Below are 288,358 nucleotides of genomic sequence, written 5' to 3'. Positions count from 1 at the left end.
TACTTTGTCTCTTTTCCCTAAAAGATAGCTAAGCAAGAATTAAAGTAAGGATGAAACATATCATGTTTTATTAAAATCGACTAAGCAACTAAGAGTATTTGTGATTTTCTCTTGACAATACTTTTTTTTTAGACAAGAGGAATCAAAATTCTCAGGAGAAATATTATTTCTATGCTTCAGACAGCAGCACCTACAGTATTTTCTGTAACTTGTTTTGTTCTTAGTACTGTGTGCAGAAGCCACCAGTGAAATTAAACAGAAATATCAACTATTTTAAGATGCATCCATAAAAGTTATATGACATCAAACTCAGGTAAGCATACAAGGAATCTCCATTCCAAAATGAAATGAATTTAAATTTTAAAAAACCATACTGATCCAGATCCCTCTGTTTGATTTTATGTGTATACTAACACACAAGGGTTTTGGAAGCCTTTGGAAACCCATAAATTACCACTTATGTTGGAAATAACAAATTGTGCCCTTCCCGATTATTGCTGAACTAAATTCTAAGCAGTCTAGTCAACACGACCAAGTGTGAAGGACATGGGAAACTGTAATTGGAAATCACACACAGATTTCTAATCTTTTAATTAATGGAAATATTACCTATCTATTGACAAATTGCAAGGTCTTGCAGATAAAAATAGTACTGAATCCTTGGTCACCCACAATTTTTTCCCCAATTTATTATAGGCCAATTGACAGCCATTTTTGTCTCCCACAAAGCTGTCTGAAAACTCCTGTTTTAAAACCCTATTTTGAATTTCAACTTGACTAGCCCAATGCATCTCTCTTCTTTTAAAGACTGCCTGTTAGATCAGCATAAGTAGATTTGCCAGAAATTTTCCCCCCAACTTTTTCAGTACCATATAGATCTAACAATCATGCCTTGGCACAAGGCCAAACAAGATTCTCATAGTACCTCTGCAAACCACTTTTGTGGCATCTCATTGTGACATTTAGAACAACCTATTTTTAATCAACCGTTCAGTTAAGCTCTAGACTTTGACCACCAAATTGTTGAACTTAGGACTTTAACTGACATCTTTAAACTGTAAACTTTCTTTGGCTTCCTTCCAGATATTACCATCTGAGCCACAGAAAGGTCCATCAAACTCATCCAGGGCTAATCCTTAAATGGCAGGTCACAGCCTTGTGTTGTAACTTTCAAGCCACTTGCTTGAGAATAGTAGCTGTGATTATCTCTGGGATGGCTGTGGGATATGTAGTGAGGATTGTGGTCTTATTGGCTTTGTGCTTACAGTCTCCCTGTCTTTCGCCAGCTTCACAGAAATGTGTTTCTCTTGTTCTGCAGTTGGAGGAAACTGCCTATTATAGACAGATTGGTGAAATCAAAAAGACATAAAATCCAGTCAAAAGCCCAAAGATCCAGCAAATAAAGAATGGATATTTTGTTTTCTCACCTTCTTCTATTAAAAACAACAGTAACTAAAGATTCTCATACCAAATACTGAGTTTTAAATGAATTCTGTACTCCGATTTAAAAAAAAATAAAAACAAAATTTTAACATCAACTAAAAGTGAGTTCAAAAAGAGAAAACTGTAAGGAACCTGGTTTTTTATATATTTCTCTGCTGCTTTTAAATGAGTATTTGGACTTTTGTGGTTTGAAAAATGTAACGTTATGCTGCAGGATTTACAGCATACTTCAGTAGAAGAGTCTTGCCCCCCAAAAACTCATCAACATATTCTTTATGTTTCTTCATAAAAGGATTCGTACAACCCTCAGAGGTATAAAAGCATCCATGGAGCATAAACACACCTTATAAACATGTCCTTCTTATATTGTCTTTGTCTCCAACCAAGAAGCTTAATCATAAAATCGTAGTCACTGAATAGTCCATTTTATCCATGCACCTACCTTTACTAAGTGCAGAATCCTTGATCTCAATGATGGAGACCATCTAGCTCTATAAGACCCTCTAGCAAAGGAGAACCCACCCTCTAATGTGGCCACTTGTACCACTAACTGTCAACTTGTACAGACCATGCCCAGTCTCCCATACCCAGTCATATGATTTACCATGGTGGTCCTCTGCCTAGCAAAGCAAGAACACTGGAAAAAGAGCAGAGTTTGCCAGCAGAAGATGAATCAGGACAAAGGACTCTCACATTAACATATAGAAAAAAGGATAAAACTCCCATACAAGTAGTCTTCACATCCAGAATTGGGATGGAAATTTTGATTGTTAAACAATGCAGTGGTAAAGCAAGACTTTCCGTGACTGTATCACTTGGTGACCCCAATTCCAGAAATCCCACCCTAATCCAAGCCATTCTGGGCTTGGTCTCTTTTACTTCCAAGATTCAATACAGCAAGGCAATGTCTCAAACTCCCCCACCCATCTATCTCCCTTTGCCTGTTTGCCCATTTGCACCCTGCTTTGTTTGGTAGCAAGCAGCCCCAGAACCACATGCCTCTGGGGCTGCTTGCCATGCCCTGGGAAGCTGCAGGGGCTCCAGTCCATTCCCAATGGCCCTCAGCACCCTACCATCCATCCCCTAGCTCACCCTTGCTGCTGTTTCCTTGCTCCCACTGCTAACGTGGGATGGCTGGCCTTGCTGCTGGGCTATATGGGGCTGGCTTCATGCACTGAACCCACACATATACAGTACAAACACAAATCTTAAAGGATTCAGAGTACATCAAAATACCCCTTTTTGCTGCAATACTTGGCTGTATGAGACTGGCATTACACTGTGAAAAATTGGAAGAAAAGTCAAAAGCAGTTCCTTCCCCTCCCCCCCTTTTTTGGCAGTGCAAAGCCAGTCCCAGCCCCTTCAAGAGTTCTTTGCAAAGAACATTCCCCCACTCCACCCCTTTGATTCAACAGGGATTCCCTTTGCCCCAATGGCTGTAGCAGAGGAGGAACCAAGGGCAGGCTGAGTCTATTGCTGCTCAAAAACCCAAAAGAAGATGCTTGATCTTCTCTAGGAAGAGCCAATCAATGGCAAAGCCTCTGGTTCTGTCTATCTCTGGCCATAGGAATAGGCCCTCCAATTGTACTAAATTCCTCTCTGACTTCCCTCTTTAGCTGTTCTTAAAGTAGGGGATCACTTTCCATTTATTTCTTAGAAAGATGTTAATGCATTTTTCCCTTCAGGTTGAAGGTGCAATTCATAGTTGTCTCATGTTTTTGATTGGTGTTAAAATTAGCTAAATGGTTGGGCTTGGCAATTTTGGGGAATATAAGTAATGAAGTTGTAATGTATTGGGCTTGCTTTGTTAAGGGAACACCACGTGGTAATTGCTGGAAGGCTGTTTGAGCAGGGAAGCTGGCTAACAGCTCCCAGCTCCTCAGACAACCCATCTCCAGTGCCACTATTGGTTGCCTCTAGGGCGGCAATGGGTTGCTTCAAACCTATTGGCCGCCGCCTAGAGGCCAGGGTATAAATTTCTGCATCTGCTGAAAGTCACTAGGGGAGAGGCAGCGCATGCCTGGCGGAAAAGCAATTTCCCCCCCCCCATGGTTGGCTAGCTCAGCCACGCTAGCAACCACACGCTCAAAGGACTAGTCCCTGGGCAACAGAGGAGCAGGATTCAAAGACACTGAGAACCAGCCGCGAAGACCAGCAGAATGCCCAAGGTCGGAAAGCTGGGAGAATTCAACATCAAGCAGCCAGTCGAGTGGCCCTCATACCTGTCCCAGGCTGAGAACTACCTTCGAGTGAACCAGGTCACCACGCTACCCTGTGTGTGTGGGCCAGCAATGTTCGATTTAGCCAAGAACCTGTTCGCGCTAATGCTGTTGGAGTCCATATCCTTCGCGGATTTGAAAAAGAAGCTCAGAAAACATTTCCAGCAAAAGTTGTTGGTAATTGCTTGGCGCTATGGCTTCAAGCAAAGAATACAGCAACTGGGAGAAACCGCATCTGAGTACATTGTGGCCTTGAGGCAGGCCGCACTCCAGTGCCAGTTCTCTGACATCGAGGAGAGACTACAAGACTGGCTTGTCTGTGGCCTCTGCAACCGAGAGCTACAGCAGAAGCTTTTCACCAGAGAGGCCGTATCGTTTTCCGATGCACAGAAGGAAGTTATGGTGGACAAAGCTGCCGGTGGAGCCGTATGAGCTATTCAGTCCACCAAAAGTGCACAACGTGAAGAAGCCATCCACCACGAGGACGCCAAACACACAGAAGGCCCCGAAGAAGACACAGAAGTCGACAAGTTACACAGACAACCCGACCAACAGCGTCGCAGCAACAAGCAACAAGAGACTATTTACAAGGCAGAGCCCTTTCTTAGATGTCCAGGTTGTGGCAGCCGCTACCAACACTTGGACTGTAGGTTCTGGACAGCCACATGCTGGGCCTGCAGGAAGACTGGCCACATCGTGTCCATCTGCAGAGGTTGCCAGAGGAACCGGCCTGCGAATCGCCAGTTGTAAGATCCGACCAGGAGAGGTATTGGGGCCCCGGGGCCGTACAGCGTGGGGTTTTGCTCCAGCCACAGAAGTGTTTGCCGTACTGGGGCCCACCACCTGATTAAGCCCAAGTATAGACTTCAGGTGGAGCTGCAAGGGGTCCCCTGTAAGATGGAGCTGGACACAGGCTCAGCCGTTTCTATTATTTCCCTTGAAACATTTAATTTCGCTTGTAGTCGCAGTAAGAGATGGGCAAAGCTGAGGCCTTCTGACATCGTACTAACTGATTTCCAGAATGCCAGAGTCGCAGTCAAGGGTGAAGCCACTCTAGCCGTTAAATTTAAGGGGTTTTTAGGGCACCTGGATGTTGTCATAGTAGGGGGCCAGAGAACAAGCCTAATTGGGCTAGATTGGTTTGATGCGCTAGGCATCCAAGTAACCGGAATCAACCGGACACAAGTTGTGAGTCTAGCGACAGTATGCGAGAAATTTGCAGATGTATTTGATTCAGCTCTAGGAACATACACGGGCCCACCAATAGCATTCAAACTAGACCCGAATGTAGTGCCAGTCAGGATTAAGCCTAGTAGGGTCCCATTTGCCCTCAAGCACAAAATAGACAATGAATTAGATAAACTTGTTGAACAGGGCATTTTGCAACCAGTAGGTGGTGGGGCATGGGAAACTCCTATTGTAACACCACTAAAAGCCAACGGGGAAGTCAGAATCTGCGCAGATTATAAATGCACAATTAACCAGTCCCTCAAACAACACTCATACCCAGTTCCAGTAGTAAGCCACATCCTGGCATCCTTGCAGGGTGGCACCATTTTTGCAAAATTAGATTTGGCTCAGGCCTATCAGCAACTGCCTCTTGATGAGGCCGCAGCCACAGCACAGACAATTGTAACCCACAGGGGGGGCGTTTAAAGTAAAGTGCCTGCAATTTGGGGTGTGTAGGCCCGGGCATTTTTCAGGGCTTCATGGAATGTACACTCAAGGGCATTCTGGGGGTTTGCCCCTATTTTGATGATGTGCTTATTGCCGGAGAATCCACTGAGGTGCTAGCAAGGAGGCTCAGAGCCGTCCTGCAAAGGCTGCGAGAAGCAGGCCTCAAACTTAAAAAGAATAAGTGCAGTATTGGGGTCCCTTCAACTGAATTCTTGGGGTTTCGCATTGATGCTGATGGCATCCACCCTGCTGAGTCTAAAGTAAAAGCCATTCAGATGGCACCTAGCCCCAAAACAAAAGGAGAGCTGCAGGCATTCTTGGGCCTCCTCAATTTTCACCACGCATTCCTTCCTAACAAGGCCGCAGTGGCAGAGCCGCATCACAGACTCTTAGATAAAAATGCTCAAAGTGCCCAATCTTAAATTATATTATGAGGCGGCAGCATTATCGTCAATTAGTGATTGGTTTAATTTAACACAAAGGAGTTTATTGAATATTGAAGGGTGTGATTTGTTATATGGGTGGCATGCTTATTTATTGTATGATAAAAAGTTTTTAAAACACATATATTAAGGTCTGCCTTAATTAGTTTGGAAAAGATATCGATATAAGTTGAATTATAAAATTCCTATTTGGGCAATACCTAAACATGCAATAGAAAATATTAACGTGGGATTTAAACATGATGTGATAACATATAAAGAAATCCTTAGATTGGAAAAGAATGAATGGCAATTGAAGTCGTTCAATATTTTAAAAGAAGAAAAAATAGTACAAACTTGGTTTCAGTATGGACAGTTACAGGCTAGATGGAAAGAAGATCAGAAAATTGGTATCTCAATATCAGACGGGAACTTAGTTAAGCAAATTAGAGATCAAAGTCGAGCGCATATAAGAAGGACATATAATGCATTGACAGAAATTGACTCAGAAGCGGAACTGGTTAAGGATTGTATGATAAAATGGGCCCAGAACTTTCAAGAACCAATAATAATGGATACTTGGGAGAAAATATGGGTTAGGAATGTTAAATTCACACAGGCACAAAATCTAAGGGAGAATTTTTACAAAATGTTTTATAGATGGCATTTGGATCCCAAAAAATTAGCATGTATGTATCCAAATTGTCAGCCAAAATGTTGGAGATGTGGTTGTGATGATGCAACGTATTATCATGTATGGTGGACTTGTAAAAAAGTTAAAGCTTTTTGGATTAAAATTTGGTGGAATATCCAGAAGATTTTTAAGAAAAAGATAAGATTTTTACCACAATTGTTTTTGTTGGGTATTATCAGATTGTACTGTTATAGAAACTAAATTGATGTTGAATTTAATAACAGCTGCAAGACTTTTGGTAGCGCAATATTGGAAGAAGGAAGACCTGCCAACAATTGAAGATTGGACTTTGAAAGTTTCGAACTTGGCAGAAATGGCTAAAATCTCAGCATATGTGAAAGATCACTCGCAACAGAGATATATAGTGGAATGGAGAAGATGGATTGATTTTATTCAGAACAAATATGGGACTACAAAGTATCATTTAGCATTTGAATAGTTATTAGTTATTGTAATTAGAGGCTATATTATTTTTCTTTTCTATGGCTAAGGAGAGTTAAAGTGCGATAGGGTTTAAAGAGTAATTAAATAATTAAATAATTAATTAGAATATTTTAGAGTAAGATTGTATGATGTAACACCCTGTATTCAGCTCTGGGAAGTTGGGGTGTGTGTGTTGGGATGGGAGGGATGGGGAGAGGGGTGGGGTAGATGGGGTATATGTTTCAAAAATGTATTTTAAAACTTTTCAATAAAAAAAGTGCTCCATGGAAGTGGAATAGCATTCACAAAAAAAGTTTTCAGGAATTGAAGGCACTTCTGTTGGTCAGTTCCACCATCACTCATTTGAAGGAGTCTAAACCAGTTTGCTTAGTGTGTGACGCGTCCCCATATGGGGTAGGTGCAGTCTTAAGTCACTTAGAGAAAGATGGAACTCAAGTTCCAATTGCTTTTCATTCAAGGACACTGTCCTCTGCTGAGCGTAATTACGCTCAAATTGACAAAGAGGCATTGACCATTGTAGCTGGAGTTAAAAAATTCCACGACTACTTATATGGCAGGGACTTCACGGTCTTCACAGACCATAAGCTGCTTTTGGGGTTATTCACTACAGACAGACAGAACCCCACATATTATCCCCTAGAATGCTGAGATGGTCCATTTTTTTATCAGCTTATACGTTTAAGCTGATTCACAAACTTGGCAAGGATATGGGCCATGCAGATGGCCTGAGCAGGCTTCCACTGCCACAAATTGAACCAGATCCGGCCCCAGTGGCCCACGTTGTGTCCATTCAGGACTTGCCAGAGTTTCCCCTCCATGCAGGGGACACAGCCACAGAAACGGCAGCAGACAAGACACTAAGTAGAGTGCTTTCTTGGGTACACACAGGTTGGCTAGATAAAAGCCCAAGCCCTGAGTTTCAGAGCTATTTTACAAGAAGACATGAGCTATCAGCTCACAAGGGTTCTATTCTTTGGGGGAACAGAGTCATAGTTCCTACCTCACTAAGAGACAGGGTTTTGCAAACACTGCATGAAGGCCATCCTGGTATTGTTCACATGAAAGCATTGGCTAGAAGCTATTTATGGTGGCCAGGATTAGATAAAGCCATTGAGGCCCAGGTGCATGGGTGTTATACTTGCCAGAAATCAAGGCCTGAAATGTCGCATGCTCCAGTTCACAAATAGGAGGAGACTCACACTCCCTGGTCTAGGATTCACATAGACTTCGCTGGGCCCTTTCAGGGACAGCTCTTTCTTATAGTGGTTGACAGCCACTCTAAATGGCTAGAAGTTATACCAATTGCAAACATGACTACTGCTAGGACCATCCAGGTGCTTAGGAAACTTTTTGCCATGCAAGGGCTGCCAGACATTGTAGTGTCCGATAACGGGGCCCAATTTACTGCAGCAGAATTTCAGGTGTTCCTGAGAGCAAACCTCATTAGGCATGCGACATCGGCCCCATTTCACCCATCTACTAATGGTCAAGCCAAATGCATGGTGCGCACCACAAAAGAATCATTGAAGCATATAGTGACTGGGGACTGGCACCACAGAATGGCCGATTTTTTGCTTTGCCAACATTCCACGCCATGCACAGCTACTGGGAAAAGCCCAGCAGAGCTGCGCTGGGGGAGGTGACTGATCACGAAACTGGACAGGTTGCACCCAGACTGGGTAGCAGCAGAAGCCTCTTGCCCCAAACCCCCGAGGGGGCTCCATGTGGGCGATGAGGTATGGGCCAGAAACTGTGGGCATGGGAACTTGTGGGTGCCAGGAAAAATCACTAAAATGTCAGGCCCTCTCTCATACGAAGTGGGTCTAGAGGGCGAGCGAGTTGTCCATCACCATATCGATCAGCTTAGGAAGCATTTTCCAGAACAGCCACAAAGCGAGGACTTCATCATAAGTCCTTACCAAGGGCCGCAAACTGGCAGCCAGGCCGATCCATGCATAGACTCTGAAGGCCCAAACAGCCAAAGCAATGGGGAGTTGGCCATAGGGGAGGAAAGCCCGGAAGTGCAACATGGGTCCCCTGATGGAGAAAGCCAACCTGAGTTCTACAGCCGCTGTGCTAACTCTGCTGAACAAACTCAATCCGGGGTTTGCCAACCTGAAAAGGCCAGCCAGAGATCACCGAGCCATCCTGAATCACTTGAACTGAGAGACACTGGTCTACCCAGCCCAGCGGGCAAGCTGGTAGGCCAGGAAGTGCCTGGGTCCCCCAGGCGTTCCAGAAGGACTCACAAACCCCCTGATTATCTGCAAGATTTTGTCCTGAAATAATAAAGCTATAATGTTGTATGTATCTTATTGTACTGCCTGCTTATCTACAAGATTGTCCTGAATAATGAAGCTATAATTGAGCTGCTAGCTAGGAAACACCTGTATTAGCTAAGAGAAATCCTGTTTTCTCACACCATTGTTATACCTTTTGTAAAATTGTATTGCTGTAATTACTTTCTGTTGTTGCTATAATGCTTGTTCATTCTAGGGGGGAGGGGTGTAATGTATTGGGCTTGCTTTGTTAAGGGAACACCACGTGGTAATTGCTGGAAGGCTGTTTGAGCAGGGAAGCTGGCTAACGGCTCCCAGCTCCTCAGACAACCCATCTCCAGCGCCACTATTGGTTGCCTCTAGGGCAGCAATGGTTTGCTTCAAACCTATTGGCCGCCACCTAGAGGCCAGGGTATAAATTGCTGCATCTGCAGCCCTGTTCCTTAGTTCAGATCCTGCAAGCAATAAACTATGATCTTTGCTGAACTCACTCGCCTCGTCTTCATTCCTGCACAACGAACCCAGCACACAACAGAAGTTATGACTTATTTTATCATCATCTTCAGTTCAAGCGATTTCTAGCCCTAACTTTTGTTCCCTGCATTGTATCTGGGTTGTCAACACAAGTAGTTCTGGTCCTTTTGGGATGTGTATTTTCAGTTATGTGATCTTCAGAATCTCATTATGTTGGAGAGGAAAACTCTTTATAAGCACCCACCCAGCCATCTGCAGAATGTATAAATGACTTGAAAGTCAATAGATAATTCTTCTTCCAAATGAATTTTTTCTTTAATAATAAATCACTGATGAGGCACTGCAATTTTTTTCTTTTTTATGGCTTTCAGAAGTACTCTGCTGATACCAGAATTCATGAAGACTAGTAGATTCTAAGAGCTATAGATTTTATACTGAGTGCAGGAAAGTGTTTCCTTTCATTACATTTACAATAAGGAATTAACCCCAAGGGTGTCTACTTAATTTCATAATATATAGACTGGAACATGAGTAATGTGAATTTTCTAAAATGCAGTAGGGAAGCAACTGACCTTTACTCTCATGAGAATTTTCTGTAAAAAATAATAATAATAAAGTAGTGAAACAAAGATTTTTGAATTAACACATGCCAAAATATCACTAATTCTAGTGCCCAATATGATAGGGAATTTGCAAGCATAAGCTTTGGTAAATTTGGTACAAAACCATTCTTTCTGTAGCATTTCTTTTGAGGAGTTTTACACTTGAAATCAGCAAGTCATAAAAGGGAACAGGGGAAATATAGTATAAGATACAATCCATTCAGATCTAACAAAGCAGATGCAAATCTTCTGAAAAAAGGCAACTTTTGGAAATCATTGATAAAAATGACCTCCCTTGTGTTCCACACAGCAAAGCCAACAGCGATGAAAGTTGAAACTTACTTCAATACTATTTCTTGCTTTTTAAAAAGCAAGAGGGGTCACTATGCATAATTTTTCTGCTCTGTACCACTGATGGTGGTTACCTGTGAGGATCGTCCACATCATTACTCAGGCAATGGCCATAAAGTAAGTTCCTTGAGCGCTCGAAAGCTGATATGTATATAATCTTACAATGGAGATTCCCCCCTGCAAATATTCGTGCTGTTTGTGCAGCTATCTAGGGAAAGGAGTAATAAGTTTAGATATATGGGATTTATCCAAAGTATTCAGGTAGGGTTATGTGTAAAATCAAGAAAAGGTCCTCCATTTAGGCCACAGACTACTTCAGGTGGTGAAGGACAGTTGGATTCGACGTTTTGTTACCCTCAGCTTCTGCCACAAGAGGAATTCACTTCATCTGTGTAATAGGAAAGGCAGAATTGCTATTCTAGACAAGTTTCAGTGCAACCTTTCTCTGTCCACTGTTGCCAGTAAACAGACAACTTCAGTTCAGAGTAAACAAAATAACAGGCAAAGAAACTTTCTTGTTCCTTTTTCAAATAATACTTAAGGAATCTGAAATATTGATTTTGGACAATATAAATAGATAGCTTCCAGCTGCAGGACTTTCAGGTTGAAAAAAATAGATACCAAATCCATTCTTTTGTCAGTCAACTAAAGAAAAGCTGATGATCTAAACAGATCTCTTTTTTGGCTTGTGTATGCTGACCGGAGACGATAATGGCTGGACACATGGGGTGTTATTTATGAAGCTACAGAGACACTTTGTCTTCTTCATAAAAATCAACTATTTACAACTCTACTAAGCAGGATTATTTTGGAGTCTGCTTGGAGCAGATGTCAAGAAGAAGTTTCCTAGAAAATGAGAAGTGCTAGGGAAGACTTAGGGGGACAATGCATCATATGTCCCCAGGAGAGATGAGAAGTCAGAATTGCTAGAGCAATCATTAGATGCATCAGGAAGACATTAGCCTGATGATTAGTAATTATGGAAAAACTCCAAGAAGGGGTCAAAGGATCAGGTAAAAGGCAGACAGAAAGTAACCATGAATCCTAGAAGAAATATAAAAGAAGCAGGAAATGAAAGTGATATAATTCAGAATGAGGATATCTTTCATAGTTTCAGCAGTTTATCAAAAATTTAAAAGGGTCAGGTTTAGCAATACAGTCAATTGAATATGAAGGCTCACTGTCTTTCCCCACCCCACTCATTAATCCAAGACAATATTTCAGATCAATCTGTAGATTGTCAATCCCTTCTACAGTGCTACTATTTCTTGAAAATATTTAACGAACTATCCTAGAGAAACTGCCCATATATTTTCTGTGCCTGTGGAGATATTACTTAGATGAGCAGAAAAACTTTAAGCTTGGTATTTTAATGCAAGGATTCCATGCTTTCCTAAATGACAAGATGACATAAAATATGGACTAAATGCTAATAGCAATAGCACTTAGATTTATAAACCACTTCATAGTGCCTTGCAGCCCTCTCTAAGTGGTTTACAAAGTCAGCATATTGTCCCCAACAATCTGGGTCCTCATTTCCTTGACCTTGGAAAGACAGAAGGCTTGAATCAACCTTGAGCCAGTCAAGATCGAACTCCTGCCTGTGGGCAGAATTTGCCTGCAATACTGCATTTTAACCACTGTGCCACCATGGCTCTAATATTAATAGTAACAGTAATAGCAATAGCAATACTGTTAAGTAGAACAGCCAATTGTTAATTAAGCATATTTGATGGATGCACATATATACATCTGTACAGGTAGTTCTTTGGCTTGCAACCACAATTCAGCCAGGCATCATGGTTGCAAGTTCTTGTGGTCTTTAAGCAAGGGGCCCATGTGATGCTTAACAACCACAATCCTGGCTCTCTCAGTCATTAAGCAATCATGCAGCTGTTTAAGCACAGCATGATTAGTTGGAGAGCCATCTCAAATGGCACATCTCATTGCAAATCCTGCACCAAGCAGGAAGCAAGATTAAATGATGTCCATGGTTCTTTGTAGATTCCTAAGGGTCTACAAAGACCTTTAAATTATGACACAATTTTTTTAACAGCTTAGGACATTACTGAAGTGCTTTCAATTCCTGCTATATTTCACCTTCAAGAGCAGGATATTAAACAAAGCATAAAATGTGTGTACGGTCACTCATGCGCTTGTGACCTCTCGTTTGGACTACTGCAATGCTCTCTACATGGGGCTTCCCTTGAGGACCACTCGGAGGCTCCAACTGGTACAGAATGCAGCCGCGAGAGTTGTGTTGGGAGTCTCCCGATACTCCCATGTTACACCTCTGCTCCGCAAGCTGCATTGGCTGCCAGTTGTCTTCTGAGTGAGATTCAAGGTTTTGGTAATGGTTTTCAAGGCCCTACATGGCATGGGTCCGGAGTACCTCAGGGATCACCTGCTGCCGGCATCAACTTCCCTCCGCCCTGTGCGTTTCCACAGAGAGAGCCTCCTCAGGGTGCCACCGGTCAGAGAATGTCGTCTGGTGGCCCCCAGGGGGAGGACCTTCTCTGTGGGCGCCCTGGACTTATGGAATCGGTTGCCGGTTGAGCTCCGGACGGCGCCCGACCTTCGCTCCTTCCGACGCGATCTGAAGACCTATTTATTTGAACAAGCTGGCCTGGCCTGATGGGGGATGTGTTGGGGTTTTTTATTGTGGTTTTTTACATTATTATTTATTGTTTTAGCTTGGACTTTGTATTTAATTCTCTTTTTAACTTTTGTACCTTGTATTTTATATGTGCCCTGTTCACCGCCCTGAGTCCTTCGGGAGAAGGGCGGTATACAAATATAATAAACTATAAACTAAACTATAAACTATAAAATAAAGGTATTTAAAACACTGTCAACATTCTTCTTGGGTGCATTCATTCACATACAATATGTTAGCATTTATAAACAAATATGTACTTGTTGGAATATGCATGAGGAATAAAGTAAGCCGACTGAAAAGGGGAAAGTGGCAATAAGAAGATGGTATTTGGTAATATAGTTGGCCAGACCACTCTTTCCAGAGGCCCATTAAGGGAAAGGTTTCTAAAAGTGAACTGAAATCTGAATTAATACATCTGTAGGCAAGATAAGATATGAAACTGGACAATGGATATCTCATGCATGAGGAGAATTTTATAAAAACCTTGGAAAATGACATCCTTTCATTCTGAACAACTGCGGCATATAATTAACTGTCCACACACAGATTTATGAAGTCATGAAATAAAGGGTACATTCTCAACCTAATTAAGTGTGAGTCTAATACACATGCAAAAACTCATAATCAAATACCATTTACAGGATTTTCTTTTCAAAATCACTTCTTGTCCTTGTAAAACAAATCCCAGCATTTGCTGAAAGACTCCAAAATATAGAAATGTACGGTTTGTAATTCTCAGTTGTTTCCCATTTTGGGTATTCCATGCCAAAAAAAGTATGGAAGGAAATGTCTAATAATAGCTATTGATCATAATAATTAAATAACATGTTCTGCTCCTAGGCTGAATAACCCTGATGCTTGGAGCTAGGGAACAGCTAAAGAAACAAATGCTGTTGACTTCAAGGACTGTTTAAGTTTCTCAGCAGCATGAGAACATTGACATGTACCATGTGGCTTGGCGGATCAAAATGAAGGCATCTCTTTTTCAGTACTTTGTTCCCCCTGTTGCCAGGCAGAAGCTTCTGCCAACCCACAAGCAGGCCATGAAGGTAGTACGTTGAGTATTTGTGCTCCCTTAGTAACCAGTAAAAGTACCTGTAAATATATCTTTATGGCCCTTTGGGAGGATTAAAAAGAAATATCATCACGTTGTCCAACTAGTAATGGATCCTAATGGCATGGGGCTACCATCTGGCTTTTCTTTTTGCCAACCAGACGGTTTTCAAAAGCTGGCAAGCAGAAATGGAGTTAGGTTAGTAGAGTTGAAAGCAGTCTTTCAGATAAAAAAAAGTGCAGAGATGTTGGTACAGGAAAAATGTCACAAACCTTTTCAGGATTTAAATAACTGGCAGATGACCTCGAGAGTCTCAAACCATGAAGCTGGTTCATTCTAAGTGTTAAAAGGATGTAATGGTCTGGAGAATGTTATAATGAAATCTTATCAGGCCATTAATAGTGCAGAGATGAGAAGAGCAAAGGCTACCTTTTTTTGGATCCTGCCATAATTTGCAGATTAACCTATGAAATTTGAGACCAAGATAAGGCTGCTACAGACTAATTATCAGCCTGCAGATAGTGAAGAATTTTAACATTATTATTTTTTTCTCCTGCTGTTTCACTAACAGTGGATGAGTAAATTTAAGGAGTAAATGCATATATAAAAATATACATTCTGCTAACTGATCATCCATCATGCTTTGCATATGGTCTTATTATAGCTTATCTTTTTTTTTTTCTTTTCTTATTGGAACTACTGTGTAAATGGTATCTTCTGTTGCCAAGTTGGAATCAGAAAATAAATAAATAAGCAAGCAAACATTCAGCATAGACCAATAAAGTCTGCCTGGTTTCTACTCTACCATCTTAGAATGAGTCATTGCAGATCCTCTGCAACTGACTTACTAGGGGAACAGAAACAAGTGCTCCATAGTAGCTGTGGCAATAAATATTATATCCTCAGATAAAAATATCCCAATCTGTGGCGCTTTTGATCATCTTTTTTCCAGAAGATGAAAAGGCACAAGTATACATCAGTTATAACTTATTTGCTCTTGTTGTAAGAATGTTTAAGCCACACAGGAACAGCTGCTTGCCAAATAATAAGACCACTAAGCCACTTAGTTCTATTCATTTGACCATCTGACATTTACATAGACGAAAAGGTATGGTGTTAAATTTAGAAATGTAGGATATGTTTCATCTTCACATGTTCCAGTGAGAATTCATGCCCAGGCTCAGATCATTATTTTTTTTAAAAAAAATACATGATTAAAGAGAGATATCCAACCAACCAAACAAAGAAACAAACCACTAACAATTCATTGTGAGGAGAAGAACTGAAATTCAATGTACAGACACCCCGGAGAGGAAGATTAATCAAATTCAGTGACCTTCACTTCTAACTTGAAAAGTTCAACTGATCAAACACATTGAGTTTAGTGACAAATAAATTAAAACTCCACCACCATCTCAAATGCAAACTTTACTTTTCAATTAAAAATGAAAAGTACCTACAGACCATCTGCTTGCTGATAAGGGAGTCAGCTGGATTCAGCCATTTTTGCAGTATTTCAAATCATCTCCAGCAAAAGTATTGGGAAGGAATACTAGCAGTCAGATTGAACAAAAAGGTCAGCCCTATTTTGGAGAGTAATGGATAGGTGAAAAATTATACTGGATGCATATAGCTCTCCAGTATATTTACAGTAGCAACTTAGCCATCTTATGTTGCTGTTTGAGATGTTCCCCACAAAGCAATATCTATAAGACTGTCAATGGGAAAGATGACAATAGGTCACCTTCTTCCTGACGTTTTTGGCTACTACTGATGGGCAATATTGATCGAAGGAATCAAACCAGATATTTATCTAAGAGGCATCAAGTCACCGTGTAATGTGGAGTTCAAGCAATCCATTCAACAATGGTCACTTGAGCTAGATTTTATGTATTTATTAGATTTACAACCAGCTCTTTCTCTAGGAATTCAGAGTAATTTGTATGGTGATCTCCCTTGAGTTTATCTCCACCAAAGCAGTCTTTTGTAGGCAGATTAAGCTAAGAGAAAATAAATCACCCAATAAGTTTCTATGACCAAGACCGAGCTTGAATATGGGACTCACTAAGTTCTTATCCAGTGTCGTAGCCAGTATAGCACATTGACTCAGGATACAACAATAATTTCAGATGGGAAAAAAGAATGGAATGGAATGGAATGGAATGGAATGGAATGGAATGGAATGGAATGGAATGGAATAGAATAGAATAGAATAGAATAGAATAGAATAGAATAGAATAGAATAGAATAGAATAGAATAGAATAGAATAGAATAGAATAGAATAGAATAGAATAGAATAGAATAGAATAGAATAGAATAGAATCAGTTTACTGGCCAAGGATAACAATAATACAGCCATACTGTACGGGTAAATATCCTTGGACATAGGACAGTACTGTGGTAATTAGGTGTTCAGTACAGTGATGGCAGGAGGGAAAAACTGTCCTTGTATCTAGTTGTTTTGGCATGCAAGATTCTATAGAGGCATTCTGAAGGGAGGAGTTGAAACAGTTTATGTCCAGGATGTGAGCGGTCTGTAGATATTTTCTCAGCCCTCTTTCTGGCCTGTGCAATATACAGATCCTCAATGGAAGGCAGGCTGGATGCAACTGTTTTTTCTTCAGTCCTAACTATCCATTGAAGTCTATACTTGTTTGGTTGCTGTACCAAATCAGACAGTCTGTATGTAAGCAGTTGCCTTCACATTATGTCAGACCAGCTTAATATTGTCCACTTTGATTGCCAGCATTTTCTGCAGTTCCATTCCTAGTTGGCGATTCGAGGAGTTGAATGTGGAAACTTTGAATGGCCATGTTCATGGTTTAACCACACAGCTACATAATCTCTCTCCTTTCCAGGGTTGTCTTTTACTCAACTCTGATGTTCATATATTCTGCTGAAACATTTTGCACTCCATATAAAACCAGGATAAGTAAGTCTGGGCTCACTGTGACTGGAGGGCGGGGAAGTTCTCCTTTTCAGCCTGAGCATGCAACAGTGCACTAATTGATGGATTTATTCTCCTTCTGACAGGAGAAAATAGTCTTAAATATGATCTGTTTCAGCGAGTTTGCTAATTTCCTTTCTTCCTCACTTTGTTATCAAAGTAATACATTTTCTGACACTAGCACACAAGTGACCAGGATGACTAATCATCATTCCATTGTATTTCCATTGTGGAAATAGCTGCTTGTATCACCATTGTTCTCTCTCCCAGTGAATTAGCATTAGGTCTATTACAGCCCTCTCACAATTTCTAGACATTTGTTACGCTCAGCAGAAACATTCTGCTGAATAACGGCAAAAGGTTTCTTATCAGTTTTTTTAAACAATTCACTTTTTACTTGCTTTCTGCTTTATCTTTTCCTCCTTAGTCCTGAAGGTCATCAAGCTAGAAAGAGAATCAATCTGGGGCCTCTTCCTTATGTAGGTAGAGAAGTTCAGGAGCTGTACAGTTTGTATATACAAAGGAAATACTAGAACAGACATGTCAAACACAAAGCCTGGGGGCCAGATCCAGCCCGCGAAGTGGTTTCATGTGGCCCGTGAAACCATCCTGGAAACAGTGAGGGAACGGCCCCCACTACCTTGGCCCTGGCCCAGAGACCCTCCTTCTGCCAGAGACCCTCAGATCTGTCCCACTCCTGCCCAGGCCCCCATAGGCACCCTTGATGTGAACGATGTAGAGCTGGACACGCCCACCCAGTAGGCCATATGCACTCTAGCCATGCCCACCCAGTAGGCCACGCCCACCCTGGCCATACCCACCCAGCCCCTTGAGGGCAACTGCAATGCTGATGCAGCCCTCAATGAAATTGAGTTTGACACCCCTGTACTAGAAGAAATAGAAGAATAGAAAGGAAAACAATACGTAAAGTGTCTATTTTTTAGGTTTTCATACTTTGGGCTAAAGTTGTTTTGTTTTTACTTTTTTGAAGAGAAGTAGAGAATTTCAGAAGCTTGACAGTGTGCATATGCAAAGGAGATACCAGGAGAAATAAAAGAATAGAGAGGAAAACAATATATAAAGTGCCAATTTTCTAGATTTTCATACCTTGGGCTAAGGATTTTCTGTCTTTTTTGAAAAACAAATATTCCTGAAGTAAAATTTGAGCTCCCCTTTAAAAAAGATGTGGATGCTCAGAACTGTCTTCTTCTATCTAGTGTTTCAAGTAGTCAGTCACCTTCCAACTTGCTTCCCTGGGCACTAATGAACTTCTCAAGTCATGAATATTAGAAGGGTAATCATGAATCCATTCATCCCTAAAGGAAACTTATAAAGGTGTTTCTTTTTCCGATGAACTCTGTTGGACTGAGACTGCACTCCCATATCACTTCTCTGAAAGCAAGTCCTAATGAACTCAGTGAGGCATACTTGGAAAAGGCATGTACAGGATTGAATTATAATTCCATTAGCCATCATGCAGCAACATTTTTATTAGGGGAAAGCCCATGTCTAGAGATAGAAAGTGAATCTTCAGCTTCTCCCGCACAAATGTTCATCAGCATGCATGTTTCTCAAACTAAAACACGTTTGCATGATGAACAATCCCAACGTATGATGTCAAAGTAATCCAGGTGGGTCAGCTAGCATCCTGGTCAATGTCTTGGCAGAAAGGTGGGCACAGATTTGACTATCTTCTTTCTCTGTTTGCCATATGAATCAGAGGCTTTCTTTTGAACTGTGGATCTTCTGTAGTCTAAGTCAGGGGTAGGCAACCTTGGCTCTTTTATGACTCGTGGACTTCAACTCCCAGAATGCTGGCTCAGGAATTTTGGGAGTTGAAGTCCACAAGTCATAAAAGAGCCAAGGTTGCCTACCCCTGGTCTAAGTGGAGGAGGAGGAGGAGACCTTCCGACCTGAAAGAGTGAATTAAAGCTAAACCTGTCAATCTACTTAGAAGCCAAATATCCACCAGAGCCTGGGAAAAGCAAACTCTGAAGAATTCATCAGAAGGAAGAAAAATCCTCTCTCAGATGACTTGTAAGGAAGCCCTCATCTATTTTACTTTTGTTATTTTGTCATTTATCCTTGGAGAAGATGAGATCTCTTCCTAGACAACCTTCACACAGAGAGGAAATCTGCTCCAAATCTGGAAAATTGTTGAAAAATCAGGAGAAAAATAAGCCTAGGGAATAGTAGAGCCAGATGTGAATGAGGATGCTTTTATTGGGTCATTGTATAGCTGGATCTGAGCTGTGTTTTTGCATTCTGAGTCTTATTTTGCTCAACAAGTATGGTATGCGTGTATATTTAGGGATATTCCTTCTTTAACTCAACTATCAGTTAAAGCTTACAGGATTCATGATATCTCTCTTTTCTCTTGTCTTCAACTCTCAAATAACTCTTTAACCTTAATTTACATAATAAACAATTGGTATCTTCCGGAATTAGCAGTCTCACTCTGGGAATTTAGGCAAGCTGAGAGCACTAGGCACTTTTTCACTTTCTTCCTCCTGAGTGAAAGGACAGCTAGGATTATTGGTAAAAGGTTAAATGGCAACACAAAATAGGTTCTTCCCCAGGGATGTTTAGGGGACAACAAAAGTGTTGGGAGTGGAGGAACCAGAGAGTTCAACTGCCACATTGTTGTTTAGACAAGCACCCACTGGCTTTGGGGTGGAGTCAGGGCAACTGAATGGAATTGAGCATTTACTGGCTGGATGCCCTTCCTGATGCCTACCAGAGTTCACAGCAGAGCTCTTTGCACTCTGATAGAGAAAATTCTGCTGCTGCCTAGGATTGAACTCTCAACCTTCTGAGTGGAGGCAAGCATCTTCACCTCTAGGTCCCCTTGCTGCTCATAAGCACCCACTGCAGTACATAAGCAAAACCACAAGGTGATAGGTTGTCAACTACTATAGGTTGATTGTAAGATCAGGATTAATATAGTATAGTAGCATATTTTTGTCCTAAATTAGGTGACTCTCAATGTGCATTACAGCCTGATAGCTACTGCATCCTGTGCCATAGACTACCTTGTGGATTTCCTTAAATTCATTCTCTAATGGGCCTCAAAATTGATTCCTAAACAAAACATTTGTACCCTGAACAACCATCACTGACTGTTAAATAGTCTTGCTATTACAGTACAGTATGTACATAATGAAAGGAGGCCAAAAGAGTGGATGGTTTTAATGAAATGCTGTCCCGTTGAGGCTCTCAGACCCTGGTGATACCCAAACAGGTAGAGCCCACCTTCTAAGTTGCATGCAGCCTCCTGATGCATTGTTGACAGGTGATGGTTCTACAGACACAGGGCCATGCTACCTCAATCTCACTACCAACTAAACACTTATGTCATGAAGCACTTAGAGAAACTGCACAATTTTCAAAGGATGAAACAGCAATTAGCAGCTATTGTGGAGAAGAAAGAGGCTGGACCACACACATGCACACAAAAGGATTGATTATTCCAATTACCTTTAATTATGTTTCAGCACTTTCACATTTTTTTGTGAGAGAAGGAAACACCTAACTCTTCCATTCCAAAGCAAAATTGGATTTGGCTTTGTTTTATTTTTTTAAAAGGACAGTATAACCACTCGGAAAACATAGTCTTAATCAATGACATTACATTTCTGGCAACAGAGCTTCTCTGGAGAGTGTCTGTTTTTTTATTCTCAGTGTAGAGTAGACCAGCTTAATCACTGCATAGTGCTTTTCTTAGCAAATTAAAATATTAATTAACGAGGCAGTATTTTATCTTTCTTCTTGCTATTTAGTGAACATGAGTGAATTGTCCCCTCTCTGCCAAAGCTTTTCATTATGCAAAGGATCCAGGTTTAGTATGTAGACCTTTCCCCCAAAATTCCACTCTTTTCCATACAAGAAATCACTATAGGTAATCCTCAACTTATGGACACAATAGGAGCCCAAAATTTCTGTTGCTAAGCAAAACAGTTGCTGAGTGAGTTTTGCCCCATTTCATGACCTTTCTTGCCACAGTTGTTCAGGGTGGTTATTAAATTAGTAACACAGTTTTCAAGTGAATCTAGCTTTCCTTTTAACTTTGCTTGTCAGTAGGTCACAAAATGGGATAACACAACCCTGGGACACTACAATCGTCATAAATATAAACCAGTTGCCTCGTGTCCAAACTGTGACCATGGGGAAGCTGCAACAGTCATAAGTATGAAAAACAATCAGAAGTCACTTTTTCAGTGCCATTGTAATTTTGAATGGTTGTAAGTTGAAGACTGCCTGTATATAAAATTACCCTAACCCTTGCAAATTTGTGAGAAAAAAAATTAGGTAGCAGTGATCAGTTCTTCTGGAACAGAAGGAACAAAAAGCTTAGTGTGTGTGTTGTGATACTTTATCTGTTCTGCTCATAGATATTCCATACCCAGCTTCGTTTACTGTATACATGTAGCCCAGGTTAAAAAACAGTCTGATCACTGATCCAGGAATATCTCTCCTTCATAGCATCTATACAACTCAAGGCCTGGCAGTATCCTTGGGTGGCTGAGTGAAACTTAAAATTCACGATGGTAGCTGTGACCCATAAGATCAAAGCCCACTTCTCTTTTTACATGTGTGCATGCGACAGATGTTCAAAGCAAGAGGGGGCAGAGTTTGATCTTGTGATTGCAGTTGCCATCCTGATTTTTTAATATTCTTCCCCTGAGGATGCCCCTGTTCAAGGTGCTTCTACTTTCACTAACAACTCTTCTTCAGTCATTTTAATGTGCTTTTCCTTCAGTCCTTCCATCATCATCAATGTTATGTACTGGGCTTTTGGAATAGCACCATGTGTGTTGCTGGAGAACTAACGGTTCTCCATCAACCCAGACAGGACATCTCTGGTCCTGCAATTGGTCAACTTTGGGTGGCAAACATGGGTTAAATCCGATTGGTTGCTACCAGAGGGTCTGGTTATATATTGTGGCAGGGTGACTCCAAATCCTCAGTACAGTTTCAGCTTAAATAAAGAATGAATTTCTTTGTACTCAACTGCATGTCTTCATTCCTGCTCATCAGAGCCCATGACAGTGGTGACGAGGATGGGATTCTGCTTCACTGCCTAAGGGCTGAAGTCACGAGGGGACGGCATTACTCGCTGGAGGGAAGAGGCATCTCGCCCTCCCTCCCTAGCTGGCTAGTAAGCTACACTAGTGGCCGCGTGCTCAAAGGATGCGTTCCCTGAGCCTAAGAAGCAGGATCCAACAATGCAGGAATTGAGGAAAGATGCCGAAGGTCGTCAAACTCAGAGAGTTCAACATTAAACATCCAGAAGATTGGCCGTCTTACCTCTCACAAGTGGAGAACTATCTACGAGCAAACCAGATTGCAGAGGAAGGCCTAAAAGCTGTGACGTTGCTGTGCGTGTGTGGGCCAGCGACTTTTGATCTAGTGCAAAATCTCTTCGCGCCAACGCCCATTGAAGCAGTATCGTTTGCTGACCTTAAGAAGAAGCTGACCGGGCATTTCCAGCCAAAAATGTCAGAGATGGCATGGCGTTTTAAATTTTACCAACAAGTGCAGCTTCCCAGTGAGACAGCATCAGAGTTTATCACGGGCCTAAGGCAGGCCGCATGCCTCTGCAAGTTTTCGAATTTCGAGGAGCGTCTGAGAGACAAACTCGTCTGTGGCCTGAGAGACAGAACCCTGCAGCAGAGATTGTTTGCCAGACCAAATCTCACATTCGCCGAAGCACAAGACGAGGTCATGGCTGATGAAGCAGCCGGAGGTGCAGTACAAACAGTGCAGCCCACCAAATCTCCAAAGATAGAAGATGCCGTCCACCACGAAGTCGCCAAATGTGGCGGAGAATCATCAGAAGATGAAGAACCTGAAATAAACAAGCTCCAGAGACAGCCAAGCGTGCAAAACCATGGCAACCAGCAAAGAGAGAACGATTACAAGGCAGTTCTCTTACCTAGATGTAAGAGGTGCGGAGGCAACCACTCCCACGCCAATTGCAGATTCTGTTCGGCCACGTACGGAGCTTGCGGAAGGACTGGCCACATCACAGTGGTGTGCAGAGCTCGCCAGAGAGACAGGCCACCCAAGCACCAGTCAAAGGAACTGACTAGGAAAGGTACTGGGGCCCTGGGTCCAGTTAGTGTGGGGTTCTTTAGGAGCCGGAGAAGCATTTGTCGCACCAGGGCTCATCGTCCCCTTAAGCCTAAACTTAAGCTCTCGGTAGAGCTACAAGGAATTCCGGCTCGGTGGTCTCAATCATCTTGCATGACACATTCAACTTTGTGTGCAAACGCAGCAACCAGTGGGCTAAACTAAGACCCTCAGATATTATTTTAACAGATTTTCAGAATGCTCAGGTTAAAGTTAAGGGTGAAGCCACCTTATTGGTGAAATTTAAAGGGTTTTTAGGGCACCTGGATGTCATAGTAGTAGAAGGCCAAAGAACAAGTCTTATAGGACTTGATTGGTTTGAGGTTTTGGGCATTCAAATAACAGGCATTAACCGGACACAGACAGTAGACCTCATGGCTGTTTGTGAGGAATTCGCAGATGTATTCGAGTCAAAACTGGGAACTTATACTTGGTCAACAATTTCCTTTAAATTAGATCATAACGTTGTACCGATTAGGGTCAAGCCTCGCAGAGTTCCTTTTGCCTTAAAACACAAAATTGATTCTGAAATCGATAAGTTAGTAGAGCAGGGTGTATTACAGCCTGTTGATGGGGGGGGAGTGGGAAACTCCTATTGTCACCCCACTAAAGCCCAATGGGGAGGTTCGCATTTGCACAGACTACAAATGCACATTAAATAAAGCCTTAAATCAACATGCATACCCGGTCCTGATAATCAGCCATATTCTAGCCTTTTTGCAAGGGGGAACCATTTTTGCTAAACTTGATTTAGTGCAGGCATATCAGCAACTGCCGGTAGATGAGGCCACAGCCGCAGCTCAAACAATAGTAACTCATAGAGGAGCATTCAAAGTCAAACGCTTGCAGTTTGGAGTCAGCGTTGCACCGGGTATTTTCCAAGGGATTATGGAACGCACACTTAAAGGTATACAGGGTGTCTGTCCTTATTTTGATGATGTTCTCATTGCCGGGGAATCCCCAGAAGTATTGGCCAACAGGCTCAGGGCTGTGTTACAAAGGCTCCGCAATGCGGGCCTCAAGTTAAAGAAAAGCAAATGTACTATTGGGGTTTCATCAATGGAATTCTTGGGGTTCCATATCGATGCTAGTGGGATTCACCCCACTGAGTCAAAAGTTAAGGCCATCAAAATGGCTCCTAGGCCAAAATAAAAAGCAGAGCTGCAAGCATTTTTGGGCCTCCTGAATTTTTATCACACATTTCTACCTCATAAGACTGCAATAGCTGAGCCCCTCCATAGGCTACTTGATAAAAAAAAAGCCCCTTGGAAATGCACTGACTTACATGAAAAAAGTTTCCAGGATCTTAAGGCCCTTCTTTCAGAAAAGTCCACTGTAACTCATTACATTGAGTCTAAACCTGTATGTCTTGCATGTGATGCATCTCCCTACAGGTGGGGGCAGTCTTAAGCCACATAGAGAAGAATGGGAAACAAGTTCCTATTGCATTCTATTCTAGAACCTTATCTGCTGCTGAGCGTAATTATGCACAAATTGATAAAGAAGCCTTAGCCATAGTGGCTGGAGTCAAAAAATTTCATGATTATTTATATGGCAGGGATTTCACTATCTACACTGACCACAAACCCGTTTTGGGCTTATTCACAACAGATAAGCAAACTCCCCACATACTATCTCCAAGAATGCTGAGATGGTCTATCTTTTTGTCAGCATACAAATTTAAGTTACGTAATTCACAAACCTGGGAAGTAAATGGGCCATGCAGATGGCCTCAGCAGACTACCACTCCCACTAATGGATCCTGATCCAGCTCCTGCTGCTCAAATATTGTCCATTCAGGACTTGCCTGAGTTTCCCCTCATGCTGGGGATATTGCTGCTGAGACTGCCACAAATAAAATTCTGAACAGAGTACTGTCATGGGTAAACACGGGCTGGTTGGAAAAAAGTCCAGGCCCTGATTTCCAAAGTTATTTTGTCAGAAGACATGAATTGTCTGCACATAAGGGCTGCATATTATGGGGCAACAGTCATTATCCTCACATCATTGAGGGACAGGCTCTTACATTCCTTACATGAAGGGCATCTAGGCATTGTACAGATGAAAGCCTTAGCTAGAAGCTACCTTTGGTGGCCTGGCCTGGATAAGGCTGTGGAGGATCAAGTTCATGGTTGCTACAGTATACCTGCCAGAGGTCTAGGCCTGAAATGCCTCAGGCCCCAGTTCATAGGTGGGAAGAAACACATACCCCCTGGTCCAGGGTTCATATACACTATGCTGGGCCTTTTCAAGGACAGCTTTTTATGGTAGTAGTGGATAGCCACTCAAAATGGCTGGAAGTAGTTCCAGTCCCTAATATGACTACTGCTAGGACCATCCAGGTGTTGAGAAAACTCTTTGCAACACATGGGTTGCCTGATGTTTTGGTTTCTGATAATGGGGCTCAATTCACTGCTGCTGAGTTTCAGGCTTTTCTCAGAGCTAATCTCATCAGACATGCTACATCTGCACCATTTCACCCCTCTTCGAATGGACAAGCCGAACACATGGTGAGGACAACAAAGGAGGCGCTCAAGTGCATCATCACAGGTGACTGGCATCATAGATTGGCAGATTTCTTGCTCTGTCAACACTCTACACCCTGCACAGCTACAGGTTAAAGTCCTGCTGAGCTTCGTTGGGGAAAGCGCTTAATTACTAAACTGGACAGGTTGCATCCAGACATCTAAACCAAAACCCCCAAGGGGGCTGCAAATAGGTGATTGAGTTTGGGCCAGGAACTATGGGCCAGGAAACTTGTGGGTTCCTGGTCAGGTGATCAAAGAATCCAGACGCCTATCTTATAAAGTGGGGTTGGAGGGAGGACGACTGGTCAGAAGACACATTGACCAACTTAGGAAAAGGTTTCCAGAACGGTCACTAAGTGAGGACTATGACACAAGTCCCTCCCGAAGTCCTCCAGCAGGTGCCCAAGCCATATCACACCAGAACCACCAGGGTTTTCCTTTCTCAGTGGAACTTGATTCAGAGGAAGAACATGGCAGCTCAGAAGTGCAACATGGGACCCCTGACCAGGCGAACCAGGAGAATCTCAGCGACCACTGTGCCTACTCTGCTAAACAGTTGGACTCTGGGGTGGGCCAACCTGGAGAGGCCAGCCAGAGTAATTCAACTCCCCTTGACAACAGAGCACAAGGGGACATGGGTCTACCCAGCCCACCAGGTAAGCTGGTAGACCACAAAGTGACTAGAACTCTAAGGCGTTCCTCCAGACAACACAAACTCCCAGCATATCTTAAGGACTATGTTGTAAAATAAAGTGATGTGTAATGTTGTGACATTATACCACTACCTACAGAAATTGGGGGTAAATTCTAACTGCTGGCAAGCATGTTCATCGAGATGTTGTTTTATTTCTTTGTAGTTATACTGCATTGACAAGCTATTTTTTCCATTCTTTAATCTCTTTGTAGTCCATTCTAGAAGGCACGTCTGTAAAGGTCACGTAATGTCATTCTAACTACCTTGGCTTAACAAAGCATTACATTTATTATTGTTTATTATTATTTTAGTATTTTGGTTGTTGGGAGTGATTGATAAGCCTTGACTATTGTCAAGGGTATTATAGCCTGATCTTAGGAGGGAGGGGTGTTATGTACTGGGCTTTTGGAATAGCACCACGTGCATTGCTGGAGAACTAACGGTTCTCCAGCAACCCAGACAGGACGTCTCCAGTCCTGCAATTGGTCAACTTTGGGTGGCAAACATGGGTTCAATCTGATTGGTTGCTACCAGAGGGTCTGGCTATATATTGTGGCAGGGTGACTCCAAATCCTCAATACAGTTTCAGCTTAAATAAAGAATGAGTTTCTCTGTACTCAACTGCGTGTCTTCATTCCTGCTCATCAGAGCACATGACATAATAATCAACATAATCATTATCATCGTCATAAAAAAGTAACCAAAAAATTGTTCCACCTTAACTACCATAGCACATTCTTCCTCAAAAACAAGACCAGTGAATGGTGGGGGTTTTACCATCTTAATTCAGGATTAATCAAGGCAAATCATTAGTGGGTTTCCCTGACTTTGTTTCCTGTCCCATTGAGTGTCACCTGCTGATCAGAAAAACAACCACCAACTCTCTTTAATGTGTGACTAGGTGGGATTTAATAAGCCTGAGTAGATGCCTGGCAGGAAAGGTGCAGCTGCTTTTCAGGTTGCCAAAGTCGTATGTTGTAGATGCAGTGAATTAATTTCCTCAAGTAAGTGAGCAGGAATAATATTTTTGACTCGTTTGTGTAACTGTTTTTTTAATCTAGTTTTGTGTGAGTAGAACAGGTCACATTTTAGGTCATATTTATACAGAAATATTGCAAATTCACAAACTTTTAAGCCTAGTAGTTAAGCATTAAGTATAGTGGTACTTTGCACCTCTGGCCAGTCACCTTAACCTAATTTAGCAACACATGCAAAACTTTCAAATGGTTTTGAAAATGCTAGTCAGGTACTACATAGGCAGATATTTCTGTGGCTGCTGGGTGCTCGGATCTCCTAGAACCCAAGCCAACATAATTATGGTCTGCCTGCTGACCAGCTATGCCATTTATTTGCCCAATAGATCCCACTCTTGCTGGGCCATCAAACATGTATCCTCAGTAAACCCTGGCAGATCAAGTTCATGGAAAACATATATTAAAAGAAGAGGGGAAATGCTACTTTCACCTGAATTAGCTAATAATGTTATGCTACCTCTTCTGGAAGTTAAAGATAAAACAAGGGCAAGTTTTCCAATAATAATAATAATAATAATAATAATAATAATAATAATAATAATAATAATAATAATAATAATAATAATAATAATAATAATAATAATAATAATAATAATAATAATAATAATAGTTGGATGTGTTTAGAGTCATTTGACAATTAGGTGGGTGGCGTGCAAATTTAATTAATGCTGTTCATGCTGATCATGCAGAGGGGGCCATTTGGATGCCCGCAATTCCCTCTAAAATCTCAGTGCTGATTCTTTCAAAAGCCAAACAATAAGATGCTTTCCTTCAGTGGTATTTCTCACAAACATCGGTTTCAAATCTCATCCGCAGACAAGTCGCCCAGCTGAGACTGTCTCAAGTTACTGTTTTTAAGAAAACATCAGCCAGCTACTTGTGATTCATGGCTAGTGATCAACTGATAAAAGGAGCGCCCGCCTGAAATTTGTATAGCTTCATCATAGGCCTGTGAATGCCAAAAAACACATGTTCCTTCATAACAGAGTATTTGGATTCCGAAATGTTTTGCCCTTTAGTTCAGGAATTTTCAACCAGTGGTATGGGTACCACCTGTGGTACATTGGCACCTGGCAGGTGGTATGTGACCATTCTAGAAAAGTAGTGGGGGAGGGGAATGAGCTGAACCGGTAGCAGCACCACACAAGCCTGAGCAAGTGACGGCTGGAGCTACAGCACTGTCAGGGCTCAGCGGAAGCACCAGGATCAGCGCCAGCCTCCAGCTGGAGCTCGACGCTGATCCTGGTGCTTCTGAGCCCAGAAGAAGCACCGATCAGCTGGACTGTTGCAGCATCTCCAGGGTCTTGTGATTTACATTCAGATGCTTGGCAACTGATTCATATCTATGACGGTCACAGTGTGCCAGGGTCATGTGAAGTAACAAAAACCTGCTGCAACCACCCAGCAGACAGGGGGAATAAAAACCAAACACCCCCCACCCCACCCTCGCTGCCAATCCTCAACAGAAATGCTCACAACAATGAAAACCTTGGACAGGAGGAAGAGCACCGCCGGGCGGGCAGGCAGGTGTCTTGCTCTGCTATGGCTTGGGGGGCACTTTTTCCAGTGCCATTGTAATTTCAAACAGTCACTAAGCTAACTGTTGTAAGTCAAGGACTACCTGTACTTCATCCCTTTTTTCCTTTTGGGGGGTGGGGGGGGTCATCAAGTTTTTGACACCTTGCTAGGCAACTGGTGGTACTCGGATGTTGCCATATCCTAAAAGTGGTACAATGGGTGAAAAGGCTGAAAAGTCCTGCTTTAGTTAGTACCTCACTTTTCACTAGATCTAAAGTTGTAGCAAAGAAGACTTTTAAGAATCTGAAAGAATTCCAGTGGAAGTAGAAACACAGAAAAGGGGGGGGGAGCATAGAGTTGGAAAGGTAGAATATAATGCCAATTTTCCAACTTTTGTTATTGTTATTCTTAAAAGACTCAAATTATGTTGTTGTTTTTTTCCATTAGAAAGAATATTCCAGTAGAAAGAATATTTTTGTACATTTGTAAAGTGCTCTATTAAATAATCAGCTCTTGAACTCCTGAACCATTTTATACAAAAGTTTAAGTGGATTAGACTCCTCAGCTCATAATAAAGTAAAATAACATTATTGTTATTTTTTTTTTTAAAACTAAACTGAAAACCTGAAAGCAAATATCCAAGTAACTTGGGTTCCCATTAGTCTACAGTAGATTATTTTTAATCAGGTCACAATATTACTTTTGTCAATATTAGATTTGGCAAACAAAATGCTTTGAGACCCAAAGTCAAACAAAGCCACTGTTTTGATGCTTTGAGCATCCTGTGGACTATAAGCTACTTAATTGGATGTTATTAAATACAAAAACTTCCTTTTGTAAGATTTAAAAAAGATGAAATCCTCTTTATATCATTTAAAATTAGCAGGAAAAATCAACAACTTCTAGGAACCTAATTTGTGATCTGCCTTGCTATGTATGTACATATTTTGGGAACTTCATGCATAGATGCAAATATAAAAGATTTATAATCTTCCATTTTTCCCCACAGGTGTTTTAAGAGAGCTATTCATGTGGTTAGAACAGAAATGAGTATTCTGGTGCAGATAAACTTGCCTCTGATTTTGTAAAGGACAAGCAACAAAGAAAGATAAGAGAGAGCATAAGCGGGCATGAAGGACACACAGAGTGATAAAGCAACTTTAGAGTATAAGATGGATGAGTGAGTGAGAAGATGAGTGAGAAAGAGAAGACAGAAAGATAATGATGGTACAAGTAACATAGACAAAGAATTGAGGCAGAAAAAGTGAGAATGCTCTATAATGAACTACAAAAAAGTAACTGAGTGACGGAACAAGAGAAAATGAGAGGTAAAAAGAGAAAAAAAGAATTTATTCATTCATTCATATGATTTTGATGCCACCTCTCTCCAACCAACTCCCACTGAATACACTTATCATTGGGTGGGGCAATTTCCCAATAAAGTTGGAGAAGACAACCTTTCCTGCTTTATTGGGAAGTCCTTGCCAATTCCATGGACCACACAAGTCAAGCTATTTATCAAAATGACCACTTCCCCATTCCTACTTTCAGCCTATAGAGCAGGGGTGTCAAACTCAATTTCATTGAGGGCCGCATCAGCATTGCAGTTGCCCTCAGGGGGCCGGGTGGGTATGGCCAGGGTGGGCGTGGCCTACTGTGTGGGCGTGGCTAGAGTGCGTATGGCCTACTGGGTGGGCGTGGCCAGCTCTACATCGTTCGCATCAAGGGTGCCTATGGGGGCCTGGGCAGGAGTGGGACAGATCTGAGGGTCTCTGGCAGAAGGAGGGTCTCTGGGCCAGGGCCAAGGCAGTGGGGGCCGTTCCCTCACTGTTTCCAGGATGGCTTCGCGGGCCGCATGAAACCACTTCACGGGCCGGATCTGGCCCCCGGGCCTTGTGTTTGACATGTCTGCTATAGAGTGATTGATGGAGGTTTGTCTTGCCAACAGGGAATTTCCACAATCATTGGACCTTAATTTGGTGTGCAGTAAATTCCCAGGTCAAGCACAAATTGGCTGTCCTTTTGCTGTCCTCATTCTCAGGCCACAGTAGACACCAGCTATCAATTGATGCCATCGTTCTTTGGGGCCACCTCCTGACTGAAGAAAAGCACTTGAAACTGACTGTACTCTATGATGACCAGCACTGAACACAACTTACCTTGTTGTTTTAAACTTCTGAATTTAATTTGATTTAGTCCAAAGCATGCATAGGTTTTCCCAGTGCTATTTTGGTAAAAAAAAAAAGGTGCCAGAACTTACACATGTCATACAACCCGCATTGCCTATCCTACAAGGTTCCATCCAAAAAAGGTGCCATAACTCCATTCTGGGCATTCTATGGCAAAAAAAGCCCTGGGTTTTCCTGGGGCTTATATCCCAGGACAAAGATTCTGTCAATGTTTCAGTTTTTCAGTTTAGAAGGGGGGAAAAAGTTCTACCATTAACAAACTGTGGTGAGAAAAGAAGAGTGCAACAAAAATCACTTTGGCGCCAGATCTTTGAAAATGATTTTGGAGTGTGTGTGTGTGTGTGTGTGTGTGACTGGGGGGGCGGGGGCGGGGAATAGACATAATATCCTCACAAGAGATCTTAGAAATCTGCCCACGTTCAAGACAGAAAAGAAATAGGAACTTGCTTTGTATTGCCTTTTGTTTCAACAACAATGTTTTAGGTTGGTTGTAATTTGTTCGTTTTTTTAGTATTTATTTCAAACACTTATTACTTTTTTTTAGGTCCGCTGCTACCTTTACTGCATTGTTGGTGTGCAGAAATTCTCGACAGATACACTAGCTCTCAGCATCATTTCCCCCTGTTTGATCACTGCCTCCAACTTTTCTTTCAGCTGCTCGTAAACAAGTGTTGTAACTTGTTTGCATCCAGAATGTAAAACAACATAGTTTTTACCTTTCTGTTTTGCAGCTGGCAGCTTCCTTTAATTAGACACAGGAAATCTTTGTTACCTCTCTTGCTGTAGCTTTCTAACAATCCCAGGGGGACGAATATCATTCAGGAGGCAGACGGAGACCAACCCAAGGTAATAAGCAGGTGATGTTGGAAAGCAAAGGAAAAGTTCATTGAAGACAAGGAACAGAAGCTTTACTTTCACTGATGAGCAATCTCTTCCAGACAGCTATGCAACTGAAGGATGAGGGAAAGATTCACACAACATTAAAAAATAATAATTATGAAATACTGTAGCACACACAGGGCATGGAAAACTCAGGAACAGGGTTACAAGTGGTACTGAATAACAAAACAATGATCAGAAAGCCCATCCCATAGAGAGAACATATCACTAATCTAATTAATTCATCTAGACGAGCTGGGCATCTAATAAATAAATATAGGTAAATAAATAATGACAGTCATCTTTCCATATGGGTGTTCTGTGCTGGGAAGACATGAGACGGACAACCTAGATGAAGTGAAACAGGCTGAGGCTGAATCACAGTGAGACAAAAAAAAGTGAGCTGCCCTACAGCTCTGGCACTGTCTCTCTTTTGAAGAAGCAAGTCCCAATTTTTTTTGGGGGGAGTGGTGTCCTTAGATTCAGAGATTGATAGGCATGTGGAGGCCCAGCAAGGAAAGCTTTGCTCAACTTTGGCTGCTGGCCCAGTTATGATTTTGTCAGAAGGAGGAAGACTTCAGTAACAGTAACTCATGTCCTCATCATCTTTCTCCTGCATGATCTGGTTAGTCTTATCTCTTTCTTCCAAGCTCCAAGTATGGTAGGATAGTCTCAAAGCACCAAAAGAAGCATTAATCCTTGATATTACACCCTTGGAAGCACAAGGGCAGCTTCTCTTTGTTGCATATGTCCTCCCACCCATCTCACTCCCTTTTTACAACCCTGTAATTCCTTAATTCTGGGTAGAGTTGGAGCGACTGGTTTGCAGCAGATATATATTCTTTGTGCTCTGATAGAGAAACATCTGTCACTGCCTAGGATTGAACTCTCAACATTCTGAGTGGGAGGTGAGAGTCTTTATTTATTTATTTATTTATTTATTTATTTATTTATTTATTTATTTATTTATTTATTTATTATTAATGGGACTTATATCCCGCCCTATCTCCCAAAGGACTCAGGGCGGCTAACAACAATAACATACAATAAATACAGAAATTAAGATAAAATTAAAATTAAAGGCCTCTGTACAATAAATTAAAATTAAAAATTAAAATAAATTAAAATTAGAGTTAAAAATTGAAAACATAATTAAAATCCCTGTCAGTCCAGGTCAGCCAGGTGGAAAAGGAGTGTTTTGAGGCCGCGGTGAAAGGACTGGAGATCTTGGGCCATCCGAAGCTCAGGGGGGAGCTGGTTCCACAGGGCTGGTGCTCCCACAGAGAAAGCCCTTCCCCTGGGGGTCACCAGCCGACATTGTCTAGCCGACGGTACCCTGAGGAAGCCTTCTCTGTGTGAGCGTACTGGGTGATGGGAATTCGTTTTCGGCAGCAGATGGTCCTGCAAGTATCCCGGGCCTAAGCCATGTAGGGCTTTAAAGGTAAGTACCAGCACCTTAAATCTCACCCGGAGGGCAACCATTAACCAATGCAGCTCACGCAGGAGGGGTGTAATATGGGAGTATCGGGGTGCTCCCATCACTACCCGTGCAGCCGCACTCTGCACCAGCTGAAGCCTCCGGGTGGTCTTCAAGGGCAGCCCCATGTAGAGAGCATTGCAGTAGTCTATACGGGAGGTAACGAGTGTGTGGGTGACTGTACGTAGGGCATCTTGGTCCAGAAAGGGGTGCAACTGGTGTACCAGGCGAATCTGGGCAAATGCCCCCCTAGCCACGACTCCAATATGATCTTCAAAACTGAGTCGTGAATCTAGGAGGACGCCTAGATTGCGTGCTCTATCAACGGGAGGTAACTTCTCTCCTCCTATAATCAAAGATGGAACCTCTTGGACTAAACGAGATGTCGGTACGTAAAGCCACTCAGTCTTGGCCGGGTTGAGCCGGAGCCTGTTCTTTCCCATCCAAATCTGTACCGCTTCCAGGCAATGGGACATTACATCGAGGGCATCACTGGGTTGGTTCGGGGTGGAGATGAAAAGCTGGGTATCATCAGCATATTGATGATACTTCACCCCGAAGCCACGGATGATCTCTCCCAGCGGCTTCATATAATGTTGAACAGAAGGGGTGAGAGCACTGACCCCTGAGGCACCCCACAACTAAGGGGCCTAGGGGTTGACCTCTGCCCCCCTGCCAACACCGTCTGCGAACGGCCCAAGAGGTAGGAGGAGAACCACCGCAGAACGGTGCCTCCCACTCCCAATTCAAGACGATGCAGCAAGATACCGTGGTCGATGGTATCAAAAGCCGCTGAGAGATCTAATAGGACCAGGACAGAGGAATAACCCCTATCTCGGGCCCGCCAGAGATCATTCACCAGTGCGACCAATGCCGTCTCCGTGCTATACCCGGGCCTGAAACCCGATTGGTATGGATCTAGATACTCAGTTTCCTCCAGGATCAAACGGAGCTGCCGTGCCACCACACTCTCAACGACCTTCGCAAGAAAGCGAAGGTTGGAGACAGGACGAAAGTTGTTTAAAATAGCTGGATCCAATGCAGGTTTCTTAAGGAGGGGCCTTACCACCGCCTCTTTCAAGGCGGCAGGGAAGTACCCTTCACTCAGTGAGGCATTGATAACTGCTAGGAGCCAGCCTCTTGTAACCTCCCAAGACGCATAGACCAGCCAGGAGGGACATGGGTCCAACAAACACGTGGCGGCACTTAATTTCCCCATGATCCTGTCCACTTCATCCGGAGTCACAGGATCAAACTCTTCCCAAATGTTCTCGGCCAAACTCATCGTTTTCCTCTCGTCAGATACTGCCCAGTCAGAGTCCAGACCAGCCCGAATCTGAGCAATTTTGTCCACCAGATATTTACTAAATTCCTCGGCCCGTCCTTGTAAGGGGTCCTCTCCCGTCCCTTGATTTAAAAGGGAGCGGACCACTCTAAACAGGGCAGCCGGGCGGTTATCTGCGGAGGCAATGAGGGTGGTGAAGTAAGCGCGCTTTGCCATCTCCATTGCCACAAGATAAGATCTAGAAAAGGATCTTAACTGTGTTCGGTCAGACTCGGATCGACTGGTTCTCCAAATGCTTTCTAGGCCCCTTCTCCGGCGTTTCATCTCCCGCAGGTCCTTGGAGAACCAAGGAGCGAGTCGGGACCTGCGCCGGGTCAGAGGACGCAAAGGCACAACGCGGTCGAGAGCCTCCGAAGCAGCCTGTTGCCAGGCATTAACTAAGGACTCGACCGGGCTGTGGGAGAGGGAGGTAGGAATCAATCCAAGCGCCATCTGGAACTTATCTGGGTCCATCAGGTGCCTGGGGCGGAACCATCTGGTCGGTTCCGCCTCCTGACAGTGGGGGGTGATGTGACGGAGACCCAACCGCAGGAGATCATGGTCTGTCCATGAAAGGGGTTGAGATGTTGGAGTAACCCCACCCAGCCCATTAAGCCACTGCCCAGAGATAAAAATAAGATCAGGCGTGTTTCCCCCCTCATGAGTCGGGTCCTGAATAATTTGGGTCAGATGCAACAAAGTCATCACACTGCTCCTCTCACCCATCTCATTCAGGGTACCACAATGCCAGCAATCATAAAGCATGCTCACATGGAATACTACCATTAGATAAAGCTGCTTAGTGTATTATTTTGTTTGAGTCCCATTTTTCAGACCTGCTAGGTAGAGGTAATATTATGTTCAATTTATTCCACATTTTTCCCCCTCTTTTGTGAGCCATGTATCTGCAGAATCTCTGCAAAACTGAAGCATCTACAAGTTTCAGGTGGGAAGTAGATTTTTTTAAAAAAATAAATGCAAAGGTATTTTTGTTATATGGCTTGCATTGGCCATATAACATTTTGTCATTTTGCTCAATGAAGGAAACTGAATGGGGAAGAACTGAAGGTCCATTTTGAATGAACGTTTGGCAGCTTAATTGCTTCCAACTGACAATCAACCTTGTGACAGCCTCCAACTCAATTCTTTTCCTTCACTAAAGAATTTCTGTTCTTCTTTGTGTTCTCTGATAGCAGGAAGAGGTCATACACTACCCAACTAATGTTTAGATTCACTGAAATGAATGGCTGTATGTGTGCATGTGTAGTTGCAAATTTTTCAGTCTCTCAGATAAAAGATGAAAGGAAAGGAGGAAGTTATAACTGAGATAGGGGAATGAAGGAGGATTCTCCAGCACTTTAGAGATGTTCACAAAAGAGAGTAGAAAACTGGTATCTATCTTCCCACTGATTTATTCAATCCTTCCATCACGAATGATGGGGAAAATCTGGTTGCCAGGAATAATTCAATAGAAGAGCTATAAAGAATAGGAATAACACTTCTTAATTTTACAGAAAGACATTTTCAGGAACCATTGATTTTCTCCATTCCTTTTTTTTGCCTTGGTCTGAAATACTTAATTTACTTAATTCCTTACTTATTTATTTAAAATAGCTGAAATAAATTTGATCCATTCTCTGTTGCAATTCTGAAACCTTCAAGAAATTGAGCAAGCACAATGGCAGGAGTTTCTGAAAGAGTTACATCAGATAGTTTTCAGAAGTGTCCTTGCTTGGCTTTCATATCTGGTGCAGATACCCTGGATTTTATCCTCAAGAACTATCCAGGTGATGGCAAGTGTCTCAGTTGGGGAAGGGACAATTTCATTTTATTTTCTTTCAAAGTTATAATTCAAGTCTCTTGAAGAAACCTCACTTGGTCCTAGATAATAGGACCAATCACCTGTAGGCTAATAACTAATATGTCTTTCCTAGATAAGCTGATAGATTGGTAGTTGAACAACTCCAGTCACTGGCTGGTCATTTCTGTAGTAGCAAAAAATTATAGTATTTTATAGCATTGTCCAACCATCCCTGAGGTGAAATATCACTAATAAAGACAGGCTGTATATTGTCACAGCAATGGATGGCTAACATTACACGAAGATATAAATCACTAGCATGAAAATGGTTATTGTCCATTTCATTTTAAATTGGTTTTGGGGTTTGGAACAAAAGCTGCCTTGGTCATCCTGCAGGGCAATTTTTTTTTTCTTTAGAGTTAGTCAAGGAAAATATAGGACTGTTCATTCTCTTGTTCCTTTCTGTAGCTTCCAGAGATACTGTTCTTTTGAAAAAAGTGCTAAGGATCAGGAGTTAGAGCATGATTCTGCTCCTTCTCAAATGGTTATTTATAGAAAGTGTTTTGGTGCTTATTGCTCACCTCCTGCGTCTTCTTTAGGGTCACACAGTCTTTTCTCCCTTGCTGTCTAACAGCCATATGAAAGCTGTGGGAGATGTTATCCAGACATTTGGCCTGAGGTGTCTTTGGTGTGCAGTTGATACCCAGTTTCACTTCTGATTTCCTCCAGAGAGCAGTGAAAAGAGTGAAGAGTCCACAATTAAAGACCAAGACTGTAGCAGCCTTGTGCTTTCATTTTTCAAAGCTCCATATCTCAACATAGATTAAAAACCAGTGGCTCAGAGTAAGATAAAGTGGTCCCAAATCATTGAAGTATAATTGTTTCTAATTTTTTTAAGGGTATGGGCATAACAACCTGGTGTCCATATGATCAGCCTCCCCCCATCACTTGCTACTGATTTTCAATGAGTAACATTAAAATCAATGTCATTGAGACCTGAAAGATAAAAGAGGAAAGGTGACTTGTTTAAAACAGTTTAGGAAAAGAAGATGCTAAATTTCATAAAAATAAGGTTCTCATTTCACACATCGACTTTCTGCTTTGTCCTTTCCTATTTTGATATCATCCTCATCCATAAACTTTGGCATGTTTCCCAAGTAGCCTACAAAGCCCACAAACACGTGTAGCCACAATTAAGATTTCAATAAATTAATTTGAATTTTTTTGGTTGGCTCATTTTTTTCTTCTTCTTACCTTGCTAAATAAATCCTAGCTGGTGCTATGCCTTTCTCATTATGTTCTATTTAAATTCTGCTGACTGGTTTCCTGATTTTCCTTTTAGAGAATATGGGTTTTGTAGAAACCCATGTTTTTGGCCCCTGCTTCATATATCCCACTGTGGTCTGAAGAGAATCAATAGCAGCTTCCAAAATATGCCAAATGATTTGGAGGAGTCTGAGACACCTGAATTATTTGTAATGATAAAAGGTTTTAAAATTTCCCCTGTCCAGTTGTGACTGACTCAAGGTGGTAATGCTCATCTCCAATTCTCAGCCAAGGGAGACTGTGTTGTCTGAGAGATGTTTCTGTCATCATATGGCCAGCATGAAAATATGGAATGCAGTATCTAAGTGGTACCTATTTATGTATTCACATTTCCATGCTGCTAGGTTGGCAGGAACTGGGGTTAGTTTGTGAGGCGCTTGAGTCTCAAACCCAGGATGTGGCCTTTTCAGCTGATAAGCCCAGCATCTTAACCACTGACCTGTTTGTAATGATATTGTGACTCAATTAGGAAAGTTTGTTTGCTAAAATTATCTTCAAACTGGTTCATGAACAGAATAGTACATCTAGTACATCTCCTTCAAAAAAAAATTTAAATACCTCTTGAAGGCTTGATCACATCTGAATGAAGTTAAATATGCACGTACCAGTATAATGTTGCAGGATCCAGTCTGGGTCGGTCAATGGGACAGAGGTGACTGACCCAGATTGGATCCTTGATTACTTCCCTTCAATATGTACAGTAGCTTATGAATGAAGGGATTTTGCTCATCCCGAACAACCAACACTCCATGCTTCCCTTCCCCAATCATTTATATTTTTTAAACTGCTGGAGGAAGCTGATTGTGATGTTGGGGGCCAGTTTGCTTACCTACCAGAAAATGTGCACTATATTTTGTCATTTTCCCCCAGCTGTTTTATTCTTCCATACCTGTTGAGAAGAATGTGATTAGGCAATAAGCATTAAATTTACCAGCAGAGTTTCAAGAAAGAGCATAGGGACATGGAACCGCATTTGCTGCATGATAAGCTAATGAAACACAGGGGAGAGCCGCAGAGCTATGCGAACAAGAACTGAGCCATTAATATACAGGGGAATCTGCTTAACTCTCAACAGTCAAGGTAGAAAACTAGAATAACTCTCTACAGTATAAGTCTCTCTCTCTCTCTCTCGGTTTATGTATGTGAAGAATTAGTGTGTGAAAAAATTTTGAGCACCAGAAAACTTTTTATTGATTGCCCCTTTAATGACTTCTGTGTTAAAAGTTCCATTCTGTATATTCAACATCTGGACCTTCTGAATGTGTAAATATTTTCACAGATATCTGGTTTCAGAACATGTAGTTTTCAATTTATGCCCATAATTGAGCCTGCCCATCACAGTTGTAAATTGTGATGGTCATAAAGCAGGCTGTGACATGACTGACCCAATTTTACAGCCAGTTTGGTGGTGGTCATTAAGCAAATAACCATGGACAGTAAGGCAAATCTATGGTCATTAAGCAAGCCAATTGTTTCCTATGGGACAGTTTTGGCAAACAGTAAATGCTGCTTTTCAGCAAAAATATCATAAAATGTCACATGTCCTCAGGACTCTGCAAATGGCCATAAATGAGGGCTGGTTGCTGCGCACCCAAAATGTGATCATGTGACTTCAGGGGCTGGGCGGCCTTGGAACTTCAGAACTGGATCATACGTAACCTTTGGAGGGTTGTTGTAACTTTGACTGGTCACCAAGCAACTGGTCATAAGTCAAGGACTACCTGCATGAATCCATATTTCAATTCCCCCTCTTTAATCAGTTCAATTCAATTGTGATTGTGATTTCGAAATTTACCATTACCTGTCAAAGTTCTCATGAAGGAAGATGTAGAACCGAGGTTCCCTCCCCCTCAACCTTTTGGGCACCAGGGTCCGGTTACGTGGAGAGAGGTTTTTCCATGGACTGGAGGAGGCATGATTTTGTGTGCTGCCTGCATCCCGCGGATGGGGCTTTGCTTGTTTGTGTAGCCCAGTTGCTGGCATGTCTTGGCTCAGTACCGGTCCACGGACCAGCAGTTGGGTACCCTTGATGTGGAGAATAGTCCCAAAGGTACTTTTTCAACAGGCAACTGGATTTTCTTGTTTTTCTTTGAAAACGTTTCACCTCTCAGAGCTGAAGAAGCTTCTTGGATGAGAAGCGAAACATCTTCAAAGAAAAACAAGTTGCCTGTTGAAAAAGCATCTTTGGGACAACCATGACCTGGATCAGGGGTCGGCAACCTGAAAAAGCAAAAGAGCCACTGGGAACCGGTTCCATCACACATAAAAAAAGTGGGAGCCGCGCGCGTGCATCCATGCACGTGCATGCGCATAAAACAAAATGTTTTGGAAGCTGCTATTGATTCTCTTCAGACCACAGTGGGATATATGAAGCAGGGGCCAAAAACATGGGTTTCTACAAAACCCATATTCTCTAAAAGGAAAATCAGGAAACCAGTCAGCAGAATTTAAATAGAACATAATGAGAAAGGCATAGCACCAGCTAGGATTTATTTAGCAAGGTAAGAAGAAGAAAAAAATGAGCCAACCAAAAAAATTCAAATTAATTTATTGAAATCTTAATTGTGGCTACACGTGTTTGTGGGCTTTGTAGGCTACTTGGGAAACATGCCAAAGTTTATGGATGAGGATGATATCAAAATAGGAAAGGACAAAGCAGAAAGTCGATGTGTGAAATGAGAACCTTATTTTTATGAAATTTAGCATCTTCTTTTCCTAAACTGTTTTAAACCTCTCCAAAGGTTTGGAGAGCTGCGCACGCAGGTCTCCTGCACGCGCAGCTCTCCAAACCTTTGGAGAGGTGCGCGCGCACCTCTGCCCGAACACCCGTTTGGAGACCTGCTGGCACCAGCAGATCTCCAAACCGCACCTCCGCCCAAACACCAGCAGGTCTCCAAACGGGTGTTCGGGCGGAGGTGCGCGCGCACCTCCACCCGAACACCCGTTTGGAGACCTGCTGGTGCCAGTTTAGAAAGCTGCTGTGGGCCACGGCAGCTTTCCAAACCGGCACCAGCAGGTCTCCAAACGGGTACCGCCACTGCCCGTTCCGAGAGGTGCGCACGCAGCTCTCCAAACCTTTGGAGTGGTGTACACGCACCTCCTCCTATTCGGAGTGGTGCGCACGCACCTCCGCCTGTTCCGAGAGGTGCGCGCGCAGCTCTCCGAACCTTTGGAGTGGTGCGCGTGTACCTCCTCCTGTTCGGAGTGGTGCGCGCGCACCTCCTCCCGTTCGGAGTGGTGCGCACGCACCGGGTGACTGGGAGCCGCAGGAGATGGCTCAAAGAGCCACATGCGGCTCCGGAGCCGCAGGTTGCCGACCCGTGACCTGGATAACTGAGAATTTCCATAGACATGTAGAAAATAGGAACTTTTCTCTCTTCTAAGATTGCTTGTAGACTTTTTTAATGTATATATTAAACAAATTTATATTGCTGCCCAACTAACACAAAAGGGCTTCCTGGTGGTTAACAACATCAAAAATCCACAATACAAAAACTCAACCTTCCCCAACTCTACCCTCCCATAAGGGGTCATAAAATGTCATTAGCCAGTTATAGTCCCAGTTATGCTGCCACATAGAAGTATATTTTCAACAATCATCAATTGCTCCTTGTAATCTGTGCTGGCTTCCAATTCATTTCAGAGGCCATTTCATATTTTAACCATCCACTTAGAATCAGACTCAAATGGTTTAGATCCAAGTAATTGGTAGGAATTTTGCCTTGGCATATTCCATTTGTTTGTTTGTTTGTTTTTTCAAAGTTTTGGAGGCCCCTGTTTGCAGTACTTGTGATACCAGAAGATGCTAAATCAGAATCTTTTCAATTGTGGGTTCTTATAACTGTATACAAATTCGTACATTTGAAGTGCATTCTCAATCTGGCACTTCTGCTAACTACAAAAGCATCCTTTTTCACTCAGGCCATTCATGTTTTGTAGTAGATTGCTGAGATTTGTTGCAGAGATCTACTTATTTTCCATCATCATTGCTTTGTTTTGTTTATTTAAAATCATTCTGGAGTGTGGTACATTATCTTTGATATCGGCAGCAGCAGTGACACTCATTTAACAATACCATAGCATAAGACTTTGCTCCCCTTCAGGGGTAAATAAAGCTTATAGAGTTTTGCAGAGGGTTGAAGAAGCATTTCAGTTTCATAAAGCTTCAGTCAAAATGTCATTTTGCATCAAAGCAGTATTTCTCTTCTAAATGCCAATTCAGAGGGCTGCCCGGCTTTGTTCAGACCTTTAAAAAAAAGCTTCTGGCCATACACAACATTACCTCCTTCATTAGAGGTCATCTGAACTGAACTACCCCTTTTCCAGCATGTAGAACTGACAGAGTTGAAAAAGCTCCATATTTTTTTAAAAAAATCCATGGAACAAATTTAATTTCTATTAGACCATGGTTTCATATAATCAACCTGAAATCAGTGATCTGTTGGGAACAGCTGATATATACCTATGAATAATAATAATAATAATAATAATAATAATAATAATAATAATAATAATAATAATAACAACAACAACAACAACAACAACAACAACAACAACGATGATGATGAAGTTGGAAGGGATCTTGGATGTCTTCTAGTCCAACCCCTGCTCAGGCAGGAAATCCTATACCATTTCAGACAAATGGCTGTCCAGTCTCTTCTTAAAAACTTCCAGTGTTGGAGCATTCACAGCTTCTGAAGGCAGGTTGTTCCACTGATTAATTGTTCTAACTGTCAGGAAGTTTCTCCTTAGTTCTAGGTTGCTTCTCTCCTTGATTAGTTTCCATCCATTGCTTCTTGTCCTGCCTTCAGGTGCTTTGGAGAACAGCTTGACACCCTCTTCTTTGTGGCAACTCCTGAGATATTGGAAGACTGCTATCATGTCACCCCTCGTCCTTCTCTTCATTAATTTAGATCTGAATCACATTTGGTACTAAAGGTGAGGGATCCAGCTTAATTAAATGACAATGATGCTGAGATTAAAAAACAAAACAAAAACCAACCTATTCCTAATTTTATCACCTGGTAAATTGTGCATTGTGCACATTCTGTGTCTACTTGAGAAGATGCCATTTTCAAGGTAACTCCATCCCTTCAAGTTGATTTTGGAGAAAGTTTGCTTCTCTCCCTAGCTGTCTCTCTGGAGGATTTGCAGTGAAGTTGCTTTTCCCTGTCATGTTCTTCCTTTCCTCTGAGTTGATAGGAAAGGGTGAAGCTGGTACCACCATTTTATACTCAGGATTTCTGTTGCTAAAGGAAGGAGTTTTGTTGTTATTATTCGTTACAAATGTGCTTCTTATTGGCGACAATGCCTTGAATGAACAAAATGAAACACCAGTAGAGTTGGTGCCATTCAGATCTTGAGGGAACCTCATTCCAGAAGGCAAGCACGGAGAAGGTCCCAAAAGATGGCATTGTTTAATCGAAGGAACCCAGAGTGCACCAACCTTGTCAGATTAAATTGGCAGGACAGATACAACGATAGACAGGCAGTTGTTCAAGTAATTAGACCCTATGCTTTGAAGGCATTTATAGGTAACAACCAGTATCTTGAATCAAAGATGGAAACCAACTGGCAAACAATGAAGCTGGTGAAGAAGAGGTGTTATGTGGGCATTCTAAGGTATGTCCATCATACCTTAATCCAGTCTGGTGAGTCAGGGATGTTGAATCGCTGAGCAAGGAAAAGAAAAGGACTGCTCACCATTTTTTCAATCCTAACGTGAGCTTTAAGGACAGGAAAAGAACCCCTCCCCTTTAATGAGTGAAGACAAATTGGGGGGTGATTATGTCATCTGAATGCATTGGATTATAGCTCTCAACTTTCTCAGCCAGCGTTCCTGGAAGTTGCAGTTCAATAATTTCGGCTAAGTCAGACTTTGCCCACATAGTGTATAATAAAATGGGGAATGCCTTCTATCAACACGCTGAGTAATTAAAAGCCTTTTTTTTCCCCTGCTTGAAAAAAGTCAAGAGGATGTGGAGGAAATGAAGAACCGATAGGATGATGACGGATGCCGATGAGGAGAGAATTATGGCTTCAGCACTTAAAATGGAAATACAGCGTTCAGCGTTCAATGGGCAAAAGAGAAAAGAGAGAACTGCTTTTATTCTTTTGCACAAGAGTACATTCTGCAGATACTCAGAGACTGGATTTCATCGGCTTGTTGCAGCATTGAACATGTTTGTTTTAGCCACTGTATGCTCCCTGCTAGTACTTATTTGGCTTTCATTTATTCATTTTTGATCAGAGATCCCTTTTCAAAAATGCAAAGCAAATACAATAAATTAAAAAAAAAACCAGTGAACCAAATAAGATAGAGCTTACATCCAAACAATGATAAAATAATAAGCAATAAGTCTGCAACGGACAAAAGAAAACAATCATTTTAGTGGTTAATCAATTGAGCAAGTTTATTTTATTCATTTGTTTATTTACAACATTTATACAGTCATCCATATTGTATTAAATCCTGGGCGGCTCACAACCCAAAGAATAAAACAATATTTATGTATAGCAGAAATTAATAAAGCCAAAGTAACCAAACCAAAACCAAGCGCCTAGCGCCATAGCTATAGATTCACATGCATCGTATGAGATCAGTCTCATCCATCTCACCTTATTTATTTATTTATTTATTTATTTATTTATTTATTTATTTATTGGATTTATATACCGCCCCTCTCCGAAGGGACTCGGGGCGGTGTACAGGGCAATTAAAACACTATAAATAACACATAATGTATACAAGTTAAAATAGAATTAAATCAAATAGCCCTAAACAATAAACACATTCTAAAATTTAATTTTTTTAAAATTTAAAAATCTAAAATCCCAATCCCTCAGTCCAGGCCGGCAAGTTCAAATAGCCAAGTCTTCAGGTCGCGGCGAAATGAGCGAAGGTCGGGAGCCATCCGGAGCTCAACCGGAAGCTGATTCCAGAGGGCAGGCGCGCCCACAGAGAATGCTCTCCCCCTGGGGGCCGCCAGTCGACATTCCCTGACCGACGGCACCCTGAGGAGGCCCTCTCTGTGGGAGCGCACAGGGCGATGGGAAGTTAACGCCGGCAAAAGGTGCTCCCGTAAATATCCCAAAGCTTGGGGGAAATAGCCAGGTCTTAAGCCCTTTTTGGAAGGTTTCGGAAGGTTGAAAGAGTGGTGACCTGCTAAACCTTTGAGGAAATGGTTTTCCATAGGGCAGGGGCTGTCACTGAGAAGATATGATTCCTAGGTCCCATAAGGTGACAGCATTTACGGGAGTGGACTAGGAACATGCCCAGCCTGTCTAATCTGAGAGGACACATAATTGCCCTTAGGGAGAGGTGCTCTCACAGATAACATGGTCCCATGCTATATAGGACTTTAAAGATATAATCAGCACCTTGAATTGCTGGCTAAGTTTAAACCGATTTATCTTTGATGGCAGTTGCCATGGAGATGTAATGGGCTGAGAGAATAGCCTTGGTAGATAGGAGGAAGGGACACCCACAGCAGAAATCGGGGTGGAGAAAGCATTTCAGAAGTTACCCTCCCCAGTTTTCTGGAAAGTAAAACTAAAGGCGGGGGGAATGCTTTCAGACTTGGAAGATTATATTATTGTAACTTTACAATAAAAGGTACTAACTTATGTTTTTGGTTTCCTGTCTGAACTACCTCAAAGAGCTGACAGGAGTAGAATGGGACAACTTTTGCAAAGTTTTCAATGACATTTGCACTAGTGAGAATTGCATATTGTATAATCTCAGACTTGAATTGAGGCATTGTAGACCTTTCCAGGTGGGTGGCCTGGAGGGAAAGGGAGAAGCAGGGAAATGTATGTACATGTGTGAGCGTGCACACACATGCATGCATGTGCAAAATGGGTGCACCCACAGCAGCAATGCTGGCACCCGTGTGCATGTGCAAGTGGGGGGGGTGCGCATGCACGATGGTGCTGGTGGAGGCACTGGCGCCCGTGTACACATGCAAACGGGCCGCCAGCACCCACCTGCATACACAAACGGGCCACTAGTTCTCGCATGATGCTGATGGCAGTGCTAACACCCTGCGCATGTGCAAACAGGACCACTAGAACCCATGTGAGAGGATGGGGACTCCTGTTGTAGATAATTAGTCCAGATATAACAATTAGTGCAACAGGACAATAGCTATTGTTGCAATGGCTACATTTGGATATGGATTGATGAATTACGGTACCATGGGAGTATTACTGAACTGCACTTCCACCTAGTTTGAAGGTAGCACACTGAACTTTTCTGCTTAATAAGGGGAGAAGTATCGTAAAATGGTAATTTGGAAGAACAATATAAGTTCCCTAAAGCCTAATTTGAAACTTCAGTTTTGTTTGCTTATCATGTGAGATCAAAACCAAATTTGTTTGACCTCAGAAGAAGCTTTCTCCATTCCCGTCATTGTTGGTCCTTGAATTGAAAGGCTGCAGAGGGTGAAATTATTGATTAGGTATTTGGTTTTTTAATGAAGAAATACGTTTATTTGTAAGACAAAGTTGGGCTAATAATCACTTCCATGGTTTACTTTATGCCTATCTCTTAAACATGAGACCTTATCAAGTTATTTAGAATATAACAGCATCTCATCCACATCTCAGACTGAAGATTTTTTTTCTGCTATAAAATCTTTCCTGTAGAGAGGGGCTACATTAGGCAAGGAAAATCTGAATTTTCCAATACAATGGAGACTTTTCATTTTCCAGCATTTTATTAATTGTTTATTTGATCGCTTGATCAATTCCCTGTCTTCCAACTCAGTTTTGATATAGGTTCTTAATTTTTCTCATCATGATTTTCACTACTGCACAAACACTGAAGGTTTACCCCAGTTTTTTCAGCATAATAATCCATGATTATCATTGTTATTATTCCCATCTTCCCTCCCACCCTCCTCCTCCTCCTTCCATATCTTATTCTTGCTTCACTGAATTTGTTTCCTTCAAACAGCTTTACAACCAAGGATATATAATGAGCTATGTAATGTTAATTCACCAAACCAAATCCATATGTTGATGAAAGGCAGGTATTCTAATTTAATCTTTGCCAGGCTAAGCACCTCTTTCACTCTGCTCTCCTGCTGACATTTCTGTTTGACTTGAATTCAATCCTTCATCAGTGACTCAAGGGCAGGATGCCCTAGGAACAGCAGGATATCACCCCTGATAATAAATGCAGTCCTTGAAAGAGTGACCTGGAAACAGGTTTTGTTTTGCTGAATTTCAGCATTTTAGTCATTGCAACTTTTTTGCCAGTTACATGCTGTACAATTTTCTGAACGAAGGTGAATTACAGTTATGAGAGGAGGAGGAGGAGGCGGAGGAGGAGGAGGAGGAGGAGGAGGAGGAGGAGGAGGAGGAGAAGAAGAAGAAGAAGAAGAAGAAGAAGAAGAAGAAGAAGAAGAAGAAGAAGAAGAAGAAGAAGAAGAAGAAGAAGAAGAAGAAGAAGAAGAAGAAGAAGGAGGAGGAGGCATAATAATGGCCAGATAACTTTAAAGCAAAGGAGAGAATTGTACTTATTTATCCATTAGTTCATTTAATGTTTTACTTGCTGCTATTAAGAGATTTATATGAATGAGTCCATCCTCAGAATGGCCATCTCTGTAGGATTGGGTTCTCCATCATCTTCATGTATATATGTGGTGCAAAGCAGGACTTAAGAGATGAAAGAGACTAGATTTGGTGAATCTGAATATTTATCTGCTCTGAAGAGATTTTGAAGCTCTCAGAAGTTACAATGGGATTTCCCCAAAGTGACAAGAGCCAAGTCAGGCTTTTTCCGTATCTTTGAGACTCATTCAGTCATTCATTGTCGCCAACAAGAAGCAAAAAACCAAAAAAAAGTTATTTTTGCTGTTTTGTACATGGGAAGGGAAGAGTTGAATGACTGACAGTTCTACCCTTTCTTCAAGAGACTTTCTGTTCATGGTGTCATTGGAGGCACATGGCTGCATACTTATGCATAACCACATCCTTTAGTCCACTCTGTAAATTTTATTTTCATACCCGTCGCTGGGTCTCCTGAGTTTACCAAAGTGTGTGACTACAATGGCATATGGCAGCTGATACGGCAGAGGGAATAAGGTATCTATTATTTCGTTATTTATCTGTTATGTATTGCACTTCTCAAAATTCTATTCCATCTTTTTTCCAGGATGGCTATTGCTGAGCTTTTCTTTTCCTTTGTCTCTAGGCCAGAGTTATTGTAAACTTCTCAACTTTAAGACATGGACGTCAACTCCCAGAATTCCTCAGCCTGCATGTTGTCAAGTTAAAAAGAAAAACCAAAAAACCCCTGAGGCTTCCATTTGTAAATTTGCTTTAGCAGCCAATAGAAATCATGAAGCTTTGGATGTTTGAATCTCACTTTGGATTCAGCCCAGACTGAACTGTATTGGATTAGATGTTGAATCAACATTACTGAATAACTGGATTTGTAATTGAGAAGCCACATTTATTTCTTGAACCTCAAAGAGATCCCCTTTTTGTTAATATATACGTAACATTGCAAATGTTATGTACATAAAACTGTTGTTGCATTATACTGTCATTAGTGCCTAATGTTGTTGCTAATGCAAGATGGCTATTTTAAAAAGAGGGAAAAATTGATGTGTGACAATGGCCAGTTTGGTAGATATTGTATATAGCAGGGGTGTCAAACTCACAACGTCACATGATGTGTCACAACTATTGCAACTTTTTCCGCATTGACGGCAATGGGGTGGGCGTGGTTTTGGCATGACACTGTTGTGATTCAGTGTCAGCCTGTGCTCCCAGCAGTTGAGTCTGAGGAATCTGAGGAGGAGGAGGAGGGGTTTGGAGAGCCTTCGGTGTCGGAGGGAGGCTCTGATGCACTCAGGACTCTCAGCCTGGCCCCTCCAGTCATGTTCTTCATGAGGCTCAGCTGTGTGAGGAGGAGGTGTCGGACTCAGAGGTGTCACAGCTGAATCTGTTCAGAGACGCTAGAAACAGAAGGCAATCCAGCAGAGTACAGCAGAGAAGATCAATGAGGCAACTCAGTGAAAGGAGGAGAAGGCATTGAAAAGCCACGTCTTGGGACAGAAAATAAAAGGGGAAGGTGTGGGCGGTGCTGGTTGCTGAAGGCAACCGTTTGGAGACATTCAGAGAGAATCCTGGTCTGTTCTTGCTAGTCTGTTTGACTCTTGTTTGACTCTTGTTGGATGTTTAAATCATGTATTTTTGGTTGAAGAAAATATTCTGCTGCTTTTTTGTTTGAAAGACTTTATTATTTGAAACTGTAAATAAATTTGGGTTGGGTTTTTCAAGCCTATTGATTGTTAAAAGGAAAAACGGGTTGTCCCTGACACACAAACAGGGCCGGTCGTAGGCTGGAACAGAACAGACACATCCGGCACGCAGGCCATCAGTTTGACCTGGTATATAGCTTCAAGTTACCATTCAGATTTTTATGTGCCATAATATTAAACGATGGCAGAGGCATTACCAAATTTCATCTTTGTTGGTTGCCACTATTTTCCTTATCTTTTATGGGAGATGCCTTATATTATAGCTAAAGAAGACTAAAATGGCCAAAATAGAATTACACTGTACATGGAATACAACCAGTCTATAATCTTGGCAATAAAGCAGATGTGTATACAGATCTAGAACTTTGAGGTGAAAATATTTCAAGATCTGCTCTTAGCTGGCTTCCATCACTCAGCAGATGAGAACCTGTGGCCAATCTGGTCCTCACTCAAATGTTAAACTATGATGTGCCTGTTTAGTTCAAGGAAACTAGAAACAAATTAATGGGCTAGCCCAGTTGGTTGCAATACTACATGGGATTTTTGTTAATAGTGCAGGTTAAATTCTGAACTAGAGAACAGCATAGGACACTAATAGTTGCCTTCAACTAGGGTTTGAGTAATCCATTTGTCTGCACCGCTGTTCCTGCTATGAACTGAAATAGCCATGGAAAGCCATCAGTGAAGGAACCCAGAATGGCCCTTTTAAATCTCTCTATGTTCGCGATCTCTGAAATGAGAGGATTTCAAGAGCAGCTGCAGCAAAAAGTGCTGCGTTTGGGTGTTGTCATGGCCATTTTATAATTTTGCCCCCAAATCGGATGAAGTCACCTGTGTGTTTCACTTTTGTTGGTCACTGAGTCACTCTAGCTGTGGATGTTGCTGAAGTTTGTTTTGCCTAGTGCTATTCTTAGTGTTACTCTTTTCTCCTGGGTCTTTTATGACTTATGGTTATGCTCTTCAGAATATATATTTATGAAAAAAAATCTGTTCAGGAAGTAGTGTTCTCCTTATCCAGTGAGAAGAGCTGCATTTTAAATAGGCCTCTTTCCTTACAAATAGTGAAAGAAAAGAATTCTGATTCTCCTTCTCTTGTAACTCTATTTCTTGCTTTTACACACTTTTACACACTTTTACACGCTTTTACACACTTTCCCCATTGTGGAAATGAAAATGATGTGGATTTTTTTTTTTTGGTATGAACAACTTATTCTTCTTTATTCTTCAGAAGTGGAAAGACAAATATGAGGCATATATTTGTCTTCCGTCACGATCTGAAGACATTCTTATTTGAACAAACCGGCCTGGCCTGATGGGGGATGGGTTGGGTTTTATGATCATTTTTAATATCTGTATTTACTGTTTTTAGTCGGGCATATGTTTAATTTTCTTTTAACTTTTGTATTTTTGTATTTTTTATATATTTGCCCTGTTCACCGCCCTGAGTCCTTCGGGAGAAGGGCGGTATATAAATAAATTATTATTAAAATTATTATTAATTATTATTATTATGTTAAGCTACCCCAATCCTCCCAAGCACAGATGTCTTCAGGGTGTGATCCAAAGATGGTGGCCACAATATGATTGAAGTTCTGCCCATTTTTTATGAGCAATACATGTAAAAAAGAGGCAGACTTTCATTCACACCACGGTGACTATGTTAAATTGTTTGACCACCCTGCAGCAGTATTTCTAAACCTTCTCAAAATTAAAGGTGAGTGGACTTCAACTCCCAGAATACTCAGCAATGGTTATGCTACCCTTGGATTTCTAGGAGTTGAAGTCCATATATCTGGAAATGGCCAAGATTGAGAAACACTATCTAACAGATACTTTTTTACTTTGGTTTGCAACAGCTAAGCCAGAAGTTAACAAAAATGTCCTCTAAATACTTTTAGAAAAAGTATTTGGAGGGCCTACTCTAGGTCATAAATTCTCTAGAGGTGATGGATTTGTGAGTTGATGGGGTTACAAGCATTTCAATTTCTTTTTAAAGACCCAGATCAATAAGTGGTACCACCCAAACCAGGCAATTTGCCAAAAATTTTCAGTAATTTAAACTTGGGAGCCAGGGACAGGTGGAGAGAGCTGCCAAATTGTCATCTCTAGCCACAGATCATCACTGCTCTAAAAAGTATCCTGGTTGCAAACAATTTGTATTATGTGAATGAAACAGATTCAGGAGCCAGCGCAGGAGGAATTTATGTCACTCATTTAATTATGAAAATTGGAACTCAAGATTTATAAGCTATAAGAATTTGCTAGCGATATGAATATGATCTCAAGGTTTCTTCTTCAGTATTCTTTTTTTGAAAGATGCAGGTCCATAGTTGTTTACACAAATATTTCACATATTATTGTATCTTCATTAACTCCTGCACTTATGGGACTGTTGGAGATGTTTGAAGCTTTAATGAGGCTGCAATGGAGATTTGCCTTTTGAAATACAAAGAAAAATAATCCTGACATTCAAGGAAAAAAAATCCTGACATTCAACAATTCTATGTTTAAGACCATTGTCTTTTTGCATATGGAGCAACAAATTATTGTGGAAGGCAATTATGTCAGCATAAGACTTTGTTAGAAGCTCTGTAATAGTTTCACCAAGTTATTTGTGAGGTAAGAAGACCTATCCTTAAAATAGGAGAGCACCTTGAGATTAAAGTTCTTTATTAAAGAGATTCTATCTAACTTACTGCACCGTAACTTTTTCAAAATCTGAATTATTCAAGTAACTGCTGACTTGGGAGATGGATGGTATGGGAGAGAATTCTGTATGAACTCAGTTAACTTAGTCACTTCCTGAAGACCTTCATCTCCAAATGAAACTATTTTTTAAAAAGCCATAAAAGTGCTTTGATTCAAATTTGAAAGGTAGTTTTTAACAACATCCTGACTCCAGGGAGTCAAGAGAAAGCAATGAAATAAAAGCAACAATTTCACCCACACTTCATGAAGCAGATCTAAAATACTGGCTATGTAGCCCAACATGAGAATCTCTCGTTCTCAGTGTCTGACTGCAATTGTTTATGAACCAAACAGAGAAGATAGATTAATATTAACATGTATAAAATCTAAAGTATTTTTTTAAACAAGTGTTTGTTTTTCCCCATTAAAGACCTGGAGAAAAATGTCTGGATAGGAAAAAAGAGAAAGTAAAAACACCTTTATTTAAATAAACACTAATTTGTTACTGAAAACTCCCAATTTTAACAGAACAATTTCAACATGATTTGCAGGGGCAATTAATATAGATTCCAAGAACTTTGTATCTGAAGGAGACGAATTCTAGAACTCAAGTGTTTTGATTTTGATTTGGTTTTAGAAGGAATACCTTAGTCTTTGTGTTATTTTTTTGCTTTGTTTTATAGGAATAAACTCTAATGCAGGACAGTACTGTGTACTTATATCTTCCAGTTATGTTTCCCAAAAAAACTCAAGTCATTTTGCAATTATTTCATGTGTGTTTTCTCCTCTTTTTTCCAATTCTCTGCATGTCCCAGTGACAATGAAAATCATTTCAAGGAGTAGCCACAAAAGTGCATGCTGTAGTCAATTTGATTTGTATTAGTGGGGCAAAAGAACTCTATTCTTATTAGGCAAATTCTGTGTGGAGTAGAGATGTGAGATGTAAACGAAACATGCCCCAGATTTTCAAGGGATGTTGTAATGAAGTCTTTAGTGGCACAAATGACACTAAACAGCATCCGCTAAGCATTCATCTTCTTTAAATCCAAATACCTTCGTACCCCAAAGTTTGAGTAAGATACAGCTGAAAATGTTCATGTTTCTGAAAAGTTGCATTCAAAAGAGAGAAGTCATTTTAAAAAAAAAAGGTTATCAAGAAAATGCGTATTAAAAATGAGATAGTAATCCCAGTTAATTTGTAGTTCAAAGTTATTCCCACTGGGAAATCTGTATACAAAGCCCCATATGTTAAGGGAGATTGGAAAAAAAAGGATAATAATAATGCATATATTAGAACATTGCATTTGGCACTGCTAATGCATATATCTATTAATCTACACCCCTTTAATATATATGCTCATGAAAACATTAGACATCACCCATGGAGTCATCATAACGCACAACACATTTGGACCCCAATTACTATGATGAAACTTGCTTCCACGCTAGTTTAATGGGACTGCAGTTTTTACAACCCAGTCTTCCTAGATTTCTTTGTAGTGAAATCTACTGCCATTCCCACATGAAATGAGAGCAAGGGCTAATTAAAATTACCAACTGGAGAGGGTATGAATTAGGGGAATAAAGAACACTAAAGACAGGAGCTGGCTGTTGGTACAAAAATAAATAAATCCCCTTGAGTTTTACAATTGTACCAGAACTTGTTAGACTAAAATGTACAGCGTCTATCAGTCCATGCAACAATCACTAGGACAGCATGCAATTAATGCCCTCTTTAACTACACGCAGCAGTTAGCATTTTCTCTATCTTCACTTCAGGATGTCAAGTAATTCCTGAAGAGCCCGCAAAAAAAATAATGCCCATTTCCAGTTTCTGCTTTCTTGAACTCACTCCAAAGCCTCGAATGCAGGCAATGTTAATGGAAATGCAGTTTTTCATTCTGCCATCATACTATTTGTTGCTGAGTTGAACCAACAAATGAGACAATACTGTGGAGAAAGGCAACTCATTTGCTTGCAGATATGCAAGTATTCATCTGCCTCATATTTTCCAACCAGAGTGCTGATAGGCTGGTATTGGAGACATCTGGATTCAAGCCTCGACCACAAAAAAACTTTCTGTGAAATGTTGGGCTAAATACTCCTTCCACCGCAATTCACCTTAAAGGATTGTTGTGGGAGAAAAAAAAAATAAGAGAACACTATATAGACTGCCTTACCTCCTCAACAAAGGCAGGAAGGAAATCTAATTAACCTATCATTGTCACCCTCAGAGGAAAACAAGTTCCTCGCCCTCATATTTTTAAGGCTTTAAAAAGATATAGGTTAACACAGTGCAATGACTGATGCTAAAGATACTGGAGTTCTCTCTAGTGTCATTTAGAAAAGTTCTAAAACTTTTCTAATGATACTAGATCAAAATCAAGAATACAAACTATTTTTTTTAAGTATCAAAGATTAAAATTTGCAGTGAAAGACAAATTGTCTAAATGTAGATTATACTAGTGCCATCATAAAATGTATATTTAAATAGAATCCTCTCATTTCTCTGTCTAAGACAAAAGCTTGGAAAGATGGTATCTAAAGGCAGGTATGATCTGTAGAGGAAATCTGGAAGAAAAAGGCTATCTTGCCATATGCTCCCCGTTCTGCAATAAAAAGTGAGTTATTTTATTTATTCTGTTTATTAAATTTATATGCCACCTATCTCACTATCTATCGAATGACTCTTTGGTATTCCCTCTACCCACACAGTCACACCAGCTGCCTGCAATTAGTGCAGGTTCGCGTCCCACCAGGCTCAAGGTTGACTCAGCCTTCCATCCTTCCGAGGTAGGTAAAATGAGGACCCAGATTGTTGGGGGCAATAAGCTGACTTTGTAATAATGCCGCTTGGGGTGTGTGTGAAAGCCCTAATAAGCAGGCATATACATAGAATGAAGGCTACTGCTAAGCTTGTAAGCCGCCCTGAGTCTTCGGAGAAGGGCGGGATATAAATGGAATTAAAATAAAAAATAAAAAAAAAATAAAATATTAAACAGTACTCGACTTATGACCGTAATGGAGCTTCCTAATTATGGTAGTAAGCCATGACAACAGTAGGTGGGTCCTCGTGACCCAATTTTATGACTTTTTTTGACAGTGGTTGTTAAGTGAATGTGGCTATCGTTAAGAGAACCCACTGTTTGCTATGGTGGGGGTGGGCGGGGTTTTTTTGCCCAAACACAGAAGCAAAAGCCAGTTTTAGGTAATGTCATAAATTGTGGTCACGTGACCATGGGATACTGCCAATGGCTGTAAATGTGGGCTGGTTGCTGAGTGCCCAAAATGTGGTCACATGATTGCAGGGGGCATCAGAAGTTTGGAATGGGGTAATAAGAAATTTTAGGGGGGGTCCCTCAGAACTTCGGTTGTTAAGCGATCAGTCATAAGTCAAAGACTACTATATTGAACTTAATCCTTCGGTATGATTTGGGTTGGTCAATTTGTTCTTCATCCATTGCAGCCTTGGAAAGGGAGGGACAGAAATTTTGTTTCCCTTGACAGCTGCTCTCTCACCTCTGTCTCTGAGTTAAGACTGGAGGAATCTTCTGCCAAATGAGGATAGAAACTCACAATGGGAATAAAGGTTAGCTCAACTGTGCAGGTGGTGAATGCAAGAGTTCAACTCTATTAAGAAAGCTCACAGCTGAAACTGTCTGTTGAATGACTCCAAAAGATTCCTTCAAAAAGCTGCTAACGTCTCTCTTTAACACAGAGTGTGATACATTCCAGAACTAGCAGAATTATTCTCTTTCAAATAAATTGCCAGCCATCTTGCATGGCATGCCAAACACAATCTTAAGAGCCCCAGAGTTACTTGCTAAGCAGCCCCATTAAAATATTAACTTCCAACAAACAAAGGCATCCTGCTCAGCTGGTTCACTATGGCTTAGCCATACCTCCTGGCATATGGCTTACATGATACTTGGGAGGGACAAGTGCTCTGGAGAAATCCCAATTGTTTTTACCACACTCTCTCTAGCCCTAGAGATAAATTTAAATGCCAAGAAACAGAATGTTCACACAGCAGTGTAACTTCCACTACCTTTACATTTAGATGATAAAATGATACATTTTATCTATAACATTTATAAGATTAAAAAGAGAGAGTTTGGTCTAGTGGTTAAGCCACCAGGGTAGAAACCAGTTGTAATCCCGCTTTAGGCCAGTCACTCTCCCTCAGCCTAACTCACCTGACAGGGTTGTTGTGCTGAAAATAGGAGGAAAGAGTATTAGGCACTGCCTTGAGTAGCTATAAAAATAAATAAAGATGAGATAAAAATATCTTTTAAAAAATCTGGATGGCCACCATTCTGTTTTCATTCATGAGTCATGAAGACTTTGGCGAGAGAGAGTTGAGACCCTTTGCTTCATTCCATCTGGTCTGTGATACTTGTCATCTTTTATAGATTTTATTGCAATGTGTTTGATTGTGGTGAGCAGCCCAAAATCATTTGAGTCAGGAAACATACAAGTTTAACAAATTGTGGTGAACCCTGTTTTGTGTCTTCAGTTTATGACAGAGACAAGATGCCCCACCTGAGGCTCCAGAATAGATTCTACAGGATTGATGGCAAAATAATTCTGTCCTGATACACAAGGTGTCTTATATTTTGCTGGGTTATTCAAGAGCATATTGTAGTTTTGTATGCATTAACAAAATGAGCAGCAGTATCTCTCTCTCTCTCTCTCGCACACAGACATTCACAAAGATCTGTGAACAATAGATACTATACATAAAGCATAACAGCCAAAGAAATAGCTCATTTTACCTTTTGTGTACTGAGAAAGGGGCAGTGCCCAGCAACCTTCGTGGTTGCCTGGACATGTCAACTTTTAAGATTCAAGACTGACCTGCACTGAACAAACTCTCTTTGTCCTTCAATCTCTGCCGAGGACAGTCGTAGAATGATAAAGAAAATAGGCAGGATTGATAAACCTAAGATTTCATTTACAAACAAGAAGCCTTCCTCCAATTTAGCTCCTTCATTTATCACTTCAGGGTGTTAACAGACAATTTGCAATCAGTAAAGAAACCTCTTTGTTTGAGCCTTTAAACAAAATTTCAGACAGGTAAATGTTTGATTTGAAGCAGCACAACTCTAGCATTTAAACTTTAAAAAGCAAGCTTTGCTTTACAATTCCCTTATACCACTACTTTATTCTTGTCGGTGCCTGCCAGCACAGAAGCTGTCATAAAGATCTCAATGCTAATGTTCTCATTTTGTTTTAAAAACCCACTTCCTTAAGTTGGCAGTTCTGGGCCACTAACTCCTGATATTTGTGGGTTTTTCTCCCTTTGTTTATCTTGGATGTTAAGTTTCTGGAAGCATTTTATGATTCTTGAAAAGCACTAAGAGAAATGGTATAGTCATTAAGACTGACCAGGACTTCAGATTCAGTAACAGCAAAAAGTTTTGTCAAAGCATGTAAGTTTCCCATGTAGCATGTCTCTGCAGCTTTTTAAAGCTACTGCATCCTGAGTTACAACAGGATAGCCTTCAACAGTTTGAAGAATTGCACCAAAGGGCAAAAAGTATGCAAACACCATGTGCTCTAAATCCAATCCAATCCAAAGTGCTGAGCAACGTTATTAAATGGGCTTTTAACACATCGCTCGGTGTTTCTTAACCTTAACAGCTTTAAAATGTGTGGATTTCAGCTCCCAGAATTCTGAGAGTTGAAGTCCACACGTCATAAAGTTTCCTGGGTTGAGAAACACTGACGTAGATAAATAAAGGACTGTTGAATACAGTAGCAAATACATTTATTCCACTTTAAAAATTTATTTATTAAATTTCTACACCACCCATGTCACCTGTGACTTCATACCTTGTTATATAGTCTGTAGCAGAAAGGATAATTAAGTAGCTCCAGAAAAAAAAAGCAAATAGAAGTCTTAACATTCTGGAAGATGCTAATTTGCAAGTCCTTCCTTCACAATAAGGAAGACAAGAAATAGCTGCAGAGTATTATAAACCATCCATGTATAATAGAACATTAATGAGGGAATAATAAGTTAACATCTTGCATTAATTTCATGTGCTTACAAATTCCTTTTGGTTTTACAAATGACAAATTCCTTTTCTATTTTTCTTCTATTTATTTAAATAACCCAGCCTATTCCTGCCTTGGATCTTGTAGCTTTGGTAGTCTACAGCAATGAAAAGTCCATGATTGGGGATGATAGGAACGGATGTGTAGCGTAACCAGTGCCACTTTGAAAATACAAACTTAACTTCTATCAAGGCTCAGACCTATTTGTGCATATTGGTCATTCCTCTACTCATTTAATAAGAATGAATGAAAAATTGTTCGTATATGTATAAATCTCAGATTTTTTTTATCAATATAGTTAGACTGAGATTTTAATCGTATCCTAGAATAGAACCACTAAGGTCAATGGAAGTAAAACCAATGAAGTTTATAAAGGGGTACACTTAAACTATAGCTTATAACTGCTACTTGTTAATTCATTCAAGTGCTTTCAGTAAGAGAAATATTTTCCAGAATGATCTCAGAAACTCAATGTACTTGCTTAGAACTACCTTTGATTTATTACTCTTCTTCTGAATAGCTCTGTGAACTTTCCAACTGTTTTTTGAGAATTTATTCTGGACAGTTTACAGGTTTATCTACAAAACTTGTGTGGTTACCCCAAATAAACACGTACTTCCAATCAGGTTCCACAGGTACAAAAAAAAAATAATTTATCAAAATACAGCACTAATTATAGATGCAGTGCCAGGAAGATATTAAATAGGAGCGGTATGCATAAGGTCCTGAACAAAACAGAGAGTTCACATGACAGTAAACTGCAAGAAAATATAAATGGAAATAAAGAGCAGATGTGGGAAGAAGCAAAATACAGTGGCAGGAAGACAAGATCTAAACAAAGGAAACCCAATATATAAGAAACACAAAGTAGAAACCCTAACAGAAGACAGTATAATGCATCACGCACCCCCTGCCCTCTTATCACTTAATGGTAGCAGCTGGTCTATGCAAACACCCGCCTTCTTGTTACACACTGCTCAGCAGTGGGGAAGAGTCCACACCTGCTATCCGGGCTAGTGCCATACACTAGGATACAATACACCATTCTGGATCAAGAGGGTGATAATTCTGGCAAAACGATCTGAGAAAATCATGCTGATCTGAAGTAACATGTAGATCACACCAAACCTTGGTGTACATTTGGTCGTCTACGTCACGCATAGCTGCATTAAAAGCTTTCTTTAAATTAAATTCCATCAATCATTGTGTAAAAGGCTACTGGAAAGCTTGGCCATGCAACTTTCAATCAATTCAGTGGTGCTTCTGCAGAACCTGACTGTGGATTGTACCCAGTGGCCTTAATTATTAATGAAAATCTTGGCAGGGACTGCCAGTTTAATGTTGGTTTTATCTAATAGGGCCACAATACACACAACAAACGCTCACAAAAGGGAGGAAAAGATCCAACAAATTAGCAATAAGAATGAAAAATCAGTACATGACTTAAATCTGAGTTACTGTGAATGAAAATTGGAATTTGGAATGCTTTATAGACAATTCAGTGTTGAGGAATAAACAAATAAGTTTAGTGAAATTTAAATCCTTTGTTGCTGACACACTATAAAGCTCTGGGCATTGTATCAACTTCCTGCCTTGATTCCCTCTTTGCTAATAGAAGTAATAAGAGTCAGGTTAATTTGCATATCACAAAAATGCTGGGATTTTACCATTTTTTGCAAAGGCTTGAATATTCATGACATTTTAATAAATGAAGCAATGTTAGTATTTTTTTGTTCTAGGAACAAGAGATTAATTCCCTTTATCGCTAATTGTAGATTTAACATTACAATTGCTTGAAACATAACTGTACAGTTTTCCAATGTTCTTTTAATAAATAAGATTGTATGGATTTTTTTTTTTAAAGTCTCTCATATAAAAGGGGGAATATGCTGCTAACTTTTCAACCCAATCTGCTGCTTCTCATCTTGACAGCACGTGACAATAAAGCTGCAGCGCAGAACTGACCCCCCCTTCCATCTTCTTCACTTAGTCTGAAAACCGTAAAAGGAGTGATCCTAAAGTAGAATTTCACCAGCTCACAAAATCAATAATTGAGCTTACGACCCATAATGCAAGAAAGCGCATTTTTACCTATTTGGAAAAAAAATTCACATTTATTTACTGTCAAACAGGTGTTAAACTTTACATTGGATAGTAGTGATGGGCTCATTATTAACAGGTTTACACAAAGGAATTTGGAGGAAAAGAGCAAAAAAAGAAAAAAGAAGGAAAAAGAAAAGAAAAACCTGAAACAATGTACATTTAATTAGCTCTTTTATCATAAAATAAATTAATTACTAGATATAGGCAGAAGGAATATGGAAGAGTAATATTTATGTTTTCTCTTAGCCGAAAAAAGGGCAGGCACCTTTCATTCACTAGTCAACCTTACCTTCTGCCTTCTCCAAAGAAAAGAACAAAAGGGAACAGAATTTATAGCTAGTGGGTGATTGTTCTTTTCTAACCAAGTTTGTGCAAGGCCTGGCATAAATTGGCATCTAAGAGATTTCTTCCCATAAAATATCTTCTTTTGGCAATATCACGTTTAAGCCATAAGAATAATCATGTCAAAGCAGAACACTGTTTATAGTGAAAAAGAAGTAGAAAATGGGTAGAGTTTGCATTTTAAACATATTACGGCACTACGGAACCAAGTGTAAGAAGAAACAGCTTGTAGCATATGTGCAACCAAGAGCGTTTCACAATATTTTCTTCAAATCCTTTAAAATTATTTTAATGACAATTATATTTCTGTTTGGACACAAAGGTATTTATTTATTTTACCCTAGCAATAGAACAAAATATAATTTCTTTAGCCATTTTTTTTTTCATGAGAACATTGTACAGTTGAAGAAATATATGAAATAAGGCCTGTGGCTTGATTGCTAGTGGTTAGACATGTTTTCAACCCTTGCCTTAGTGGGAAAGATTTGTCATGAACAGCAAACTGGTGCAGAATCTCTCTCCTGCTTTTGCAAGTCTAGTCAGGAATAGTAAGGTACAATAAATTTGTCCCACAGGATTTTAGTGCCTACGTCTTGTATATAATACAATGCAGGCATACAAAAATGATGCAGCCATATTTACAAATTTCGTTCCCAAACTGCTGCTGTAAAATGGCTGGAACACTTTGCATGTATGTATGTGTGTGTGTTTATTTCACAATCTTTTTTTTTAAATGTCAGCAGCAAGATATCTTAAAATACCTTGATGGTATCTCTTTTTTCCCCCCTTTGTAACAAATAATTCTTTTAGTATACTCTGTGTATATACAAAGCTTTTTTGATTTATAAAAATTCACAGAACTGAAAGGTCCAGTCAACTCCTTTACATGGGAGAAACCACAGGGACAAGAGTAATAGTCACTTCAAGCAGATATGAGGGGGTCTGCATGTAGCCAATTAAGTCTGTCCATTTAATACTTGCATGTGGCCTTCAGAATTCCTTGGCTACGCTATTAAAGACTTGTCACTAGCTGCATTTGTCCTTCCCTAACGTCCCCTTCTGGAATACATCCTTCCTTGTTAATGGGAATGATATAGCCGTCACTATTCCCTCTGCTGATTTGATAGTACATCTGAAGCTGATGGCCAGCTCCAAGGTTTGGCATACTTTTGTAGTAAATGTCCTCGTTTTCGCTTCTCCGGGATGGAGAGAGATCTTCCTCGATGTCAGGACTGCTCTCAAGGTACGGAGAGTCTCTGAGGTTGGGCATGCTTGTATAAAGCGAGTCTCTGTTGGGCGATTGGAGGTGGTCTTCAACTTCAGCTGTCAACTGTGACACGTAACTATCGGTTCCTTCCATCTTCACTTTCTTCTGTGGTTGATACAGAAGAGAGTGAGTCCGTTGAGGAATCAAAGGGGCCTCAAGTTCCTTTTGGTGAAGCTCCAGGCCCGTATTATCACTGTGCATCAAAGACGATGCGTCAGCAACAATGGCGTCATCTTCACTACTGCTCCCGCCGATCACAGCTTTGATTGGTAATGTGCGCTCCAGGTTATGGTTCTTGTGGCTGCCTCGCAGGTTGTTGTGCACCAATTCTGAAATGATCATTTTTTCAAAGGCGGCATCATTCAGGCTTAGTCCACAGTCTACAACTTGCACACTGTCGTTATAGTCTCCATTGCGCAAAGAGTAGCTGTTGTTGAAATTACCATTTAGCGGTAGAGTATCCATGGCACTTGTATCCCTGGCATTGTTCAGTGAATGTCCTGCAACAGAGAAGGGACACCCACGGGTTACTGCTTACCCTGGAGCTAAAATTCTTATTCTAAGAAAATCTTTAATGTAGTTCAGGACAAAGTTGTACTTGGAAGTAGGACTTGGGACATGCCAGGGAGACTCCCAAGATAAAGAGCTACACACCGTATGGAAGAGAGAGAGAAAAAAATTACAAAGTAATATTGTTTTTCCTTGGAGCTTCAATGATATTTTCAATCAGAAATTTTTAAAACAAATGTTAACAGGTTTGAAGGTACCCAATTTAGGATTCAGTTCTACAATTCTTCCTACAAGGAAGAAGAAAGTGACTCCATGTCCTTGCATATGAATGCAAAGCAATACATTCATAAACATTCAGTGCATATAAGTACAACATGAAAAAATAAAATCAACATAATTTGTCCTAAACAACACTAAATAAAAGGGAGGGAAGGAGGGAGGGAGGGAAGGAAGGAAAGAAAAGGAATCAGGTCACATACAAAACAGAAGGTAAATGCATAACAGTAAACCCACATATTAAGCAAGCAGCTACTTTAATATAACATTTCTAACATTTCCTTGTGTCTGTGTGTTTCTTTAGCTGAAGATGGAAGAAACAAAAGAATGACCAAAAAATGGACAAATACAGAGACTTTATGTTAAGCACAGACAGCCCATCTCTCACACTGAAAGGGACCGAGGCCCACAAGCACCATCCAACACAGGAAAGACAGCAGGTGGAATGACTCACTTTGGACAACTCACATCATGTCTGTCTGCTCAGGCTATCTGGCCTAAGAGTAGCTGATATATAAAAGAAAGTAAAATGGTTTATTGTAACAAGATGAAGAATTACTGAGCGTCTCAGCAACTTAGTCAGAGCAAGGGTTCAGCAAATTAGATTACTTGCAATAACAGCTTTTTCCCACTTTAATGTGCTTTTTTTTTGGAGGAGAGAGGAAGGGTTGCACTTTATATTCTCTCTGCCAGGAATGGCCCCAGGCTTCAGAATGTCAAAATTTACCTGCAGCCCTGCAGTTTGCATCAGTCACAGTGACAGAACCGTATGAACCAGCATAAGTCTATTCAGAGTTAAGCCCACAGACACCATGGGCGTATGGAAATCAAAAGCAGAAATGTTTAGGGATTTCTCTAAACATGGGTCACAGAAATTAACCAAAGAAGAAATATTAGCTGTGGAATGGGAGATTATCAGTCAGAACCGATAACTTTCAACTGCTGAAGAAATGGAGAAATTGGATACATCTGCTGGAAAGATGACACAGAGTTTAAGAGAGAAAGAGAAGAGGAAAAAAAAAGAAGAAGAAAAGGAATTTTATGGTGAAATGTCCTTTTACTGGAGACAAAATTCATTTTTCTAGAGACACAAAGACATGTAAACTAAGACATCACAGTGCTTCCCAAACAAAGGAGATAAAAGAAAGTTCTTAAAGAAACTGAATGGCATGGATCATGGAAAGTTAGATGATTTGTTAGTGAACTGTTGGAAGAATTGCTTTTATTGTTCTAGAGCAGTGTCTGGAACTCTTAAGGAAGAATGGAGTACTGTTGTCTGAATGAAACTGACCACTGTGAAGCTGCTGCATTATATGCAAGGCTTGGAGCAGTTACAGAGAAATAAAAAGGCTGTGTGTGCATCTAAAAATGTTTCCAGGTTTATTTTCAGCCAGTACTTAAAGCTGCAGCTTAACCAAGAAAATTCAAAGTTGCTTCTATAAAGATAGAAACACTAGGTTGATGCCTCAGAGATTTTTGTCTCCCTTTGGTTATGGAATACTAATTGAGAAATAAAAAGCTGCAGCTAATCTTACATTGCATTGTTTTTGCCATTAATGTGTGCTGAATTAGTATAAAAGGTTACAACTCTTTGAAAAGCTGTAGGCTTTGATTAAACAAGTTTGGTAGGTGGGATAATTTCATATATATTTTGGATCTTTTTTTCTTTTTTCTTTGCAAAAGCTTTATCCATATGGAACATATGGCATTCATAAGAGAGAACCAATGCATGGGCCACATGCCGGTATTAATTTCCTCTATAAAAGAATTCTCTCTTAATAATCTAATTCTTCATACTCTATTAAATAAATATTGAAGCATATTTAATAATCCTTAAAGAATTTTCTGTGATATACTGCAGCGTTAAGCACACTCCAATGCACTTAAGCCAGTTTTAGAGAGGCAAGTTTAGATGCCCATGATCAGGTAATTCACTTGAAGTCTTTCCTAGCCTGTAGCAAGATTACTGTGGGAATGTAAAAATATTATGTCAATTATTAAGCATTTTGCTCAACAGTGCTCTGGTTTTAAGCAGCAAATTATTTCAGCATTGGATATCGTCAGTTACCAAAAGGGCTTGCTACAGACCTAGTGACTTTTTTGGGTTCTTCCAAAAAGCAGTACCCATGTACTGTTGAGTATGGAAATAATTAATTTGGAAATTGTGAACCACTTGCCCGCTGAGTCTACTTCATGACCGCTAGTTATGTTTTAATTGTGCCCATTAAAAATCATGCTGAAAAAATTTACATTTGATAGGCAAAGTTAAGTTTTACTCCCATACTTGTCTCTCTGTAGGTTGCTAGAGGAGAGCATAAGGAAAGTAAGAAAACACGAGAATGAACACAGAAACTGCAGTTCAGTTTAAAAATAAGGAAAATTGATATAACAGGTTTATACGTTTAGTTTTTTGTTTTAAAAAACATGTTATAAATGTTTAAGACAGGATTTCATTTACATTAAAAATGACTTATTAAACTAATAATAAAGGTGCATTATTTTATTTTTCAAGGACTCATTACTTAAACAAAACCCTATTGGCTGGTACAGTATAACAAAGATATACTCTGGAATCCTGATACCTCTGCCTTTTATAGTGAATTAATATCCCTACAACTGAATGATAGATCAGAGCAATGTCAAGTTAGGTGACAAATGCTCAGAGGACAGAAAACACAGCCTGTCCTAAGCATCTGAGATTAGATCCAGCAAGTAGGATGTATATTTCTCACAATTCTGCTTTTCTAAGACTAGCCACCATCTGATGACTTTCTTAAGGAAACAAAGCAAAAGACAACACAGCAAATCAAAGTGGCTCCTATAAAGCTGCACTATACTATAGTTGGCCTCTAAATGTGACTCCAGATGCAGTTTTCCACAGCATGACAGTGCACATGTCAAGATGCCTTTGTGTGAGTTTAATGGTCTAATCAACTCCATAAGCAGATGTTCTCAGCAAGCTTTTGATTCAATTTATATTTCATAGATGTGATACCTCTAAGTGATATATATCTTGAAGATGGGCTCTCGGAGCATGGGGTGTCAGTCCTGCAATAGTATATTAAGATTTATGCCACCTGTGTTAAAAACATGGAGGATTATTGGCAAATACTACTATGGCAAAGGATTAACACTATAATATAGTGCAGTTTTACAAGCCTGGCATTATCAGTAGCATTGGAAGGAAAAGAATTATAGAGGAAACTGTAGCTCCAACTACGTTAAAAGAAAAGCCTTGGAGCAAAACATACTTTAAAGCAAAATGCAAAATTAACATATCCCAAAGTGTGGGCACACCTGGTGAGTTAAACACGGGAGCTGAAGGGGCATTACATACAACAGTTTCAGCGAGCAATGTGTTATAAGGATTGTTAGTGCCGTGCGGTCGAAGAAGAGGGTTTGTTAGTAGGTAATTGCCAGTCACTCCTAAAGCAAAAGAAACAGAAAGAGAGACATCAGCTCTTTCATTTGAGGCTGACAGTTCCAGTAATGTGTGTTTTTTTTTAATTTCATCACAAGTCATGTATATCCCATCAAATTTAATTCAGCTGAACATTTCTGACTGTATTTGAACTATTAATTTGAAGGAAGAGAATGAAAATATAGTTAGGTTTCAGTAATTCACAGGTGCTGGCCAAATCCCCAAAGTAAACACCTGCTGAGAATGACATTTGCTAATTTATACAATTTATACAAAATTGCTGTTAACACATGGATAGCAATTAAATACAGAGACCAATGTCCTATTTCAAGAAGTTACAACTTAATGCCTGTAACTTTAACTGTGGATAGGCACCAGACTAGATACATCAAAAATTTGTTAATTGAGAGCAATAGGCAATTCTCTGATAGCAACAGCCAAGGTTTATCACTCGCGTAGTTTAAAACAAAGTTAAAGTAAGCAACGGCAAGCTGTAAGATGCCTATTCCATTCTAAGCAAGGAACACATGCTGAAGGAGCAGCAGAAAGAGAGGTCGAAGGTAAATCATTCATATATTTCTACATGTCAAATGGGCTTCATGCTGCACTATTGGTGAGGATTTGTAAAGTCAATTATCTTTCAAGTTATCTCTTCTCTCTCTGTAAAAAGAATCTTCAATGAACACAATGAAAGCTCATACAAAAGCTCTTTCTGCAATTTCAGTCCTAATGCATCAACACTTTTCAATAAGCTTCTAATGAAGCAGCCACACACAGCATTACTTGCTAAGAACTCAGCATGTGAAACATCACACTGATTTTGGGTCTGTTACATTAATATAGTTGTCAGAACAGATATGAAGACTCTGCTGCTTTGTAGACATGCAAATAAAAATTACGTTGAAAGCGCCTTTTGACTGAGCAATCTGAAAGTAGATAGGGGAGCCTGATATTGACCCAAGATGAGACACAGAGCAGCCCAAAAATGCATATACAAAATTTAAATTGATTAGGTTCTCATTGTGGCAATAGAAGAAGATATTACATTTTAAATATTAATGTTCTTATCACTACTAAAAATATTATTACTCTAGGTAGCAAAAATCCTGGAGTTTTGGGAATTGCTGTACTGTCAGCTTACGTTAATCTTATTTGCAATTTTATTTAATTTATTTGATTTTTTTCCCGTCCACAGTGTGAGGTTTACTCTAAATATTAGCAAAGGCAATCCAAATCCTTTTGTCACTATACTACTTATCATAAAATTGTTATTATAATAACTATGCAGTATAGTTCCAGTTGAATTACATAATTGGCTATAGTTCTTTGATACCCACTTCGATATACTGTTTCCAGTATACTCACCAGATATAGTCATACTTCAGTTCTGAGTATGACACTTTTTCCATTGTAAACTAAGAATCTGGCCCCCATTCTCCTTAAAGTTACAGAGCCCATTTCATTGGCATGTTCTCAGAGAGTAATGAAAATTTCAGATTTGCATTATCTTTTAAACTGTGCCTAACCAACCAGGTAGCATCAGAGGTGCAAAAATAGTTGAAGTCAAATTACAGTTGCACTTGCATACTAAGCCATAGCTTGTTTTAACCATGGTGAGTTGAATAAATCTGAGTTAATGTAGTGCATCAAACCATGGTTTATAAGTGAAATGGAGGGTTAGTGTAACAAACATTATAGCCTGTCTGTGAATCATGACTATGAAGTGCAGATTAATATATCTAATTAGCTTTTTCCCCCTTTTATAAAAATGATAAAAAGAAGCTTTACAGATAGTCCTCAATTTACAGTAAGCTTAACAATTCTTCAAACTTATAATGGACCTATCAAAAGCTACTAAGACCTGATTTCAAAGTTATGAAAAGACATTAACCCCCCCCCCCTGATAGTCACATGAATTTATTTTGGGTACATAGCAACTGGTCCACCTTTATAGCTGTGCTCAATATCCTGTGTCAAATTGACACTCTCTCTCTCTCTCTCTCTCTCTCTCTCTCTCTCTTAAAACACTGATACAAAAATTAAAAACAATTAAAAAGAATTAAATTTAATCCCTGAAAAAATATAAAAACCCCAATTAAAAACTCTCAGCCTGGGCCGGGGAGCTCGAAGAGCCAGGTCTTCAGGTCCCGGAGAAATGAACAAAGGTCGGGGGCAGTCCTAAGCTCCACGGGCAGCTGGTTCCAGAGGGCAGGCACACCCACAGAGAAGGCCCTCCCCCTGGGTGTTACCCGCCGGCAATCTTTAACCGGCGGCACCCTGAGAAGGCCCTCCCTGTGGGAGCGCACTGGACGAAGGGAACTTGATGCCGGCAGCAGGTGTTCCCTCAGATATCCCGGACCCAAGCCATTAAGGGCTTTATAGGTCATCACCAGCACCTTGAATCTCACCCGGAGGGCAACCGGAAGCCAATGCAGCTCGAGGAGTAGAGGTGTATTTATATACAGTGGGGCAAAAATGTATTTAGTCAGCCACCAATTGTGCAAGTTCTCCCACTTAAAAAGATGAGAGAGGCCTGTAATTTTCATCATAGGTATGCCTCAACTATGAGAGACAAAATGGGGGGAAAGAATCCAGGAAATCACATTGTAGGATTTCTAATGAATTAATTTGTACATTCCTTGGTAAAATAAGTATTTGGTCACCTACAAACAAGCAAGATTTCTGGCTCTCACAGACCTGTAACTTCTTCGTTAAGAGGCTCCTCTGTCCTCCACTCATTACCTGTATGTATGGCACCTGGTTGAACTTGTTATCAGTATAAAAGACACCAGTCCACAACCTCAAACAGTCACACTCCAAACTCCACTATGGCCAAGATCAAAGAGCTGTCGAGGGACACCAGAAACAAAATTGTAGACCTGCACCATGCTGGGAAGACTGAATTTGCAATAGGCAAGCAGCTTGGTGTGAAGAAATCAACTGTGGGAGCAATTATTAGAAAATGGAAGACATACAAGACCACTGATAATCTCCCTCATTCTGGGGCTCCACGCAAGATCTCACCCCATGGGGTCAAAATGATCACAAGAACGGTGAGCAAAAATCCCAGAACCACACGGGGGGACCTAGTGAATGACCTGCAGAGAGCTGGGACCAAAGTAACAAAGGCTACCATCAGTAACACACTACGCCGCCAGGGACTCAAATCCTGCAGTGCCAGACGTGTCCCCCTGCTTAAGCCAGTACATGTCCGGGCCCGTCTAAAGTTTGCTAGAGAGCATTTGGATGATCCAGAACAGGATTGGGAGAATGTCATATGGTCAGATGAAACCAAAGTAGAACTTTTTGGTAAAAACTCAACTCGTCGTGTTTGGAGGAGAAAGAATGCTGAGTTGCATCCAAAGAACACCATACCTACTGTGAAGCATAGGGGTGGAAACATCATGCTTTGGGGCTGTTTTTCTGCAAAGGGACCAGGACGACTGATCCGTGTAAAGGAAAGAATGAATGGGGCCATGTATTGTGAGATTTTGAGTGAAAACCTCCTTCCATCAGCAAGGGCATTGAAGATGAAACGTGGCTGGGTCTTTCAGCATGGCAATGATCCCAAACACACCGCCTGGGCAATGAAGGAGTGGCTTCGTAAGAAGCATTTCAAGGTCCTGGAGTGGCCTAGTCAGTCTCCAGATCTCAACCCCACAGAAAACCTTTGGAGGGAGTTGAAAGTCCGTGTTGCCCAGCAACAGTCCCAAAACATCACTGCTCTAGAGGAGATCTGCATGGAGGAATGGGCCAAAATACCAGCAACAGTGTGTGCAAACCTTGTGAAGACTTACAGAAAACGTTTGACCTCTGTCATTGCCAACAAAGGGTATATAACAAAGTATTGAGATGAACTTTTGTTATTGACCAAATATTTATTTTCCATATTTTGCAAATAAATTCGTTAGAAATCCTACAATGTGATTTCCTGGATTCTTTCCCCCCATTTTGTCTCTCATAGTTGAGGTATACCTATGATGAAAATTACAGGCCTCTCTCATCTTTTTAAGTGGGAGAACTTGCACAATTGGTGGCTGACTAAATACTTTTTTGCCCCACTGTATATATATATATATATATATATATATATATAAGAATATGCCTTGCTAATTAACTCTTTCTTTCCTGTTTTGGCCTAACTCCCTTTTGCATATAAAAAGGGTATGACTGACTGATGAGAACATAAGAAGTTCGAAATGATCATTTCAGCCTCCCTAAAAAATTCTTTATTAGCAATTTGAATAATTTACACAAATAATGAGCTGTCATAAGTTGTGACTATATCCTGTGGATAGCCTTGAGTTAGGCCAAAACAGGAAAGAAAGAGTTAATTAGCAAGGCATATTCAAATGACTTGACAAATATTTAAAACATATATCTCCCTTGCTTCCTAGTTAATAGAGAAAGAACCTGTGGCTCAGGAAGTTAAAGCAACTGCCTAATATATAATCAGCCCAGGTTCGAATCTCAGATAAAAAGGGTATGACTGACTGATGAGAACATAAGAAGTTCGAAATGATCATTTCAGCCTCCCTAAAAAATTCTTTATTAGCAATATGAATAATTTACACACACACACACACACACACACACACACACACACACACACACACAGACACACAAAGCATCCATTGGGTAAAATGGCTCTCCTTAATGACCAGTGCATTTGCTTAATGCCTGCTTCAAAAATAGAAAATGAATGAATGAATAAATAAATAAATAGAGATATAAAAAAGGTAAAATTGGCCCAGTCACATGGTGTTACCTGCTTAACATCTACAACGGCTTACACTGTAATTCCAGGCTCAATTAGTCATAAATCAAGGACTATCTGTAACACCTTCAGTTGACAATAAATCATTTCACTTTACAATATTTCTTTTCAGGGAGAAAGATAAAGAATCCCTGACTCCCTCGCATTCTTCTATTATATAGCTTGTCTTTTAATATAGAGTATTTTTATGTTTCTCGTTCCTGATTTTTCTCCCCCCTTCCATTTCCAGTTCACAGTTGTGGCAAGAAAGGAAAGCCAACAAAAAAAAAAGGTATAGCCTAGACTGAAAATAACATATCCTTTGTAGAGAATGGAAGGGAGCCTTAGACAACGATTGGGTTCAGATCAGAGAAAAAAAATATATTGCAGTGTCTTTATTCTGACAAAAAACCAGTGGTTAATTCCTGAAATTTATACATGTTAAGTTGCGTGGTATTACAGCTATGCATAAAGGATCAGTTCATCACTGGAACATTTCACTTTCCCTAAAATGTTCAGTTTGGCTCATTTGGGGGCTGGATCACATCCAGAACTCCATTAACTACTTCCTGTTCTGGAAGATACGCTTGCAGAAATATACAAACCACTTTTAGAATGCTCAGACCGACCAGTTCTGGTGGGGGGGAACAGAACACTGCAAAGAAAGATCACTCCCTTTTGCACATAATTGCTTGGCACTGCATTACAATTAGACACAAAAAACACAAAGCACAGGCTTTGGTGAAGGGAGATTCATATTTCCTACCAAGGATAATGTACACATTACAGCAAGGGCAAACAATGATGTATGAAGCTGCAAAGAACTAGAAATCCCTTGTAGGATATATCAATACCTCACATAAGCTTGAACCCAGGAGTTAGGTTTTTACTGTACACAATATTGATGAACATTGAGTAGATTATTAAACCCGATTGTATTTTGTACATTATTATGTAGAAATTCAGGAACGGCTTTTATTATCTTATATATATATATATATATATATATATATATATATATATATATATATATATATATATATATATATATATATATATATATGATCATATGTGTTTGTTGCAGCTACAATAATTAATATGGGCATCTAGAGCAAAGCACAATGATGCCAAAATGATGACACATGCATCATGACGTCTTGATTGTGCAAATATTTAATGATGTCATGATGCAGGTTGCATTATGTTATGATGCACACATCCTCATTTCCTTCTCTTTCTCTCTCAAGAGGACACTTGTGCTTCTTAATCACTTCATCAGGGAATATCTATCTAAAAATATTTGCTTTCTGTATACAAATCTCTCTCAAGACAATGAAGAAACATTTGCAAGTGTGGGGAATGTTGTTATGGAAACCAATTCTTGCTAAATCAAAATATGAATGATCCTCTTTTGGACTGAAAGAATCTACAAGCAAATGGCAACTTTTTAAACCAATCCAGCTTGTGATTTCTTTGGGAATAGATACTTAGCTTAAAATAGTCATGCTATTTACTATGCAATGTTCCTGTAATGCTGACCACAATTGTGCATTTATTTTGTAAAACTGAAGTGCATAATAATTGCAATCACCCAATCATTGTCATGGCAGAATTAGACCTGGGCACTGAAAGTTATCCAGTGCTTTTCTGAATGTTCAATTGACAAGAAGACCCCCTCTTCTCATCCACTGGGTTTTGAAGAAGTGATCTTGCCAATTTTGAATGAGCATTTTAAGGCTTTAAATTTGCAACAAAACATTGTGCTTAAATAAAATCCCATTGTGGCTATTTCCAGATGGCACTTTAGTATTGTTTAGTACTGTATGTCTACGTGAACAGGACTAAAAACAAATAAATATTACATCTGAGTTAAAGTCATAAAGGTTTAACCCAATATCTAAAAAGCAAGATAAGGTTTTCCCTCCTTCTCTGGGATTGTTATGTGGCAGGCAAATGCTCCAAATTCTAAACATGATCAGAACTATCCTGGAAGGAAAATGAATTTTCAGCTGCCTTTTATAGCGAGCTGATGCTAATTTGATTTTACAGGCAAACTGTGTATGGTAATCTAATGCATTTAAAATTTTACTGTGCTGGTAGTTCTGTTTCAGTTTTAGAATATATAGGTTAGCAAAGTTTTAAAATTATATTCTTGCTCTTAGGTTAAATTATTGATGAGACTTATTTAAATGAGCTTTCTATGAACGCGAATGTCAACTTTCATCCTAAGTAAAGAGATGAAGGAACTGAGTTTTAAATGTATTCAAGACAAATAGTCTGAGTTACAGGTGTTTTTTTTTAAAACAGTCTTCCGCATATGTGTCTGTTTTCACTCAAATGCTGAGATCTTTAGCTTATAATAACTTCCCAGAGCACATCTGTTTATTTGGTTTAATTACTGCAATCTAATACCTTGACATTTTTATTTAAGAAATACCATTAGAAAAAGTAGAGTGAAATCTATCAAATAACTGACCTTGATTAAGGGTTGAAGTGCTATTGATATCACCTGAGATAAAAGAAGATTCAGATTGCTTTCTCACAGTATCATTCCACATTCTTCTTATTCGGCTCTGTTAAATATAAAGAAAATCAGGTGGAACTGTCACATCTCAAATGGCTGCAGAAGACCACTACTGCTACTTTATTGCTAGCCCCAATCATCTCATGTGATCTCTTATGTAAGCCCTTTTCTTGAACACAATAGTATTCACTTCCAAGTCAATGTGTTCCAAACTATGCTGTTAATTTTCTTTTGCGTAGTTAAGTGTTATGCATATTATTAAAATCAGGCTGCTGAAAAAGAGTCAGGAGTTATACTGGATATGTTATGTGCTCGGCTTCAAACTGAAGGCAAATGAAGTTTTGGTGCCTTTTAGGTGGTGTTAATTAAGCGTGTGGCATTTTATTTTCTCTCCAGGTTGACCAAGGGATGCTGACAGAAGAATTAACAAACTTGTGGTCCAGTCAAGTTCCGCTAATCTCCTCACAGGTTTGTTGTGGTGGGGAGGACAGGAGGAGGGAATATTAGGCATGTTTGCCACCTTCAATTATGTATGAAAATAATAACGGCAGAATAAAAGACCTAAACAAATTTGAGGCCTGAGATGTTTGTGTAATTTATGTGTTTTATTAAAGTTTTTCTAATCCATGTCAGGATTACTTTCCAATACTTCCACAGCAGCTGAGCTCTAGTATGAAGGAAAGTTAAGGAGTTAAATATTTGTGAAGCTTCAATTATGTTTAAATTGAAGAAGTTATAATTCATCAGTACTTTCAAAAGAAGAGACTGGATACAGAAACATACACCCATACACAGAGACAAGACACATACAGAAAAGAGAGAGAAAATGCAGTGGCCTAGTCCCATTCTCAGTTCATCTCCCTGGAAAAAAATGTAATATAAAAATCTGGGGGGGAAATATAATGTAATATAAACATGAGGGCCTTATTCACGGAAATAATTTTGTTTAAACAGAAATTTATCACTAGTTATAGGTGCCCTTGTGGGTCATTCGGTTCTATTTAAACACAACAACCACAGGTTTTTTTTTAAAGCAGATAAAAAGATCCTGGAAAAATTGACTGTATACGTATGCAAAAGGCTGTATACCATTTTGCTTATGCACTCCAAACATTTTCTTCAAACATAATCAGAAGTCAAACCCCACAAATGCATGACAAACATTATTTCAAACAGTGAGGTCTTGTTTGTATTTGACAACTGCATACATTCAAAAGTGCAGGTGATACCCAATATGCAGCAGTTCATCATGCAGTTGATTTTTCAGTTTTGCTAACAATGCCTTTATTTTATATACAAAAATGTTTTTGAAATATGTATCTAAAAATCCATCAGGAAACATTTTCTGAAACTTTTCTTTACAAGTTTTGCATCTGATTTGCTTTATGATCTTTGTAAAACTTTATTTTATAAAGTTGCATTCAGTCATTTTCTAATCAGAGAATGATTCTTTAAATCTATCTGTGGATGGGCCTACTAATCAGTGAAGGATTTAAAACTACCCCCACAAATTCCAAACTTTCAGAAATGTTTGAATTGGCATACAATTTGTATGTGTATGTATGTATGTGTATCGAAAGACTGTCAACAGGGCTGTTATAATGAGAATACAATTAGTGCATCTAAACAGAACATATCTCAATAGGCTGTTTGATAACCAAAATTAATTAAAAGATGCTATCATTAGAAATACTGTCAAAATGTTTGTTACCTGGGTGCCAGAGGAATACCGGGCACTTGTTCGTGTTGTTGATGCTTTTACTGAACTGTGTGGACTCTCTGTGGGCAATCCACCACAGCAGTATGAATGTCTGAAGCACTTGCCATACTCCTTGCGTACCTATATGTGAATAACAAGGATTGCAATTAGATACATTTACGTTTTCCTTTTGGAAATGTATTTCTATATAATAAAATAAAGCATATAACTGTGTTAGATATCCAATTAAACATGAACATTGTACTTAACATTATTTTGCAACATTTACGATGTTCGGGGGACTGGTTCAGTACATTCCCAATTATATTCCCAAATACTGATTACAGGGGAAAAAATAATGACACCTTATTTGGGGGCCAAAGTATAAGGTGGCACTCCAGAAATTTTCCTTAGTAAAACTAGTGGGCCACCTGCAAATGGCTGGACTGCTATGGTCTGCGATGGAGAAATATTCTAGTATTTTCCACAAAGTCCTGTCCCTCGAGTGGTAAATTTTGCACATGATAGATTAGATTAGATAGATTTTTCAGTAATTAATTCATGTTCCCCAAATATAGGTAGTCCTCATTTACTGATTGCAACAGGGATGGGCAACTCTTGCTATAAGTGATGTGATCGCAAACTGAAAAATCATGTGATTGTGCCAATTTACATCAGTTCTGCAAATCACCACAGATTGTTAATGAGATGTCATCTGACTACAGCTTGTAACTTCCTACCGACTTCCTCATTGACTTTCCTTGTTGGAAGTTGTCTTTGAAGGTTGCGAATGGTGATCACATACAACTATAGAAAATGTGAGCCAGCTGCCGAGCATCCAATCACAATTATGTACTGAGAGGATACTGCAAAGGCAGCAACTTCACATCTCGTCGTAAATCTCATTTTTCAGTGCTATCATAGTTTTAAATAATCACTGAATGAGTGATCTGTAATTGACGACTGCCTGTACATTATTCCATAAGCACTGTGATCATGACAGGATATTGAATTTTCAAGACAGAACTGAATAGTTTCAAATAGCACCTGCTCTCTGAATGTAGTCTAGTTTAAATCATCAATCAATGTTTCAAGATATTAAACATGGTTTTCCCTTTCGTATTACACTATGTAACGAAGGCAGATATCTCTATGAACACGCTCAAATATTGAGACCACCCAGGCACTTTTCTCTCTGTCACAGCATCTGAGTACCTTTGGCTATAAATCAAGATATTTTTTTTCTTGTGGCTGCACACAGATTTTGGGAAATCCCAAACAACATAGGCCCCTCTGGTCATAGCATATACCTGTTAGCAATGGAACGGAAATGGAAAAAAAATATTTAACTTAAGGAATGGGCTTGCTTTTTCAGCTGTTCCTTGTTTAAACCTGTACTGACTTTAATTATGTTTTTACTGTTTGCTGTTTTGGTACGCATTCATTTGCGATTACTATTTTATTTTCCGATGACACTGGTTTTGGCTAACCTTTTTCATATTTCATAGAAAGACAACTACTGCACATAAGATTAAATATAAACATTACAAGATTGTATAATTATGTTATATAAATATAAGATTAGCAAATAATACTGGATTCCCAAATGAGCAGATAGCGAGGGTACCATCATGCCATGCCAAGGAAGAAACACTGGCCGGATGTACTAGTCCTTCTGATGGGAGAAACTTCCATTCAAATATATTCTACAAATAGCTTTTCACACAGATGCAACCAAATGACACTAAACTAAATTTGTGTTGAATATGCATGAACATATCACAACACAGAAGAGAATGAGCCTATTGATTTTAAGGGATGATAAATGTGGCTGAGTTCAAAAACTAAAGCCCTGTACTGATAAATAACAGAAATATTTCACGGGCATGCATATCTATCAATTAAAAGATGCCAACAGCTATGGACTTTTCTACCCAACAGATCCTCTCATTGTGTCCTAAATATCACTCTCTGAGGCTGATTTTGTCTAATTGTCTATACTGCTGCAAACATACATTTTCTGTTGGACTGCACATTCCGCTGCCATCATTTCTAAATTACAGCTTTCTGAAAATCGAGGTAACAGAACTATCATCTTGTCAGGATTGGAAACATAATTGTTTTCACTTCCCCAATTTTATTTCTCTGCTCAATTTAGTGACCGCTAGCAATAACCAAATAAAAAGACTGCATTACTTACATAGAGAAAAAAATGGAACAATATCCAGTAGCAGAGAATGAAGCTTTTAAACTTCAAATGGCAATCTGAATGACATTGGAAGTATGAATAATCTTGACTTACATTATCTACTTTTCCTACACTCGAACGGGATTTTGCTATGACTTTGTTGTGCTGGCTTTGCTTACGATAAAAACAAGGTGCTGCATGTTTCAAAATATTAACACTATAAATATAGTGCACCTTTGTATTTATGATTTTGAAAACAAAAAAAACCCCTTAATACTCTATACTGAAAAGGCCTTCAATACTGTCCTTTTAATTTTTTTTTTAAAAGGTAATATTTAATTCTGGCAAATTTACCCTTATAGATGATAATAGCTGTTTCAGGAAAAAGCACTGTAGAAGTATGTATAAAAGTTGCAGCATACAAATTAGGTGTCACTAAAATTATAAACAAATTCTGAAATGCTGTTTTGATTTTAAATGCAAAAGGTTGCTTCTCTCTCTGTCTTTACATAAGTAGTATACATATGTGATGTATTACAAATAACTAACTCAGTTACATCTTTTTAATCTAAAGATCTTAATGTAATGCAATACTCTTGAATCAAGAATCCCCAAATATAATCCCAATGTGATTAGATTTTACTTATGGCTTATTCATTTTTTTTGTTTTATTATTATATTTCAAGATTTCTAAATGTAATCTTTCATCATTTAATTTTTGACACAATGATTTTTTATTGATGATATAAAACTGCATTTTTTCGTAGAATGGTAAACTATTATTAAGGTTACTTTGATAAACAAATAATATATTCAACTTACTGGAATTTAAAGTCTATGCTAGAACCAGCAATTGTTATCTTTATAGTTAATTATATTCAACAATATTTTCTATTAGAGTATTATATGTTCTAATTAAAGTCATTCTGCTTCTATAGTACGTAAAAAAAACCCCAGCAACACCATACCAGTTCCCTTAAATAGCTTGCTAGTAAACTACTTTTGATGAAAGCATTTTTCATGAATTCTTATACATAGTGATCTAATCAATAACTTCTACATTGATATATTATTCTACCCAGTGCTTTTTTTGTAAAAGAAAAAGGAGCCGGAACTCACACATGTCATACAACCCGCCTTGCCTACCCTACAAGGTTCCATCCAAAAAAGGTGCCGGAACTCCGTTCTGAGCGTTCTATGAGAAAAAAAGCCCTGATTCTACTGTATTTTTTTTCAGATTTATCATATAGAGTTTTGCCATGTGGCTCTTGGTTCCAACAAAATAAAAGAAATAAACTATATGCTAAATATGTAATGCTCATTAAGAAATGTGCACTTTGTGTCAAAAATTTATACATGCAATCTTTGTGAGGAAAAAATATATACTTAAAATCAATTTTTGTGCACATTTTTTTTAACATTCAGTAAGTGGAGATGGAGAAAACCAATGCAAGATTCACACTGAAATTTTGATTCTATTATAAAACAACAGATGACTAAAATTTTTGTCAACAAGATTTTTTTTCTTGTTTTTCCTTTCAATGTGGTCTATAGTTTGTCACATTTATGGTATATATTTTGTTATTCATTACAGATAAACACATGCAAATGAAACTATCTGGAGATGACTCACTTTCTTCTGCAGCGCGCAATGAAAGATGAAAATGAACATTCCCTGGAAAGCGTTAAATACTGTGAAGAGGTATGCCATCACAATAGTCTCCTCGTTGATGTAAAGCAGTCCAAAAGACCATGTTAGTCCAAGAAGACACAGGAGAGCAAATGCACCTAGAGCCCAAGACCTGAAAAATAAAATAAAATTAAGCAAGACTACTGAGTTTAAAATAATAATAATAATAATAATCTCAGCACAATTACAAACTTATGCATTACATTTTCACTTGCTACGGTTATCTGTGGCTAGGTTTGCATTCAGACATTAAAAAATAGACTTTCGACTATTAAAGAAGGAACAGTCCTATCCTTTAGGGAAAGCAGCAGTGGTAGATGAGCCCTTTCTCTCATTCACAACTGAAAACGGACAGTACTATTTTGAAATGAAAAAAATAGAATCCACGATCCTTTAACCTTTTATCTCTTATATACGTGTGTGTGTGTGTGTGTGTGTGCATTTTATAACAATTTAGTCATTAATAGAAGCCAGTTTTTTTTAAATGTGTTTGAAATTTGACATAACATACACAGATAAAATAGTTATGCAAGGTTTATATGGCAGTTCAGTAGCCCATAACCAGAAGCTCAAAAACTCTACTAAACTAAGACTATATCTTCTAACTTTCATAGGAAAGTGTCTTGCTGAATGTGGTTAAGTATGTGGATTTAGCAGCAATATAAAATCTTTAAAGGATTTCATAATGAATAGTTTCGGGTGGGGGGAAGAAAAAAGAAAGAAAGAAAATCGCAGAGGACAGCACAGAATGAAAAGGGAAAAGGGATTTATTCATTGCATTCCACATCTAACTAATGATCTTACTTGATAAATGGCTTATTATCTTCATAGCTAGAAAGCATTATAAGCAGAAAAGAGAAACAAAATTATTAGACAAGAAATTTAATTTGAAATTAATAAAAAAGCATTTTAGTAAAGTTCATACAAAAATTAGTTAAAAGGAGAGAAATTCAAAGTGCAGATGCAAGCAATTTAAAATAATAAAGGCATTTAAGAGTTGAAAAGAGTTTAGCAAATTAGATATTTTGATTCATTAAAATTAGGGACAATCCAGGAAATTGTCCAAATTTTCAAGTTTTTTTTCTTTCTTTTTTTTAAGTCATGCTTTAAATTTGTTAATATAGGGTTCTATCTTACCCAGGTAAGTCCGTATTATAGTAGCCATCACAAACACGGTAATTACTGGTGTAGATGAGAAGACAAAAAGAGGAAGAAAAGGAAGAAAAGAGAGAGATGCTAAAGATTAGCTCTCTCTCTCTTAACATGCAACATGCAATGAAGTTGATATTGTGACCTATCTAAGCAATATCTAGTTTGCAATGTTAGGTATCTTGCAAATTTACCCTAGTCACATTCTATTTTCAAAGACAATTTAAAAATCCAGTCTGCAGCACAATTGCTTGGAACTTATTAGAGCTTTCTTCTTATGATAAAATTTATTCAGCCCTCCAGCATCAGACTAATACAATAACCTAGCCTGAAATAACCCTATGACTAAACGGTAAAAAGCTGGAATAGGCAACACAAGACTGAAGTGTTTTTCACTAGAAAACCTCAAATCAATTTCTATTCCTTAACCACACAAACAGCATGGACTGAAGCCGAAAGTGAAGGCTTTATGTTGCCTAGCTCAGCCTGAAGTATGATCCACCACTGTCAGTTTTATTAAATTAAACATTGCTTCAATTTCTGGAAAAGAGAGCATTAAGACAAAAATAATTATTTGTTAAATTAGCATGAAAAGGAATGGATAACCATCAAGATAGCCACAGTAATAGGAGCAAACTATCTTAGGAGGTCAGAATTATGACTGGGGAAACTGCTGAGGACCCCTAACTGCTGAGAATAATTTAACAAAACAAGCCCAGCAGAACAACATCAGCCGTGCAGAGAGGAATGCAATTTCGAGGGGCATTTTAAATGCAAATGAAATGACTGTGCTGCTCTGGAATTTCAGGAAGGCACCAAACCAAACGCCTTTGACCACCATGCCAAGCAGAAGGTTATTTAATTTCAACCTTGTCTGTAACATTAGAGCAACAAATGTGTTGAAAGCAAGACTGGTGTTGTTCATTTCTAACTGACATCTGTAGTTCCTGGGAGACAAAGCCATGTGTTCCTAATGGAAGGGGAGCTTTCAATCAGCTGAAACAATCAGACAAATAATCACACTTTTGGATCTGAACACATAGCACTTACTTAATGTTTTCCAACCTGCTAGAGTCTGGTTTCAAAGTGTTTGAGTGCTTCACCATTTTGCACAGTGTGATCACCAGGAAGATAAGATTCAGCTGTCAAAACAAGATACAAATGAAATTAAACTACTTCAAGAAACAGGTTGATTAATGACGATACTCCAGACTAAACAAAAAAAGAGGAAAAGCTATCATTCTCCAAACTATTGTGTGACTGAGTATTTTCAGCAAAGTAGCTTCGACAGAAGATTAGATCAGTGGTAAAAATCCAGCAAATATGTTTTTCAGATAACATCTTGCATTCTTTCCAGTGTCAATCAAATTGATAGAATGCTTGTTTAAAGTTCTAGTATATTTATATAATATATATAACGCCTATTGTAAAATGTTACATTTTGCAATAATAGTAATAAAAATTAAAAACAAACCAGCATATTTAAATATGCTTCTAATATAGAAGGCTACATGTATAAGGAAAAAAAACCTCTGTTACAGGTGAGGAAATCTTTTATCCAAAATTAACTGCAACAGGATTTTTGTTTTCTATTTTTTTCTTGTATATGTTGGTGGGAATATGTTCAGTGCATGGATTGTCTCCTTTTCAGGTAAATATATTTCTGTGTCATAACGCAAGGTAATAATATAAACACAAAATTCAAATAAACAAATCCTCTTCCGATTGTAAATAGTTACTGTTTCCACAATAGATATTAAGCCACCTATTTAATTTGTTCCTACAGTGAAAATTACAAAATGGTTTCTGAATCCCATATAAAATTGGCAAATGAAAAATTTAAAGTACTAAATAACAAAATCAAAAATTTGTTAAAGTATAAAAGAGAAAGACAAATACAAGGCAGTAATTTTAGCATGACGTGATAGTTTATCATCAAATAACTTCAGTTATAAATAATTCATCTAATGGGTAGATACTCACAACATTAATTTTAGCCCCTCCCACACTTTTACAGGAATAAATAACAACCCATGATTCCCTTCTCGTTCGCTGAACAATCCACAGAACAAATTATGCATTCTATAAATTTCTTAGTAATTATTTTATTAACTTTTTCAATGCCTGCTTACTGATGAATTCACACTCTTCACAAAGTTAAAAAGAGCATGCCATAGAATAAAATGTAAAGGTAAAGGTTCCCCCGCACATGCGTGCTAGTCGTTTCCGACTCTAGGGGCCGGTGCTCATCTCCGTTTCAAAGCCGAAGAGCCAGCGTTTGTCCGAGGACGTCTCCGTGGTCATGTGGCCGGCATGACTAGACGCCAAAGGCGCACAGAACGCTGTTACCTTCCCACCATGGTGGTCCCTATTTTTCTACTTGCAGTTTTTTTATGTGCTTTCGAACTGCTAGGTTGGCAGAAGCTGGGACGAGTAACGAGTTGCCGGCGTCAACTCCCCTCCGCCCTGTGCGTGCCCACAGAGAGGGCCTCCTCAGGGTGCCTCCGGTCAGGGAATGTCGACTGGTGGCCCCCAGGGGGAGGGCCTTCTGTGTGGGTGCTCCGGCATTATGGAACCAACTGCCAGTTGAGCTCCAGATGGCATCGGACCTTCGCTCCTTCCGCCGCGGGCTGAAGACCCACTTATTTGAACTAGCTGGTCTGGCCTGATGGGGAATATTAGGGTTTTTTAATGGGTTTTTTACTATTTTATTGTCATTGTATTTTAATTGGGCATTGGTTTAATTTCTTTTTAATTTTTGTACTGTTATTTATTTATATATGCCCTGTTAACCGCCCTGAGTCCTTCGGGAGAAGGGCGGTATAGAAATTGAATAAACCTAAACCTAAACAGGCGCTCACTCTGTTACGCGGCACTCGGGATTCGACCCACCAAACTGCCGACCTTCTGATCGACAAGCTCAGCGTCCTAACCCACTGAGCCAAAAGATTACAAATTCCAAATCATGTATCTTCTATCTTTCTGCTCCTCTTATGTCCATTTGACACAGGTCTATTTCCTGAAATAGGAGATCCGCGATCTAGTCTTTTTCCACACAAAACTATTATTGCCAGTCTCGGAAAAGGTAAATATATTATTCCTAAGCTACGTAATCAAACTCTTAGTGCCCTGTTCCCACTGCTTTGCGATTGTGGTGGTTTCGTGGTGTGACTGGTCCTTTTTCTACCTTGCAAAATGGTTTTATGACTTACACTGACAGAACTGCTCATATTTTATGTGTATTGATATTCATATTGCCTGTGTGGAATTTCTGGCCCCAACGCAGAGAGAAATTACAACCAAGGGGCCTATATTCAGATCTTTGACATATTGAATAATGGCATTGGCTGTCTCTTGGAAATTGAACCCTTGGCTGATACAAAAAGAATAGCTTGTACAATGATCTGCCAATATTTTGGCAGCAATGAAATTTAAAGCTGTGGTTGATGTAAGTATTAATATTAATCACATTTTATCATGTTGTCCTTTGTTTTCATGGCTTAAAGTATACATAGTTTAGGTCAAGGCAGTAGGGGTTTTTTGTTTGTTGTAAAGGCCCCACTGGGACCAGTCAATGAATATTGTGAGTTTTAATACTGCCAGAGTTACTAAGTGGGTATAAATGAAGCTGTTTCATCTTTTATTTTCATGTTTCTAATTTATTTCTAACTTGCTTCTTAGACTGCCTAGGACTATCAGCATATTGACCAAATGTTACTACTGATATAAATATTATATGTCAAAATTGTTGTATTCCAACATATGCATTTATTTATTAAAATTAAAGCCTAACCTATGCTGCATATCATGAGCCAGGTATTCATAGGTATTAATTGTGAAAAATAGTTATGATTCCCCCCCCCCCAAAAGATGCACAAATGCAAAATTCCCAACACTAGTCCTATGTGGGCTGGTCAGGAGTAAAATTTAATTTGATCTTCGTTGTTCTCATTTAGCACCATAACTACTAACCACATTAGCTATCTTCAACACTATCTTCAACATTACCCATGGCTATTATATGTAAGCTAATATCATCTAACTGTTTCAGACGTCATCTGTCTTATATAGACAATTATTTATGTGCCATCCATTTTCTCTAGAGGTGACTCTGGACATGTTACAGATTTAGTGATTTAAGTCCAAAATACCTGGAAGGAGTTCCTGATATGTGCCATTATAATTTACTTCGTGCTCTCTGTGTCAATAAACTATTAATGAATGGAATCAGCCTAAAATGGAATTCTTGTTGCAAAATTTGGGTGTAATAAACGAACAAATGCAACTTAATCAATACATTTGGAAGCTTCTGTTGAAAGAAGAAAAAATGGATGGAAGAAATTGGCCTTGTATTTTATCCAGGATGATAAATCTTCTGCAAGTGATGGAGGGAGGGGAATGGAGTGGAAATGAAAGTGTCTTAAAAGTACTATAAATCCAAGATGATGTGCCTATGATAACAATGCATAGGATGCTTGTTCTCTATATCTTAGTGAATATAATATACAAAGCAATAAACCCAAGTTCATTATCTGAAAAGCAACACTTAGAAACCTTTCAAATATCAGCAAAGCATTTATATAACCTTTCCTAAAACTATCACAATGAAAGAACAGCATCATGATGAACAGTGGCAAAGTCTCCTAAAAGATAACTGCCATAGTAGACTCCTGTTATTAACCATGACAACAACGACAACAACAACAAAAGGCAAACCCCAGTCTTCCATATTTTATCCTGTTCCTGAATACAAGTATGTAAGTTGGGTGGTGGGGGAGGTTATGTTTTGATGTTACAACTTTTATTTTGCCAAACACCTCCTCCTATAGGCCTATGATTTTGTCCCTTTCAGTCACAGAGAAGGAAAACAAGCAAACAAGAAAGGAAGCAAACAAATCTCCTTTGAGTAACTTGAACCCTAGGATACATTTATAAGCTAAAGAACTTCAGGCAGATTGCTATATTACTGGGAAATATGAGAAGCTAAAAACAGCTTGAAATGGTAGTCTACTTAAATAGAAGTGGGAGCCTTTCTCTCAGGACACATTCCTGCAAGCTGCAGTAGGCTTTCCAATGACTTTGGGCTTCTAAAAATAATTTGGAGCAATTTTTAAAGATGGGAATGGAAATGGAATGGAAATTTCCCATGGGGTGAAATCATACTGTCATAGTTCAGCTTTTTTTTTTTTAACCAAACTTCAACAGCACGATTTTAGGCATTCGAGTACATGAGAACTAGAAGTTTGCCTCTAAGAGGATTTTCATTCCCATTCTTGCCCAATATCGAAAGTGGGGAAAAAAAGACTGTTTTATATTTATTATTCAGCTATTTCCTCACCTTCTTTCCTTGTAAGTGATTTTATAAAATGGATTGCTTCAATTTTATACTGCAATCCTAAATTCCCAATTCTATAAAGTTGGAAAACTCTCCTAGCTGGTCTAATGTTCATTAGTTCATGCTGACAATGGTATCTTATTTTAATAATTCAATGTAATAATAACAAGATAAAATAATATTTTATATGACCATAAAGCCAATATGTTTAAGCCTTTCCCTTTCCTTTAATTATGGGAAAACTACGGAATGTTCACTATATGATAGTTCCCATTTGATCCAAACTTCTTGAATTTAAATACCCATGAAACATCCTGTATATAATTTAAAGCATCTTAAAATGTAAGTTATGTTCACAAAATAGGAGAGACTTTGTCCATATTTGGATCAGCAAATCAAAGGTTAGTGTCTAGTATTTGATTGCCTCAGAACAATAAAAATCCAGATACAATAAGGGCACTGGGGGGAGTTAATATTTACCTTCTTAAAACAGGAATTATAGAACTGTTTTTCACCATTCATGAGACAAAATCTTTTTTGTGAAATGTTTGTGTAACATTTCAGGATGCAATTCCTGAAAGTTCAGGAAGCTTTTTCACCAAATCCCAACATGAATGGTAAGCTTATCGAGTAATTTGGAAATGTCCAAGATGAATGTGGATTTTTGGGGGGTGGGTGGGGGTGGTGCTACTGATTGTAGAGTTTAAAAGAGCATGTGGTTAATTTTAGAGCCAACAAATCCACTTAACCAAATCTTAGTTTAAAAATTTATTTCACCTAAGCTGGAAGACCTGACATGGATTGAATTAAAAAAAGAAGGGAACACCATGCTGAAGTAACCTCCCTGAACAGCACAAGTTCTGACTCTATTTGTCATCTCTGAAGGTTTTTTTTTTGTTTTTTTTAAAAAAAACACTAGCAATTCAGCTCCAAAATGGCTCCAGAGCCTTCTCTTTAACCATACAAGCCCTATTCCTCTCTGGAACATGCAGTGTGGAGACGAGTTCTAAATGTGTTGGAAATTGAACTCTCACTGAACTGGATGAATTATTAAAATTGCAGATGGAGCTAACCAAATGACAAGAACAGTTCGTGACGTGTCATGATCCAGGCTTCATTAAATCATTTCAGGCATACTAATAGTTTTCTGCCATTCATTACTTATACACAGAGTTTTACATAGATATAACAGCCCCAGTTTCCAATAGGTAAAGACAAAAAAAAAAAATCTTAGACTAGGGTGGCATAACAAAAACTTTCCTTTTTAACAAAGTGGAAAAATGATCCTGAAAATATACCATCCTTAAAGTCAATTTAACACTACAGCAGCATAAAGCATATTATGAATTGTCTTTTCACGACATCATTTCTTTTTATAACTTACTTACATTTAAAAGAAGTTGGATTGGAGATTTTGTCACAATCAACTGATTTTATAATTCTTTGTTTTTTAAGTACAGAATGTATTTTTAGCTCCTTTTGTTGTTGAGTTACATAAATATCAGGAGGAAATTCAACAGATTAAAGGGAAGAATTCCTTCCAACTCCAAAGTCTCTTTCTCAGCAATTCTTTGTTTCTAATTTATAGGAACAATAAGAACTGTATTCTTAACTTCCTATTTCTCCCTCATTCCACTTCAGCCCTTTGAAGCCAGAATATATAGGAACAAATCCCATTCTTCTTTACAAAAGTGATTTTAAAATGCAATTAATTGTATCAGTAAATGAGGTAATTTTTTTACTTTTGTTTTTACTTTTTACTTTTGTTTTTAAATTTAAAAATGTAAAATGTCAATGTTATATTGTTTACGGATGTTATTCATATTTTGCCAATTAATTTGATGCAATAAATTAATTAAAAAAATTAAAATTAAAAATATTTTTAAAAAATATTAAACATTTAACAATCCTGAACCTGCTTTATAAAAATATTTTAGGGAAATTAGATTTTTTTAACCTCTCTCAAATTTATCATACTAGAAATATATACAGTAGATTTATTCCAGTTTTTTTAAATAAATATAGCAAGTTCAAACAAAGAATATTTATCTGCCTATCTCAAAAACATTATATTATGGAAAAAATATATATTCAAACAACATTAAATAGGTATTTTTCTTGAATTACATATATATTACACTACATTTGCACATTTTAAAATATATAAACATGTATTTTAACTACACAAGTTGTTGCTGTCTCAGCACTTAAATTTAAGATTACAAATTTTGCACTGAATTCAAAGATTCTGGGTGCCTAAATATTTGTTACTGGGCAACAAATTCTTCCTTTCAAGGGAGGGAAACAAGGACAACCACCCCCAATTTATGTTATTAACACAAGTGAAATATTCATAAGATAAAACAGTCTTTTTACTAACAGTTAATATTCATCCCTTACAAATTCTCTCAACTAGTTTCTAAATGTTTATTAACAATAGCTTACACATTTTAATTTTTTTCTATAATAAAGAGGGTTTAAAAAAAAGTAGCCAAAGTCTCTAATCCTCAATTATTTTTAAGAAATTCTTCATCAAATCCATATTTCTCCCAACCAAGGCTTTCAAAAATATGTGGCATATTTATGAAAGTAAATAAATGGTTAAATGCTAAGAGCAGCTTTTGAAGTGATAACGCAAGCATGGCCAATATTTTCATAATGAAGTTAATCTTAAATTCTTGAATTATGTTGATTGTCCATTTATGCTTATGACTCTTGTTTGGCTACAATATTCACATTCAACTATTCTTGAATCATTACACCTCCTTTTTTTTTGGTGGGGACGATTAGAGGGCAATGCAATTGTCAGAGAAGAATTACTGCAAGGAACTCTGCAGTGATTGCTACCTGCTGTTTCATATTTTCTGAAGTTGGGAATACTGTTCCCAAAGGCCTTCCACTTCTCAGCCTAAATGATTTGCAGGATAATAATGTCATGGTTGGCAAATAATAGTGGACTCTAACTGTATATGGTCAATACGATTAAAGCCCATCACCCTGATTTCTATTCTGACCTGGTTAGAAGAAAGCAGCAATATCTGCAGCAATGCTCAAGACTCAGACAAAATGCAATGTTTCAGAAATAAAGAGAACAAACTGAATGAAGAAGAGAGAACAATAAGCAATTTTTATAAATCATACATAAACACATTCCCATATTCTCAAACATATCTATTAATATAGGTGTATTAAATAGACATATTTTATGCCTTCATGTATAAAAAGAGAAAGAGATGGAACAGACATACTATTTTTAATTATATGTATATCCAGAGAAAGTGTCATTTTTACTACTCCTTATTATTAATACCACACTTCTGTAATTTTGTTAAACTATTGTTCATCGTGAAGTTAAAAAAACAAAACAGACTTCATTATCCAAATAGTCTCTACTACATTTGTACAGATCAACCTCATTCAATGAGTTACACAGTTGAAAACATGTTGCATAAAAACAATTCATTGATATTAGCAAGTTGAACAAGTCAAGTCAGTGAGCCAAATGCAAGCATATTCCTTTTTATGGGCATTGAAGAAAAGAGGTTGAAGAGAGTGAGTATAAGAAGGCTTTTCCTTGAGGGTCACACATGTTTTAACATTACATGAGGAACGAAGAACAGCACAGTGTATTTTATTGTTTCATCTGTCCTCCATACACACTTACATCAATCACGACTTTTAAGAAGACAGATGGAAAACTTCATAGAACAGGTTCTCTAACATTACATACTACTTGAGAGGATTCAAAGAATGGAAATTGGAGATGGAATTATCTTTTAAGTAAGGAAGCCTTTTAATGAGATAATTATTCTTCAATATAGATTACCAAACTATATTACCAAAAAGAGCTCTATAATGAAACTAAAAATAGTCTTCACGCCGTTATGCCATAATAACCATGAACCCATTCGTGGCAATTATTTGTGATAACTCTAACCCTTGTTATTAACTTAACAATCAAATTGTCATCAGTATTATTATACTAGTAAAATCAGCTGCAAGTACAACTCTTATATATTGTGCTATGGGTTGATGATAAATAATAGCCTTTCTATATTATTCAATTCTAGGGACGCGGTGGCTCAGTGGGTTAGGACGCTGAGCTTGTCGATCAGAAGGTCGGCAGTTTGGCGGGTCGAATCCCGAGTGCCGCGTAGCAGAGTGAGCGCCTGTTACTCGTCCCAGCTTCTGCCAACCTAGCAGTTCGAAAGCACGTAAAAAATGCAAGTAGAAAAATAGGGACCACTACGGTGGGAAGGTAACAGCGTTCCGTGCGCCTTCGGCGTCTAGTCATGCCGGCCACATGACCACGGAGACGTCCTCGGACAAGCGCTGGCTCTTCGGCTTTGAAACGGAGATGAGCACCGGCCCCTAGAGTCGGAAACGACTAGCACACATGTGCGGGGGAACCTTTACCTTTACCTATTATTCAATTCTAACTGCTGACATTGCTAGATTTGCCTGTTACCTAAATGTTGAAAAAAAGTGTGCTGGTTTAGTCAATCATTATTATGCAACTTACTACATAATTTCATAGTTCTTCATTAATTTGATGGGAAAGACCACTCACTTTAGTCCAAATTAGCATGAAGAGGACTAGTTAATTCAACAGGCCTTCTCAACTATTCTTTCCCTTTTTAAGATTGCGCCTTTCAAAAGCTAATCATGATGGTCAAATGGTTCTTCTAACCCATATAAGGCATTATATAGGAATACAGCGGAAGGTGGAATTTGAACCAAGTGTGACTCCTTCTCCTCAGCCAACAAAAAAATTCCACTTCCCTTTGTTTTGGATTATTTGTTATATGAGTTATTTTCCTGTTTTTAAGTACAAGCCACTGATCTCAGTTGTGTGGCTTGTGGATAATATGGTTGCTTTGATTTATTTAAGTTGTTATAATCACTGTATTTTTGAATATAAATATTATGACACATTTTGCAATTTAGACAATTGTTTATAGAATCAGGGTACACAAACAGTACTAGATAAGTTAACTTTGTATATGACTATAAAGGCTAATGTTGATATAATTATATTTAATAACATCTCAAAAGAAAGATGTTGGAAAGGAATTAGAGATTTCAATTTTAAATGCATGTGACAGACTGTTTATAACAAGTTATTCTAACTCTTAAAGCTCTAAAGGGATCTGACTCCAACAGATGACTACAGTAGTTAGAAAGCACACATAAAAAGGTGTAAACTCCTGAAAGAACTTAAATAAAAGGAATAAGAAACACTCCTATGTACACTTTCCTTACATCAGACATGTCAAACTCGCAACGTCACGTGACGTCGCATGACGTATTGGAACTTTTTCCCCATTGCCAGCAATGGGGTAGGCATGGTTTCTTTGTGAAGCATCCAGCCCGCGGGCTGGCAGTTTAACACCCCTGCCTTACATGAGTACCACTGAGTTCAACTGATATTTTTTCTAAGTAGTCATATTACAATTATACCATAAATAAATTCAATTAACTATCCATATTTAATTATTTTAATTACTCCAGTGATTTGTATGTTGCCAACCCCTCAAATGTAAGGCTGTTTACAATATTCTCAAATTAAAGCAACATAAAACATCTATAAAATTAAAATATATTTACTACTGTCCTCCAATTAAAAATCCTTCTTTCCAAAGATTTTGCAGAAAAGAACTCTTTTCTTCCATTTATGTAAAGATCAGAACGGCGGAGGAAGCTATTTCACAGTAAAAAGTTATCACAGGTAAGTTATTTTTCCAGGCCCTAGTTCTGTTGATTTTTCAAGAACTAATGTCTCTAGTAGTTTATACCATATAGAGTATGCAGCCAGATAAAAAGCTATCTGGCTGCAAAGGTAACTAGAGACCCAAGCGATAAAACACTTTATAGGTAATCACATCATCTTGAATTGGGCCAAGAAACCTATTAGCAATCAGTGCAGTTCCTGCAAAATACATGTTATTCTACTGAACTGGCTAGCAAATGAAGAGCAGCATTCTATGTCACATAAAGCTTCCACGTTCTCCTTAAGGGCAGCCCATGTAAAGTAAATTATAGTAGTTTAACTGAGATATAAAAAGGAGACTTGCTGTTTTCAATGTGTTTTGGTCCAGCAAAGGGTGCAACTTAGAAACCAGCAAAGCAGGCCCAATTTTTTTTTGGGGGGGGGGCTAGTCTGCACCTGTTCTAGCAGAGAGAACTGAGTCTAGGAGAACTCTTATATTGTGCGCCAGTTCTTTCAGGTAAAGTTTAGCTCATGGAATTAGGAAATGTATGTACCAATATTACTTCCATCTTGCTGGCTTTTAATTTGAACTCTTAGATATAAACATTGTCTATACTCTTAATCATTTGCACGTGTTGATTCAGGAATTTTCTGAGGTGGTTCATGTCCTGCTGCTATTCAATAAAACAAGGAGCCCACCTGGGTCAATATCCAAGAAGCTGCTTAAGAGCAGTCATAAGAAGTTTGTTACTGTCTTCATATTCTAGACATGTCCACTGAATCATTGGAAATTTTTCCAAGTGCCTACTGGAAGCCAGCTGGATCCATAAACTGTGTGAGTTAACCATCTTAATGGTTCCATATGGAAGCTGGTAGAGGCCACAAGCCTCAAATGTTAACTGTGCTAAAATCAGTTTCCTGTGCTGAAAGTGGATGAATAGCCTTCATAGTTCACTAAGTATTAGAAATCCAAAATGTATCACCCAAAGGAACAATACAGACATGCAAGGATTAATGTTCACATTTATAATTTATACAGCAATGCCGCTCTCCTTATAGAAGAGATGTGCATGGAGAGGCCCTAATTCATTTCAAACACAGCCACCAAAATGCCTGAAAATTGACAAAACATTTTTTGATTTATTTACAATAAGTATTTTTGTAAACAAATATTATGATTTAATAACCAAAACATGATATATTAAATTAATCTGGGAGAAAAATTAAAAATGAAAGAGGTCATATTCTTACCAGAATAATGAAGGTAACAGGTCCAATAAAACTCCAGATAAAATAGTTGTCCACCTTGAGCCAGCAACTGTTTCAGAAAAGAGAAAAAACAAAATGGTCCATGAATGAAGAATATTCTGGAAACTGCAAAAAATTAACTCTCACAGACATCATGTTTATGACATCTCTTTTAGCAATGGCATTAAGTGGAAATCCATTTTAAATCTATTCTTACAAATAAGTTGCATCGCTTCATATGTTAGGTTTGCAATTTTGGGGAGACTGGCCAAATCAGTGGAAGTGAAAATAATTAATGAGCAAACTGAATCAACACTACTTATATCCATCCATCCAACCATCCATCCATCCTCTTTCTTCTTGTGAAAATCAGTTATGTGTTTGTTCATAAAACATTCTTTGTGTGAAAATCTGAACAAACTAAACCAGAAGTCCCTAAATTTTGGGCACCAGGGATTGGTTTCATGGAGAAAAGTTTTTCTGTGGACCGGAGAGTGTGTGGTTTTGTGTGCTGCCTGCATCTCATGGATGAGGCTTTGCTTGTTTGTGTGGACTGGTTGCTGGCATGCCACGGCCTGGTACCGGTCCACTGACCGGGGGTTGGGGAGCCCTGAACTAAACTATAGGTAAACACATATATTTTATGCAATCTTGTAATGTTATTCATCATATTTTTGTGTGGATTAGCAACTCTTATTTTCAAATTTAGCCAAACTAGACATTTCCTGCTGGAAGGCTATTTATAAACCACAGCCTCATAATCATAAGTAGGTCTGCAGTATTGCCCACAGTTCTATTTATTTTTCTTGAGACGTGGAATCTATCAAACCTATCTAACACAATACATAAATTCTTTCTTCACCATGATTTATTTTCATCTCTCTCACTCTGTCCCTTTCTACTTTTTGTTCTACTAAATCAAGTTGAGAGTTGATACCAGGAAAATAAAGAAAATGCTGAAAAATCAAAGTAATAAACAGCATGGTAGATGAGATTTATCTCCTCCAATCTTTTCCTCACATGGACTAATTTTTATGATTCTGATACACATGTGGTCCATGTTCCTGCTGCACAGTGCTTTAAAATTTGCCATAGTAGTATTTAATCTATTGTTCAACTACATATAGCAAGAGGTAGATCCTAGTAAGCTTGGCTGGGGAAAAAAACCATACCACCAACCAAGGTCAGACCTGACTTCAAAGGGAGATTATTACCAAATTCCCAAGCTGAAAGCTAAACAAGGAGGTGAAAAAACAAACTGATTTCACTGTAGCAATGAAAACAGTATATGTCTATTCAATCACCAGGAATCAAGCTTAATTCAGCTTTATTATCTAATGATCACAAACATACCTATCAGAAATTTAGAAAATAATTAGACATCCTACTTTTTCAGCAAAAAAGTGCATTACCAATAAAAAGCCACCATTCCCAAGTGGATATTCAACAATTAAAAGGAAATAGCATTAAACTAAATTAACCATTGGCTACGAGGACTCAATTCATTTAATGATTCACTTTTTATATATTACAAGTAACTCCCTAATGAATCACTTTCATTTATCTTTCTTCAACAGCAAACTTAAGCAGACTTCTTGTATTAAACAATATCTGACCAAGCTCTAAGTATTTAATCAAAGGACAAAGCAAGCACTATTAGAAGGCATATTTATGCCTTCAGTTATATAAATCCTCAGAAATATCTTGGGTCTATCTTTTATAACTTTCTGTAATACTCTATTTTATAAGCAGAAGACAATGCCTAATTTTAATTTGTACATACCTGATAAAATATAACCAAATAAAATATATATATGCTGAAATACTCAGCTATTATTGTTCAGAGGATATCGTAACAGAAGACCATCTGAACAATTGTATTTTCAAAAAAATAAAATAAAACTAAGGCATAATATTTTGCAATAATATAATTTGATATCAGCAAAATTCCCCATACTTATTCTTTCAAGTCAGTTCCAGTGGGATTATAAATAAAAGTGAGCATGATCTGTTATGAATGAATGTATTCCAGGATAATGATGTGAGATCGAATTTGGGTCAGTCACTAGACCAGTGATTTACTCTTCTGAGCTTTCAGACACATGGTGGAGCCCATCTTCTCTCTAATGGAATATGTGCTTTGGGCTGTTTGGTGTGTTGATGGCTGGTGATTAGCTGTAGTTTCCTAGCGCTGCCAAGCTCTTGGCTCCTAAGTATTTGATAATTCATTGGTAGCCTCACATTGCAAAACACAAGAACATACATTTAATTTCGCAGCAACTAGGATCGGTGGCCATGCAGGTACAAAGATAGCCAGGGAAATGATTGAAGCCTGGAAATGGGCCCCTTGTCAGTTAACAGGAGTGCTGAATTGCCACCAACTTATCAAATACTTAGGAGCCGAAGGCTTGGCAACACAAGGAAATGACAGCCAATCACCAGCCATCAACATACCAATCAGCCAATAGAAAGGCACCACATAAACATGACTCACAGAATAGCCCAAAGCATGTATCCCAGTAGAGGGAAATTCCCTGAAGATGGGATCCAGCATAAGTACAAAACCTTGGAATATTAAATATTAAATTCAGTCTTGCAAGGTCTGCTGTCTTCGGAACGCCCCCTTCAAAAAAAAAAATATTCCTTTTCTTCTCCAATCATTCTAGCCAGCTTCTTTTAATGTAAGTAGATGCCAAGTAAAATAATGCCATAATTAAGAATCTGGAGTCTATAAATAAAACAAATATAAAGGACTTAAATAGAATCACATTGTTATTCCCTACTAATAATGTCTTCAGATGTTCTTGTGTTTCATTCATCATTTATTTCAGCAGGCTTGGCTTTCTGTCTGATAGCTAGCACGTTTAATAAAATAATCCAAAATATTAGATGCTAAGCATATACTTACGCATTCTTTGCTCCATAGCTTGTATAGTCAATAGCTGCTGAAACCCCGACAACAGTTGCAGGAAAGAGATAGCCAGCAACATAATAGTACTTCTTCCTAGAATATTCACTTTCAAATACTTCTACTAACATAAGATAGAGTTGTACCCCTTCTAGGCACATCCAAGCAAAGGCTGCCAGGAAGAAAAAATGTAAGAGGCCTGCAAATATGGGGCACGCAATCTGCAAAGAAACAGAAACAATCAAATGCAAGCTACAACTTCCTCAGCCTTTCTTGTTTAATCTGACATTTCCAAAATAAGAATAAGGTGGTTCCAACCCCAGTGCTCAGATTTTAGAAAGCGCCTACTACACACAAACTCAGGCTGAGCGAACCTTTCTAAAACCAAAGTTTATATTCAGCATGTTTAAACCTCTGTGTGTTCTCGGCAGCTGCAAAAAAAAGGACATAAAATCGCGCCCAGTCACATGGTGACATGCTTAATAACTGGGCAAGACTTAGGGCCGAAACTGCACGCTTAATTATGCTTTTAAGTCGAGGACTACTTGAACCACAAAATCCCTAATAGGAATTTAAACCTCTAAGAGTCCTGCTTTGATTTTACTCCTATCAGCAGTACTGCTTCTGTTTTATTCCTATAAGTATTATTTTATTTGGTTTGATTCACACTTCATTGTTAGAGGACCACAGAGCTTTTACAAGGAACTGTATGCCAGTATGAATGATTATTGCAATGCTTTGCTTTGCACATAGTACCTGTGTCTCTTAGAAATACATATGCATGACCCTAAATCAGAATAATGTGCCTGCCTAAAGGCCTTTCAGTCAACAGTTTCTGTTGCAGTACTTTTTATCTCCTATATCATGCAGAGAGTGGTTAATTAAAACAGCTACAGTTTTAAAAAGAGTTAAATCTGGACAACGCTGCTTAAAAATAAATAATTCTCTTCTAAAGAAATCAATCTTTCTGGTACAAGAACATCTAGACAGCCCCTTCCTGGCCTCTGGTGCCCTTCAGATGAGCTGAATCGAGTTTCAAGTATCCTGGAAGCTATTTGGTTACTGGTATAATAATAAAAGAGGAACGTGGTGGCTCAGTGGGTTAGGATGCTGAGCTTGTCGATCAGAAGGTCGGCAGTTTGGCGGGTCGAATCCCGAGTGCCGCGTAACAGAGTGAGCGCCTGTTACTCGTCCCAGCTTCTGCCAACCTAGCAGTTCGAAAGCACGTAAAAATGAAAAGTAGAAAAATAGGGACCACTACGGTGGGAAGGTAACAGTGTTCCGTGCGCCTTTGGCGTCTAGTCATGCCGGCCACATGACCACGGAGACGTCCTCGGACAAGCGCTGGCTCTTCGGCTTTGAAACGGAGATGAGCACCGGCCCCTAGAGTTGGAAACGACTAACATGCATGTGCGGGGGAACCTTTACCTTTATAATAATAAAACTGATGTTCTACTACAGAATTATGGCTCCCTTTCTGTCCACCTTCAAAAAATAATTTAAATCTCTGTTTAAAATTGTTTCTGTGAAGTTTATAATATTTACGAATGTATCCTAAACCCAATTAATTTCACCACAGGGTTGTTGTTGTTTTTTTGCTGCTCACTGTGTTTTGTTTTTCTATTGTTGCTTGCTTGATCATCCACTTTGGAGGGAAAACTGGGTTACAAAATAAAGACATCATTTTTTTTTTTAGAAAACATAAACCTGCAAATGTATACAAGTCTGGAAGGCTTACCTTATATTCGGTTTTATCGATGCCTATTAGGAAAATAAATTCTGCAATGAGGAGGTTAATGCAAAGGTTCTTGTGAATTGTGTTCCGATCACTTTGAAGGCCACGGAAGAAACAAAAAGTAAAGATGCAAATTGCCAGGCAGACGAGGGATATGACAATCCCTACCCAGGTGATGACAGTGAGGAGTAAGCCATGCATTCCATTTTTGTACTGAAAGTAATGAAGATGGAGGAAAATTAGTGTCATTATCGACTAATGGACAAGTAAAATACCAGGTTCACATCTAACACTAAGGAACCACAATTTTGTTTTATACAAGAGCTTAGCTGGTAAAAAAAGACAGATTTGTTTTTCATTGGAAGTACAAATTTGCACTGATAACAAAAGAGGGATAGCAAAGGTGAGGTAGCCCAACCTATCTGTTGGTCTGTCTATAAAATAACTTGCAGTCTGCTCATTATGAAATAATTTTATGATGCTAAAATAAACAATATAAACATTAAACTGAAAAGACAAATTTTGGAAAATTGTTCTGTTGAGTGTACAAATGAACTTGAAGTACAGTTGAATTCTTTAGTAAAATGTACTATTCTTAAATAAAATACATATTTTTAAACATTCCAGTTAAGTAAAAGATATTATGCACATCACATCACAAGCCATAATGGTTTATAATTTATGTGAACCTAGTTTTAGTGCTATGAAAACCATAGTTTAAGACTTAATGTTGCACATGTACGCATTCAATATTAGTTTAGTCTATAAATGATGGTTTCTAAATTGTTGCTTATTAATATCCGAACCTAACCAGTCAAAGAAGAGCTATATTTTATTGTTATCTTCACAATAGTGTCTGGCAGGGGATGAAAAATCAGCCTGATATCCTCTGATAAGTGGGCTGCCCTCTTGTTCTTTAGTGTTTACATAAGCCAGTGGGTATGATATAATTACTGTTAATAGTAAAAAAAATGTCACATTGCCACCCTGGGATGTGAGATGCTGTTAGTGTCATATTCTGGTACCTGCAGGTTATAATAGTCTGGATGAAAGAGAATAGACTGGCACTATCCATGAAGGAACAGACTTAGGATCTGGAGTCTTTATGGATTCATAGCTCATTCTGGAACAATAGGTGGAGGTTATGGAAAGGGGTCCTTGCCCAACTTTGGCTGGTGTGCCAGTTGCATTCCTAGGAAGACCTAGGTACAATAACTCATCAAATTACCATCCAGGGTTTTACATGGGGCTACCTTCAAAGACAACTTGAAATACATCGGCTTGTAAACTTACTTGTTCCTGGCACGGGAAGCAAAATCAACAATTCTGGAAGACCTGTGCTAGTTGCAAGTACAAATTAAGGTGCTATACTTCATGGGCCACCAGTTTGAAGCAGAATCAGCCTGACCCATTAGATCAAGCATGAACAAGTTGTAGAAGAGAAAGGGCTGTACTGATAAATTAACCGGGACGCCTTACGCACAGTCACTCATGCACTCGTGACCTCTCGGATAGACTACTGCAATGCTCTCTACATGGGGCTGCCCTTGAATACCACTCGGAGGCTCCAGCTGGTGCAGAATGCAGCCGCGCGAGTTGTGATTGGGGTTTCCCGATACTCCCATGTAATACCTCTGCTCCGCGAGCTGAATTGGCTTCCAGTTGTCTGGAAGATTCAAGTGAGATTCAAGGTGCCGGTGATGACCTATAAAGCCCTAAATGGCATGGGTCCGGGTTATTTATAGGAGCCCCTTTTGCCGGCGTTAACCTCCCATCGTCCTGTGCGCTCCCACAGAGAGGGCCTCCTCAGGGTGCCATCGGTCAAGGAATGTCGACTGGCGGTCCCCAGGGGGAGAGCATTCTCTGTGGGCGCGCCTGCCCTCTGGAATCAGCTTCCGGTTGAGCTCCGGATGGCTCCCGACCTTCGCTCGTTTCGCCGCGACCTGAAGACCTGGCTATTTGAACTTGCCGGCCTGGACTGAGGGATTGGATTTTAGAGTTTAAATTTTTTAAAAAATTAAGTTTTAGAATGTATTTATTACTTAGGGCTATTGATTGAATCTTATTTTAATTTTTATACCTGTGTGTTGTTAGCGTTTTAATTGCCCTGTACACCGCCCCGAGTCCTTGGAGAGGGGTGGCATATAAATCTAATAAAATAAATAAATAAATAAATAAAATAAAGTAACTGTGGGTCACAAACGAATAGCTGTTGCACCAATTGGCTTGACTGCACATGGCTGCTTAGCCGTTATCTGTTGGAGCCTAGCATTAGATCTAGTACAGAGCAACTGCTTTTAAGTCTCACATGTGAGACTTAAGTCTCACATGTGAGATGAATAGGGCTTAGACTAGAAGGCACTGTTGATCTGGGGTGGCATTAATACTCTACAATGACCTTCCTATGGAGATCAGATTCTCCCCCTCTCTGCTGGCTTTTAGGAAATTACTGAAAGTTATTCTGGAAGACATATTTTATGTTTTGTTCTTGCTTGTTATTTTTCTGTCTTCACTGAGGTTAAATGTTAAAGGGTTCTGTATGGGCATGAATTGCACAAAATAAAATAGAATTCTTTATTGGTACTGGTATGCCATTCATTGATAAATATTATAGATTATTGTAGATGTATTGAAATTATAATGCAGATTTGTTCCTTGTGGCCACATTCAACTTTCTTCCTCTCCTAACCCCCCCCCTCCACCACGTGTGTGTGTGATATCTGAACTCTGAACTACAAAGGCCACCGAATACCATAAAGTAAGATTATGAGTTATCTTTGGGTAGTCTAACAGATCAGGAGTTTTACTGGATCTTCAAAACGCTGTACATTATTTGTCAGGATTACTTACCACAATTCCCCTATGGGCCATGAGAATTGCAAAATTAGTTAGGTGGCTACATGCACATGTGGTATGTGTTTTATTTGTGTCAATCAGCTTGCAGCCTTGAGTTGACCAATATCCCATCATAGTCCGCTCTGAATAGTTCCAGAAGGAGCAATTAGCATTGAAATAATTGTTGGGCTGTGAAATCAGGATGAAAAATATATATATATAATTATATGCATTCGAAAGCTTCCTAAAGACAGCTTATTTAAATCGAATACAACCCTTCGTACCATAGCAAATTAAGCTGAGACAGAAGAAAAGGTATATAGTTTGTGCCAAAAATAAATAAAAAAATAACTAGAGGACTGTAGAACAAACTAGCGATTTAGTTATAGGTATGCAGTAACACAGGCATTACTGAGCATTTAATTTCATGCAACTAAAATTTTCTACTTGGAGTTTGGTGCTTATACTGACTACTTGTGGCTATTTGCTTTCCAACTTTTAGCTGTAGAAACAGGTAGATCTATTTTAAACAGACTTCTTGAGTAATTTAGAATTTAGGAACGCAGTCTCAATTTTAATCAGATGTAAAAGAACGGAAGAGACATGTCAGCTTCTCAGCCCAGATTAAATTGCACTGAAATTTAATAGTTTTTTTTATTATTGGCTTTTCCAATGTATTGCTTTAGGTAAATGGAAAATCCCAACCTGGACAATCAACAGCATTTTGATATGACCAGCAGAGTCTTTTAAGAGTCCGCTGAAGACAGTGTCAACCTGATTCAAAGAAAAGAGTGCCAGTTTAGTCTACTGAATAAAACCTACTTGAGTGATTGGTAAATGGGCTTCAGAAGATAGCACAAAATTAGAGCAAAATGCTCTAAGTGCTATTCAAATTTTGCTACATTAAGCAAGCAAAACTTGTAAAAGCCCATGTTTTCTGCCCTGCTGCTAAGGTAAGAGTTAATTTTCACTTAGGAACAAATTAGAGGCATTTACATTTTCATGTTGATTACTGAATTAGCTTTCATTAAGAATACACTTAAGTTCTAATAATCACTGAACCAGCTCATTTAATTTTATGTTCGCAGACTTAAATAAACCTATGCCTCTGACCTTCTGATATTTAAAATTCAAATAGAAAGATTCCCCTCCATCCGCTTTTTGCTCTTGCTGATTTTGTGACCTTCCCATTAATTCATTTCCATAACTTACATCAATGTGTGCCAGGGTGAAAAGAACAGGATCGGTCAAATAAACACGACTGGACTCCTTGTTGATGGAGGCAGCAATAACATCAGAGTTCACAGCGATGGTACTGTTCCTGCCAGCAAACTCAGTACCTAGTTTGATGGTTGCATTTTCGGTACTAAGAAACCGTCCCAAGCTTTTGTAAATGATGAACACCAGCTTTGCTAACCCTGGAAACAGAAACCATTCATTATGACTTAAAGTGCACCGGTTGAATAGCTTTTTCTACCTTAGTTTCCTAACCACAATATCTATACTGAGGAATCATGGACCCCAAGGAAAAAATGGCAGCCAAAAGGTACAAAGGACGAGCTATTTTTAGTGCTGTCAAGGGGACTTTAATCCACGAAGGGGTAAGAGCTCCTATCAGGGTTGAAAGTAATTTGTTTGATCACAACGTACCATTTCTGCTGTTCTGTTTCACAGTACTTGAAGAAAGCTGGATGGAGTTGCCGCCTGCATTGCCCTGAGGAAATTTTAAGTCCTGCACCTGTCCTTCTGTGCTGAGTACTGCAACTTCCAGGACTGGGTGGAACACAATAAGAGAAAAAGTATAATATTATTATTTATTAAATTAATATCACACCCATCTCATTGTCAAGCAAAAAAAATGTGGTCAAATTTGCCTGGTTTTTTTAGAAGAGCACTGGACAGTTTTTATTTATACATGACAGATGTATAGGGGTTGTTTCAGCTTCATGGAATACTTTTTGTTTAAATTTTAATTAACTTGAATGCAGATGCCATGAAAAGAACGGTTCAGAAGACATGATACCCAACCTGGTTTAGATGCAAGTCTAAAATGTATGACCTTAAAAATCGAGTATTTCACTTGGAAGAAATGTTTGACTACGAGACCAATGCAGTTGTTTTGCATGAATTTTTACAATGTGCAGTCTACCAGCAGTTGAAAAAACAAGTATCTTAGTAACAGGTAGATATTGTAGTATAGTAATTAAACAACCTGGACCAAGATAAGAAGAAACACCCTGTTAAAATTCTCACTCCATGCACCAGATAACACAGCATAGTCTAAACTGTTTCACAAGATTGTTGTAAAGGTATGGAAGCAGAACAATGTACATTAATCTGAGTTTCTTCAAAGAAAGGAAGGATAACATTTAATTTTTAAAAAAACAACACTAAAAGGAATATACTTAAAGTCCAACAAGAATAATGGTACAATTTATTATAAAGATTTCTACACCCACATGAAATGTCCTATTAATTGAGGTCAACCAATGTCCCCCACGGAGACTTCTGAAAAATTTAGCAGGGCTATTTTATTGAACTATGCATGGTTTATTACTTCTTTCTTTCCTTCACACTTACAGAGTATAATGTTCTAAATTTAATACCTTGGTATTTTCACTAATTAAATGGGAAGGAAGCAAGCAGAAGCATGAGAGAGAGAGAGAGAGAGAGAGAGAGAGAGAGAGAGAGAGAGAGAGAGAGAGAGAGAGAGAGAGAGCATGTCAAGGGCTAGGCAAATTATGAAGGCAGCATTGTGCCAACATAAGCTCCACCCATTCTTGAATGCCATGCTGGACACTCTTTCAGCATTTGATTGCAATGGTACAACCCGTGGAGGCTGATAAATGCATTATCATCTCAAGTAAGCAAGGTAAATTAGCATGGAGGAAAACACTTCCCTGTACAGATTCCCAGGCTGGACAAAAGCCACTGCTAAGTAAGGAAGGTATTACAGAAGTCATGTCTGCTGCTGGATCAGGTTTCTACATGCACCTGCTGAATTGACTAATTTATGACCATTCTGACTAGTTAAGCAATAGCTATCTGGAACAGAATCTGGAGCATCTCATTCTCATCCAAGATAATTGTGTCAACAATCACTAATGCTAAACTGCTCCCAAAGTTCCTGGATGGATTCAGATAATTTATCTCTATGACTATATCCATTTTAATGCTGAAATCATTTAACATGGAAGGAGATACAACTGCTTACATAAATTCATGGGAATTCAATATTGAGAAAATGTGTTGGTAAAACACAGACTTAAACTAAAGAACACATCTCACTGAATCTAAGAAAGAAAATGTTGATACATATTTAGGAATACAGTGTCAAGTTCCTCAATACAACACTAGATAGATCTGTAAACCGTTTCATTTCACCAGCAGAAACAGTAAATTCACTCTTAAATCCAAGCAAGAAGTTTTTCTAGTCATAAATTAGACATTTGGTCCTTATTTGTAATGTATTTGATTGAATACATTACTTAATATCTATAACATGGAAGAATTATTAAGGATTTAAGTTTAGCCAGAAAGCTGTTTATGTCTGAGTAAGAAACAAACCTAGGAAATACCTGTATATATCTAAAGAGAAGTGTTTTCCTCCTTCTCAGCATTTAAATTATACATTATGCTTGAAATCTAGGTACCGGTAACTATTTTGCAGTTTATGAAACATGACTATTTTGTATTTTGGAGATACAGCTCACTGAATGTATTTTCATCTTGGGCGAAGTTACATTGCATTTAATAAAAACAGCCTTTATACTGTGTGGTCAAAATTGGCTTGTATTGTCATCAAAAATAAGTAAAATTCAGTATGAAATTATAATAAATGAGAAAAGAATTTCCACATCAATTACTTGCATCGATACACAAACACAATTTTTAGTCAGCCCTTATAAAAACCTCCATCACAGGTTAGCATTATTATCTTGATACTTCATAGAATGAGGTACGGTTAAGATAAAGATGATTTGCTTAAATTTCTGTAATGATGATTTCAGTAAAGAATTTTTTTTTAACTAAAAATGTCTGGCTTAGCTGCTATTAAAAGAGATCTGTTATCTGGTTGATTTTCTTCCTCTGCAACTGTTCCTAGTCAGTGGCCCTTGGCTCCTGCTTTGTGAGGTTCTGCAAAGCACAGTATGTTCTCTGCTTCTTTTTAACATCCGCATGAAGCCACTGGATAAGGTTATCCATTACAATAGGGTGACATATGTTAGCCCATGGTGAGTTAGGTGTTGCCACAATCTCCATCGTGCAATGCCTGGACACTGTTAAGGGCTCAATGGGAAGCAATGGGCTGAAACTGAACCCTGGCAAGATGGGATGACTCAGGGTTTGGAACACTTTAATTCATGGAGAACTGCCATTCTTGATCTGGGGCAGGTTGCATAGCCCCCGTCAGAGCATGCACAATCTTATTGCACTGAGATAACCCAGGAGTAAATACAGTAAACAGTGGTCTACATTAAATGGTGGTTTATCTTAAACTATCTGCAATATCATACACCAGGAACAATATACATAAGATGCTAATACAGCAGTCTCCCACACACAGCAGTTACAGCAGGAAACAGAAGAGACAGAACACAGCAGCAGAGCCTTCCCTTTTATACAAAGCTCTTAAAGAGTCACAGACCCTGCTGAGTCATTCCCAAGATTACATCACACATCTTACATTACATCAGATGGTTAAACTTCTAAATCATTACCTTGACATCCCAGACAGACTCAGTGCATAATCTAGGGGTTCTCCTGAACTTGTGACTCCTGCTCAAGAAGCAAGTGACAGTTGTGGCCAGGAAGGCTTTCGTGCAATGGTTGATTGTATATTAGTGAAGCCCATCCAGGAGTTAGTTTGAATGTTGTCACCAGGAGAGTGGAGGTGTATCAGGTTTTATATTTGGGGTTTTATTCCTATAAGCCCTCTGGAGCCAGTGTGAACGTCATATAAATGTCATACATAAATAAATAAATAGAATTCTTCTATTTCTACTTTTTAAAATATGAATACAAGAATTACTACCTGACCAAATATAATTTTCCAGCAAATATAGCGTATATGACTATTCCCAAGCCATTATTTTAGCATGTTGTTCCTTTAATTTACAGCATCATGCCTGGCTTTCTGAAATGCAAAGACTTACCAATGTGATCTGTAGGCATCGCAACTCTTGTTGGTTCTAAAAGATTATCAGCCAAGACAAAAGCTCCTTCTTCTAATGTATCAAGTAACATTGTTGCGGCATGAGCTTGTTCAGAAGAATTCATATCTTTCCACGACTCCAGAGCCTCAGCCCTAAGGAGGTTGTCCACCGTGTCAACGATTGCCTGCATTCATTAGAAAAATATTAGGCTCTATAGCCTTAGGCAGCAGGAGAAAGTACCTAATACGATCAGATGGCAATTGCAATATTTAACTGCCAAAGTGATTTACAATTATTTAAAGACAAAAAAGCTACTGCTTTGCTTTAGAACAAAGAGGATCAGCATAACATGCCTTACAGCAAGTATGAAAAAGAACTTAACTTACTGAAGAATGCAAAAAGGCAAATACTCATGGCTTTAATTTGGAAAACGAGGTGTCAATCCAAAGTTTCAAGGGGCTCTGAGGCATGCATGAATCTGCAGGAGTTTTTCAAGTAATTGGAAACTGAAGAATGTTAGGTATTGGCCTAATCACATAAATGGAGCCATATGAAACATATGACAGCCAGTCTGATATATGACCAAGGTATGGGATTATGACTGAGGGCATTCATGCTTAAATTCAGCCTTACTGGGTTGATTTTGAGCCTATCACCCTCATTTAATCCAACCTACTCCACAGGATTATTGTTTAAGAAAAACCTGAGGAAAACAATGAGCATCTAGTGGCTACAATCAAGATATAAGTCCCAAAAATAAACTAACTGCCCAATACTCTTGTTTCTTTAGTTAACTAATGTCTCAGTTTCTGGTCAACTACTATCTAGTAGTTATGGCTATCATTTAGAAATGGCTTCACACCTGTCTTGTTTGGAAAGTTCTGTCTATAGTCCTAGTTTGCATGTAATGGGAAATATGTTAGGATTAGGGATTTTTAGTTCGACTGTAACTCCTATGAAGAGCAGAATGAAGTGGCAGTAGAAGTGGATTCCTGTTGGTGAATCCAGGATCTAAGCATCTTATGGCCGCCTCTACGTAAGGGAAGCTCGCAGCTAACTGCACATGCTGATAGCACTTCAACCATTGCAGAGCGTGGAACAGAAACTGGTCTGTGGAGGCCAGATTCATTAATCACCGAGAAATATGAATTGGAGCCTCTGATCTGAACTACAAGTGAATCTTCTGCCAGGGAGTGAGAACTTGCCTTATTTGCTTAGCACCAGCTATATTTTGATTAGTAATTTGGGGAGATTTTGTGAATCTTATCCATCTGCGATCTACTAAAATGTCCCAGTCAGAAATTAAGGTTGTGGTGCACTTTGAGCTCATTGGTGATACATGCTATGTCAATTATATATGTGTATGTCTGTTTTAAACCCCTTTTTCCCGATTCTTCATTTTTAATGACATCTGCCTTTTTTTTATTTCCAGTGGTATAGAAATAGTCAGCCCTGTAACAAGGCTTGTCAGAAGCTGGGTGTGTATGTCTGGAGAAGAGGCAGAATAACTCCTAAGATCACAATTGTTATAAGCCTAAGCATTTCTGAGACCCTTTTAATTTCTGAGGAGTTAAGAGGAGATTAATTTTGTTCATAGAAATCAATGAGAATTATCGATGCCTCCCAATTTCACAGTCACTGCAGTTACAAATACGGTCACACTTTAGATTTGACCATGAAATTTATCTTTTAAAGTAAACTGTAGGGTTTTTTTTGCTTAGCTTCCCATTTCTCCTCCTTCTATTTTTTTATGGCCTGTTTTTCAGTCAGTCATGGACAGGTCCCTGCCGTTTTCCAGATAACATTTTTTGGAAATGGTTTGCCATTGCCTTTTCTCTAAGGCTGATGAAAAGTCATTGTCACCCAGCTGACATCTGTCCCTAAGGTAGAACTTGATTACTTTTTCCCACTACTAGTCCCACTACTTTAACTGCTGTAGCTCCCAGCTTCCAGTTAAGAAAGCTAAATCATAAATTGATTAAGAACTGACTTGCTCCCCTTTCTCACTTTTTCCTGTTGTTAAGTTTCAACATTTACCAACGCTGAATAAGAAAAAAAAGACTACTACTTAGACCTACAAAGAAGTAGCTTCTCAATGACTAAGCAATTTCTAGGCGGATCTCCTGTAATCCAGCAACCTCTTTTGGAATGTAACCATCACTATTGGCTTTAATGAATGTGAAGTATTATAAGCCTGATATACATAATGTTGGTAATTATACATAATTATAGCTAAAATGTGGAAACTCTAGGGAAGTCCCTGCAAGCCCTATTCCCAATATACCCACACATTCTATTAGTTTAAGATTGAATATCTTATACTCCTATTTATGATCAGAATGTACTTTAAGTTGAAGACACTAATCTCCTTTCAAATTTAAATGCTAATGGTATGAAAAAACTCTAAAACTGTATTTATTCCAGCATTGGATGGGAAGGCCAGCTGGGAATAGGACTTGTATGCATATAATTCTTATGTTCCCATTTTGTTTCTATTCATGTCTATACCCATAACCTGGGTTAAAGTGAATTAAGATTCACATTAATCCAGGTCTGCTTTTCTTTAATCCCCAGGAACTTGCATCAATTTAACCTGAGTAGCGCTAAACAAAGTTAGCACTGCTGGAGATGTAACACTAATAATGTTCAGCTGTCCCTTTTGAGAGTAATGGATTTATAGATTCAGTGGAAATGGGGCAGAAAGTGAATTAATCTTGAACAGCATAATTATTCTTAAGCAATTTGGAGGGTTACAATTGTAATAACTTAACAGTTTCATAAAAAATGTCTTTGCTCTATTACAGGCAGATTCAATTTAAACTTGTAATTTCTTTTTGTAATACTAATTGGAAATTCTATAATTAAAACTGCCATGCTGTTTTTCCAACCCCAAAATAGCATCCATCAGAGGTATGATGTGTAGATATTGGCATGAACAAGAATGTTCATTGCCAGATACAGGTAGTCCTGGGTTTATGATCATTCATTTTCCAATGGTTCAAAGCTACGACGGCCTTCGAAAAAGTGAATTACTGTATGACCTATACGTGCAGTTACATGATTGCAATTCAGGTGCTTGGCAGCCAGTTTGCATTTCTGACTGACTGCAGTATTCTGCAGTTACATGATTACGATTGGAGAAGCAGGATTCACTTAACAACCATATGATTTGCTAATGACCATGGTAAAAAATTGTTGTAAAATCAGTTCCTCCTACAAGAGAAATTCCAGTCCCAATTGGTTGTAAGTCAAGAATGACCTGCATTTAAGTTCTGAATTATTTTACTGCTCTAGAAAATAGGATGATTTTCCAGTAACAGCAGTTGCAGTAACAGGAAAATGTGCATAAAGTCACACAAATAGTTATTGCCTTGAATTCAATAGTACACTAGAAAAAGAGGAAGTGTTAATGCAGAAACCCAAAAGTGGGAGTCATGTGACATTCTTGCTCCATAAGGTCTAGTGAAGCAAATGGGTATGTGAAGTGGCATCCATCTGTGGATTTTGCTTGCTACGGTTAAACAGTATGTGATATACAGAACAACATATATTCAAAGCAAAAAACTGAGGAAACAAACCTACTGCTATCTTGGATTTAGTTTAATCCCCATTACCATCCTTGTATTTTTTACACAGAGCGTGGAAGGAAATGAAGTATTGATTATTGGCTTATCTATTATTGGCTTACTCTCAGAAATGGAATCTGTGCAAACATAACACTCTGCACAAGGGCTGTGGAGGGATACAATATACATATTATCCAAATACTGAAATACAAAGGATCATGCAACAAGAGCAGAAATGTAGCAGCAGGGAGAAAGCAAGGTGACAGGAGAGATACCTTAAGGTAAGCCCTGCATGTCTTCTCTCGCTTTTGGAGCTTGTTAGTAAGTCAGGGGGAAAAGAAATCAGAAGTTAGACACAAAAAAAGTGCAGTAGAAATGCTACTATTTAATGATTATTAACCACTTAAGTGTAAACTTAAGAAATATTTTTGCTGATATAATAATCATAGTGTGTTTAATTATTCTCAATCAATGTGCTATTTTTAGGAAGCCTAACGAAAGGGAGGTTTCAATAAATTATGGGTTAATCAACTTCTTGATCTATTCAAATAGGAAGGGATTGAGACCAAATGATTATAGTCCAACAGATATGTTTTCATAACTTTCTTCTAACCCAACGTTGTAAAGATAAAATGAACAAAACTGCCCAATGGGGCAAGTTCTCTTCTTACTCTTTACAGTGAAACAATTTGTCGCTTGTGAAAATGTACTATAGCTTCAACATCCACACACCTATCTAGATTTGTTACTTTCTCTCTTAAATTCCTAAACCATCCCTACTTCAGGAGTAAAACAAGCAGATGTTGGACACTTCTGGAAACAAATAAATCACAAGACAAATATGTTTTATAGAATACACTTGAGAAATCTGATCCAATCTTTATCTACCTTGTTGTAACTCCGCCCTGCAGAGTCCTTTTCATTGGGCTTCAAATCTTGCAGCTGAGCATCAAGGATGTCTACCAATTGTTCCATCAGTCTGACAGAGGAACTTACATCACCAGCAAAAATTGGTCCTTTGGTGTGTTTAGCCAATTCATTGGCAAGGTTAGCAGCATTTTCTCCACTTCTGATCTGAAATGGCAATTGAAAGGCAAAAGAACTTAAGCAACCAAACAGAAAATAGTCCACTATCTATAGATTTCTTCCCTTTAAGAAGAATCTATTAAGGCATCTCTTGTTTTTACTAGTTGTTTTTGAGCACAAAAAATAACATAATTTCAACTTTTAATTTTATCATAGCCCGAAGGCCAGATACAATCAGAAATGCTTTTTAAAGTCATGCTTTAAAACAATATGTAAATACTAATGGGGACAAAAAAAATAACATAATCAAACAGGATAGTTATTATGGGTAAGTAGATAATTATTCAGTAAAATTCAAGAAAGAGATTTTAAACTGTAGACAAATACTCTTAACTTCCAGATTTGACCTAAATTGGCACATTTCACACTAATTTGTATGGAAAACATAGTATTCAGTCCAAGAAATATAAGACATATTTGTATTAGAATGTATTTAAAAAGTCTTTTAAATAGAAGTGAATATTTGTGGTAGGTACCCGTGGGTTTGGGTCAATGAGGGAAGATGGTTTGTGGAAACATTTGTAAAATTGCTTTAGTATGCTGGAATGTGACCATAATAAAGATTTGATCTGAGCAATGCTTTGAGGAGCCCCAGAGATGCAAATATGAAAGACAATCTATGTGCATGGGTTGATATATACATATATATTTATTTAATTTATTTTCATTTTCCTGTGGGGCCAGAATTTGAAGATTGGGATAGGATGTAATAACTATGAAACAAACAAAATCAATTATCCTTCAATTATTGTGCTTTGGTGTCTAAAAGCATTTTCCAGCTTCATAAAAATAAAGATAAGAAAGCTATAGTAACTTATAAGTGAAGAAAAATGCCATGGCAGCAGCATGTAGTACCATAATTGAGAAGCTAGGTAGGATAGGCTTTTGTGGCGAGAAAAGACTTATTGAACAGTGAACAATAAGGCTTTATTGACTGCCTGCAATGTGCTATTGCTAAGCACATTGATTTGTGCTTTAGATTGTAAGCCACCCTGAGTCTTCGGAGAAGGGCGGGATATAAATGGGATTAAAAAAAAAATAAAAAAAAATTCAATGTCAAAATGTCAACATTCGGTGATATGGTTTTGGACTATAGAAATAATTTATGGACTTAAGGGTGGGGAATGGGATGATTTTGCTTCTCAGAGATTTTTTGTTCTCTTTTTAAGAACTCTAAACAGCAGAATACATTTTCCGCAAGTCTTCTGGTGTGATAATACACTCCAATATGTTCTCCCATGGCCTCTGGAACATTGCAAGTTGCAATGCAGATCCTGAGACTTTAAGTAGTGTTCATCTCTAATGGGGCTGCCCTTGAATACCACTCGGAGGCTCCAGCCGGTGCATAATGCGGCCGCACGAGTTGTGATGGGGGTCTCCCGATACTCCGATGTAACACCTCTGCTCTGCGAGCTGCATTGGCTTCCAGTTGTCTTCCGGGTGAGATTCAAGGTGCTGGTGATGACCTATAAAGCACTAAATGGCATGGGCCCGGATTATTTACGGGAGTACCTTTTGCCGGCATTAACTTCCCATCATCCTGTGTGCTCCCACAGAGAGGGCCTCCTCAGGGTGCCATCGGTCAGGGAATGTCGACTGGCGGTCCCCAGGGGGAGAGCATTCTCTGTGGGCGCGCCTGCCCTCTGGAATCAGCTCCCTGTTGAGCTCCAGATGGTTCCCGACCTTCGCTCTTTTCGCCGCGACCTGAAGACTTGGCTATTTGAACTTGCCAGCCTGGACTGAGGGACTGGGATTTTAGATTTTAAATTTTAAATTTTAGAACGTGTTTTATTGTTTAGGGCTACTTGGTTTAATTTATTTTAATTTTGTATATTATGTGTTGTATATAGTGTTTTAATTGCCCTGTACACCGCCCCGAGTCCTTCGGGAGAGGGGCGGTATATAAATCCAAATAATAAATAAATAATAAAATAAATAATGGAGAGCCATAGGAAAATGGCAGATTATAAGATAATAATAAATAAGATGTGTATATCTTTTTCCCCCTAGGCATACGAAGAACATTCCTTTTTGTGTCTTCAGGGGCTCATGCCATAACAATTAAACCCATGGACCGTAAAAATAAATATGACTTTATACATCACCTATAAAGGCAAGAATGACTGTAGGTGGACCTAATGCTATCAGATCTGTTCTGCGGAAGTCCAAAGAACCACTGGATCACAATAGGACTTCAGAAAGCCTATCTATTTCTTTCCATCTAGAGGCTGGTGGCAATTTTACATCCTAAATCTGATAACCCCAGATAGGCTACAAAGTCTATCCTGAGAGCAATGCGATTCTCATTATTCCTAACACTTGTGATTAATAAAAATTCATCTAAAAATTCACAGATTAGGCATGCTATCTTATATTATTCCAACTTACCTTCTGGGCCAGCTGGTTTACCCAGTGTGAAGTACAGTTGCTAAGATCAGGACCCTTAGGGTTCCATGTTCCTGTGGAAATCATGCAGAGGTATGAAGCTGTTCCTATAAAAGATACCACAAAAATGTGTTTATATGGTTATGAACTTTTCTTGTCCCTTTTTCAATCTTCCATATATCTTCGTACCCTGAAAAAAATCGGACTGTGGTTTAATATATATTCAACTTTTAATAATTAAAAAAATGCTAGCTGAGGATGAGATAAAAAAAATACAGGATATTAATAGCAAACTAAAGCTGTGCTAATAATATTGGGTAAAATATCCGATTTCTGGAAAATCAATAAAAAATGAATGCTTGCTGTCTTCTTCTTTGTCCTGGAATTAATCAAAATGGAGTTGATGGGAAAGATGGAAGTAAGCAAGTTTTGAAACTGACTGCATTTCAGCTAAAGTTGACATTTCAGCTCACAAAAGTTGTTGTTATGAGGAAAATTGGAAGAGGAAAGAGTATTAGGTATGTTTGCTGCCTTGAGTTATTTATAAAATAATAATTTTATAGGTGGAATATAAATAAATAAATCTGAAACAATAGAAAAAGGGCTATAATTATATTCCTAGGCTTCAATGCCCTCTACAGCTTAAAACCTGAAGATGTTATATTCTCCTAAGAAAGAAAAATCAAATGAAATATAGCTTAACAATAGTCAGCAAGGAGAAAAAAAAGAGTTCAAGACAGATTTTGTCAAACATCTCATTTGATCAGATTTGAGTATCTGGTTTTAAAACTTACCACGTGTTCCTTTGGGACAGGGACGTTCCACCATTATTCCCCTTTGAGTCTGAGGCCAACTAATTCCCCGGGCCACATCCGGTTCACAGAATCTCTCCGGCAGAGGGAAAAAACTTGTAACAGGAGGAATTTTGGTTGTAGAAACTGCTGGTGGTGGCTTGGGACCTCTACTATCTTCTTTGGTTCCCGCAGCCACAGTTGTGCTAACAGGAACTTTGTGTGGGGTAGTGCTTGTGGTAGATACAGTTGTTTTGAATAGCTCTGTGGATGGAGTTATTGTCTCTGCTGTGGTAGGCACTGTAAAGGGAAAAGTAATGTTATTCTTTGCCTTTTAAATGTTATATACTATTCCTATGTTTTGATATGTTATCTGTGTACTGCCCAGAGCCCCTTGTGAGGGAGATAGGCAGATTTTAAATTTTATACATAAACAAAATAAAATATAATATGGAGGAAGAATGAGGAAGAACAACTGTGAAACATTCTCCTTCTCCTTCAAAAAGGATAAGATGAAAACATCTAGTAAGAATTAAGAATATTAATAATAATGATCCATTCTTAGATGCAATACGTGGCTGGTTCTGCACATATCTCTCTCTTATCTCTTGAATACATATTGAGCTCCGGATGGCTCCCGACCTGTGCTCCTTCCGGCGTGATTTAAAAACTTATTTATTTGAACAATCTGGCCTGGTCTGATGGGTTTGGGGTTGGATTTAGTTTTAACACACTTTTAGTATCGTATTATTGGGCATAATTATTTAATTCTTTTTAATCTCTTTTTTAACTTTTATATTTACATTTTGATATTTATTGCCCTGTACACCGCCCTGAGTCCTTCGGGAGAAGGGCGGTATAAAAATTTAATAAATAATAATAATAAATAATATTTCTAAAGCCTGGGAGGCAGGAGTACCAAATTGTCTAATATCATAACTGATATACGTAATAAAAGATTGTAAAATTATATTGACTGAAGAGATAAAATCAGTGCTCACATTGTTCACATTGAAAAAAGGCAAAATAAACAAGGAAACCCTACAACAGAAGAACAGGTTATAAATAACTAGATTGTTTAACAAAACAAAAAAAACTTCCTCCCCCCTCCAAAAAGAAAGAAAGAAGCACCCTACTTGATATCACTCACTCTGTTACTTGAAAAAAGATAATTAGTGTAACGTCTTGCAGCCCGGCAGACATTCTTGCTTCAGAGATTTCTAGCACACCTGACTAGATCCAAATTGGGGTGGGGAGGAGTTGGGAGACTGGAACCTTGCTTGCTTTGCTTTATCTCGGTGTATTTCGACATCTCAGGCCTTAAACAACCCTTTCTAATAAAGCAAAAACTAATTCAAGCCAAGTACTCTGCCTAGCCATCTGAGGAAACTTGTTTTCAACAAGTTACTTCTCTGTTAACTTCTAGCATTATTCATTTTATCCATTTGTCCAATTGTGTCAATTTATTAACATTAAGATAAATAATTGGGGTAACTCTTCCAAGTTCAAAGCTATTTTCTATACCGGCCAAAACTTCAAGAATTCAAAAAAAAAAAAAAGAGTCGTGGTTTGTCACACAGTCAGCCAGATGTTTAGATTAGATAATGATGAGCACTATTATTAAATACATAAAAATGTGAAATCATAGCTGCCTTTTCTTCAGCTGAGATTGGTCTTCATACACACTGAGTTCTTCCCAAGAATCTAGAATTTTATTATTATTTTACATGGAAGCTCTCTAAAAATCTTTTTAGAAAGAAAACCTGACAGGTTTGATAGACAATTCACAATAACAATATCAAAGAAAAATATTGTCACTTATTTTTAAAATTAAAAGGAAAACTAATTTGAGGCTTAGATTTTAAAATTTAAATTGAATCCTTACATAGAAATAAGGGTTGAACCAAATCTCTCCAAAATGCCATCCTGCATAACTGATTTAATTTATTTTATTAATATTTTGGATTGGCAATATAATTCTGTGTGTGTGTGTGTGTGTGTTATTCTCTGAAAATAATTATTGTTTGATGCCTATAGCTAGTCATTTTAACTTTTAAATGAGTCACAGGAAAAAAAATGGAAATACATAAAGTAACATCTCTTTAATAACATGAACACTTCAAAATTCTAACCAATGAATTAAATAATTCGTGGGTAGGAGCTCTAGAGTATCAGCTCAATTTAATGCACCACAATTAGATGCAGGCTCTATATTACTATACATGGAATGGACTGATTCTGTTGTGACGCATTCCATAAAATATTGCTATGTTAATGTATTACAGAGCATTTACATATATATTGACTTTATATAATATAATTTGATATAGTAACATGTTTATAGTTAACAGTGTAAGTTATAAAATAATAAATAGTATAACATGTAGAGTAAAAGTCATGAAAATCAACAATTACCGGTAACTAGAAAAAAAATATAGAAAAAGAATTTGCCACTGCAATGTTTTTTTAAAGGTTCAGAAGCTAAATCCCAAAATGATTATTTCACTAGATACCAGGTGGGAAAAAAAGGAAGATCTCTGAGAAAAAAGTATTAGGGAACATACTGTCTGCAGTGACGGATAGCAACATTTGTTAAGATTGCTAATCCTGCCCTTCCACCTAGGTCCTAGGAGGCTTACATGGGATCTGATCTCTCTTCATTTTGCACTGATAACATCAATCCTCTCAAGATAGATTGCAATTTGAACCCACTCTTTGTCCAAAACCCCAAACATTACAACACACTGATTTTTTTTTTAAAAAAACCAACAGCTTGACTTTATATATCTAGGTAACCAGGATCTGGATGTGTGGTTTTAAAGATGAAAGGGGAAAAAAAAAACCTCTTTGCCATTAAGTTGTGTTTCTGGTTTGGTATGCCTGTGAAGCAATGGGTCCAGCAATCCTGAAATATTTTAAAACAGATAAAACTCATGGGAAACTTGTTCAGGTGGTCCTCGAGTTACAATAGTTCATTCAGTGGCCAAAGTTACAACGGCACTGGAAAAAATGACTTATGAACATGTTCACACTTCTGACCGTTGAAGGCATTCCCATGACAACTGATTCATATTTATGACGGTTGCAGTACCCTGGAGGGTGTCATGTGATCTCTTTTTGTGACTTTCTGACAAGCAAAGTCAATAGGGGAAGCCAGATTCACTTAGGAATCGTGTTGCTAACTTAACAACAGAAGTGATTCACTTAACAACTGTGGCAAGAAAGGTCGTAAAATGGGGCACTTAACAAATGTCTCACTTAGCAACAGAAATGTTGGGCTCAATGGAGACCGTAAGTCAAAGACTATTTGTATTCAACTAGGAATCCTGTAGCTTTTCTTTCTGCACAGAGGCCTGGAAAACCTGAAAAGGGATTCATGAAACTGAATGTTTCTCTCCTAAATTATCGCTGTTCGGTGTGGGAAGAGGGATCAACCATGGTATTTCCTACATGAAATTAAGAATACCACCTGATTTTCAGGAAAGGAAGTCCCATTAGGTCCATCATAGCTTATAAAAAATTTATGAGAACTGCAAATAACAATTTCCCGGAAAGCTACAGAGAAGAAAAGGAAGCAAGCAGCCAGTCATCAAGAGGAACAGCCCCCCCTCCCCCTCCCCCCAAAAAGGCATTTTAATTTACCGTCCCAAAAGGCAGAATTAGCAAGTCCACCTGGACATCAGAGTATTTAACCTGCCTCCAGCTATTGCAATATTAAAATAATTATTAACTGGTGAAGCAACACAACTCAGAACTTTTGCGCACTCTGTCTCTCTCTTTTAAAAAAAAACAAACAACCTTTTTAATTCCATTGGTGTTCTCTCCCATTTTTCCAAAAAAGAGACAGGTCCCTGCCTGGAGGAATTTATAAACTGTGACAAGCATTCACTCCTTACGAACTCAGGCCTTCTGGAAACAACTGGATTTGACACTTTTCAGGTTTAATTTTTTTTCCTTTGACACTTATTTCCTAAAGGCTTATGCTGTTTTTGTTGTTTTTTTTTAAAAAGGATTTAAACCTCTTCTGTCCTTAGGCTATAACTTCTAAAAACATGTATTCTTGAATGTAAATTGAATTTAACCACAAATGCAAACAAGGAGATAGCCAGACATCTGTTTTTTTTCAAAGAACCTGAAAAGAATATTTCTTTCTTGTAGGCGTAAGGGAGAGGAAGAAGAGAGAAAGGTGAGAAACTTTTAGTTCTATTAGAACATTTTTTCCTGGATTCCTGTAATGGTCAAAACTGAAATCATCCATATCCATATATTCTGCAAAGGTTTAAGAAACCCAGAGTTGATTGTGCCTCTCACTTGTTTCATTCCTAGTTTACTGAGGACATTATATAAAACATAAAAATTTTTATACGGTTGACAATCCCTCTTAAAGTTCATAAGGTGCCTAGTATTACACACATTCAGTGCCTGTTGACGACCTCTGACCTCGTACAGTCATCTGTAAAATTAATGCAGGAATGGCTTCCATTTATGCTTAGGTCTTTCTACCTGTCTCCTTTACATTCTATATAGTTTTACACAGGGCTTTTTTTCTCATAGAACGCTCAGAACGGAGTTCCGGCACCTTTTTTGGATGGAACCTTGTAGGGTAGGCAAGGCGGGTTGTATGACATGTGTGAGTTCCGGCACCTTTTTTTTTTTTTTTTACAAAAAAAGCACTGGTTTTACATAGAACAAAATCCACACAACTCTTTCTGTCTACCTATTTATTTCCTAGCTGAGTACTCTCAAGAACTCTTTCTGAAAGTCATGCTTTTCTGATTCTCATTTTCCATCACACACACACACACACACACACAGAGACACACAGACACACACCCTTGTGAAGTGCCACGTTTCATTGCCAGTCTGATAGAGCACCGCCTGTGCAATCTTGCTGAACTTTCTATTCAGCCTACCTGTTGGGAAAAAAGAAAAGGGAACAGACTTCTCAAACCTGTCTATCTTTCTCTGTAAGCACTTGCCTGGCATCTTGTGAAATCTCTGTAATTTTCCTTTTGATTACAATGCAGCCAGACTTCCAATGCTTTCCCAATTAATGTTGTCAAAAGCATCACAAATGCCTGGGAAAGTGTCAAGAAGCCACTACCACTTCAGATCTTGGGGCACAATGGAAAGAATCTGGGGGAGGTTTTCCTTATTACTGATATTCTAGACACCATGTGTTTAATTAAGTCATTTCTCCATGACAGAAATCTGTATCAACAATAGTGCAATTAATACTCTCACAGATCCTCTTACTTCTGACAGCTTCTAACTCGTTTAAGCTACCCTTGTGCCCTACAGCTTAACATCACTAAAAGGGATCACGATGACTCTTTTTTTGAGTCCAGCTAGGAGGTTAAAATCACAAGAGCATATAATTTCATTCAGCACTCTATGTGCAGCTGTTCATTTGCAAAGACAGATACCACTGCCACCAGTGTGGCTATTTTAAAAAAAAAGAAAAAAGAGTTCTGAAATACATCTGCTTTGTCTGAAACAAAAATGATCTGCACAATTTTAGTACTCCTGCTACCTGTGCTGTAGAATTATTTAAAGTTTAAAAACTAAATTTAAAGCCTAGACTGATTAAAAAAGCCCTGTGGAAAAGTCACATCCCGACTTTTGTTTACCATGCACAATCTGAATGGAGGATATCTATGCTTCCTTCCCTAAAGGTGGCACCACAAGCATCCAAACAGACTTGGCAGAATTGAAATTAAGAAAGGTTTGCAGAAGAATAGTATTTGGCAGAAAATAGCAATTAGCGTTATCTACATTTTAAGGGTATCAATCAATCTGAGTGTAACCAAATAGCCATAATAGTTAAAAGGGTTGGGGGGTTTTTTTGCATTTCGGATAACAACATCAAAATTTTGCAACTGTTTCTATGATGCTCAGCTGCTTTAAACTTATGTAGTATGTTGGAATTAAAAGTCAACCCATTTTGATTACAGGATTCCCATCTGCATTCTGAAATGCAGTAATTTCACCAGTATAGGCCTGTTATTTAAGGAGGGAGGGAGGGAGAGAGAGAATTGTCTCTTACCGCTGATATGGTCTAATCATTTTGGTATTTGTCTGTTTATACACCCTAGTTTCATGCCTCTGAAAGTGCCAGAATTCACTTAAATGCATAAATATCAACAAGAGATTGATCCAGAGAGTAATTAGGGGAAAAAAAGTTCTCAGAGTCAAAGGGAATAAACCTAAACCATATTTTGGACAGAAATAAGCCCTATAATACTGTGGGACTTTATTCATGGAAAATATGAGAAGATACTACTAATCCTGTTTTTAATCTTGGATTTTGAAATTCTGGGAAGTGTATCAAATTATCAGCCTGTAAAGTCAGAAAATGGTTTTCCTGTTATATAATAGAAATACACACACACACACACACACACACACACACACACACACACATGTTTTCGTAGATTTTCATGGGTATAGGTATATAGGTCTTGGCGTATTCGGGTCTTTTCCCGTGTAGGACTGAGGGTGTCTTGGCGACGTTTCGACGAGGTCCCACTTGTCATCTTCAGGCTGGTGTCTTCGGTTTCGTGCTTCGCTCAGACAAGCACAAAACAAAGACACCAGCCTGAAGATGACAAGTGGGACCTCGTCGAAACGTCGCCAAGACACCCTCAATCCTACACGGGAAAAGACCCGAATACGCCAAGACCTATATATATAGTGCAATCAGCCCAGGTTCGAATCTCAGAAGGGTGTGGCTGACTGATGAGAACAAATAAGTTTGAAATAGCTATATCAGTCTCCCTTTCTTTGTTAGCAATCCAAAAAAAATTTACACACACACACACACAAACACACACACAAACACACATACATACATACATATATATATATATATATATATATATATATATATATATATATATATATGGACGCGATGGCTCAGGACGCTGAGTTTATCGATCAGAAGGTTGGCAGTTTGGCGGGTCGAATCCCGAGTGCCGCGAAACAGTGTGAGGACCTGTTACTTGTCCCAGCTTCTGCCAACCTAGCAGTTCGAAAGCACGTAAAAATGCAAGTAGAAAAATAAGGACCACTACGGTGGGAAGGTAACAGCGTTCCATGTGCTTTTGGTGTCTAGTCATGCCGGCCACATGACCATGGAGACGTCCTCGGACAAGCACTGGCTCTTTGGGTTTGAAACAGAGATGAGCACTGGCCCTTAGAGTTGGAAACGACTAGCACACATGTGCAGGGGAACCTTTACCTTTACCTAAAAATAATATATTATATAAAATAATATTTTAAAAATCAAATATAAGTGGTGTTGCAGTGGTTAAAATGCAGTATTGCAGGCTAACTCTGCCGACTGCCAGCAGTTTGATCCTGACCGGCTCAAGATCATCTCAGCCTTCCATCCTTCCAAGGTCAGTAAAATAAGAACCCAGATTGTTGGGGGAAATATGATGACTCTGTAAACTGCTTAAAGAGGGCTATGAAGCGGTATATAAGCCTAACTGATATTGCTATTGCTATAATTGTTTAATGTATTCTTCAGTTTTAAATACAAAGGAAATGAGATGTTCTCAATGTATGATTTTTCTAAAGAGATGTTCAAAGGCAACATAGACCAGTATATCAAAGCAAAATAACAGTCAAAGTAGTAAACAGAAATGGCATCTATAACAGCAGCAGCAGCAGTAGTAATATCTATTCCTGCCACACTGTGAATGAAAAGATCTGGGTTCTGATTCCTATTCTTTCATTCATTTACTTCATTGGATAGCTTTGGGTCAATCTAAGCTAATTCACAAGCTGGAGCTCTTAAGATACATAGGCCATTGTGAGCCATTAGAGAAACTGTGAAAAATATAATAAAAGAAATTAAAGCGAAATCCCTGCTTTAGTTTACGTTTGTGCTTTATTGCTTAGGTCAAGGGCTATGCTAGTCGTCTGAATGGTGTGCAAGAGGCTGAACTTCAAAACTGTGTGAAGTTTGAGAGGCCTAGGCCTTAAAATAATTAATTTGTCTACAACTCTTGATATTCCATGAAGTTAATTTTGCACGGACCCTGAAAGAGAGTTTAAGCTACAGTTTTAACACTGCAGGGATAGAAAGCTAAGCATTTTATGGAACCACTCTATAAATAATTCTGGCAGTGCTACACAGATATTGCAATATAATATAGAGAAGTAACATGAGGAATATCTCTTCTTAGAGGGAAACATTGACATGGATGAGGTTAAGTATGATATTTAGCTATGGGGGACTAAGAGTAAGTGAGATAAATAATTCTATTTGGTGAAAAGAGGGCAAATGCAGTATTTGAACCATTTTGAAGAAGGAAGTTATGGTATAGACAGGTACTACTAACAGACTATAAGATGAAAGACAGGGTTTGTTGAGCTTCTGAACATATCATTACTGCACGCATCACAAGTAAAGTGATAGCTGAATTCCCTATAGTGGTCTTAAATTAGATATTCTACAAGAATAGGCCTTGGCTTCTGCAGTGGATGTTCTGACTTAAGACATCATTAGATGTTTGATATTAGGACAATTTCTTTTCTAAAAGCAGGAAAGTGTAGAAATGGTTGTTTATATTTGCTTTAAACCTGAGCAGTATGCATAAACTGTAATCCTTACTTTTTAAAAAAAAATACATGTAACTGATGTTCCTAAATGTTCATTCTTTAAAAAAATTGGATGTCAAAGAATGAAATGCTTGTTTACTTCATTGGATCAGACCCAGATTCAATCATATTTAGAACAGACTCACTGAAATCCATTTGTCCTATTAACTTTAATGGATTTAATGAAAGTAACACTAAATTTGGGTCCAATCCAGTATTTTAAAAAATAAATCTCCTGCAACACTCTTAAATTCACTTGGATTGAGTAGATTAATTTATGGACATTATGCTTTTAAAAATAACTATAAACTGCAATTTTCTGTGCTTACCGATATCAATTGGCTGCTGCATATATATTGTGAACATACAAAAAGGTTATTCCTACATACCGGAGATAGTGAAATAAAGCATGGAATTATACAAAGCTCTCATTTGAAAAAAAAAATGTTTGCATGAGCATTTCCTTATTATTTCATCATATTTATCATTTTTAGAAATTGTAGATTACAGTAAACCTGTAACCCTTACTTAGCAGATTTTAAGACATAAAAAACTATTGGGTCCAGGTTTGTCTAAATTTGTCACATGGATGGATGCTGTCTAATGTTCAGCTGAGTTAATTTTTGCAGCTGTTCTCACATGACTCATGGACACTGCAACCATCATAAATATGAGTCAGTTGCCAAGCATGTATTTTCTATCTTACCTGTATATTTTTATAGGATTTCATTTAGAAATCCTGTACATGCACATGCATGCATGTATGTATATGTATCTATGTATACATATATATAGGGACGCGGTGGCTCAGTGGGTTAGGATGCTGAGCTTGTCAATCAGAAGGTCGGCAGTTTGGCAGGTCGAATCCCGAGTGCCACGTAGCAGAGTGAGTGCCTGTTACTCGTCCCAGCTTCTGCCAACCTAGCAGTTTGAAAGAATGTAAAAAAAATGCAAGTAGAAAAATAGGGACCACTACAGTGGGAAGGTAACAGTGTTCCGTGCGCCTTTGGCGTCTAGTCATGCCGGCCACATGACCATGGAGACGTCCTCGGACAAGCGCTGGCTCTTTGGCTTTGAAACGGAGATGAGCACCGGCCCCTAGAGTTAGAAATGACTAGCACGCATGTGCGGGGGAACCTTTACCTTTTATACATATATATACCGTGTGTGTGTGTGTATATGAGTTTTATTTCATTGCCTTAAAAAATCTCAGCAAAGTAGCCTTTAAACTTTTTCTTGTATGTTCAATACAATACTGATTAAACAGGTAACTTTTTAAATTCTTTTTTCCCCCAACTGATGACATTGATCTAACTACTCAGGATGAGCTCTTTTCTGTTCAGAAATGAAGATACACGCTATCCATAGTTGCATTTGCACCCATATATAGTAACTTTACATCTTAGTATATATACACCTTAGTATACAGCCCTATCTTACTTTATAGCACTTCTGACCCTATAGTTATTTTACATTTACAGTGGACCAAGCAACCAGTTCTGTATAACAGAAGTGATAAAAGTTCATCAACAGTTGAAGAGGAACATCTAATAAAAATATATAAAGTTAAACAAAAACGAAAAGCAACAAAGTCCACAAATGTTTCTGTGCATAATATATATTTTAAACTGAGTTGAGTTCAGCAAGCTGTAACAAAATATTTTTATTCTGTTCCTTTGCCAATTATTTATCTAAACAACATTGTCAGTGTTTAATATCTGTATGTGAATCACAGTATATTGAAAACACTTCTCCACTGATGAAGCTTCCTAAATGTCTTCTCTCTGGCAGTTTATATAATGATACTATCTTTTAGGTTCCTATACATATTTAGTTCTGCATTTGCCACATAACTGGAAATATGAGAATGCAGTAACGTGCAACAAAAATATTAAATCACATTCCTTGGAGCTCAAAATGGAAACTGCAATGAAAACCTTCACAACGTCCATGCAGAAATAGTGTGTTAAAGATTGTCCTTATTTTGGCATGTGCAGGTAAAAATCAAATCAAAACTGTCCTTTTGTGTTTGTTTCGTTTTGGCAAAGCAGAAGCATCCATTGCTAATTTCCAAATAGACTAGAGTTTATTTATTTATTTATTTATTTATTTATAAGCAGTTTGTTTATTTATTTAAATAGTTAAAAAGGGAATTCCTACCTTGGGCAGGATCAGGAGGACCAAATTCAAGAGAATATCGTAGGATGAAATTGTTGTTCCACACATACAGTTGATTGTCTCTTGGATTGTAATCCACAGCAGCAATGTAATGATACATGTTGGGAAAAGGAATGTCTACATTTTCTCCACGGCTTAACCTGGTGTTGTAAATATAGTCAATTGCATTTTTACCGGTTTCACTTTCATTGTCTTGGTAAACTGATCGTACAACGTAAAGCACCCCGCATATCATAAAAGCATTAGAGGCTGCCCGTTTGTCATAGATTGTTTCCCACGTTGCTTCAAAACGCAGAGTATATGGATTGAGTTGGCTAATGACTATCATTCCATTGTTTTGCTCTGTAGCGTAAATTACCCACAAGCCATTTTCATCCACTGCCAGATCAATATCAGTCTTTCCCCCCCATCTGTAAGGGGATGTGTCGTGGTAGTTGGCGGAATTTATAATAGCTTCTCCACTCTTAATTCTAGTCCTTAAGTCAAATTTCACAATGTTTCTGGTTCTTTCCTTATTAAAAAAGACCGCACCATCATACACCACAAATCCGGTACCATCCACTCGATTGGGAAGCTTGTATGTTGTCTGTTGGCGTCCATTTTGGAAGTCCTCTAAAGATGCGTATTCTATCAAAGTATCAGTGCGGTATGGAGTCCATGGCATGAAGTATATTTTATCTGCAGCCTGAAGAGGGTCTTTGCACCAGGCACCTGCCTTTTGTTCAGCTTCATATAAATTTGGGGAATCCACCACAGCTTTCAACGTCCCAGGGCAAACAAAAACTGGTAGTCACAGAAAGAAGCAAGACAAGAGCGATTAAAAAAAAAGGAAAAAAAAAATCACAATATCCATAAAGTCTAGGCAAGCACTCTACGTATGTATAACTTTAAAGAAACAAAAATTCTTTAACTACAATGCCTTATAGTTCATATGTGATTAATACGTTTTACCCTTTGTCATTATGGTTCTTAAAAGTTACAGTAGTAACCAATATATGCAGTCTTTTTCTCTGACAACAAACCAAGGTTCTATGGCATGTTACTAAATCTGGAAAAAAAAATAGAACTACCGTTGCATAAGAGCATTTATTCTCCCGACCTTTTAATTGATGTGCAGTGATTCAACTGATTGGTAGATGTTTTTAATTCTTAACATTTTCAAGAAACATTCAGAAACTCTCAGACTGAAAATAAAGCTGCTTCGACATACAAGGGGGAAAAATTAAAATTAAAACATCAGATCCGTAGACCTTCATCAAGAGCAAAAGAAATAAAGAGCAACCAAAGCAATGGATGGAACAGACCAGGAACCCTGTAATTATGGCATGCTATGGAGAGGGTTCTGGAAAGCCAAGCAAGATGACATTTTTATTAACAAATAGTTGTCATGGGTAAGAGAAAGACAGGGAAAGAGAAAGAGAGGGAGGAAAAAAGCAACGGGAGTCTTCATCCCAGAGCAGGTGCCATCAGATACTAAATCCCATCACCTGCTTTTTAAATAGCCGAGTCAGTTTAGCAGCCAAGTCAGTTTATTGCAAAATTGCAAAATCAACTTCTTTAAGGAAGGGTATTTATAAGATCCTGCTGATTATTATAATTTCAGAATGTTGTGGGGAAGGGGAACAGGTGGAGGTTAACATCCATAAGGCACATAACAAGGAGCTGAGGGGTTTGGACTATATATGTTATTTACCTTTTTGCTCCACTTCTATTTCAAGCATCGGAAGAAAAATGAAAAAAAAAAGTGCAAGGAAAAAAAGAAGAAGATTAACACAAATTGATTATTAGGCGAAGATTAAATTAGTTAACAGACGTTAAACACAGGGAGAATAAGAACTGCACAACATTGGATAGAGAGAAACAGACAACAGGAAAACCTAGCTGGAGAAAGATTCTACAGTTACATAAGTGAACATTGATCAATCATTTTAGTAGGTTAAAGAGGCAGAACAGAAAATGCTGGGATGTAGTTTCACTTAGTCAACCTGAATAAATAATGAAAGACTTGACTAATGCATGATATACATAGCCTTCTGTTACCCAAGCAGCCTTAACAAGTGCACGTAAAAAGGCCTTCTATTAATATGCTATCATATGCATGTGTTTTATATATTGTATTTTACTATAAAGAAACAGCTTTGGTTAAAGGAAAGGCTAAATGGATTTGCATAGCACCCCAATCTTATTCTTCTGCAGGACAGAAGTATTTCTGTTACTGAATTTGCAGGAGGTACTAGTAAAATTGGATTAGCCTTTATGTTTAAAGTATTTAATTCTGACCAGCCTCTTGCAAAGTTTCTCTGAGACTGCAAAATCCAAATCTTGAACCAAAAGCAAACCCAATATATTTGGGCACTGTAAGAGTTCTCAACTGGTTTGTTTTTTTATGTAAATCACCAATTCATGGTGAGTTTGGTTTCCCATTTTTCCAAATACAGATGTTTCTTTATTTTTATTTTTTTTAAAGATACAATTTGTTGTGGTCTTTAGCTTTCCTGGAGTTTACAGTTAAGGGCGAAGTGGACAAAAATGCATATAAAATTGGGCATGCAAATAAGTAATTATAACATAGAAGAATATTTCTTAAGGATACAGACAGTGGATTGAGCTATGGAGTAGAGTTACTGAATAAACCACAATTGGCTGAGATTATTCAGCACGCTAAACCAAAAGCAAACAAACCACAGAACATAATATATGTATCCACTCAATATATCATTAATCTCAAAAATCTATGCTTTACTGCATCAATGGATTGATAGGAGTTTGGAGTTTTCCCTTAAATCAAAGATTTCCCAATTTTAGAATTTTTAGAAAAGAAAAAAGAAAAACCTGCAAAATTGAATTTGACCACTTATTTTGGCTATGGATTTTTCTACAGATCATTCCAGCCTGTAGGATTGGAACCTACTGATCATATCTGAAAGCCTAGCATTGTGCAGAACACGTTTTCATTTTAAAAGTATTGAAAATGAAGTTAAACTATGCAAAGGTAGAGAGACAGTCCTTAATGCTCCTACATTCAGAGCCAAGGACTTTCTTTGCTTTAAAATACCGCTGTTTTCTAGATCACAAAAGTATGTTCAGTTTTAGAGAAGTCTTTAAGCAGGCTGACCTTTCCCACTCTGCCATGTAGGAGATAAGATTACCAATTTTACTATTTGAACTCTCTTCTCTCTCTCTCTCTCTTTTGGCTTTATATAAAAAAAATCTTCAGAGAAATACCCAATGTCTTTTCTCATTCAGAAAATCCTGGTGGCAAAGATAAAACATATACAATTTTTGCTCTTGGCAAACTCCAAAAGTAAGAATGGAACATCTTGGGAAGGTTAGATTATACTTTTTTCCATGGAACATAAGTTCTCCTTTCATCATGACAAGAGAGGGAAGCTGATACCTTCTTCATGTTAGCTGTATTGCTGGTTAAAAACTCCAGGGTTAAAGAAGGAGAAGTTCAACAGGACAAAGGAGTAAAAAAAAAGGTCATTTGTTTTGAAGAATGGATGTATTTATTACCAGCTGGATGGATGATCACCAACAAATATGATACAATGAAACTCTCTCTACCTCCATCCATACACACACACAAACACACAATCACCAACCCAATAATATATATATTTGCAGGTGACTTTTAAGCACTTATAGGGACGCGGTGGCTCAGTGGGTTAAGACGCTGAGCTTGTCGATCAGAAGGTCGGCAGTTTGGCGGGTCGAATCCCGAGTGCCGCGTAGCAGAGTGAGCGCCTGCTACTCGTCCCAGCTTCTGCCAACCTAGCAGTTCGAAAGCATGTAAAAATGCAAGTAGAAAAATAGGGACCACTACGGTGGGAAGGTAACAGCGTTCCGTGCGCCTTTGGCGTCCAGTCATGCCGGCCACATGACCACGGAGACGTCCTTGGACAAGCGCTGGCTCTTCGGCTTTGAAATGGAGATGAGCACCGGCCCCTAGAGTCGGAAACGACTAGCACGCATGTGCAGGGGAACCTTTACCTTTTACCTTTAAGCACTTAGAGTAGAATACCTTGCTACCTTAACTTCATTAGTTAAATTATGCAACTTACCCTGATTTCATTTCCCACTCCTTAGAAATGGGAATGTTGGGATTTCAACTTTAGAAATAATAAATCTTTTTCACTAATATCAAAATGGAGGCATCTGCTCCATCAATATCTTATCCCACTACGTACTAAAAAATCAAGGTGGTTTACATTCAGAAGTAAAATGAATATTAGAAACATTTTAAAGGCCAATGTCAGAAATATTCTGGGTTGAAACGTTCCTCGCACACATAAAACGTTTTCTATAATTGAAATGGAAAGAAGACAACAGAGGAAAGAAAGAATGAAGAAAGTAAGGTTTGTTTTGTTGTGAAGAAAAAGTCATCAATAATTCCAAGAAGGGGGAAAATGGAAAAGGTAAGGTCCACATTAAGATTTGAACGATTTTGTGTTATAACTGCAATTTTCTCTTATTGAGAGAATATGGAATTGTTCCTGGAGCTAAAAGTATATGCTTAAATATTGTTCAGGCATTATTCCATATGACTGTTATGCAATTATTTGTTTCTCTGACCCTTTCCTTATAAGGAAAGTTACACATTTGCATGCTCTCATCTTGGTACTTTATGCTGTTGAATAGGACTCTGGAGAGACAGAATGACTTTCAGGCCTGAATTAAATCCTCTGTCTAAAATGAATAAGTATAACGGTCTAGAACAAAGAAGTAAACAAGAAACAAAAATCAGATTTATATTTTCATTTAGGCAAATTTTGCATCAGATTAACCCAAAACAGGACAAAGAGTTATCATCAGAATATCTACCAAATTACTGTTTATTATCCTGTTTTTTAATAAGTGGGATAATAAAACAAACCGTTTGTCTAATATAATTAAACCAAGGCAGGGATATATCAAGGATGTTAAGATAAACAGTCAATACAACTGTGTTTTGAGAAAGAGAATTCCATAAATCTTCTTGCCCTATAGGACTTTTTAATTTGTTTAAATAAATAATACTGATTTGTGTCCACATATACTTACTTGCATGAATAACTCTTTTCCTATTGAAACTAACAAGAAAGTCTACATATTTATCAGAATACATGCAAGACTTCAAGTAAAATGTATAAGCAACTTGCTGCAAAATAAATACTAGCTATAAAATTGCTTTATTTACTTTTGCTTTGGTTGAAAATCATTCACCTTGAAAAATGTTGGTCATGGCATTCTTAATGCAGCATGCCTCAATGCCAAGGAAATTTATTACATATTTCATACCAAATTTATTTTAAACACATTGGCATTGTCCAAAAAACATCTCCATGACAGTAATTATTTGGAACCATCACATTTCTCTTTAATAATGATAGAGTCTACCATATGAATCTTATGCACTCTATTCAATCGTTAACTGTAAAATATACCGTTAAATTACTATTAATTTTAATGATACTCAACTATAGCTTTACCTGGCCAGGGTCCATTTTTACTAGATCTGAACAATCTAAATCATTTTAATATCCCAGGAAACAGAATATAACTAAGTAAACGGAACAAAAAAAATTAAAAAGAGGTTTATAATTCATCACTTCCTGATGTTTGTTGATGTGAGCATATTCTACATTAAAAGAAACAACAGTGTACTGCTCAGAATACTAGAACAATGGCATAAACAAATAAATATTAGTGTCATGTACACAGCTGTCACACTGAGTAGAGCTGTACATTTTGGGGGACAGCCTGGTAAATAAATAAATAAAACTGTAAGGTCCAATAGTACAGCTAGAAAATAAAATACCTCTGAGTATCTTCCATAGAATTCCCGGATCCAAGCAAGGCTTAAAATAAAACATCATGCATAGATGTATGAAGTGGTGTCTGTGCTTTTTAATCCTAAAAGGACTGACTTAGGTCATTTGGAGTATCAACATATACTGCACAATTCAGAGAAATGTCAAGTGGGCTGTCTCCATTGCTCTGAAATTTAATCAGTAACACTCTTATTCAAGGATAAAGCAAAGCATTTTTGGTTTATTTTAAAATTCTGATTATAATAGTATTTCTCTTGGAAATGTGGAATTTTGGGGGGCACAGAATATGAATTGCTAGTAGGAGAATTTTTTTTCAAAAAAAAAAACAAAAAAAACAACTAAAGATATTTTTCCCATTAAAGCGCTCTCCCCTCCCTCTCCCCTCCCTCTCTCTCTCTCTCTCTCTCTCTCTCTCTCTCTCTCTCTCTCTCTCTCTATATATATATATATATATATATATATATATATATATATATATATATATATATATATATATATATATATATATATATATATATATATATATATATATATATATATATATATATATATATATATATATATATATATATATATATATAAATATTAGATGGCTAACATTGGGAAGCAGTGCACATACTATATATCTAATATAATCCTGATCACATGAGAATAGCAACCAACTACAAAAATAGTTTTTATCCTATTTGTAATATATGGTTTCCAAATAATTTACCTGTTAATTTAGTGAATATATTAATGAACACATGGAGTTCAACTGAGATAATATATTGATATCTGAACAATAACAGAAGTATGTGAACACTGGAATGTATAATTCTTATACTAAACATCTGCCTTACCACGGGGCCTTCTATTTTGAATAGTGATTTTTGAAATAAGGGTCACAACTGAGTGCTGTTTCTATGTGCTGTCCTGCTGATCTATGAAAGAAATTCCAAAGTGAGCAGAGGAACTAGGAAAATATACAGTTATAGTAAGATATAGAAAGTAGATCCTCTTAAGGAAGGTGTATCCCATTATTGTATTTAAGAATAAATTTCATTGCATTCAAATGCTATGCTGGCTTATTTGTCCAAATTTACACATTTGATGATTTTTTAAAGAAAATTTTCTATGCCAGGATTTTTAAAAATCTATTCCATGGCACCCTATGGTCTTCTGAGAACTTTACAGGTTCCGTCAGGGACGGGTGGGTGGGTGGGCGGGTGGGGAGGAGGGGGAGTTCACTGGAATTCAGCACATCTTCTACCTAGACTTTATTTTTATCTGCTGCATTCCCTGCATGTCACAAAACTGATGACAACTGGAAATCTGAGACAGCAGGGCCAATGGCTGCCATATATGATGATTCTTCTCCTCTTTCTTGTACATGCAATAATATGTGCCTAGAAAAAAGGCTCCAAAATGAAGAGAATTAATGAAATTAAAAGTGCTATGACTTCCTAACGTTCTGCCTTTTTTTACTCCAATGATGCCTTCAACTGAATGCAGTCCACAACCATATATTTGGTTATTAATTGTTCTCATGTATTCCAGTGTTATCCCTGATATTTTCATAACTTCATTCTTAAAACAGCTTTGGATTTTTCATCATTTGGCCTTTTCTGCAATAATTTTCTAAGAAGAAAAACTGTAAGGATGTAGGAGTCCCAAATCTATTCATGTCTTTCAGATCTCTTAGCTTTGACAAGAAATTGAAATGTCCAAAGTGATAAGAGTACAACCTTAGCATGAAACAGTCATCCATCAATGGCCAAGTGGGGACAACAATAACAAAAGTCAGGCTGCAGCAAGAAACTGCAGTCATCCCTCCATATTTTTAATAAATAATTAATTGATAGTGCTTTCTGTTGTAGCTGCATTGGTAGTAAATTAGCTCAGAAGACAATATGCACTATCTGATAAGGATGGTTTCCTCTCTCCATGGCCTTGAACCTGAAACATACGCTGGATTATAAGTGCATTAACTATGAAACACCATGCAGTACACAAAGTTACGTGCAATATGCAGTTTTGTAACAATCGTAACATGAGTTTTGGATATCCCAGATACTGGTGGTTGCTGTGAATGAATGATCAATGCAAAGCCTTCAACACCTTCAAAATGTACACTTACAATTTTGCAATCCCATTGCAAACAGAATGTGAAAAGCAGAAAAAGGAAGAATTTGGGCATTGCAGAAAGAAGAAAGCTAAAATTTTAAAGTAGGTTGCTAGGAAAAAGAGCAGAGATTCGAAAAAGCAAATGAAGCTCCTAGGGAGATTTTGAATATGTAACAGAAATATGGATAATTTCAGAGAACAGATGTGTACCTTATTTTTGGCATTACTGCACATATAGTATGTACATGTATGAATAAAATGCCTTTTGTGATCTCACAGTGATAGTACAGAAAAGGAATAGCCATACTATACTGTACGTTAAATTATATTGCTTGAATAATTTTCTCCATCAACTATAAGTAGTGGGCAAGGCAATATAACTACAATTACTATGGGTACAGAGAGGCGGTTTTGAATGAGAGATTTCCATACATTCAGTAGGAAGATCCCACTGGCTGCAGTGTAAGGGCAATGATACCAAAATTAGGTACTCAACATAAGCAGCACTATGTATACTTTGGCTGCAGTGAAAACTTAATATTGTTCCATTTTTTTAAATCTGCAAGTTGAAATAAGCTGGTGCTTGATCAGTCAAGAGAAAGGCTGCAGCTCTGCACCCGGTTATGAATCAGTTATTGGGCTATATAATTTTATTTTATTTGGGCATATGCTACAAAAAAACCTTATACTTTAAATGCAGTACAAATTAAAAGAAGCACCATCGTGTTTGCCTGAGATTTTTAAAAAATAACATGTAATAAAAAATGCAAATATTCACCCAATATCAATTCCAAATAGATTTATTCAAAATTAAATTCTAAATTTGGTCCTTCAATTAGAAAAAGTTCTATCCATATTAGTCCTGCATAGAAAAACTGAGAAAAATAGAATAGAAAAAAATATACAAAATATGTAATAAATAACCACCAGCATTTTGCAATGCCATTCAGAGTTTTCTTCAGTTAACTGCAAAAGAAATCATTTTTTTATAAACAAAAAAAATTGACTGGCAGGAATGCATCCACATTTGTGTCCTAAAAGAGCCCAGCAAATGATCTGAAAATAATATTTATGTATATTTAAACACTTCCTCCTGCTATAGGAAATGATCCAAAGAAATATAAGAACCTTGATATTTGAATGATGTCATAGTCTCTTTCTGGTAATTTAAAATGGTAATTTCAAGGTAAGGGGATGTTATGATCAGAATTATCTTTTTCTTAATAGGCAAAAATGTATTACTCCCAACATGCTACAAGAAAAATGATATAATGAGCCACTAATGATAAGTCACTGGAAAACAGTTTAAAGTTCAGCATGTGCAGTGCATTTCAAATCTAACGATGGTACAGAAAAATAAAACCACAGCAAGCATGTTTTCTGCAATGACACAATGGTATAAATACACGGCAACAATGAAAAAAAAATATGAACTGTGTTTGGCCTTTAATTGCTTCTTAGTAAAGTTTATAGAAGAATTAAATACTAAGTATTGCCAGTACAAATGATAATACAGTGTTTTTTTTAATGATGTAAGTAGGAAAATTAGTGTAAATATCAAGTGTGGATGAAGTCTTGATTGTTACCCTGGTTCATTGTTTTTAACACAAGAATAGCACCAATCCAAAACTGTCTCAACATATGGAATATGTACCTCCCTTTCACCATAAGAAAAGCTTAAGGTTGTGAGTATTAAAATAATTAAATGGGACATGAGGAATAAATGGGTGCACAATTCATGCACCATTAAATTTTACAGTTACAGTTTGAATTTATTTTTAACAATGGAATTTTTTTAAAAAGCGAATGAAATCTTTTTGTGAATCAAGTGAAAAAAATGAATCAAGCAATGTAAGATTTGTGACCAGCTGTTGGTCTGGATTGCAGAAACCTCTGTGAAAGGATTACATATAATCCCTAACTAAATGCAAGTTTCGCAACCTCAACAGGGTACATTAATAATGACATTTCCCTGCAAATTTGAATGCATACTTTCAGTGTGTAGTTATTTACAGATTCAAAATAAGAAGCATGGTTTTTTTTTCAAAGAACGCACTGGAACAGAGTTCCGGCACCTTTTTTTGACGGATTTTCCAAGTTTTAAAAATAACTTTTGAAAATTTGATGTTTCGTCCATGTGGGCTTGAATCACCGTCGAGTATAGCGGCAAAATCATTAAAACAGTGCATGCGGGCTGCTTTTGTGTCCAGTCTGATGCATGTGTTCTTTGTCTTTACTGGTTGTGATGGCACTGCTCAGCTTGTGATTGGTCATGTGGTCGCGAGCTTGTCATTGGTCATGTGATCGTGCGCTGAGTGCTTACTGCGGGCGATGACCATTATGTTTTGTTACACAACTGACGTGTGACGGTATGTGTACAGTGACTGACTACGTGTGAAAGGTAAATAAATGGTGAATTGAAAATCTTTAATTTTTAGTGTAAAGTTTACTATGAATGTTTGCCCTAAACGCAATAACTTAAATTTATGTTAAAAATTATATATATATATATATATATATATATATATATATATATATATATATATGTATGTATGTATGTATGTATATGTATATGTATGTATGTATGTATGTATGTATGTATGTATGTATATGTGTATGTATGTATGTATATGTGTATGTGTGTGTGTATATATATATATTTTGTTGGACCATAAAAAAGGCTGAGCGCCAAAGAATTGAGGCCTTTGTACTATGGTGCTGGAGAGGACTCCTGCGAGTCCCTTGGACTGCAAGGCGATCAAACCGGTCAGTCCTAGAGGACGACAGAGAATGAGGTGGCTGGATGGAGTCACTGAAGCAGTAGGCGTGAGCTTAAATGGACTCCAGAAGATGGTAGAGGACAGGAAGGCCTGGAGGAACGTTGTCCATAGGGTCGCGATGGGTTGGACATGACTTCGCAGCTAACAACAACAAAATGAGGGATTTATAACCAGTCCTCACATCAATGGTCACATGATAAAAATTTGAGCCTTTGACAAGAATATTTATGATGGGCCTTGGGGGGGGGTCATCTGAACACCATTTGTAACTTTTCCAGGGGTCTTCAGACAAGCAATGTCAATGGGAGGAGGTGTTAATAGTCAGATTTACTTGCACGATTAATCAATCACCATATAATTTGCTTAAGGACATGCAGCAAAAAGGTCATAAAATCAGACTCTGTTGATGGCTGTGTGACTTAGCAATAGAAGGTCTGGTCCTAATAGTGGTCTTAAGTTGAATTTATTGACTGCCTTTTTAATGACCATTTTAAAGTTACAACACTGTAAAAGAAACAGCTGTGCAACCAATTCTTTTATGATCATTGCAGCATCCTGCAGTGACATGATTGCCATTCAGGTTCTTTATAAACAGTGCACATTTGTGACTGTGGCCAAGTCCCACAGTCACCTGATCACCATTTGTGTAGTCTGCAGCTGGCTTGCAACAAGCAGCATAAACAGAAGGCAGACATAAAAACATAAGTTGCAGTCACATGATGCTTCACTTAATGACCATGATGATTTACTTAATGACCTAATGGGAAGTGAGGTCATAAGACTGTAACGGCCACGTGATTTTTGGCTTAACAACAGAGCTTAACAACATATCCAATTGTAATTACTAAGTGAGGACCACCTGCACCTCCTTTTGTAAAAGAAATTAACAGTTGCTAAATGTTAATCTAGCCACCTCAGACTCCTATTTGGGGTTTTTGTTGTTGTTACTCTTTATTTCAGAAAACCTACACTTCAGAAATATTCTTAGATCTCTTTGTATGTACAATATGTTTGGGATTTCACTGCTGATTTTAAGTAATATTTTATCTAGGGAGTATGAAGGCCAATCCAAAACATTTATCTTTCTTTCTTGTAAGTAGCTCATGACTGATTTGCAGGCATGGTTTAGATTGTCTTCAGACTGATAAAATATCTAAAATTTGAAAAAGTTACTGTACTTAATTTTGTACAGTGTAGTGATTATGTGAGCTTCTGTTCACTGTTCACTTATGGATTCAGTGAAACAGAATTTGATCAGGGATACTTGACCCTTTGCACACAGCTCTATCACTTAGCCTTACATAAAGGAGTAGACATGTAGCTTTTAAAGTATGGATTTTTGCTGGGGGGAAAAGGATGAATATGGATTATTATAGATGTATTTTTGACCAAGGATCATGATATTTAAGCTGGGGGTAAAATGAATCGTGCTAAATCTAGTAATACCCAGGATGTTATTCCCAGATACTTCCATGGCACGCTCCAATGCATGAGCCAAAATTACCACAGCAGGTAGTCCTTTCAAAACTAATAGTAAAGTCAGTAGTTTCTTTACAGAACTGCAAGCCAAGCCAATTTGTCAAGAACTGGTACTGGGCGTAAGTACAAATTCCTATTGACTCTTTTGAATAGCTAATTCAAGTTTCTTTTTCTGAGGGGAAAAAAAAGCAACTCTAGTAGCCTTAAAAGCCAAACACTTAAGAACACAGACAGACACTTGGCCAGCATCACACCATGGCTCCTTTCCATACTTTGTGAAGCTAATTGGAGATCCTAGCCTGCAAGTGTTCAGCATGCAAAATGGTTCTCAGGCCATAAACATGTGCTTCGTTTCTCCATCAGTATGGCTCCAGCATCAATTGTGAACGCTAGAGAAAGGGAGGAAGAAGAAGAAGAAAAAGCATACTTACTGTAAGGGACACATTCATATTGGACTTCGAGGTATTTATATGTTCCGGGACAAGGATCAGGAAACACATCAGACCCAGTCACTACTATACATTGAGTTCTGTTGTTGCACCTGTCACAGGAGAGAAAATGTCAACAGAGAAAATTTAGAATAACTCTTTTTTTTTATCTTCTGGTGGTAATTTCTATAACCCTCTATAGTTTAAGACTTGTCAGATGCAATGGATTATAGCGTGCATGTTTCCCCAGAAAGTAGAAGAAATGTGAATACTTAATTAATTCAATGAATTTTCAATGTTCAGCGTATAATGAAATGTCGATTTACAGCAATTGCGACTAAGAATTCAGGTAACAACAGATAATTACAGACCTTTTTTCAAAAGTCTATGTTGTTTGTTTGCTTTTTTGATGGTGAAAGTATTACTCTACATTTTGAACTCAATTTTTTTTAACAATTAATGAATTTTCAGACATTACAATTATTAATAGCAATATTTTTTTGGAAAGCAGCACAATTTAAATAGTTATACTTATTGTTTAGAGCTGGACATTTTTCAACAGCTGTGCTCTGCATCTGAAGGGCCAAAGATTTAAAGACAGAAATAATACAGTACCCTTGATGGGATTGTGGAGGTGTGACAAGCACTGTGCCATCATCAATATTATTGGCAAATTTCCAAGTGGGTTACACTCAACATAAAATACTATGGTAATATAAACTAACAAATGATTTAATCAGCTCTAAACAAAACTGTAAAATAAAAAAGTAGATTGAAAACTTTAGAAAATCAGGGTATTTTTAAAAAGTGTGCAGTATTAAAAATCATAAAAGAAAGCAAGCGTGAACATTAAAAAAGATACCAGATTTCATACTGGACCAACTTTACTGAAGATGTCCATCTATAACAGAGGTCCCCAACCTTTTGGGCACCAGGGACTGGTTAAGTGGAGAGATTTTTCCGTGGACGGGAGGGGGCGTGGTTTTGTGTGCTGCCTGCATTCCATGGATGGGGCTTTGTTTGTTTGTGTGGACTGCTTGCTGGCATACCGTGGTCTGGTACCGGTCCATGGACCGGGGGACCCCTGATCTATAAGGCATTTCTCTAAACTGGCATTTTATTCAAGTCATATCCTCCCTCAACATTCACCTCCCAGCGCAAAGAAAACTTTACAAAAAATCAAGCCATGATGACCATGCTAATCAGAATCTGCTATTTAGAGAAGTATGGCAGCCTGTAGACAGATACAATATAAAAAGACTTGGTGTTTCAAAGTGAACTTTAATTTTGAATAGAAATGAAGTGATACTTGTCAAAACTTAGAATAAAAACTAAGTTCAGCAAAACAACCTTCAGTGTTTCATTGTGAAGTCAAAGGAAAGAGCCACACAAAAAGGCCAGGAACAGTTTGGTAACTAAAACAAAGGAAGTTTGGCTGCTCTCCTGGGTAAGTTCTGTTTGTCAGTAAACTGAAGGAAAGGCAGCCAGATCTTAAAATAATAGTCTAGCCTTTGACTCCAGCCATATATCAAACTACTGCATTACTAGCACTTCCCATACTATTGAATACCCTTGCATAAGTGGAAGACATTTATCTTATGCTGGAGAGTTGGAGGGTTTCTGACATCTGTCTTCCAAAAAAACAGGTGTAAGATCAAGCCATGTTTTAAATTCATGTTTGCTAAATGAATATTAAAGTGAGCTTAATTGCAGCATTTCAGAATAACTTCAGTGTTGTTACTAAATGATACATCAGACATCTCCCCTTGTTTTTAGTAATTAGCTCCTGAAAAGAACCTAGTTTTAACATTCAGAAGGGGAAAAAAAGATACATATTTTTTGCGGAACGGATTAAAAAAAAACCCCATAAAACCTGTTATAGATGTTAGGCTGATTGTCTCATTCCTACAACGATAGCTGCCTGTTGGTTGAGGTCTACTACTGTAAACCAGACAAGGTGTATTCAGCAGTTTCCTACAATAAACTGACAGCCACCCCTCATAATTTCCTTACAAATGTACCCGATGGTTAGCTGTTACATTTTTATAGAATGTCTTAACAACATACATACATACATATATATACATATATATACATATACATACATACATACATACATACATACATACATACATACATATATATATATATATATATCCAATGTTTTATATATCCAATGTTTTTAAATCCTATGTTCTGGCCTTTTGTAAACTGCCCATGGCCTATAGAAGTTTAGCAGCACAGCACAGAAGTCTGGGTAAATATAAACAAATAATTTGAGCCAGTTAGCAGTTATCTCTTACTTAGGATGTCAATCACCTTTCTACAATATCATAAGATGGAACATGGGCTTTGGAAGGCTTGTAGCTAAATTTTATCAAATTGATGCATTCCCAGGCCAGTATTTCATATATTGCTAGTTCTATAGATACAGATGCATAGACTGAGAATTCTTGGGGTGGAAGAAATAGGAAATTATAATGTGAACACTGCAACACCAAAGACAGTCAATGTATGAAAACTGTTCCTGAAAAACGTTAGCACATCTCCACCACACTCTAAAAAAAAAATCTGAAGGTTTCTCAAAACGTAAGAACAATCCTTATGTATAAAGAACAGCCAAGATACTTCTAACACATCCATTTTATAGATTAGTTATAATTTAAGGTATGTACATTTTTTTTCCTGTCATGTGGTATTTTTAACTTTTTGAAACACTCAGAAAAACCAGGGCTTCATGGCACTGAGAAATTTTTGAAATCAAAGGTTGCCATCTAATTAACTGTTTCAAACACACAGGTCTGATTCTTCACAAAATAGCTGAAGAAAAATCTCTTAAGACAAAAAAAAAATGAAATAAAAAACAAGGAGAAGAGGCTGCTGTTACATATTTCCGCTGCTCCTGCATTTGCCACTTTTCATTTATCACTCTGGAAGTCTGTCCCATCTGTGCTTGGGTTTAAAAATGCTCTTTGTTTCCATTCTAATTCGTTTGCATTCTTGCCATTATTTCAGTACAATTCCCAACAAATTGCTTTCGTCCTTCTTTTGATTATCATATGCTCATTATTACATTTTACCAAGAGAAAAGCATGGAGATGAGATTCCAGGAGCAATCTATCTGGGTGAGGTGTTTTAATCAATGGTCTTGCTCTGATGATTAAGCGGAGACTTCTGTTTTGGCAAGATAACATTAGTTTCTCCTGTCATGCTCCAAAAGCCACTGGGAATCTTTTGCAGATCATTAGATATGCTACAATAAAGCTTTGGTACATTCCCTTTTCTTCCTTAAATTACTTCTTCACTGTCCTATCATTTCCCGTCACCATTGGCACAGCATTATTATTATAGCTCCCCTGAAACATGCACCAGAGCTATGTCTCCAGGCCATCGGATGCCATTTTCAATTGAGGCTTCCACTTTAAAATATAAATTAAGAAAAATTTCATTATCTCCTGCCAGGGGCCATTATTCACCACTGTTCTAGGGAAGATTAAAAATGCAAGATCTATAGTCTTGAACAAATACTCCAGTATTAAAATGAAGATCTGGGTGTAAACGACAAGGCTAATATACTAGGACTAACTGAATTAAGACTGAATGTACAAACTGAGTTTGTTATAGATCACAGGGCATAGGCAACCTGGAGGCGATAGAAACAAAGCTAATTCTAACGGATAGTTGGAATTCTAAATTCACGATCGCTTCCAGCTGGGACCTCTTAGAGGAATGGTCTTAAGATACCTAGAAGCAAATCTGATATAAATTGTACCAGCTTCATTTCAAAGGTGTGGAACGTATACCTCCGTTTTCTCTCAATGGAAGTCAGGTTTATAAGACTAAAATGTGCATTAGTACGTCTAGACTCGAACAGTGTTGAACAGTGCTGACCACGTTCGTAATGCTGTAATACACTGAACTTTCTAAAAATGGTTTTCTTACAAATCTACTATGGTTTCAGAAGTTGTTGAACACATTTTTAATATGGGGTGCAGTTTTATGCAGTTATCCCATATTTAACCTGACAGCGACAGATGCTAGCGGGTCTCACCCTATTCAGACAGTTCATAGCATTGTGCTCTTTCAAAGAATCAACAAAATTCGTATAGCAGTTATTTCTGCATATGGCAAAAAGAAGCATCAAAACACATGTGACTACATCCCATTTTAATTTTAATACATCTGACTTACAAATATATAAAACTGCCATAGAATAGGGAATCTAGCCCTCCTGGGAATGCTTGAGATGCTTGATGGTGGCTGGGCCTGCACATATGTAAACACACATGCTTTGTTTATGCAAATACACACAGATACTCGTTGCCTGAAACATCATGGAAAAGTTAATAGTGAAAAAAATAGCATCTGTATAAAAGCCAATCATTTTCAGTACACCAGGGAAAACACAGATGCATAGTTTCTTTAATTGTTTAATAGCTAATGATTTATTGGACATTATTAATTACTAAATAAACATAAGGAAACTAAATGTAGTGCAATTAATATAACATAGGAGATGTTGCACGGTAATGATCATTTGTCATAATTAATGTAATAAGTAATGCTTGTGGCAGATATTCTGAAATGTACTATAAATACAACAATCTTTTTCTGTTTTCCTTACTCTCAAAATCAATAAAGGGGAACAAATTAACTTGAAAGTAAATTGGTAACTGCCTACTGAAACACAAGAACCCTATGAATTTTCTACAAGTAGAAACTAAAGGACATGATCCATTAAACAAAATTTTACAAAGCTACACAATTAGTGAAGTTTTAGCAAATGCGACTGAAAGCAGTGGTGCCTGGATCAGTTACTTGAAACTATCAGAGGATACTTTGAAGGGTGTGCAAACATATCAAAGGATTAGGCAACAGCTGAATGAGGCAATGAACAGAAAACAAGAGGTCACTCTAAAAGTGCCTTTCCATTTAAGAAAGGCACCTTTTGATTCAAGCTTGATCTAATTTCTGCTTCTAAAAAATACAACAGAATATTGGCTGCAACTAAAAGTTACAACTTTACAGCTTCATTATGCCACTGGCATAGTTGAGTTCCTTACTGAGCCTCATGTAGATGCTACTTGCTTAGCCTGTCTGACTGTAATTAGATGTAATAAATGTCATTTATTTATTTCACAATACGGATGCCCATCTTAAACAGGTAACTCTAAATGGCCAACAACTAATACACAAAACAATATGGTAAAACTCCTACAAGCAAACAATACAATTCAAAATAATCAATGTACTGCCTAACCCATAATATGAACACACACTTATTGGTTTCCATTAACATTTTGGCTCTCATGTCTAGGAGGAAAGCCAAGTGTTCATAGCCTTCCAGATCTTCCATAGAGCAGGTACTGAATAGATTTCAAACATGCTTTCCTATAGGCACAAAATGGCTTACAATAATAAATCAATTTATGTATTACAAATTGAATGAAAATGAAATAAAACAAACTAGCCTAGTATGTAAAGAGAAAAAAGAATATTTATTTCTCTAGTCCTGTGTAAATTATACTCTGGGTGCAATGTTCTCTTATGGCTGGTGGTTATTCACAAATGTGCCTTCTTATTGGCAATTCTCTTCTTTCTAATAAGGAAAGTCTGTTTCCTACTTTATTGTGTTTTTAACTCCAAGCAAAGTTTTTATTATTTCAGGATTTTTAATATTAACTCTCTATTTATGCTTGAATAGAAGCATTTAATTCAACTCATCTCGGCTGCCTAGTAATCATTTTAATTATCTGTTTAATTGTTTGTATATTACACATTTGCATGCTTTTCTGAGTTTTATGTTATACTTATTCGTTTAAAATGTTAGATACTGGTTTTCAAAATATGTTATAAGCCACTCTGGAAAACTTTTGGTTTTGAAGAAAGGCCTATAAATTCTTAAATAAAGTAATTAAAAAGATGAAATCCTCAAGCAATGAAAAATGTCTTATGATCTAAAATAGGAAAGTTAAATTCCTAAGTGCAAAGCTATATCTGTTCTCCCTGGACTTTCTCAGAAAACTATTTGGTTAGCTTTCCTGTGCATTTCCACTCTAAATGTAAAGCTATCAGATATCTATTACTCTGAAATATATTGCCTATTATTAAGGAGAGTTGAGCATCATATTCTACAGTCCTTTAAATATGACCAATTTGATAAGCACTGTACTGCTAATATTTGGAGAAAAATATTGTCTACTTACTGTAGAAATACTGAATAGTTAATGTGAATACCTTGAAACTTAACATTAAGAAAACCAAGATCATGGCATCCGGCCCTCTCAATTCCTGGCAAATAGATGGGGAAGAAATGGAGGTAGTGAAAGATTTTATTTTCCTGGGCTCCAAGATCACTGCAGATGGGGACTGTAGCCAATAAATTAAAAGACGCTTGCTCCTGGGGAGGAAAGCCATGGCAAATCTAGACAGCACACTAAAAAGCAGAGACATCACCTTGCCAACAAAAGTGCGTATAGTCAAAGCTATGGTCTTCCCAATTGCAATCTATGGCAGTGAAAGTTGGACCATAAGAAAGGCTGAGCGCCAAAGAATTGAGGCCTTTGAACTATGGTGCTGGAGAAGACTCCTGCAAGTCCCTTGGACTGCAAGGCGATCAAACCGGTCAGTCCTAGAAGACATCAACCCTGACTGCTCTTTAGAAGGCCAGATCCTGAAGTTGAATACTTTGGCCACCTAATGAGATGGAAGGACTCACTGGAGAAGAGCCTAATGTTGGCAAAGGTTGAGGGCAAGAGAAGAAGGGGACGACAGAGAATGAGGTGGCTGGATGGAGTCACTGAAGCAGTAGGTATGAGCTTAAATGGACTCCAGAAGATGGTAGAGGACAGGAAGGCCTGGAGGAACGTTGTCCATGGGGTTGCGATGGGTCAGACACGACTTCGCAGCTAACAACAACAATATGATTGCTAATTTCAAACAAGCTTTCTTATGTATAGCAATAAGAATAACTAGCTAATCTGGGCTGATCTTCAAAAGCTAAGCAGAGTCAGATTTAGTTAGTACTTAAATGGGAACCATTTAAACTATCTGGTACCAACCAGGGCTCAAAACAATATTCCAGTATGGAAATTTTGACAATCTCTATATTTTTGCCAATAAAAATGATGTGGCACCAAAGGTGCTTTTTCAGTTCTGGCCAGAAGTGAAGAAGCTTCTTTGATGAAAAGTGAAAAGTCTTCAAGGAAAAACTAAGGAAGTCCAGCTGCCTTTTGAAAAAGCACCTTCGGGAAAACCATGACCTGTATGACTGAGAACTTCCATAGACTAAAATGATGTGGGTATTTCTATGAAATAATCAGGAGCTGCCCCTTACTGGATGGGAGATTCTATCTTAAAATATCCTAATGACTGATATAAAAAGGATTAAAAAGTAAATCATGGAAGAAACATTGCATGCTACCAAACTTGTTTATAAATTGCATCTTAGTAGTTAAATATACATAAAGGGTTAAATATTTTAAAGTGTCAAGATTGTCTCCCCCTTTTCTTGTTTTAAAGAGATTCTCTGATTACTAGCCAGGATTTACAATGCTAACAATATGCAAATGTTCTTTTATATAATGTGATTTGCATATATGTTAAATAAAATTTGAAACTGCCTCTAAAACTCCTTTAATCTTTTTTAATTAGCAAAATAAGCAATTTAAAAATAGCAACAACAATTTGTTAATAAAACCTCTGATATGTTAGATGCCTTGATAATTCTGAGCCATTTTACAAGACCTTTGGGTCAGTTTAATGCAAATTAGGCTTGAGTATTATTAATCCAGCCCAACTTCCTGGTTTTCAAAATTGCACATTCAACATAAAAGTGGCTTAATTTTAGGAGCAAAATAAAGCATATTTATTTGCAGAGTAGACCACTGAGACTCTCTTTATTTCAAGGGGTCATCGTGTCGAAACATAATGTAGGGGCACAGTTATCACACATATACGGAGTGAATAAATGTGTGTGTACTTCTTTATTTAAACATTCATAGGATGCCTAGAGTTTTGAAACTTCTCCTTGGATAATTACAATCTATTGCCATATATTGGAGCCAGTGTCAATTAGGGCCAATTCCTCATGAAAATGTTTCTCCATTGCAGTTTTCACATACAGAAACTATCACTCCCCATTCTGACAGAGGAAATGGGAAATCGCTATGGGATGTCCTAGTTAAGATTTAAATTAGCAAGAAACTTGTTATCAGGTCTTATAAAAATAGGGAATAATAGGACATAACCTTGCAAAACCTTGGCATCCTCCCCCCTACAACCTGTAAATTATCTGCAGAAATTACCCATTCTTGTGTGGCAGCTTATTTTTCTCTCCTTGGGGAGGGAGGGGAGAGAGAGGAGGGGGCCTTTAAATATTTAATTAGTAGCATGATGATATGAAGACAACCATGCATGCCAAGCACTTTGATCCTCAGCCTATGCTCCTCCTAATTATGCTTAAATTTACATCGGTCATTGCAAACCTCTGGCACTTCTAATTACTTTATTCCTTAAAGATCCTTCCAGGAAGAGATTTTTTTTCACTCTCACAGCTCTGGATTTCCATAACTAAGTTTTCTAGACCATTAATTACTTGCTCAGGGTCTTATATTCAACAATCATTCAAATCTGGGATTGGTCTGGTCGTGTATTTTTGTAGTGGGACAAACCCATTTGCAAGGGTGTTTCTTCGTAGACCCTGCAGCATCTGCATTGTGTGTGTGTGTGTGTGTGTGTGTGTGTGTGTGTGTATGTGTATATATATATATATATACATATATATACATATATATACATATATACATATATATATATATATATATATATATATATATATATATATATACATATATACATATATACATATATACATATATACATATATACATATATACATATATACATATATATATATATATATATATATATATATATATATATATATATATATATATATATATATAAAAGCTAAAATCATAATCTGCCTAATTATTTCCTAGTGGTATATGTATCTTCTTTGTTTTCTTTCTTGTACTGATTAGACGGAAATTTGTAATCTCTTTCCATGCATATCTTAACTATCCATTTATGGCTTTAAAAGTATTAATGTCAAATGGGGGGGGGTAAAAATCAAAGGAAAGGCCCTTGGAATTCGATCTGCTGATTTCCTTACCACCTTTTTTCTCCATACATGTGGACAACTTAAATGACAGAAGCGCTGTCCCCTAGGAAGCGCCTTTAATCACATCACTTCCACTGCTGTCATTTGGCATTTAAACCTAAGTTTGGGAAGTTTGTGCTAGAAGCATTGTGTGAGCGTTATTATATTATTCTCTTGAGAGAACTTGGATGTCATGAAAAGAATGATTATTTATCCGTGGCATAGCAGTTTCTCACCACAATTAGTGGAAAATTTACAAAATTTGTAATGGAAAGTTTGTAGTAGAAAATTTACAAAACTTTCAGGAATACTCTTTAAAAAAACAACAACTTATTTTTCAAAATAAGCATAATCTTCGAGAAGGGAGCATTACAAGTTTCTATTCATATTTTGCTAGAATCAGTATGATTCGTTCATAAGCTACAAGTCCATTTTTAATAAAGAAACAAAATTGCTGCAAACAGTGCTTTGACTCTCTCCCTCTTCAATCAAAAGCAAGCAGCATATGAGAATATACACCAGCTCACCACTCTAAGCATGTATTTAATTAAGCTGAAAATGCTCATAATCTAATCCTTTTTCAAATTGCCTTCCTCCACAAGAGGGTCTGTGTTTGCACAATTAAAAAGGTTCACTTTAACCTGACCTAACTAATGTATTAGATGTAAATCCTTCCCTACTGAAATAAGTGCTGGGATGACAGCAGGACAGGAATAAGTAATAAAAGAAGGAGCTCCTTTATCATGCATAACATTGATAGCATTCATGATAATGGAATCCTGATCATCTGTATTTAGGATAGAATAGAGCTGGAAGGGACCTTGGAGGTCTTCTAGTCCAGCCCCCTGCTCAAACAAGAGGAACTGTTTTAGTTTTATAGCATGTTACCTAATTTATTCTCTAATTCAGAATGTTTTGAAGAAACTTTACATTGTGTCTCAGTTGCCAAAGGGGGGGGGGAACTAGGAAAGTTAAAAAGAGAAAGATGTTTTGCATTTATACAGACTAACAAATTTGATGTATTTGACAGGAAGTAAACTTTCAGATCTGGAACCATCTTTTTAACCCCAAGTTTACCTCCCCCCCCAGAAGTTAACATTTTATCTGCAGGATATAGGTAAATGGTGGCTTGTTTGACGTAACAGAAAGAAATGAACGCGTGACAAGCTATGTATTTGGGGGACAGAGTTTGATTTATAGTAAAATAAATCATAAAATGCCTAGATCAGTATGGCGAACCTTTTAGAGACCGAGTGCCCAAACTGCAACCCCAAACCCACTTATGTCAGGTGCCAGGTGGGCGTGGCCCTTTGGGTGGGTGTGGCCAATTGGGTGAGCGTGGCTGCAGTGGTAACAGCAGACTGGGTGGGACTAAAAAGTTCAAACAGTCAATTCCAACTTTGCGAGAACTTTTTTTTCCCCCGCGAGAAGTTGAAATTGATTGATTGATTGAACTTGGAGGCCTAAAGCGAAAAGGTTTTATAAAGCCCAGCTGAAGGCCTAGGACTGGGGCGATGGCACGCGTGCCCACAGAGAGGGCTCAGCGTGGCACCTGTGGCACCCATGCCATAGGTTCACCACCACGGGCCTAGATTAAATGCCTGTTCAACCTGATTACCCTGTATACCTAGAAACCACAGCAAGAAAGCAGCTAATACAAGTGCTGAAGAGTAAGTCTTAAGCACTTACTAAGGGAGATGCTTTAACATCAAGAACATGCTTTTGTTTATGGCTTGATGAAACATAGCCCAGCTCAATTTTCTCATGCTTGGACTACACTGAGCATAATGTTCACAATACAAAGAAATGTCTGGGCATGTCTGCGTGTTTGGCAACCTTTTTTCACTTAAAACTGTTCAGCAGGTACCCCGTGATTGCCACTTGCAACCTTCCCCACTGGCTTCCTCAAAAAGTCAATGGGGAAACCTGCATGGAATGTTGCAAGGTGCTACCGCCTACTGTGAGGACCTCCCTCTTGTTTCTGGGCACTGGCTGAAAAATCCACACTGAAATCAAAGAAGGCTTTTCAACCACGAAAGATTTAAACCCCCAGAGTGAAGAGGCAGCTTGGTAAGGAGCACTGAGTGCCCCATGGTGGTGGTGAAGGAAGCCCTGGAGGCCCAGTGGAGGCTGGTTGTGTGTCTCCCTGGTTGGGGACTGAAAATCTTCACTGATTTTATCAGAGAGGATTTTCAGCTCCTAAGTGGAGCAACAGCGCAGTAAGGTACATGGATGTCTCAGAGGGATGGGGGAAGCTCAGCACAGGACCTGCTCAGTGCCTACAAATTCTGCTTGCATTTCAGAGAAGCTTCAACTACTGAGTGAAGAAACACTCATGCACAGCTTGCACCAGATCTCCCAGGTTCTCCCCCACCCCGTGCTCCTTACCTGGGATTCCATCCACTTAACGACTCACAAGATTGCTTAATGACAGCAACCAGCAGTGCCTAAATTGCACTTGTTAAATAAAACAGTCACATGATGTCATACCTAATGACTGCTTTGCTCAATGACTGTGATTATGGTCCCAATTGTGATCATTAAGAAAGGACTGCCCCATCTGTCCGTCCATCCATCCATCCACAAAAGACACATATACACTTCTCGTACACAGTTCAGTTACTGCAGATATCTTCAGGCCTTCCTCAAAAATCTAAAAAGGCGAGATGAAGACACAAACTCTGTGCCGTCTCCCTCCAATCTTGATGTTTCCTAGCATCTGAAGATTTCATTTTACATGAGAATTCTGAGCAACAGGGTCCCCTGTTGTGGGACTATTGCACTACATTCAGGCAAATGCAGTCAAACTTTATCTGAGAATTGGAGGCCAGTTCCTCAGCAATTCTATACTTACACTAACAAATGCCTGAAGACATTTACTGGAACTCCCAAGAATAGCTTCATGGAAAACAATAGCCCTCTTCCTGTATTATTCAATGTATAGGGGAGCCAAGGGATTAAATTACAAGGGGGGACACACCTTTGGCTTTGCCCCAACATACTTCCATTTCCTTGCTTTTATTCTTAGCTTCTATGTGTTGAAGGAATTTGGAGAGACATCTTTCTGTATTAGTAGGCAATCTTTCAATTGTACTGTCTGTTAAACTGGCATGTGGGTTAATGTATCCATTGTGTATAAAGTGGGAATGCAAGAATCTTCTGCTCCTATGAAATTGTTTTAAAAGGGAGACAGGAACTTCAAAAAAAAATAACAGATCTGTACAATAATACTGCAGCAGCACTACAATGTTATCACAGAAAATTGAGATGGGGAGCTTACAGTATTTTTTTTAAATACCCAATTCATATTTCAGTAGCAAGGTAAAACTATTACTCTGAATAAAGCATTTACTCTACTTTACTCTTAAACTACATTAGCTCCATAGCATTAACTTGCTTTATGGGTTCAGCTGATCATGACCTATAAAATGTTAAGCAGAACTGCTTTAAATATCCGCTAACACTATGCATGGGACTGAGAGCACAAAGCAGTGTTTTATGAAGCGGGGAAAAACTGTCCCCTTATGAAAAACTAGCACATACTCTTATGTCACTGATATAAACAGGGTACACATGTTAAATAATGTATAACACTGGCAATGTTTTTCTAAGCAACAGGAAGGCAGACTGAGTTTATTTTACTTCCTGTTATTTTCCAATAGAAATGCACGTACACAAAGACAAAGATGTTCAAATATGAAATTCATATGCAGGAAAGCTGAGAATCCCCTTTTGTTTTCTGTTAATGAACAAATTCCGTGTGTTTAGGGGAAGCTTACAAGCCTGGAATTACTTTTTGAGTAGCCTTGGCCAACATCTTTGGCAATTATGATTTCATTAATTGAAAACAGAACCACAGAAACATGCTATTGTTCTTACATTGGACCCTTACAACTTTGCATTTCAGCAATTTTTGTAGTGCAAAATGTAGTCAGAAGTAACTAATTCAGGGCCAGATGGGTTGCAAGAATGTAAAGTTTGTATTTTAAAGATACTTTTTTCCCAAAATTTACTGCAAAGACTCAATAGAATTGAAAAGACCAGGATAGGATATTCTAAACAATGAAAACTTTTACTGCTTCTTTTAATTATTAGAAGATATTGGCATACACAGTATTTATACAGCATTACCTATCCACCTAGCGACCTGTGTTTGTGGGAGAAAAAAAGAGGGTCAGTAGGGTGATAACACAAACATATTTTTTTTCTATATGCATCACACCTTAACAGGCACACTCAAGAGACAACATAAGCAGCAACGTTGAATATAGGCCAGCCCTGAATTAAAGCAATTTTATAGATGTTCTTAGGAAGCATTTTATTTTTACTATTTTTTAAAATGTAGCTTAAAGTTGAACACAAAAATTTAGCCAGTAAAAGTACTGCTTTTATGATGTTCATTCACCTAATATCTCATCTTCATTTATTTCTTTAATGTACCACTACTATTTATTATATGTTTTCCTACAGAATTCCTACGTACAGACAGCTTTAACGTTTTCACGTAGGTACATTACTCTAAACTGCACACAACTATCATATACTATATAAAATAGGTAAAGGCAAAGGTTCCCCCGCACATGCGTGCTAGTCGTTTCCGACTCTAGGGGCCGGTGCTCATCTTTGTTTCAAAGCCGAAGAGCCAGCGCTTGTCCGAGGACGTCTCCGTGGTCATGTGGCCGGCATGACTAGACACCAAAGGCGCACGGAACGCTGTTACCTTCCCACCGTAGTGGTCCCTATTTTTCTACTTGCATTTTTTTTAACGTGCTTTCAAACTGCTAGGTTGGCAGAAGCTGGGACGAGTAACAGGCGCTCACTCTGTTACGCGGCACTCGGGATTCGACCCGCCAAACTGCCAACCTTCTGATTGACAAGCTCAGCATCCTAACTCACTAAGCCACCGCGTTCCTTACTATATAAAATACTGCAATGGAAACTTCAGAGTAATTTGACCTCACGGTTATTTGCCTAACTCTGCTTCATGATATCCAGTGCAGTTAATTATACATTTTCGATGTTAATAATCTGTCAGTTTCAAGCATAAATTGCCTTTGATTAATATTTAAATTGTGTTTGAATAAAAATAATTGTGGTTATATTTCCTATTCAGCAGCTATTATGGCTTACTAGAGGTCTCTTTAGGAAAGACAGCAAGCTAAATGGCTCAGCTGTCCTTACTACAGGAAGCTTAAAATCACTTTTCATCACTGTACCAATCAGGACTGCAATATAATTAGCTACCCTATGATTGGAATGTGTGTGTGAAGTGTTTATGCACTACTAGGCAAAAATTAATGCATGCTAGTACTGCCTTATTATTTTGTATAATAAATGTAAAAAACATAAATCATGAATCTGAACTCCAGTAGAACCATTAGGGAAAGGAGGTTGTGTTTTGATAAGCTGAAATGAACCAGCAAGATGACAGTAGTGATAGCGGTAGATTTTTTTTAAAAAAATTTAAGGGTTCATTCTAAAATGTATTGAGTACAAAATGACTAGTCTCAGTTCCAAAATTCAGCAGCTGGGTTGAATAGAAAGATGAAGGGAAGAGAGGAATTAGATTTGCTATAGTCCCTCAGGAGTCTTGAGGTTTGGCCCAAAATCCAATTTGCAATTTAAAGCTCTTATTTTCAAAGTATTTTTAAATTAATATACTGCTAATTCATACAACTGTTAGATCTGTCCATTGTTTTCTGTTCAGCCGGTGTTTGGTCATTTGAAGGCTCTAGCATAAACAGAAACTGTTTTACCATACCACAGCTGAACGTGATACAATTGAGGAGAAAATATTATAGCCCATCAGTGAACTTATCGTTTATCTATGTTGAAATACTTATAAAAGAATGAATTACTTTCCTATGATAAAGCAAGTTGTAACTCTTGAGCTAAGACTTAACACAAAATTCTGTTTATACAATAATTCCCCTTCACTGAAACATAATTTTCCATTACCAATATAAATAATTCTCACTGTTCACATAAAAAGCCAATTATTTGGACTAACAATTATTAGAACCTATTGAATCTAAGTGACATATTGAGCCTTGGTGGAGCAGTGGGCTAATGCCTCCTTAAGTAACACCAGCTGCCTGCAATTAGTGCAGGTTCGCATCCCACCAGGCTCAAGGTTGACTCAGCCTTCCATCCTTCCGAGGTAGGTAAAATGAGGACCCAGATTGCTGGGGGCAATTAAGCTGACTTTGTAATAATGCCGCTTGGGGTGTGTGTGTGAAAGCCCTAATAAGCAGGCATATACATAGAATGAAGGCTACTGCTAAGCTTGTAAGCCGCCCTGAGTCTTCGGAGAAGGGCGGGATATAAATGGAATTAAAATAAATAAAAAATAAAAATATTGTGTGTGGAAAGATATAAGACTCAGAAGCTAACTTATTGGATGGAAATGCATTGCAGTAGGGGATGATAAGGGAAACATTAGTCCAGGGCTTTGAAGATCCCGGTTCAGATCCTGAGTTGCATGAAATATATTGGGTGGCTCTGAGTCCATTGCCATTTTCCAACCTAACCAATCTCACCGAGTTGTTCAGACAATAAAAAGACTGGGACAAATCACGTAAGCTGGTTTGAGTTCCCGGAGGAAACAAATGGACCATATAAATTTAATAAAAAACATTATATGTCCTTCAAAAGATCCATGTCTCTGACTTCATAGTAGCCACTGATCTTCTTCCAAGAGTGCTTGGAGTATCAAAAAATTCAAACACAATTGTCACTATTTAGTGATAACACTGAAGAAAAAGTAGGTAAGAAAAGTACTGAAACTCTCAAATTCTATGTAGGTACTAATTATTATTAAAATATGATTCTGTTATACGTGACTACATGGTCAAATATAAACCACCATCAGTCCTTTCTCCTGAAGAGTTCATATGCAACCAGGATTAAAAACTAACCATAAATAGAAAACACTTTGCAAACATCACATCAAACTACAAACATACTGTCTGAAATGACCATGGAGAAAGAACGTCTGTGTTTCTGCATCCGCTTTGATGTAACCTGAAGCCAGTTCTACATAAAAGAATGCTTAAGAGAATGCGTCTGGCTCCGATAATCATGTACAGTAGAGGTTTGTCAAGTATCTCTCAGATTCTGATAGAGAAAACCAGTGACCAATCAAAAGAAAATAAGGGTCTGATATTTGAGATCAGTAATTCACAATGACATCTTTCATGTTCATCCATCCAGAAACACGCTAGTTCAAATTAGTATCTTATATGTGACAATCAATACAATCATTTTTGGAGCAGGAAAAGGACAAAAAAGTTATCAAAAACACAGAGGAAAAAGAGAGAGGAAAAAATTCAGATTGTTGATGACTATATAAGACACATTTCCTAGAGAAATATTTTTTTAAAAAATAACAGCTATTTTGATCCACAACAGAAGCAGCTGCCATTTTGAAAACTCCTGATTCAGTCGAATCCTAATCACCTGATTACTTTACAAGATACTGAAGAGAAGGATTATAAATCCATGAAAAAGTGCAATTTGTAACAGTCTTATGTTTTTCAGTATACTTTACTGAATCAGTTTTTCTGCACTGTCACAAAGTAATATAGCCAAAATGCTGCAATATGGTTCCAAGGAGGATGTCAAGTTATGTGTTAATTTGTATGGCCGGCCAGAGTTGAGTTTTAAGATGGGAAGTCATACAAATCTTTTAAATAATTAACCGAGTACTGATGAGATTAATCAGGTGAGATGGGTGATTTCCTGATTCGAACTTCCAATCCTATGATCATCGATGAAGGACTTTCCTTTTATTCTTTATCTTTAGAAAGAAGAAGAGCAGCCTTGTTTTCACTTGAAAGGAAGCTCATCAGATAAACCTGCACTTAAAAAAAAAAAAAGGTCGACAAGGAAGGAAATACAGGTAAAGGACACTCTGGGTCAGAAAAGTAATTTAGTTTTTTTTGGGGGGGGGATTTCTACCCATGTGTCAATCATGTTGAAAAAAGCCATTAAAAACATTTGGCATAAGATATTTGTTTCCTAGAGGACATCTTCAGTAAGAGAGAGAGAGAAAAAAAAATAGAGAGAAATATATATATGGAGAGAAATTGAGAGAAAGAAAGAGGAAAAAAGGGAAGAAATCTTCAATGAAGTTCTAAGAATTTGAAATACACAGGCTGCTAACCTAGAAATAGAAAGGTCAGAGTGCAAACAGCTCCTGTATTGAGCTTTGACAGGCACAGCTGTGTTCTAAGAAGAATGAATGACTGACATAATGAAAGGAAGAGGATGCCCTGCAGTTTCAAAATGTAACGTAGTATCCAGTGGTTAATACTAGCATAAAACACTTAATAAACTAGGTTTGGTATCCTTATCTATGGAACATACTTTCATGCTGATATTTCACTTGTCAAAGCACACCCTTTTGTGATCATGGTCATTTCTCTACTAGCAACTTGTAAGTTCTAGAATCACTGATCTATTGCTGTGACAAAATAATACAGTAATAATGAGGTACATCATTACTTCAAGGATGCCTGGGTGATGCTATGAAAATACTAATGGGCAAATAGCCTACCTATCCCTTTTAAGCCGTTGTAGGATGATGAAACTGAAAGGATAATAGCAAATAAATTGTAACTGAAATAGTGATAGTAAACAATAATAGATTTACAACCTTGCTTTCAAGTAACAATTATAACACTTAAAAGAAAGTTTGACCATCTGTCTTGTTAGAGGAAAACTGAAACACTGGAGCACAGTTCCCTTTAAAAAATGAGAGAAAGGGGGAAGGAAAAAGAAGCCTGAATGAATTACAGTCTGTACTGATCTTAAAGTAAATTGGAGACAAAATCATTGGACCTAATTACGAATTGTGAATCTTAACATAATTAAGATGGAGGTGCTCTGACTCTCTTTCCGTGGGATCATTTGTCTTTTGCAACGATTCAGATTTGTCTTCACTTTCCCAGGTTCTGTTACACATTTCATTGCAGACCATAACTTCCCTCTTATCCTATCCCCCAGTAAATCCTCTTGCACAGGTCACAATTGTGAGGTTAAAAGAAAGCACACCTACCCGTTTTTGTTTTTGTTTTGCTTTAAGGAAATAGAGGCATTTTAAATTTACTTGTAAATCTTTTAAAAAAGCTAAAAACCTTAGCACTTTTCTTATGCTGATTTAGATATTGGTTTGATAAATCATTTCTCACTTTAATGAAGCAACTAGAAAAGAGATTCCTGAGATTTAATTCTAATGAAAATTAAACTTGTCAAAGAACTCCTAAGAAATTACCAGAAAAATCTGGATCTTGGCATGCATCATTTATTCATTCAATGATTTTTCCAATCTTTGAAATGAGACTGCAATTTCCCACGCATTTGTCTAACAAAATTTGTTTTATGAGTAATTTAGACAAAATGAAATAATAATGAAATTTCAAATTCTATATTTAATGATTTTCACAACTCACCTGCGATCCAACTATAATCTAAAGAAATATATTAAAGCAAAATATTATTTTTTCAAACATGCGAGGGTACTTTCATTGTAGCACTAAAGAATGCGAACACTTTATGGTCGATTTCAATGAATGTTAGTAAGCATTCCCAAACTGAAATCAAAATGAGAGTAGATAGGGAAGGAAAACAAGTGGAATATTCTGGTGATCTGCCTAATGCAGGGGTGTCAAACTGCCGTCCTGCGGGCCGGACGCATCATCTGGAAGCCGTGCCCACCCCATTGCCGGCAATAGTGAAAAGGCTCCGATACGTTGCGCAACGTCACGAGTTTGACATGTCTGGCCTAATGCCTCCTATGTCATGTCAAGCACTGTTTGTATTAGCAGAAAAAGTACTAGCAGATTTAAAATGGATTTTCCCAATGGGACCCTCTAGACTGGAGTTGCAGAACAATACAGTTCTTACCTCATACAGGTGGCAGCATTGTAGCAAACCTGATGGGGATAGTAAACCCTGGATATCAGTAGCAAAAGGCAGGAAAAGAAGGCAGAAGAACGCGGAAAAAGGTCAGCTTCCATTGCATCTCATACATAAGTGGCATGGCAGAAACCACACTCAAGCTCTTCCTCCTGCCACTAAGCAAAGCCCGCCCCTTGGCCACCACCAGTTCAAGGAAAGAACCATACTGTTCATATTTTTTTACATTTGTTGGACTTGCAAACAAAATGGACTTACAAACAGCCTTTTGGAAGATAACTCTTCATAAGTAGGGGACCAGTCTTATACTCCTTTATGTATCTATCCAGAAGTGAGTTGTGCTGAGTCTTATGGATTCTACTAAGTATAGGGCTTTGGGTAGAAAAATCTGAGTAGATCTTTTAACATCTCAGAAACTAAAAATCATATTCTTCCTTCCTTCCTTCTTTCTTTCCTTGAACTTATGAAAAAACAAAAAACAAAAAACAAGTCAACCGTGGTATTAGTTTTATTTCATGAGTGGCCTTTTCCTCCCGAAAAGGGGAAAAAGTATATTGGAGTTTCGTAAGATATTTATTATCTGTAATTTAACCTTTATCGGTGTATTCTTTTTTATTAACATATTTTAATCAGCACTGCTTTTACCTTTGTGTCATAATTTTGTAGGCATCAGGGAGGAAACATTCAGTGTTCTCCATCTGGAAAGGGTCAGCATCACAGATCTTGTCATCTGTCCGTCCATAATTAGCACTCTCTATCATAATGACATCACTTCCTGGACACCGAAGATCAATGGAGTAGCCCTCACAGGACAGTTCTCTCCTTACCAAACCAAATGGTAGCGCTGCTCGACTAAAACCTAAAACAACAACAACAAACATATTGTATTATTAAATTATCTCCTTCCAAATAAGTTAAGAGAGATAACTCTAAAATACACTTTGGTGAACATGAGGGCATTTTTAGACTTTTACCATTCCAAAAAATGTGTACCATCCATAGCCCACCCTGGATTTTCTATGTAGATGGATGGGAGTATTCATATAATAGAGCAGCTTGTTCGCATCCTTCTTGAGTCAGGGGTTAAATGTGGCCATTATTCTGAATGCATCATTTTATAAATAAACACATGGTTGAAATTTGTTCTTTAAAAAATAAATTATGAACTTCAAGAGATTACAGGAAACATCCAACAGATATTCAGGGTTCAAACAAGTCAAACTCTGGAAGAACAATGAATGGAATTTTTACTCTAAGTGAGCAGTGGCGGCTGAGTGGCTGGGTCATATTTTGGCCACCAGGTTTACAACCATACTTTCAGCCAGGACCTTTGCTTAACGAGCCCTAGTTTGTGTTCTAACTAATTTAATTATTTTTAACAGATGTTTATGATTGGCTTTCTTCATCCTGGGTCAGCCCCTTCAGCCCCTGCGTTCACTTCACTTTAAACTCAAGCACTATGTCACAAGTATTATTTATATTCAATGCTTTCTCCCAGTCTACTGCTGAACTCAGAACAGCCTGAGAAGTTTACACAGCAAGGTTATATGTTCCCTGCCTCAAAATAACAGGAAAATAGGGCAGTTGCTTGTTGAAAACAACCAAAACCAATACAATGTTACAGTTATTAAACTTGATAATTTAAAACCAACTTGTTCCTCAAATTTTCAGTTTCTTTTGTTCATTTTGTTCCTTTCATCTCAGATCTCGTACATAGGTGTGTGGGATCTGTAATGGGCAGTAGCTTTCTGCTGAATGAGTTTTTTATGTTTTTTGAACTACATATTAATGTAACTTGTTTTCCTTTTTGTACAAACTATGATTTTATTCTCAAATAAATCTAATTATAAAAGGGTTCAGTGGCAAATTTTCAACCTAGAGCTCTAACAATAGCCAGAGAGTTGAAAACCTGGTTTGTAAAAACCATTTTTAATACTGATTATCCAAACACATTATTTTGGTCCTGATTTATTTATCATAAATTATCCTCTGTGGCCTGTAGTGACTGGAAGTAGCATGTATTCTAGCATGCATACTTAACCACTCAAAGTGGTTTTTAAACCATGGCAAGAAGCCACGTGCAAGATTTTCAGTGGATGCATCTGTCACCCAACCATTTCACATTAAATGTGATAACGTGAGCAGACAAATTGGGATTTCCATCTTTATCTGATGCTGTAAGTGTATAATCAACAGGGGAAAAAAACTACCTTGTGTTGAGCATTTCACACTTCTGCAAAGCCAGAATATTTGTCACAAGGTATGAAACTATTTGAACCAAGTCCAATTCTGTGAGAGCAGAATTCAAGGGCTATGTTGAGCCAGAAAGTGAAGCTTCTTGTGAAGGCTGCATTCTGCAACCTGTTTTTTGTTTTTGTTTTTTTTTAAAAAAATAAGGATGGCATTGGGACATGTAACAAAATACAAAAGACATTCCAAGCATGTACAAAACAGTAGTTGCACTTAAAATCAAGGCTTTTTTATTTCCACAACAGGAGATTCAACTTTGAGTCAATATTAAACTCAGCACTTTTCTTCTTATTGTATTTACCCTCTGACAGCTGCAAGTTGCTGCCAGCTACTCTGCCAGCCTCGAATACCATTTTTTTTATACACACAACTGAGTTAGCAACAGCTCTGTGCCTGACTGATAGCCTGTGCTAACTGGGAAATGCAACTGACACAGATGGAAAACAGTTATGAAAAACAGGTGGGAGTATAAAACAAGCCCCATAGCCTGGGGTTTATGAAGAAGAAGAAACTTCACCACTGCACTTAATTTCATCTTATTTCTCTTCATTGTTTGGAGGAGAGGTCTAGAAGGTTTAAGACAGGGGTCTTCAAACTTGGCCCTTTTATGACTTGTGGACTTCAACTCCCAGAAATCCTCAGCCAGGCTGGCTGAGGAATTCTGGGAGTTGAAGTCCACAAGTCATAAAAGGGCCAAGTTTGAAGACCCCTGGTTTAGGAGGTATGATGATTATGACATAGAAATTTACCTCAGAGGAATGTGTGTGTGAGAGAGTGACTGTCTGTATATGTGTGTATTGACTCCTGGAGACTGTCTGAACAAGTCCCTGAAGACTTGTTTAGCAAGGTTTTGTGGAAGTGGTTTGCCACTGCTTCCTTCCTACATCTGAGAGAGAGTGACTGGCATGACTCATGGCTTCTAGTCTGATTCCTTGGCCACTTCACCAAACTGGTGCTCACCTCAGTAATTAGGATATACTTATTTTGCCTCTATCAAGTCATCTGAAAAATAATAATATCTGAAACAAAGGACAACTGCCATTTTTTCCCCAATCTGTTAGCTTTCATATAGGTTGCATGGGCTGGCACGGAATGACTAAATTGTAAACTCACACATCTACAGGGCATTAAGAAACAGACACCACAGGAATTCAAGAAATGCTACTTTATTGCTGTGTAGAGTAAGAGAATTTTGAAATCCAGCCCCAAACCTTCACTGTCCTTTTTAAGGACAATACACTCAAGATGAGATAATTCTCGTTCTCACACTTTCTACTTCCTCAGATTCAGTAACTGTTTTTCCTCTCCCACCACTTTCTCAAGGCTGGAACTAACTTCCTGAATCATGAGAGAAGAATAAAGTCTATCTTCTTCCTTGCCTAATATTAACTATTTCCACGATAGCTCTCTTTACAAGCTTTTCCATAAAAAGTAAAATAGGAACAATTCCAAATATTATAGTCCAAATTTCCTTATAGGAAATGTAAGAAATATAACCTCTAATAGAAAGCTTTGGGTGCTTTGTCCGGATTTTTTTTTCTTCAGTTCAACCATGTATTTATTGTGGAAAAAAACAGAACTATTACAGTATTTCAATTGAGGTTGCCAGGACTATAGAATTCAAAACCAGACAAAGTATCAGCAAATCCATGGCAACATGCTTTAATATTAAGAGACACCATCACTTGAATGGTGAAATACTTCTAGGAAAGTAGTTCAGCTGTATCCCTAAACCATGGGAATAAACGAACGCCAAGAAAATATGCATTAATAATTAAAAACAGAAGGAATATTCTTGAATTTGGTGGCTCAGAAGGACAGATTTATGGGGCAGAGAAAAACATTATACACTGCTGTCATCTAGATTTCTACAGTCTTTTTTCAACAATTCAGGAGAGGGGGTGGGAATGCAGCAGCATTAGAGTTAAAAAAAAACCAGATGGGAACACAGAGAGCTTTTTTTTTTAAGAGATTATCCTTCAACTTAGGTTGCTCTATATTTTGGGTTGCTGCTAAAAATAATAGTTAGGTTAAGCCTTGGTGAATTCCCAACAGAGGTAGCACATTCCTCACTACCATCACTTTCCCCCCCTTTTTTTTTAAGAAAGAGAAACAAGCTGTGAGAAGCTGAGATCTTGCTATGAAGTCCAAGACATCATTAGTATTAAATAAGCAAAAACATATCAATCTTGTCATGATAAAAGATGAGAACTTTCCTACTTTAGGACCTGAGTGAAGGGTAGCAAATTTTTGGATGCTGACATTAATTGCAGGTAAAAGTGCAGGTTAAAAAAAACCCCCAAAAAACGGGTAGGTGTGCTTTCTTTTAACTTCTCAATTATGTGTGACCTGTGCAAGAGGATTTATTGGGGATAGGATAAGAGGGAAGTTATGGTCTGCAATAAAATGTGTAACAGAACCTGGGAAAGTGAAGAGAAATCTGAATTGTTGCAAAAGACAAATGATCCTATGGAAGGAGAGTCAGAGCATCTCCATCTTAATTATGTTAAGACTCACAATTCGTAATTAGGTCAAACTGAGTTGGGAACAGCTTTGACAATCTTTCTCAGATGCCGCTGTGTTACCCTATCAATACTATGATCTAAGAATTAAATATATCCCCATCCAGAAGGCAAGTCCTAACAAAGTGTTTTACTTTGCCATACAATTTGGGAAAACCAAGGTCTAGATCTTACTTCTCATTCCTGCATCATTGCAAAGTCTAGATTTAGGCCTGTGTGATACTTCCCAAGTCATGTTCTTAAAGCTCACTAACCTTTCTCCCCCCCCCCACACACACATCTTTCCACACATCTAGTTGTCAGAAAAGACTTTGCCTCCTAAATACCTGCAGAAGCTACCCATTACTTTCACTGAGTATGCAAAGCCCCTTTTTGCTTACTGAATGTAAAGAAGCCAGTTGAAGTAACATCAAAGAAACACAGTTTTAGAGGAACAAAGTTCTTTCCAAAACATGCTTTACCACCATCAAAGGAGTGCTTTACTTAAAGTATGGTCAAAATGAAGGCCCTCCTTTCCAGTTGTGCACCACCCCACTTCAGTTGTGAGTAGAGAACAATCAAAATATATTGCTGTCATTAATGCTGAGCTGACAAACCATCCATTCAGATTTTCTGTACTGTAATTTACAAATGAACCTGTTCTTCAGAAATGATCTTGAAGGGAGGTACATAAACCAGTTTCAATAGAACTACGAAGATAATGCATGTGAAGTATGTTTAACACTTCAAAAAGAGATTTAAAGCAGAAGTGCTATCATAATTAGAATGCACTGTAAAACAATTCAAATGTGTGTAATGATTTTAATAGGTTGCTTGGCATCTAGTTAGAAGATAAATGTATAGCTCATTCTTTAAAGGAATGAGAAGAAAAAGGAAATCCTGGCATTTTGGTGGTCAGAAATCAGCTGCATGCAATAAACAAAATTGTGAAAGGAAATTAGTTCTGGCTTGTCTAAAACAAGATGGAACATTTCTTCATTTCAATAAGCCACGTTAAACTCAATAATAGGTTTATATATCTGCTGTACTTATCTACCTACAATGCAGATATGTAAGATTACACAGATATTCATAGAAATATGTGCTTTACAGGAAAAAAACATAGTCAAGAAAAGTAGGATAATTTGTATAGTGCAATTTCCATATGTCACTTTGCACACATATTTCTCTTGCACACTTGAAACAAAAAATTCCCTCTTCCCAATTTGGAAACTGTTAAACCTGTGGTACTTTATATTTGCAACATGTAGCAATTCATTACACAGTGTCACCTATAAATTTAATCACTCTTGGCTTGGTTCTTGATTATCTTTGGGACTGCTTGCTCCTGGAAGAATCTGCTTGTCCTATGTCACTCACGAAAGGATCTTGTAATGCACCCTTTACTGCACCACACCAGCTTTAGAGAATAATTTCTGGGTTTATTCATTAAATTTTATTTTTCATTGTTTTATTTATGCAGGTCTCCCAAAGTCTTATGGTTGGGGGCAGCATTTAATTATACAAAAAAGTTAAAAAAATCACATTCAGTTATTAAGCTAAAACTACACTGTGGAAAAACTAAGAACTAAAATATTTTCTAGAAAATCTTCTATTTGGGAGGAAACAACAACATCTATGCCATTTAAATGCAAACAACAATGTCCTTGTAAGCATAAACACAGCTTCTTATTCATCTGCACTTAGATACCTTATCAAATTTGAGAAAAGGGAAACTGAATGAGGAAAAATAATGGTGAAAACACTCAACATATAAACCAGATACAGGACAAACATTGTCTTACACATTTTTCTTGTAAAATAGGGGAAATACGTATGTACTATATTTGTCCAATAAATAAACCAGTTCTCTATGCTTATATTAGAAATTCGTACTTGGTTTTGCTGAAAATCTTTATGAAATATACCGTATGGTGTGCTTAATATAAACTTTTTTTGCCCAATCCATTTGTTTCCACTAAGGAAGGCAAAGCAGCTAAAATAAACTGGTTTTTTTCCCCTATAGACCTTAAGTCAGCTTTCACAAGCAGTTAAAAACTGTTTGCAGAGATTTAGCAAACAACATGCTTTATTTGATTCATTATCCCTAACATTTGTTTAACTGTATTTCTGCAGTGAAGATATGCCAGAGTTAACACTGTTCTACAGCAATCAAGATGTAAAAATAAGGGTATATGCCCTTGACTATTTAAACTGCAAATTGCTACCATGGGATCTTGGGGAAGAGGGGGTGGGGACTTTCATTTTTTAATTTACCGTATATACTTGAGTATAAGCCGACTCGAGTATAAGCCGAGACCCCCAATTTCACCCCCCAAAACTGGAAAAAGTTATTGACTCGAGTATAAGCCGATCCGCCGTTCTGCAAGCCTCTGCCGCCAGCAGAGGCTCGATCCGCCATTTTGCAAGCCTGAATACACAGGAATACCCTGTGTGGCCAAGGCTCGTCGGCAGGTCTCCGTTCCTCCTGCCGACCTTTGGGGAGGTTTGGGCGCCTCCCCAAACGTCCCCAAACCTCGGCAGGTCTCCGTTCCTCCTGCCGACCTTTGGGGAGGTTTGGGCGCCTCCCCAAACCTCCCCAAACCTCGGCAGGTCTCCGTTCCTGTTTGGGGAGGTTTGGGCGCCTCCCCAAACCTCCCCAAACCTCGGCAGGTCTCCGTTCCTCCGCGCAGACCTGCCGACCTTTGGGGAGGTTTGGGCGCCTCCCCAAACGTCCCCAAACCTCGGCAGGTCTCCGTTCCTGTTTGGGGAGGTTTGGGCGCCTCCCCAAACCTCCCCAAACCTCGGCAGGTCTCCGTTCCTCCGCGCAGACCTGCCGACCTTTGGGGAGGTTTGGGCGCCTCCCCAAACGTCCCCAAACCTCGGCAGGTCTCCGTTCCTCCGCGCAGACCTGCCGACCTTTGGGGAGGTTTGGGCGCCTCCCCAAACGTCCCCAAACCTCGGCAGGTCTCCGTTCCTGTTTGGGGAGGTTTGGGCGCCTCCCCAAACCTCCCCAAACCTCGGCAGGTCTCCGTTCCTCCACGCAGACCTGCCGACCTTTGGGGAGGTTTGGGCGCCTCCCCAAACGTCCCCAAACCTCGGCAGGTCTCCGTTCCTGTTTGGGGAGGTTTGGGCGCCTCCCCAAACCTCCCCAAACCTCGGCAGATCTCCGTTCCTCCGCGCAGACCTGCCGACCTTTGGGGAGGTTTGGGCGCCTCCCCAAACGTCCCCAAACCTCGGCAGGTCTCCGTTCCTGTTTGGGGAGGTTTGGGCGCCTCCCCAAACCTCCCCAAACCTCGGCAGGTCTCCGTTCCTCCGCGCAGACCTGCCGACCTTTGGGGAGGTTTGGGCGCCTCCCCAAACGTCCCCAAACCTCGGCAGGTCTCCGTTCCTGTTTGGGGAGGTTTGGGCGCCTCCCCAAACCTCCCCAAACCTCAGCAGGTCTCCGTTCCTCCGCGCAGACCTGCCGACGTTTGGGGACCTGCTGAGGTTTGGGGAGGTTTGGGGAGGCGCCCAAACCTCCCCAAACAGGAACGGAGACCTGCCGAGGTTTGGGGACGTTTGGGGAGGCGCCCAAACCTCCCCAAAGGTCGGCAGGTCTGCGCGGAGGAACGGAGACCTGCCGAGGTTTGGGGAGGTTTGGGGAGGCGCCCAAACCTCCCCAAACAGGAACGGAGACCTGCCGAGGTTTGGGGACGTTTGGGGAGGCGCCCAAACCTCCCCAAAGGTCGGCAGGTCTGCGCGGAGGAACGGAGACCTGCCGAGGTTTGGGGAGGTTTGGGGAGGCGCCCAAACCTCCCCAAACAGGAACGGAGACCTGCCGAGGTTTGGGGACGTTTGGGGAGGCGCCCAAACCTCCCCAAAGGTCGGCAGGTCTGCGCGGAGGAACGGAGACCTGCCGAGGTTTGGGGAGGCGCCCAAACCTCCCCAAACAGGAACGGAGACCTGCCGAGGTTTGGGGACGTTTGGGGAGGCGCCCAAACCTCCCCAAAGGTCGGCAGGTCTGCGCGGAGGAACGGAGACCTGCCGAGGTTTGGGGAGGTTTGGGGAGGCGCCCAAACCTCCCCAAACAGGAACGGAGACCTGCCGAGGTTTGGGGACGTTTGGGGAGGCGCCCAAACCTCCCCAAAGGTCGGCAGGTCTGCGCGGAGGAACGGAGACCTGCCGAGGTTTGGGGACGTTTGGGGAGGCGCCCAAACCTCCCCAAAGGTCGGCAGGTCTGCGCGGAGGAACGGAGACCTGCCGAGGTTTGGGGACGTTTGGGGAGGCGCCCAAACCTCCCCAAAGGTCGGCAGGTCTGCGCGGAGGAACGGAGACCTGCCGAGGTTTGGGGAGGCGCCCAAACCTCCCCAAACAGGAACGGAGACCTGCCGAGGTTTGGGGACGTTTGGGGAGGCGCCCAAACCTCCCCAAAGGTCGGCAGGTCTGCGCGGAGGAACGGAGACCTGCCGAGGTTTGGGGAGGTTTGGGGAGGCGCCCAAACCTCCCCAAACAGGAACGGAGACCTGCCGAGGTTTGGGGACGTTTGGGGAGGCGCCCAAACCTCCCCAAAGGTCGGCAGGTCTGCGCGGAGGAACGGAGACCTGCCGAGGTTTGGGGACGTTTGGGGAGGCGCCCAAACCTCCCCAAAGGTCGGCAGGTCTGCGCGGAGGAACGGAGACCTGCCGAGGTTTGGGGAGGTTTGGGGAGGCGCCCAAACCTCCCCAAACAGGAACGGAGACCTGCCGAGGTTTGGGGACGTTTGGGGAGGCGCCCAAACCTCCCCAAAGGTCGGCAGGTCTGTGCGGAGGAACGGAGACCTGCCGAGGTTTGGGGAGGTTTGGGGAGGCGCCCAAACCTCCCCAAACAGGAACGGAGACCTGCCGAGGTTTGGGGAGGTTTGGGGAGGCGCCCAAACCTCCCCAAACGTCGGCAGGTCTGCGCGGAGGAACGGAGACCTGCCGAGGTTTGGGGAGGTTTGGGGAGGCGCCCAAACCTCCCCAAACAGGAACGGAGACCTGCCGAGGTTTGGGGACGTTTGGGGAGGCGCCCAAACCTCCCCAAAGGTCGGCAGGTCTGCGCGGAGGAACGGAGACCTGCCGAGGTTTGGGGAGGCGCCCAAACCTCCCCAAACAGGAACGGAGACCTGCCGAGGTTTGGGGAGGTTTGGGGAGGCGCCCAAACCTCCCCAAACGTCGGCAGGTCTGCGCGGAGGAACGGAGACCTGCCGAGGTTTGGGGAGGTTTGGGGAGGCGCCCAAACCTCCCCAAACAGGAACGGAGACCTGCCGAGGTTTGGGGAGGTTTGGGGAGGCGCCCAAACCTCCCCAAAGGTCGGCAGGAAGAACGGAGACCTGCCGAGGTTTGGGGAGGTTTGGGGAGGCGCCCAAACCTCCCCAAACAGGAACGGAGACCTGGGGAGGTTTGGGGAGGCACCCAAACCTTCCCAAACGTCGGCAGGTCTGCGCGGAGGAACGGAGACCTGCCGAGGTTTGGGGAGGCGCCCAAACCTCCCCAAAGGTCGGCAGGAGGAACGGAGACCTGCCGAGGTTTGGGGAGGTTTGGGGAGGCGCCCAAACCTCCCCAAAGGTCGGCAGGAGGAACGGAGACCTGCCGAGGTTTGGGGAGGTTTGGGGAGGCGCCCAAACCTCCCCAAAGGTCGGCAGGAGGAACGGAGACCTGCCGAGGTTTGGGGAGGCGCCCAAACCTCCCCAAACGTCGGCAGGTCTGCGCGGAGGAACGGAGACCTGCCGAGGTTTGGGGAGGCGCCCAAACCTCCCCAAACGTCGGCAAGTCTCCGTTCCTCCGCGCCCTGCCTGCCTGCTTCTTTCCGCTGCGGAAAGAAGCAGGCAGGCAAGGCGCGGAGTTTGGGGAGGTGCGCGCGCACCTCCCCAAACCTCCCCAAACTTCGGCAGGTCTCGGACGGCGGTGGCTTGGGAGAGGTGCGGGCGATCCCGGAAGCACCAAAGCCTCGGCCGCGCACAAGTCCTGGGTAAGTTTTTTTGTTGACTGGAGTATAAGCCGAAGTGGAATTTTTCAGCCCAAAAAGTGGGCTGAAAAATTCGGCTTATACTCAAGTATATACGGTATCCCCAAACAAGCAAATAAAAGAGACTGTGACATTTCAGTTTACATTAATATTGCATACATTTATTTCCTGTACATGACTCCAAGAAGCTGTATAAAAGTTATAAAACACAGTGTTCATAAAAATACAGATATTTCTATCAAGAATAAAATGATTGTCTTTTAAAATAAAACTTGTGCTAGTTTTGTAGAATGAGAAAAGTCATTTTGCAAATATCTCATTTTTTAAAAAAAAATTAGAATTGGTTAATATCTTTTTGACAATCTTGTTACACCAAAAAATATGATGAAATAACGTGCAAAAATACATTTTAGTGCTTTTTGTTAAACAGATGCACTGTTTGATATTTTGTATTGATTATATTATGGCAGTATCTAGTATCAGTAAATCAGTAACTACTGACAAGTTTAACATAAAAAGAAGATTATTTTCTTCTTTGGTCTGTTTTTTCTATCTTTTTTTTTCTTTTTTCTTTTGGTCTCATTTAATTGTGTGAATTTTTAAATATATTTAGAAGTTTTGTCCTTTATTGTAATTTTGTTAATTATATAAAAAAGAAAAGAGGATTTTTTAATGTTATTAATCAATCAAAAACACACCACAGAAAATTCAGTTCACTAATACTCATCACCTGAAATAGATCTGGTATTTACCACCTTGAACTGAGAACAAGGAATACATTCACATTCATATACAAGTTCTACTATTAAAATTATTAGGATTTTTTTCATTCTAAATTAGAGCAAAAATCTTAACTTTTTTTTTAAAAAAAATAGTTTAATAAGTACTGCTTCTAACACAGAACACTCATCAACCTCAGCTCAAACCCTGGCTCACTGTCCAGTCCTCGTTAGAACTCATGAAAATTTTAATTTGATTCCAATGAAGACAAAAATGTTGGCAAATAAACAAGTACATAACATTTAAAATTAAGTCTCCATCTCATTGGTTAATGGATCAGAATGTTACCATTAAAAAAACATGAAATGAGTACTGTACTTTCTCTCATATGCATGAAATGCGTTACAAAAACACAAAGACCAGGCATACAAACATACAGTATACATACAGTACATGTATACAGTAAAAACACAACCTCATCCATATTCATATAAAGCAACAGGGCTGTCTGATATATGGAGAAAATGGAAAAAAAATCTCAAAAGAAGCAAATTAAAACCTACACATAAATAAAGATTTAAGGCTCAAGTGTTTGCTTTTGGGTGAAAATAGCTTAACATGTCTGTTCCATTATAGATATCATCACATACTGCAGTTTTTCTGCAAACATCATTGGATTTGAGCAGAATATACTAACACAATTAAGAACAAATATATTACACACAAACAATGCTGATGCACATAAGTCTAAACAGGCTTAAATGACAGGCACAATGTTATGAAAATGCATGTCTAATTTTCCACTTGTGTTTTATTCCTTATAATTGTCCTCTTTTTCAATTTGTAATACTAATTCAGAACAGACACGTCTGGTTGCAAAGAACTGTAAAACAAGTTTATTTTTTCCCCAGTTTTATATATATTAATATAATATCCAGACTTGGTTACTGAAGTACGTTGTGAAATGTTTCTTTTGTTATTTTAGAAGCTTCAAGGCTGTTCGAAACACAGCTAGGTTATCAGCTAGTACTCTGACATCATGCTTATGTGTGTATTTTTCTCACATAAATTTGGCTATTTAACCACTACTTTGTTAAATAGCCAAATTCATGTGATAAAAATACATTCTTGGTGGTAGTTTTATATTCAATAGTGATTAATAATGTTTTTGTAATGTATATAAAAAGTTGCTAGTTTCATAATGCTAGTATTTATTTTAAAACTTTGAATAGTTATTGCTTTTATTATTGAGGCTTTTAAACTGAAAGATAACATAAATTTTGTTAAAATAGACAACTGGATATAAATACACAAATGTTTGCTATATGGAACGTGGCAATTTTGTGCTTTTTACCTCTGTACACATGTATACATAAACATGTTCAGATATATATACATGTTCAGATATATATATATATATATATATATATATATATATATATATATATATATATATATATATATATATATATATATATATATAGAGAGAGAGAGAGAGAGAGAGAGAGAGGAGGGGGGGCAAGAACATGTAAAATCAAGAGACAATATATTGTCTATTCAGCCAAATAATGTTCTTTCTAATAATGAACTTGAATGCAAAAAACCCATGAAAATGCTGATTTTTCTATTTATATTTCGTAGCATGCTAATGTTTCTTGTAATATCTTGCTTTTCAAAATTCTCACAAGGCAGAAGATAATACATGCTTTAAATAAATGTGCTAGGCATGCATAAAAGACCGTTCTGAATTATGAAGTAGAACAGATTGTCTCATGACAGACCAGAGATGGGCAACTTTCTTATAGATGCACTTTGCAAAAATCTAGAGACTTGTTAATAGAAGACAGCAGTTGGTAAAGCTAAATTTTGTGGGAGAATGGAGATTGGACAATAGATCTCACCATATACATGCACTTCATTGTGTCTTTATTTTCAGTCATTTGCTGCCAAAATTCAGCTCTGGAATTTCTGAGGGCTGCAAAAGAGGGAGTTCAGGGGCCAAAGGCAATTCAATAAATTGTCCATGATGTTTTATGATTCAATAGGCTGTGACAGCAGGGTGAAATGCAGATTGGTGTTTAGCATCTCAACAACTTTTCTTAGGGATGGTTTGTCAAAAAGCTTAACTATTTTTCCCCCCTCTGAACATGCCACTTGTCCAGAAGGAAAAGGTTCTCATTTCAAGAAGGAATTATATCACAGAAACAACAGAAGTGGTATCTGTTTGTGCTAAATTATGTTTCAACAGAATTTCCTGCTGCATTATATCCTCTTAACAGAACTTCTAGGAGAGCAAAAACAAAGCTACACATTTCAGAGATTCTAGAACTGTTTATTGATTGACGTTGCACAATAAACACTTTTCTTTTAAATTCTCATACAATCCCTGTTGGTTTGAATGAAGGACCAACATAAGGCTGATAAAAGGAGGAACAAAAGAGAACCCCCCCCCAAAAAATTGTCTCTAAGCAACATTAATTCAAAGAACCACTGCTGAGTTCATAAACTAACAAAGGGGGGGAGCCTTTGTTCCCAGGCTTGGTAAACCAAATTTGCAACAAAGCAGTTTGACACATAAAAAGCGGGGGGGGGGTGTTGGTTGGGGGGGAACGTTGTGTTTTTTTTCAGGAATGTCTATTTCCCTCTTTTCTAAATAGGGCTGATTCTACGGCATCAAGGTGTTGGTTTTTTTTAAAAAAAACCTGTGTAGAAAACATCTAAAGCATTTTACTACTTCTCATGATTTAAAGATTGTTGAGCCCTAAAGATATGAAAGCAGAAAAGTCTGCTAATGCTAAGTAGTCATCTTTTTACTGTTTTTTGTCGAGTGAGTTTTATATCTGAATATTAAATTCTGTTGTTTGGCAACACTTGAGAAAATGTTCTAGTAGTGATAAATTATTCTAGTAAATTAATATCTGTGAATTCACTAAGTTCAGTTAGGGTTTCCTTCAGGTAGCTAGGTACAGACATGTTAAATTTAATCTTAATGTATTTGATCGAGTTCACTTTGTCTAGCCAACCAGCATTCTCATTTGTAAACATAACATAACATTGGAAAGTTCATGATGCCAGGCTTATATCTCTTTTGAAGAAAAATGATTCAGTCCTGCTCCTACAAAGTTTATTAATGAATGCTATTACTTTTTATTTGTTTATTTGAATATTTATTTCTTTATTTTTATTTCATTATAAAATTTATTTGTCTCCCATCTCATGTCAAACAACTCTTGGTGATTTACAGCATAAAAAAACATTAAGAGACAATAAAATCATTGGATATGAGATACCAAAGAGGTAAAATAAAATCATTCACGGAAGATGGCGGAGGAGGGAGCCGGATACATGGAGGGTGGGATTAGCTTTCAATTAGTCAACCATCTCCAGTGTAAAGCTCCATCATTAGGTCCCCAAGCCATCTGGCAGAGCCAGGTCTTAAGGCTCTTACAAAAAGTCAGGGGCTAGGATTTTCCAGAGGGCAGAAGCTATGGCAGATAAGGCTTTTCTCCTGGACCCCACTAGCCGAAAATCCTTGAGGGGATCCCCTGGCGCAGGTTGAACAGTCCAGTCCCATTGACACTTCCTCAAGTAGTCTGGACCCATGTCATGCAGAGCTTTAAAGGCAAATCTTTAAATGTATTTCTCAGGCTTTATTGCATTGTAAACTTCAGACTGTGACTCAGTGTACAAGTATTCCTGTTCATAAATAATGTGTGATTAGGTTACCCCTGCCACTTTTTATTCAGCCTGATAATATTTCTGGGCTCACTGTGACTCTCTAGGATCCATTCCAGAATGGATCAATATGAAAATGCCCTTCTGCTGCAAGCTGCAAAAAATAATGGGAAAGTTTGACTTTTCTAAAGACGGTTTAAGCAACAATAACAAAAATTACTGAACTTATTTCAGACTGGCAACACTTTAGTAACAGCGTATCTTCTTTTTCCAGTACAGATTTGAATGACAAGTTAGTTGATACATTTGGATAGACTACTGAAACCTAAAATGCTGCAATCATTAGTTTGCATCACAATGGCCAAGACTAGAAAGCAATTAGAAGCTGCCAGTACTCAGAAGGCAAAACCTTTGGCAACTTCCCCCAAAATCCTTATTACTGGTAACAGTTTGTATCATGACTCTTCCAAATGACTCTCTGGACAGGTACTGTGAATATGGCAGACGGATGGATGGATGGATGGATGGATGGATGGATGGATGGATGGACGGACGGACAGACAGACAGACAGACAGAATCTGTATCATTTTAACAGCCAAAATCCTTGGTCCAAAATTCTCCGCAGTATGAGCCTGGATTTCAATCCCCCCCAAATGTAACACTGATCTGCATGTTTGCCCAACAGAGTGAACTGAAACTACACATCCTCATAGGAGCTGATAGCTATAATACATGAGATTATCCAGTAAAGCTCTCTAGAGTGTTCATTAAACCATGACAGAGGCATCACTATTGTTGGAGATTATCACTGTAAAACAGTGCATTTGCAAAATGTTGACTCACGTCATATTCTCAAATTTTCAAATAAGGTCAAGTTAACTAACTGGCTATGTGTATGTCAAAGCCATACTGTTCTAATTTCTCTTCTTTAGTGATAACTTTACTGGGCAAGTTTAATGTATTACATTAGGTGACTGTATTTCATTACATCATGTATAAAATGCATACTAATAAATATCTTTATTTCAGGCATTTTAAAGAACAAGATAGTGTGCATAGTTTTATCCTCTCAATAGTGCTGTGAAGCAAGTGGAATTGGGTATCTCTCCCAAACCACCGTAATTATGACAACAGTCATATCAAACCTGAGATAGTACTGTCAAAACCATAGTTTTAATGTTTTGGCATGTTGAATTAGCCCAGTCACCTAAGTATATTCAATAAATTATTTCAGCCAAACATAGTTTGGAATAATGTGCAAACCCAGAATGAGCATACTAGGAACCAATCCTTGCTTGTTTTATCCATGTGGCTGGAACAGTGCTTCTCAGCTAAAACCATCAGTTAAGTAACATTCCTGAAGCCAGGGTTACGGTTACCAATGTCTGTATTTTTAAAAAAATTCTACAATGCTGTTTTATAAGGTTAACTCATCTGTTGGTGTAGCCCAGATAGTTTACATTTTTTTTTAGGTTTTTCTCTCTTCTCCCTTAGCTTTTATGTTGGGTAATATAAAAATGTTCCACATTTATATGACTTTAGAAGCACTTTGTATTATTTTAATTTTCCATCAGTTTTATGCACCGGATATGAACACTTTAGTATTAGTAAATTGTTATCCCTTTAACACTGATCTTAGAAAGAGCCCAGAAGCAGTAGTTCTGAAAAAACAGCAAAATAATAATTGCTTATATAACCCCAACATTAGATGTGTGATAACATCATCTACTGCACACTAACCAAATATACTTGAAAAATCAAAAATAATTGGTATGAGATCAGACAATCAAAGTACAGTGTGTAATCTTACTTCAAAGTTGGAATTAGTGAAATCTCCACGTCTGCTTCAAAAGCCATCTGTTTTTTTTTTACTTTTCTTTACTTTTCATTTAACCAGCATTTATGTAGGATTTAAATAATACAGCACATGTAGATCTGATAAGTTTTCATGACACAAGTTCTATTTTTCTATTGCTTATCAATTTGGAGAGTTTAAATTTGCTACTGGAACAAGCAGATCCACAAAAGAGATGAAGATCCAAAAGTGACTAGCTAAGATTTTGCATATGAATCAGAAAGGTTCCAAGGCTAGAAATATTATGAGTTGACACAACCACTATGAGTTAGGAAATAAGAAGTAAGAGTGACAAAAAAGTGGCAAGCATTATGAGCACTTCTGATTCCCCAGCTTCCTGTCTTAATTAAAAGATCACCCCTCTTCTGAGAATTGCATATACAGCGATACATGCTCAAAGATAAAAAGTATTAAAAGTATTCACTACTGGAATAATTCTGATAGGAAAGTATAGTATTCAGATGCATTAGCTGAGAAGCTAAAAACAGGATAGCATGTATGCTACTCTTTCAAATCAAAAGCCCCCAGATGCAAGTTGTTAGGGGTCTGTTTAAGTTGCATCCTCTATTATGTTTGTTTTTAGATGTATTTATGGGGGGGAGGTTGAGTACAAAATACTGAACTCTAAAGGAATGAAGTGTTTGCATATGCTAATACATTCCATTTAAGGAATCCACAAGCAAGGGGGAGTGCTGTTTTGTTTTCAGCTTGTCTCTGAATTTTCCCATAAATTGAAATGTTCTTTTTGATAATATGAGGTTTTCTCTGTTAAATGTGCAATCTTTTAATGGAGGTATTTGTTCTCTGTGTTAGTGGCATTCACTGTGTTATAAATAGCCTTAGCCTGTGCAAATTTCCTTCATTATAGTTCTAAAACTAAAATAGTTTTTATTTGGTTATTATTTAAATGGAGCTGTTTAGCAACCATATTATTGGGAAACTGTTTCCATCCCAAACAATGTAACATCTATTTATTTATTTTATTGTTCAAATTTAGGTACTGCCCATCTCTTCTCCTTCCTTCTCCATTCATTTTGCTTATGTGCCATATTTTTTAGATTATAAATCTGAGGGCAAGAACTGTCTTATTACTGATAACTCGAAATCACTCCAGAAGGTTTTGTTTTGGTTAACAAGCACGTTAAACAAATATATAAATAACTAAATGCCACATTTAACCCTAAGAAATCATCCTGAATTCAAAATTAATCTCCAAACCAGGGGAAGTCAATCAGGGGAAACACATAGAAATATATGAAACTCTTTCGTTGTGCTTAACTTTCTTATCTTGACAATCAAGGATTGACAAGTCCAGTTGAAACAACTTTGAAAATGGTGCAACATATGTAAAAATGATAGTAAACAGACAGTAGTCTTTAACAATACAAATTGGGACCAGAACTTCTGTTGCTAAGCAAAGTAGTCATTAGGTAAAACAGCATATAACTTAGCGAGGGCAGTTCCAGTTGCCGTTCTTAGGCTGGGAACACACCATCATTAGACAACAATATCATGCTACTCCTGTCCTGCATGAACAGCCAACTCCATCCTGCTGCCTCTTCCCTGACTGGACCCAACAAGTTCCCTTCAGCAGACAAGGTTCTGCTGCCCTGCCGTAGTTGCCTCTGTTTCAACCCCTCCGTCTAACGTATCTCTCTCCCCATCTCTGACTTTCTGGCCACCGTGCATTCTGCTACCTATCCCAGCTGCCCCAGGTCACCCAGCTAACTTTCAATATTGTCTTCGTCTGGCTGCTGACCTACAATCCAGGACCTGGGTGAAGGTGTGGCCCCACAATGTATGTGCCAAATGCAACAATGCAGCAGAGTGTCATCTGCTAAAGGGAACTTGGTGGAACCAGCTGGGGAGAAAACAGCCGGATGAAGGGCCCAAGGTGCTGATATAGTCAGCAGGTCTCTGGGCAAAGGGGTGACCTTGTAGAAGGTTCCAGAACTGGAGGAAGCAGAGGGATAAAGTCTTCCTGGGGCTACAGCACCAGGCCTCTAAGGAGCAAGACTGGGCTGAGCGAGCAGAAGGCCTGTTGCTGCATGCATCCCAGGGCTGTGCCCTCCCCTACCAACCGGATGCCGGCCAGCAGCAGGAAGATGGTGAAGATCAGCTGGGAGAAGATAGGATGGTGGAGGGTGATGAACTGCATGCTGCAGTCATAAATGTGGGGCACTTGCCAAGCACCCAAATTTTAACAGGACCATGGGCGCACTGCAACAGCTGTGACTTCACATAGCTTAGTCCCTGAAAACTACATCCCCCTGAATGCAGGCCGTGATAAAATAAGCCTTCCTTTCCAACTTGAAAACATGCTTCCTATATGCAGCAGATTTGCTTGTTTGCTATGAGAGGTAGAAAATCTCCTTCAAATGTAGCTTGACACCTTTTGACATATTAGGCAGCTGACGACCATACAATAATTTTGCTTCTTCCAAGAATCTTACTTGGAAACACTAAATTTATAACACTGAAATTTCCTGGTGGTCTTCTATCTATCTGACCTTTTTAGCTTTCTTAATATCAGCTAAATCAGCTAGGAGTTGCCACCTGCCATGACATTGTGCCACTTCATGTTATTTCATCCCTCAGGACTAACTGCAGTATTCTTTAATTTATAAGGCAGCCATATTCTGAATAAAACGGAACATGCGGAAGTTATGATTACAGTACGTTATAAAATCCTAATGTGACAAGGAAACGTCTGACAAAAACCTGCTTTGAAAAACTGCAACTTCCTGGAAGTACAATTCCCAGCAGTCTTTCACTGATGATATTCTTCTCAGACAGATTAAATTCAATTCCCTTCAATTTGCCATGTGTGAATTTCTTAGATGACAGACAGGGAAATGCTGTCTGCTCTACTTAAACCACTAAATGTTTCAATGTATCAATAATCCTGTATGAGTGTTATTGTTAAACCTATTGCTTATTTCTCAATTTAATTTTACAAGCCCTATGTAAAGACTCTCAATCAAGCATTCTTACAGTAAATTCATTCAATAATTAAGAGAAATAAATGAAATAAATAAATAAGTGTACAGAGAAGAGCAACAGTGATGATTAGGGGACTGGAGGTTAAAACATATAAGGAACGGTTGCTAGAACTGGGTATGTGTAGTTTAACATAGAGAAGGGTGAGGGGTGACAGGATAGCAGTGTTCCAATATCTCAGGGGCTGCCACAAAAGAGTGAGCCAAGCTATTCTTCAAAGCGCCTGACGGCAGGACAAGAAGCAACGGATGAAAACTAACCAAAGAGAGAAGCAACCTAGAACTAAGGAGAAACTTCCTGACAGTTAGAACAATTAATCAGTGGAACAACCTGCCTCCAGAAGCTGTGAATGCTCCAACATTGGAAGTTTTAAAAAAGAGACTGGACAGCCATTTGTCTGAAATGGTATAGGTTTTCATGCCTGAGCAGGGGGTTGGACTAGATGACCTCCAAGGTCCCTTCCAACTTTATCATCATCATCATCATCTAAACCTATTATGAATGACAACTTGCAAATCAGAAATTTTAAGGACACAGTGTTACTTTGCTTACTTAAATTATTAATTTGATATTAATTTCACTTCGCTTGAACGCTAGCCTAGCTAAATAGCACTTAGCTGTGTTATTCTGTTATTCCGACCACATGTACCTATGAAAACGTTTACAGGAAGCCCCTGTCTCCCCTCATCCCCATATCCATTGTTAACATTGACCATGTTTTCCAATTAAAGATTGGTGTGTCTAGGTAACTGGAGTCCCAACTTGACTACCCAAGGCAACACTTAATAGTCCTAGTGTATCTGAGACTTATCAAGTCCAAGACCAGAAAAAGAAACCAATTTATCACAATTCTGTCTCTTGCAAAAGGACAGGGTTCATTTGGAAATTCGATTTAAGGGGGGAAATTCATTCCAATTATCTTTGAACCGGGGCTTTGCCTAGCCTCTGCACCCCACAGCTTCATGTTAGAAAGAGAAACGCTTGTTGCTTAAACAGAATATATGGGGGGGGAGCATCTGCCCTCCCAGAAGGACTATTACAGTCCTGGGCTGAAGGTTGTGTTCCCAGGCCACAAAGCATAAGATTTGGGAGCATAAAATGTGTGTCCAAGCGTCAACAGAATAAAAGTCATGTCTGGGGTTTTTTGTTTGTTTGTTTTTGTTGTGTTTTGTTGTGAACAATGAGCAGAGCTGAGGAAGCAGCACCCCATACAGGAATCGACTTAAGATTCCTGAAATACTACCAAATCCAGTTAAGAGTCCCCTAATCATTCACCCCAGTGACAGAAAGCAATCAGGCGAAGTACCTAGATTTTAATAACCCATTAGGTATTATATTCTCTGTACAGGATTAAACACACTAAAAGCATTGCCAAAAATTTCAATGACTTTTACCTCGAAGGCTTTAGAGCCAAGTCAATGTGAACAGTTATGATGCAATTTTTAAAGAACAGGGCTGGGAAGTTCCACTTTGGGAAGGAAGAGACTTGTGGGGGGGGAAAAATCCCTCTTCCTAATTAAATCATGGTACGAGAGTTTGAAGTGGTAAATAATAAATCAGAAAGAATTTGCAATCTGGTTGTCAAGGAAACCGACATGCCTTTGCCATAATTGCTGTGAGCCCCATTTGCCCTTTTGGACACCAAGCCTTATCAAACATTCAGATCACAGAATGAGAAAGTCTCTTTTTCCGCCCCTCTGTCCATCCTACACAGGCAGTTGTGTAACACAGACACAGTTTGATTCAACAAAAGTATGCTACCAACAATTGTAGTATTCAACAATGTTCCTTCCCTCCCCTCCCTCCCTACTAAATGCCACCATGAATCCTAATATTAGAGAGATGGAACCGGAATTGGTATTACTTAGAAAGTTCCAGTAACCAGATTTAATAGAAAGCTTTCCTCTACTGGCAGCTGTTGTCATCCTGGTTGATGGGGAGAAGGGAAAATATTTTGAATATTTGGCACCTGTTTAGTTACAGTTCCCTGTAAAGCTTTTTTCTTTGAATCCAAGAGACAAGTCACTGGAAGGGTGTAAAAGGTAGGCAAAATACATTTATCTTCACTGTGGTTTACGATGGACTGATAGTCAGAGAAAAACAAACAAACCCCGGTTAGGAAAAGCTTTAATAAACAAGCATTTCAGGATGAAAATGCTGTCATTTTAATGAGGCATGATAAGTTTGACAACACTGGTGTAAATGAAATGGTTCTTCCTATTGGGTTTCTGCCTCCCTCCTCCCAACCCCTAGCCCCATTTGTGTGTGTGTGTGTATGTTGTTTTGCCAATCAACAATCTTGCTGCCTTCATTTCCTGCAATTGCTTGTTGAGAAGATGCTGATGATTGTTTCTACTTTGGCTGGTGGAAGAGAAAACACATTGCTGAATAATTGTAACTACTTCAGTTTCATTCTTTCTGTTCTATTCATTTCCTTGAAATTTCTTTCCTGCTCATGAAAACACGTTGCACCACTTTAAAAAACACACACACACATTTAAATGCACTCCTTCCAAACTTGGCTTTGAAACAGCAAAAACAGCAGGAAATAAGGACCGAAAACGGCAGACAAAACAGGCTAAAGCACTTTGTTCCTCACCCTCGTATACATAACCAGTTCATCTTAAGGCAATCTGTTGTATTTATTTATTTTTTATTTAATTTAATTTGTATACCGCCCTTCTCCCGAAGGACTCAGGGCGGTGTACAGGGCAATAAATACCAAAAATACAAAATACAAAAGTTAAAAACAAATTAAACAATTGTGCCCGAATACAATAAATTAATTAAAACAGTAATTAAAACCCCAAACCCATCAGGCCAGGCCAGCTTGTTCAAATAAATAAGTTTTTAGATCACGTCGGAAGGAGCGCAGGTATTCTGTGAATTGCTTGCATATGAATTAAGATAAAGGATCCTGGAATTGTAAAAAGTGTAACTGGACCCTTGAGCTAGTGCTGGTAGTCCTCCACTTACAATCACAAACTCCTGTTGCTAAGCCAGGCGGTTGCTAAGTGAGTCATGCCTGATTTTACAACTTGTTTGCCACGGTTGTTCACTCAATCACTGTGGTCATTAAATGAATTATATGGTTGTCAAATGAATCCAGCTTCCCCCCCCCCATTGATTTTGCTTGTCAGAAGCTGGCTGAGAAGGTCAAAATGATGATCACATGACCCTGGCAGGCTGCAACCATCATAAATATATGCCGGTTGCCAAGTGCCCAAATTTAGATCATGAGACAGTAGGGACGCAGTACAGTTGTAAGTGTGACAAGTTGCGTTATGTAACGTTTTTCAGCACTGTTGTAATTTCGAGTGGGTGTTAAACAAATGGTCATAAGTTGAAGACTATCTGTAAAAACTAACCTAGCTCCATCAGGGATCTGTCTAGAAACAGTTGGCAATCACCCAATAGCTTATATAAGCTCTCTAGATGGCTTACAATGAAACACACTAAAATTACAATTAAAGATGACGTAGAATGCAATAGTAAAGGTAAAGGTTCCCCCGCACATGCGTGCTAGTCGTTTCTGACTCTAGGGGTCGGTGCTCATCTCCGTTTCAAAGCCGAAAAGCCAGCGTTTGTCCGAGGACGTCTCCGTGGTCATGTGGCCAGCATGACTAGATGCCAAAGGCGCACGGAACGCTGTTATCTTCCCACCGTAGTGGTCCCTATTTTTCTACTTGCATTTTTACGTGCTTTCGAACTGCTAGGTTGGCAGAAGCTGGGACGAGTAACAGGCGCTCACTCTGTTACGCAGCACTCGGGATTTGACCCGCCAAACTGCTGACCTTCTGATCGACAAGCTCAGTGTCCTAACCCACTGAGCCACCGCGTCCCTAGAATGCAATATAAGGATACTATATATAAGCTAGGCAGCAGCGACACAAGTGTTCAAAATCTAAAACAATATTAAACATTAAAACACTATTAAAAATTAAAATGAAGAAAAGCTTGGAGAAATAGATACCAAAATAATGCTACTGTGAGCACCAAAAGTGAGTCTCTCTGAGAAAGGCACTCCAAAAATAGATCTAATCACACACACAAAAAAACCCCACCCTTTTCCCTTCTATCCTATTATTCTGTTTGTCTCTGTGATTTGATTGTTTCAAGGCAGTGTAGAAATATAAAAGCAAATAAACAACAACAATATAATATGGTAAAACCAATCTTTTCTGAATCTTTGGACTAGTCCCTATAGAAGGGAATATTTATAGCTCAGGGTTGAAATCTGGGGTCCTTGTTCTTCTCTGAGCTTGCCTGTTTTCTTGCAGACGTTTCATCACCCAAGTAGGCAACATCATCACTGCTAGAAGGTAGTGGGATTTGCTCTCTTGTTTATATCCAAGTGGCTTCCCCTGTCAGGATAGGTGAGAGTGTTCTTGGTTGTTCCTTGATTAGGCTGTTGTTTGCTATTTGACCCCATACTTTGTACTAGCTTTGGAAGGCAACGATAGTAAGAACCACCTCTCCTTTTGGAAGGGGAGGAGAAGCTGCACTAAAGGACAGGAGATCCCACAGAGAATACCCACCATCAAGCCTTTAATCACAATAAAGGCAGGCATCTCCCATTGCTTGGTAGGGTGGGGGCCAAATCTATTTGAGAAAGTTCTCTACTCAGGCCCCCAAGAGTCAGTGGGTTTGTTTTGTACTGATTATTATTATTGACACAGTAAATTTATTATTACTGGTTATTGTAATGTTGCATTCTATTAGCTTCCTGAGAAGCATTTAATAAGTATTTAATTCTATAAGCTTGCTGGGATAGTTCTTTCACACTTTCTAATTTTTTTGTTTTGTTTTGTTTTTTACCTCCTGAAAAGTGAACAACCCACACACTCAGTGAGATTAGCAGAGAATGAGGAAAAAATCAATCTTTTTTTTTTCTTTTCAGGTCGACCAAAATAAGGATTACTAAATTGGCAGTTTCAAGCTAATATGCTTAGCAACATGCATAAAATTCAGAAAACAACATACATGTACTCCTCCAAATTCTTAGCAGTCACCACAACTACATAGTACATTCTGAAAAATGGAAATACCTTAAGGACAGCAATTATTGTTTTGCAATAATAGCATGGGGTAAGGGGGACACACAAAAAAGCCCTATTATTTTTTTGTTTTCTATTCTGCATTCAACCTTTGACGTTCTACACAGACTCAGGGCAATCTCTTCATATATTTGCTTTTTATTCAATTGGCCTCAAATCAAAGACAACAGTAAGCACAGCTAGGTAAACTGTCAATCATCTTTTCATCTTCGTTATAAGATGTGGCTGAAAGATTTTGTATTGTGGCTGATATTGAAACTGTATCTTTCAAACTGCAAAAAACACTGGAGAGTTGGACAAACTAGTCATGCACAGAGCCTGAATTAGAGCCAGATGGTGGGATCACTTAGATCTTCAAAACATACTTGACATTTTGTAGTAACTTATGAATAACCACAATATACCCAGTGGTGGGATTCAAATATGTGAACAACCGGTTTTCTGTGTGGATGCCACCTCCAGAAGTCCATTCTGGGCCTGGGCAACAAAAAATTAGCTACTGGTTCTGCCAAAGTGGTGCAAACTGGCTGAATCCCAACACTCAATATACCAGATCCACTGTGAGGCCAATGGAGTCTACTGCAATATGACAAGAGAACACTAAAATTATAAGAACAGAGCATATTTAGCATGTATGATACCAACCAAAATGGGACTTAATTATAATGCACATATATATATATATCAGGGTTAATATATAGGAGAATATTTCTAATAAAGAATACTGCAGTCACAGATAATGGGTACACATCCATTGTATGCATATCAAGTTTTTATATACCTATCCTTAGGTATTTATTTATACTTATAAATATTTATATTTACAGGATGTTTGTATACTGGCCACTCTTTAACATTTTAGGGCAATTTATAGAGATACAGCTAAAACAGCAATTGATATTGTTAAATCTTAAAGCATTACTGCACCAACTGCAAAAGTCTTCTGGACAGGTGTCCCAGTAAAGGACATGTTGTAAGGTTACCAATTATCATACAATTATTTTATCAGGAAAAACTGATAAAAGGCTTTTCTATTTTCTATGTGGTTATTCTGCACAGGACTGAATTGAGGATCTTGAAAACCTGTCTTGTAAAACAGATTGTTCTTGTTAGCTGCGAAGTTGTGTCAGACCCATCGCGACCCCATGGACAATGTTCCTCCAGGCCTTCCTGTCTCCTACCATCTTCTGGAGTCCATTTAAGCTCATGCCTACTGCTTCAGTGACTCCATCCAGCCACCTCATTCTCTGTCGTCCCCTTCTTCTCTTGCCCTCAACCTTTCCCAGCATTAGGCTTTTCTCCAGTGAGTCCTTCCTTCTCATTAGGTGGCCAAAGTATTTGAGTTACAACTTCAGGATCTGGACTTCTAAAGAGCAGTCAGGGTTGATCTCCTCTAGGACTGACCGGTTTGATCGCCTTGCAGTCCAAGTAACTCGCAGGAGTCTTCTCCAGCACCATAGATCAAAGGCCTCAATTCTTTGGCACTCAACCTTTCTTATGGTCCAACTTTCACTGCCATACATTGCAACTGGGAAGACCATTGTTGTTGTTAGTTGCGAAGTCGTGTCCGACCCATCGTGACCCTATGGACAATGTTCCTCCAGGCCTTCCTGTCCTCTACCATCTTCTGGAGTCCATTTAAGCTCACACCTACTGCTTCAGTGACTCCATCCAGCCACCTCATTCTCTGTCGTCCCCTTCTTCTATTGCCCTCAATCTTTCCCAGCATTAGGCTCTTCTCCAGTGCATTAGGTTCTTCTCCAGGCTCTTCTCATTAGGTGGCCAAAGTATTTGAGTTTTAGCTTCAGGATCTGGCCTTCTAAAGAGCAGTCAGGGTTGATCTCCTCTAGGACTGACCGGTTTGATCGCCTTGCAGTCCAAGGGACTCGCAGGAGTCTTCTCCAGCACCATAGTTCAAAGGCTTCAATTCTTTGGCGCTCAGCCTTTCTTATGGTCCAGCTTTCACTGCCATACATTGCAACTGGGAAGACCATAGCCTTGACTATACGCACTTTGGTTGACAGGGTGATGTCTCTGCTTTTTAGTGTGCTGTCTTTTATTTATTTTATTTTATTATGGGACTTATATGCCGCCCTATCTCCCAGAGGACTCAGGGCGGCTAACAACAGTAAAAAACCAACAGTACAAAAGTTAAGAAAAAATTAAATAACAGCCCCAAATATTAATTACACAGTTAAAAATTAAAACTTTTAGAAACCCATCATCAATCCAGGTCAGCCTGATGAAAGGAACGTCTTGAGGTCGCGGCGAAAGGACCGGAGGTCCGGGGCCATCCGAAGCTCAAGGGGGAGTTGATTCCAAAGGGCTGGCGCTCCCACAGAGAAGGCCCTCCCCCTGGGGGTCGCCAGCCGACATTGTCTGGCCGACGGCACCCTGAGGAGACCCTCTCTGTGTGAGCGCACTGGGCGATGGGAAGTCGTCCCCGGCAGCAGATGGTCCTGCAGATATCCCGGGCCTAAGCCATGTAGGGCTTTAAAGGTAAGTACGAGCACCTTAAATCAGATTTGTCTAGATTTGCCATGGCTTTCCTCCCAAGGAGCAAGCGTCTTTTAATTTCTTGGCTACAGTCCCCATCTGCAGTGATCTTGGAGCCCAGGAAAATAAAATCTGTCACTACCTCCATTTCTTCCCCATCTATTTGCCAGGAATTGAGAGGACCAGATGCCATGATCTTGGTTTTCTTAATGTTTAGTTTCAACCCAACGTTTGCACTCTCCTTCACTCGCAACAAGAGGCTCTTTAGTTCCTCTTCACTTTCTGCCATTAGAGTGGTATCAGCTATGTCAAGTAGTCTGGACTAAGAGTAAGTGATTACCAGAATAAGTGGGAAAGCTACCATGACTAATGCAAGGGGCTTGAATCTATGTACTTTTTGTGCCAGTATTACACACTTTAACGACTTGCAGGACTTTCAAATCTAGGAATCTTTCAATAGGTTTGAAATAGATGTAAATTCTGTAAGAGTTAGGACAAAATTGTAACTCTCATGTGGAATGTCATAGGGTAATCTCCCGATGATCTAGCAAAAAATCTAGTATTACTTTCTGTTAGTGATTGCAAATAAAGAAGCAGAACCACTGCAAATATTATCTGCATTCCTCAGTTCCCTGAAGGTCTCCTTCAAGACGCTATTCTAAATTATATCTATGGTTACTGAAAGTCATCCAGAAACATTGACTCTCATTTCTCCTTTCTCTTCCTGTCGATGTCCCTCCCCCGTCCCCTAACCGTACAAACACACACATACACACACACATGATTAAACAAACACACACATGTTACTTCCATACCAAACCTAGGTGTAAGCACAGACTAATGGACATTATTTGTAAAGCATCATCTAAGGCAGCGGTCTCCAATCTTTCCGGCTTTGTAGACTGGGGGGAAGAGAGGAGATGGTTCCATGTGAGCGGCGGGCAAGCGTGGGTGCACAGCTCCATTTGTGCAAGCAGTGGGGATGTGTGCCCTCACACAAATGGAACTGTGAGCATGCACATTTGCCCACTTCACGCACAAGTGCACACTTGCCCACCACTTCCGTAGTCCGGTTCTGAATGGTGGGCCATGGCCTGGGGGCTAGGGACCTCTGATCTAAGCTTTTCATAATGGGGGTCAGATCGAAATTTGGCTTTGGTCCTATATATCTTCCAACAATTTGAAAGAGTTCTCTTGGCAATTCTCCTTGGATGTGATCATGAAGAGGGATCCAATGCTGCTTCTTTTCTGTGACTGCTAGTATACTGAAGCTGCCTTCTAGTCCCTCATGATATACTTCAGTCACTAAGTTCTTTTCCTTTTGCGTGCCCTCAATTACAAAACTTCTTTAAACCATAAGATTGTTATGGGGCAGGGGATGTTAGAAGACACAATCCAAGCACCAAGGACACTAAGCAACCAGGCTGCTGATAGAACTTATGGCCAGTTCTGAAACATGAAAAATAAATGGCCACAATAAGGGAAATTTGTTTAAGTTGAGTTCAATTCACGATGACATCATGGTCACATTCAAGTAATTTGCTCCTCAGAAATATAGATGAAGTATGCCACTATTTTTTCAACTTTCCAGTCTAGTTTACAACAAAGGAACAACTTGGATGTCTCCCATGTAAGTATTAACCAAGAGGACTTAGACAAGGTCAGCCAGTTGCTGCCATCTGTTTAGATAACATGGAATAGGAAAACAAAAAGAATTTGATTTATTTATGCTTTTGGTTATATACAAAATACAGTTGACTGTACTGTAGAAGCTTATTTACAACAGAAAAAAATACTAGGAAAAATGCACTTTTTGATTAAAACAACATTAGCAAGTATCTATATTATGTATTATAAATAACTGTAAGGTAAGTTCCACAAAAAGTAAAAGTGATTAAATAGTATATCAGCATCTTCAGAAATAATTCAGCCTATTTTATATATAAACAAGCTACATTCTTTTCTCCTGATTGGGTCTCCTGCATTAAGTATAATCTAATCTGCACACTTCAGAGAAGATAAGAGTCACAACTGTATTCTAAGAATATCTGTCTGGAAATTTAGAACTACAGTATACTCATATTTTCCCCCTTCTGGAGTTCATTTAGATACCTTAAATCCAGAAGTCCACTTAACTTTTCATGTTTTATTCTCTGTCTTCCAAAGCTTCATATTCTATAAGCAACATACCAAGCACTATCTTATTGGTTTTCCTAGGCTCAACATGCTACAGAATGAGTTCAAAATTATCTGTACCAGCACTTTCATAATCCACTGTGAAAAAAATAGTTCAGCTTTGCCGGTTGGTAGCACATCCAGTGAACCTGGTATTTCTTAATCTGAACAGTTTTCCAGGTGGCCAATTTGATTTGAAAATGCTTCAAAATCTTTAGTATATCATTTGTTAGTCTAACAGTTAAGCCATCAATCATTGTCTCCAGGCCTTCAAGTTTTGTTTTTTTTATTATTTTCCCCTTGAACATAAGCTTTCAAACTTCTCTCATGTTAACACCTGAGTCTGAATTGCTTCTAACCATGCACTAATATTCACTAAGTTTTTAGACATATATGAGAATACTGGTAAGGCAAAACCATCGTTTGATACGGTGGCATCAAAAACAGATATATCAGTGCCTGAGATAAACTGAAGAAAGGAGGGAACTGCAGGAAAATATATTTGTGTATGATTTAAAGCGCACATTTAACTTCTATATTTGATCTGCCAAACAATACTGCCTTTCAATATATATTCCCTCAAAGCATAATCAGATTCTTTCAGAGCCCTAATCATTATTATATTTTGTATTACAGTATATTAGAAAAATGCTGATACAATATACATCTGTGTTTCAGAAACCTGGAATTACATGTTGCAATTTTTCACAAAGCAATTATCCAGATAGAATAAAACAATCAATTTAAACTAATTCTGTGATAATGTTTACATTTGGAATTATCCTTTCATTCATACTACCTTCATAAATACCGGTATATTTATTTCTGCAGTATGTTATTCTCCAATTAAAAAAAATACTTTGTGAATTATCAGTTTGAACTCATCCAGGTGAACTCAGAAGTAAATTTTACTTGGTTCACTGGATTTATTTCCATGTAAGAATGCAAATAATTATATTCTTTCAGTGCATTCCTATGCAAGTCTATTGAAAAGGAAGTCTTACTGAATTCAGTATTTACTCCCAGATAAATGTGAATATGATTTCAGCTTTAAAATATTTTAATTAGAAGCTGTTGATACCATGCACCACATGACAAGTTCTAATAAAATGCCTTCTTCAAAAGAATAATTATTTTCCTTGCGTAGCGAAGTATAGACCCATAACCATTGAAGAATTCTGTGTTTTTTTTTAAAAAAAATTCCCATACCATTTATTGCAGCTTTTAACCCTTTATGTAACATTGAGCTATTTAATACTCATGAAGTAGTTTTAAGAAAGACCTGCTAATTTGAAAGGGACACATTATAACATCTCTCCTTGGAACTATAACAATTTAATCTCCTTTTTTCAAGACAAATCAGTTGGAAAGTGACCATCTGCTAGTGAGCTAGTATTATTCAAGCAAAATAATGGACAAAATGCCCTCCATTTTCAGGAAGTGAAGGGCCATTAAGTGAAAGGAACTTCTAAAACAAAAACATGAGGTTAACTGATTGATTCCCCATTCCTTGCAAAATTATACTTCCATTTCTTTGACTATTATATTTATGGGTTGCAAAAAAGATGAAACATAAAGAAACATTTTGTTGGGCATTACCCTCTGAATAAAATTGTACAGATTATTGGTATTTTGAGCTGAACAAAAGTTAGGCATGTTTAATGCCACGTCTCCTGAGGCTTTCACTCATAATCTGGATTGTCAGTTACGTGTGAATAATTGTTTGATGAGAAACTATATTCTATGTGTCTCTCCCGAAAGAAACTTTTTTGGATTCTAATAGTTTGTTGCTTGTACTCTCTTAGTAACAGGGAGGTTTAAATATATGTGTATAAAGAGGTAGGAAGAGAGGAATAGACCAATATAAAAATGCCACCAAATACAATAGATAACAAGTCAGATCCCATTTGGTTTGTAGTTCAGTTTCTAGTCTTAATCAACTGCATTATTATCGAACAAGCTGGCCTGGCCTGATGGGGGAATTTTAGGGTTTTAATGTTTTTTATATTTTGATCGTTTTAATTCGGGCAATAATTTAATCTCCTTTTAACTTTTGTATTTCTATTTATATGCCCTGTTCACCGCCCTGAGTCCTTCGGGAGAAGGGCGGTACAAAAATTTAATAAATAATAAAAATAATAATAATAAAAATAATAATAATAATAATAATAATAATAATAATAATAATAATAATAATAATAATGTCACCATATCATTAAATTCCAAAGAAATAATATGAACATGTGGGTTGTGGGTTCTTTATCAGAAATGACCAGCAGATTATTATCCTCTTTCTTTTATTTATTTAATCCAAAACAGTGCAGAAGACTGTTTAAAAAATTTTTTTTCTATCCATCTATGGCTCTTAGAAAAGCAACCTCAGAATAAAGTGACACCTATGTCCCCAGTGCCATTCATAGTCTAATAAGAATATTCTTACATGCCGTTCAGATCAACTTCTTCAGAGTAACCTAGAAAATTGAGAATCTCTCAGCTTCTTGTTCAGGAAAGACATTCCAGGGAACCCATGAGCATGCCTCCAAATATAAGCAGTGGTAAGACAAGACTAAAAAAAAATTGTTTTAAAAGTCATATATACGGTGTTTCCCTGAAAGTAAAGACTACACCAACAATAAGCTCTACCTTGATTTTGGGGGAGTGGGACTAATATAAGCCATATCCCAAAAATAAACCCTTGTTTTGAGGCGAGGCACACACCTAAAAATCAAGCTAGGGCGGGGGGGAGCTGCTCCACCCGCCCTGCACCCACTTACCTTGCAGCCAGGCCTCTCCTTGCCGGCCCACTTCTTCTGACGCCTCTTCTGCAGCAAAGCCTGCATTTCTCAGTCACAGGGCTTTCCAGAAGCCTGTGCAGCCAAGAACCGAACTATGGATTCAATCCATAGCTCAGTTCTGCAAAACCTCAGCAACTAAACACCAAGCTATGGATTGAATCCATAGCTCGGTGCTTGGCTGCTAAGGTCTTGCGGAGCACATTTGTGTTCTGTAGGTAGGTTGTTAATAAGAATTTGTCCTACCTGCTGATAATATTTAATACTATATATGTGAAGATAATAATAGAAATGTTATATAATAATATATTGGTTTTAACTTTTGCATACACTTTCTTGCCTCTTATTTCTCCATCCTGGTAAATCTCTGCTGATGCTGTTGCCTATGGTGATAAGATTTTATTTAAACATTGAATGGTAGCAGATCACCACCACCTCTTACAGCAGCTGCACTGTGCATGCTGTAATTTAAAACCTCAGATTCTTCTGGGAAACACTTTTCATTCTACTGTTTATATAGATATTCATATCCAGCCCTGCTAATGTCTGCTCACCAGGCAGAATAGAATAGAATTCTCTGGAATTCTAAGCCAGAGAGCAATATAAATAAGAAATTCAATAAGATACAATTTTTAAAAGGACAATAAAAATAGAGGCAAAATAAATAACAAAACGTTTTTCAACAAAGCACACACTTAGCAAGTAAAAAGAAGCAGAGCAAAAGTGTCTTATTTAACAATAGGAAGGTTAAATCCAGAGCCTAGTGTTCCCAAAATATTGATATGGGCCTTGTTTTGTTAAAACCAGGACAGAATATAGGAGAAAATAATTCTTCTGGCTATAAGAGAATGAAGAACCCTTGTTAAGTATATTTTTAAAGTATTTATATAGTGTTCAACCATAGATGTCCTCACCTTTAAAAAACAAAATCCTGCAGGTATGAAATAAAGAACGGAACTCAAAAAGTTAACACTTGCACTTGAGGCTAGTGCTTTGTTTTAAAGCATACTACAATTGTACTATTTTCTTTTTAGTTAGAAAAACAACAACCCCCTCAGATATGTGACCATGAGCATGGTAACACCTTTCCCTTCCCAAGGCATTATACCAGGAACCCAGACCATAGGTCACATGGAATGGTGCTTTTTAAAGTGGTCCAGTAAATGTCAGTAAATAAAGACACTGAGAGCTCTAACAGAACCAGTGGGGATCTATTGGCCCAATTTTCAGTGTATATTCATTCAACAAGGAAAACAAAGTTGTTTCAGTTCAACAGCCTTTAGAGTCATTTTTAGCTCCTAAAAATGGAAGTGAAGAATTTGTGGACCATTGGTTTTTATGGTAGTTCAGCAGTACGCTATTTAAAATCCAATATTATACATTTTTTTAATTAAAAAAAAACACAACACTATATTTCTCCCTTTGGAAACTTAACCTGCATCCTTGGTAAATGTGATAGCAGGATGAATTAGCTTTCACGTAACAATATTCCACATATTTCCAACTGCACAGGACTTAATAATTAAGATGCACCAGCAACTAAACCTGTGGTGGCGAACCTATGGCACGGGTGCCACAGGTGGCACACAGAGCCCTCTCTGTGGGCACGTGTGCCATCGCCCTAGTCCTAGGCCTTCAGCTGGGTTTTATAAAAAATGTTCGCTTTAGGCCTCTGCCGCCGTGTGGGGGGAAAAAAGGTTCAATCAATCAATTTCAACTTCTCACATCTCACAAAGTTGGAATTGATTGATTGAACTTTTCAGTCCCACCCAGTCTGCTGTTACCACCACAGCCATGCCCACCCAAAGGGCCATGCCCACCTGGCACCCGATGATACATAAGTGGGTTTTGGATTGCAGTTTGGGCACTCGGTCTCTAAAAGGTTCGCCATCACTGAACTAAACCATTTCCCAATGAGATCCACAAACAGGAACACTAAACAAGCAGCACTAGCAGTAAGAGAGAAACAAGCTAGTTTACCCAAGTTAAGTAAGCTTCAATTGAAAAGATAGTATCATAAAACAGCAGAGGGTAACTATGTTTTTTTTAATGGAATCTTGTTTTATAGATTATTATGATGGAAAGGAAGCATCAATTTTGAGAAAACATTCTGAATAAAGTAATGATTACATCTGAATACTAAAACATTTACATTTAGTAATATAGAGATGATTTATTGGTGGTACATTTCTGAACCAAACACATTAGAATGCAAAAAACCAAATTCAATGTCATTTCCTACATGTGCACTCCCGTTACAGTCAAGAGAACCCATGCTACTGGAAGTGATTACTTACTGAATCAACCCCATAATTCTAACAATCAAGTTTATTTTATTCCTGAAATGATGCTAGATTTTTTTAGACACTACTGAATTTTGCTAACTGACCACTTATGAAATGATACATACATCGAGATGTCTGATAAATGCCTGGATGTCACTGCTTTTCCCTTGTACCTTTTAAACTATATTTTGTAATAACAATAAGGCACTGTCTATCATGTATTTCTCTGGGAATATAGCCCTTCTGGGACTGATAAAATTCCTTTGCCTTCATTCAGCCTTGTAACTCTGCATGAGATACAATATATAGCTGGAACACATGTGTCTTCGTGAGCACTGTTTAATCCCAAGTAAATTATTCTTCCATTAAGAAAAGAAGTTACTGCTTAACACATCCAAACTTTGTAGCATTCAAACAAATACCTGATATAAACTATGATCTCAATAATCATCATAAAAGAAAAGTTTGAATAATGAAATTCTGTATTAGTCTGATATCATAGGCTAGTTTCTATTGAACTGGTTATCTTTCAGGCACGGTACTAGACTTTTCCAGACAGATAATGTGACTATTTTAATCAGTTTGTTTCCATACTCAACTTTTATGAAAAAGAAATATTGGGCCAATTACCAGCAATAAAACTGAGTTTTGTTTTGTGTTTGACAGAATACACTTTACAACAAGCAACTTTATCATTAAATGCAGTGGGAATAGATGTTAACAATAGAATCAAAACTTGATTTCTCAAAAGTATTTACTATTCCACTAGGTTCATTCTTCCAATACTTTTTATACATTGGAGATGCAATTTAATGATTAATTAAGAGTGTAGCTCATTAAAACAAGATATAGTGCAATAAGGTAAATCAAACTGAATTGTATGAAATTTGAAAGTTTTGGAAATCCAACCACAAGGCTTTCCTAAAAACCTGCTTTGGATCATAAGTGTAAGAATATAGCACCTGTTGGATACTCATTAAAGCAGCCGTAGCTGTTCTTTTCAGAATGAAGAAAAAGGTAAGGTTGCCTTCTTGCCATCTTCTAAGGCTCTGAATGTATAGTACGGACATTCAGCTCCATGAATTTATGAGATAATGTATACATTTTGAAAGGATTTCACACAAACCTGGAGCTGGCCCCTTGCCTACATTTTTCTTAAAAGTTCCAAGTCCATAACCACGTTAACTACTGAGAAGCTGCCTGTCATATCCTGTTAATGAAACTTTGACTTCCTTTTGTTCTGACAGCAGCAAACAGCTGCTTGTAAATGAACCACTGTCTCTGGGCTGGCTCCCATTATGCCCTGCTTTTGTTTGACAAGGTCACTCGCTGAGGGGATTTTAAGGAAAAAGACTGTGCAGTCTATAGAATTAGATTTAAACCATAAACAACCCAGTTAAAATATTTTTTTTCCTAATGCATCAGCAAAGTAAGAATAATGAAGACAAGTCACACATTTTTTTCTCTTCCTGGTACTGACTTCATAATTCTTACAATTATTGTATAAAAAGCAAATCATGTTTTCATAAATCCTCTTTCAAATCAAATATGTATGGAAATTTGATAAAAGATAGATTTTAATTGTTCAGCAGGATTAACAAGAAAGATTAATGTAATGTATTCATGTGATTGTCATGTTGTCCTATGATTCTACTTAACAGCAACCATAATAATGTGAAAAAGTTTTTTTATATAAAAAATGTTTTTATGTTTTGTTTGTTTGTTTTAACACTGTACCAATTTTGTTGAGAAGAACCAGCTCCCTAGCAAATCAAAGATTCTTGTAAACAAAACTATTAAACTAGTTGACTTTATAATGGATTGCAGACTTTTCAAGGGATGGAAAATGTGTACTTCTGGAATCTGTTCTTGAGATAACTAAGACTCCAGCCAAAGACACCAAAAATGTTCAGATGTTATATATAGAACAACCTCTTATTAGATTCTCATTCCCACCAGAGCTTGACCTATGATCTCAGGGTGAACAAAAAAAGTGGACCTTATGGTACACAATCCTTTTGTTTGAACGTTGTCTTTGAAGCCAGGCATGAAGCCAAGAATGAATGGAAAGTATTCTAAGAAATGGAAGATATGATACTGGGAGACATCCTGTGGAATTTGCATGAATGGGTTTGAGTAGCCCATTTTCAACATTCACACAAATAACAGAATGGGAAGGGGCTACTTTAAGCATTCTTTTGACTTCTTCATCACTGTCCATTCAAAACAATGAATAGAGATAATTCTTAAAGTCTCTTCTAGTCATTCCAAAAGGCCACTATTTATCATATTCTGTATCTCAAATTGAATAATCTTTCAGCAATTCATAAAACAGTATTAAGTCTTTCCTGTGTAATGTCAATTAATGTAGAAAAGAAAAGCGGGGAGAGGGAAATATCTCTTTCTCATCACACACACAAACACACTCATGAAATGACTAGGCACGAAGGTTCATTCTTTTTTATAAATTACACAGCAGAATATCCTTCCCTGAACCTCTTAGGTAAATGACAAAATAAAACTATGAATATGGAATGTACGCTTTAACTGTAGCCCTTTCATCATCACATTGTTATTATTTTCTTTTAAGAACAAGGGCATGAAGTTTCTGCCTGCTGTTAAGGAACTGGATGTTATGGAAGGCATCCTAGGAGGATTTGATTTTCCTTGGGAATTCCAGCTAAGAATATCTACCTTTGAATTCTAAAATTGTCAGAGTTCTCTGTAAGTTCCTGGCAAAGTAACAATAGCTGCAAATCCTTTAGATTGCCAGATGCTTGTGTTTCATTTTTTCAATCCAACTAGCATAACAAGCTTAGAGGCAGTGGATGACACTATAGGGTTTTTTAAAAAATACTCTGTCCAGCGTATCCCAATTCCAACCTGCACAACATGGTGGTCCAGTTATAAATCAAAAGTTTTACTTTACACAGGTATTTTAAGTATTTCTATGCAATGGAAATATCACAAAACTGCATTTTTCCAAAGCAGGAAAAATAGTACCTTCACAAAATGTACAATTTAGATTTTTTTTAAAAAAAAACCACTCAAATTTATGAAGAGTGTAGAAGGAACAGAAATGTTCTCTTTGCTTTATTTTGGGTTAGAACAGACTTGTCAAACACAAGGCCCCGGGGCCAGATACGGCCCGCGAAGTGGTTTCATGCGGCCCGTGAAGCCATCCTGGAAACAGTGAGGGAACGGCCCCCACTGCCTTGGCCCTGGCCCAGAGACCCTCCTTCTGCCAGAGACCCTCAGATCTGTCCCACTCCTGCCCAATGCGAACAATGTAGAGCTGGCCACGCCCACCCAGTAGTCCATACGCACTCTAGCCACGCCCACCCAGTAGGACACGCCCACCCTGGCCATACCCACCCGGCCCCCTGAGGGCAACTGCAATGCTGATGCAGCCCTCAATGAATTTGAGTTTGACACCCCTGGGTTAGAGGAATATACATACTACTGCCCTATCCTGGTTAAAGTAAATAATTGTTTTCTCTAAGAATGCTTCTTATATCCAGTCTACATGCCTTTCAACCTTTACTCAAAAACTTGAGCATGTCCCAAATCTGGTTGACTGTAGACAAACAGTACAGCAATAGCAATAGAAGTACTGCTTCACAGCTTTACAGCCCTCTCTAAGCAGTTTACAGAGTCAGTATACTGCCCCCAACTGTCTGGATCTTCATTTTACTGACCTCGGAAGGATGAAAGGCTGAGTCAACTTTGAGCTGGTGAGGATCAAACTGCCGAACTAGCTAGCAGCCAGCAGAATTAACCTGCAATACTGCATTCTAACCACTGTGCCACCACGGCTCTATAGTTATGGTATACTGTAACTATACTATACTATTGTTTCACTGATTGGAGGGTTCAATCCAAAGTGCTAACCCCTACCTGCCGCTTGGCTGAACACCCTATTTTCTGAGAGAGAACAGATTTAAGGTTCCAAATCTGTGAGAAGTAATATATGGGAACAAAACCATGTCACATATTTGTCACATTCCCTAGTCTCTGGGTTACCCTTCTATGGAGATATAGGATGCTTCCAATCTCCTGAGCTTCAAAAAGGTTTGAAGACTAAAAGACCACCACTTTCCCCGTTTCTGCATGTCTGGTAAGGTCACCTCAAGTGGGCATGCCCCATATCCTCTTAATTTTGGCTTTGCATATTTAATATTGATTGGAACCAGCTCTGAAAACATTTCCCTCCCCCCTTTTATTATTTCTCTATTGTTTTGATTATATTCATTTCAATATGTTGAAATGTTGGATCCACTTGAGATAATTTTCACTTCTTTCCTGCCAGTGTTGACAGGACTAAACCTTGTATTCCAAGATGCTGACCTTAAGTTATTTATTATCACTTCAGTAAAAGCCTAATTATAATTTATGGACATAGGAACTCACATTCCAAGAGAAGTCTCCTGAACATATATTCTCTTTTATGCAAGTCAGAAATAAAGGCCAGAGAGAGCCTGTTAGAATCGTTTCTTTTCTAAGGAGAGCTTATTCCTTTTGAGGTGTTGACAGCATCTGGGGCATTGATCTATTCTATCAAAAAGATAAGTAGTTTAATATATATATAATTAAACACTGCAAGTTACAGGACAACATTTTGAGTTGTCTTTACATAGACGACAGTGAGGTATAACTACAATACTTTCTTCTTGTTTTAATCACAATCCCACAGGTGGTTCTGCACCATGAATTTAGCCAACATAACCTTGTAGGCTAATAAAGGAAGATGTAGATTAAACTCATTACAGGTCTTATCATATGGGAGAGCAGGCAAAATACGTTTCTTAAATGAGTAACAGCAACCTTCTCTGCCTCTCATTCTCTCCTTGACTAACACTCAGGATGAACATATTTGGAATGCCTGTAAAAATGATGAATTGCTGGTTCACAACAAAAGGAGAAGGTTGAATTCAAGATTAAAAACCAAATTTCCAGCTAAATTGCATTCCCTTTGTAAAAGGAGCATTGCTAGCAAAGTTTGGAGAAAATCCTTTAAAAATTTAAGAACTACACCAAAGGTTTCTTAATGTTTGTTAGTTCTTTAAACTGATTTTGGCTCCTAATTAAATCTTTCAAACTAGAAATATTGTACACTGACTGAGTACCCACTGAGATTAAAAATCATGATACAATTTCAAATCTGAACTAATACTAGGCCAAGTACACAAACACCCAATGTTTCCTGCCTGTTAGAAAAATCTATTTAATACATTTGGAGAATAAAGATTATACTGTTTAGTTACTGTGGATTAAGGGCATAATGTACTAGTAATATACTAGTAAGCAACATAAAACTATTCCATTTTTTCAAAATGATTTGTTCTCTTACTCTACCCAGCTTAAAAGGCCTCCCAAATATGTTTACCATTCATTTTCCACAAAAATGTCCATTAATTTACTGTCCATTCCTTTCATGTGTCCGACACTTCTGCTACAGGTGTGTGCACAAACTCACATTAACACACAGTTATTTTACCATATTCAGTTAGAATCCCAGTCAGTTTTGTGTGCATGTTTTCAACACTTCCTTGCATGGTTAAGCCTATTACCTGAAGTGAATGTTTGTGCGTGCGTGTGTGCGTGAGAGAGAGAGAGAGAGAGAGAGAGAGAGAGAGAGAGAGAGAGAGAGAGAGAGAGAAAGGGAAAAGAGAGGAAGAGAGAGACAAAGAGAAATCTAAGAAATGGGACAGGAACAATGATTTGCTGCTACAAATACACCTTACAAAAACATATCTCTAAGTTTATTAGTAGAAATATGTTTCTTAAAACAGTGCAGTACAGCAAACAATACAATATCTTTGTATCTGCTTAAAGTTCAACATCCACTCCAGGTCTGTGTCAGTCCAGGAAGATTAAAGAAGATTCTGAACGATCAAAATGTATGAGGAGAGATATCTTATTTCCCCTTCCACCTGCCTTTCATTCCATATCCCCGGAGTATCCAAGGCATCCTTTTTCCTTCCTGTACTGGCATCAAACAGGCCGACCTAGTCTTTTCTGAAAATAATAATGTATATTGAAACCATTGCAGGATCACAGTCACTGAATTAATTTAAAACATGTAATAATGAACAGAATGCGTTGTATGCAAGAATAAAAAAGAATCACTCTGCTATTACACTTATTTCAAAGATAGTAACTTTGGACTGGGTTATTCAACATGGCATTTGACTTGCTTTTAAGCCAGACTCTTTTCAACAGCAGTTTGTGTAAAATCACTGCAGTAGACTCCACTGTGAACTTCAGAATCCACTGCCTTGCTAAAGATTGCCATGAGGGGGCATAGGATGGACAGGTAACCTGCTTCTTTTTCTCTGATTTTAGATACTGCAACTACAGAGATAACTGTTCCTGGAATAAATTTCCTTTGGGATCCAAGGATTTCCTTTGTATTATGCCTATTTTTCTATAACCAATAACTAAAATTTCATAGCAGACTTTAACTCAGTCATGACTTTGGACCAGGGTATCCAAATACAGGAAGTAGATAATCAGAAACAAAACTTTTGTTAAACTGGCATGTGAACTGGGAATACCTAGAAAGTGCTTGAAAAGCTTGCCAGTCAATTGTACTTTAACTACACGACTCCATTTGTTTCCAACTTAATCTTTTCAAGATACTGCAAAGCATGGGATAAAGGAATGCGTGAAACTAATGTCTGTCATTTCCAGCATTATTTTGAAGACTTGGCAATGGCAATGAATGTTATAGAGGTTAAATTCTCCTTGAAGTTAAGCACTTTTTTTTCATTTTACTCCAATACAAGAATAACATAAGCAACCACTTTGTGCCACTGCCCTATCCAATAAGTACTGTGTATGCCAGCTGTCTTGTTTTATGGTCTAAAGCTGGCAATACAATCCTTTCCAGGCGCAAGGGAAGAATGAAGTAAAAATCAGATTTCAGTAAACAAAACAGTCTATTTACCAAGCTGGCATGAGTTAAGCAAAGAAACTATTAAAAGAACCAGAGCCAAAAAAGTTTTTTTTAAAAAAAAAAACACAAAACCAAAAACACAGAGTATCAGGATTTTGGTTACATGGCAAGGCAGGGGCTGAACTAGAGAGCTGAAACTCTAAAGTTTCAATTTGTCTGCAGCAACGAAGACCCTCCCAAGGTCATGCCTTTATATGGAATGGAGAGGTGTTTTCTTCAAAGAAATAGATGCTTGTATGTAAAAGCTGGCAAAATCGTCTTTAAAGCTGATAAGCCTCTGCTTTAAGCAACCATTTACTTCTCAAACTATATATTTTCTACAACTTTCATTTGCTAGCACTTGGGAAAGATCGTCAATGTCAAAATTGAAACACTGTAGCATTTGCAGTCTGTCAATGTCTCTGAAAAGAACAAACACTTTTATAAGTGAAGGGCTAAAGCAGGGAACTTCAAACTTGGCCCTTTTATGACTTGTGGACTTCAACTCCCAGAATTCCTCAGCCAGGCACGCTGGCTGAGGAATTCTGGGAGTTGAAGTCCACAAGTCAGAAAAGGGCCAAGTATGAAAACCCCTGGGCTAAAGATATAATACCTGGAAGGGCTGCAAAATCTTTTTGCATCAAAAGGCCAAAAAAACCAGTTTTCATCAACTGCAGTCTTTGCATACGTTGGGATCTACAATACAAGTCCCTTCAATCCCCACTAAAATAATTGGGACACCTGGTTAGGAAAGGCTGAGCGAGTCCTTATCTAATGAGAACGTATGGCAGACTCAAAATCCATGAGACTATGACAAGCTGCAAACAGTGCACAAAGTCTCCCAGAAAATAAGGAAAATATATAGTTTGAGATCAATATATGAATGCTATCTAAAGGTGCAATAATCAATTTGATGTTCTTAAAGGTTTGAGTCTTTAATTCCTACAGCAGAGTCCAATCGAAATGGAAGTCGAAAATTTCTGGTAAGCATGGATTGCCTATGCATTTCTAAACATATTTTTGCCATGGTCATCTTCTCAGAAAACTGCATACAGTAAACAGCCAACAAAAAACAATGAATGGGCTTGATGAATTAACATGGCCTTGGAGATTGTATGCCCACATTAAACTGCCTCTTTCTTGGCTTTAATTTCAATTTTACTTAGTAATCATACCTTATTGATTTATATTATAGCAAGACCAAAATCAGAACAGTTAAGAGTGTCACACTCCTTCAGAGTCAGCGGTAGGTTGGGAAGGCACACTGTTATATTAGCTGGACACACAAGTCTTGGATTCTTAGATGCATTCAATTTAATCAAACATATAGTCAAACAATCTGTAACATGAATCCACTAAAATAAAACTGAGTGAGCAAAACTAAAATTGATGCAATCTTGTGATGCCTTACTTAGTTCACACTAAGTCTATAGCTAACCATACCACAGGCTTTGAAAACCATTATCCAAGAACAAAGACACAGAGTAAGATACAAATTATTTTAATTCTAAAACACTAATGTTTTTATAGTGACTACATATGACCAAATATCTTTTAAAGACAGAAAAGGAAGGTGAAGTAATATACGATTCTGGCTTAAATCTACAAGTAATATACTTAGTTATGCATTATCTTGGTTTCATTATGTACCATTATGGAGATTAATGGTTTGTCTTTGAAAGACAATAGGGTCTGAATCATTCAGATGAAAATAAGGACAAGTGAGGTTATGTTCACCATCTATTGCAAGGTAAATAAACTAATCTGAGTTGGGATCCATAATCTTTTAAATAGCATGCTGAAGGCCATGTTCTCAAAAAATATTTGAGGCTAGGGGAAAAACTAATTTTGTTTTTGTTAAGTTTAACTCATTTTAAATGTTATGAAAATAAAAAGGCTAATTTTTATAATTATTCTTAAGATTTTTATCCTAACTTTATTTATTTAGAGAGAAAAAGTCAACTCAGGATGGTGAACATACCTAACAATCCTCGCTCCAATTTTCCCAACTACAAGCCTGTAAGGTGGCTTGGGGCAAGCGTGTGAGTAGCCCAAAGTCACCCACCTGGTTTTCATATCTAAAGCAGGCCTACAACTCACAGTATCCTGTTTTCTAGGCTAGCACCTTAACCATCACGTGAAACTGATTCTCTGGTTATTCTGATAGTGGTCTTGGTTGCAGTTTTTCCTTCCCTTCCTCAGGTTTACTCTTATAGACCATTACAGCTAGAAACTACTAGCCACTTTCTCTATTTAACAATGTGCCTTTGTTAAATACATTTTATTATATGCAGATATTATTGGCATTAGTCACAGAAAGTTATTCTTATGGCCTAGCAAAATGTGTGAGAACTAAGAGTATACAAATGCACTTTGGATTGCAAATTTTCCCTGCTATCATCCAGAGACAGGATTTATTCCTGAACTATACATTTTCTTTTCTTGTGTCTGTTCTGAAAAATCATACATCTGTGGAACCAAATAATGTAACAAAGGAAAACTATGAAGAACACTCATGCACTTTTTATATCTATCTATTGGAAAATTATTACATAATTGTGTAATTCTGGATCAAAATCTAAGAGGGAAAGATAAATTTCTATCTGTAAGAAGTCTCCATGGGAAAATGGGAACACAGAAAAACAAAGACTCAATATTCACAACGGTAGGGACATGTGCCAATTTATGTTTTAGTTTTAATAAACTTTTGCTACTTTTAATTATGACTATATTACTATATCATCCTTGCCATTGTTCATTAGGCAGCATAAGAAATATATTAATTCAGGTAAGGTTCTTTGAGTAATTCCTGTAGCCCTAGATTTCTGAAGAGTAGGTTGCCCTTGTGGCTGAGTGATATGTCTTCTATTTATTAGCCCAATTAATCACAGTAGTTTCAAAGAAAGTCAAAATCTTGTCTATATAGTGAAACAGAGATTGTAGATTATCTCCATGAAAAAATATGCTACAAAAGCACAATTGAGGTTGTCCATTATTTATTTATTGCATGGCAATAAGTTACTTCCATTATGACTTTTAGAGAGATCCAAAATGTTTAATTTTATTAATTAACTGCAAGGATAAAAAGCAAATACAACTAAACTGAATAATATAGAAGGAATGATAGCTATTTGGTGAAATCCTAAAAAATTAAACTGTGAGCTAAAGCTATCTGGTATGGATAAAGAGTGAGGCTGAGATACTTAATAAGATGCAACATATTCTGCAGTCTGTCCAACAGTTTTTATAAAGTATAAATATTTTTGTGGGCTAAATAATTCCATGGCAGTTCTTTCTTCCTTGAGAATAGCATTAAATCATACAGGATACATACAGATCAACCTGGACTTAAAAATAAGTGACCATTATTCACATCAAATATTATTTTATCACTCAACAACTGGACAGGTATATTAACTGATATAAGCAAATGGAAAATTATCAAATAATTCATAATTCTTTGTATGTATTTTGTATATTAAATACAAAAAATATTTTAAATACCTTTAGCCATGGGCTAGTGTGGTCTTTCAAAATAATAAAGATGTATAATTTATGCAAAATAATTTATTCTGGCTATTACCTTATTATTTTTGCTATTGCTACATATGCTTTCATGCTCAACCAAAATGAAAAGACAAAAATCCTTATTAAGATGGCTATGTTAAGAATGAAATTTAATAGGCAAGTTAGTTCAGAAAGCTAAAACAAGGGATAATTATTCCTTTGGCTGACTAATTGCCAGGAATGTTCAATTACAGCTATCTGTGAATGCCCCAAAGACATTGTCTTTAGCACTAAAAATAAGATAGTTGGATTATTGGTTCCCAAGGCCTATTCTTAAAAAATAAAAAAATCCCCCCCAAAATATTTAATTTACCTTTGGCTTTGAGGGAGGGGGTGTGACACTTTGTTTTCCATTTAAAATATTAAGACAAGTGCATGTGTTGTTCTGGATTTCTTTCTAAATAATTTTAATCTAAATTCTCTATTTATATTGTAACCTTGGGGACATGAGGATATGTGTAATGTTTTTAAAAAGCAGTTCCAATTAACACAAGTACAACATTAATTACTTAAAATCTGATCTGTCACAAATTTAGTTGGAATAAAAAAGAGAGGTGGAAATTCCAAAAAGGTACCATTTTTTAAAATATTTGAGACTGAAATATGATCGAATAAGATTGACGCCTGGAGAACTGGCTCATTTCCTGTTTCAGAATTATTTTAACTTTTTATAGATTTCAAAATGGAAAAATGATTTTGAGTCTATGTATGCTTATCCTCTCCATTAGCAGCAGTGAAAATAAATATTGGATAAAACATAATTAGGTTAGAAAAGAAATAAATATTTTTGTTATGTTCAGAACTTGTCTGGCAATTCTCATGTCCTTTTATTCTAAAATAGGTCCTATATGTTGGTAGCCTGCCAACTATAAAAAGGACTCCTTATTACTGCTAAGCTTGTAAGCCGCCCTGAGTCTTCGGAGAAGGGCGGGATATAAATGGAATTAAAATAAATAAATAAATAAATAAATAAATATGTCATTTTAGAGACACCATGTAAAGATCAGTGACATTTTAGTATTCAAGAGAAGTATAGTTAAATACGTTAAGGGTCTGATTTACTAATTGTGCCTCATTGCAGCAAGAGAAGCCAAATCCATTATTTCTTTTGAGAAATTGTTTGATTTGACCTATCCTCTCTCTGAAAGATTTCTACTTCAAGGTTATTATGAAAAAGACTTTATTACCTGGAATTTCTATTTGTTTGTTTTTCTCTTTTCCCCATCACCTAGTTATCTTGTTACTTCTTGTGTCATAGATTATTTATTTTGCTGAAGCACTTCTTTGTTTTGAATTACAAAAAAAGGGTGCTAAATCTAAGGATATATCATAACAAATTAAAAATGTAAATTTCATTTTTAAATAAAGCTCCAAGTTTTGCGACCATGCTTGAAAAGAACATGATTTCATAATATAAATGAAGAAAACACGGACTAAATATCTGAATTACAATACTGACAGCCAGGGCTTTTTTTCTCATAGAACGCTCAGAACGGCGTTCCGGCACCTTTTTTTTTTTTTTTTTTGAAAAAAAACCCCAACAACATCCCTCTATTAGCTTTAGGAGTATGCAATCTTGTCCCTTTTTTATGACTCGTGGACTTCAACTCTCAGAAATCCTAAGCCAGCCACGCTGAGGGGAAAGAGAGAGGTTTCCAAGCTGAGCCATGCTGGCTCAGGAATTCTAGGAGTTGAAGTCCTTGAGTCATAAAAGAGCCAAGGTTGCCTACTCTGCACTAGAGGAGGACATTAAAATTACAAGGTTACTTCTTTAGGAACTAAACTTTTAGAATCTAAAACAGCTAATTCAAAAAAGCCAACAGGAAAGAACCTCACATTTTTCATCTGCTTCTGTCTTTTGGAAGGTAAAATTAGATAACAAAATAATCTATTTCCTATGTTAACATCTCTGCAATGAAATCAATAAAGGTAACAGGAAAGAAATGAGAAACAGCTTTCTCAATGTAATATGTCTAATTTAGCTGATGCTAGAAAAAAATAGTATCTTTTGTACACTCTTGAAAACTACTTTGAATCTATAACCATCTATTACAACTAAACCACTTTAAATTAAACAATTCTTAAGAATGAAATATTCTTAATTTGGACTTTACTTTTACTGTTTGGACTGTTGTGTGTTTTGAAAAATAGATTATTTAGAATCTAGTTATTTTTATTTATTTATTTATTTTAATTCCATTTATATCCCACCCTTCTCCGAAGACTCAGGGCGGCTTACAAGCTTAGCAGTAGCCTTCATTCTATGTTATGTTGCACTTCAGTGTTTAAATAATTAACCTAGTATATACATAACAATATATGACGTTTTCCATGGTGAGCTTAACATCAATAACAACATTTATTAAAAAAGCTAAAATAATTTCTGGTGGTATTATCTGTACATTAAAATTTTGTTTAGTCACAATCTTTCACTTTTCACATTCTGGACAAGCAGTGGTCATGTATCCTAGCAAAAGATGTTACATGTGTGCATAAGAGTAGTCAGTAGCATATGCCTTTTTAAAAATATCAAACATGCAAAGAAACAAAAATAAGTCCAAAATATCTGCATTACATCCAGAAATGCCAACTTTCCAACCAATATTTCTCATCCATAACTATAGCACCCTAAGGATACCTGCATAGATGCAAATGCTTCTCTGGGATCAGTAAGGCAGCAGGGATTGCTTTTTCCTTGCAGTAACAGATTGCTAGGAAATACCAAACATGGCCTTGAGAATTCCAATGTTTGTTACAAATTTTTCTGGATGTGGTTAGAAAGAGGCTGTTTGGCGCTGGAGACCACTGCCACGAAGAACACAGCTCTGGGTCAGGGTTCAGAGCAGCTCTGGATGAGGACTCAGTATGGGCCGCGGTGTGGCAATTGCAGGGAGGGGAATCCCCATGGCGGCTGTGGGGAGGGGAATCCCCACAGCATGTGGCTCCAAGCCGCAGGGGCAGGGGTGCAAAGGATGGGCGGCAACGCCGTAGCAAGACACTGGCATCACTCCCAGTGAAGAGCACCTCTGAGTTCCGGCACCTTTTTTTTTTAGAAAAAAAGCACTGCTGACAGCACAAAATTTATCTGTTATGTTGCATTTCAGACAATCAAAGAAATAACAGAACTTTCATCATTGTGAAAAGTAGATTCAATATTATGTCTCAACTGAAATGCTGAAGGATGACAGAGTTTTTTGATAGGCTCCCAAATTCAAAGTGTTCTAGACAGGAAAATAAATAAGTATATAAGGAAATATACTACTGCCCTAAGAAATCTGGAAAATCAAAATATCTTTTTCACCTTAATAAACCACTGTACAACTCACACAAAGAGGGACTACTCTGATGACCTAATGGAAGTTACTGAGACCAAAAAAATTAGACTATGCTCCATCTAGACATCTTTTTTTTCCTTGAATTATGTCTAGTTCTCACAGACTGTCTTGACAAGTCCCTGCAATATTTTTTGCAAGATTTGTCAGAAATGGTATGTCATTTCCTCCTTCCTACGAAAGTGTCTTGCCCAAGGTCACCCAGCTGGCTTTGGGCCAAAGGCAGGACTAGAACTCACAGTCTCCAGGTTTCTAGCTTCATACCTTGACCAAACTGGCTCTCATTTAGACATTGCAAAGTGCTTATTCAATTTCTTCTGCATCAGAAGCAGTGTTCCCTACCTAATACGTATAGAACTGCTGAGTATTATTCAGCCTTCATAGCTTCTGACCCTCACTTGGCATTTCATTCCCAGTCCACCAGTTATTCATGCTTGACGGCGTTGATGCACATACTCAATGCTTTATTTATGGAATGGTGGAAGGGATAACATTATAAACTGCATTGGACAATATCCTATTTAAAGATGTAAATGGCTATGGTCCTACAAAGTTGAATCATTAGCAGATCGAGACTAAGCTACTTGATTTTAGAAGAGCATATGTATTTATTAAGAGCAGAAAAAAATACAGAACAAAGCAAAGAAAGTTATAGACAACATAGTAACATCAGACCAAATTTAACCTGCTCATGTAAAACAAGTTCTTTGATAAGGGTTAAGCTTAAGTTTCAAGACTTTCACACTTTTTTATCAAGGAAATGCCGTAGGCCAGGAACTGCAGAAGGACTGATAGGAATCAAACACGTACTTTGTAGAGTTTGCAGGCATAATCCCTGACATAATTGATAGGATCAAAAAACATACAAAATTGTAAACTTTGAAAAAAACTGCTAGCCAAAAGTTGAATGGAATTTTGGAATGAGGGTCCAATACATTGGCTAATACCAGATCAAAAAAGAGTCAGGTAGACAACACCAAAACAGTTATGAAATACTATAAGAATACTTCTTATGTTTTAAGGAACAAATTATTCGGAAATCAAATCATAGGTTTAAAAACCCTTAATGTCTGTAGATATATAATATTCCAAACCTAGCCACAGACATTAAGACAGAGACATTACAGATTTTTTTTTCAGTCTAGACATCTGAAAATATCACAATACACATATCTAGGTCTTATGAAGTGTTTATGATAGAATGGAAATGCTCCCAAAAAATTTTTTTTCTTTCTTTTTTTTCTTTTCCTTTTTTTTCTTTTCTTTTCTTTTCTTTTTTTGGAAACTAAGCAGCAAATATGTTTAGAGAGACAGTACTGAAATTAATTCATGCCATAGAATAACCAAAACCACCATCTGAAAACTTTAATTGTCCAAGAAAATGACAAGTAGGCTTCTCACAGTAATTCCCTTAGATAAGGCTTCCACCTAATCCTTTTCAAAGAAATCCATTATTTACACCAATATACATATATCAACCAAACCGACAAAGCTTTTCCTTGTTAAAGATGAATTATTTCACAGCAGTGAATATCTTATATTATTCAAATGTTCTCTTCCCTTTTCAAGTGCCTTTTCATCTAAAATTAAGCAAATATCATTTAGCCCAAATGTTCTAATACTGATCAAAATGGAGCCATGACCTATTAACTGTTTGCCCTATTTTCTAAAGAGAAAGCAATGACCACAGGAAAACATCACACTCATTCTGGATGACAGCAAAAAGGGATATTTCAGAGGGACTGAAATTATTCTAGAAGCCTGAAAACTTAAGATCCATAACGGTCTATATCTTCTGTTGTTTTTAATTATGTCTTTAAAAAAGATCCCCTGCTGTGTTTTTGAAATACTAAATGGCCTCCACAGCTATGTGACATAATTCATTTTAATTCATGATTACAAGATGTTTTCAAACTATTCCCTCTTTCCCAGCAGCTACTTAAAAGCATGAGGAGAAGGGAGGGAATCTTTTATTCTCTTCTCCCTCCTTCGAATCTATTTATCGGTTCATTTCCAGATGTACACTTTGCAAAACTGGGTATTAAGATTAAAATCACAGCATATGTTAACTACTTTTAATTGTTTATATATACTTCCAAAGAAACGCATAAGGAAAATCATAAAATTATCTTTAAAAAAAAGCTTTTAAATTCTACTTGATATGCTGAAGAAGCATCTGAGTTATGAACAGATGCAGAGCTACCTTTCCATAAAAATGAAATATTGAATTCATAGAGACCAATACCTACAATTTCCATTTTTGAATTATATTTTTCACTCCAAGCACACACACACACACACACACACACAGAGGGAGGGAAGGAGAGAGAGAGCGCAAGAGGGAGGCCTTGTCTGTGCACAAAATCTTTAGGAAGCTTTTTGCTTACATGTAGTAGTACATAATTTTTGTCAACATGATAACCCCTTTACTGTTATAGTGCTGATGTCATGCTTGCTTCTCACTGGCAATTTTTTTTTTTAAAAAATAAAATACAGGGAGACCTCAACTTACGACCACTACTGATACCAAAATTTCCATTGCTAAGCTAAGTAGTTGTTAAGTGAGTTTTGCCCCATTTTACGACCTTTTTTGCCAGAGTTGTTAAGTGAAGCAGCGCAGTTGTCAAGGGCATCATGCAGTCATAACTGAATGTGGCTTCTCCCATTGTCTTTGCCTGTTGGAACCTGTCTGGGAAGGTTACAAATGGTGATCACATGACCCAGAGTGCAACTGTCATAAATACATGGCAGTTGCCAAGCACTTGAATTTTGGTCACATGACCACAGGGATGATGTGAAATGTTATTTTTTTTCAGTGTCGCTGTTAACTTTAAAAAATCACTAAATGAATGATTATGAATCAAGGACTATCTGTATCAAATGGGACTCTTTGTGAGAGCACTGACAATAGCAGAATTCAATGGTGGCTGTAGATAATCCAAAGGAAGGGATAGGGGGAACACAATCTCTTCTGGGTAATAACAGCAGGACAAAAAAACAAACAATAAGTAGGTAATGACCTTTTTGGAATTTGAATGAGAACAAAAAATGTTCACTATATTTCATGTCCTAAACTCCTTTTGTGGCATAAATAAGTATAAGGCAATCACAAAGGAGGGGGGAAAAAGCAATGTTGCAACTACATCTTTATCCTGAATAATGCTTGATAGCTGCAAATAGCCCCAGGAACAGGGGCTGAAGACTAAAGCATGTATAACAAAACACTGGAAGTTAAAGAAAGACAGCTGAAGTAAACTAAAATTCCTGCTTCACAATTTTTTTATATGATAGACCCTAATATGGTTTACAAGTAAGTATCAGAGAAATTGGCACTTTGGGGAGTCCAATGACATCCAAAGCTCTTCTCTTTTCCTATTCTTCTGTCTTTCAACCTGATTTTTAAATATCACATTAAAAACTGAAAGAATCAATAGAATTTAAGATGCCCTTATAAAATAATATGGGCTTAAGATCACAATAACATCTTGGTGGCAACATTCACTTCTATCATCCAGATACTACTACTATCAGTGACTACTACTGCTGCTACTACTTTAACCGAACAGAATCATCAACTTGAGTAAAATAATTAAACCCAGAAATATCAGGATAAAGATCAGTGTAAAACTTTTATTGCATTATTCTTATGAAACTTCCATTTTCATCTGCATGCTATGCCAACTGCATTGTAGCCCTTTAATTTAAGTCATCACACTGCTTCAGGGAATTGCCAGAATACAAAAGGAAATGGCACTACTGCCAATCAGAAACACATTGAAGCTTAGACCAGGTTGGGGGGGGGGGGGAAGCAAACAAATAACATGCTTGTCAAACTTTACAATCAATACAGTCAGAACTCCAATCATTTCTTTCATTTTAATTAAAAATTACATACATCTTTTTTTCCCCCTAAAAATCTCTTTTTGGAAGGAAAAGGTTTATTACCATGAAATAAAAAGTTTATTTCGGGGAAATCGGTGATCTCTGAACGGATGCACACAATCCTTCTCTCACAAATCAGCAGCTATATAGCAATATTCCATTTAAGCTTGAAGGGGTAATATAAATTTGCCAGTCAATTATTCAAATTGTAGCAAATCCCTGCATGATATATGTTCCTCAGGAGCATATGTGCAAATCGTTCAGCAAAGCAAAGTGCCTTTTTGGATCTGCTCCACAAAGCTGCCACAACTGCTCAACGGCTTGTATACGGAGGTCCAAGACATTTCTGCTAGGACAGCAAGAGGAATGAAGTGAACACTGCTGGGCTTCTCCAGTATCTTAGCCCAGCTAACAATGTTTCTTATATATAGCCAGTGGGTTGCAAGGGACAGTATAAAAATGCTGTAAAGCTAAAACCTGGTAAGTAAAATAATATAAATCACTGGCTTTGTTGGTATACCAAATCTACTCCCCACTCCTTCACTGGGAAAAAGAGTATGTCGTTTCTCAGAAAAAGATTTCACTGGACACTAAGGGGTGTTGCATTGTGTTTGGCACTGAATATGCCTCTTCTGTATGTGTGTGTTTGCTTTTTAGCTTCTAAAGGCCCCGGTATACTTACAAGCAGAGCAAGGTTCTTTGACAGCAGAGGCTTATTTCCAACTTCTCTCTCATTGTCTAATATAGCAATATTTTTTTTTAAAAAAACCAGTCTTACAATTACCATTGTGTCACCAATTTCCCAGTCACCTCCCATTTGGACTATTCTAATGCACTCCACATGGGTCTGCGCTTAAAAAGTGCTTGAAAGCTTCAGATGGTACAAAATGCAGCATCATATCATGATCCTATCGCTTACTAATGGCCATCCCACAAGTCCCCATTGCTCTTGTAATCCGAGAATCATTCAGCAAGAGAGACAACAGTTGCAGGTTAGGAGGGTGGGGACTGTGAGATGCTGCAGGTAGATGTTACAGAGGTGAGCAGGCCAGCAAGGACAGTGGGCAGACACTGGAGAATGTAGGAAGGTCAGTGGGCAGGCACTGAGAAATGTGGGCAGGAAGAAAGATGCTTGAGACTACAAGATCCCTGGGATCTTGTATTCTGTAGGGGACTCCTGAGAAGAAAAAGTGGTAGGTGCGACCTTCTACCAACCTTCTCATTTTCTGGCCGAGAAGATTACAAATGGTGATCATGTGACCAGGGTTCATCATAATGGCAGAATTGTGAGGCACCTAGACCAGAGGACCCCAACCTTTGGGGTACCAGGGACCTGTTACATAGAAAGAGGTTTTTCTGTGGACCAGAGGGGGCGTGGTTTTGTGTACTGCCTGAATTCAGTCGATGGGGCTTTGCTTGTCTGTGTGGACCGGTTGCTGGCATGCCGCGGCCCAGTACTGGTCCACAGATGCGGGGTTAGGGACCCCTGACCTAGATTACAATCACATAACCACAGGGACACTATGGTGGTGGCAATTTCACAGACCAGTTGCCAACTCCTCCCTCATTCAAGACTGTTGTAATTTTGAATGGTCACTGAACAAGGGGTCATTAAATCAAGGGCTAAACATACTGTAGCACAGCTACCAAAACAAACTATTAATAAGTCTTTAGTTATAGTACAAAGTGATAACATTCAGGAGTCCAATGGAGTATCTCCAAGGGAACCAGGGAACCAAAGATACTTGGCACTCACTCTGCTGCTTGTTCCACCTAATTTAATTTAAAAACAATGCAAAGCTGACATTCTGCAAAGCACTGGTTTCCACTGAGCTCCATACAGATCTTATGAACTTTCTTAGAATTAACCAAGTGGTTAAGTTGTTGAGATGGGTGGCTTTATAAAATGAATGAAAGAATGAGAATTTTTTTAATCTGTGCTTTGAAACTGTTTTTTCCCCTGACAGCCATTTTATAAACAGATGAGCCTTCCACAGCAGAGTTTTGCAGAAAATTGAGAGCACTGGACACTGAGGACATTAGTTGAGTAAATAAATGTCTGCAAACAACCTAGCTCACGGACCACCAAGGACTTCACAAAAGGATATTTTCTCATATGAATTCAACAAGTCAATGCCAATTTAAATGTGTAAGAGTGGTCGGCTCATATTATTCATCAGTTTTATTTTCTTTGCATTTAATTCTGCTATTTGTTTTAGGCTATTTTTAAGTAAAATGAAGCTAGGACTGAAGGAAAAGTCTTCAGCCTAACCTTCAGCTTCTCAAGTATTCCATTTTGCAAATCTGTATGCCTGAAACCTTTTGGTCCCATAACTAATTCAAACCAATATTCCCATTAATGGGAAAAGTTAGAATGCTTAATTAAGAATAAAATTGTCTCCTGACTAACCAAAAAAAGCATCGACAAACCACCCATTTATAAAATAGTCATTAGTTGTTTGAAGCAAGCCCATCAACATTGATTACTTTGTTACCAGCGGTTGGCAATTAGTTACCCAAGTTATAAATGTACAATTAAAGTAGTGTTCAACCGACCATATTCTTTAATAACATATCCTGAGCAACAATGGAAAAAAGGACACTATAACATCAAAGCCGTCATACGAAACAAAACTGAACTGAGCTTTATTTCCCATATCGAGAATGCGTTGGAAGGTAAAGAATTATTATTCTGAGGCAAACAGATAAAAGAGTTCTTGTGGGCAGAGGCGGAAATCATCCCTACTTGTTCTAAGGAACATAAAAAGCACTGCGACAGCCCTGGATCATTCAATTCATACTGCCTAAAATCAGGAACGCTTTGCAACATTAATACAGAGCTTGGTTTACAAGGGCACCCCCAATAGGTATGACCTTTAGAAAATGCAGGTGCAAGCGTGGGAATGCAAGAAGACGCAGGGAAAAGAAGATGAAAGATGATGCCATGGCTGCAGTTGTCTTATGCTAAAGACTTGACTTCAACACGTAATTCATACGGCTGCAGCCAGACTAATTTGAGAGCTCACTTTTCAAAAGCTGACAAAAAACGTAGCATTTGATTTGAAGAATGTGGGCTCTTTTTCCCCCCACAGAGCTGGATCAGGTCTTCTTTTTAATTGCATTTATTAAAATGATAATACTATAAAGATGATGGTAATGCCTTGCTTTAAAAAAAATCATATAAAGCTGCAGATATTCTGGCTCTCACATTGCTCCCCCGCCCCCACTATTGCTTCTCTTTTTTTTCATATTGCTTTATGCAATTACTTCTCTGGTTTAATTGCTCAGATAAAATCATGGAGAAGCTACAAATTACCCAAGTAGGTAAAAGAAGAATAATTACTGAAAATGACTTCTTTCATTTTACATATCTAAAACAGCTGAGACAGAGGAAATGACTTAAAATGTAGTAATGCTGGAATCATTTGAAATCTTGGTGGAAAACTCTTCCAGTATCTATCTTTTCTACATTACAAAACTTTATGCCAAAGTAAGCCAAATATTGTGCCAAGAAAAGCAGGATTCTGAGCTTTTTTTTTAACCAAAAAAGAAAAAAGGAAAGAAATGTTTGTATACTATTATCTGTGCTGTATAGTTGAGCCTGTTTCTACTAAACATGAGGAAACAAAGGAGCTGTGAGGAAAAAAAAATCTCTACAATGATTTCAAAGTTTTAGCTTCATGACATAAATTTGATTTCAAAAATAATAAATATTTGGATTATCAGAAGGAACTTTAATCCTACTAATAAACTAGACCCCTGTTCAGGAAATATGCTTCAAACAAAGAAATGTACTCACTGAGTACAACTATATTGCCCCTGTCCTCAATCCATATAAACCAGAGAATTAAGTGGAAATTTCAAATGTATAATGCTTTAGATGGATTCCTAATCAAACAAAAGTTTTGACTCAGAATCATACAAAAGAGGTAGCACCTTTTTAAGGAATTTCCTGCTTTGTATAAGGATAAAAAATGAAGACCACAGATTCGTTTGGCTAAAATTGCACAGAATAAGATTATAATTTTATGTAGTTGTATAATTCTATATCATCTCCTGACAAAAAGTCCAACTCAAAACAGTTGTATAATAGATTGCTATTGGAAAAAAATATATTTTATCATAACAGTTCATTAATAATTCCAAGCTACCAGGAAAAACAATTCCACGCTATCTTATAGTAACCAATTTACTAGGCTTTCAGGGACTTCTATCTATCATAAGGATGTTTTTCTCAGTTGAGAAAGTTGGTCTCCGACTCAGATGCTCATAGTAATGGATTAAGTTAAGAGAGATTAATGTCAAAGCAATACAGAAACAGGCTGACATACCTTACTGACTAGATGGTAGCTTGCAAAATCTCTCCTGCTATTGCTACAAACCTAATGATAGCAAAAGAACAGAACAGGCTGTTTGTTACAGCTGAGTTGTATAGAAGAATTTTCCAAAGAATATTCTAGAATAGGACAGTGTTGTTCGCACTGAAAATAGAAAAAAACTTACAAATAAAGACCAGTGGTCACATATTAATATTCCATGCATCACAAAGTCCTTCCAAACTTATCTAGCTGTATTTATAGCTGGCATTATAAAAATCCTTAACTAGCAATTCCAAAACTCACCTCTCAAGGTACTAATATTTATGATGTACAAGTAATATCTGTAACACACAAGAAGTGTCAGGAATTAATGCTGAAAAAGAATTCCATCAATGGATCAAATCAAATGTTTTTGTGTTCCTGTTTTTTTTAGCTTGTTTAATTTGTCAGCTATCTTTACAAACAACATAAATTATAAGCAAATTGCTACCATGTGTTCTGTGCTAATTAAGCTGTTTCTAATTTAAAGGTGTTCTATATTTACAATTTTAAATGCAAGTATGCATACATTTTTTTATAGATTGCCGATTCCAAACACACATCATTAGAAAGAAAAACAAACAGTAACTGCTGGCAGAAGCAAAGTTTGCAGCACAATACACGCAACAAGGCAATTTCCCCCCTCAAAATCCTTAATTCTCATTAACAAAAGAAATTGTAAGCATCTGCTTTTCTTTTGTCTTGTAGCCGCTGACTGGGGGTGGGTGGGAGCAGCACGCTTGGTCATATAGGAGATTTACTCTCAATAAACCAGGTCAAAAAACATTTGAATTTCTGGAACATTAATGGCATTTCTTGATTACACATTTATGGCCCTTTAGTGCTGAAATGTAATATGCACAAAATAAGAAAACTTCAGTTGAAAGTGCTTGTAATATCAGAGGCTTATTTATTTCGCTAATATTCAAGACTTATTTATGTGATTAATAGTCACTCATGCAGAAGCAAACATGAAAAATGCACTTCTAAGGTGAACAATAAATACTTGCTGTTGATGATACCATTTAAAGAAAGAAATGCTTTGCACTGCATATAAGCACTGTAACTAAAATGAAGTAAGAATCACATTCTTTTATTCTGCTGTTTGTATCTGTATGGAAAGATAATATTCCTATTATAAAGAAACATATTAGCAGCTTATTTGTGCTATTTTGTGGCTGACAAACCACAGCAGGCAGTCAGCAGGCAAACCAGAATCTGAAGCCCACTTGAAAGTAGTTGTGTAAATTGTGACTAGTGTCAGATCTCACCCCTCTAGAAAAACAAACAAATACAGTAAAGGATATATTTCATTTTTTATGAAATCATCGAGAATTGTAACACAATTAATGTCTAGCCAGACCACATGCTATTCTTCCTCTTTACAGGATGTCTTAACACACTATCAGCACTTTGGTTTGCACTGTACCTGTATGTCTGCCTTGTAAAATGATAATTTGTACATTTCATGTTGTCCAGTCATGTCCACCTATGTATCAAATGTCTGGATGACTGAAAGGTAAAATGGCAATGGCAATTACTGGGGAGAAAACAACACCCCTCCAACCCCTTTTTGTGTATTCATTTTACTCACACTCCATTCCCCACTTTTCTTCCCTTCTCACAAAGTAATTGAAGCATCTTTGATTTTACATTATTTTTACACAAATTAGGCATTGTGTTCGCCTAACAATATAATTCCAACTTTCTGATTTGTGATTTTTATTCCAAATAAGCAAAGCAAATTTGTGCACTTCAATGAACACCATTTGGTCATTATTTGAGTTTCCATCAAGACCCAGACCACAATGACCAGCTAATAGTGCCCAAGGATTTCTTTCCCATTTAATAAATTTGCCCTGTTACTCTATTTCCTGAGAACAGAGAGAAATGAAATGCTTTAGGAAATTATTAAAATCTATGATGGCTTTATCAATTAATCAACAAATTTTATCGCAGTCTCAGACCAACATCAAATATTTATTACACTGTCAGGTAGTAAAAGAAAATCAAAGATAGACTAGTTATATAAAATTTCATAAAATCAATATAAACTACAATACTATGTCCCACTAAAAAGGCAAGCCTTTTGATTTCTATCTTCTTACACTTTGTTACCACCGTTGACACTCAAGTGGTAAATAACCTACCATTATATTATTACTATCTATATACCATTCTGATCTCTGTATGTACAGACACTGTACGGAATCAAAAAGACCTTATTTATTTGTTAAATTTGTCACTTAGAGGAGCCCCATGATGAGACAGCCATCAAATGAATTTAATAAATAAACAAACAAACTTCTGCCTTTCATGTTCAATCACGGAAAGCAAAGGAACAGGCAGACAAGAAAGATGACGCAGACTAGTCCTGAAGGACTTTCTGCAGCGTCTATAGTTACAGAGATGAGAATGGTATATGCAATAATTTTCCTGTCTCTCCATAGAAGGAAAAGTTGGTCTTTGAAAGAGGAAGGTATGAAGAATATCAACATTTTTAGCTTTAATGTTGGAGAACCTCCTGAGAATACAATGAACAACCAAGTAAATAAACAAATACATGAGCTAAAAAATGGAACATCAAACACATCAACTCAAACAAATGACCAGGCTCATATCATCATACTTTGGACGCATTATATGTAGATCTAATTTTTTCAATAAATTTATTGTTCCAGGAAAGGTGGAAAGAAAGAAAAGAAAAGGAACCCCAACATCAAAGTGGATGGATTCAATTACAGTAGCTATGAATACACCATTGAGAGACCTGAAGGACCAGGTTGGCTACAAATGTCCTAGTGAAAACCTACGTGGTCACTAACACTCGAATAATATTTAATAGCATATAAACATGCACATCATAATCATAAATAATGCTGTTTTATTTCTTTTTGTAGTGATATGCTTAGGTAAATCCCTGAACAGAATCTGCTTTGTGGTTTGAATCTTTGAAGTCCTTTGAGGAAAAACTACAAATTTACAAAAAGGCAAACTGTTAAGACTGCACATTACAAACCCTTCTAGTCCTCAGATGCTTTCTGACATTTCTACCTTTTTGACATTTCTTCCAGACTAGTGGAAATATTTTCAAACAAACATAAAGGTCTATGCCAGTTTGTCCTTACCTTATTTTTAAGAATACCTATGGACCCTGTATTGCAGGGGTGTCAAACTGCCGGCCCGCACACCAGACACATCATCCGGAAGCCACACCCACCCCATTGCTGGCAATTGCAAAATAGTCCTGATACGTTTTGCGACATCATGTGACATCACGAGTTTCACATGTCTGCTGTATTGGGTCATGCTTATTTTAAATAAAGGTGAGTTCCATTTACAATTTACTTAGCAGCATCATAAAAATATAACCTCCCTCAAGATAAGCTCTCATCTTAACAATTGCCTAACCTAACCATGGTATTCCTTAAAAACAATATAGAAGTGATTTGTTCTTTTATTCCTTTTGATTCCCACATGCCCAATTCCAGCTTAGCCTATAGCTTTGAAATATCATTTTTGTCCTCCATTCAAATACTAAGCAGCTGTGTACTTTCACCTTCTGTAGGCCTAAAATATGCTAAATAGCCATCTTAAATTTGGTTAGAAAAGCAAGTTTGATGGTCTTCAAGATGGAAGAGACTTTGGCAGGCATCAAGTGAAATGCACATGTAGTCTAGTTCACTTGTCTCTCTTCTAGGGTGTGAAAGTTGTGGAGAAATTTTATCCATCCGCAAAAAAAGAGAAGAACAGACACAGAGATAGAGAGGAAGAGAGAAAAGGGAGACATAGAGAGATACAAGTTGAAAAGAGGCAGCTTTTAACCAAACCCATTTGGCCAATGATAATGCAATAGATATATGGCTCAGGTTCTTTATGAGACTATCCACTTAGTAAAAAACTTTACTAATACCTGTAAAAGATAGAACTGAAGAACAGTATAATAAAATTGTTGGATTTCTTAGTAAACTAATTTTGCTTTGCTTAAATGTTTAGAAAATAAAATCATAAACTAATAATCCATGCTAATCTGAGATAACGTTTTGAAAATTGCCACAATACTAATGTGGAGTAATGTCAGTAAAAAGTAATCAGAAACACATACTTTTTACATGGACATTTTTTAAAAGTATAACAGAACATATTTTTCATCTTCCCACAACAAAGGTAAATTATGTACCATCTACTTTGGATAATGGATAGCAGACAGATGCTAGAATGTGCATTTATTAGCTGTAGCGCATTAATTAATCGACATAGGAAGAATGAATCCATTTATCTGCATTATTAGTTTATAAACAAGAGGCATTTTTCCCCAAATGCTCAAAATGATTCTCTGTTATCAAAACACTGTCATTTAAAACTAATATTTAATAACACTTTTTTTAAAAAGAGGCAATACATTTTTAATCAATTCAGCTTTGTTCTGTTACTGATTAGACCTATAGACCACAAACAGCCAGCATGGCAAGAACCTCAAAGACTTATTTATGTCAATGATAGATCAAAGCAGCATTACTAGAATTATGTAATCTCTTTAAATGTGGTGTTGAAAGAAGAGGATGGTTAAAAAAATGGCTGTTCCACATGCATTGTGCAACTTTTCTTTACTTGACTGTACTGCTTAAATGACTTTTTTGAAGATATAATTAGAAGAGTGCAGTATATTAATCAATATGTCATGGGTTGCAGACAAAACCCATCCATTTTTTTGCTTTGTTTTCAGAATTTCTTGTCAAAGTCATTAGTTGTTGTTTTTTTAAAAAAAAATTACTTTAAAAATATTGGAAATAGCATTTTTAAAAGAAATCACTAGCTTCCAGCATTAATACCAAGAAGACCTCTGAATCCAAAATGAACCCCATAGGATTTCTTAGAAATTAAAAATAATAAGTGTCTAACATTGGGGTAGACCTACAACCACAGATAAAGGATAAAAATGAAAATAAAACAGCCTTGAATATACTGCAAGAGGAGGAATTACAGGAGATCAAAGTTGAAATGTTAGGAAATCAATGTTTTATTCTGCATGGAAGCCATCTTGTGAATCAGCACGCCCCTCCCTCAACAACCATTTTGGGGAAAAATATGTACAATATATTCTCAAACTTTCAAATGTGCCTCAGAGACCCAAAACATTCCTTAGGGATCCTTGTGTTAATTAAGTGTAGGAATATTTTATATCACATTACTATTTGTAACCAGATTACAAAAAAAATATATTTCTAATATCCTCTTTCTCTAAGGAATCCAGAAAAATAAGCAGGTTGAAGAGAAATGTAATGTAGTAACTAATATAGATAAGGATCCTTGTCTAGTATTGGATTATATTTTGACATGGATCACAACATATATAAATGTGTGCTTTTGTTGCTACATTTCAGACATCTTTTATTAGCATATTTCTACAAATTATAACACATTTTTCATTAGATTGCCCTCATCATTATTTTAAAAACTATACTTCCTGATCTTAGCAATGGTTAAGAACAAATTCATTACTCCTACCACTCTTCAAATCCTTGACATATTTCACTAACATGATGGATTATCCCACAGGGGTACCCAGATGTTTCTCAAATATGAGCTGAAAGTCCTCTATAGTCATAATACATATTTGCAATGCATATATGGGATTCTTTTTTTCACTTTTTGGTTAGATAAAAACTTATTGCAGTTTCTTAAAAACAGCAACCTTAAAAAGGATATGTACCTGTTGATTTGCTGATGCTCTGAAAGTTTTCATTTAACTTTAAAATAAAAAGAGCAGAAAACCAATTCAATTTTTGAAAAAGGGCCTCAATAATATTGAGTGGGATACTCAAATATATTCCTAGCCACAAAGAAATCGGAGGGTGTTTTTTTTAATTACCTAGATGAATGTAAAATAGTAGTAGCATTCTATATGCTGTCCTACATGAGCCACCTGCCGCTTCACACTGTCCTGCTAGATATTTCAGAAAACACCTGGGCAAGATGTTTGCCGGAGATGCTATGAGATAATTAGCAAATAAAACCACTCCTGGCAGCCCTTCAGCATTAGTGTCGAGCCACAGCAGCAAGCTGGCACCTGGGAAAGAGAAATGCTAGATGCGATAATTCCAATTTACACATTCAGCACAACATTCCATCTGTCTGTCATTGGGAAACAGTTTCATATTCAGTGATAACACAGATACGGTGAAACAATATGGTATCCAATTGCTGACATTGAGATTCCCTGAACAAAGCAGACACCAACTTAAAATGCTTTTGTTTTTTGTTTTTGCTTACATGATTAGAAGGGTTTCTCTACTAAAGTAAAAAAAAGGCAAAAATGGACTTCAAAGAGACATGCACTATCCAAAGCTGAAAGTAGGTTGTTATTCAAAGGATGGTCCAAAACTTGCATGAAAACAATCATTTATTTTAAGTTGGATGCTGAAAGAAATAACTAGTGTGATAAACCTAGGAACTTAGAAGTTCCTAAGTTTTAGCACATTACTTATTTTTCTGGAAGAAGTTGTTATAAGCAGGTACATGGAAAAAATGCTAGATATCTACAGTAGACACCTTAAAAAAAACAGAGATGAGGAATTGCTAAGAATGGTCATTGTGTGTTTTTTTATTATTATTATTTTAATTCCATTTATATCCTGCCCTTCTCCGAAGACTCAGGGCGGCTTACAAGGTTAGCAGTAGCCTTCATTCTATGTATATGCCTGCTTATTAGGACTTTCACACACACCCCAAGCGGCATTATTACAAAGTCAGCTTATTGCCCCCAACAATCTGGGTCCTCATTTTACCTACCTCGGAAGGATGGAAGGCTGAGTCAACCTTGAGCCTCAAGGTTTGAATATGACTCTGTATATTGTCTCCTTTGCTTTGTGGGTGGAAAAATTTCATGAATTATCAGAGTAATAGCTGCAGACTATGTTGTCATTTGTTAATCCAACAACAACAACAAAATCCTTGAAGACTGGAACTTTGTCACAATTTGGATGCCCCAAAAAATCCAATTATTTTTTTAAAATTATGCAAACAAGGCAAATCATCAAAGGTATCTGATTATTTCATATCTTCTTTTTGTAACAATATCTATGATTTACTATTATCTTCTGGTGTAAACATAGATATTATCTTAAATACTATGAAAGAAGAAATCCAAAAACACTAGCTGGAGGGTCGAAGTAGGACAATTCATCCCTTAAGTCTTTTTCTGAACTTTCAACTAATGAATTGCACCAAATAATTTAAAACTGTGATAGCATGGGTGTTGTACTGCATTTGTTCATATAATATACATACAGAACATGTGTGAATGAATGCATGCAACTAAGTCTGCTGATAAAAAGTGAGTGACCACAACTTTGTTTCTTTATCTCAGCAGCTCCTGGAAAAGATTATGGTACTGTAAATACATCTCAATACTTGCATTTTATCTATCACTTTGGCTTCTATCAGCAGCCTTAAAAACAGTATTCTATGGTCTCAGAAACTGCATTCTAGGACGTTGCTTTGCCCAGTTGCTCTTTTCCAAAGTAAGACAAGGCTGCAGTTGAGGACTGCACAGGTGGTCATGAGTGTGTTTCTATTAATCAACAATGCCAGGGATTAACTGCAAGCTTTTTCACTGGTGGATTGTTTTCACTATCAGGAAATTTCTCCTTAGTTCTAGGTTGCTTCTCTCCTTGATTAGTTTCCATCCATTGTTTCTTGCCTTCTGCTGCTTTGGAAAATAAAGTGACCCCCTCTTCTTTGTGGCAACCCCTCAAATATTGGAACACTGCCTATCATGTCACCCCTAGTCTTTTTTTACTACATATATCCAGTTCCTGCCACAGTTCTTGATGTTTTAGCCTCCAACCTCCAATCATCTTTATTACTCTTCTCTGCACTCTTTCCAGAGTCTCAACATCTTTGATATATTGTGGTAACCAAAACTGGATGCAATACTCCAAGTGTGGTCTTACCAAGGGATCTTGATTCTATGCCTGTGTTAATGCAGCCTAGGATTGCATTGTTTTTTCTGGCAGTTATAGCACACAGCTGGCTCATATAAAAGTGACTGTCTAATAATACAGGGGTAGGCAACTTGGCTCTTTTATGACTTGTGGACTTCAAGGCTCAGGAATTCTGGGAGTTGAAGTCCACGAGTCATAAAAAAAGACAAGATTGGCTACCCCTGGTCTAACAGAACTCCCAAGATCCCTCTTGCAGTAATTGCTATTGAGCCAAGTTTCACCTAATCTGTACTTGTACATTTTTTCTTGCCTAAACATAAAACCTTGCTCATCTCTAGATTAAGTTTCATTTTGTTAGATAGGGCCCAGTGCTCAGGTCTGTCAAGATCAGCCAGAATCTTGAACTTATCTTAAGATAGGCTTTACAGGCACAGAAAAACACATACTCAAAATACTTTGAATCATTAGAATAGAGATTGGGCAGGAAAAAACTTCTTTTTTTCCTATTTCCCTTGGTATCATTTGAAAAAAATGTTGTCGGTCTTAGAAAGCAGTTTCAATTTTCTATCCTTCTATTTTAACCTGCCTTAATCTGTTAACAAAAGTACTTTAGGTAAAATGATTCCTTCAGTTGCCTTAGCTACAAATCCCCATAGTATACTATAATTGAAATCTACTCACGTAAGTTAAGAATAATTAGGAACCCAAATTAAGCCAAATAGAAATTTAATTCAAACAGTCAGCTGCTGTCATTTAAATGGTTACGGGGTATTACTGTTGCTTAACATATTTGAATGTCTTCAAAATGCACCTTGCTTGTTTCTCCGCATCTTAAGGATTTACTCTTTCATTTCTTGGGCCTCACTCAAATGAAGTCCATTTTCATAAAAGCTCACCAGTTAATGTCAAATCATCTTTTCAATAAGCCAATTTGTAATTCCACATAGCAAATGAAGTATAGCTGCTCTGAGATAAATAAAACTGACACTTCATAACACCTGACTGAATCAGACAAAAAAATAAAATAAAAACACAATGATCTGCTTTAAAAGTTCATTAACTGCAAGCTACCCTAAACCAAAGCTAATACTTAAATATGGTTGCTGACTCTATTAAGTAGCATAAGAAAATGGCTGTTGATGTGATGTTCATTAGTATTTGAATTAGAGGAGGGCTGTTGGTTTGCTTTGAAAAGGGGCAAGGTAGATTATATTTATTCAATATACAAGTAGTCCTCAACTTACAACCATTGTGACCAGAATTTTTATTTTAAGCAAGATGGTTCTTAAGTGAGTCACCCCATTTTATGAACTTTTTGCCACAGTTGTTAAGCAAATCACTTCAGTTAAGTGAATCATGTGGCCATTAAACAAATCTGGTTTCTGTCACTGAGCTTGCTTGCCAGAAACTGGCTAGGAAGTCACAAATGACCATCTCATGACTTCTGGGATGCTACAACTGTTGCATATTCAAGCTGGTTGACAAGAACCCAAATTTTGATCATGTGAACATGGGCATGCTGCATTGGCTGTAAATGTGAAGACCGGTTGTAAGACACCTTTTTTCAGTGCCATTGTAACTGAACTGCAATTAAACGAATGGTTGTAAGTCAAGAACTACCTGTAGTCATAAGATTTTGGACTTTTTCCATTTGTAACACAAGTTCTACACCTTTTCCCCTCATTTCTTCTTTGGTTTTGTATTAACTGATGATTAATTCTTAAGTTTTAAAATGTAATCAATACTGATAGATGGATTTGTTCTTTCCTTGCTCCTCCCCTGGTCTAGTGCAGTGAAATAATTTAAAAGTAAGGTAAGATTAAGGGTAACATTTGAAAAACAGGATGTATTGTTCTATCAGCACGAGGCCTCAATATATGCAAAAATCCCATTTGATTCATTAACATATACAAAACCAGTAACTCTACAGTTCACAAGCTGTTGTATGAGCAATTCTAGAACTCATGCATAAAGCAGGATCTAAGCAATTGCACAAGCTGGTCCACAAGCTATTGTCTAAACCCTTGCACACTTATTAGAACTGAATAGAACTGTCCTGTTTTCATTCCTACCGTTGTTGATGGGAGAATGGCCAACAGAGTATATTTACTATTTCTTTACTGGATTCATTAAAAACACCGTCAACCTGTTCTTCTGTTATACAAATGTGTTTTGTGCTGAACACAAAACTAACAAATATGAAATAGTAGTATATTATTGTATGTTTAGTATATGTTTGTATAGTCATAATGATGAAGTGTCTCCAATACTGCCATGGAAAAAATGTTATGGGATTTCCAAAAATCAGATATGCCAACATTTAAACATTTTCCAACTACCGGTATTTTTTGTGCAACACCAGGATTCCATGATACATAAGAACAACAATAAGTAAAAAGAATCCAGTAAAGAAGCAATCGTGTGACAATATAAAATAGCCCTAAAATAGATCATAATGAATTTTAAAAAGCTTTAAGATATCAGGACTGAATTATGGAATAAACTGGTAAAAGTTTATTATAAATTATAAAAAATATATTCTCAAAATAAGCCGAAAGAGTTAGAATTGCTTGACCTCACATTTAGTTTATATAAACAGAAAGACAAAAAAAAACAATTTAAAAAAAGCAAAGAAAACACAACATGCATATTATGGCAACATTTGAACAATTCTTAGGGAGAAATCTTGAATTGACCCTTTTTTACCAACATTTGTGAATGTTTTTCAGAGAAGACTACATAATACAAATGGTAATGGGAAGTCTGAAATCTCACTGTGCTAAATATCACAAGGATTTCCATGTAGTTATTCTCAACATCTTGCATGATTTCATATAAAAATATGAATATACTTCACTGTGTACTAATCTGATGAAATTTCAGACATACATATCTATCCATAGTTTCTGGGAGGAAACTTGAGCTTGTCATGTAAGAACAGAGACATCTCTCAAGATCTGGTGATACCCTAGTTTGTAATATTTTTTTTAAAAAAAAGGAATTTAAAGTATTCTGCAAATGCCACATTATCACATATTAGTAACAGACCTGGGACTCCTCGAAATACACACTGTAGTTTAGAACATTTTGAGATGTAGGTATATACCAGAAGACCAGATTTTTAACTAGATCACCTACGATTTGACAATCCTTCAAGGCATCTTAATTTCAGATCATAGTACATACAGTCTAACTGTAGCTTTTTCTTTTTAATTGCATTATTACATTCTCTCTTTAATAATACATCCTAAATGATCTGGCCCTCAAGGAAATTATTCAAAGTAGAATTTGCAGGTTACTAGTTTACTTGTAGTACATTTTACAGCAGGTTTTACAGCTTATTAAATCTTTCCTAAGTGGTATTTCTGAAGCATGGTATCAAACGCAGACAATTCTTATGATTTTTTATAAAATTATTTACTGTGAATCATCTTTGTAAAAGCAGAAGTATGCAAACAAGTTTTCAAAGCTCCCATGAACTTGAATGGACAAAAACACATCACAAACCATCAGTTTGTTCCTTATTGCTTTCCATGCTGCATGCCAACTTCATCTGTTACAAATTAACTAATGAAAAAGGACAAGAAACAAACAGTACATTACTGTTTACAAAGAGTAGATTTATCTCAAAGCCACTGAAATGCGTAATCAATTCTAAATGGCCACAAAACCCCATTTTCCTAAACAGAATTATGATACTGAATAGACATGTGAATTTGGACTATATGACTGAAATTCATTTTACAAACATTTTGTTCCAGTAAGATTCTCATTTTATAATTCAGGCATAAAAAAATGTGTGTCCATGCATATATGTGCGTTTATGTGTGTGTATGTTTGTGTGTCATTCTATTTATATTCAGGATATAAATATAAAAGCATTTTTTATTTCCACTGAAGAATGCAGGGTAAATGTATGTATGTATGTATGTATGTATGTATGTATGTATGTATGTATGCAATTAGATACGTTACAGGAGAAATATCAATTTCCATTCATGAGTAGCTGAATGAATTTGACCAATATGGTGCCTTCCAGATGGCAACAGACTAACAGCCAATTATAAAATTTTAGCCCAAAATTTGATTTGCAAAGAGAAGGCAGAATATCAAGGCAAGCAATTTACACACGAGAAACAATTCAATTAAATGCAAAATTCAGATATAGAGATTGTTGCACAGAAGGCCTGTGTTTTATCTATACTTAACAGCAAATTTGTATTTTCCCATCTTCTTAGACTACAACTGACTTCCAATTTATTAATCTTTGGGTATAAATGTTCAAGATTAATTGACAAAACACACTTATATCACTGTTAATTGTGAATGATGCTCACTATAAAGGCCTGAATGCATTTTTATATTAAACAGTATTCAAGAGATTATTTGTACCGGTATTTGGTAAAAAACAAAGGGTCCAAAAAAATGTTTCTTAAACACTCCTGCCTTCCCCAGACCCCAAAGCAGCTTTTCTTTGTATGTATTATATTTACTACATAAAAAAAATAAAATTGACATGTTTGTTACTACTACCACTTCTCACAATTGTTTAGTATGATTTTAATATTACACTATTTTAAAACAGTCTGCAAATAATTTTGTTTTTTAGGATCACTAAGAGGGTCCAGGGGACCCCACAGGATCTATTTTAAGAAACACTAATCTAAGAGTATTGATAGAGGGGATACATCAACTAAGTCATCAATACTACAGCTCTAATCAAGGAAAAGGTTGTTGATAAAGAAATTACAAAAAGCTTTAGCAGAATAAAAATTTCAGAGCTAGGAGAGAACTTGAAATGGTTTATTTTATTTAAGTTTGCAGGTGTTTTGCTCGGTTTTAACATTACTGGACCACTTTTGATTTGTTTATAGGAATTACAGGATCTAAAGTATGCCTTTTTCTAGCTAAGGGGCTTAAAAATGACATCAGATTCTGAACATAAGAATAGCTATTGAGATCTTTATACAACGTTCCAAAGGTCAGCTACACCTGGCCACTCATGAATCTGCAAAACTCGATAAGATTATGCCAGGGATAAACTAATGCTATATAAAATGGTGGATAACAGCAGATAAGAGAGAATAAGTGACTTTGATGAGATGATTTTTTTTTTATTCCTTTTAAGAATTTGATCTGAAGCATAACATTTCAGCACACATCACAAAATACAAGCTGTGCTCTTAGCAGAATACTAAAGAAACATTAAGTTTGCCTATTTATTTTTTCTGGAGAATGTCTTATGTTATCTGGAAGGACTTAAAGTTGGTATGTTACAGAAGTATACAAAAGTATTCCTTTCTTTTATACATTGCATTTGTCTAACTTTAATTATGTACAACACACTTTAAGCTTTGTTTTTAAAAAAATGTTCCAATTTGATATGCTATTCTACTCCAAGTCACATAATTTACAATTGGATTCTCAAACAGAATAATGTCTATATATGTAAAAAAAAAAAATTCAAGAAAAGTGCTTCAGAACATGTAGGACCACAAGAGTAATACCTCTTTAAAGCAGTTACCTTTTTTCCAGGTTTTTGCATGAACCTAGAAAAATACATTCCTACTTTAATAAGTCCATTCATTAAAACAACCACATTTATAAATGCAATTTATTATAGCAGCCACAGTTTAAAGGATCTAATTAAAACAACCTTTTTTAATACTCAGATGGAAGCTTGAAAAAAGAGATATTCCAGTTTTAAGGAAGCACTGTGCTTGTAGTTTTCCACATTCCAAATCACGTCTTCCAAATCATTTCTGAACCATGTACCCTGTCTAACCAAGGTATTATCACCACTTCAGTCTCATAGGTTTGTGATTAATCATGGAGCTATTCTTCCCTGAATTATTTTTAGCATTTACAACATTTTAATTTTTCTTCCCTTATATAGGAAATGTTCAAATGTTCAAAACTTCCCATCGCCCAGTGCGCTCACACAGAGAGGGCCTCCTCAGGGTGCCGTCGGCCAGACAATGTCGGCTGGCGACCCCCAGGGGGAGGGCCTTCTCTGTGGGAGCACCAGCCCTTTGGAACCAGCTTCTCCTTGAGCTTCGGATGGGCCCGGACCTCCGGTCCTTTCGCCGCGACCTCAAAACTTTTCTCTTCCATCAGGCTGACCTGGATTGATGATGGGTTTTTAAATACGTTTTAATTTTTAACTGTAGTTAATTTATTTTGGGGCTATTTAATTCGTTTTTTAATTTTTGTATTGTTGTTTTTTATTGTTGTAAGCCGCCCTGAGTCCTTTGGGAGATAGGGCGGCATATAAGTCCCAAAAATAAATAAATAAAACAGTAATCTTGGTTAATGCTTTGATAACTTTGTGAGGAAATCTGGATACAAAAATGTTTAAAGCATAATGTAGAAAATGTTGAATGGTGGAACTTATCTCCAATTCCTTACTCAAACAACACTTTATTTACTCTTACAAATAAATTATTAGTATATACTTCAACTAAAAGAAGACTAACAATAAAATATATAACTAATAAAAATCTGATAAAATATATGAAATCGCTGTAAATAAATTTAATGAAATCCTCTTCTGGCTAAAGAAAAAGGACTTAATTCCTTTCCTAAAAGAAAGAAATACAGAACTTATGGACAGGTCAGATTTCATATCAATGGACAGATGCACAAATGTTCAAGATGATTGCTTCACAAAAGATATGTACTGTATGTGGCAAAGCATCTCTTTAGCATTTGAGATGAAACATTTCTGAAAGCTAAGTAAAACAGTATAGTATATAGTTCATCCATTATTTCTTCAAGTTGAATGCTTCCTATTTTATGTAATTGATTACAAAGCCTACAATTTTCCAATATAAAAACCTATTATTACTCATTTAAAAATCAACAGGAGAATTTCTAAAACTGAGAGCCCTGAAGTCTTCTCTTTTCAGTTAATCTGGTTTAGAAAATCCTTGTTGATTTATCTTCAGATATCAATAAATAATTACAATTAACTGCAATGTCCTATTAAACAGCTCATCTATAATAAATTTTCACCAATGTTTATCAATAAAATTATTGTGTTTTCTTGTTGTTGCCCTGTGTCTTATGTCCAGCTTGTTTTACTTGACAAGTAAAAGTACTTGGGAAACAATTGTCTGCTTTGATGGAGTAACTCACAAAACAACCCCCCTCCCGTGCCCTTGCTGAGAATGTAGCTTTTGTGTAGAATACACAGATTGTCACTCTTTATTACAAATAATCCATTTTCATCTCAGCCAACAAATGTATGCTTACAAAGCCACATTGTCTTATAGTCAAACATAAATGAATATTGCTGGTATATGAATATTACTAATACCTACATATGCAAATTCCTAGAAAGTTTTATATCTTCTCTACCCAGCACTGTACTTAAGATTCTCCCAGATTGCAAGGCACATCTTCCTATTCATAGATGAAACTTCCATATCCACCTTTTTCCTGATCCTATTACTGTATTAAAAAAAGAAAAGAAGAATGCAGTATTTAAGAATTTGTAAGCAAATACAAAATATTCTCAACTTTAAAACCCACTAAAATTTTGTACTTTTGGCTCCACTGATAAAATGGATGCACAGAAAAATTGCTAGCAAGTCAAGCAACTATCCAAGTAGGCTTACTCTAAGCTGGCATAGGAACACTTTTGCCATTTCTTTTCATAATTGCTATTATTCAAGGTTTCACATTCTGGGTGATAGGATTATACTGAAGCCTAAAGCTAAGCCAGGCTCTGTTGAGGTTGATTTCCCACAGACTTTTGCCAGCTATAAAAACATCCACCTCAAAGCCCTATTTTATATCTATTAGACCAGAGTTAGATATCTTGCAAGAATGGCCAATAAAATAAGGTTAATTCATCTGTTTTGGCTTGAAGTTATTGCCACATCAGTATTCCATTCCAGAATAGAAAACCTCAACTTTTGATTTATGCTAATAATTTTTAATTAGTGTGGCTTCCTTCCATCTAGTCTTCCCAATTTCCTCCCTAATTTTCTTTCAAGTGAGAAATGAAGATTTTTATTTTTTTAAACAAAGAATTCAGTACATGCCTTTTCATTTGGTAAACTGTACTTTCCCGGAAAAATAAAGTTTTATTCAAATACTGGTATGCAAAGACCACCAGGAACATATGTAGATAATTATCTCTAACAAATCACAATGTGTGGTGTTTTTTTTTAACAAACCACATGTGAAAAGTATGTTTTGAAGACTTGGCCTTCAATACTTTATCAGCCCAATAGGGGAGGGGGAAAATAGTCTTAAAAGTTGGTCAGGCAAACCAGGCTTTTGAAGGGCAATATCCCCTGAGAGAGATTGCTGATCTTCATTCCGTGAAATCTAAATTAGAGTTCCTACTATACTTCTTTTTTTCAATTCAAGCCCATGAGCCGTATCTTAGAACAGAGCCAGCATTAAACTAAATAGATATGTAAAAGCTTTTTCCAGGATATTCATGGAGTAAACAGTTGTGTGTCATTCAGCAGGCTTCAGGAAGAAGTGAATGGAAATATGTTATTTTACGTTTTATGTTCTTAGCATATATATTTTAGCTAAATCCTAATTGCAGTACCATACTGAATATAACAGTAGATGGTGGGAGAAGAAAAGAAATCGGTGCTCCCCCACACAGAACATCATGATGTATCTTTTTTTCCATAAATACTACCAGACCTAACCTTAAAATTTTAAGTATTATAGCTCAGCCATCTCTATAAAAAGGTAAAGGTTCCCCCGCACATGCACGCTAGTCATTTCCAACTCTAGGGTCTGGTGCTCATCTCCGTTTCAAAGCCAAAGAGTCAGCACTTGTCCGAGGGCATCTCCGTGGTCATGTGGCCGGCATGACTAGACGCCAAAGGCGCACGGAATGCTGTTACCTTCCCACCGTAGTGGTCCCTATTTTTCTACTTGCATTTTTACATGCTTTCAAACTGCTAGGTTGGCAGAAGCTGGGACGAGTAACAGGCACTCACTCTGTTACGTGGCACTTGGGATTTGACCCGCCAAACTGCCGACCTTCTGGTCAACAAGCTCAGCGTCCTAACCCACTGAGCCACCGCGTCCCTGCCATCTCTATACTACATGTCATAGTCATAAGAATTGAAGGAAAAAAAATCATAGCCTAATGAACCCAGTCTGATTTTGGGAGGAAAAAACCATCTAAGAATTTGCAGGAATTATCTATCTCCTCATAAAAATTTATATTTATTATACTTAGACATTTCATCTAATGTTTCAAACACAACATAAATCATAGATTTTTTTTTATTTCTAATGCTAGTTACAGGAACACACAGTGTTTTTTTAATTGTTGCTTGGATTCAACCAAGACATACTAATCTCCAAATTTGCCCTAAGTAAATCAAAATGTTTTTATCAAATTATGGTCTCAATTATGTCAACACTTTGCAACACCTTACATTTCATCACCTATAGAATCAAAAGTACAAGATGCTCACAAATATGCCTCTCTCTGACCACAACTAATTATCATGAGTCCAAGTACAATAATGAGCAATAAAAATATTTATAGAAAATAAAATGGCAACGTTTGTTATATAAACAAAACTGTGAATATATTGACTTCTAATGCGGTGCCTCCTAAGACTTGGAAGGGCCTTTGAAAACTGTAATAAAATCTACAAAACCTGGGGTTCATTCTCACAGTCATACCAATACCTTTTTCTCCTGTTCTTAAGACGGGAGGAAAACAAGTCTTTATAGTCTTCCTTACCAACCTCAGCAACAAGGCTAGTCAATGATGCTGTCTGCATACAGAAATGCCTTCCTCATTCCAGTCTGGTCAAATTCATCATCTCCTTGTTTGAGAGCTTTTGTATAATACAAGATCAATCATCAGTGAGAATAGGCGGAAATTGCCCAGGCAAAACAAAGTTCTTTCTCTGTTTCACAAAAGAATTCAAAGTACAGTCAAAACTCCTATAGTTCTCTAATTCTGCCACAATTATTGCTTTGTTTCTTGCAAACAGGGATGTGACAGAGGAGTTGGTGAACAAATTGGCCATTTTGTTTTCCTATTATTGAAAGGAATGTTGACTTCATGAAACCTTTGCATTTCATCTTCCAACAAAGTTAATATTTCCCCTAACTAAACCACATACAAACAAGGGAAAGAGCTCCTGGACCAGGTTCTCCTTTTAAATTCTATACATTCCAACAGCCAAGACATAAATCACCATCATGGCACAAAGCCCTACCACAGGACAAGAAGGACCAACTATGTTGAGAAGTTTATTAACTACCAAGGATTCTTTCTCCATGAAGCCCAGGTATGCACACAGGGAATTTTCTTTTTTGTTTTTCCACAACATATACTAATTCTGAAATAACTTGGAGTGGCTTCAATCTGTCCTGGCAGCATACCCGCTGCAAGACCAAAGCTTCCCTACGAAAATATGTCCTCAGCCAAAACTAAATGGGGTATATCTTCATCCCTGGGTAAGGAGTTCTGTGTCCTTAGCGTTCTTCGTGTAAAGAAAGGAAAACTGAATATGATACAAACATAAATTTAAGCACAGCTTGCTATGATTTAGCTGCAATTATATCCATGCCTAAGTCAGTACAACAAATTCAGGTAGTTAAAAATACATAGTTGATTATTTATTTATTTATTTTATTTTAATTCCATTTATATCCCGCCCTTCTCCGAAGACTCAGGGCGGCTTACAAGCTTAGCTTACAAGCTTCTTTAACTTCAGAGGGCTACTGTATTTTATCCTGATAAGACCGTGAGGGAAGAATTCAAGATGAATTGCCTGACAAAAAAAGGAAATCAAACTTTGGACTCTTGCTCAAGTCCAACACCTACTCGCTGCACTTAATTTCTGGTGATTTGTCACTCTATTCTTCAATCTGACATTAAAATCATTTTTTAAAGAAAGGGGGTTTTTTTAGGCAGGAAAATTGCAGCTTTGGTCACACTAGAATTAATGTTTACAGAATTCCACAAGATTTGCTCCTGAGAAGACCCCAAAATAAAATTGCATCAATAACCAGTTTGTGAATTATCATCTGTTAAGCAGTGCTATAAATTGCATCTGATTTTCAGCTTTTTTAGTAAAGTAGGATATATGTTCCTATTTTTATGGCTTTCAAATTGGTAAATGACACAAATATGCAACCCCCATTCATTTCAGGAGAACTTAAATGGATAACTGATGTTTTGTACTGTTAAGCCATTGCATAAGTAGAACACTATAACACTACTGTGCTTACAGTATGCAAGAATTGCTGTGAAATATTCTAAGTCTGTGAAGCTGTGGAAACGGAACAGTGATAAGGGTCTACTAGAAATCGCAATGATGCAAAAATGACAAATGGTGCTTAGTACTGTCATGAGTCAAACTCTAGCCTTTTGGATTTATGTCCTGATGTTGGATGCAAGTATGTCAGCTACAAGATTTGTGTCATGGCAGTTTGTCATTGGTACCCCTTAGTACCCCAATGGAAAATATTGCAAAAGAGAAAAAGTAGCTTATTCTTTTTCTCCAATTTAAATGTTCCCTTAGATATTGCATGAACAAGTTAGGAAAATAATTTTAAGTGGGAACAAGATATAGGCTGACAGTAGCTCATTTTCAATTTCAGTGACCCAATTTTGAAATGAATTATGCTTATTTTCAATTTACTACACATCTGCCAGCAAGACCTAAAAACCTATATATTTATAGCAGTGATTATGTGTGTGCATGTTTCTATGAGCATATAGATATTTGCCTTTGCATTTTTTTTACAGTGGATCGATATTTAAACCTATACTATCCTATACTATCTTGGTCTATTTCTATTTCTTAATTGGCTCCATTTACTTAGCTACATCACATATCTTGAAGAACTCAATTTATATAGGAACTGAGGAAAGGGGTAATATACCAACTGTCATTCAAAACCACATGCTAACATTTCATTTTCTAGATTTAATGTTTCAGAGAGAGAGAGAGAGAGAGAGAGAGAGAGAGAGAGAGAGAGAGATGATAGATAGATTCTAAAGAAGGAAAACAACTTCTACCAAAATAGTAGAAAAAAATGTAAAAGAATAATCCTAAAATATGTCAAAAATAACAATAATCACAGTAACATAACATGACAAAAAATAAACTAAAAGTTCCAAAATGCATCAATTTATTCCAAAATATGTGACTGAATAGCATTCCTTCAGGGCATACATGCAACAGAAATATGAAGCATCATTTCCAGAATTAATTACATTGCCCCTTCAGACAAGGATGAATCATAAATCTGAATAATACTTTGGTCTTACGAATTACACATTAACATATCTTACCTTCTGAACACTGCAGGAAGCTGACGATCAGAAGCAGCCAAAACCTTTTCATTCTGCAATCAGAAGCCACCATTATTGACCCCCTTTAAAACCGTTTTCTTTTTATTCCTTAACGATCCCAGTTATAAAATGCCCAGCGTCATTCAAGAGGGTGGTCTACATCATTCATCTTCATAACTGGGGAGAGAAACGAAAATGAAAATTATCATTTATCAACTCACGTTCACTATTAAATGAGACAGCAGAGATCAGATTCTATGCTGATGAGAAATCTGGTTGTGAGGCAAGGCAGAAAATCGTCTGCTTTTAGTTGATAACTGAAGGGAGACTTCAATTAGGAAACCAAGAGAAAAGAAGCATGTAGTGTGTGAAGGCTGGTGGCACATTCTTGGAAGAATTCCAGGATTTCGAGGAACTTTCCAGCTAAAACCCTGCAAGGCCAAAGAACGAAAGCAGGACAGTTGCCTAAAGAAACAGAGCAGGAAGACAAAAATACTTCAAGCTTCCTTTTGCCTTCACGTTTTTCAGGATCAATGTGATCCTTTGGGTAACATGCAGCTTTAATACCTGTTCAAACCAGGAACAAGAACTGAAAAGATATAGAATTTTCTGAAATGGAAGAGTTTCCCCTACCTGGGTTAAATTCAACATCTATTATATTTAGTGAAGATGCTACTTCATGGAGCAAAATGTTTTGTCTTCATAAGCATTCTTTACCAAAGAACAGAAACAGGTTTGCCGCTTTTATCCCAAGGGAAATAATTTCTGCCAGGCATGCCAGGGTATTACCGAAATAATAACAACACTTAAAAGTATGCTTTCGAGGCTGTGCAGAATGCACCATTCCCAAATCAGTAATTATAGACCAAGGGTGTGCAAGCTGAACTTTGACAGGGCTTTCCTGCAGCTATGCATTAATTATTTCATTAAATCTGTTATTAGACACCAATTATGGGGCCGCCTTCCCTCATCGCCAAGGCCCTTCTGCATTAATATGATAAGAGCACACTGCATCTACTTCTCCATTGTTCGTGTATATTTCTGTCCAAAATTATTACTCATCTCTACCCAGAACTAGAATCTGATATATATATCCGTGAATCTTCTCTTTACTAACAAGCAAACTGCATTCTACAGCACAGCAGGAGACCAGGCATTGTGCACTTCTGCGAATGTTCATCTCTCTTTGAAAACACTGCCTACAGCTAAGGCTGCAAAAGTTACTTTGCAAATGCAAACAAATAACTACAAAGCTGTGAACAGTAAAATCTGCCCTGGTCACCTCTGTTTGACTCACTGCTTTGCTAAAGAATAGACAAACCAACAACTTAAGTTCCAAATTTGCTCTTTTTCAAATAGCTGAGAAAATACGAATCATGCCAAACCCAGCCTACTGTTGCTTGGCTTTCAAATTGGCCAAATTCAACCTATGTTACATTTGTGCCTAATAGGATTAGAAGATCTGTCATAACAGATGTTCTGTCTGATCCTAAAGTTAATGCTCAGAAATTATTTCAATTATTTTAAGGGAAAAACTGGAGTCTAGTTTTCCAAATCCTTACTGTTTTTAACACCCCTGTATATTTTTCCTTATTTTTATACTCTTATAAATATGAAGTACCTATAAAAAGTGACTTATGACCAACCCTTGATGTTACGACTGTCACACGCACACACACACACACATTGTCATTGCACACAACCCCCACTGTCACGTGATTGTAATTTGGGCACTTGAAAACCAGTTCCCATTGACAAGAGTTACAACTGCTTGCAGTTATGTGATTGTGATCTTGTGATTTTTTTTTCTCCTATCTGGCTTATGACAAAAGCAATTGAGAAAGCTGGCTTTGCTTTATGACTGTGGATTTTTTGCTTAGGCCCATGATAAAAATGGTCCTAAAATAATGTCTAGGCACATGAGTCACTTTACAACCACACCTTTTTATGATAGGAATTCTACTCTCAAATGTGTTTCTGAATCAAGGATTACCTGCATGCTACAGCTGTCCTGTCCAGCATTCTGAAAAAAAACCCTTTTTTATTAGAAAATTTTATTAAATGTACGTTTAAAAACAAAAGTGGACATGATTCAACTTCCCTGGCTACAACACTACTATTAGTATTACCTTATGTTACAGAAAGAAAAACAGAAACTTAAAATGCATTCTATGACAGGACAGAGTATAACAAACTGTACATATAACATATGTCGATTTTTTGGTAAACTTTCAGTCGTCAACGTTATATTTACATATCTTTCAGTTGTGTCCTGATATAGGTGCTAAAAAGAAGTCCTTACGTTATCAACTAATCAAACAATAGTCATCTCAGTGATCCTCCTTATCTCTTTCACTTTTATTTTTAATCTCTAGGGTTAACCTGTCCATTTCAGCACAGGATAAAATTTTATTTATTATTTCTTCTTCAGTGGGGGTTTCCTTTCTTTTCCATTTTTGGGCATATGACAATCTTGCTGCGGTTAAAATATGCAATAATAAGTAGAAAGATGCTTTGCTGAGTTTATCATTAATAATACCTAATAAGAAGGTTTCTGGTTTTAAATCAATTTTTTGTAGTAATATTTCTTCCAACCAATTTTTTATCCGCTGCCAAAAATTTTGCCCTTTTGAACATTCCCATCACATGTGATAGTAAGTCCCTGGAAGCCTTCTGTATTTCCAGCACGTCGGTGAGATTTTTTTAATCTATTTTTGCTAAACTTGTAGGGGGAAGGTGCCATCTATAAAATAACTTGTACAGATTCTCTTTACAGGAGGTGGCTAGCGTTAACCTCCTGTTTCTATCCCATAGTGATTGCCAATTATCTAGGTCAATACTGTAACCAAAATTTTTACTCCAGGTTAACACTGTTTCTTTTACCTGTTCTTCTAACGAATCTTGTTCTAATAGATATTGATATATCTTGAAAAGAAAAACTCTTGAGTAGGCCAATGTTCAGGACTAACTGGGAGGACAGGATGCTACCTCAGTAATCATTCAGAAATCATTCATGTTGCCTGTTCAATTTCAGAAGTGGTAACAGGCTAGCTTCACCGTTCGATTCAGTTTTTCTCACTTTAATATACTAGTGAGGTACGGGGAAAAAGGCACTTTTGATGGGTACAAAAACAAAGGTTCTGGAAAAAAAGAAAAGATCATTTCTTTCCCCCCCCCAAAAAAAAACTGGACATCTCTCCTGCCACTTTCAAAAGTGTGACAGAAGAGGTTCTAGAGGTATAATAAAGAGGTATAATAAAAACGAAAAGAGAAAAGATCTATTGCTAGTTAATCTAGTGGTGGCACATCAGCTGCTGCAGGAGTTTCCTGAAGCTGACACAAAGGAATAATTACGTTACATCTTGAAGTCTTACACCCACAGCAAAAAGAGCATTCTCTGGTGAAAAATCTATAGCATCCGCAAAGAAACAAGTTACGTGTATCGCTGAAAGGATGGCTTGTCTTTCCATTTTTATTTCTTCTTTGCAAAAACTAGTCCCGATTAGAAAAACAGTCAAGCTATTTAGCAAAGAACGGTGAGCTGCCCTGTATTTATACACACAGCATACATGCGTGGACAGGCAAAGGAACAATAACAGACATTTAGGATAAATACTTTATCTAACAAAACCCTGAATAATAACAATAGCAACTTCACACACTAATATGCACATTAGAATAACAAGAGTGTGCGGCTGAGACACGTTAATAATTGCAAGGGAAATTAAGGTAACATTTGATTATTATTGAAAGAGTCTCAAGTTTTTTAAAAAAAAAACGCTGAGATTTCTTTATGATTTTTTTTTACTTTTTGTATTCAAAACAAAGTGCTTATCTGCATACCTCTTCCAAAGATGAAAGGATTGGACAATGAAAAGCCAAAATGATTTTTATATATCTTGATATATATATATATCCTTATATATCTTGATTTTTGTCTCTTATATATCATGGCAAACCTGAAATCCAGCTATTAGGTATGTATTGAACTATTTCTTCCAAGCATTATCTCCAAGGAATGCATATCTCACCGCTGCTATTGAAAGACTATGATTTCAGGGTAATATTAGTTCAACAATTTTTAAAACTTTTTTTGTAACACCTATATCTACACAATGATACCTGTGTTTAAAAAAAATCCTTCAAATGTAAAGAAATTTGCTTATTTTTTCACAGAATTAGCAAATGCATCTCAAAGAAGAAAACCATTTCCTTTTTATTGTAAATTACCAATAATTTTATTATATGACTCTAGCATAGCAGCATGCTTTATCTATCTCTAGTCGGATGCTACCCACCCCTATCCGCCACAAACATTAGCAAGTATAAATCCTGGAGCCAGAAAATACTTGGGACCAAGGATGTTGCTGACAGCCTAGTCTTTCAGACCACGTAATTGCACAGATAAGGAGACACAATCATTAAAATCTTGCATCAACAAAAACCAAAACAGGCAAACACCAGCAGGAAAAGCTGTATCAGGTTACTTCTATACAAACAGAAAATGTAGATGATAGTAAGTGGTCACTCTTTGCAAATAGCCCATTTCCCTTCAGACTTTAAAAAGAGAAAAAGCTCATACATAGCTGGACCTGACAGTGGGGAAGGGAGACGGTCTTTAGAGCCAAAAAGCAGATTAGATTTCAATGCAACCAAAGCTGCCTGGAAAACTTCACTTGTAACTTAAATCCTTCCCTCTGGGAAACAGCCTGGTCTCCATCAGAAGCATTTTACTTTGGAAAATTAGAGGATATACCCTAAGCACTTTTAAAACAAACAAAGAATGCCGTAGTCAGGAAGGAAGGAAGGAAGGAAGGAAGGAAGGAAGGAAGGAAGGAAGGAAGGAAGGAAGGAAGGAAGGAAGGAAGGGAGGGAGGGAGGGAGGGAGGGAGGGAGGGAGGGAGGGAGGGCTGACTTTTAGAGACAAACAAAAATCAGCTTGAAATTAAATTTATACTTAATCTTAGATATAACAATGGTTATATCTATCTGTTAAACCTTTCATGAAACTGCAATATTTTAACTCCAATCTAAGGATTAGATCTCAGCTATAATTAATGGGCCAGAATGCTTCCTTAGATACTGTGCTATCTAAGATACTGCTTCTTTATATACTGTTCAATGGCTCTGGAAGCCTTTGCATCATACTCACTGGTTCCTAAGTCTACAGAAGAACAGGGAATCAACAACAATTTATCATCATCTTCATGGGATCGCTGTCATTGAGCAAAGGAGTCACAGGGATGCCTCACTTAACCACCACTTTGCTCGAAGAGCGAGACTCTGGTCCCAATTGTGGCTGTTAAGTGAGGACTACCTGTAAAGTATCAGAGAAGGGAACAGCATAGCGTGAGCCTTGAGCAAGAGACCCCTTATTATAGTAAGAGAATCACTCAGATGCTGTATGCACTGAAGTGAGAGATCAATGCTTTAGCTATGCCTGAAACAGCATGAGATAAATATTCACGTGTCCTGAATCTAAGCAGAAAGTGAGATCACAAAGCTTGAGTCCCAACAGACTAGATCCTATGTTAATCATTACAACACAGTTTACTCACAAAGAAGAGTTTACTGCCTGGCAAACAAAACAGTAATGCTCAATGTGTTTTAAGCATTACAACTTATCTTCTCCAACCACATAGGCATTGGAATCTACCTCGGTTAATTCTGGGGGGGGGGGGGAAATGAGGGCAAGAGAACAGAAATGAGGGGGAAAGATGGCTTTCACTGTCAAACACCATGTCATAGAGGTTAGTTTCTTTTCCTAGGAGGTTTTGTTCATTTCTGCACAGAATATGTCCCAACTCACTGATCTGTTCTTTTTCACATAAAATAATGGTGCTCAAATTAACAATTTAGGAAAGCAAAATCTGCTTGAGCTAATGAGGCAATAATAATACTCTATTCCCAATATTCTCTTTCTTTCCTCCATGCATTCTATATTATCAATATCATAAATGTTACCAACATTCATTATACTTTTGCTCCAATTCATTCCATCTCATCTTATTATTTTTTTAAAAAAAAATACGTTTGGGGTGTCCTGAGCGTGCTAACCGCCATTCAGTTTGCCCTCATGATTACTCTCTGGATTGGAGAGGGAGAGAGGAAACAGAATGCACCAGAAAGTCAATTACCACTATTATCAGCTGTAATATCTTAGCCTCATGCTGAGCATGTTAAATATGCTGATAGTTTGGACACCAGAGGCACTATCTGAAGATGTTTGGCATTCTGTTCATTAAACACTCCTAGGTCTTTGCAAAAACTGCAAAATAAGTAGGTCTCATTTTAAATGTTGTATATGCTAAATTTCATGAGAAGAGAAGAGAAGAGAAGAGAAGAGAAGAGAAGAGAAGAGAAGAGAAGAGAAGAGAAGAGAAGAGAAGAGAAGAGAAGAGAAGAGAAGAGAAGAGAAGAGACTGAACAAAAAAGTAGTATGCAATCAGTTTAACCAATAACATCCAATATATGATATGTTCCTTTTTTATATAAGGAGAAAAAATGACTTATCAAAGAGTACCACTACAATTGGTAGTATTGGTAGGGATTCAGTTTCACCATGGAATCACACCGCACTACTTATACAAAGTCAGTACCTCTTAGCTTCAATTCTATAAACCTACATATAAGACAAATATTGTAGGGTCATTCTGAATGCAACCTAATATACAAAGTTGGGAGGAAAAAGTGACCTAAAACAACCAACAGCTTTTCCATCTTCTGTTTTTAATTAAGTTTCAATCTATTAAAACTGTATAAATTCTACATTTACACTAAAGTATGACCATACAAAATGTTTTGAAATGAAACAGTTGCCTCAACTTCAGAATGGGCCGTTCTGACTCTTCCACAACTGTTTCAAGCCTTAAGCAGCTGTTTTAAATCTGAAGTAGGTATTCTGAAATTGAAATAAGTTCTCATTTCATACCTGGAAGAATTCCAGAATGGCTAGAATAAGCAGTTTCAAATTCAGGTTCGCAATATTTTGTGTACCCTGAAAGAAAAATGAGGTTTAGTGGTGAAGGTTGTGGAAGAGGAGATGTGTCTGAAAAATGGATGTTAAGTTACGAACACAAAGGTAGAACCAGCGGTAATGACTTTTCCCTCTCTTTTGCATCATAGCAGATATTCCCAGGCATTGCAAAAACGGTTAAAATTCACCACTGAAATATAGATGACAACCCTTTTAGAAGATGCAGGTGGATTACTTTATAAGTAACTCAAGGCAGGGAACATACATAATACTCACTCCTCCTATATTTCCCACAGTAACAGACTCAGCTGGACTGAGACAGAATGACTGGATTAAGGTCAGTCAGCCAGCTTTCATCACAAGGTGAGACTAGAACTCATAGTCTCCTGGTTTCTAGATCAGCACCTTAACCACTATACAAAATTGGCTTTCCTGGTTTTCAAATTCTTTTTTCTATCTATCTGTCTATCTATGTATCTGTCTACCCACCCACTCACCTACCTACCTACCTAACCTACCTACCTACCTAACAGCTGCCCATCTAATGAGCAACCAACTCTGGGCAACATACAACAAAACAAAACAAAATACTTATTTAGCTTTTGAATACAGGTAATCCTCGACTTATAGACAACATTGAGCCCAAAATTTCTGTGGCTAAGCGAGACAGTTGTTAAGTGAATTTTGCTTCATTTTGTAACCTTTCTTGCCACAGTTGTTCAGGGAATCACAACACAGCAACACAGTTAGTAAGTGAATCTGGCTTCCCCTGCTACTCAGAAGGTTGCAAAAGGTGATCACATCATTCGGGACAGTGCAACTGTTATAAATATGAATCAGTTGCCAAGTATCTTTAGTTTGATCAAATGAGGGATGCCTCAATAGTCATGTGACAACCGAAAGTGGTAAGTCACTTTTTTCATTGCTGTTTAATTTCAAACAGTCACTAAATGAACTGTTGTAAGTCGAGGACTACCTGTATTGGGAAATTAATTTTGGAAGTATAGTCAAAAAATATTCTAGGGGCTGCAGAAAGAGAGATCATTATGTGCCTACAGCTCCTGGATAATTTTCCCACTCCTGCTTATATTATGTACAAGTCAGGCTATTATGGCTTGTTCAACAACCCATAATGAAAACCTGGCTTACTGTTAAGAATAAATGCAGTCTTTAATTCAATAGCATTAACTTCTTTGTTATTAACTCCTTAGCCTAGATAAGAAGACATCAATCAAGAGTTCTCATTTGAGGCAGATGACCAGGCTCAAATTATCATAATTCCAACACATTATGCAAATATCTAGCTCTCCAGAGAAGTCTGTAATGATGGGAAAGATGGAAAAGAAAGAGAACAAGAGAACAACGGAACTCATTTACATTTGTGTCAGGAGACCACTGAAAGCTCTGAACTACCAGGTGGGGAAGAGATTGTCCTGAAAAAAATCCATCTCTGTGTTCATTGAAGAGTTGATATTGAATTGATGGAAGATAATCAATCAAGAGGATATAAGATTATAGTCTAATTTAGATCCACCCATCGCCGGTGCTAAGTGAATGTGTATTTCCTCTATATAAATCAATTATTAGAAGGATTAGCAAACAAAGATAATGAGATTATGATAAGACATGCCAACAGCTCTAGATGATATATTATGTTGCTTGACAGTGAGATGGGTGGCATATAAATTTAATAAATAAATAAATTTACTTTATGACCTTTTTCTTCCACTATAAAAAAGACAGAAATAGGGGGAATAACTGAGTTAAGAGAAAAACTAAATACATAGATATCATTAATACCCAACAATCCCAGTTCAAATATCTAATCTCCATCAGGCAAAATAAAACAAGCATGAAAATTTGACAACAAATACTTTTGTGGGTTACATATACCATCCTGTTTATTAAACCCTATTGGGTTAAATAAAGCCTTATATTCAAGGTACTGCAAGTTGAAATTATAGTTTATACAGGGTTGGGGCCAATCATAATGCAAAAGGATTTTCCTTCCACACACAATATAACTGTGTGGAGGTATGTGTTTGAAATCAGTTACTTTTTTAACAATAAATGAAAGCAAAGTGGCAATTAAACACCTTATATTAGATGGAATAATATTATGAAGCTGGAAATACATTATGCACAAAAGCAGTTTTTAATAGCCTACATGAGGGAGCTACTTTATCCTTCAGTTTTCAGGTTAATTATATATAAACTATTTAACTTCCAAAAGGATCATATATACACTATTCAGCTAGTTATTTTTTTCTGTTCTGCCCCAGTGATGATGTCATTCTATGCCTTTTGTCAGTGACTAAAGTACTGTGATGAACATATAATGTTATTTCTTAAAAATCATCACAATTAATACTGAAGAGAAGGAAAAAATATTGGGGTGGTCGTTGTCTGACTCAACTGGGAACATTGAAACACTGTGAAATCTAGATTGTCTAACTCAGGTATACCTGCTCATGCATTAAGGCCATATAAGAAATCTTCTCTATGAAGGTTAATGGAATGAATGGAGGAGCCCAGCCTATTAACTTAAAAAATGTTTTCTCATGAAACTCTATAGGCACCTATGTTACTTTAAAACTGAGAACATATAACCTCTACGCACAACTTTTTTATACATAAAATAGACTGGGGAAAGCCTAATTGGGGAGAAGACTTTTCAGGGAAAAGAAAAACCCAGAATATAACTGAAAGATTAATATTATTCCCTTAGTTTGCAATGATAGAGTCAAAACTACCCAACCGTGGTTTTACTACTAAAGGTGCAGACAACCTGTAAAGTTTTGCACTGTATTAAGAAATCAGTTTCATATTATGTTAAAAGAAAGTTTCACATCAAAATGGGAAAAATTGGACAGAAAACAACCTAAACTCCTAACCGTATAAGTAGAATATGGAAAAACAGCTTAGGCTGACCATTTTCAATGGCAACTCTCAAAGCTGTGCAGATGGACATGTTCTCTGCATTTGCTGCTAATTAATTCTACATTCTGATTCTTCAAGAAATAACACAGCTTCCAAACTAATATTTGTGATAGCATAGTCTAATCACTGTGCAGCAAAATATGAAACAAAATCAATCGTAACTCGTAAGATGTAATCTTGCTACTCTATTTGGCTCACGGTGCTGAATTCCTAGCTCATAAATCATTGTTACTAGCCATTCAGAGGATCAATATTCAGATTCCCTCTTGGTCTATACATACAACCACTAAATGAAATAATAATGACCTAAGGTCTGTCATATATTAGGTCATCAATACCACCAACAGAAATTTCTTGGCAACAATGTGGTAATTGAAGATAAAACAAATCTGATTTTGAAAAAAAAAAATCTGTAGCAACAGAAGAAGAAAAAATGAACAGGGCCTGAATATGTTCATAAGCACGGTCCTAAAACCATCAGCTGCTTGACATTTTATGAAAAATTTACATTTAAGGAAAAGTCAGCTTTTGTAACACTGCTGATGCTAAATATATTTAATTAGACTGTAAACATACGATCGTTAAATGCTATCTTGTCTAGTTCTGAATCCCCCTCCTCTCTTCTATATCCTCTCTTTGTCTTTTAAAAGCACCATTAGTACATCTGTAAAGAGAATTCCTCAACTCCTTACTCTCATTCCGATAGCCCCAAAGTCCCAATGGAACAAAGATTAGTCCCATTAAAAACCAACAACAAAAAATAAAATAAACTATTAGAGTGCTTTCCGTGAAGCCTTATTCCCCAAATGCTTTACAGACCATTTAATTATCTCAAGGTAGTGGAACGCCTCTCTGCAGACAAACGTGAAAGCTACTGAGCTCTTTCTACCTCTTTCCAGTACCCCAGATGTAGACTACGGTGCTATTTCGGGAGAAGGGCGGTATAGAAATCAAATTATTAAATTAAATTAAAATTAAATTAATCTCTAATAAGGGGGGGGGAATGTTGACTGACATATATTACTTAGGATAAAAAATTTTTTTTTGAGATCTTTAAATTACCACCAAAACAAAGCAAGAAAATCCTTAAGGGCAAGTCTAATTTATGAAAGAAACGTAATATAACACTATCAACTAGCTTTCCACCTAACCCCACTATGCATATCATCAGCAGAAAAAGCAGTGCCTATTGCCAATCACTGACATAAAGTCATTTTCCAAACATACCACTTTACACAGCAGGGGACTTGCACATTTAGGAAGCTTTATAATAATTATGGTGTTTTTTTTAAAAAAAAGAAATAATAATGGAGGGGACGAATCAACTCTCTCTGGCTTTCCAGTTTGTTCTCATTCCCTTTCTAGACCATTAGAAGATTTCACAAATAGCGGGATAGAAAGCTGCACACAGAAGCCTCCCCCCCCCCACAGTCCAACATTAAGAAGTGGCAACATGCCTGACACTGACTGGATATTAATGTGCTGGTTTTTAACTCCAGCCATACTACAAGATGTGGAAGGCAACAACAGTATCAACACTGCTCAGGCGGTGGAGGGAAGAGATCTACAAAGGAAACAGTGGTGGGGTTTCACGCAGAACCTTCTTGCCTTTAAGGAGATGGCAGGAGATGGCTTTTTCTACACAAATTTTATTTGGGCATAAAATATCCAAGTCTGCATTAAACAACCCACAGCTTCCAAAACTTTGTGTAGATTCTAAAGAGTCTCATCTGGCTCACTCCCTATATCATATTTCAAAAGTCAAGCATGGCTCTTCTTTAAATAAACTGAGTGAAGATGCCAAGATAATCTCAAGGAGCTGTGGTGGCACAGTGGTTAGGATGTAGTATTGCAGGTTAACTCTGCCCACTGCAAGAAGTTTGATCCTCACTGGCTCAAGGCTGACTCACCCTTCCATCCTTCGGAGGTCAGTAAAATGAGGACCCAGATTGTTGGGGGCAATATGCTGACTCTGTAAACCTCTTAGAGAGGCCTGTAAGGCACAGTGAAGCAGTATATAAGTGTAAGTGCTATTGCTCTCAAATTTAGGACTGTTATTGTAAAATAAATAAATAAATAAATAAAGTTGCCTTAAAATAATTTTGCATGCAGGAATGGCACTATTCCAAAGGCATTTAAAGAAATGTCAAAGGTTATTAATTTTTCACACTTTTTAAAATTCAATTTAGAGTTGATGGGCACATTTTAAATTGCATTTTTAAAATTCAAATTTGTATTACTGTACACCGCTTAAGGGTACGTTTACAGGTACTGTACATAAAATAAATGCTGCAAATATGTATTTCTTACCAGTTTTTCATGGATTCTAGCATTCCATAATTCTGACCAACTTTGAAACTTTAATTTCAAAGTTCTTGACCATATAATTATATCTTAGTAACATAGCTAAAATAAATTTAAGACTGATTTACTGGAGCGTCCTTATTTAAGCATTCATAGATTTTAGTTGCTCTCATTTTTTTAAAAAAAAGTTTCATGCTGTGATTTTTCATATTCATAAAATCTTTTGGAATTTGGTAAGACAGTTATTTGGCCACTTTGTATTTCAGACATAAATATTTCACAGAATACAAAATTCATTTTGCCTATTCCAAACACTTGGCTTAATAATTCTTCTCATAATTTTGCCCTTGCTTGCTTCAACATGTCACTAATACAAAATACATTTTTGAACTGCAATTAACAGCACACTCCATTTGCCTACTAACCATCAGATAGTAAAGGCACATTGGTATGTTTTTTAATGTGCAAATGAAGAGAAAATGTGTCCATATGTGAAAGAAGTAAAGAAGATTACAAAATTTTAATAAGAACATTATATTATGGTAACACTAATCTAGGTGTTTTACTGGAAGCAAAGTGGATTACTGTAAATGAAATTTTAAAATGTCCTTTCCATTTTATAGATAACACAAAATGACTCCTTTCATGTCTCCTGCGATAAGAATACATTTGCCACACGTTTAAATGGTGCCTCCACCCCATCCAAACCAATGTATAAATTAATAATTCAGTGACATTAATACAAGAAGATAAATGATAAAGCAGCAGGGGCACAAGGGCAGCATTCGAAACAGGCGTCTTTGGGAGCAGCTAATACGTTTCTGCCAATTACAGGCAGAACTTTTCAACAATCTTCAACAGCATTTTTACAATCTAAATAGCAGCTTATGCACACACAATTTCACACAACTCAAGCTTAATAAATTTCCTGCTGGTACCAAACAATCATTTTAGAGGATTAAAGTGCAACATCTGCTACCATTAATAAGCATTTTATATAGCTCTAAGTATAAAAAGCAGTTTTTACTGAGCTGCAACTCTGAGGGGGGAAAGGCACCAGTTTAGCATAAATCATAGTTTTATCACTTTAGTGGTGATTTTACCTTATGACAACAATGGAAAGTATTACTGAAGTATTACTTATACAGTGACTCCAGAATAAAAATATATGCTAGGCAGAACTATTATTTTCCAGTATGGCAATGTTCCAAAGATTGAAAAAATAAATTATACAGCCAAACGCTAAGCATTTCCAGTCAGACTTGTAATCACCAATGTGTTTTCAATAGAATTTTTTCAGCTATAGAAATATACTTTGCATTAATATTTGAGTGACATTTTCTCTTTAAAATGCTTATTAATGCTTTAAAAACTTATTAATAACTTGGACTGGTTTTCTAAGCAACCTGCCAATATCAATATTGTTTCTGATAAAATCTTCTTGTTAATGTAACTGGAACAAAGACAGAATTTGGTTATGATATCATTTTATGATAATCAGCATAGTGAAGGTATTTTGGTACTTTCCCACCAACATCAGTGTGATTAATTTCTACACTGCTAGGCTATGAGAGATTTTTTTAAAGAAAAAATTGCCTAAGGATATGTGTTTCAGTTTTTGTGTGTGCGCCTTTATGAAAAGAATTAAAGCAATATACTATACTCCACATCAGGGATCTAAGGAGCAAAGCTCTTAGTCAAAGTTGGAAAGTCCTCAGAAATCTGGAATAGTAAGTTCTACAACAATCCCAAAAATATATTTATTAGCATATGCTGCCCAAATGTCTTTGCTCTGTGTTGCCAAAATAACCCAATCCCTGCTGTTTTCATTCAGAAAAATTGGAATACCACAAACTAACATATCCTGTAGTAAAATAGGCCTGAAAAATGAGTATGCTAAAAAAATCTGTTTCAATACTGGGTTTGCCTTTCAAAGGTTCTGAAATGACAAAATTATCATTCCATTACCCTCAAGTTCAAAAGGGAGAGAACACACAAGCACTCGGTATCATTTATCTATTTAATGTACCATGCTAGCCCAAGTCAAATATTATTTTATTCATGACTGTCGCTGGGAATGGCTAGGTGGATATACTGAAGCTGGAGGGCCTTATTTCCTTCCAAATGAGCCTTTCTACACTGTCACTTTCCTGGTTTTGGATGGCTCACATTTTTTTAAAAAAAGAAACCATAATAAAACCAATTAAAAATGGCAAGCACAAAAGTCCAGACCAGGGGTCTTCAAACTTTGCCCTTTTATGACTTGTGGACTTCAACTCTCAGAATTCCTCAGCCAGCGTGGCTGGCTAAGGAATTCTGGGAATTGAATTCCACAAGTCATGAAAGGTCCAAGTTTGAAGATCCCTGGTCCAGATGTCTATAACTCTTCTAAACAGCACCAGAATGGAGAGTATCCAGATCTTTGGGTGGCAGCTGCCACTGTGAGGTCTGAATAGATGGAAATGATTTAATCAAAGGAACCCAGAATATGCCAACCCTCCAAGCCAACCCTGATATCTGTCCCTCAAGTAACCAGGCCCTACTAATTATATATATATAATTACTAATTATTGAGCCTTGGTGGAGCAGTGGGCTAATGCCTCCTTAAGTAACACCAGCTGCCTGCAATTAGTGCAGGTTCGCATCCCACCAGGCTCAAGGTTGACTCAGCCTTCCATCCTTCCGAGGTAGGTAAAATGAGGACCCAGATTGTTGGGGGCAATAAGCTGACTTTGTAATAATGCCGCTTGGGGGGGTGTGTGTGTGAAAGCCCTAACAAGCAGGCATATACATAGAATGAAGGCTACTGCTAAGCTTGTAAGCCGCCCTGAGTCTTCGGAGAAGGGCGGGATATAAATGTAATAAAAATAAAAAATAAATAAAAATTTAAAAAAATATTATATAATAGTGTAGGGTGGCTTTCAGTAAGAAACAAAGAAAAAGAAAAACCAAAAGTTGCACTGTCTTGCAGGAACTGAAACCAGGATCAAAATATAACAGTTGCCAAAGCCATTTTAAGACCAATTCAGGAATCAGCTGAATCTATTTATATATGGATTTGTTTAGTTGGTTGTTTGGTTGTTGGTTTGTTGATTGGTTTTTTAATCCACAATTTTGACTGGTGCAGTGCTTTTCAAGAACTCAGTCTACAATGAAACACACCAAACAGCCCCCTTAAGTGCATCATGTGAGGCTAGAAGGCCATCAAGGGAATGTTCAATATTTCCAACTTTACCCTGGTTCACTTTTTGAGAACAGCCACCATCAGCAATGTCAACCAGAGGTCACAAAACAAGGCAGGAAAAATTCTGTGGGATGAGCTACAGATAAACTTCCAGGCTTATGGAAGAGGAAAATTCTAATAAAATTAAGAGTGTAATTTAGAAGGGTGGCATTTTCTTTTCAACTGGACTTGGGCTTGACTAACTACTATTTTCAAGTGTAAAATATAAGTGACCATAGTTACACTGGTTAACAATGTAATGTTAGCAAGCTACCCATATTCCACAATGTTATTTGAACACTCAAAATTATTGAACCTATTTAATAATCAGAGTTACCAAATGATGTAGTTTATGCTATTGGGTATAATTTAGATGGTTAGAGAATTTGCACACAACACTCTTCAAACCAAACACAAAAGTTCTGTTCTGGCATTTCATTTAATTAGAATCCTAGATTCGCACTGCAAGAATGTGCATATATAATTTATTAATGCCTTAAATCAAACTATTATTCAGCTTTGCATAATGAAGTCTACAACAGCCTTATATAGCAACGAGAAAGCAACCTCCACAAAATTTTTAAATGTTAAAAATCCAGACCTGAATTCATACCCAATGTAATTCAATTCCTACTAGCTGGAGTTGACAGTTAAATACTGCATATGGACAGAAACATCCTACTTTTACTTTATATGCCTTCAAAGGTCTACACCAGCGGTGTCAAATTCAATTTCATTGAAGGCCGCATCAGCATTATGGTTTCCCTCAATGGGCTAGTTGCATGTAAGATTATGTATCATATTAGTCCAGGTGCACGCAAGCCTACTGTCTCGTGTTTCCTTACATCTTTGGGGAAAAGTATGCGAGGTAAGCGGCTATAGTGGGAAAGTGCAGCATAGACGAAGGAAGAGGAGGATGTAATGAGGGCAAGGCAGGGAGGGGTAAGAACTGAAGAAGCCCATGACCCAAGACCCTTCCATCCTTTCTCTTGCCTTCCCTCCCTTTCCTTCCCTCGACAGCCACTTGCTCTCAGACAAAAGATGCTTAAGCCATATCTGCCCATGCGGTTACCACTGCCGCACAGCTCCATGCGTTGTAGAGGCTCCCGCTACCCGTCCTCCACTAGCGCTGCTGCCACTGATAAGACCTGCAAAGGAGGTAACTACTCAATCACCTCCTACTACTACTCTGCTTGCAGGCCACATCTAAACACATCATGGGCCAGATTTGGCCCACAGGCCTTGAGTTTGACATGTCTGATCTATACTATTACTGAACTCTTGTCAAGTTGATATTATTTTTAGGTGACAACATCTCTTTCAAAGAAGAAAAAATGCAAAAATTGAATTGTATCATTGGACAGTTGATCTCATGATGATTTTTTTCCCATGGCACAGTTGTTAGAATGCAATATTGTAAGCTAATTCTGACCATAGCCAGGAGTTTCACCTAACCAGCTAAAGATTGACTCAGCCTTCCATCCTTTTGAGGTTGGTAAAATGAGGACCCAGATTGTTGGGGCCATATGCTGACACTGTAAACCTCTTAGAGTGCTGTATAGCATTATGAAGCAGCACATAAGTCTAAGTGCTGTTGCTACTGCTATTCCACACATAAGTACCAAAACAGTAAGGCATTGAAAATGTTTTCAGCAAACCATGTCAAAGAAAATTCTATTCATGTTTATTAAGCAGATCTTGTCCTCAGCATCTGAGTAATAATGTACTGAAATAAATGAATAAAAACTGGTTTCCCTTCTGCAAGAAACTTTAAACATAAACCTTTCAATAATGACTGCCAACAAGCCAAAGCTTGTTATCAAATCATTTTAAAAATATTGATTGACCACATATTTTTCTTTCCCATAATCAATGTAATTATGATTATATTATAATGATCATTCCAGCAAGATTCTCATAAACTATTCATCTACAGCTAATATGTGAAATCAAACAAAGAAATATGGGATAAGATAGCAAAAGATAATTCATTTTAATACATTTCAATAATTAATGTATTAACAGGGAAGAGATACTGAGCTTTTCTCTAGTAACAGGTTAGTAAAAGTTGGTATCCTTTAAGTATTTTAGACTGCAATTCCCACAGTTCTATGACAATGGTGATGCTAATTCAGATAGAGCCATAACCTCTAAACAGCTTATTCTGACTTAAAATTGGATATTGGAATTTTTCAAGGAAAATATGATTAAAACCCACAACAGTATGCCCATTACATAGGCCAGTGATGGCAAACCTTTTAGAGACCGAATTCCCAAACTGCAACCCAAAACCCACTTATGTATCATCGGGTGCCGGGTGGGCGTGGCCCATTGGGTGGGTGTGGCCCATTGGGTGGGCGTGGCTGCAGTGGTAACAGCAGATTGGGTGGGACAATCAATTCCAACTTTGCAAGATTTTTTTTTTCCCATGAGAAGTTGAAATTGATTGATTCATTGAACTTTTTTTTTCTTGCACACGGCGGCGGAGGCCTAAAGTGAAAAGATTTTATAAAGCCCAGCTGAAGGCCTAGGGCTAGGGCGACCGACCGCGTGCCCACAGATAGGGCTCTGCGTGCCACCTTTGGCACCCGTGCCATAGGTTCACCACCACGGACATAGGCTAACTTATCAAAATTTGACATAAAACATTTTTAATATCACCTTGCAGAATAACAAGGCACACCAACAAGAACATTGTTGAAGACAGTTATCCACACTGTTACTATGGAGGAGGTAGCAGAAACATAGCAAGGTGGGACCCATCCATCATATCATTAGCAATGTTGTATAGTTCTGGAACTGAAGGATCATGAGAGTATATTTAGGCGATACCTAAATTTGATTAAATAAATAAATGAAGTGCCCCTTAGGTGCTCTTCCTTCATGTGTCAGTATCTCAAAACTAAATGTCTACATTACTACACATATATATGAACTAGGGTTTTTGAATAGCAACTTCCATTTATCTTATTTACATCTGGAACATCCAATGTTTATTTTTAAATATCTCCATGGTATAAATGAGATAGTTCTACAATATATCAGGACTGATAGAAGCTGAAGAAGAAAGATTTGTTGCAAAAACTCACACTGCAATGCAAAAACTGTAGTTAAAAAAAAATCCAGGCTTATACTTGGCTGAGAGTACTGTTTTTATAGGATGCAGGAGACATTAGGAAAAAAAAAAGCTTTTAAAGTTCTTCTGTTCAATAAATCTGAGCTGTAATAAGATACAAAAATAGATCTTACATTTTCATATGTCAGCTCTTATTACGCCTCTTTGCACAACTCCTGCTTGTGTCAATATACCTTGTCTCAAAAAAGGCTTTTCTGATCTATTTTTAAAAAAGCGGAATTGGTCAGGAGTTCATGCAATGCTTCTTGACCTAAAGTCATATTTTTAGTTTTTTAAAACCATTTACTCAATATATTTAAAATCCACACCTCATAATATTCCAACAGTAATCAATATTGCTCATTAGTATATGATAAAAAAAACCCAAAGTATAAATAGCAATAGCAATAGGAATAGCCAATACTCCAAAAGATAGGCTTAAAATACAGGAGGATCTGGACAGACTCGAACACTGGGCGCTATCTAACAAAATGAAATTCAATGGTGAAAAAAGTAAGGTTCTACATTTAGGCAGGAAAAATCAAACGCACAGGTATAGTATAGGTGGTACCTTGTGAGAGGGATCTCGGAGTCCTAGTAGACAATCACTTCAATATGAGCCAGCAGTGTGCTGCAGCTGCCAAAAAAGCCAACACAGTGCTAGGCTGCATTAACAGAGGGATAGAATCAAGATCAAGTGAAGTACTAATACCACTTTACAATGCTTTGGTAAGGCCACACCTGGAATACTGCATCCAGTTTTGGTCACCACGATGTAAAAACGATGTCTAAACTCTAGAAAGGGTACAGAGAAGAGCAACAAAGATGACTGGGAGACTGGAGGCTAAAACATATAGGGAACGGTTGCTGGAATTGGATATGTGTAGTTTAACGAAGAGAAGAGTGAGGGGTGACATGATAGCAGTGTTCCAATATCTCAGGGGCTGCCACAAAGAAGAGGGAGTCAAGCTATTCTCCAAAGCACCTGAAAGCAGGACAAGAAGCAACGGATGGAAACTAGTCAAGGAGAGAAGCAACCTAGAACTAAGGAGAAACTTCCTGACAGTTAGAACAATTAACCAGTGGAACAACCTGCCTACAGAGGTGGTGAATGCTCCAACACTGGAGGTTTTTAAGAAGAGACTGGCCAGCCATTTGCCTGAAATGGTACAGGGTTTCCTGCCTGAGCATGGGGTTGGACTAGATGACCTCCAAGGTCCCTTCCAACTACTTCTTCTTCTTCTTCTTCTTCTTCTTCTTCTTCTTCTTCTTCTTCTTCTTCTTCTTCTTCTTCTTCTTCTTCTTCTTCATCTTCTTCTTCTTCTTTGTATATTATTATTATTATTATTATTATTATTATTATTATTATTATTATTATTATTATTATTATTATTATTAATTTCAACTTATATACTGCCCCATAGTACTTTTCAACACTCTCTGGGCAGTATACAATGTCAGCATATTGCCCCCAACAATGTAGGTCCTCATTTTACCCACCTCGGAGAGAGAGAAGGCTGAGTCATCCTCAAGTCCTGTGAGTATGGAACATATAATGATGATAAACATAAAATCTGTACCTTGTATGGCTATGTAACCGCTACGCTGGTTCCCTGTTGGCTTCTGGCTATAATTCTGTCACTTCTGAAACCTTACAGGGCATGAGATCAGGTTACTTGAAGGACTACCTCTCCTGGATGACTTCTGCCCATCCCAACAGATCTGATAAAATGGATATTTTCTGGGTACCCTTGATGAAAGCATCACTTGGTGGGACCTGAAAAGCACGCCTTGTCTGCCAGGGTGCCTGCCCTACAAGAATAACCTACATAGATCTGAATGGTTCTAACTCTATACTGGCCTTCTCAAAAGCTGTTAAGATCTGACTTGTACCCCAAACTCTGGATATTAAGGATGGCGCTCTAGCATGAATATACACATAGTTGTTAGTTAATTACGATAATTGAAACTGGCAAGTCCATTGCTAAGTAACATGACACACTTAGTTTCTGAACATACTATGTGTGGTTAGGTTGTTAAGCGCAATGTCAATGCGACCTCTACTAGTAACTTATTGCTGGTTTCCCCATTCACTTTGCTTATTGGAAGCCAGCTATGAAGGTTGCAAATGGCGATCAAATGACTGAGGGGTGCTCCAGCTGTTGGAATTCTGTGCTGGTTGCCAAATGCCTAAATTGTCAGGACCAGTCTTAACTGTTCAGAGTTAGGATGGTGCTGAACAAGGAGACTTACAACCAGTCCTAATTTGAAGAACGGTCACAAGTTTCCTTGTTCACCACCACTATAATTTTGACCAGTCGCTGAACAAGCGGTTCCTAAGCAAAAATTATCTGCACTGTATGATTGGCGATTTGGATAAATGGAGGGGAAAACAAATTGGATAAATTAAATAAAGAAAGAAAACACAAATAGAGTTTTACCAGGTAACAAATTAAGGCTCACAGCCAGAACTTTAGTTTACTCTAGTCCTTTGAAATATATTATGTGACTATCTCAAGTGGGATATAAGAGCAATCCTTGGAGGACAGAATATTTCGGGGAAAAGTTAAAACCTAAAGTGGAAGTTGATAGTACCCTTCCACTAAGCTTCCCACCATCTAAGTGTCTCACAATTTCAGCTTTCTTCAAAAATAATATTGTCCAACAGGCTTGCAAGCTCTCCAAAACTTTTGAAACAGGCCACACAGAATAAGTGACAACTAAACTTTCAAAGTACATGCAAAGATTTGTGCATACCTGTTATATTATCTCATGCCACTATTTCAAAATACAATAGCAACATTCTTTTCCTCTGGGAAGCAGTGTTCAAATTCTCCTTTTGAAACGTCATCTGCATCAGTCACACATTGCTTTTTGCCTTTTCTCAGAACATTTACTTACATGGTTTTTAAAAACATTACCTTACCTTGTCTGCAGGGTTTGAAGCATTTTGAAAAAAAGCACATAAAAAATTAATAGCATATGGTACCAGCCTAACGTCTTCTAGCAAATAGCACAATTTCACTAATTTTCACTAGAGCTTCCCACAGTAGAAAGAGTGACATTAATCATCTCTTTCCACCTGAAAATCTATCTCTCCTTGAAGTGAATTGAAGAACTATACAAACTAAAATCTACTAAGTTAAAATTAAAGGCTGGCATACTAAAAAGATACAGCAGAATAATTACATCCTTTTATTTCAGTCTTTCCAAATAGTGTTATAGATATAGCAATCTGAAAGTTAAACTATAGTTTAGTGAAAAAGTTAAGCTATAGTTTAGTGAGATATGAACTAGCTGGGGAGATCTATCATTATTGTAAAGTTTTTGCTTTTCTGACTTTTGCTTCACTGTTTCATTTAGACAGGCAAGCCAGAGTATTTTATTTTATTTTATTTTATTTATTTTAATTCCATTTATATCCCGCCCTTCTCCGAAGACTCAGGGCGGCTTACAAGCTTAGCAGTAGCCTTCATTCTATGTATATGCCTGCTTATTAGGGCTTTCACACACACCCCAAGCGGCATTATTACAAAGTCAGCTTAATTGCCCCTAACAATCTGGGTCCTCATTTTACCTACCTCGGAAGGATGGAAGGCTGAGTCAACCTTGAGCCTGGTGGGATGTGAACCTGCACTAATTGCAGGCAGCTGGTGTTACTTAAGGAGGCATTAGCCCACCGCTCCACCAAGTAGTGTTACACTACTCCTCACACAAGCTACCTTGAAGCCGTCATCCTGAAGGTTTTTACCAAATCTTGGATGATGGGGAAACATTCCAGAATATCATTTTCAAAGGCCAGAAAGTGGGCCTTTTTTGTTTTAGCACCTTGCCATTGGAATATGATAGCCAATGAGATGCTGAACTTGCAAGAGACAATCGTTAAAATTTCAGAAATTTCATGAGTTGTTTGAGAATTGAAACTAATCGATAGTCCCAGTGTACCAATCAGGTGTTTAGTGGCTAACATAGCATGGCAGCAGCAATGGAGCCAAGCAAAGCAGCTTCTTCAACATTTACCTTTGCACCGCTGGCCATTATCCTGCAATGAGACTGCCTCAACTCTAGTGGCTTCCAGAAGACTATAATCCAGTATACGCACAGATAAATGTGCATAATATAACATTTGTAAGTATACTTATTGCAGCAGAATTTGAATTTTTGCCTTATTTTATCTCAATTTCAAAATTAATTTTAAACAGTTTTCAGCTATGCAAATAAAACAGTAAATGTTATGTTCACTTTTGTACATAAATTCATAAATATATATGAATCTTGTTACTACATCCAGCTTTGAACCATGTGTTTCTTAATTACTTTTGTGCAATAAACTATCAATAATTTTAGATCTAGTCTTTCCATATTATGCAATTATTTTTCAAACAGAGATACATTAAATAACCAACAATTATTAAGTCTTCCTTGTTTGTTTTCCACCGTTCTTTTCTAATTAAGAATCTAATTAAATTTGCAGCAATCAAAATTAAAGAAAAATGCTACTGTATGGGAATATACACAGTCCAGGTATCAGGTTTTTTAAATTTATTTGAGAAGCACGATTTATCTTTTTAATTAATTAATTTATATGTAAAATTTAGAAACCATCCATCTCACTCAAAGAGTGACTGTGAAAATTCAAGGGATTAATTTTTTAAAATGCTGGACAAGAACCTGGGGTCTTGGTCTGGTGGGAGAAGCATGTCCCAGTTGCCCCCAGTTAAAAGATGTCCCCTTGCAGAACCAAGGAAATGGACCTTCTCTGTTGTAGCACTTGCCTTTGGAACACCCTTCCTCTGAAGATTAGACTGGTCCCAACCTGCCAGTTCTTTGGAAAGCTTTAAAGACCTGGGTGGGTTCTAAGGCATGGGGATAAGTCAGGAGATGAGTTGTATGAGATGTTATTTTATTGTACATTGGATTCTACCTTGTTTGTCGTTATAAGTGTTAAATATTGCAGTTTCACCATTTATTTTCTGTTGTATTTTCCATACTGTTAGCTTCCTGGTGTCGCTTGCAGTAAGATGGGCAGCCGTGTAAATTGTATAAATCAATAAAAAATAAGGTGGATATGCATTATGCATTTATTATGTTATATTATTATAGTTTATATGTTGTATTTTAGATTTAGATTCTGCATTCATTCAGCTCAGATAAGTATGCACATTGTTCCTTCCCTCTTCTTCTTTTCCCACAATCACCACTTTGAGAGAATGTTGGACTGAGAGTGAGTGACTGGTTCAAATGGTTCAAAAGGATAAAACTATATAGGCAGTCAATCAGACTTAACTTAGTTAGAAGTTTGAACCTAGCAATCAGTTTAGGGCTACACTTCCCCAGTCTGGTCTGACAAACTAAGTCAACAGCTATCCAACCTGGAACTTTCAAGATAGATAGATAGATAGATAGATAGATAGATAGATAGATAGATAGATAGATAGATAGATAGATAATAGAGAAATGAGAGAGAGAGAGAGAGAGAGAGAGACAGACAGACAGACAGACAGACAGACAGACAGACAGACAGACAGACAAAGATATAGATATAGATATACAGTAGATATAGATATAGATATCTTGAAAGTTCCAGGTTGGATAGCTGGAAGTTTCACACTCTCCTTCCAGCAGAAACTTACTAGTAAAGATCCATAAACAAAATCAGATATGTAGATATACCAACCATGTTACTAATTCTTATCAAATGAGAAGCATAGTTATTAGCAATGGGAGCACAGCAGTCATTAAGTATATTGGAGAATGTGTTCACGTAGAAAGCTACAGACTACTTCTACTGAGAATAAACAAATACCGCAAAGAATACATCATCAGAAAATCAGGGGATACGTTAGTGATATTCAATATGGGATTTTATTTTCTAGATCTAGGGACAGTTGCTTATAACTTTAAAAACTTCTTTTAAAAAATAGAACTCTCTCTAATACTACCATTGTTCCATATTAATAGGATTTTATTTAGTAAACCTGAAACAAATAATTTTCTAAGAATAATCTCATTTGAATGTTTACAGGAACAGTATGTGGGTGTTTTAAATGCAAAGAGCAAAATGAGAAGGAGAAGTAGCAGCATCCGTTCAATAATATTTAGTTATCAGCGTACATATGTGTGGTTACTATATTCATCAGAGTGATCCTACTGAGTACACCTGTGCATAAAAAAGGGAGTAAAAAGAAGAAAGGATATTTCCAGAAAAAAAATATGACACAGCCCCAATTATTAAGGTACATATGTGCATGTTATTTCATGTCATTTTGATGTCACTGAAAGAAGGAATGAAGGAACAAGAAATATTTCAGAGAAGCACCTGCTATTCCTTCGGATCCTTCCTGAAAAGAAAACATGTAGTATAAAAGAAATAAGAAAAGAACAGAAAGAACAGATTTTTAAAAATTCATTTTAAAAAAGTCCTGTCACATAAATATGATGGCCCACTTCCGGAAATTCCTTATATTCAAAGCCTCCTAAATTAGACAATTTCTTGGACCACATCCACTATAATTTCTAATCCCTGCATCCCAAATTCACTCCATAAAATCAGATAATATTTGACAAGTGTTTACGTTTTGGCTTTCTCCTACTTTCCATTTTAGCTTCTTTCTTTTTTCTAAGACTCAGTTCTGCAGTTTTTAGTTTCCTTTAGTGAAGAAGTGGTTTTAATGTTAGCAATGACATAAGAATATATTGTGTAACGATGGTTTTTTATGCTTAACTCAGCTAAAGTTAATGGAAAAGTTTGGGGGAACAGCATGGAGGAGAAAAGAAAGCAAAGCTAATATTTGCAAATTATTTCTAAATATTACCATTTATGCCTTTTGACATTTTTACTGTGAATAATATTTAGATTCTCAGAATCTTCCTTCAGATTATTTTTTCACTAGCAATTTATAATATTATCAAATCATCGTTATGCCAAAGAAGTGTATGTAGTAAGGACACTTATTTAATCACTTTAGTGATGACTTCATAAAGTTATAAAAATGCTGTAAGTCACTAATATGAAAATGGTTATTAGAATATGACATTCTCAGAATCCAGTGTTACAATAGATAATCTTCTCACTGACACAAAACAGTTTTTTTAAAAAATAGAACAAAACCATTTTATCTTAGTTACGTGAAAAACTATCAAAATCAGCAGAATTATTGCATGAATGAAAATTAACAAAAAAAACCCATTTGTTTTAAATTAGAAACTGTATTGCATTTTAGGCAGTTTCCCCAGACAAGCTTAAGGACTTAAATCCCATTGCACTCCTTGGAACTGACTCTTGAGTCGTCATGCATAAGCTTACTCTGCATAAAACATTTGCATAAAATATTCGCTGTCATTTTTTCCCTTTTTTAAGAACAACACAAATTACTGTATTATTCCTTTAGAGGTACTTATAGAAAAATAATGACATGGATGTTAGTTATTTTTGAGAAAAGGCCATTCAATAAAAATCATATACTACAAATCAGTACTTATACATGGAATGAAATTCTGTAACAATGATGTTGCTCATTCTAAGCATTTATTTCTTAGAAATTAATTTCTGGTTCTCCTCTAAATATGTACTCATTTGTACAACTCTTGATTCTAAAATCATAGCATAATCATTCTGCATGTTTCAAAGACAAATTTTATTTAAAAGCTACACACTTGCCTGAATACTAAATTAACTAATTTTATAAAACACAATGTTTCCTATTAAACTATATTGATTAATTTCAAAAATGAAGTAAAAATACTTTTAAGAAAACTATATGTTTCTGTACTAAAAATCAAAATTAACATTTTTTAAAAAAAAAATGAATTCATTTATCAATTTCAGAACTGTGAAAACACAGGTAAAATTAATTCAGCGAAAATGGAAAATAATACTTTCTTTGGGCTAACCGGACTATTGAATTTAACTTTTATAAACAGAGGAAATGCTAAATTCAAGTGCAAGGAAAATAGTATACTTTCTGACTGTCACAGTGAAAACATGGCAAGAACAAGAAATCACAGAGGATCTACATGCACTGCCTAAAAGAGGTAAAAATACAAAACAGTCATGTAAGGTCCATTTAAAGTAAAACAATAGCCAGTCTTTTTTGAGTATAAATGTTAATCATCATTTTAAACATCTTATTAATCTAGAAAATGTTACAATCCATTAATATAATGCCACAATACTAACCTGATTGGAAATATCACGTTCTTGACATAATGATAAAAAAAGTGCTGTTAACAAAATATCTTGCTGTGTGAAAGAGAAATTTGAATGCTATGCTGCTGACAAGTTAAAATAAAAATGTTCCATCTACAGGTAACATTTCAAAGGTCCCACGGCTTTGATGTAGAATCTGCAGCAGGGTTTTCATTCCTCAACCAATCACTCCTGTCACTTACATTCCATTTGCCAAATAGTAAAGATTTTATTAGTCATACTCATGGCATGCTTCCAAAGGCAGAGAAGAAACTCCCAAAGAAAACAAAGAACAAAAATCACTCCTCTATACATAATAAGCAGAAACGCTTTCCCACCGTGATACGCTGGTAGAGCATCATCATTTAAAATGAGCATGGCCAGCAAAAGGGCTACAGCGCAGGCTCAGGACTGAATTTATGATCTCACTGAACAGGAAAATGCTACACATACACACACACACACACACACACACACACACACACACACACACAGCATTATAAACACAAAGACATACATAAATACAATTAACACACAGTCCAGTTCAGCAATTACAAATCTCACAACATAAAAAAGCAATCTAAGGAAACATATTTGTCAACCTATTTATTGTGTGGGAATCATATATGCATCAACTGAAGAAAGTAGATAAGACCACACAAATTTTAAAATTGCAATGAAGCATTCTTTTGTTTTTCTTACACTTCAGTTGCAAAGTTTGGAAACAAGATTCCAGTGGTTTCCAATGAGCACATGTTGAATCTAAACAAAAGATATGGGGAGTGTGTGTGTGTGTGTGTGTGTGTGTGTGTGTGTGTGTGAGAGAGAGAGAGAGAGAGAGAGAGAGAGAGAGAGAGAGAGAGAGAGAGAGAGAGAGAAAGAGAGAGAGAGAATGTATTAAAAATGGCTACATAAAAAATAATCCCACGGTATAGGATTTTAATCAGGATTCTCCTACTTAATATATTTCCTTAATATGTTTAGGAAAAAGTGTGATCCTCTGTTTTATATTCTTATTTACTTGGGATGAAGCCACACAATGGGACTTCTTTTTCTGAGAAAGTATCTACATTATCAGGCTGCAGGAGTTATAGCACTGATACCCCTTCCCAATAGAGAGCTCTATAAAAAAGCCCTGTTTCAGAGAAGTAATAATATCTCTAAAATCCAATAATCTTTATTTAAATAGCTTTACCACCTCCAAATGGAATTCTTTTTTTTTCAAAGTAGCATTTCTTAATATCAACATTCTGAAACCTTAAACTGCTCCAAAAAATTGTGGTGTGTGTACAGGCAGCCTATTAATTACTGACAACAGGTGCAAAAGATAAGATAACAATCAGGATGATCTGAAAATATTACAGACATTACCGCTCTCAATGTAAAACAGATACAGTTATAATGAACACAAGTGAATGAGTAGGATAAAAAAAGCAAGGTTTTTCTTCCCATGATTCCAGAAAACTTTGGCTTTAAGGAAGTGAGAAAATAGGTGGGCAGGTTCTAATTTTCATACATTCAAATGGCTTTCTGAAGACGAGCAGTCCTTAGCTGGCTTTACCCACAAACCTTGTACAATCTATAACCCGGTTTATCAAGAAAGGCTAAACTTAAAAACTCAAGGAAATTTTGGATGTACCTCTCACCGCTAGCCGAATGTATGTCCCAGAGGAAAAAAAAAACAGAACTGTACACTCAAACCCATTTTCTACCTTGTTATGGCTCCCAAATATAAAGGTCTGAATGGATTACAGTTTGTGCCAGATTTAAATTTAGGCTTTCATTTGGGATCAATTGTAAAAAATAAAAAAAATATTAGCGAGCACGGGCTTCTCCTGATGCTCCCTGTCTGGCATCAATTCTTTCCCTTCAATGCCATGCACAAGGCCTCTTCTTTTTAAAGATATTTTTAATCCCGCCTTTATTATGTCTATATATAACTCAAGATGGCAAACATTTCTCTTTCATTAAGTGGATCCTATAAAACTCTCAGCCAGTGTTACTTAATATTTTTTCCCCGCTAAGGACCACCCCCCACTTTCAAAAATTATGGAGGAGCCCAAAATAGCTTTTGTTTGTATGGGTTATATTTACTATCGGCTGTATTAAAAATTAAGATTGACGCATTTGTTACCGCTACCGCTTCACGCCACTGTTTGAGAGGATTTTAATATTGTATTATTTTTCAACATAGGTTGGCAAATAATTTTGATTTTGCGGATCTCTGAGAGGTCTCAGGAATATTAGGACTACACTTTAAGAAACATTCTCTAGTCTAGCCTATATTTTCTTGAGGAAAACTGAACGGATATCCTCTCTGTATACCCCAAGTTGCTACAATTTTATATTAAAGCCAGGCATAACTATTTATAAAATCCATCTATTTGCTTTTATTTCTGTCCCTCTACTGTATGCATATTTTGAGCTGAGGGATTTATTTATTTATTTATTACTGAAGAAATATCTGCATGTATATCTTCATATTTTAAACTTATTTCTTAATTTGTTATATCAGGCCAATCTTTAAAGTTAAAAAAAAAAACCAACTGAAAAGAAGACATCTTCTGATCAATTTAACTAAAGTATATATTTTAACAAAACAAAAAACCACCCTTTAATTTGATCTTGCTTATTTTAAGAAGCTACTGTTTAAGGGAATTCCTCCCAAATTTGGAGAAAACAAGGTCAAATCTAGAAGGAGACGCTTCTAGAGTACTCACTCCTGCCACTACACAGCAGAAGTACAGAGCAAGGAATACCCAAGCAAAGACAGCAGAAACTGGGTCAGTGGATTTACTGAATTATGTTGTGCAGGTCCTCTACCTACATATTGTAATGAATGAAGTGCCACTGCAAGTTAACCCATTGCTTCAGAAGAAAGGGACCGGAAGAAAAGAACCCATGCAGATTTGAGCAACAAGCCATTGTATACCAAAGGTATTGCTGTAGAAACAAAATATGGAAAGTAATATTGGGGTTTTTTTTATATTAGACAAACGACCAAAATGGCTTTATCTGAAGCCATTAATAGGTCTTTGCAAATCATCGAATAAGGCATTTTGCATGTGAGTGATCCTCCCCTCTGGAATCATTGAGACACCTGATTTATGTTTCAGAACTTCAAAGCACCTATACCAAAGAGCTGTGGCCAATTCAATTTCATACCAATCCAGAGCAGCCCTCCACTCGCAAGTAAAGCATCTTTACAAATAATTTGTACAAGCCTACCTGTTACTGCTGACAGCATAAACAGAATTCTTTGAACCCAACATTTATCTTATATGGTCTCATACCTGATGCGTACCACTGTATTTGCTATCAAGAGGTCACAAATATCTTAGCTATGTAATTATTATTAATTAATCAGAAATTATTCTAATAATTGAAATATTCAGCTATCTGCAAATACATAGTCTATCAAAGCACAAGGTTTGTCAAATCAAGTTGAAATTATTAAATTCATCTTGATTTGGTAATCTGTCAATGGAACAGTCTCTTCCGTTAGCAAAAGCCAACGTGCAAAAGCTGATGTGCTCAACAGAAGATAGGTACATGGGCTTTATGATACTGTCCCTTTTGGTAGTCAAGCTAATATGTGAAGTCATATAGGCACCTACGGGAAGTAAGTATATATTTAGTACATATAGCCAAATAGACCGGTAACATGCTCGTTAGCTAAACAATTGGCGTTACAGAGACTCTGAGAATGTGATTCTCAATCCTGGCGTTCCGGCACCTTTTTGGGATGGAACCTTGTAGCGTAGGCAAGGAGGGTTGTATGACATGTGTGGGTTCCGGCACCATTTTCTTTTATAAAAAAGCACTGTGTATATGTATATGTGTGTGTAAATATAAATATAAATATAAATATACCAGCTGCCTGCAATTAGTGCAGGTTCACATCCCACCAGGCTCAAGGTTGACTCAGCCTTCCATCCTTCCGAGGTAGGTAAAATGAGGACCCAGATTGTTGGGGGCAATTAAGCTGACTTTGTAATAATGCCGCTTGGGGTGTGTGTGAAAGCCCTAACAAGCAGGCATATACATAGAATGAAGGCTACTGCTAAGCTTGTAAGCCGCCCTGAGTCTTCGGAGAAGGGCGGGATATAAATATATATATATATATATATATATATATATATATATATATATATATATATATATATATATATATATATATATATATATATATATATATATTGTATGTATATTTAGTATATGTGTGTGTGTATATACACACACACACATACACACACACTAGATTCAGTCAAACCCAATCATTATTAGAATAAAATACATCTGCAAACTAAGCTGTCTCCAAACTTGCTTGATGCTCTAGCGTAAACAAGCAACTAACAAAACTCAGCCTTCATTCCAGCTAAGGCCTCAAAAATAACAATTCAAATTGTCTATATGTATCAAGAAAGGTAGCAATAGGATATAAGAGAAAAGAAAGAGACCTATAGCAAAAATTCAATTGCTAACCAAGTCTTTTGTCAAATGTTGTGTACAGATTGTGCATATTTTCATTAGTATTGGTATTTTACATTTAAGGAGAAGAAGCTACACGTAGTAGTAGTAACAGTAGCAGCAGCTACTGTTACTGTACTGGTAGCAGCAGCAGCAGTAGTATTTCATTCAATTGTGTCTGATTCTCAGAGACTGCCTTGAACAAGTCCCTGCAGTTGTCTTGACAAAGATTTTCAGAAGTACTTTACCACTGCTTCCTTCCTAGGGGTGAGAGAAAGTGAATGGCTCCAAGGTCACCCAACTGGCTTTGTGCCTACCGTGTGACCAAAACTTACAGTTCCTTAGTTTCTATCTAGTCCAATGCCTTAACCACTACAGTAAATTAGGTCTGATAACATGTATCAAAATCTTACTATTCAGTATATTCTTTGTCTAAGCAGTAATTTGAGAAAGTTTTTTTCTGCTTCTGTCTCTGTCTCAGTCTCTGTCTCTCTGTCACACACACACACAAACACACAAACACACACACACGGAAAAAAACAAGACAAAGATGTTTTTTTCAGTATTTTTCCTACCACAATATTGGGATTACCTAGCTCTTAAGCAATCTATTTAAGATAACATCTTCCATTTACCAAAGTTGGGGGAAAATATATTAAAATGTTAGTTTATGTCACATTTTTTGTTTGACTTACAACTACTTAGACCAGGACTTTCAAAGCGTTTTAAGCTGTGAGAACGGTCCCCAAATTGCAAATGGCAGCCTTAAAAAAAATCTAAGAACAAGATCTTTTCTGTGGTAACACAGAGAAATTGCTATGGATACTCCTGACTGCTTTTTTTTGTCCCTTTTCTTTCACAAAAATCCCATTAGGTTCTTGTGGACCCTACAGTTCCAAGAAACTTTTGGAAAAATCCTGCTGTACACATAAATGCAAAAGAACAAAGTTTCTATGCAGGATAAAGAATGTTAATTTGCTTAATAAGATCAAACAACTCCAGATACTCTTAGTTTTTCTGTGTCTTTAATAAATCTTACTATCATAATCCTATTGGAATGTAATTGCTGTAGCTAATATTCTTTCCCTCTTAAGAACATGTGATACCATATTGCTATGATAATACATAAACATGCTCTGGAAGGGTAATTCCTATACAATAGTCCTTATATAATACTGTAAATCTCTTTATTAGAGAATGACCTATTGCAAATCTGCATAGTTTCTTCATTTAAAATGGTCATTTGGTGTTATAACCTGATTTTTTTATTAGCAAAGATTAGTGAATTCAAATAATGAATATTAAAATATTGATTATTAAGTTATTAAGTGTAATTTTCTTATCATAAATTCTTCTTTTTAAATAAATTATAATCCAAAATACAATTATATTATACTGCATTCTCCTGAACATTTTACAGTTTAGCACGCTTTAATAAAGCTATAGAAAAAAACAACTATCAAACCAATTTTCTGGAAGGATTGTTTCAAGAAAGGATACTGCTGAATGATATTTCTATTTTAAAACTACACATACAACTTTCCATCAACATCATACTGAATAGTAGACAGTCTTTATGAACTATTTTAAAGGAGAAAAAATTCTGCCTAAATGATACTTATTTCAAACGCCTTTGCTATTTTCCTTCTTGCTTAGCAAGTAAAATAAGTAGTCATATTTATTTATCTTACTAATATTTCTTCTATTTCATGGAAAATTTTATGGACTTATCAGTTAAAACTTGCTTAGGTATTTGAACACTGTTCTAAGTTTAGCAAGTAGAACAATCCATTTCTTTATTTTAAAACAGTGTTAATTAATAAAAGAGGAATATTTATTGATTTAGTTCCTTATACCAGATGGAGCAGTCAATATTTATAGAAATATGCTTATTAGTCATAATTCAATATTTTTACTTTTCCATTAAGTTTAATTTCTGTGTTTATTAAAACAATAAAAGGTTTTCTGCTGTTTTTTACATGTTTAGCAATTGGATGTCATGTTTAATTACGGTTTACATTAATTTGTCAGTTAAATTTTAATTAAAAATGAAATATTAAGCATTCACACTGCATTTGTATGCAATAAATCTAATGAGAAAGAATACTGAATTTACAAAATTCAAAAATATAACATTAAATTAAGGTAACAAAAATCATGTGTTTAAATAAAGATAAAAAAAATCATTTAACAATATTACCCTGACTCATAATTGTTTTCCAAATATTATTTACAAGCATTGTCACTTATTGTAAGACAAGTAAAGAGTTAATACAATTCCATTTAAAGCAACTTACAACACCTGAGAGAGCAGCCTTTGCCCTGAGTTAGAGGTAATGTGCTAATCTTTTTAAGATATGTGGCAAGACACGGTCCACCATCAAAGATATGCCTATAAAAATATAGTATCCCATTCTCTACATAAACAGTTATAATCTGTGTAATCTAACATGGAATGCTATGAACAGACACTACATTTATGCTAGGGAGAGGGAAATGTTTTATTCCCGAAATACAATGATTATTTAGATTATCATATATACAAGCTCCCTCTGCAGGTAATGTGAAGAGTTGGCAAAAAGAAAAAAAAAGGAAAAGGAAAAAACTATGTAGGAAATGCCAAGTTTATCAGAAGAATTCAAACTAATTGACAATATTTTAGAAAATTCTGAAAACTATCTCATTTTCAGAAACATTACCTGATGTCAGTAGTTCCTGATTATTTTGCTCTCCAGGTGACTCTATACAGTTCAAAACAGCTAAGCAGCTTCAGCTTCTGCACACCAAGATGCAAAAGTCTCTTTTCTAAAGCCTCAAAAAGTCTTTTATGGATAAAAGTAAACCAACACCGGACCATCCTGAAGTGGAGGGACCACCCAAAACAAGTCATCACTTCCAGGCTAAATCATCTTCTTATCCAAAATAAACAAACCCAGCACTAGGGCTCTGTTTAATGTCCCTCTGTCACCTAAACCAAAACTGATTCCATTTGGGATTAACTTACTGGCTCAAAGTTTAGCATCAATTACACTGAACACAAGAATGCACATTTTAAGAAAAACAAGCACATACCGGTAATCTGAAATGAGAACAGTATTGGGGGGAAAACTACCGGTACTTGTTTTCATAATTTTTTTTCTCTTGCAAATGAAAGAGTTCTATTCTTTTCCACAGGGAAAAAATAGTTTCATTTTGTTTGATGTACAGGTTATAACTATTGTCCTATCTAATGATCAGTATAATTTCAATAACATTCAATCACACTGTGCAAAAACTGCTAGAAAGACCAAATTGGAGCTATCCAAACCACACCACTATATGAATTCTCAAATAAACTATATTTTTACCAGAAAAGTATAGAATCACTTTTCTCAGATGGAAGAATACTGTATTTCATTGTTTTTCTAAAAGAGTCAGTTCTTATCTCTCAGTACAATTCTATGTATTTTTATTGAATTCAATGAGGCTTTCCATGAAATAAATGGTGTATTCTTACACAAATAAGATTTTTATTCAGTATATTGACTTTAGACACTCAAGCAGTTTGGCATACACTTCTCTATTAAGCAGAAAATTACTAGAAGCTCCCATTTAAAATTCACTTAATTTATAAAATTCCAATCTCAGCAGTCAGGTTCTGCGTATAAATTACAGAAATAAGGACCAAAGTCTAATATCATTGGTAATGCAGACTATGTTAACAAAGGGGAGAAAAATGAAAGTTACAATCAAGTTTAAATAAAATAACACAGACCTGAGAGAAACAAAGAAATTTATATTTTAAATATAAAGAATATGGTGAGGAAAGATAGTTAGAAAATTATTCAAACAAATTAATAAGGGCTTTAAGGGTTAAATTATAAATAAAATAAAAATAAAATATTTTATTTTAGATTTAAGCATATATACAAAGGAACATTTCTAGTTGTTATTTTGGTTATTTGTTATTATTTGTCATGTACTGATTCTTTTTTACTACTTCAAAATGATATGTTTCTGTGTATCGCTGCCAAAATTTAGTTAGTCACAACCAAATATGTTGGGACTGCAATTACATAAATCAGAACGCTGAATCAAAATTATAGTGTAAGTTTAATAATCCAACACACAGATCAGGAAAGAAAGACAAAGTATAGTAATAAGGAAGGGGGTGTAGAACAGCCATTTCAAAAACAAATGAACCAGGTAGCATTTTTGAAAACCTCAATAGCTGCATGGGAAAATTAGTCTCTCATGCACAGTAAATATAAGCCAAAAGAGAAATGAAACATTCACTCTAGAAATTCTGTCTTTCTTTCCTAATGTTTTTATTTTGTCCATCAGCAACACTGCATTTTCAGTTGCTTTTCTGCAGGTGAGAAAAATGAACTTGAATACAGAGAAATTTCTTCAACGTACACTAGTGCAGTGACAATGATTTCAAAAGGAATTCATCTAGTACAGATATGCACACCCGACACTCAATAAAAACAGGTCTTGTCAGTCAGTGAAGAATATTTCATCAGCATTAAAATGCAATCACAGTTGTTGCTGAGGTCTCTGTGCTACTGAAAGGGCATGAAACAAAACTCTTAGGGAAAGTATGTCTTTGGGGGACCAATTTTATTTATCTAGCTATATCATGATTTGCAATCAGCCAACAAAATTCTTCCTTTAAACCCTGACAAAAAGCTTTTTTTTTTGTAAGCACAGCATCAAGTTATGACATGTCAAAAATGGCAAAGATAATGGCTGAGTCATATCAACAATCATGTTCTATCACGAAATCTGACTGAAGAGCTTGCCAAAAAAATGCCACCCAACACTTTAAATGGAAAAACAGCAGAACCTGAACATCGCTTTCTCTGTTTCTTTGTTTGTGTGTATGTTATGCGTATTGTTAAAGAAAACAAATTTGGTGGAATCACTCAAGACGGGTGGGTAGGTGAGTGTGGATGTTAGAAATTCTTGACATGCCAGTAGAAATATCATTCCGTCTACATTTTCACTTATGAGAGCCACCGCTTATCTAAGCTAAATAATACACTCAACTACACAACAGAATAATAGCAGACTTGAGAAAACTCTGAGATGGCAGTAATGCACAAAATTCTTTAGACTAAAACCCTTAAGGTGGGGGTGTAAAGGCAAGCAACTGATCTAAAAACAGCTCAGGAGGACTAAGAGTGTTCAAGTGACTAGAAAGTAATTCAAAGGTAAAATGGAAAATCAATGATAGAGGGATAATGGCTCAATTTCTGAACACTTGCACTTCATACCACAACATTTCATTGCAGATCCTACTTGTAATTTTAGGCTCAAAAATCTCTGATGTCTAATAAACCACTGGTCTACTATGTAACTAAGGATTGAATTATGATTATTCGGTGATCTAAACTAAGAATTATTTCCCTCTTCTGAGGGACTGTAATGACTACCTACTCTAAGTTATATAAAACCCTGCTCCAGAATCAATTCTAAACTTCACCTCAGTTTAATTACCAATATTATCAGCAAAGGAGAAATCAAACTATCCAAAATAAGACAGTCATTCCTTCACTCAACAGCAAAGAACAATTTTAGTAGTAAAAGAACTTGAAGTACTCTGTCAACTGAACAAAATAATAATCAAAAGGCAGTCACGATTCATACAAAAATACAGCAGACACAAACTGCTGTGCCAAGATAGGTTGGACGCAAGACTGAATTTGCATCAAAGAAACCAACCGAATAGTAAAGATTTTAAAATACAGGAGATGGCAACATGCTGAAAAGTTTCAATAAGTACTCTCAAAATGTTTATAGAAGTCAAAGCTTATAAACTAAATTTTCATAAATCATGAATCAAACTGGTGCAATTTTAATAAATGTGTTATGTCATGTCTCTGTTTTTATATACTGTATATCTGTTAATTGATCATACAACAGGATGTAGTATCTTTTGTTTAAAATTAGTATTTATTCACTGAAAATTAGCACATCCACAAACAAACCTTGATCTTATAGTAATTATTTCTAAGACATGGTTTTCCTTGTTTTAAGAAAGCTAGAGTATTCAGAAAACAAATGAATACATTTACCAACCTTTACAATATCATAAGAAGCTGAAGGTGGCAGCAGGGATAGAGAGTATTTTCTTAATAGTAGCCCTCTAAGCTAATGATAATTTATTTCAATATATTTGAGTCAGGCCCTAATTCATACTTTATCTGAATTATCTTTTGTGCAAATTGTTGGCTAAACAGATGGATTACACAGTGCAATATCTAAAAACACCAAATTTTGATCAGTCTTTGATTTACGTACAATTCATTTTCTGTGCTTCCTGTAAAAATTGGAAAGCACAATGTAATGTTGAACAATTGAAGTAGAAAAGTTTATAAATCATGGGGTCATATTTAGTGGCACAAATCTATTTAAAAGTTAATTGCTCCTTCACTTAGGAGAAAACAAAGAGACACTTCTTGCAACACATTTAGGTAGGTAGGTAAGTAGGTGGAAGGAAGGAAGGAAGGAAGGAAGGAAGGAAGGAAGGAAGGAAGGAAGGAAGGAAGGAAGGAAGGATCTGTCTTGCAAGAATTGCAGTGGATGTCAAATTCTTGCCTTTGTTTTAAATACTAAAACAGTGAATGCCTGCTTCATTCCTGCAACTGCTTCACAGAGAATCATTTCTATAACACTCTCACCACAGTTCACAATTAAGTTGTGTCCTCTTTATTCATCTGCCTTCAACTGAAGAACAAATAAGCGTAAAAGAAGCTTATTTCATAATCAATCACTTAAATTCCTTAAAATATTTTAATATTTAAGACACATCATTCAAAGATCCCTCATTTCTTCTCAAGATATGCTGTTCTACAGTCATTCATTGATTATTTTTGTGCTCTGTAGAGGGAGACATTACCTCTGGACTAGAGCATACCTCAATTTTAACCTGAGGCAAAAATCTGGTTTAACATCTTTATTCAGTTGATATTTGTCTTCCCTTTTCAGCTATTTTATTCAGGAATTCGAGTGACTTTGCGATTCACAAAGGGCTCCCATGAATAACATTGTTATGTTGCCTTTCCCTTTTAGCTAAGACAGTCCTAGAGATTCATTGAAGCAGAAGTCTATGTGCTTTAGGAAGCGAAGGCAGGTAAGAAACATCTCAGTGAGAAAGCCAAGACCTAGACATTCCAACTTCCTCCACAGAGCCAATATTTTCAGGCTACTGAAATACAAAACATATAATCAACAGACAAAATGTGCACGTTTGACACCACCAAAACCACTATCGCACATTCAAATATATATTTTACTAAAGCTGAACAATAGTTTCTGGAGTAATAAACAGTGTTTTTCCACACTGATGGCATAAATGTGTATATTATTAAGAGTGCGAAGTACAATTTATCTTTAGCCTTTATTTTTACTTGGGGGGAAAAAGATCATTGTCTATCTATCCTTTTCAAAAACAAGTTCAATACTATACTGATATTCAAATCTGCATCAATAAATACAGGCACAAAATTGAACTTAGCGATGTATGAACTTCACATGTATGATGTGAAAAATATTGTTGCAAGTAAAATTAAAGCGGTATAAATTGACATCTACTAGGCTCTTTATAGAGAAAGGAAATAGCTATGGTTGAACGTGCAGACTAGTATATATGCTTCTTAGCGCATTAAATACTGCTATTCTTGATCATCCTAAGCAATTTAGACACTGTGGGCAAGTTCCTGCTTAACAAGGTAATCTCATTTCTGTGGTTTTTCAGTGTAAATTGATTTTTTTTCCTTCTTAGCTGCTTTGATAATTGAACAAAATTATACAACCGTGATGGGATTTTACTTACCAGCACACAACATATAAAATCTTCTGCAAAGATGAAGCATATTACTTCATCAAACTTCATTCAGTGTAATTAAACAAGTTACATTTAAACTAGTTTCTGCCACTAAAACAATCAATAGTGATTCTGTTGCTATTCTGACTGCACTTTCCCTGCAGATGTTACTTCTGTATTTACTACAGTCTACTGTTATGTTTTTGATTATTACTTCTTTGGGTGTATGTGTGTGTGGATGGGGTGGATGGAGGAGATAGCAGACTTCCACATAGTTGAAGAATGCACTGTTACAAATGCCACATGGGAGGGAAAATAATGGCATATGCTAATTATATACTATTTCTTTTAACTTATAAAATGTACCATTTGTGATAATGGTCCATAATCTTTCTTGCAGTGTAATTCAAAACCTGATAGAGAACATTTTTTTCCTAAAATTAATCTTAAATGTGTCAAGTTACAATGCAGATTTCAATTCCAATTAAAGAACTGTCATGTCTATGTCAATAAAAATGCTTAAACATACAAATGCACTTCACAAGTCATTTTCATCAGAAATAATGAAGCAAGCAGTAAGAAATAATGCATTCTATTTCACTAACTTTATACATGGGTATCATATTTGACATGTCTTTTTAAAAATGTATTTCCCCAGAAGTTCAGCTAATATCTAGCTGTATAAAGAACTGAGTGAATTAAGTACTTCATGCAGAATTATTAAACATCAATGACTCCTATGCATCCAGAATATTTTACATCTTTTAACTTTAGGGTGTGTTTGTTTTTAAAATTTATTATCAAATTATCTGTACTGGTTTCTTCCCCTTCATATATGGCTTATTAGCTGTATGAAATAGTCAGACAATAGTTGTATGTAATATGTCATATAACTATTAGGGCTAATGGTAACTTTATTACTGTAATTCTATTATGAGCAACATGATATTTGATATCCCATAACTATTCTTCTGTGCATGGATTATAAATTATAAGCCTGTACCAGTTACACCTGATTATTCTTTCCTAGCCATCATCTGATAGAATAATAATGGGTTCTAAAACTTCTTATTTTAAATTACTAATGCCAAATAAGCCTAAAATCCGGAGATTAGGTGTAATATGTACTGTGAAACAGCTCATTTAAAAAAGAAGACATTAAAGGGAACATGTCTCAAAATGACAGTAAGTTCAAATATATTTGAGACAAACATTAGGGAATCCACATTATGGAAATTGAAAGCTTGTTATTTTAAATATCAATTCATATTTTTTCTTAACTTTTTAAATGTAGTATTTATTATGTTTTTTTCATTAGGTTCCCCAAATGGTATGTGAATTCACTCTTTTGCAAGCAGGTGCAAATTACTATAAATTACGTATTTCTTTTTAGAATATGCATTTTTATCAATTAAAAATACAATAAGTAAGGGCCAGATATTGATATGATTGAAAATTAGTTTAAATATCAGGTTTTTTAAAATGTAACTTTTACTATTATTTCAACATACTTTTCTTAGTACATCTTAGGTACCTCTTTTTAGTATTTCTCATTCCTGACATAGGAAGCATGAAGCCATATTTGAAGTACAAATTATGGACTAACTGCTAGGCAGATTTTCTTTTTAAAAATACTTTCCTCTGATTATTTTAAGGAATGAAACATACAGAAGCTCTCCTTTTTGTCTTAAATTAAGACTTGGAATACAACTTGCAAGATTGCTGTTCACAAAATGGACTACTTACTTTGATGTTCTGTTAATGAATATAGAAGCTAAACATGTAAATATGTATGCATGCATGTGAGAGAGGAACAGAGGGAGAATGAATGTTTAGTGGATCTCTCAAATCAGAACCTTAAATAATTAGTTTGTTCTACCCCATGTTGATGCAATAAGTTGATTTCTCCATCTGCTAGCCTCCAGAGCAACCTAAAATATATGTACAATTTATATTGCCAACACAACATAACCCACTATGATTAAAAATGGCAGCTTAAACACTGCTGTGGCACATTAATTTCTAAGTGGCCTAATCTTTGTCTACAGAATGCTGAAAGTTTTCATTCTGTGACATTCTCCAGCATTTGAAATTTGTAAAATATCAAAATCAAATCCAATTTGCCAAGATAACAAGATAATTTTAAATTATCTCTATTAGCTCTACAGGATAATCTACATATTTCCTCCATAGCACTCTGTATCCAAAGCAAACAAAGTTAAAAGCAATTTAAGTGTCCTAATGAAAATTGCCTCAATATATCCCCCCCAAAAGGTACTGATTCAGGTAAAAAGGCAACTTTAAGAAACTATCCTTATATAATTTCACATTATCCTAAAAGATCTATACAATAATGAACTATTTTGACTATTTCAAAATAGCAGAAATCCCCAAATATGTTGCACTACATTTTGTTCCCTTTTTACTTCTAGGTAACCCTCTTTGTTTATGAACAAACAATTCTGACTATCAGAACTGTCTTATTATAAAACATTTGCATTTAAAATTGAGCATCAGAAGTCATATCAAATGACCTCTGTATAGACTTGATAAACTGGAGAAACAAAAGTAAATGTGAGAGAACTTAGAGATGACAGGAAAGTTATTTTTGTGAAGATTAATATGATATCTCCTAAATTCTGATTTCCTATGAATGACCTACCGAAGTACCGCATTCTACTCCTCTGTTCCTCTCCATGTCCGCAAGATTGTGAATATTGATTTTTAAATATAATGAAAGAATAAAATGAGCTATCTCTTTTACTAACAGGATAATCAGTACTACAACAAATGAATAAAATGGTGCAGATGCAACAGCATCTTAAAATATAATTTGCAAATATTCTGTAAGCGGATGAAACAGCCAGTCCTTGTTATAACTATTTGAAGAATATTGATTACACTACTTTCACAATTTTTGAGAATGGCAGTAACAACAGCAACAAAATAAACTAGAAAAAGCATAGATCCATATATTGGTTATCATCATTGATGAAAAAAGCACATACGGTAAGTATTTTTATTATCTTGGAAAATTAGTCGATAAATTTACCCAAGACATAAATAGTTTAGAAAATAACATTCTACATCAACTCTATGGAAAAACAATGCATTTCCTAGTAGATGTATTAAAAGAAATGTGTGCTCGTTTTCAAAGGCTGTGAACAGAATGGTCTTTTATTTCATAGATTGATTTGTGTGGATGTGTGCCATTTTAGGTAATTAGAAGTTCTTTCCCATTGAGCCCCCCAATGCACTGATATGTAGACCATATCCAAAGGATGAGCCAGAAAGAAAAGGCCTCGCAAATCCCACTGACAAAATAACTAGCAGATACCAGAAACTATGCAACAGTGGCTGCCATGAAAAAGGTCACTCTTTTTCTTAGTATAAACCATTAATCAATGGAATATAATTGTTTGGTGCTCACAAGGGCCAGCAGCCTACAGACTATGTTCTTCCTTGGCATAATTACAAAACAGTAAAAGTTCAGAAATATAACCCAATTCTACCTCCCCCTTTTATCCCTTTTCAATTCCTCACTGCCCTTTGGGCCTCTGCTTTGGAAGCAAATGGAAGACAGACTGAAGTTTTCTCAATTGAGCTGAAAGCTAAGAAACCTTTGATATGCTAATGGGCTCCTTCAAAGGGTAAGAATTCACACTTGCATTAATTCAAACAATTTGTGCAGAATGATGTGAAATGGCACCTCTTTTAGTAGCAAGTAACAAAAGGGAGAGAATCTGAGTATCTGAAGAAACCAAACAACAGAGCATTTGTTCTGCAGGATTCTTTCTAACAAGGACATTATTTTCTGAAGGAAAAGAAACACACACCTGAAGCCCCAAATAAGCTACCTTTCCTTTCTGCCATACCAATTATATGGGCATCTAATAACCATCACTAGTATTATCAGAAGCTATTATTATCTCCAACATATGAGCAAGCAAGAAATTTTCCCGTACCTGAAGCCTCTGAAAAGATAGGGGTTTTTCCCCCCTATGTCCAGTATCACCTTCCCCTAAATTTCATTGTGGTTTATTTTTGATATTCTAGTGCTAAAAAGAAAAGCAAACATCCTTTCAGACTTCTCCAGCACGCCACACACACACACACACACACTTTCTTTGCATTGTCTCCAGGTGGCCCTAGACTTCTTTCTACAAGCAAAGAGGAAATCAGTCTTTAGGCCACAATGGGAAAGAACTGTTATTTATTGCTAAGTGGAAGCCTTTCTAGGAGACAGGCAAAGACTGTTAGATTCCTTCTGCTTCCTTGTGTGATAGGTGAAAATGTGTGTGCAACAAGTGGATCTTTTTACTCAAAGAGTGCAACTTTCCCCTTTCAATGTAAAACTGAAATACAAGAGGGGGAACAAACAAGAGCTGGCAGGGCCTGCTTAGGCATTCATGCAGCCAGATTAATGAAATCAACTGCCAGGCAGTGTCTTCGAAAAGAATCTCCCAGTCAGAGAATCTGTGCTTCCACTAAAGAATGTTGGAGGAGCAAACCAAGAACAGAGAGGAGAAAAATCTCTTACAGTAACAGGATCCAGATGGCTCTTGCTGTTACTATAAAACTTGTAAGGCTGCTTTTGAAGCTTTTACTTCCATCTCTGAAGCAAGAAAGATTACCCAAGGAACTTCCTTACACTCACACAAACACCAATCTTTTTCCATGGTAAAATAAGAGCTGCCAACAGTTAGAAGAGGATGCCTGGAAAGATCTGTAAACACACACACCACCACCCCAATACATTTCTTGTTCAGTATTAGACCCACTCACTTTGGCAAGCTCCTTCACAAGTGAAGTTGTTTAAAATTAGTGGAAAAATCTCATATCTCCTTACAGGGAAGTATCACAGGGCCTTAAGAATAGCTCTTAAGAAGCTGACAATTGTGCAGCACTTTAAAAAAAATCCACCGAAATTGATGATAAATGCTGCCAGATCAAGTGGGTTTGTTTAAGGTTGGGCAAAGTTTAGCAAGTCAGTCAGATCCCTCTCCTTTAATCCACCCAATCAATCCAGGGTCTGATGCCATCCCTCCAGAAGAACAGACAAAACACGGGAACATCCACTCCCATGTGAAGGTGATTCTTCCAAAACCTAAACCTAACCTCCTCTGAACAAGAGCTTGGTTGCTAAGGGGTATCAATGCATTCTTCTCCCAGGACAGTTCCCTTGACTTGAATCTGATCTAGCTGCCCCATCTGTAGCAGGACTCTTTAAGTCTTTTTTCCAAGATCTCTTGATCCTAAAGAATGCCACTTCTACTTACTTGCCTTGGTTCACAGCTAATTGCATTATCAGGTCACCCTTCTTTCCCTGTCCCTTGCTTCACAGCTCTTGGGAAAAACCCCACTGGCATTAACCACCCACCACCACTCCTTTCTTTGCCAGGAGGAGGAAACCAGAAGGTATTGGAAGAAGTGGCCATCACAATCCTCCTCCACTCCCCTACGTACAAGGGCCTCAGGTCCGATTCTCACTTCTTTTGCCTCTCCCTCCCCCAACGTCATAAATAATACTGATTTATGTAGTGCGTTGATTTTTTTTTTTAAAAAAAAGGTAAAATAGAAATGTTTGAATGAATGCGAATAAGAAAAGAGTGGGGCAGAAAAAGAGTTCCTGGCATCCCACGGGTGTATTGGCGGGGTTCCCTTCCCTCAGGGAAAACAAAGGACTAGGAACGCGCACCCCTTTCTCCCACGAAGCCGCCCCCTCGCGTGCAAGTGGTTCGCAAACCAGGAGCAACCCAAGTAAGCAAACAGGTACTGTAAGTACAGGGGGGGAGGGAAAGCTCATTTTCTCCCCAACCACGCTTACCTTTTGGATTTGCAGCCAATTGCGGGCCAGGGTTTCTCTGGCATCTGGGTGCCCCAGAAAGGAGGTGCAGGATGAGTCCCTTTTATGATCACGAGGGTTGGGCCTGGGAAGCGGCAGAAGAAGAAAGCCAGATCGAGCAGAAGAATCGCCGGTCAGGCAAAAGAGCTGGCTGGGGCTGGTGTAGAAGTGCAAAAAGCCGGAGAAACAACTGGCTTTGCAGCTCGCTGAGCTGGGACAAAACGTACAAAAGGCGGCTTCTCTTCTTCCTCGTCCTCCTTCTCCAAGCAAACCCAGCCAGCCGAGGGGCTTTGGAGGGGTTAGGTCAACATTTTCCCCCCCCCGCAGTTCCCAACGCGCGCTGCTCTTTCTCTCCCTCCCCTCCCCAAAATAAGAGGGAGGAAGGCAAATTATTGGGGAGAAGGGGGCAAAAGATCGGCACAAGTCAGAAAGGAAAATCGAAACAATTCTTCCGGTACTCTAAGAGCACCACAACAAAAGAGAGCTAGGTGCAAAAAAAAAAAAAACCCACTGGATATATGACCAGCTCTGGAGTCCTCTATTTCTCTTTTCTCTAAGCAACTGGAACGATTGTTTTTTTTTAAAAAGAAAAAGAAAAGAAAAGAAAAACCACGATGCCAACAGGAGAGAATCAATTCGATCTTCGGTTTCTTTTCTTCAGGGAGGAGGCGAAGGCGAGAAGGAGGGGGTGCAATTGCAATGCGCAGAGAGACCCCAGGCATTTAAAAAAACAACAAAATCAAATCTTTTTCTTCTAAAAAAAAGGCAGCCTCTCTTTCTCCGTCCTTTTCTTCCATCTTCTTTGCATCACCCTTGATGACATTCTGGCCTCTGGGCAGGATCCAGTTCCAAGCCCTTCTTCTTCCTCCAGCTTCGCGTCTTCCACAGATGCTCTGGCTCCTCCTGCCTTGCCCCGCGAAGAACAGCGATCAAGAGCGACCAACTTGGCCGAGCTTAAAAACCACGGGCAGAGGAGGAGAGCCGGGGCATGAAATCGCCCAAAAGGAGGCAAGGAATGGAAAGGGTGGAGAGGGGACCCAATGAATAGTATACCGCCAGCTCCTTTTCGTTCGCGCACCTCTCCGTGTGTGACTGGGGATTGCGAAGTCCTGACACAGACTCTCCACTGGCTCTGAACTGGAGCCACCTCCAGCCTCCACCTCTTCCAATCTCCACCCCCTCTCTCCCTTTCTCTCTCTCTCTCTCTCTCTCTCTTTCTCTTCTCCCCACCCCTGGGCTCAGCTAATCATATAAACATATTATCGTGGAGAGAAACGGCGACAGCGGCAGCCTTCCCACCCACCCCTCCCTTCCCTTCCTCTAGCCCGCTTCCCCTCCTTTTCTCCCCCTCCTCTCCCGCCAAAACTCTTGAGTTCTGGCAAATAAAAAAAACAGATTAGAGGCGGCTAAGTACCAAACGGGAAAAGGGATCATCTAAAAGCTCGATCTGCCACCCCTGGCCTTTTTTCCAGTCCATTTCAGCTGCTTTGCGGCGGTACCGCTTGGGGGAGAGGGAAAGAAGGGGGGCTGGAATGAGAGAGAGAGAGAAAGGGAGAGAGAAAGGCACACGGATCCGGGGAGGGGGAGAAGGGGGGGGAACGGCGTCGGTGTAGGCTTGAGCCGCTCTGGCAGCAGCGGCAGCAGCAGGAGGAGACGCTGGGTGCCCTCAGCCAATGGCAACCGCAAGCTCTGGGGCAGCCTGGAAGCGAGAGCGCATCTCGGGGTCCCGACTAGAAAGGCTGGTCGACGGCCGGGATCCCTTCCAACCGGTCGCGGCGCTGCAGACTCGCAGACGCCGCGGCCGTCGTTACGCCGGCCTTCTCTGTTCCCTTGCGTGGAGGGAGGGGTGGGCGGGCTGATGGGCAAGCCAGCGCCGGGGCTCCTCAAAACTTTTAGTCGCCCGGCTTCTTTCTCTTCCCCGCTCCCACCCCACCCCGCTTCCCTTGCTCGGTTCGTCAGGCTAGCTAGCCCCAGAGTCTGAGAGCCAGAGCGTCGCCGAGCTGAAGCGGCGAGAGCGGGGTTCGGAACGGAGGAAGGTTAAAGCGAACGCCGGAGGAGAGGAGGAGGAGGCGGCGGCGGCGGCGGCGGCGGCGGGAAGCTTTGAAAGTTCAAGTCGCGGAGTTCTCCTTGTGCGGCTGGAGGGTCCGCCAGCAGTTCAAAAGCCTGTCCGCCGTTCTCCACTCTTTGATTGTTCGGCCCGCCGGCGATGGTGTACTCCACGTTGGGGGACAGCGAGAGGGGGCTTGAGCAAGTTGCCAACATGAGCATTGACTCTGGGGGAAAGCAACTGGGAGGTCAACAGAAAAATCTTAATTAACAATGACCCTCGCTGAGCCCCAGGCTCGCTCCTTCCTTCCTTCCTTCCTTCCTTCCTTCCTTCCTTCCTTCCTTCCTTCTTCTCTTTCAGTGCGCAAATAAGTATGTCAGTGCAAGATCAATAAAGCTTGTAAATAATTTGAGGAAGGTGTACTTTTCTCAAAATACTGTTGTGGGGGGTGGACCTTGTTTTATTTCCTCCATTTCAGGAAGCGTTGTTTGGTCTGAAAACTGGATGTTTTTAAAACTGGTAGGTCTAAGGATTGGTTCACACATCTGATTTCATACACCTCATGGGATGGCAAGTGTGGAGCTGTTGCCCTGCAATAACCTACACTGATCACACTTTTAAATACAGTATGTTATAAACGAAAGAAATGTACACATTAAATCAGTAAAACAAAAGGTGCATTTCATTTATCTGCAATATATTGGAAACCATTTCTGAATGTTACATAATTATAACTTTGGGCATTTCACCTCTGAGATTATCGAAATGAAGAAAGTTTGAGTTCACCAGGAATGGATTTTTGTGTGAAGAAATGCAAGCTCAATTCATTTCTGACATGAAAAATCCTAAACTAGTATTTAATATACTATTATTTAATATATTATGTAAGCATTTTATTTCATTCTCATTAGTTATTCTTTATTCTTTGATCCAATAATCCCAAAGTCTGCCTACTCCACTTTAAATTAACAAGAATTATTGATACCAGACATACCAAGATTATATTGTCTATTAGTTGTAAATATTTGTATAGTTAATCTTTCATATTTCCAATAAGAATTTCAAATCATAATATGCCCATATTTAGTCAAATAGCTTTGTGAGGTAATTATTTACTGGCCTGAATATGCATAAACTGAACATAATTTGTTTTTCACATAGATAAAGCCTAAATACCATGACACTGAGGTGCAAATATAAGAAACTGGAGAGAGTGGACTTTCACAATAGCAAAAGTCTGGTTGCATAATTAGTTACAAAACGTCTGGCTTTAAGTATGCAATGTATGTTACAATACAGACACTCTATAATCAGACCATAAGTGCAATATCATTGTATCTTTTAGTCCAGGTTGAATAACCATAACACACAGCAAGCTTGGATCAGTGCATGAATCTGACCCAAGCATTTTTGCCTCATCCCACCCTTTTGGCTATTATTTCAAAATCGATCACCACATATTAAATCATTTTTCCCCCTGCCTATACCAACTGAGATAGGAATCAGATTATCCTCCCTTTTGCCTTGCTTTTTTCTATGATTCCTCTCTCCTGATAGACAATGATATGGAAAGCTTCAGGTCACTGATGTCATTGTAGATGTTGTAGAAAAAGGACAAGTGAGATGTTCACATATAGTATGACATAATTCAGGATTCACTTGGTCTACTTCCATCCCACAAAAAACAATACAAAAGGACACAATAAAACAGGCGGTATGAACTGTTAAAAGAATAGTTTGGTTTTATAGCAGTCTTAGAGGTGCAGTATGTGTTAAAACCAAAGATATTATGTGCTTACTGGTATACATACTACAGGTACAAAATAATTGCAGCTTTGCATATATGATACAACTATAACACACCCATATCCTGATTGTCTAGCCAGGCCTTCTTTTTTTCCTTCCCTTCCTGCTGTATTTAGTACAAGGCCCAGACTGGTATTCAAAAGTCTCCTGTATTTGCTCTGCTTGCCACCATTAATTGCCACAGGGTCTACTGAAATGAATTATGTCAGTTTCAAAGCCAGTCCTCCCATATTAGCTCAACTGTGCTACCACAAATTGTCCTAGGATTATTCTTCTAGGGTGACTTATGTAGTCTACACCTGAAAAAGCTGAGTCCTTTACATTCTGGGGGGTTGCACAGAAAATCAGATAGGAAGCATTTTCACTTTGTAAACCTTCAAAGTTACAATAACCTTTTGGATCTGTTGGCACAACACGTTTTGCAACATTTTTTTTTAACAAAAACTGCTTTAAGAATATAATTATCCTTCACAGCATAAAAGTAGTGGTCTTAAGTGTAATTTGAAGTGATTAAAATGATTCCATACTCTAAATAACATATACCTTGAAAATTAGTCAATTGAGGTTTTTTTCCCTCTAAAATAATCCATGTGGCCACAAAAGGCAGTAATATCGCTCATTATTATTGCAAAACATTGTGCATGCCATGATCCTTTTTTCTGTCCTAGCATGCTAATACAGAAATGAGTTGACTCCTGGTGTATAAATAATCAGTACAGTTGTAGAGAATCTCTACAACTCTATTTTCTGTTTATTAAGCAACCTGGTTTTTTAGCTGATTTTAGAGACAGTTCTGCTGGATTTTATATTATCATAAGAGAATCAGCCATTGATTATTTGTTTCCTTAGCCCAGCAGCCTGAGGGAAAATCCTAAATTCATCTGACACACTCACAACCTCACAAGCTGTAATTTTAATATGCACAGCATCCTCCCCATTCCATTTAGTATCGGACCATATAAGGCTCATGACTTCAGCATTCAACATTAAATCAGATCCATGTAAGAGGCCTTTTGATAACCAATTAATATAGGATTAATGTACTAATGTGAAGAGAGTGATGCAAAATCAGAGTAAAGAATATGCTTCTGAGTTTGTCAAGTTTTTTATAAGTACTATGCTTGTTTCATGTTTACCTTCTGGATTTAAAAACTCTGACCGTTTTAACTAAGTCTAGAATAGCTGGAAGCAAAATGTTGTTCAAATAGAAGGAAAACATGTTTTGGAGAAGAAGAAGAAAAAACATCTCATTGCCTGGATTTTGTGAAAAAAGATAGGCACTATAAAAGCATCTCAGGGTGCACAGATGCAGTCTTCTCTAATTGTGCATTATCCAACCACCATATATCAGGATGTGCAAAGCGTTTTTAAGGGGGGAAAGAGTCTGTAGGACAAGGAATTCACTGAAGAAGACTGAAATCTTGAGAGCTACTTTTTTTTCCTGCTAGATGATTCACATGGAATTCTCAAAGTCTCACACAGAGAGAGAGAAAAAAATAGATCTGACAGCCTGGAGATCTAAAAGACCTGTTCTATATCTGGGGGGAAAAATCACTGAATCTTGCTTGATTCTGTTCTGTATAGGACAACATTGCTACATGCAGCTAAGATTTACCTAGGTATAATCAGTTTTACTACAGGTACAAGAGTGTTTGTATGCCACTCTTGCTTTTCAAAGGGAACTTCACTGATCTCTTAAAAGAAAGCTAAAGGGTCACATTCCCTCCCCCCTCCTCAATTGTTTAAAGATAACATGAAAGTGAATGTTATATGCCAGAACTGGATTATTTAATCAACTGACTGAAAACTAAAACAAGCTGGTTCTGATTCTTTAACTTAAATTCCTTTGGGGTGTAAAGTATTATCCTTACAGAGATTTTTTTTTTTTTACAAAAACGAAGTTGGTATATATAAAGTGATCAAATACATTAAGTTGCACATTGAACTATATCTTATTACATAAACTATATCTCTGTAATTTCAAAGGTAAATGCCAGTGCAAATGAGAAACTTGCATAGGGAGTACCCTGACACAGGGACTGCTGCTGACCTTTGCACAGTCAGAAATTGGGAGCAAGACTGGGTCACAAACCTTGCAACAATAAACAGAGATTATTGTGTTTGCTTTTCTTTTGCTAGGAGAAAGAAGAGGGGGGGGGAAATCCTTATCTATTAGTTGTCAGGAAAGAAAGAGAGAGAAAGATGTGTGGGACAGGGAATTACAGAAAACTCATAAGTGAGTGAAAGTTTTGCACTTCAATATGCCCTACAGACATTTTGTGTTTTGTTTACTTTGCTCAGAGGACAAGTATTTGTATGTCAGAAACCATTTTTATTTCTTCCTCCTTTTCTCTATGTATGTAACCTTACATAAATTGAAGCAATTGTTTATAATATAGGACACAATCCAGTTAGAGCTAAACATTGATGGCCTTATTGATCTTAGCAGGAGAATTAAGCATGTGCAATCAATGCAACCTAAAAGGGTGTGATTTGGGCTGAATTGCTTCATGTACTGTAATTGGGTTGGAATATCAACAGATCTTCATTGTGTTTCTTAATGTGGATTAAATGCTTATTAAGGAGATCAGAACAGTAATAAGAAAGCTGTCTCAGAATACTGATTTTAAAAGCATGTCACTAATTATATACTTTGCAGCCCCACTATTTTTGCACTAAGAACATTACACAAACATTTGGTTTTTTTTCTGCAATTTCAGCCAGAAGTTTTTTGTCAGCACTATGATAAAACGTTTACCCCAACATTATTTCTACTTTTGTGTGATCACAATATTTTGTCTTTGTGTATGAAAAATAAAGGATATATGATAGAGGTGTTGTCTGTCTTGACCGTACTTATGTAAGGTTACAGTATATGCATCGTCCACCATTTGATAGCTTACAGATTTAGCTTTGACAAGACCTTTCATTACTGATATTTTAAAAAATGCCAACCACAAATATCAGTTTAGGGTTTTATTGAGTATTGGGCCCATTTCATACGCTAATAATAAGCCACCTAGAGTAAGATAAGTGTTAAATAAACTTAACAAATAAAAAATAAAGCAAGCAAAATAACTGATAAATCAGCAGCATATGAGTTTCACTGCTTGCCTGATTTCATTGTGATGCCATGGTCACATTTGATCAAATGATGAACAATGAATTTCATCAACAGCTTTCTTATGTGATCCATATCTTTAGGTTATCATAATCCATGCAAGTGTAAAATAATGCAACACTTTCATGACTATTCTATGAATTCTACTCTCATCTATTCAGGTTCTGGGAATCTCGTGGCACAGTGGATCATTGCAGCATACGTAGCATCTGTACTGGAGGTTGTCTCGCAAAGAAGGAAAAAGTGCACAGAAATAAAACCACACCAAATGTGCAGGGGGGGGACCCCTGATTTTCAGACCATAGCACCAAAATTATTTGAAACAATTGTGATGCTTGTGTTATTGCTTAAAGAAAGAAAAAACAGCAAATCATCTTCTCCAACACAATTCTATTAAATATTAGGTTTTTCTTTTGCCTTCATACCTGTTATAGGTGCAATTCTATTCAAGCCAATAGGAGCTATTCATATACCTACTGGATAAGGCACTTGAAGATTAATGGCCAGCCATTATGGATTATTGCAATGTTTCTTAAGGAATTGTGTATGGCTTCACTGCATATAGGCTCTAATGAAAGGGTTTCCGACAACACTTTGAGCCAATTGTCCTGACAGCTGCATTCTTGGGAAGAGCACATTTCCAAAAGGAGATTGAACCTATCTGACAAAATGGGTTAAATTGCCCTTCCAGTTAGAGCCATACAATGCATTTCCTCTGCTAGGCAGAGAAATTGTTGAAAATACCCAACTACCATCTGAGAGCATATCTTGGTACATAATATACAGTTCTGTAAAAAATTATTTACCTCCTTTCCAATTTTCTCAATTTTACCATACTTCTGCCACTGAATTCTATCCTAATTTGAGTAAACAAATAATACTGAAATCTGGTGCTTCTTTCATTTATTTCCTTAGAGAAGTAATCCAAATGCAATATCCAAATACAAAAAGTAATACCATCCCCACCGCATTCAATCCCTTCAATTAAAGATGTGTGAAAATGTCATTAACCAATCAGGGCTGAGGCAGCCAAGTCACATACAGTAGAATGTCACAAAGCTTTCCTTTCTTCATGAAATCTCATCCACATATTCCACAAACCAATTATGCTCCACCTCAAAAAAAATAATTCTGAAGGCTGCAGTTGAAAAAAAAGTCTAGAAAAGTTCACAAAACCACTTCTAAAGCTTTGTGGTTCCACCAATGCATAGTCAGATGCATTGTCTTGAAATGTCTTGTCAAAATCACTCCAAAGGTGCAGCATAATACAGTTCAGGAGGTCACAAAGAACCCCAGAACAACATCAAGCAATCTACAGGCCTCTCCAAAAATCAACATTCAGGACTTCACCATCAGAAAAGAACTAAGTAAAAATGAAAATTGTGTGAGAACCTAAATAAAAAACCTACAGAGTGTTCCAGGAAGCTCTATATATATCCCACATAAAAGCTTTAAAACCTCTCACAAAACAATTTCTTCTTAGCTTGAACATGCCATTTAAACAATGTTTTTAGGAGTGGAACACAAAATCAGAATGATGGGATCTGGCATATTCTGTTTAAAGAGTATTCTGGAGATTTATTGCTAAAACATATTATGGGAGTAAGCATTTCAAGTCCCATCTCAATTTCTCATTTCCCAGTATACTTGATAATAGATTCTGACATACAGAACTGCATTTTTATACAACCCATTCGTACTGCCATATATTCTATTGTGTCATTCCTGAAATCTTTGAAGTTCAGCATTTACTGTATTTTGGGGCCTTTTACCACATTACCTTATTTTATTGCACCGTACAGATCAACAGGACCACTTCTTTCTTGTGAAAAAGGCAGGAGTTTTGAAACTTTATACTTCAAGAAATATTTTCTAGTTTTGCAGATGAATTCCTGAGTGTCTGAACTCTGAGCAAAGTTAAAAACAGGTTCATTAGAGTGAACACATAGTTTGTCTCCATCACTAGCCAGTTCATTGTTCTCACTGCCCTATGATATGCCCAACATTGTTCTGAATTTGTGCATTGCAGGGGGGAAAAATAGCAGAGATGACAAACACTGCATGGTATTTGGAAATGTATTTAGGCTTTTATTTAGGAAAAGGCATTATATTTCCAAAGAATGAGAAAAACAATTACTATGAGTTTAACTGTCTCAAACAGATTTGGCCTAACAAGTGTTCTTATAACTCAACACTGAATAAAGAGTTTTGTACCATAACATTTATAGGATAATCTAGTGGAAGAACCCGTTTCAGTTTTTAACCCTGCTGTCTTATGATAAACTGCAAAACTTTACAATATCTCCTACTCCATTTTGAAGTGAATAATTAACCTGGATGGTGCATTTCTGCTCACTGTGATAATATACATTTTGAAACACATTTTAATACATTTAGGCTCAGAATCAAATACAAATCCTCCCAATAGACTACTATGTCTAGCTCTAGTCTGGTCTGGTTGAATATTTTATGGCTTTGTCTTCAGACAAAGGAACATTTTTTTCTATAAACATACATGCATGCTCTTGGTAACTCATATTCAAGAATGTGAATGGAAGTGAACCACTCAAAGCAATAATTAAAGGCTCAAATGAATTTGAATAACAACATGCTGATGGAACTGGCTTATATACACAAACAAATTGACCCCAAAATTTCTATTGCTAAGCAAGACAGGTTTAAGTGAATTTTACCTCAGTTTACAACCTTTCTTGCCACAGTTGTTAAGTGAATCACGGCAGTTATTAAGTGAACCTGGCTTCCCTGTTCATTTTCCTTGTCAGAGGATCACAAAATATGATAACAATAGAGCTCAGCTAGTGCTTTACAGCACTCTCTGGACGGCTTATAATGTCAGCATTATTTGCATATTGTCCCCAACAGTCTGGGTTCTCATTTTAACGACCTCAGAAGGATGGAAGGATGGGTAAACTTTCAGCCTCATCAGGATTGATGATGATCACATGATCCTGGGACACAACAACCATTATAAATACATGTCAGTTGCTAAGCATCCAAATTTTGATTACATGACCTGGGGGATGCAACAACAGTCATAAATCACTTTTTTCAGTACCATTGTAACTGAAAGGTCACTAAAAGAATAGTTGTAAGTCAAGGACTACCTGTACATGCTGTCCTCTATCCAGTGCTTTTTTTCTAAAAAAAAAAAGGTGCCGAAACTCAGAGGTGCTGTCACTGGGAGTGATGCCGGTGTCTTGCTATGGCGTCGCTGCCCATCCTTTGCACCCAGCCCCTGCGGCTGGGAGCCACATGCCATGGGGATTCCCCTCCCCACAGCTGCCATGGGGATTCCCCTCCCCTCAGTTTCCACGCCGCGGCCCGTGCTGAGCCCCCACCCGGAGCTGCTCCAAACCGCGACCCAGAGCTGTGTTCCTCGTGGCAGTGGTCTCCGGCACCAAACAGCCTCTTTCCAACCACATCAAGAAAAATTTGTAACAAACATTGTAATTCTCAAGGCCATGTTTGGTATTTCCCAGCAATCTGTTACTGGAAAGAAAAAGCAATCCCTGCTGCCTTACTGATCCCAGAGAAGCATTTGCATCTATGCAGGTATCCTTAGGGTGCCATAGTTATGGATGAGAAATATTGGTTGCAAAGTTGGCATTTCTGGATGTAATACAGATATTTTGGACTTATTTTTGTTTCTTTGCATGTTTGATATTTTTAAAAAAGGCTACTGATTATACTTAAGCATATATGTAACATCTTTTGCTAGGATACATGACCACTGCTTGTCCAGAATGTGAAAAGTGAAATATTGTGACTAAACAAAATTTTAATGTACAGATAATACCACCAGAAATTATTTTAGCCTTTTTAATAAATGTTGTTATTGATGTTAAGCTCACCATGGAAAACATCGTATATTGTTATGTATATACTAGGTTAATTATTTAAAGACTGAAGTGCAACATAACTAGATTCTAAATAATCTATTTTTCAAAACACACAACAGTCCACACAGTAAAAGTAAAGTCCAAATTAAGAATATTTCATTCTTAAGAATTGTTTAATTTAAAGTGGTTTAGTTGTAATAGATGGTTACGGA

General features: G+C 37.6%; 1 protein-coding gene across 11 annotated transcripts; it reads right to left on the bottom strand.

Annotated features, from left to right (window-relative positions):
- Nucleotides 1–59,987: 59,987 nt before the first annotated feature.
- ADGRL2 (adhesion G protein-coupled receptor L2) lies at nt 59,988–278,343 on the bottom strand. 11 transcript variants are annotated; one of them, XM_081324142.1, is made up of 25 exons: nt 277,295–278,343; nt 232,442–232,618; nt 155,987–156,200; nt 136,264–136,373; nt 125,348–125,362; nt 123,637–124,437; nt 112,873–113,169; nt 112,082–112,185; nt 109,496–109,681; nt 108,883–108,921; nt 105,042–105,225; nt 101,536–101,658; nt 101,098–101,303; nt 99,901–100,074; nt 97,054–97,263; nt 95,316–95,536; nt 92,411–92,477; nt 81,165–81,256; nt 80,103–80,147; nt 79,770–79,796; nt 78,909–79,077; nt 75,100–75,228; nt 73,341–73,437; nt 65,985–66,113; nt 59,988–62,401 (listed from the first exon to the last, which is right to left on the bottom strand). In XM_081324142.1, the coding sequence occupies exons 2-25, from the start codon at nt 232,512–232,514 to the stop codon at nt 61,647–61,649; spliced, it is 4,467 nt and encodes a 1,488-aa protein (XP_081180268.1). In that variant the 5' UTR covers nt 232,515–232,618; nt 277,295–278,343; the 3' UTR covers nt 59,988–61,646. The 11 variants fall into 11 exon arrangements, with proteins under 11 accessions (XP_081180268.1, XP_081180266.1, XP_081180272.1 ...); XM_081324140.1 differs by lacking the exons at nt 79,770–79,796; nt 80,103–80,147; XM_081324150.1 differs by lacking the exons at nt 65,985–66,113; nt 79,770–79,796; nt 80,103–80,147 and adding an exon at nt 65,683–65,764 and having other exon boundaries at nt 62,202–62,401.
- Nucleotides 278,344–288,358: the final 10,015 nt, after the last annotated feature.

Source organism: Vipera berus, assembly GCF_964194415.1.
Source record: "Vipera berus genome assembly, chromosome: 3".
Lineage (NCBI taxonomy): Eukaryota > Metazoa > Chordata > Lepidosauria > Squamata > Viperidae > Vipera > Vipera berus.
The sequence above is the reverse complement of the archived record's forward strand: the minus strand, read 5'-3'. Positions and strand labels throughout refer to the sequence as shown.

Excerpts from the sequence above, each read along its gene's own strand:
- ADGRL2 (XM_081324142.1), bottom strand. The coding sequence starts at position 232,514 with ATGGTGGCTTCTGATTGCAGAATGAAAAGGTTTTGGCTGCTTCTGATC. Across the intron at positions 100,075-101,097 it reads TCACCCTGGCACACATTGAT|CCCAACAATTATTTCAATGC; the intron begins GTAAGTTATGGA and ends CTGATTTCACAG. Across the intron at positions 73,438-75,099 it reads GGTATTCCTCTGGCACCCAG|AGCCGAATAAGAAGAATGTG; the intron begins GTAACAAACATT and ends TATATTTAACAG.